Below are 288,358 nucleotides of genomic sequence, written 5' to 3'. Positions count from 1 at the left end.
TGCACCAATATGATTTTAAATGCCCACAAAGGAAATAAAAGTTAGGACTCTAAAAACAACCATGCAAGGATCCTCTGGTTGGATGGTATGGAGTTTGGATGGCATGTGTCAGTTTGATATTATGTTAGAAAATTACAAACAACCTTGGATGCCATCTAGCAAACTTCAATGCACTTTCCTTGCTAATATTTTTGTGACTAATGACTGATTAGGTTTCTGCTTTTTTTCTTGAGTAAACCATTTAACATCATTATATGAATGTCAATATGCACTAATTCTGCTGTCACTTGACTGTAGAGAGCGCAGTGAATGGGATATCTGTCAGTGGACCAACCCGTTCGTCCCGACGTGGTCAGAACAGGAACACAGCGACGTCACAGAAGTCTGAAGCAGACACCAGGGTTATAGAAGCTCTTTGTAAGGCGAACGAATGTCCAGTTGATGAGGTAATAATTTCCCTGTTTTTAGTTTGTTTGGTTGAGGAAGAACAAATAGGTTTCACTTCAAATATAAATAGGTAGAGACGGGCAGAGGATTGCTTTATACTATCAGACATTTCTCCATTACTACTCTTCCTGTCTCTTTTCTTCAAAAATACACATCTGTTGGAGGCATTTCAGATTTGGAAAATCTAGAGCTGCTAAAAATCCAAGTGCAAGAGAAAAAGAAAATCTTTTTCTCTGGCATATTTAAAGTGTACTTGTCGCAAAGCTTCTCTCCCCAGATCAGCATACAGTCACAGCTTATGCCGTTGTATCAGATTGCTGTGTATATGTCCCATGTCTGATGAGCTCCTTGCACAAGCCCTCTGCTAATCAGAAAAAATAATGCTATGTTTACATGGAACGATTATAGTTCTAATTTTCGCTATAACCATGGCATTTAAGCGATAATTGTTCCGTGTAAACACAGCAAACGATCAAGCGACGAGCGAGAAAACGTTTATTTTGGTCTTTCAGCATGTTCTCAAATCATCGTTGGTCGTTTGCTAAAAATTCGCAGATCGCTTCTTGTAAACAGTGTTTCAAAGATTGACCCTATGTGAAAGATGGGCTTAAGCGATGTTAAAAACGATCACAATAATAATTTTTCTAACGATTTTTCTCAGTCTAAACGCTGATCGTTATGAAATCCAAATTGTTGCTTCAAAATCGTTAATCGGCAGATCACTGGAAAGAGGTGGTTGGTTCCTTCTACCCCACGGTGGTTAGTTCATGTGATTAGCTCATGCAGATGCGTTTTCTTTTAAGGTTATACTACACTCCGGAGCGTCTCTGCAGGATGGGGGTACTAACTACTAATACCTGCTTTAGGTGTCAGGCCGCAGTTGGCTCCTTTATGCATTCTGTTTGGGAATGCCCTAAGGTGTCCCCATTCTGGAGCGAGGTCATGGAATTCCTATCACAACACTTTGAATTTCCACTAATTTTTACTCTTAAGGGTTGTCTCCTGGCAATTATTAATGACGTAACTCAGAACTGTTACTATTGTATGTTCATTAGGTTTCTTTTGATCTGTGCCCGAAAAATTGTTGTTATGGCGTGGAAAAGCCCAGACACACCATCCCTTGCCCACTGGATACAGTTTGCGAACAAATATGTTCCATTATACCAGTCACTATATGAAAGCAGGAAATGCCCCCAAAAAATTTAAAAAGATCTGGATCCACTGGTTGTTGTCAGCTGCGACCCCTGTGTAGAGACTGTCTGTATGTTTGTGGATTTGGGAGGTGTGTCGAGGGGAGAGGTTGCCCGGTATGTATAGAAGTATAAATGTGTCGGGCGCTTGTTGTTGGTTTCTATGTCCTGTTGTTCTTTTTGGAGGATAGATACTTGTTTGCTACCGCTGAATTCCGTTGGGTAGTCATAATTTACCCTGTTTCTCGGTGACACTTACTACTGTCCTGTGTGCTCAGATGGAGCTACTTCTGTACTGTGTACTACCACCATTTCTTTCTAATTCACCAACATGTGTTTTGCTTTCTTGTAAGTGAAAAATGTTAAATAAATTCTTAAAAAAAAAATAAAATCTTTAATCGTTTGGGCGAATAATTGCTCCGTGTAAACACAGCATAAGCCAGATAAATCACAATAGTTCAGGCTGATTGATACATGGTGCATCTGTAGACTCTCTAGTCCAAAGCCTTTCTAGTCCAAAGCCTTTTTACACCACCTGATGCACGGCCATTTGCAGCCGCAAATGAGCGCCAATCATTAAGTTCAGAGCTCGTCTGCATGGCCAGTCGGAAGGCCGCACAAAGGATTGCTGTGTTGGTATTGGCCACACACCTCCTGTTTAGAGACAGGTGCAGCCCATAATAATACTTTTTACCACCACACAAATCAGCGGGTGAGCAGCCATTTGCTCGTGCGTTGGCTGATCTTTGGCTCTCACACGGGTCAGTGATAATCGACTTGTGCAAAAAGGGCCTTTGGTTTGCACACTTTCATTTTAGTTTACGTGAATTATTAGTTGGCATACTTCAGGCAAAGGCAATTTGGCCTCTTTCCCTGTATACAGCACCCTCTTTATGAACACATTTTCCTGTTCTTTTTGGCACACACAGCATAAATGTGTCAGTTGCTGTGCACCACAATTTAAGTATATGTGGAGCCAATATTCTGAAGCATGATGCATAATAAATGTGGTCACTTGCGTTTCTTAATGGAAACATGATTTGTGATCTAGAAAACACTAACATGATATAGTTTATTGACGTTCCCCATTATCTGCAATGCAAAATAGGCGAAATCCTAAAATTGCCGAATTGATGAGTAGTTTGTTACTTTGTTAACCAGAAAATAATAATTTTGTGAATATTACATTTGTCAGAGTATCCTATGATTCGCTCAGGTCACTCAGGTCTATACACAATTCTTGTACTGACTAATAACAGTATACTCATTCTGATCCACATTTCCTTATTCCCTTAGGTAAAACATGTCTATGTCTCTAGCTTTGTTGACTTTCTGGACTCTGCTGGGATTTCCTGTATTGAAGGGTTCCCAAAGGTATGTTAATAACTGTTTTGTTACTAGTTTTATGTTTGTTCATTGTTGCTGTTTATGATTTTGAACATAGTGATCATCATCTGCGTCCTCTGTTTTCCTTAGTTAGTCCTTGATGGTAGGCCTGTCATATATTTGCATAAAGTAGGATTTCTTGATTTTACAGAGCTGTAGAGGGGTTGTTCACCAAACAAAAAATGCTTTCAAATTAACTGGTGCCAGAGAGTTGTAATTTATTTCTATTAAAAAAAATCTCAAGTCTTCCAGTACTTATCAACTGCTGTATGTCCTGCAGGAAGTGGTGTTTTCTCTCCAGTCTGACACAGTACTCTCTGCTGCCACCTCTGTCCATGACAGGAAATGTCCAGATCAGTAACAAATCTCCATAAAAAAACTCTCCTGCTCTCCAGACTGGAAAGAATACACTGTTTCCTGCAGGACATACAGCAGCTGATCAGTTCTTGGAAGACTAGAGATTTTTTGATAAAAGTAAATTACAAATCTCAAGGACTTTCTGGCACCAGTTAATTTGAAAACAATTTATTTTTGGTGAACTACCCCTTTATTATACCATATATACAATTATAGCACTCAGTTGCTTAGACTTTGCAAATGTGGCTGTGCATGAACCTCTATTGCCAGCAGGATCACCATGCATTTGCAACCACTGCAAGAACTCACTCTCACATTTGCAGCATAGCAGTTCATATGGAGCTCTCTTTACTTTTGAACGTCAGATGATGTCGGTAGCAATAGGGGTCGTACACGATGAAAACTCACTGGCCGACCCCTTTGTTCTCTAAGGGCTCGTTCACACAGAGCAAAAGCAGCTGAATTTCTGCGCTGAATCAGCGCTGAAATTTCAGCCGTTAAAATAAGTGCAGAGCTAATTTCCATTGTGTTGAATGGAAATTCTGCTCTGCAGTTCACATGGTGGAATTTCCGCACTGAACTAATGCACTTTCCGCCAGAAGAATGAACATGTTTGTTCTTCCGCTAGCAGAAGCCTATACAAACCAATGGGGCTCTGGTTTTTTGTTTCAGCGCGGAATACGCGCGGAATCAGCGTGGAATACAAGCGGAAATTACGCGCTAAATCAGCGCGGAAATGGGGAAAAAAGGTGGGAGGAGGATTCTAGTATATATTCTGGTATAGTCTAGTTTACTCACCAAATACTCGCTGAATTTCAGCGCTGAATGCATGCGGATTCAGCGCGGATTCCTCGAGTATTCCGCGCTGAATTTGTCAAGAGCTGATTACGAGCTGAACACTTTCCTAGGGGAATACGCAGGGATTCTGCTTACATTCTGCTTATATTCTGCTCGGAATTCAGCGTCAGTTGTTTTCAGGCGGAAATATTTCCTTGCGTAATCCGCCCCTTTTGCTCTGTGTGAACGTAGCCTAAGAGATTAAAAAAAATAAAAAACTATGTAAAGTGCTGTGGAATTTGTGTGTGCTATACAAATAAAAGTATTATGAAAAAAAAAAAAGCCAGAGTCTCTCAGGCTGCGGCTTACCTCTCCACTCCCCGTAGAGAACGCAGACATGTTCGGTCGTGCTGAACTTTCCTGTTTATGGGGAAGATGGGAGAGGTAACTGACAGTGGAACCAACGTTTGCCAGCAGTTATATGGACACCTTAACGCTCCCTCCTCATGTGTAGGAGAGGTGATGTAATAAAAGTATCACTTTGGGTTTTCTGCCATATGCTTTTACTTTGTTTGTAGAGGGTCAGACCTCCGGGATCCCTACTAATCCTTAGAATCAAGGGGATGCATCGCTATATCTTTCCTTTTTTTCAGTGAATAGGACCAGCAGCTGTTCCTTTCACAGCGGGTGACCAGGAGCACCACTGTGCAGAGAAAGGAGAGATCAGACCTAAACTATACCCTAGTAGCGTCTCCTGCTAGGTTTCATTCACCTACTTTAATCCATTGAGAACTACTCTGCATAGCTGACAGAAAAACAATGTTTAAAGCTTTAGGGTAGTATATGTAGTACTAGTATTGTGTGACATTAGCAGAGCTAAAAGCCCCCAAATGCCACAACTAGAGCATGCTGCAGCGTCATATACGTTTTTTGTTGTTTTTTTTTTTTGTATGGCAGGTTTATGTATATAATGACATTTAGTTTACATTAGATAGATAGATATAATTTACATTCTGCATACATTGCACAGTGCCTAATTAGCAGCCCTCCAGAGCTATTGTAAATTAGTAAACCAGACAGTGCTCTAGCATCAGCATTCTGGTACACACAGCCCCCCAGTTTTGCTTAGGACGTGTGCACACAGGCAAAAACGTTGTCCATGTTGTGGGGGTGGGGGGTGTTTGAGGACCTCACAGAAAATAGTGACATGCCAATTTTTGTTTCTTCATGGTTCCCCTTTTTCTATTCAAATAAATGAGATCTTTTATTTATTTATTTTTTTTAGTTGTAGCACTAACATTGCAGCCCTGTCATTCTCTGGGTCAGTGGTGGACCCGGATGTGTGGATTTTTTTTTCCTAATAAAATGTGTGGACAGGTTATTGCTTTTCCATATACTTTTATGTAGCACATTATTGTGTATTCAATGTAAAATAATGGTTCTGTGTTTCAGGTTGATGCTATCTCACAACAGTATGGAGAACTTTATCAGAAGAACAAAGATATAGACGAAAGACTGTTTTTGGAAAATGACAACACTCTAAAAGTTGATTTCCGAGAAAGGTAAATGGTTAAAGTGTCAGGTTTCTTGAAATATTTGTTACATTATTACACTTGAAAAAGTTAATGAATAATGGTTTGAAGTCACTTCACTATTTCTTCTAGCATAAAATTGGTTTGGGGTCTTGGTGAAATTTAAAGAATCTATAACATTATTAGTTGAAGAGTACATAGGATCCCATTTTGTAACATTGTAATTCACACAAGGTTGGATCTTTGTCACAAATGGCCATAATATACACTGAAATAGCGAAGATGTCTACATGCTTAGCATAGAGGTACGCTATACTTTTTTTTTCCTATTGATCGTCTGATACATGGATCATTTGCGTCCTCTAGGAAAAGGAATGAGAACAATGCTGAAACCTCTAGGGTCTGTGCTTTTAACAGAGAGGATTAGCACAGCTTGCTTTTTTTTTTTTTTTTTTTTTTTATAGCATTGCTAAGGGCATGAGGGCATTTTTGGTTTGCTGATTAACCCCTTTAGGACTTAGTGAATTTTTGTTTTTGCACTTTTGTTTCTTTCCTTCTCATGTTTAACCCCTTAGGGTCAAAGCCAATTTGCACTTTTGCTTTTTCCACTTTATGTTTAAAAGGCCATAGCACTTGCATTTTTTTACCTAGAGACCCATATGAGCCCTTATTATTTGCGAAACCAATTGTAATTTGCAATGACAGGCATTATTTTTCCATAAAATATGCTGCGAAACAGGAAAAAAATTAATTTGTGCTGTCAAATTGAAAAAAAAAAAAAGGAATTTGTTTTGATTTTGGGGAGTTTTGCATTTACGCCGTTCGCCCTATGGTAAAACTGACTTGTTATGCGTGTTCCTCAAGTCGTTACGATTGCAACGATATGTAATATGTGTAACTTTTATATTATCTGATAGCCTGTAAAAAATTCAATCCATTGTTAACAGATAAATGTTCCTTAAAATCGCTCCATTCCCAGGCTTATAGCGCTTTTATTCTTGGGTCTATGGGGTAGTGTGAGGTTTCATTTTTTGCGCCATGACATGTACTTTCTATCAGTACCTTGATTGCGCATATGCAACTTTTTGATCGCTTTTTATTACATTTTTTTCTGGATTTGATGCGTCCAAAAATGCGCAATTTAGCACTTTGGAATTTTCTTGCGCTGACGCCGTTTGTCGTGCGAGATCGGGAATGTAATTAATTAATAGTTTGGGCAATTACGTGCGCGGCGATAGCAAATATGTTTGTTTATTTGTTTATTTATATTTGTAAAATGGGAAAGGGGGGTGATTTGGACTTTTATTAGGGGAGGGGATTTTTTATTAATAAAAAAAACATTTTTCTTTTTTTTTTTTTTTTTTTTTTTAACTGTAACTAGAAGTCCCCCTGGGGGACTTGTATATACACAGCACTGATCTCTCATAGAGATCAATGCTGTGTATGTACACAGCAAAGATCGATTACATCGGTCATAGATTGCTTTGGCCTGCTGCAGGCCACAGCAATCTATTGCCGAGCCGCGATCAGCGTTATTGCGATGCTGTTGTTTTTCCTTTGGTGGTAAGGGGTTCGTCTGTACGTCGTGTGCTGTGTGGTAAAACAGAGAAATCTTCGTTACTTAAGTCAGTATGATTACAACGATTCCCAGTTTATAAAGCTTTTATTTTATTTTACTTTATGAAAATTTGTAATAATCCCTAGGAGACTTCTATAAGCAATACTTTGATTGCTCATAGAGATCAATGCAGGACATAGGCCTCATCTTCACTCGGTTGCTACAGGCTGCCCCCCCCCCCCCACCGGACCGACAATAAATACATTTACAGGTTATTTAATTGCCAGTCCTCTGCTGCTATCAGCCACAGTGTTAAAAACAGACTCCCGTCATGTGTCATCAACGGGTTAAATCTTGGGCATGGTAGTATTTTAGGTTATCCTTCTAAACTTTTTTTTTTTCTTGAAGCACTGTATATTTCCTGTGATTAGGGCTGCCATAATGGCAATTGGGAAGGCAGAATCCGTAAAATACCATCAGTCAGGCACCTGATCTCATGAGTTCAAATATAAGGCAGTATAATCCACCTTAATGACCACTGTGAGAAGGCATTTTGGCTGTCATTAAAGAGATTAAATAGTATTGCTGGAAAGAAGCCAAAATGGCTGTGAGATGAATGAAGAAATAAGAGTAGTTCCTCAGCCATACTGCAGGATATGGGTGTGTTCAGAGCTGGGTGTACATTAGCTAGTATGTGTAGATAGTACTTAAGCTTTTAATATACTACACATATGTATATATAATATATATATATACATATATTTTTTTTTTATTTCCCAATCCTGTGCAGATTTTTCTTTTTTTCTACTTTTTGGGGTCCAAGAGGCTGCGCTTAAGTGTCCTGCAAAATTACTGTATACATCCTGAAATATGCTGGATGTAGTCACTAGTAGCCTAAGGTCAGCCCACTAAGCTCAATAGGCCCATTTTAGTTATGCTGATGTTTCCCCAGAAGTTCAGTATTATCAACAGCCTTCGGACAAACATTCATTGGGCTTACCACAAGGAAAGAGAGAACTGATGTCAGACTTTTCTGGAGGCGGCTTATTTCTAAAGAGAATAAAGGGATTGGACAATATAAAACAAAGCATCATGGCTTATTCTCTTTTCTTTTCCGACATCATCTGTCATCTGGCTTTGCCGAATTTTGTCTGTGTGTAGGGGCCATTAGACTAGCTTTACACATTCAACTTGTTACTGTTTATTTAACTGATTTTTTTTCTTATACTTTTTGTCCAGTTTGGAACAGGAGAGAACACCTCGAAAGAGCAATTTAGAAGAATCTGCTGTAATTCCTCCACAGACACCAGTCAGGTGAGCTTTTACTGATGTGTGAAGTGGCTGAGTTCCTCAAAATTACAGTTTTGCCTCTAAAAAATAAAGAGGAAGTTTCATCTACAGTCTTGACATGTGTTTTGTGTCTAAAAGTCACACATTTTTTTTTGTTTATTCAAGCAAAAAGTTGCACATTTTTGCACAAACTTCTGCTCAAAACTTTGCGACTTTCAGGCCCCCATTCCCCCTTACAAGTTTAAAATGTGTGTGATAGCCCGCAATTGTTTTTTGTAGCTCCTCTTACTAGCAAATAGTACTCAATATGCGCAAGTTTTATGTTTTTGCACTTTTTTTTTTTTTTTTTTGCACAAAGATTAGAGCAATCTTTAATTTTTTTTTTCCGACATACATTCAAGCAGAGCAGTATGTATACACAAATTTATGGACATTATTTTTCACTCAAAACAATGGCTGTTGTTTTGAGTATCAAAAAACGGATGTTGTTTTACATGAAAAATTGCATTGAAGTCTATGGACATCGGCTGAAAATACATTGTGTGAAACAACGGTCGTTGTTTGCATTGACTTCAGTGCAAATCATTGCATTATGAAAAGAACAGTTTTTGTTTTAAATGAAAACAACGGCTGTTCTTTTCATATAATGTACAGTGTGTGAACATAGCCTGAGTGTGATTTTTGATAAATAGGGATAAGGCTACACATGTTCTTAACTGGCATAAGCAGAGCAGATCATACGTCGCAGATCATGAATTCCCCCTATGTCTCTTGTTTTCTGTCAATTGTAGTAATAATATTAGTGCATGTAGTAAGTTAATTCTTTCATATTATATTTTTTTTTATTAATAGTAACAACTTATGTATTGGCAATAATTTCTTTCTTTTCATTTTGTCTTTTAAAAAGAGCGGCAATGAACACAATTAACCAGCTGATGACGATTTTACATTCATCTAGTGATGAACCATCAGAAATTCTTAACTCTTATTTTGAGGTAGGTCATAATGATATATAGTAAATCACAGTCTGAACAGTGCTGTCTTGATATACTCATAATGGTGTAGATTGGCTAAAATACAGAATAAGTCTGCTAATCTAAAGGTCCCCATACACATTAGAAAAAGGTTATCTGTACCTGGCCTCCTGCCTTCATACCTGATAGATGTTGTGAGAGAGAAGGAACTGACCTGTTGGCTATCGGCTTCCCAGTCATGTATGTGCTGACAGATCTGACTGTGGCAGCACCCTACCTCTGCTTTTAAATGTACAGGTAACTGTATAGTGAAATACATAATACATTAATAAAATCAATTAGATAATAGACTGTCTCCTAGAAATTGATTTAAAAAATTTTTTCCCATTATTTTGCTACATTGAAGTTGATGAATAGCCTGTAATACTATAGTAACGTTTATTTATTACAGAACTGTACAGTAAATCCAAAGAACACTATTATTGAGAGAGTGAAACAATTGGGCCTGGTGTTTAGACAAAGGTTTGCAAGTGCAGTTGGACAAGCCTTTGCAGAAATTGGATACCAGGTAATATCTTAGAAGGTGTAGACATCTTAAAGTGACACTGTCATCCCCTTTTTGCATTAAGACTGCTCTACACAGGGGTAAAGGGTAAATTAAGAAGTTTTCATGCCTCATTTTCTATCATACCTCATGATGCTTGTTCCAGTAAAAAGCGATCTTTTATCATCTGGGATTGGGATACCTGGGCAGGCTTCACAACCAAAGCGCCATTAAGCCACGCCCCCTTTGCGACGTCATCACCGGATAGGTCCCGCCCCCTCAGCAGCCATTGGAAGGGTCGGCCTAAAGGTCTATGCCCCACCCCTCACTAGATTGGCCCACACCAATGGCCGCTGAGGGGGCGTGGACTACGCAGCGATGATGTCACGTGGCTAAGTGGCGCTTCGGTCATGAAGCCATGCCCAGGCAGCCCAATCCCAGATGATAAAAGATCATTTTTTACTGGAACAAGCATCATGAGGTATGATAGAAAATGAGGTATTAAAACTGCTAAATTTACCTTTTATGCCTGTGTAGAGCAGTCATAATGCAAAAAGCGGGTCACTTTAAAGGGGGTTTATCTAGAATTTAAAAAATGTAGTTTAAAAAAAAAACAAAGCTGCTTCCTTCCAGAAATAGAATCATTCTTGTCCTCCGTTTATGTGGTATTGCATCTCAGTTCCACTGAAGTAAATGGAACCAAGTTGTAATACCACAGACAACCTGAGGACACACTTGGCGCTGTTTTAGAAAAAAAAAAAAAAACTCAGCTCAGAGTTGCACTGTTTTGCCGGGTAAATGGGGTTTGACCATGAAGCTTCCTGTCAACTCTAGATTCAAGATTTATGCAACTCCCTTTTGACGTTAATGGGATTTGTGTAAATGGGGTAGCCCCTTGAGTGTACACTGTTTACGAGGCTCCCAGTGCTAAATAAGCAGCATGGCTACCAGTGCTAGGACGTGTAGGTCAATACATGCGACCTAGACTGTGGCATTGGGCCTTAATATGCGCATATGCTTTCTCTTTCTCCTAAATTGATCATATTTTGATCCACCATGGTGGGGACCTGCCATCTTCTACAGACTGGCAGAGCAACACTAAGGCCCCCTTCACACGTCCGGAAAAACCACCCGGATTTCCTATCAGGAAATCCGGACGGATTTCCGGACGCATAGACTTTCATTGGACACGGACACCCTTCCGGAATTTTCCGGAAGGGTGTCCGTTCCGGAAAATAGGACCGGATTTTTTAGAACCGGTCCTATTTTCGTCCGGCCCGGACGCCCCCATAGGAGTCTATGGGAGCGCCCGGGCCCCGGACGCTTTCCTGATGCACATCAGGAAAGCTTCCGGAGTTCCACTCACCTTCCGCCTCTGCCCCGGCCTCCTGCTGCCTCTTCGTCCGCATCCTTGTCTGCAGGTACCCCCCGCGGCCACTCGCGGCCCCCCCGCACTTAATGTAGATACAATTTCAATTGGAATATAACACATTTATCTGTTTTTCTTAGGTTACAGTAATTTTTATTTGTTATTAATATATATTTTAACTTGTGATTTTCTGTCAGATGACAAACTTACAGTACAGGTCTTATGGATTTTTTTTTTTTGCTCTTTGTGACAGAGATTCAAGCTTGGGGTGCGTCTGCATTACCGGGTAATGGAGTCTATGTTGAAGTCGGTAAGTGTTAAAACATCATTTTTTTTTCTGTTTGCAAGATTAGCATTCTTATAATTTCCTGTAATAGGTTTTGTCATGCACCTGGCTTGAATAGCAATTTATTTTATTAACACATTTGCTGTCTGTAGTATTCTAAACCCAATGGCATTTATTATAGGTCATTTTGTACACTAGGGGAAAATTGGAAGCATTAAGGAAAATCAGGTTGTATCTAAGGCTAAGTTCACACAGCGTTTTTGCAATACGTTTTTTTCATCCATTTTTTTTTTTTTTTAAATGGATGCATTTGTGTGCATCCGTCTTTCCATTGACTTCCATTGTAAAAAAAAAAAAAACTGATCCGTTTTTTTTTGGTGGCCACAAAAACGTAGCTGACACTACTTTTGTGTCCGTTAAAATGGAAGTCAATGAAAAACGTGCATCCGTTTTTTTCATTTGTGTTTTTTTTTTGCAAAAAATGGATTGCAAAAAACGCAGTGTGAACCTAGCCTAATAAAGTAAGAACTTTAAAGAGAACCGATCAGCGCGATTGGGCTGATATGGAGCGCTTTATAAAGCTCCTAAACAGCCCACGGCAAACACTGGCCATGGCTGCTGCAGAAGCTTTATACCTGAGAAAAACAAGTGTTATTACCTAAACATGCAACAGACAAAGGCGGGGGGAGGTAGTCATCTGGGCGACTCTCCGTCCATGTCTAGTCACCGCTGTGGGCTAGTAGGTGACAATTGACAGGCAGAGAAGTGGTTGAACTGATTGGTTCCCTTTTAATGGTTTTAGCCTAAGTCATTTTAATAGCACCTTTTTTTTTTTTTTTTTTTTCCCTAAAAATGTCCTTGTGTCCCTCTTGCCACTAAACTACTCTGCTAGAATAGGCTCCTAAACTACTTTGCTAGAAAGTCTCCTTCCCTCCTCTGGCAGCTCATGGTAAAGTCCCTCCTTACCCCAGCAACATGTAAATGGCAACTTGGAGTTTAAGTGCATAACCTTTAGGGTACATGCACACTGCAAAATGGCGACGGATAACTTGTCGCGCATTCTGCAGCTCACACCTGCCGGCGGACTGAGGCAGCCGCGTGCGTCCCGCCCGTGTCATAGACTCCATTCTATGCACGGGTGGATTCCGTCTTCCATCCAAAGAATGATCGTGTTCATGTAATTAGTTGCTGTGGGCAGTTTACACCAGTGTATATTTTATGCCCTTTGATAAATCTCCCCCTATGACTCTTGTCTCCAGTTCAGGTGGGGTTTGCAATTAAGCTCCATTCACATCAATGAAACAGTTGCCAAAACCCATCCTAACTGGAGACAAGGGTAATGCTGTCTCTGGAAGAAAGTGGCCATGTTTTTCCAATGCTATATAACCCTTTTAATGTTTATGGAGCCTTAACTTCTCAAACTTGGTCCAAATTCAGAGTTGAAAAGTATCTTTGACTTTCCGCTGGTCTGTCCCTTACATGTTGGAGTAAAACTGACCATACACTTTTTAGAAATTGAATTTGGCCGATGATCAGCAGACATCAATCTCGTCTTATTACCTTTCGTCTCACCTTTTTTAATAAAGTGTAAGGTCGAGGTTAGTGGTAAGCTGCTGCCATGTTGCTCTGGTGGTAGCTTATCTAGGAAAACTTTAGGATTGGTCAGTTAAAATCTAAAATGCCCAATCCTACTCTCTGCTGTTGGCATCTAATATGCATTGGATGGTTGGCGGGTTTGGACGACATTAGAATACGTAGCCAGTTGAAGATTATGTGGGGTCTTTCATGGTTTCTACAACACTTGGCTTCCTGTTAACTGTGGGCTGTATATAGCACATGTGTTTGCATATCACTTTTTGGATTAGGGTCAAGCATATTAGAACAAAGAATCTTCCTTGATAAATTATGTTTTATACAATCTCACAAAGGAAATTCTTTTAAACAAATGATGGCTGACCTAACTCCTGGTCAAAGCTTGCTTCCTGTTTTCTGCATTTCTGCACACAGCAAGGTATGCTTTGAACAGCCTTAAAATGATCAGAGATTGGTATTATTTTTGTTTTAGGTTCAAGCTGCTTTACTATATTATTTTGTCTTTGCTTTTCAGGAACAAGAGCGCTTGTCTGTGCACAACTTCAGGTTTGTTCTTCAAAGGCCAAATTCAAACAGAGTATTTTTAGATTGTAAGGAAATTGTAGATGGGGTTGTTCCAGAACCTTAAGGGAATGTTTTCTCGGTTTGGTAATGATCCGTCTGCTTCCTGCCCCCTGTGTCTGTCGGCACTACTTTCCCCACTGTTTTCCTGTTGTATTACAGTAAGTCACAAAGTGGTAAACAGATTGAACTGTAATGTTTTTCTTCTCCTGAAGTACAATGGAGGATTAACAATAGCCCCATGTTGGTAGAATTTATAGCTAGGCCTCCTGATGGAATTTTGCATAGTTTTGGATATGACCGAAAGTTTCCATGACTTCATCTGCTTTGCGTTTTTAAACAGCTTTAGGCCATTTCATTTATAACTTGAGTTTTAAAAACATTACCACCAGCATTTACATAATTCTCTGCATTTATTCCAAGAAAAATCTTTAATTCATAAAAAAAATAAATAATTGACGCTGCCAAAGAAATGCTAGAGTGCAGTCTACCATAGGTGCAGTCTGCAATGCCAAAATCATAGCAGCACACTGCAAAGTTTAGATGGAAAAATAAAAGATATGGATCTTAGAAGACTCAGCTCCACCGCTAATTTTGACAAGCATGTTTGTTTGTCACTCCAAACTAGGAGAATTATACCCTCCTTCTCTGCAGTTGTGCCCTCTACTGATCAGACCCTTCTCACCTAGCCTGTGGGTAGGTGATGAGCTGGCATTGGAACAGCACCTTTAGGTATACTGGTGCATTGTCTTATAACTAGTGGGATTCTCTTATTAGTATTCTTCAAATCCTTCCCCCTTGGTTCTCCACTAGGCCGAACATTGTACATCAGTTTACCTATTAGGCTCCTCTTATATTCTTTGTTTTATTGCTTTTATATTTTAATTTCTTTGTTGTAATTCACTAGTAGCACGTACAGAAACCGTTCTTTGTTATCTGTGTGACTTCTGTCCTTTACTACACTACGGTTTGTCAGACCAATACTGTGCTTATAAATATTGATTGTCAGGATAATGAGGATTGGGTCTGTTTTTTGCTTTTTTTTTAAGTTTTTTTTCCTTTTTTCTTTTGTTTTAATATAGCAGGTTGTTAAATAATGACACGTTTCATAGATGTCTCCTGGCCTGTGCTGTTGAAGTGGTTGTGGCCACCTATGGAAGTAAGTATGATTTCCTCTGTTAGCTTTTTATTTCATGGGATTTAAATCACACACTTGACTAAAATCAATTTACATCAAAGATAATTAAAGATAATTTTTAGTCAGTCCGAATATGTCACCAAAATAACACAATAATAAGAAACTAAGTGCTAGTTTGACAATAATAGTCTTAATGGGCTTATCTAGGATTAGACAAAGAACAGCTACTTTCTTGCAAAAACAGCGCCCCCCCCCCCCCCTCCTGGATAGCCACTTTAATGCGTATGTGCTTGACATATGATTTGGAACCAGGAACAAAGTGACCATATTATAACTTTCAGACTGGTGTCAACTGCAAAGTGTCTTGTTACTTTTGTGCCTTATTTCACATACCGGTGTTATTGAGTACATTATCTGCAGCAGACAGCAAAAATTGTCATCAGCAAAGAAATAAGTGGGTTCAAGGGCTCCTTGTGATGATTTGCAAGACATTAGATATGACTGCTGTTATTTTACATATATTATAAGCAACCTATAAAATGGATGTCAACTGGAAAACAGGCCAGACAGGGCTTCTCATTGGCATTCTAGGTATACCCTTTTCATCTCCATAATCCTTTTGAACACTGAGAGATAAGCCTTTTTGGTAACATGTAAATAAGGGCCAAAATCTATCTATCTATCAATCTATCTCTTTCCTCCCTTGCATCTGCCTATCCCATTTGACTGACAGCCACTAGACAAAAAGGACCTAGGCTGAACTTACCTAAGTTCTTACTGTGCTGAGGAACGCCCCCTGGGCATTAGGGCCTCATTTACATGTCAACAGTAAAGATTATATCGTTGACACTGGAAAGGACTATGGCATTGAAAAGGGATGCCCAGATTCCTGATGACTAGCTTTGACTTATGACTTGACATATCATTTGTGCTCTTTAGTTATTACCGTGGCGCCATCTCTAGCTCTTCAATTTCAGGGGAATTTGTCTAGGACCGGTATATCTCACTCTGATTTAAGTATATTTCCCACTGCTGATCTTTTTGGCACCCCACACATTTTTAAAAAATGGTGAGCGAAATATATTTAAAAATCAATTGGTGCAAAAAAACTAGAAAATTACCTCTAATTAAAGAAAAAAAAAATCCCACCAGTACTTATCAGCTGTTGTATGCCCTAGAGGCCTACACTGTGCTCCATGCTGCCGCCTCTGTCCGTGTTGGGAACTGTTCAGAACAGGAATAATTTGCCTCTGTTCTGTTCCTGACATGGACAGAGGTGGCAGCAGGGTGCAGGGAGCATTGTTTTGGAGGGGAAAGACTGAACTGTCTCTGGGGCACATAGACACTGATAAGTATGAATGGAATGAAAGTAATTTATAAATCAGTTGATCTTTCTAGCACCAGCTGATTTTATTATTTTTTTCCTCTGAAGTACCCCTTTAATACATTTTCTGTAATGTGACTTTTGAGCTTTTTTTTAACAATCTAAAATATATCATTGTGTAAATTTTGAGTTATTTACTTTCCTATCTATATTTTTTTTCTACCAGGAAACCTTTATCAGTGCCTTTCAAATTCAGAGACTGACATATCTTTCCCATGGATTCTCAGTGTCTTTGAGCAGAAAGCATTTGACTTTTTCAAAGTCATCGAGAGCTTTATTAAAGCTGAACCCAGTCTCACCAAAGACATGATCAAACACCTTGAGCGCTGTGAACACATGATCATGGAGTGCTTGGCCTGGCAGTCGGTAAGTTACTATACAAAAAGAAGCTTGTTTGTTGTTTCTGATCTGTAATTGAATTTGAAGCCTCTTTACCATGTTCCAGTACCATCTTTGACCTATAGGAAACTATAAGTGTTAGATTGTCTACAATTTTTTCTTACCTTTTTATAAATATAACTGTGGTGACAGATTTAGATATGTCACATAGACCTGCTCACACTTATTGTAATTATTCAGTCTTTAGAGAATAGCTCTATTATTATTATTATTATTATTATTATTATTATTATTATTATTATTACTACCATTAATGTACATTCACATTTATAGTTGCTAGCTTACAGTATATCCCATAGAGCAGACGTGTCAAACTCAGGCCCTCCAGCTGTTTCAGAACTACAATTCCCATCATGCCTGGACAGCCAAAGCTAAAGCATTGGCTGTCCAGGCATGACAGGAGTTGTAGTTCTAAAACAGCTGGAGGGCCTGAGTTTGACACCCCTGCCATAGAGGAAACAAAAAGCCCTGAAAGCTGAAATACTATGTTTTGTTGTATTGTTTTACTTCAAGCCTTTATAGTTGCTTTACTTTTGTATTCACATTGAAGACACAGTCCAGCAAAAAACGATCGCTATACCTAATGCCTATTTCCTCACCCTGTACTTTCTAGGTATATTGTCCTCACTTCCCTGCAGTTCAGCCTCCTCTTATCAGACATCATGTTCACTTTTAGATTTAATCCCACTGTCTCTCCCTCTCAGCTCTGTCATCAATCCCATGATGCCTCAGCACAGCATCATATGGGCAGCTAGAGGCTGCAACATCACTTCATAAGAGGAGGGCACTGCATTAATCTTTATATTTAATTTAAAAGTGTACTTTGGCAACATTTTGTTTTCTTTCAAGTCAACTAGTGTCATAAAGTTGCTTCTATCTTAAAATCTCAAGTATTCCAGTACTTGTCAGCTGCTGTATGTCCTGCAGGAAGTGATGTATTCTTTGTAGTGTGACAATGCTTGCTGCTGCCACCTCTGTCGATGACAGGAACTGTCCAGAACTGTAGCAAATTCCCATATAAAACCTCTCCTGCTTTGGACAGTTCCTGATATGGACAGAGATATCAGCAGAGAACACTGTGTCATACTGGTAAGAATACACCGCTGCAGGACATACAGAAGCTGATGAGTACTGGAAGACTCGAGAATTTTAAATAGAATTTAGAATAGAATCTTTATAACTTTGACACCAGTTGTTTTGAAAGAAAAGAAAATTCACTGGAGTACCCCTTTTAAAATCTAGAGTCTACAGTCAGTGATGCTGAACTACCATCTTCTCCATTAATTATGAAAGTGTCAATGGTGATGTATGTCGTCAGTAACTGTACTACGGTATCAAAGATAATGTGAAGCCCTGTTTTACTGAGTGTCTTTATCGTGTTCTGGCTTCTGAAACTCATTTTGCTGAGCTCCAGACATTCTCCTGCAGAGACATAAATGAACACATTTTGGATGGATCAGGGACACGTCCCCTTACTTTTTTTAAAAAAAGAATGGTTGCCTTTGTGTGCATCAGTTTTGATCCTTTTTTCCATTGACTTCCATTATAAAAAAAAAAAAAAGGATCAAAACATTTTATTTTTTCAAACGTACACAAAAACGTAGTCGACCGTAGTCAATGGAAAAATGGATCAAAATGGATGCACACACAGGCATCCGTTTTCTTTTTTTTCATCTGTTTTTCATCCGTTTTATGCAAAAAACAGATGGAACAAACGGATTGCAAAAACGTAAGGCTGGGTTCACACTACATTAGTAACAGCCTTTCTCCTCACTGGATACAACAGACATCACTTCTCCTTCCTTACCCCTTGCCATATGTCATTCTCATGCGTATGACTATATTTGCTGATATATACGCTGACTCCAAAGCGTGCAGCAAACTTTATGAGCATCAGTGGTGCCTGTAAAGATGTTATTGCAACCTCTGTTTGTACAGTCATTTTACTGCATCTTCTACAGTAAAAACGTGCAAATAAATATGCTGTGTTTGAAGGTGCAGCCGGAGTACTTCCATATGTGTATTACATTTTGACAGCAGACGTTATTAACCATGATTAATATCTTCTCACACCCTTTCCTGAAGCATGGCTATAGAAGAGCGTAGGTAAACAATAATTACATGGGTGTAAATATTTATCTAGTGCTTGACATTCATGTACACCTTACAGGAAGACGCCGAATACAGTGCAGAGGGCTGTGAATTAGTCAGCATTAGGTATTATTAGGCTGACTGTATTGACTTTCAGGTTTGTTAGTTTTTTGTGCCATTCTATTACAATGTGGCCTGAAGAATCTATATTTTCAACTAATGATGACCTTTTAGCTTTTTTTTTTCCCCCCTTGCAAAGTTATTAAAAGCAGTCTATATTTCTGTCTATCGATCTGTCTATCCCTAGTGTTGGGCTTGACACAAACTGTAATTGCCACAATGCTACACCATGGAGCATTCCTCCGACTTCAGCCAAATAGGTGTCATACTGTGCCAGGCAACACGTGGCGTGTCACAGGGACAAGGAACATCATTACCTTCAGTTATGCAAGTATAGTGCACAGCTTTTCTGCATGGTTAGAACAGGTATAGGGAGAAAGCACTTGTAATGCTGGATACTTGTAAAGGTCTAGTGATAAGAGATGCGCAAATATCGAGCATGCTCCAGTTCGTCCGAACCTGAGCCTTCGGCATTTGATTAGTGGTGGCTGCTGAAGTTGGATAAAGCCCTAAGGTTGTCTGGAAAACATGGATACAGCCTCTGACTATATCCATGATTTCCACATAGCCTTAGGGCTTTATCTAACTTCAGCAGCCACCACTAATCAAATGCCGAAGGCTCAGGTTCAGACAAACTGGAGCATGCTCAATATTCGCTCATCTCTACTGGTGATGAGTGTGTTACATGTATAGGTAATAAAGTAAAAAATATATAAATACACAACTAAACCATTCCTGTTAACTTGTACTGTTGTGTCCAACTAATTGGTGGGGAATGTATGTGTAAGTCATACCTTGCGTAATGCACTGCTGGATCATACAGAGTACATCGAGATTACTTAGGTTTAGCTATTCTACTCTTCTTACAGGATTATTGTCATTAAAGACGTTTATGGCTTATTCACGGTAAATGCTATAAATTGGTGAATCGGCCTACAAGAGTAAGTGATAGGGCAAGTAGCTGACAGCTATTTTTCCGTCACAGATTTCAACTTGCATGTATGCCGCTTTTGCTGGGTAGGTATTGGTGACCTAAGCAGGCACCAATCCATCATCCCTATAGAAATGTGCATGCATTCTTTCTAGTTCTATAGGTCCCCATACGTATCAGACCTGTGTCTGTGCCATAAATGTCTATAAGAATAATCCTATAATTGACCTAAACTATTGACCTTTACTGAAGCAGAATACTTCCTGCGACGTATATCTGAAAACATGACTGAAATTATGCCAAGCCATATATCTTTCCAGTAGGAAAGAATTCTGTAGACATCTGTTTTAGGGTTATTGCCATTTGAGAGTACAGAGCAGAGTGCTGGGTGGCTTTTGAGAAGCCTAACATTGTTGGGTCAAATGGAAGTATATCTAGGCATGCTTTATGACATGTGCAGGAAGGTGGAGAATGTGAGGTGCCAGACCACCTGTTATAGTTTGATCCTTTGCTATCTATATACCTGTTACCTTGACAGCTGTATATGAATAGCATAGGATAGAGGAGAGGAGTGGTTTCTACAGAACAGTTATTGTCCCATAAATAGGTTTAGTGGACAGAATAAAAATGGCAGGATTTCAGTATTTTTTTTTAACCCTTTGAAGACCAAGACCAAAATTACCCAGTGGACCACACCAATTTTCATTTTTGCATTGTTGTTTTTTCCTCCTCCCATTCTAAGCGCTGTAGCACTTTCTCATTTTTTTCTACAGGGCCATGTAAGGGCTTGTTTTTTCCGGGAATAGGTGTACTGTGTAATGGTGTATTTCATTCTACCATAACATGTATGATGGAACCCCAAAATTATTATTTATGAAGAGACAAATTGATGAAATTGGAAAAAACAATGCAGTATGGTAACTTTTGGGGGGTTCCTGTGTCTACGTAATGCACTATACGGTAAAAGCAACATGATAACATTATTCTATAGGTCAGTCCGAACACGACCACATGCAGGTTTACACAGATTTTCTGATTTTTTTTACTTTTTTTTTTTTTTTTTAAATTGAATTATTATTTTTTTTTTTTTGCAATTATTTATTAATAAAATGGTCCTTTTGTGACTCTTATAACGGTTTTAGCTTTTCACCTATGGGGCTGTATGTAGTATCATTTTTTATTTATAAAATGGGAAAAGGGGGTGATTTTAACTTTTATTGAGGGAGGGGCTTTAGGGTATTCTAAAAAAACATTTTTACTTTTATTTTTACACTTTTTAAGTTCCCTTGCTGGACTTTTATATACAATCATTAGATTACATACACTGATCATTGTTATGCCAAATGCTACGTTTACACGAAACGTTCGCCCGATCGTACGATTAACGATGTCGGAGTAACGATTTTTTTTTCCGTAATCAGCGTTTAGACGGTACGCTATATTGTACGGAAAATTCGTTTTGCGATTGCTTAAGCCTGTCTTACACATTGGTTAAATCGGCGAACGACTTCACACGGAACGATCTGTGAATTTTTTGCGAACGATCAACGACAATTTGAGAAGTTGTTGAAAGATCAAAATGAACGATTTCTCCCTCGTCGTTTGGTCGTTCGCAGCGTTTACACGTACTATTATCGTTTGAATCCGATCGTTATCGTGCGAATTCGCACGATAATCGATCCGTCTAAACGCAGCAATAGGCATAGCATTGATCAGTGTAATAGGCGTTGTACTGATTGAGCCTTTCTGTGGCAGACCCAATCAGCAGAGCACCGATCGGACAGCACAGAGGAAGGTAAGAGACCTTCAGCGATCGGGACCCCTGCAGTCGCCCAATCTAGGCATGCGACTAGGTGATGGGTGATCGTCAAATATGTATTTTTTTTTAATTATTTGAGCCCTGTGAAGCAAATAAGTGGTAATGAGTGCTAGTTCTCTCCAGTCTGTCCACCTGTGTGAAAGATCCTTTTAGTTCTCATTGATATGTTACTAAAAAAGAGATCCTGCAGATTACCCTTAAATTAAGGAGCACTCGTAGAAAGGCTTGTTTCTGATTACTGGTCCTTGCAGTTGATAGAGCTGAATGAAAGCTTATCCAATGAGTGCTGATCAATGAAATCAGTGCTTATTATTGTGCAGCCCTTGGCCCCTGAGAAAAGGCCTTGGATGTTTTGGTTGCATTTTCAGCTGGGGAACTGCTGGGGGGCCTAGAAGTTGGTATGGGCTTAACTATCTGCATGTCCTGTTGCAGACTGAACAGTGTGATTGCATTCTCACATTTGTGATCACAAATGTGGCTGGAATCCCTACCCTATGCTTTCACCAATAGCCTGCTGATGTTACCGATAAAGCTAGCAACATTGTGTGGCTATTGGTGAAGAAATAGGGTGTGGTTTTGGCTGCATTCATTCCTTTGCATGTGGAAACCAGCCTAAGGAGGAACCGCTCTACAAACATTCGGCTTAAGGTACCCATACACTTTATGCTGAGTATAGAATAAAGTATAAGATGAATGGGGTTCTCCCAACTCTCTACTGACAGATGATGTTGGTGGAGATAAAGGTCATGATGGATTTTCACTGAAATCCTTTTGTTCTTGGTGGGATAAGCCAGCGTCAGTGCAGTCTAGCCGCAGCTTACCACCCACAGGCAGTACGTTAGCATTCATGCTGAATGTTTATGTGTATGGAAAGCACAGGAGTTATTGAAAGAGTATAAGCTCCTTTACTGCTAGACAATGCATACTAGGAACAGGGATACATGACTACTGGAAGGCATAGTTCTCCATGTATTTCCCATTTTTTATTGTAATACAAAACAAAATAAGATCAAAGAAAGAAGGAGGAGAGTGAGATGAATTGGTGGGATTATTTTTTGTATACTATTCCTTTACAACAGTGGTAAGCGCAGCAGAAGGTGGGTTTTACAATGCTTAGAAAGCTTTCACTTAGAATTTGATCTGTTTTTTTTCCCCTTAATCTTATTCATTGGGTATATAGGTTTTTCCCCTCCTTGTGAATGTAATGCTTGCAAACATTTATCGGTGACAATAAGCAGGTGCAGTGTTACGTGTTAAACCCAAGTAAAAAGTCCCTGGGTTTGCCATAGGAAGAACCACAATAGAATCTGGGGAAAATGATTCCCTGAATATTTATTAGATTTTTTTTCAGCAATGGTAAATGTAATTTACCACCCATTACATGAAGTAAACATATTTAAATTCTGAAGATTTGCTGGTAAATGTACCGGTATAGGAAAACACCTATTTCATGTAAAACAATACAAGTTTTATAATAACCTGATACTATTGTGTCAGTGGGGAGGCAAAATTTAGAAGAAAAAAAAATACCGGATGTATGCAACACAACATGGCTATAACCAGTGTCTGTACATAAGAACGTCATGCTTACAGTGGTGTTACGCTAAATACAGTTTTCACTTTTTCATATGGCCTCTTAGCCATATCATTGCAGTGCAACAGGAATGGAGCAAACAATTACACCAAAATATTGTCCTTGATATCTGTTTTCATGAACAATACAATATGACCAGGCTCAGAGTATTTTTTGTATTCCCCTAGTGGAAAAAAATGTGGAGAGAGGAGTGTAAGAAGAACAGAGGCACACATGTTGTATTTGCGGCAAACATTTTGCACTTGATGTCCATGGGGACGGTCTGAAACCTGTACAGTAGCAATGTGGTTTAGATTTATAAATTACAGAAAAGCCCCAGCACTATTTTTTTCATTTTAGAAACTTCTGCCCTATCCACAGGAATATGTATATTTAGGGCTACAATCTTGCTGCATTCTGTGCATACCTCCCAACCGTCCCGGATTTTGCGGGACAGTCCCGTTTTCGGGGTGCTGTCCCGCGGTCCCGGAACGCCCCCCCGTGTCCCGCAATATATGTGGCCCCAGCGGAAAAAACAATAAACCAGTAACTCACCTGTCCTCCGGTCCCAGCAGCTCCTCTCCCGGCAGAGAGCGCGCTCCCGTCATCCTCCGGGGCGGGCAGCGGGGTACAGAGACACTGACTGTACCGGAAGTGATTCATGACAGAGGCTACAGGTCACTTCCGGCACAGTCAGTGTCTGTATACCGCACTGCCGCCCCGGAGGATGACAGGAGTGCGCGCTCTGCCGGGAGAGGAGCTGCTGGGACCGGAGGACAGGTGAGTTACTGGTTTATTGTTTTTTCCGCTGGGGCCACATATATTGCGGGGGCATTGGCTACTATGTGGGCATACATGGGGATTGGCTTCTATGTGGGGCACTATATGGGGGGATTGGATACTATGTGGGGCACTATATGGGGGGATTGGATACTATATGGGGCACTATATGGGGGCATTGGCTACTATGTGGGGCTCTATATGGGAGCATTGGCTACTATGTGGGGCACTATATGGGGGGATTGGCTACTATGTAGGGCACTATATGGGGGGATTGGCTACTATGTAGGGCACTATATGGGGGGATTGGATACTATGTGGGGCACTATATGGGGGGATTGGCTACTATGTGGGGCACTATATGGGGGGATTGGCTACTATGTGGGGCACTATATGGGGATTGGCTACTATGTGGGGCACTATATGGGGGGATTGGCTACTATGTGGGGCACTATATGGGGGTTTGGCTTCTATGTGGGGCACTATATGGGGCATTGGCTACTATATGGGGCATTGGCTACTATGTGGGGCACTATATGGGGGCATTAGCTACTATGTGGGGCACTATATGGGGTGATTGGATACTATATGGGGCACTATATGGGGGCATTGGCTACTATGTGGGGCTCTATATGGGAGCATTGGCTACTATGTGGGGCACTATACGGGGGGATTGGCTACTATGTAGGGCACTATACGGGGGGATTGGCTACTATGTAGGGCACTATATGGGGGGATTGGATACTATGTGGGGCACTATATGGGGGGATTGGCTACTATGTGGGGCACTATATGGGGGGATTGGCTACTATGTGGGGCTCTATATGGGGGGATTGGCTACTATGTAGGGCACTATATGGGGGGATTGGCTACTATGTAGGGCACTATATGGGGGGATTGGATACTATGTGGGGCACTATATGGGGGGATTGGCTACTATGTGGGGCACTATATGGGGGGATTGGCTACTGTGTGGGGCACTATATGGGGGGATTGGCTACTATGTGGGGCACTATATGGGGATTGGCTACTATGTGGGGCATACATGGGGATTGGCTACTATGTGGGCACTCTATGGGGGTTTGGCTTCTATGTGGGGCACTATATGGGGCATTGGCTACTATATGGGGCATTGGCTACTATGTGGGGCACTATATGGGGGCATTAGCTACTATGTGGGGATTGGCTACTATATGGGGCACTATATGAGGGGATTGGATACTATGTGGGGCACTATATGGGGGGATTGGCTACAATGTGGGGCACTATATGGGGGGATTGGCTACTATGTGGGGCACTATATGGGGGGGATTGGCTACTATGTAGGGCACTATGTGGGGGGATTGGCTACTATGTGGGGCACTATGTGGGGGGATTGGCTACTATGTGGGGCACTATATGGAGGGATTGGCTACTATGTGGGGCACTATATGGGGGCATTGGCTACTATATGGGGCACTATATGGGGGCATTGGCTACTATGTGGGGCTCTATATGGGGGCATTGGCTACTATGTGGGGCACTATATGGGGGGATTGGCTACTATGTAGGGCACTATATGGGGGGATTGGCTACTATGTGGGGCACTATATGGGGGCATTGGCTACTATATGGGGCACTATATGGGGGCATTGGCTACTATGTGGGGCTCTATATGGGGGCATTGGCTACTATGTGGGGCACTATATGGGGGCATTGGATACTATGTGGGGCACTATGTGGGGGATTGGACACTATGTGGGGGATTGGATACTATGTGGGGCATATGTGGGGGATTGGATACTATGTGGGGCATACATGGGGGCATTGGATACTATGTGGGGCATACATGGGGGCATTGGATACTATGTGGGGCACTATAATGGGGGATTGGATACTATAAAGGGCATCTTTGGGGGGATTGGATACTATATAGGGCACTATTCAGTCAGCAGCATGTGGTGACTGTAGGGGAGTGGCTATGGAGGGTTGCTATGGGGGCGTGGCTATGGAGGGTCGCTATGGGGCGTGGCTATGGAGGGTCGCTATGGGGGCGTGGCTATGGGGACCGCGGCACACATGTCCCTCTTTGCTCTTTGCAAAAGTTGGGAGGTATGTTCTGTGGGTGGTTGGAAATCCCCATGGTCGGAGCCCCTCTGATTCACAAGTTATCTCCTATCCTGTGGAAATGGATATCAGAAATACCCTAAAAATATTCACTGATCTGTCTGGACTGTAGAATACATTGCAGTGAAACTTTTCATTTCATACATTGCAAAGCTGTGTTTAGTAACAAAAATGCTCCTTGCCCTAGGCCTGCTATGTCTATGTTATGTACGCCCCTTGGAGTTGGCTAGACAAGCAGGGCCTCTGTCTCTTACCACACCTGCACTAGCAGAATGACGACCCTAAGGGCCCTATTCCACTGGACGATTATCGTTTGCATAATCGTTAACGATTAACAATCTCAAAAGACCGCTATTGCGAAAGACCTGAAAACTTTCACTCATTTCCATGGAATGATAATCGTTACTTATGATCGTAATTGCGATCATTTTTCTTCGCTATTTATTCGCTATTGTGTTTGTATCTATTGCAAATGACCGAACGATGTCTTATTCAATGCGAACGAGCAACGATTAAAATAGGTCCAGGTCTTATAAAGCAATCAACGATTTCTCGTTCGGTCGTTAATCGTTAACTACATTTCAACCGAACGATGATCGTTTAGATTCGAACGATTTAACGATAATCTGAACCATAATCGTCCGGTGGAATAGGGCCCTAATAGTCAACAGCTCTTGTCTGTTAGTGAGTGCAGACACAGGGAATTTTTAAAGCCATGACCTCTGTTCTTGCATTCTGCACACGTCCGTCATTGCGGCATGAAGCACTCAAGCCCCGCCTCCTTGACTCTGTACTGCCCCAAGTAAGTGTTCAATAATAAAATAAAGACCTGCATACAGCTTTGCAAGCTGTGGAATGGAAGGTTTTACTGCAATTTATGCTTGGGGTGACAGATTCACCTTAAAGAGAGCATACTGTGTGTACCTTCTCTTTGTAATTTCAACAGTGAATGCTTGGTGGAGTTGTCAGATCTATCTCCAGTAGTTGTTTGTTGGATTCAAGCAATACTCTCAGATGTATTAATATTTTTAAATCTGTAGTTTTTGTCACACCTGGCAATCTGATGTTTTGCGGTGGGTAGCCACAGCCAACCACACATCTCATGCTGGCCAAGTATATGCATAAAGAGCTCTCTGTTTTGGCACATAGACAACAGTCCTAATATATGACATGGGATTCTACTAATGGGACAACCTGTCTGTAGCATACTTAAAGTTCTGGCACTAGGCAGTCAGAGTCTACAGGCTCCTGAGATGTAACACTAGTTATCATATGTTTACACTCTTAGGGGCATATTCCACGGAGCGATAATCTGCCAATTCGGCCAATTAATGCTCCGTCAAATAGAGACAACGATCGGCCGATGATCATGTCATTGGCTGATCGTTTATTTAGGTGCAAACCTAAAATCATCGGGCACCGACCGCGCATCGCTACATGGAATAGTGATGCGTGGCCGCCGACCGACGATTTCGCAAATAGCATAACTTACCTAGCATGTTGACCTGCAGCATGGTTAGGTAAAGTATGCTGTTTAAACAAGGGCTGCAAGGACATCGGTAATGATGTCCCTGCAGCCCTCGGTAAACGATTATCGGGCCGTGGAATAGGCCCAGTAAACGAGCGCCGATCTAGCAGATCGGCACTCGTTTACATTATTGATCGGGCCCCCATCGGCCCGTGGAATAGGATCCTTAAAATTACAAGAAGGCTACAATTAAAAGATTATAAGAAAGGGAACATAATTTGGTTTTACACCATTAGTTCTTCCAGGTTGTCAAATGTATCTGCCGCACAATCATTGAAGTATGTCAGCATGTGTGATATCCGTTCACATCAACAACACCTTTTTGTTTGTATTTTATACTTATACTTTTTGTGTAGTTTTATACTATTTTTTGAATTTAGCCACACAAATGCTTCTTGTATCTTCTCATGCTCTTAGGCTGCATTAACATCTTTGTTGGTGTCAATATTTGGAGCCTTCATTGCAGGTTCCATCATATTTGACAGGAATAATAGTGCAGTAGTCTTCCTGTCACTATGATGGCTGCCACAATCTTTTATTGTCTTTTATTTTTTTACTGTCTTTTATTGTTCTCCCATGGACATTTTGTGTCGTGGGTTGAATAGGTTGACTTTTATGAGCTTGGGAACACCCTCATACAGTTTTTAGTTATGTGATGACTTAATTGAAACTGCTACATGGTATTCAAATTGCAGTTCAGTATATGAGAATGACTGACTACCTTTGGTTGGTATGCATAAGGCATTTTCATCAATGTGCATAAATGAGCAATAATATCTTTTAGTTATGGTCTATACCTCCTAAATCCTTCCTGGTTATGACCTCTAGTCCCAAATGTAAAAATATTTTTAATTACCTGTCTAAAAATGGAGCCGTATGAGATTTTTGAGTCATACATACAGGTTGTGTACTCATAGATTATGTTTTTAACACCTCACTAGCTGCATACATTTTAAAGCGTCTGCTAACACTTTCATATTATTTCCAGTTTACATATCACTAGAATTTGTATGAATAGGTGAATAACATTAGACCTGACGTATAGTCACAATGTCATTAAAAAATGTAAAACCTAAACTTTTAATTCATTGTGTGTGTAAATATAATATAATATATATATATATATATATATATATATATATATATATATATATATATATATATATATATAATATACAGTGATGCTTTGGATTACGAACATAATTGGTTCCGGGGCAGCGCTTGTATTCCAAATCCAGTCTTAAATCAAGGCAAATTTTCCAATAAGAAATCACTGATATGCTGACAATTGCTTCCACACCCCAAAAATAATGATTTATTATTCTGGATAACATGTAAAACAGATGAAACAAACATCCAGAAACAGCAGAATATGTGATATTATAAGTTACTGTACAGTAATGGAGAGGATGGGAAACACAAGGGCTGACAGAGACTGCAGGGAGCATGAAGGAATGAGCAGGGCAGATGTGGGCACAGTATAGCGGAACTCTTTGTCTGGGGAGAGAGGGGTTACAGCTATGAAGAGATTACCTCCACAGTCCTGTCCCCTGATGTGAGCCCCAGCCTGAAGTGGATCTGCTATGATTTGGAAGGTGAGGGAGACTTCCTGGGTGAGAGTACAGGGCTGTAGACCCTGCTATGCAGATCATGCTCCCACCCAGTACAGGGAGTTCTTAAACCAAAACAATGCTCTTAAACCAAGTCACAATTTTGAAAAACTGTGAGCTCTTAAACCAAAATGCTCTTAAACCAAGTTACTCTTAAAACAAGGTACCAGTGTGTGTATGTGTGTATATATATAATATATATACACATACACACACACACACACACACACACACAGACACAGTATTTTCCTGCGTATAAGACTACTTTTTAACTGAGGAAAATCCTCCCAAAAGTCAGCGGTCGTCTTATACACCGGGTGTTGTCTTATAGGATAGGTGCTAAAAAACTTCAGAGCCGAACTGGAGAATTGGTGGTCGCAGCATACAGTGGGGGGAGCTAAAAGAACGGCTGCATCCCTGCCGCATGCAACAACTGTATGAAGGGCAGAGCAAGCTGCAGGCATCCTGAGTATGTAAAAAAAAAACTGATACGACTCTGTGCCCAGAAACACAGACCTCTTTCACCCGTCTGGCCGCCCTTATATCCTCCCTGTATTTCTGTACCTCTTTCTTTGCCTCTCAGATCTCGCTGCTGTCTGATGTTTTTTATTAACTTTTATTTGGTGTGCATTGGAAGAGGGGTAGTCTTATATAGTGTGAATATCCCAAACTCTTTATTTTAACTGGAAAAGTTGGAGGTCGCCTTATACGGCCAGTAGTCCTACTCAGAAACTGACAGCCTTAGGCTATGTTCACACAACGTATAGAGACCGGTCGTTCCGTGACCCGGCCAGGTCGCGGAATGGCTGGTCTCTGCACAGATTATTCCGGCTGGTACTTAAAGTGACACTGTCACCCCCTTTGTGCATTCTGACATCTCTACACAGGGGTAAAGGGTAAATTTAGCGTTTTTCATACCTTATTTCATATCATACGTCATGGTGCTTGTTCAAGTAAAAAGTGTCCTTTTATCAACTGCAGATTGTATTAAGTGGGGGTGGCCTCGCGGCATTAGCGCCACTTAGCCCTGCCCATAACGGCACAGTTGACCCTTGACGCCCATTGGTTGGCCGACTTAAAGGGGTGGGGTCTACACCTTTCAGCCAGCCTGTTCCAATGGCCGTCGAGGGGGTGGGGCCAACTGCATCGTTGTGGGCGGGGCCAAGTGGCACTAATGCCGCGAAGCCCCGCCCACTTAACGCAATCTGCAGTTGATAAAAGATGACTTTTTACTTGAACAAGCACCATGACATATGATATAAAATAAGGTATGAAAACCGCTAAATTTACCCTTTACATCTGTGTAGAGATGTCAGAATGCAAAAAGGAGGTGACAGTGTCACTTTAAGTATCTTTTGACCGCAGCGCACGCCCTCATCAGAACCTCCCATAGCATACAGTGAAGCGAGCGGCCGCACTGACTGAACTGAACTGACAGGGTTTCCTACGGCCGCAATTCATTGAATTGCTGCCGCAGAAAACTGACATGTCGGAGTGTATACGATGTACTTTTACGCAGTGTGAACATAGCCTTATGGTGCGTTTACACATAAATTTATCTGACAGATTTTTAAAGCCAAAGCCAGGAATGGGCTATAAACGGGGAACAGGTCATAAAAGAGAGACTGAGATTTCTCCTTTTCTCAAATCCATTCCTGGCTTTGGCTTCCAAAATCTGTCAGGTAAATCTGTCTGTGAAAACGCACCCTTAGGCTCGGTTCACACGTTGTAAGAGTGCGGCTGTATTTGCGGCTGTAATTGTGCGGCGGTATTTTTGGTGGTTCGTGTGTATGCTTGGAAGTATAGGATATGCGGCTGCACAGTGCACACTATCTCTGAATCTACGGCCCTATCGTAAACGGACCCGTAAAAAATTAACAAGACCATTGTTTGCGGCTGAACATGCGGCCGAGGATTGACAGGCGGTCCGTACGGAATACTTCAAAAATAGCCGGCAATGATGCCGAATGCCGATGCCTCTAATAGTTAATATATTAAATTAATCAAACACATTTTCTTTGTAATCAAGACACTTTCGTTGATCAATAATTTATTTCTAACGAATCCATCATTTTGCAATTAAATATACTGTTAAAAAAAATAGATATATATATAAATGTATATTTATCTATATATTTATTTTTTGACAGTATATTGAATTGCACAATGATGGATTCGTTAGAATTAAATTATTGACCAACGAAACTGAATTTATTTAAACGAAAATGTGTTTTCTTAATTAAATATTAATTAGTACAGGAAGCTCTATAAGCCGTTAATTCATATGCCGGCAATAGAGCATTCTGTACTAATCATCACTTTACTTTAATGAAAACATAAAATGTTTCTTCTAATTATGTTATGACAATAGCATTATTAGAAGAAACATTTAGAATTATATGTGCGCTCAGCTGATTGGCTGTTCGGCTGAGCGCACATATAATGAGCCGGTCCGCAGTACAGTGACTTCATTGTGCTGCGGACCAGTGAAGAGGACACATCGGGGTGAGTATAGAGCTCTCCCCACCCCCTCCCCGGCACTGCACCCCTCCCAGCAAGGAAGGGGGGTCACTTAACCCCTTCCTTGCTGGGATGGGTGCAGTCTGACATCAGTCTGGCCCCCAGGGGGTTAAGGGGGATGCAATACATCCTCCCTTAACCCCTTGGGGGTCAGACTGTAAGCAGCGATCTGTAAAGATGCTGCATACTGTAAGGAGCACAACACCGCTCACAATGATGGGTGTTGTGCTCCTGTTTGTGTGTTTTTTGTGTGTTTCTCCCTTTTTGTTTTTCAGATATCGGTATCCTGGGGATTACGTCGGATTCCATGGACTACGTCGATGACCAGCGGTTGTTCTTTGAATTTTTTTTAATAAAATGGTCAATGAGGGGTGTGGGGGTGTTTTTATTTGAATAAAAAAATTTGTAAACTTGTGTCTTGTCTTTATTTCTTTACTTTATAGACTTAGTAGTGGAAGCCGTCTAATAGACGGAATCCATTACTAAGTTGGGGCCTAGTGTTAGCCGGTATAAAATGGCTAACACTAACCCCCTATTATTACCCCAGTACCCAATGCCACCAGGGGTACTGGGAAGAGCCGGGTGCCAGTGGTCCCGGAGCGTCAATATTGGCGCTCCTGGACCGGGCGGCAGCAGGCTGGTAAGATTTAGGCTGGGGAGGGCCTAAACCAATGGCTCTTCCCACCCTGGTGTTACCAGGCTGCTGTCGTTTGGTTTTTAACCCGGCTGGTTATAAAAATAGGGGGGACCCTATGCGTTTTTTTTTTATTATTTATTTATTTTAAAAAAACGCATAGGGTCCCCCCTATTTTTATAACCAGCCGGGTTAAAAACCAAACGACAGCAGCCTGGTAACACCAGGGTGGGAAGAGCCATTGTTTTAGGCCCTCCCCAGCCTAAATCTTACCAGCCTGCTGCCGCCCGGTCCAGGAGCGCCAATTTTGACGCTCCGGGACCACTGGCACCCGGCTCTTCCCAGTACCCCTGGTGGCATTGGGTACTGGGGTAATAATAGGGGGTTAGTGTTAGTCATTTTATACCGGCTAACACTAGGCCCCAACTTAGTAATGGATTCCGTCTATTAGACGGCTTCCACTACTAAGTCTATAAAGTAAAGAAATAAAGACAAGACACAAGTTTACAAATTTTTTTATTCAAATAAAAACACCCCCACACCCCTCATTGACCATTTTATTAAAAAAAATTCAAAGAACAACCGCTGGTCATCAACGTAGTCCATGGAATCCGACGTAATCCCCAGGATACCGATATCTGAAAAACAAAAAGGGAGAAACACACAAAAAACACACAAACAGGAGCACAACACCCATCATTGTGAGCGGTGTTGTGCTCCTTACAGTATGCAGCATCTTTACAGATCGCTGCTTACAGTCTGGCCCCCAAGGGGTTAAGGGAGGATGTATCGTATCCCCCTTAACCCCCTGGGGGCCAGACTGATGTCAGACTGCACCCATCCCAGCAAGGAAGGGGTTAAGTGACCCCCCCTTCCTTGCTGGGAGGGGTGCAGTGCTGGGGAGGGGGTGGGGAGAGCTCTATACTCACCCCGATGTGTCCTCTTCGCTGGTCCGCAGCACAATGAAGTCACTGTGCTGCGGACCGGCTCATTATATGTGCGCTCAGCCGAACAGCCAATCAGCTGAGCGCACATATAATTCTAAATGTTTCTTCTAATAATGCTATTGTCATAACATAATTAGAAGAAACATTTGATGTTTTAATTAAAGTTAAGTGATGATTAGTACAGAAAGCTCTATTGCCGGGAATATGAATTAACGGCTTATAGAGCTTCCTGTACTAATTAATATTTAATTAAGAAAACACATTTTCGTTTAAATAAATTCAGTTTCGTTGGTCAATAATTTAATTCTAACGAATCCATCATTGTGCAATTAAATATACTGTCAAAAAATAAATATATATATAAATATACATTTATTTATATATATATTTATTTTAACAGTATATTTAATTGCAAAATGATGGAATCGTTTACATTTAATTATTGAACAATAAAAGGGACTTTATTACAAAGAAAATGTGTTTTATTAATTCAATATATTAACCATGAGAGACATCGGCTATAGTGCAGAGGATCGCAAACCCCGGTAATAGCGATTCATGTAAACTGTGTTCCCTGCTTTCCCAGATGCATCCAGAGGTGTTTTCATCACTTTCTTAACATTTTATTTGTTATTTTTAGTTGAACCAGATTTCCAAGTAAATGACCGTATGTTTTGAGCCGCATGTCTATTTTTTCCCACGGCCGGAGTTTCACCCGCACATTTACAGCCGCATAAAAAATACAGCCGCACAGTTACAGCGTGTGAACCCAGCCTTACTGTGTGAGTGTGCATACAGAGATTACAGTTGATCATTGACTTGACCGCCCACTGGACTCCTATGCCTTGATGAGGCTGGGTTTAAAAGAAGAAATCATTATTAATCTTTTCCTACAAATATGTTTATTATTCTGTTTTGCCCATTTTGCAACATGTTGCCTTCTGTGACAGGTCCCCTTTAATTGCGTGCAGCAGGTGCAGAAATGGTACAGCAAACCAATTGATGCATTGCAACAGAAAACAGCCCCCGCCCCCACTTTTTTTTTCCCCTTTATTTCTCCGGGTGGCCTGCACCAGGCTCATTCACCCACTCCCATCCTTTGCCCTGTAGACCCCACCCATCTGTGACGTCATAGCCGTATAGCCCCCCCACACACACACACATTGGAATGGGCCAGCCTAAAGGTCTAGGCCCCACCCCCTTTAGGCAGCCCCATATTAATGTGGGTGGGGCTAAGTGCTGCTGCAGTGAAGCCCCTCCCAGGTAGCACAATCCGCAGATGATGATAAACGATCACTTTTAACTGAAACAAGCACCATTACGTATGATATAAAATAAGGTATGGAAACTGCAAAATTTACCCTTTACACCTGTGTAGAGAAGTCAGAATGCAAAAACAGGGCGACAGTGTCACTTTAAAATTATGGGTTCTAAAATGTAAGAGATGATCAAAATAAGGGTTAGAAACAAAAGAAAAAAATGTTCAGGTCCTTAATGGGTTAAATTTCCTTGATGATTTTAATCCATGGTAGTAAAGGAGTCAATGGTGACATCTATGGTAGTGTACAGATGTGCTTACATAGCTGGTGTCCAGTGGTTCCTCACCTCTCCAGGCTCTAGTAGTGTTTTGCTGGGACAGATCAGTCTGCGTGAAGATGTTAGTATTCAGTATCCTCTCTCTGCACTATACTAAGGGAAGGAGACACTGGGGACTTTACAGCTGCATGACTCTGTGGTCGAGTGAACTCTGCTGAATGATGGCTGCTACAGTTTCTATTCAGTTTGCTGTCTCTTTGCTGCAAGGTGTAATAGTTGTCTGCAAAATGGGTTTTTGCCCAGATCTAAACTATATACAGTGGTACCTTGGTTTAAGAGTAACTTTGATTCAGAGCGCTTTGCAAGAGCTCAGTTTTTCAAGATTGTAACTTGGTTTAAGAGCATTGCTTTGGTTAAAAAGCTCCCTGTACTGGGTGGGAAGGGGAGTGGCATGGTCTCCATATTGTGGTCTACAGCACTGTACTGTGACCCAGGAAGTCTCCCTCACCTTCCAAATCAGAGCAGATCCACTTCAAGCTGGGGCTTGCATCAGGGGACAGGACTATCATAGCTGTATCCCCTCTCTCCCCTGACAAAGAGTGCTGCATTTATGTGCACACGTATGTTCTGCTCATTCCTTCATGCTCCCTTCAGTCTGTCAGTTTTTCCCATCCTTTCCATTCCTGTTATAATGTGCCTGCACTCACACTCAGCCGTACACATTCCTGCTATAATGTGACTGCACTTACACTCAGCCATTCACTCGGTATACCCTCAGTATAAAAAGGTTTCTGTCACAGTCCTCCTGCAGAGCTCTGTGATTCTCACTTCCTGATTGGTCCAAGCTGAACACACCCTGCTTCCCCATTGCTGCCATGTGACCACACAGACCTCTGACAGCAGTCCTGCTTCTCTATCCTAGCCTGTTGTACTACGCTACTGCATTATGGAGATTTACCGTTCCAAACTGCTGCTGTTTTTTAGGTTTAAACACTTGCTTTACATTATACTCCACATGCTGTTTGCTATACTGTACAGTAACTTATAATATGACATATTCAGCTCTTTCTAAATGTTTGTTTAATTTGTTTTACATGTTGTTCGGCATAAAAAATAAAAAAAAGTCATTTTGATTACAAGCACGGTTCCGATACGAATTATGCTCGTAATCCAAGGCACCACTGTATATTTATAACATTTAGAACACCATATGTGACCCCTTTATATTAAAGATCCTTTATACGCTCCCCAGTGTGTCTAAGTAGTGTTTCTTGGTAACCTTTACATTTTTAAAGAGCATAAGGTTAGTTCCTTACCCTGTTTGACATAAACAGCAGACATCCTTTCTCAGTGATTGTCTATCCTCCCCCCCCCATTGTATTTACTTCCTGCAGAGGCCTGCGATTTAGAAAGGAAAGCTTGCTTAAGATGTTCTATTCTGCTTCCTCCCAAGTGTGGTTCAGCGCTATGCTTGTAAAAAAAAAAATTTTTTTCAATTTTGTTTGTGGTAAACACATTTTCTAATGATGACTTCTTTTTTTTTTTTTTTTAAACATCGCTCTTAAGTGAAATGAAGCTGCAGTAAAATGCCCCTTAAAGGGACACTGTCACCTCCTTTTTGGATTCTGACATCTCTACACAGGTGTAAAGGGTAAATTTAGCGGTTTTCATACTTTTAGATCATACGTCATGGTGCTTGTTCAAGTAAAAAGTCATCTTTTATCAACTGCAGATTGTGTTAAGTGGGCGGGGCCTCGCGACTTTAGCACCTTTTAGCCCCGCCCACAACACAACAGTTGGCCCCGCCCCCTCGCCAGCCATTGGAAGAAGCTGGCTGAAAGGTCTAGACCCCACCCCCTTTATGTCGGCCAACTAATGGGCGTCAAGGGGGCGGGGTCACCAGTGCTGTTGTGGGCGGGACTAAGTGGCGCTAGGCCCATGCCTACTTAATACAATCTGCAGTTGATAAAAGGACACTTTTTATTCGAACAAACACCATGACGTATGATATGAAATAAGGTATGAAAATCGCTAAATTTACCCTTTACACCTGTGTAGTGATGTCAGAATGCACAAAAGGGGGTGACAATGTTAAGTATTACAGGGGTATAAATATATTTTTTAATCAACCAATGTTAGAATGTTATAAAGATTTGTAAATTCTGTAAAAAAAAATCTCAAGTCTCAATTTTTCAGTACTTATCAGCTGCTGTATGTCCTGCAAAAAAAAATGGTGTATTCTATCCATTCTGACACAGTGCTCTCTGCTGCCACCTCTGTGACAGGAAGGGTTTATTCACATGTTTTGTGAAACACATATGTGGTAGCCCTGCAGTGGATTCTTTCAGTGGATGTTAAACATATTAAGAATTTTTTGTCTTTTTATTTCATATTTTTTAAAATTTTATTCGCAGGTGCTGTTGAATACAGCTAGTCTCTAGCACTAGTCATAATTGTGAACTGCACCTGAAGCGTTTAAAGGGATACTCCAGCAGGGGGGATATTTTTGGATCTGGCCAGGTAGGAGGTGGCTGAGAGAAAAGATGTCCACTCACCTCCCCGGATCCAGCGGGTGCTCCGTATCGCGGCGCTCCGGTTCCCGGCGTTTCCTGGTGTCCCGCCATTCTGCTCTAAAAGCAGTGGTCTGGTTGGTGTGTGTATATGTATGTATATATGTATGTATATATGTATGTACCTCGAGGCGATATTCCCTCACAATATTTTTGCTCAGTATTTTGGTCAGTATTTTTCAACCAGGAGTAGATTCAAAACACAGAAAGGCTATGTTCACACACTGTTGAAATTGAGTGGATGGCCGTCATTTAATGGTAAATAACGGCCGTTATGTTAAACAATGGCTGTTGTGTTTTTAATCCCACTCCTGGTTTTGTTTGAAAAATACTGACACATACTGTGTGGGAACATAGCCTATAGGTTAATTGCGTAGCTAGTGAGCAGATATAGTTCATGAAGCTGATATGTTGGAAGCAGGAAAAAGTGTAAGGCCAGATTCACAAGTCCTGTGTTCAGTCTGTTATATGCGGTGTGTACACTCACTGTATATCCCGGACTGAACTCTTCAACTCTTACAGGACTCCCTGCATCATAATTTATTATGTTACAGTAAGCTCAGAGAGAGTTACAGCTCTCACAGATGTCATTTCAGTAGCTGAGGGCTTGAGCTGTTTTGGAGCTCACTGCATCCTAATGAGTTATGATGCAGGGAGCCTTATAAGAGTCGAAGAGTATCACGTACTGAAGTGTGACGTATGACGTGTGAATCTGGCCTAAGGATGGGGGCAACTAAGACAAGGACCAGATTGTCATGGCTAGTGACTAGGTCCGGAGCATCTTCCAAACAGCAGGTCTCAATGCAGAAATTGTTCAGGGATGGTTTGAGGACATGAACATGACATGTCAAAGAATTTAAGGTGTTGACTTGGCCATCAAATTCCTCAGATCTCAATCTGTTCTGTGGGATTTACTGGAAAAACAAATGCTATCCACAAAGCCCCACCTGACATCTTATAGGACATAAAAGATCTGCTTCTCATGTTCCAGATGCCACCGGACGCCTTCAGAGGTCTTGTGGAATCCATGCCTCCAGGGGTCAGGCCTGGTTTGGCAGCATGTGGGGGATCAGACAGATGGTTTCAGGCCACTTTCACACTGCAGCTCTGCCTTGGTATTTGTAAGCCAAAACTAGGATTAGAACCGGCACTGAGGAAAAGTAATGGAAAGATTTACACCTATTCTGTATGTTAGACCCACTCCTGTTTTTTTTTTTTTTTAAAAAAACTGGTGCAAAGTGACCGTAATACTGCTGTTTGACCAAGGCCTTAATGTTATGGCTGCTGTATCTGGTAGTTGCTTCATGTGCTCTCTGTCCCTCCATCCTTATAGTTTTGTGGCTGATATTTTGCGGATCTGGGCAGGAGTTGTGTTCCACTCACAGATGACCATCCTCACTCTTTGTTTTTGTTTCCTGTTGCTGAGCAGCAGGGTAAAGGTTGCATGTAATGGTTTTGTGGTTCTTCTGCTGTTGTTGCTGCTTTGTAATCATCGGGCTGGACACGTTCCAGGAGCCAAGTGAATGTCTAGACGTGTGCAAGTGCTGCTTCAATTTTTTTTTATGATTCTTTCTGAGGGTGTCTGGGGAATTTCTTTTTGCTGCTAAAAATAAATTTAAATAAATAAATTGAAGCAAGTTTAGGCTGCATTCACATGTCCTGTAAAATTAACAATAACAATAATTTTAGGTACCATTCACATAATCCGTGCCACGACCAGTACCGTGAAAAAATAGGACATGTCCTTGTGCGAATCGCGGCACGGATCACCAACCCTGCCGCTTGGCAGCAGAGGGGACAGGAGCGGATGATGTGTGCTTCGGTCATCGCATCTACTACTCGCCCACACCCACATTATGCGCTCCTGTAATCTCTGCTGCTGGGGGCGGGTGGAGCTAATCCGTGCCAGGCGGCAAGGGGGCTCTGGCTAGAGGATTGTGGCACGGATCGTGTGAATAAGGCCTCTTATTGTTTGGTTAAAGAAACACTCTAAACACTGCATCCATCTTTCCAAGCAGTAGGATTCAAATGCTAAGCGCTTGGGTTCGTGCAAACCAGAACTTAAGTTCGCTTGTCTCAAGTATATGCTTACTGGGCTGTGGTTGGTTGGGTTAGAAGTAGTAACTCTTTAAAAATACATTGCTTTACTAAATACAGCAATACAGAAATTGTGATATCCATGACACTATTGTGTGATTATATGAAGATTAACACACAAGAATAAGCCTTGTTCAAGGTATAGTGTAATCTCTCTACCGCACCCTTCTTGGGTGTACAAGGTTGGTCATTATATGTAAATTTAGGTGATGTGTGTGAACTCTGCACATTGCATAGAAACGTGTTGTGCAGCATGTGACTCATGTATATACCAGACTTTTATTCTAGTTAATAAGATAGATAATTTTAAAGTGTAATCTGACATAAGTGGAACCATCTGTTCCTGGGGTGGGGGCAAACTCAGATGCAGTTAGTAATAATTTAGTTTTTTTTATGTCATAGATTGTAGGAATTGAATGTATTCATTGAAGTGAATTGCATAGGAATATAATTTCATGTGTTATGAGTCCTAGTCTTGGCCTAGACAGCCCTAAAGCTAAGGTGTCATGTGTAACATTTACACATAAGTTACATTACCATGGATTTTCTCTCTCTCTCTCTCTCTCTCTCTCTCTCTCTCTCTCTCTCTCTCTCTCTCTCTCTCTCTCTCTCTCTCTCTCTCTCTCTCTCTCTCTATATATATATATATATATATATATATATATATATATATATATAATATATATATATATATATATATATATATATATATATAATCATAGTTAGGAGCTTCTCCTCAAGCAGTCTCACTGTCTCTCATTCTGAGCTGCGAGCTGAGACTTGGCAATAATACTAAACCAGACTTTTTTTGGGCTAGTTTTCAGTGACTTGGTATTTGTAGGAATAGAATGAGGTGGACAACTGCTTTAAATGGTCCTAAAACATAAATGCACATTAGCCTTCTCTCTGTTTGTTGTGACAATGATGCAATCTATTGTTGAAATGTAAGCAGCCATTTTTAGCAGTGCCTGTTGTGTAATTCAATGGGATTACAGGCAGGAAGTCAGAATGAAGGATGGCTGAATATTTTATTGCTAACGCTCTGTTCTCTTCATACTTTAAGTTTTTTTTTATGACAGGTAAGCTTTAAAATGTCACAGGTAGACATGTAAGGTAGTGAATTTTACTTCCCTGCAGTCAATCATCTCTGTCCAGTGGCCCCATAGATTTATAGTGAAGCTGCCTGGTCAGAGATTGCTGTCAGGGAGTGAAGCGTACTTCTTACCGTTCGATCTTCTGATGGGTGGGGGTCCAATGAAAAGTGTTTTTTTTTTTTGTAATGACCGCACCCATTGAGGTACACATTGGAGGTCTATGTTGGATTACTCCCTAACGTATACCTCCATAATTTGCCACTATGAATCTATACGTTGGCATGTATCGGCAATTGGACACAATATTGAGGAAAAAAAAACATGGTTTTCTGTGGCCATAAGTGCGGAGGCAGGAAATGAGGCAAAAGGGGGCATCCCACAAAAACAGGTTACATAAGTCCCAGAATTTAAACCGTAGCTCAAGCCCCTTACATGTCTGAAAGCTCAGTATTTAGTAATATCCTTTCTCTTCTCTTGAATCTGACACACTGACCCACCCAGTGAGAAAGAAGGTCAGAACTGTAAAGTAACTGGCATCATATGTTTTTTTTTTTTATATAGTCAGTGTTCATTTATGTATTTTATTCTAGCACTGAATCATCCAGGTTAAACCCAGCTAGGGGTGTGACCCTCCCAATGTTTTCCAGTACAAGCACAAACAGGCCCATTGTGGCACTACCCCGAAGACTGAGGAAAACCAGAACACCAGCCTTATTCTGATTATTATTATTGTAGTAGCAGTCATGATTTCTTACTGATAAGTGAAGGGCAGTGTGTTTTATATTGTGATGTGTATTCCTAAAGCTGTTCATCATCTACAACCTCTTTAGAGCATGTTCACACGTAACAACACTGCAGGTTTAGATAATAGAAAATCCCGGGTACATTAACTAACCTAATCCACATTTTATATTATGTGCTGTTGGGCTATGTTCCCACACACCGGCCATTCAGCTGTGAGGAGCCGTTGTTTAACGTTACCGACTGCCGGAATTACTTATCATGAGCATTAGTTCTAGTTGTAGGATGCGTTAAACAACGCTTTTTTCATGGCAGAATGGCCGATCTTTTTACAGCATGGGAACATAGCCTCGGAGGAATTTTTTTTTAAACTGTGTTTTTTTGGGGGAGAGGGAGGAAATAAGCTTCATAGAACGTACACACAGGTCTGTTCATAGAAATGTAGTTCATAATCTCACTTGAACCCACAGTCTTCATTATATAGAATATAAGATTATAACAGCGATTAAAACAAGTTGTGAATAAACTGCTTCAAATCAACATGGCATTTTCTGTGCTGACTTTAGTGTTCATATTCCTAGAGGCGATTCTACATGCGGCATTTCATGCGTTTATTTCATGCTCCCATTGGTTTTAATATGAGCTTCCATACTGAATTGCTCAGAAAACGGATTGTCTCTTTTCTTTTGATTTAATTTTTTTAAACACTTTTTGTTATTTAAATTCCCCACTGTTGTTAATTGGAGATGGAAACTGAGTTTTTAGGGCAGTTTAGCCATGTGTTCTCTTAGGACCCTATTACACAGAACCATAATCTGCCCTATCTGGCCCTTTATCGTTCCATGTAATAAACACAACGATCAGCTGATGACAACGATCATCGGCTGATCGATGATATAGGTTTGGACCTATAATTGTCGGGCACTGTCTGCGCGGTGGATAGGTAATGTATGCAGTTTAAAGGGAACCAATCACGCCGAAATTGCCCCCATTGATAAGGAAACGTGCTGGTACATCAGCCAGCACGCTTCCAAAAATATCCCCCTGTCCCCTCCGTCCCCTCCTTTATTACCCCGTAATCTTACTTTTGTGATGTCCCTTCGCCGTATGCTAATCAGCCCCAAGTAGTCAAGGTGGGCTGAACTAGTCAAGGTGGGCTGAACTAGTCACGGTCCCGGGCGCTGTAATCACGCCCAGAGGGGCGTGATTCAAAGACCTGCGCTCCGCCGACGTCATCTCTGGCCCGCGTTCACGTCGGCGGCGCGTCTTTCGCATGCCGCGCATGCGCAGTATGGCGGGAGAAGACGCTGACGTACTGCGCGTGCGAGGCATGCGGAAGACGTCGGCGACGCTTGCGCTCCAAGACGGCGGCGCAACGACGTCTTCCGCACATGCAGTAAGTCAGCATCTTCTCCCGCCGTACTGCGCATGCGCGGCATGCGAAAGACGCGCCGCGCCGCCGACGTGATCTCGGGCCAGAGATGACGTCGGCGGAGCGCAGGACTTTGAATCACGCCCCTCTGGGCGTGATTACAGCGCCCAGGTCCGTGACTAGTTCAGCCCACCTTGACTACTTGGGGCTGATTAGCATACGGCGCAGGACATCACAAAAGTAAGATTACGGGGTAATAAAGGAGGGGACGGAGGGGACAAGGGGATGTTTGCGAAGCGTGCTGGCTGATGTACCAGCACGTTTCCTTATCAATGGGGGCAATTTCGGCGTGATTGGTTCCCTTTAAGCAAGGGCTGCAAGGACATTAGTAACGATGTCCATGCAGCCCTTGTTAAACAAGTATTGGGCCGTGTAATAGGACAAGTAAACGAGTGCCGATCTAGCAGATCGTCGCTCCTTTACAGTTATTATCGGGCCCCCATCGACCTGTGTAAAAGCACCCTTCCCCTACGATCAGTGGCATTTCCCAATTTGGCAGCCAAATGCAAATCATTTCATGATTGAGAATAGAGTGAGAACTCATGTTGTGTCATGTACATGCTCATCTGTAGTCTGTAAATCCTCAGTCTCACAGTCACACTTTTCACTCCTATATTCCCAGCGCCCTTATCTGTAGTACTGCTGCTCTGACACCACTTAGGGATATCTCTCTAAAATAGGGCACACTATCTGGCAGCATGTTTGGATAGGCTCTGTTTATTCTCAGTGGAGCACTAAATGTTTGAGGTTTAGATATACGTTGGCGTGTGCATTAAAATTGTCAGTAGCTCAACCTTACATATACACAGTATAAATGTCACTGAGCCATGCAGCAAATCTATATATGATTTTTATTTATTGCTATCAGGAGGTCCTGTACAATATGCAACATATAGAAGAATAGTGTAATTCTTTGACCTTATGAGTAAGAGATATCTGCACTATAGATTTATCATTGAAACACCATTTTTAAGTGTAATTTTATTTTAATACTGAATAAATATACAGTAAGTGGAAATGTAGCAAAATGTAGAATATTATATTGACTATTAATTTGTAATATGGCTGGCATCCTTTGTCATGTAGACAAAGTAAAGGTCATAAGAACCTACTTATCACCTCTTTTTTAAAGGGTTCATCTAGGATTAGAAAAACATACCAGCTGTCCTCAGAATGTGTGGGGTATTACAACTCTGCTCCATTCACTTCAGTAGAACTGAGCTGCAGTACCACACACACAAACTGAGGACAAGTGTGGAGCTTTGTTTGGAAGAAAGCGGCCATGTTTTTCTGAACCTGGACAACAGAGTTACATTACGTATTAGGTCACATACAGCCAAATTACAATACTAGGGCTCCTTGACACTATTTTTATTCGTTCTTGTTTTTAAAAGCTCATAACAATATCACAAGTTTCCTTTGCCACAGACCACAAAACCCCCCTCCCCCAACAAAGCCCAAAATCGCTGTGTATGTGCACTGAACAATATTTTGTTACAGACTCTTAACATCTGGCTGCAAAGTTTTTGACCAAAAATAAAACAATACAAAGGAAAACACAGCCAAATGTCATGTGTGAGCTCTATTAAATGTTAGTAAACTCCATTTTCTCAGAGTTGGTAAATCCTGTGTGGATTTCCGAACACTCTGCCCATTATAGCAAAGATATTTGCTGTAGATTTTACACTTCTTAGTGTAAGGAGTGAAACCTGTCATGTAGTGTACCTGTCATGAGGGCCTACTGCCGGATCGGCATAGAGTTCCTCTTTTCATCCGGAAGTTCAGGTCTCCAAGGATATGAATACGCAATGAGACTGTAATGCGTGCACCCCCATTCTGATCCTAAGAAGGATTGCGCGTATTACGGTCTCATTGCGTGTTTGTATCCATGGAGATTCAAACTTATGGATAAAGAGAGGAACTCGCAGTTGATCCAGCAGCAGGCAGTCATAACAGTTAAACTTATACGTAATCTGCATGTATGACAGGTTTTGCACTGACATAATACGGCCATGTTTTTATGGCCGCAAGTCCTGGCCTGATCACTTCTCTGATGACCTGAATGAGCAGCTGTTCTTTCAGGTCATCAGAGACATATGGCTGTAATACGGACACCGAAATGCGGCTGTATTATACAATTGTAAAACCAAAAATCATCAGATATAAGCTACAATACCTGAACTTACCACTCATGGAGTTACCCAGGATTAAACATGCATTGCTGCTTTCTTCCAGAAATAGCACCACACTTGTTCTCGGTGCATGGTTTTCCATTTCTGCACCATAGAAGTTGAAGCTGAGTTGTAATATCACACACATCCTAAAGCGAGGTGTGGTGCTGTTTTTAGAAAAAAAAAGCAGCCATGGTTTTCTAATCCTGCATATAACCCCTATAAGACCAAGAGGGGGGTGACATTGTTTCCACCACATTTGAAACATATGTAGAGCCACACATGGTGCAAATCTACTAATCTGCTATGTGTGAATTTTTATACAGATTTATTTTGAATTTGACCTTTGCCACACTGAAAAAGGTGTGATTTGACATTTGTGATATCTTATCCGCTGGCCCCTTTACAGATTTTACCTTTGCAGGTAAGGAGAGAAGACTCAAAAAGAGACTGCAATGACCTTGGCGCTGGACTTGAGACATATACTCCAATGACCAGGGAGCTGTTAGAAACCAACTTCTTTATTCTGAGCAACGCGTTTCGGCGACGTACCGTCGCCTTTATCAAGGAGCTTGATAAAGGCGACGGTACGCCGCCGAAACGCATTGCTCAGAATAAAGAAGTTTGTTTCTAACAGCTCCCTGGCCATTGGAGTATATGTCTCAAGTCCAGTGCCGAGGTCATTGCAGTCTCTTTTTGAGTCTTCTCTCCAATGATTATGCAAGTGACAGCATCGTGACGGAGCTGCCCATTGTACGCTGTAGACCTGGCTGCGGACTATTTTACAATTGTCAAGCTTGACTAGTTATGTGCCTATCGCTCGCACAACACCTAAAGGTTAGTTGCCCTTCTATATGAATTTTATTTTCCCAGAGCCTTTGATTACTGCACCATAAGCGCCCCTCTTTGTTCCTCTCTTTCTTTTTCCGTCCTCACATACCTTTGCAGGTAAAAAATATCTGCTGTGAGCACTCGTTTGGTCCTCGCTCCCCATTCGCTGCTGCCGCTATTTCATGCGGCTGCAGCGAGCGGGTGAGTCCCCGGAGAGGGCCGGGGGGATATAGTGGTGGATATAGGATATAGCGGCGGTCTGCTGCTGTTACACAGAGAGACGGCAGCAGATCGCTGCTATATAAGTCTTTTGTCTTTCAACATGTGGAAAGACAAACGACTTCAACGATCTGCCAACATGAACGATGTCGGCTGATCGTTGCCTCCTATTCTACGGGACGATTATCGGCCATAACGGCCGATATTGGCCGAATACGACCAATAATCGTTTCGTGGTATAGGTCCTTTAGGCCTTATTTACACGTTACTGATTTGTAAGCTCTGGATTTAAGTGCGCTATCTAGCTCCACGACCCGTGAAATATCGCCATTGACTGCACCCGTATTGCAATTCGTGTCAATTGCATTGAGAGGGGCCTGTGACACACTGCCTGACATCACATCTGTATTTTTCACAGATTCACAGATATCAAAACGTGTGAAATCTTTGAAAAACGCGGATCCCATAAGTTTCTATTGGGGAATATGTGCTGTGATCATGCTCCACACTAGTAAATTCCCTTTTTTTTGGTTGCACGGAACGGATTGTGGATCTGTGAATAGCCCAATAGAATTGAATGGCCCCTAAAATTGCGGTGGATCCGCAATCACAAGCAACTTTCCAGGACGTTTGAATAAGGCCTCAGTGTAATGTACAAGGCTTAATTTCTGACTTCCCGTTGTATACAGAGAACTATGCTTGAAATGACTAAAATACCAGTCTGAACAAGCCGGTAATCCTCATAGCACAACTGAGCTGTTCATGCATGCAGCTATTTTCCCTGCACTAAATAACTGCACTAAGTGGTCCCAATGACCATCAATCATAATCTGAGGAGCCTACATTACATATAGAGAAGATGCACATACATTGTAGTACCTGATCTTTACATTGGGAATTTATATCATAGTAATATCTTTATTGGCCGACCAGAAAAAGTCTAGATGAAGGGGCTTCTGTGCTTTGACAGCTTACAGATCTAATTTTTCAGGTTAGCCAATAATCATTTCTAAAATACTTTGATCTTTTTGACACATGAGTATTTACAATCATATACATTTTTCTGACGAACACAGTTCATATAGATGCTATTGAGACTGGTTTTGCAATAACATCATGTATGTTATTCATTACTTCACATATTGTAAATGTGATGTCATGTAGTTGAGTTTATGCTGTGTGTGTGTGTGTGTGTGTGTGTATATATATATATATATATATATATATATATATATATATATATATATATATATATATATATATATATATATATATATATAATATATAATCTTGCTAAACATTACCAGGCTTGTTGTGCTGTCTGGACTCTTAAAAAAAAATAAAATAAAGTAAAATATAAAAAAAATTGGTTAAGTTTTTGATGTTTAATTAGTTGGGGCATGTTTTACGTATTTCCCAATTATCCCAAAAGACCTATGAAATTACTATGTAAATCTAATGTAAACTTTTTGTATATCCTCATTTACATTGTAAATGCATTTTCTGTGCAGCCTAGTAGGGCAAAACCAAATTAGCAAGAGCTGGAGATATGCTGAAACCTTTTGTGTTCAGTGGGGCTCACACCCTGAAGCAGGGAGGCTTTTGTTCTGAGCCTGCTAGCCCCAGAAGACTAGGACATTGAATTGATTAGTGGAAGCACGTGGGTGGATGGTAAGGGAAGGCAATTCAGCTGAAAAAAACAACTTCAACACTGACCTGCATGTGCACATCACCTCTTCCCATTTGCCCTCAGGAAAAGGAGTTGCTTGAACTTAGTAATAATGCATCTTTGGCATGTCTTAACAGAGCAGGCCTTTCCTGAGTAAACTCCTTCAAGAAGTGATTAATCATATGCCCAGATTTCACGCAGACAGTGTCTGTTTTTTTACGGACACCGAATTAGACATGCAGTGGGCAAAATGTTAACATTTTTTCATCACATACATTCATCTATTGCGGTCATATTACTCTCATATTGACTCTTTGCAGAAAATAAAGTTTTTTAGGGTCTAAGCTGTATACTATGTATATTTGTATGTATATAAGTGATTTTTAATGTATTTTTTTCTAACAAGTACATGTCTGCTCTAACCAATACCACTGTGTACTGCTTATATAGATCTGTCTTTTAGCAAAAAAATACTCATATGTCCAAGTGTGAGATTTTAAAGAAAGTTTAATGGAACCAAGTATTGGTTGAGCAGTTTGTCCTTGTTAAAGTGCCAACTTTCAATACATTCACAATTCAGTCACTTACAGAGTGGAGTAGATTTGCATATACAGTGTTCATAAAGAGCATTAGCCAAGTCAAATACTATTTTCCTGTTCAGTAATATACTAAATGTGTTTGCCTTCTGTAAGAAGGATATAGTCAACATTTAACCTCTTCACTCCCAGAACGGACACACACCAACAGATGGAATGCAGATCATTCAGGAACAAAGACGTTAAGACTCCATATACCATAAGCAAGTAGCAGCCGTATGCACAAATAAGACCTACTTGAAAGAAAAGGAAATGTTAAGTTTCATTTTCTTTCAAGTAGGTTCAGATGAAGCCAGCACAACCACGTATGTATACAAGTATACAGTTTACAAGACATTAACACTATGGCAGCCAATACCTCATTGGAATTGATTTGCTTAAGCTGAATGAGGCAGCATGTGTATTCAGTAAAGATAGTATCGCCCCCAGAGGCAACAGCAGCATATTCCCTATTTAGCCTCCTATGGCAACCTGTGCCCCTTTTTATACTACCTAGTCTTATTAATACAATACCCTACAGTACAGAAAGTGTAGTTGGGTACCATAGATTTTTTCCCCTATTTTTGGGGGGAAAGTAACCAGGTGTAAAATAAACAGGGATTGACTTCTAAGACCCTGTAACCTTTTTCTCTGCTGTGTAAATCCAAGACGACATCCCTCCTTGTTTTACTCCAAGACGTCTGGACCTCATATCGTGGATTCATTTTCGAATATTTTAGCTTTAAGAGTTTGTAAGCCATGCTGAATAAAGTTTTCTGTGGCCATGGACTCGGAGAAGTGAGAGTCTTTCCTCATAGGTCTGTTTCTCTTTTTTATGGAGTTTTGTATAGTCTCCGATGTGAAGTAGTAGATGATGGGGTCGAAACAGCAGTTGGACACTGCAATACACAGTGTAATGGGGTACATAATCCTGACTGCCGCCTTCACTGAGCAGTTGCTGAAAACCTGTGTCCTCATAAGGGAGTAAAGAACCAGGTTGACATTGTACGGTATAAAGCAGAAACAGAAGATTGCCAGGTGGACCACTATCATTTTTAGCACCTTAGTTTTGTTGATTTTGCTTCTGCTTAAAGTCACCGGCCTCTTCAGCGTCTTCAAAACCATTGTCGAACAGAAAACATTAAGGATGAGAGGTATGAAGAAGCCCACTATTTCAATGAATATCACAATCTTTGATAGATAAGTCTTCCAAGTATCCTCTGAAAAGTTCTCAAAGCAAGCCTGGGTCGAGTTGTTCTTATTATTCGCATTAGTTGAGCGGAAAAAGGTTGACGGGGCACTGCCCATAAGAACGGTAAACCACACAGCCAAGCAGACAATTTTGGCATTCCTTTTTGTCCTGATGGTCTTGGACCGGAAAGGGTATACGATAGCCAGGTAGCGATCCACGCTTATACAGGTAAGGAACAGTATACTGCCATACATATTGGTATAGAAGAGAGTGACGGATATTTTGCACAGTATATCTCCAAAAGGCCAGTGCCGGGCGGCAAAATAGAAAATCCGAAAAGGCAGCGTGAACACAAACAAAAGATCAGAAATGGCCAGATTGATCATGTACGTGGTGGTTTCATTCCGCACTTTTAAGGTACAGCTAAATATATACAAGGCAACACAATTTGCAATGAGGCCAAGGACAAACACCATACTAAATACACATCCATACAAGGTGTACTTAAAGTTGTCATCTGCTGTACAGTTTGGGTCTGAGTTGTTACTGCTTACCATTATATCTAGATGTCCTGGGATCCTAGGGATAGTTTTGAAAAGAACTTTTTTTGTGATCACAAATCCTTGGCAGGATACATGTGCCGCTTGCCAATCTTCACACTGTTCAGCAGAGGTGTGATGTTCTGCAGCGTTTCTTCTTGAAGAAGCTTTTGGCATCACCTGAAAGTTTGTCCCAGTTTTTTCTTTCCCAAGAAAGCTGGATCATGCAATGTCTTAAACATCTCCCGTGTCTCCGTCTGGCACTTCCTTAGCGTTCGCACAACCAGTAGAGCCGGTGTCTTTAGCACCTAGCAGTCATAGGTGAGGCAGTTGTAGCAGACTGAGGGCTCCGTAAGATGTGTGAGTGGAGCACTGTACATCTTCAGCGTCTGGGCTATTGAAGGAAAATCCAGATATTCCCAGGGAACTGTTCTGCTGCTTTGTGGCAGTGTTTCCACTGGAAACTAGCTTCTTCTATAAAGAAGGCAAAGTTTTAGGCTGAAACAGAATCCAGTGTGCTGTGATGTGTAATGCCTGTAGAAGCGTCTGCTGCTTTGTAACCTTACACACAAAAAGCCTGAATAACACAGGAAGAGGCTGGCCCTAAACAAAGGCTAGACTCTGCCCAGTGTGTTTGCTTTCTCTGCTTTCAGTATGATAAAGTCTTTAGGGAATATACCTGAGGGGATTGCCAATGACCAGCCAGAGATACTACATGGAGGGATCAATTAACTCCTAATGCTCTGCACTACACACTGCCTGCTGAAAGGCAGGAACATGACATTTTAGAGAAATTTTTATATTCTATATAGAAATTGTGAATCTAAATGACAGTCTCATCCAGTTATCACATCAGTTATATTGGTTTTTGCTTTTTATTTTATTTTTTTACCAAACACGTCTAGCAGATCAATTAAAATAATTAAATATGTGCTGATTTTGAACGCAAAATCCACATGTTCAAATTGGTGTCTCCACATGGAAATCCGTCCTTCATTGACTTAATTGGAAATTATCAGAGTGGTGTTTGTGAAAGCCAATCTTGTAGATTTTGGTAAATCGAAAAGTAACATCACTTTATTGCTGTGGATTTCTCCAATTGTAAAATCCACTTGTAAAGCTACATCACAATCCCCATCAAAAACCACACTGGCTTCAGTCTGTATACTGGTAGCATGGCTCACAGTGACAATTAGAAATGAACTGCCACAGCTTCTCATTTGTTTATGGATTAATAGGATCTTCTGCCATGTCAGATTGTTGATTTTATTTATTTTTAAAAAGAGATAGGTACCCTTTAAGCTGGCTGTATGCGACAGATACACACATCCTTCACAGTATCTCTCTGCACATGCATACTCACCTCATGCTAGTGTGCATGTGTTTTAAATAGAAGAAGGTAGAGTCAGGGTCCTATTCCACGGGACGATTTTGTTCGCATAATCGTTAATGATAAACGATCTGAAACTACCACTATTGCGAATGCCCTGAAATCGTTCACTTGTCTTGCGGCCGTCTTGTCGTCACTACTGCGAACAACATCTTATCCCATGCGAACGAGCAACGATAAAAATAGGTCCAGGTCTTCTAATTCGTTAACTGCTATTTAACCAAATGATTATCGATTCATTCCGAACGAGTTAACGATTATCTGAGTGATAATTGTCCCGTGGAATAGGGTCCTAAGCCACTGGCAAATTTCTCTGGTTGACTGCTTATCTTCCCAAGAGCAAAAGGATTAGGCAGTTGAAATCAAACTGCCCAATCATTATGTCCTTAGCTGGTCGTCCCCTCCCACTAAAATCAGCGGATTTGGCTAACACTTTTCAAATACAAATGGCAAGCAGGCCAGTGCATGTAGTGAAATGCAGTGGCTTTGATGGATAAGTGAAAAAAACTGCAATAAATGTGCACAATATAAAAGATGCAATTGTTGATGATTATTATTTATTACTTAGGTATTTATGCATTTTGCTTAATACAATGGTTAATCTTTCTGACAATATGGTCTGCAGATTTCCTTCTAGAAATAACGTCTGCATTAACCCTAATGCTACCATGCTTGTTTGTATTACTATACACTTTAATCAGGTGTGAATATGAAAATACTAGATTTTAGAATGTTATTTCTATTCTTTTTACACTGGTTACTTGTAGCCATGAAAAAGATTTCACCTTGACAAGATAAGATCCGTGCTGACCTCCTTGCCCTTCCTGAGCTGCCCTTCCACTTATCACCAGGTCAGAAAGCAGCTGGGATAGGGAAAAGGGTAAACATGTGTTAAGCCATTATTTCAGATTCCAGCCTCATCATTTTACACACTGTGTAAACACTCCACAAGTCTTTTATAGAGGTTTCTTTATTCTTTGTGGTTTGCTTGTGTTTCAAAAGCATAAAACTCCTGTCATGGATGTCACTTGTAAGTCTATGGTTAATGATAAATCTGTGCCTTGTTGATGCAGTGTTTACACGTCGATTTTCCTTTTATGTATATAAACCAGCAAGATTCAGGATTGTGAAAACGTACAATATTTGATGGCTTAATATGTTTTCCCAGGATATCAACAGCTAGTTAAAAATACAAAGAAACAAGGCAAAAAGTACAAAAAAACAAACAAAACATTTAGGCGCCTCATCTATAAACTGCAGCAAAAAGTCCTCCCAGCCCTGTGCTATGTAGCCCTGTAGGCACATTGCACAGATATCTGGTGCCTCCATTCAGTAATGCTGTTACGGCAGAATACCTCCTTATTACAGTGCTCATTGTAGTATGTCATGTATGTCACTTTGTGTGTGTTTTTTTTTCCTCTTTTGGATTTGTATGGCATTTGATAAAAAAAAGAAGTTGTATATGCTTCTATGTTTAATTGGAGGTATATATAAACAAAGTAGGGCCATTTAAAATTTATAGGTGTCCTATTAGGGCTCCATGTGACTATGAAGTTATACAAACCAAGCCTTTTTGGAGTTCAAGACTTTATCACGACATGTTGTTTTTGTTAAAGGTTTTTTTTAAGTGGGGTTTGAATAAAGGGAACAGACATTACCTAATCGACCCCCCTGCTTCTAGTTTATGGAGCATTTACACAGATTTATGTCAGATTTTTGAAGCCAAAGCCAGGAATGGATTTAGGAGGAGAAAAAAATCTCAGTCTTTTTATGACCTGTTCTCTGTTTATAGTCTGTGCCTGGCTTTGGCTTCAAAAATCTGTCACCTAAATCTCCCAGTGTAAACGCTTCATAAGTTATGCCCCCTGAATCCATTTCCTGTCTCCCTTCTTGCCACACAGGAAATACCCATTCAGCCAGTCACTGGTTGAGGTGAATCACTGCTAAAACCAATGACTGGCTGGACAGGAATTTCCTTGTGTCGAGGGAACGGTGCTCCATGGATATGAGGGAAATAGAAAAATGTTAAATAGTAAATATAGATTGCAATAATCTTATATATCCAGAAGAGAAAAAGACTGTTATGACGTTTTAGCCAGATAGGCTGGAGAAAAGAAATATACTATATAATATACTTGACAAAAAACCCTAGCAGGGGTTGAAATGTCGTATTTATGTAGACTTGGACACCAAAATAGAAGCTGTTGTGCTCTAACTATACATGTTAATCAGATATTCTAAATAGACACAGTCATTTACAAAAAAGAAAACTATCAAATTTGGGACAGACTTCTTTTCAGGATTAGCAAGGGCCTCATCTATTTCCATGTGAGAAGCTGCACTGTACAGGAACCAAATATTTATTGGGGAAAAAAACAAAACAGAATTCTTCTAACAAGGCCCAAGCCTATATAATGGTAGTTTTACATGACTGGACCTGATGCCATTTTGGCTTTCAATGTTATAGTTATGCAAAGCCAGGTGACAGAGGTGTGAAGAAGCCCTTATGTATTGTAAATACTGTAGTGTGCATTGAAGAGAAGACACGTTGGGACAAGTGTGTTTAGTGCCCTGTCGGAAATGTAGTGGACATGCTTTTTTACATTGGTAATGTTTTAAATTGCATTCTCTGAATGTTTACTGTGCCTTTTGTGAATAATATAATTATTATACGTACGCCAGGTTAATATAAAAATGGCAAGTACAATTACAGAACGTCCAAATGAAAAGACAATGAGACATTTAATACTCGGTTTACGTCAGTTTATTGCACGTTGAAGGTGACACACAGTTGTACAATATGTGTGCACCTTTTTTCCTCTCTTGCCTCACTTGGGTGTGGATTATGGTTATATAGGAGCAAATTGTAGGTGCTAATAGTGGAGCGATAAAGAGATAATCAGGCGGACAGAAACAAATAAAGAAGACCCATTTAGGCCCCGTTCACACGCAGCAAAACTAGCGGAATTCCGCGGCAGAATTGTCCGCCGCGGAATGCCGTTAGCCTCCCTCTCATAATGGGAGTCTATGGGAGGCACGCAATGCTGTTCTCACAGCGTCTCTCCACGCTGAAGAATGAACATGTTCATTCTTCAGCGCGGGGAGACCAGCACAGCGCGCATGCGATATACTCCCATTATGAGAGGGAGGCTAACTGCATTCCGCCACTGAATTCTGCTAGTTTTGCTACGTGTGAACGTAGCCAAACACGTCAGTATTTTATTTTATTTGTTATTATCAAGGCATAAAAATAGGAAATGATTATAAAAAATAAGTGGATGGACACTTTATTATAATGACTAAGTTATGTTGCTTATGGCCATGACCACATAGTGTGACTTTTTTTTGCCCTTTTGACAGATATTTTTTTGGATGATCATTATTTCAAAGCGACTGCAATTAGGCTACATTTACACATCTGTCGTTCTGTCCGCAACCACGAGCTTGCAATTTTGGACAGAACATAGAACTAATGATGTTAAATAGCCACGTTTACACGTCCGTACGTGTGTATGTATGGGGCCGTGATCTGTGCCGCAAAAAAAAAAAAGACATGCTTTAATGCAGAACACATTACATGGCCCAGATCGCTGTGGGAATGTAGTGCACGGTGAAGCACGGAGCACTACAGATTCACATTCGTAGTGCAGGCAGCGCTACGGGTGTGTAACTATAGCCTTAGGCTGTATTCACACGTCGGCAATTTTATGGCCCTACGGACGGTGAATACCTATCCTGGATTGTTTCCCCAACTGGCATGATGTATTAACATCATACCAGTGGGGAAACCATCCATTTGGGTTTTTGGCCATCCAAAAAAAGGCATTCAAAAGGCCAAAAAAGATGTTTTTTGGTCATGGCCTATATGTGAACTATAGTTTTCCACAACAGTCTTCTGCTAGACTTTATTGTTTTTACAAAAAATAATGTAATTGACCTCATATAGTCTCTGAATTAGTAAAACCATTGATTTGATTTTTAATCGTGATTTTTATATGAATTGTAAGATGAATTCAGTGTATAAGACACCATCCACTTAATTCTGTATATTAACTAACACGCGTCTCTTTACTTAAAATTATAGATATGAGTAACTTGATTTGTCAAGTAAAAGGTAACTCCAGCAAGAGGAGTAGTCACCAGGGATTTAGTGATTCAGCTGTCTACAGGGAATTCTCAGAACTCAGGGTGTCTCTTTTAGGTGTCATTCCTTTACACGCAACTACCTCTGACAAAGCTGCATTGGGATTATAGTCATGTCTCACATCTAGACTATTCACTGTAGCTCACTTGAGTGCGTATGGCATCCAACATGCAGAATGTTAGAACACCTTACACTATTTGTAATTACTGTAGATATGTATACTTTTTATTTATGTAGTAGTAACATACTCCTCTGCAGTCTACAGTGTAGGAGGCGAGCCAGCCTGCCCCCAGTGGGGAGAAACCCCTGCCCTTCTATGACGCGGCTCCATTGACTTTAACGGCACTGACTTCCCCATGTCGGCGCCATTTTATACATCGGTATTAATTAAAGGGGTTATCCAGCGCTACAAAAACATGGCCACTTTTTCCCCCCTCTCTTGTTTCCAGTTAAGGTGTGGTTTGCAATTAAGCTCCATTTACTTCAATGGAGCTGAGTTTGAAACCCCACCCAATCTGGAGACCAGAGAGGGGCAAAAGTGGCCATGTTTTTCTAGCGCTGGATAACCCCTTTAAAGCGAATGTACCTGATGGTACATTCGGTTTGAAATCTAAATTCAATATAAGCCTTTTAGAATGTTTTAGTAGTATAGGAGAAAACCCATATGATCTGGAGGAAAACACTTCTAATCTCTGCAGATATAGAGACCATGGGGAAGATTTATCAAACATGGTGTAAAGTGAACCTGGCTCAGTTGCCCCTAGCAACCAATCAGATTCCACTTTCCAAAGAGTCAGTGAGGAATAAAAGGTGGAATCTGATTGGTTGCTAGGGGCAACTGAACCAGTTTCACTTTACACAATGTTTGATAAATCTCCCCCATTGTCTTTTGGTTTTATTTGAACCCAGAAGCGCAGCACACGAAGGCTTGGGCTGATTGCTAGAATGTAATACTGAAGGGTCTGTTCTTAGGATTGTACAGCCCCGGGGCCTTCACTAATCAGTTCAGTTGTGTGGTGTGCCACCGCTCAGCAATTTAACTGAATTGAATTTACACATACTGATTACATATTGATTGTCTTTCTTTTTAATGGTCTAAGGGTCCTTTTACACACACATATCTGTCAGATATCTGTGTAAAAGGACCCTAAGGGTCCTATTCCTCGGGCCGATGGGGGCCCGATCAACGATGTAAACGATCACCGATCTGCTAGATCGGCACTCGTTTACTGGACCTATTCCACGGCCCGACAATCGTTAGTGAGGGCTGCAGGGACATCGTTACTGATGTCTTTGCAGCCCTTGTTTCACACATTACCTGTCCAGGCGCAGGTCTTCTCCTTCTCCCGATCCTGCGCCACGCAGCTTTGGAGCACCCTGTCTGAACTGATAGACCGCTCAGCCAATCACTAGCCGCGGCATTCCCGGCCAGTGATTGGCTGAGTGCTCTGTCAGCTCAGACAGGCCACTCCAAAGCTGCTGCAGCCCGGGACCGAGAGAAGGAGAAGACCTGCACCAGGACAGATAATGTATGATGTTTTGAAATCGTCGGTCGCCCACCGCGCCCGCAATTCCACGTACCGATGCGCGGGTGGCTACTGATTTTAGGTTTAAACCTAAATGAACGATCAGCCAATGACCCGATCATCGGCTGATCATTCTCTCTGTTCCACAAGGCGATAATCTGGCCAATTATCGCTCCGTGGAATAGGCCCCTAGGGAAAGTCCTGGAAACCACCTGGTTCAGGTGTGGTTTGCAATTAAGCTCCATTCATTTCAATGGAACAAAGTTACGCTGTGTTTACACAGTGATTCGCCCAATCAATTGTTTAACTATTTTGAAGCAACAATTTAGTTTTTATAATGATCAGCGTTTAGACTAATAAATCGTAAGAAAAATTGTTATTGCGATCGTTTTTAAGATCGCTAAAGCCCATCTTTCACATAGGGTGAATTTTTGAAAGACTGTTTACACGAAGTGATCTGCAAATTTTTAGCAAACGACAATTTGAAAACATGTTAAAAGATCAGAATGAACGATATCTGGCTCGTCGCTTGATCGTTTGCTGTGTTTACACAGAAGGATTATCGCTCAAATGCGAACGTTATAGCGAAAATTCGAACGATCGTTCCATGTAAACACAGCATTACAAAACCCCACCAAAACTGGAGACAAGAGTGGTGCTGTCTCTGGAAGAAATTGGCCATGTTTTTGTAATGCTGGATAACCCCTTTAACCCCCCTTCCCTTTCCTTAGGGGTATCACCACACTCAACCGAGACCATGCCCCCATGCTGTCATCAGTAACTGTAACATTGCTGGGATTGATCAGCAACATTGTATAGCTATTGCTGACCACATAGGGGTGTGGATTTTTTGCAGTTCAACCTTTATTCAAGTGAAAAGGAGCTGAACTGCAGTAACCAGGTGCCTTGTCACTTTGCATTCAGCTAAGCCAACTGCTTCCCACCCAGTGTAATGGAGGCACTGAACAGCTGACTGGTAGGGGTGCCAGGTGTCAGCATCCTGCTGATCAGCGATTGATGGCCTATCATGAGGATAGAACATCAATCATATTATTCATGGAAACCTCTTTAAAGTATTACATTGTTCTTATAGAAATCTGTGAGCCCTCTATGTAATTGATAAATATACAGCTCCTCTAGAGAAATAGTAGATGAAGACATTGTTCCTTCTTTTAATTCAGAATGACCTGGTAAAATTTGTATAAAGTTGAACAGATGTTGTATATATTCCAAGTATCACATTTGTGAAGGCCAATCACAGATGTAAAGTATTCTGGCTGTTGCCACTGCTAAAGGCTTCTCCTTGAAAATATTACACCTATGTTTTGAAGAATGGATATATTTGACAAAATCTACTCAGACATTTTTTTTTATTACCAACAAAATATAATTTTACCAGTGCTGTGTCTGGAGGGATTTCTTGGAATTTTAAATGACTGTATAGAACTGGCCTGAAAAATAAAAAAAATATATAATTTTTTATTAAAAAAATAAATTTGACACAAAATTAACAGTGGCAAATCCACATTATTTTGGGTGGCTTTGCAGCTCCAGAAAATCTGCAGCATGTGATAGATGTGTCTATGGATAGCTGTGTATCACTAGTGACTAGAGTTGTGCATGCTGGAGTTTGATCGTTCGGCATTTGACTTGAGCATGCTGGAGTTGCACTCATAATTTTTAGGGCAAATAGGAATCTAGGCACATTTTAGCTACACATCAAAATTTCTAAAATACTGCCGAAATTCCTTGTTTAAAGCTTTGTTTTTGTGAAGAACGTTAGTGTGTTTTTCCAATTCTTTTTCTTTAGGATTTATTATTTTTACTTTTAAATCGGTGATGTCAAAATCAGGCCCTCCAGCTGTTGCAGAACTACAATTCCCCTCATGCCTGGACATCCAAAGCTTTAGCTTTGGCTGTCCAGGCATGATGGGAATTGTAGTTTTGACACGTATGTTCTAAATCATATGTCAAATGGATATTCCTATCACATAATTTATGGTGTATCCCAAGGATATAGAGCTAAGTACAGCGCTCTTCCGGCTTACTCTTCTTTTTCCAGCACCTCCATAGGAATGAATAGAGCCGCCGATCACATGCCATGCCCGCGGACCCCCCATAATCTTCTACTTGTCCCTTATCCTGTGGATAGTGGATATGTTAATTTCTCTTGGAATACCCCTAAAATGGATCTAAAGATGCTAAATGTGTGAATGGACCCTAAAGGTGTTTTTGGCCCTTGGCTAAAAAAAATAAATTGCAACTCCCCTTCCCCAGTTCCCCTTCTGTTTCTCATGGGAGCTTAGGAACATTATCCCTGCTCAGCAAATCACTGGCCAAGGTATGGCATAGCTCCTGAGTGCTTGGAAGCAAAAGAAGACTTGGACATGGCTGAACTGGAGCAGTAGGGAACCAGGGCTAGGTAAACATTGTTTGTTTTTCTTTTCGGTACAATGTGATTTGCAACATCCTTTTTTTTTTATTATTTATTTTAATCCACCCCCCCCCCCCCCACACACACACACACTTTTAGAACCTTTATCCAATGTCCCTTGAGTTTCCTGGGTATCTAGTGTAATGACTATAATATCAGATATATTTAATATATGTACTATACTATATATACTTACACCCTTTCATTATAAAATCACCTGGCCCAAGCTAGAGGAAATAGCCGGAGAAGTCTATTAGCATTAGAAACACAGAAGTCCGTATGTTAAAATAGTTAGTTCACATGCTGATGCAATCCTGTATTGAGATGCGTGCTAGTTATTCAGTGGACTTTAATTATAGATCTATACGGACCTCTGTGTGGTGGATACACATAGGTAAATAAACATACCTATCTCTTATCCCCACTGTCGAAGTCCCTGAGAGCTTTGTTTTGGGCTGAATTTTAAAATATTATTTTAAGGAAAAAAATTTAAATGGTATATTAAAAAAAAAAGTTAAATCGATTTTAGGGCATGGATCCAGAAATCCATCACACTCCCTATCCATTTCAGTTGTTTTTTTTCCCTCTTAGTTTACTGTATTATTATACACAAAGATTTACTGCAGGTAGGATTTACATGTGTGGTTTTTGATGCAGGTTTTTTTTCTTGTTTTTTTTGTAAGCCAAGGCCATGAATGGATCCAGAAAGAGGAAACATATAAAAGATAGGCTTATTCTTTTCCTCTCTTTTGTCTAGGAGCATGTATAAATCCAGCCTAATGGTAAAGCCACATGTGGTCTATACACTGTGGATTTTTACAGTGTTTACTGTAGCAGCAATGTGGATGGCATGATAGAAATGTTATCCACATACTATTGAATTATTAAAATTATTTAGATTTTATATATATATATATATATATATATATAATTTTTTATAAAAACCACGTAGCTTCGCAAGTTTTGGCGGTAGTTTTTCCACGTGGTTTATAATCAAGGATTTTATTAACTATGTGACTAAAACTATGGTTTTATTGTACATGATGCTGATTTTTCATGACAAATACACCACGTATGACCATACCTTAACACTAGATTTTGGAATTTCAAACAGACGAGGTGTATTAAGGTTCATTCACATGTAGCAGTTGTACAGGTAAAACCACATCATAACTGCATTTGGGGGAAAAATCACTGATTTTACTGAGATTTAGTGCAGTAATTGGCCTTATAGTTTTTACAGGTAAAGCATATCAAACATTTTTTTTTCATTTGTAAAAATTGCAATTCGTGCATCTCAGACCAGTGAAAATAACACATTCAATTTCAGCTGCACCTGAACTGCCTTGTGTAAATGCACCCCTAGCATTGACTATCTCTCTGAGCTCCCTATAGATATGCATTCAGGGATTAGCCTTTCATGCATGTTTATTTCATTCAAGAAGCATTTGGAGGAACAAATGATCAGGCATATTGAAATCTAATGTTGTATTTACAAAGAACAATTATTTGCCCAGTCGTACGATTAACGATTTCGAAGTAATGTTTTTTTTTATAAAGATCAGCATTTAGACGGAACGATGTATCGTTTGGAAAAATAGTTATTGCAATCGCCTATCTCACACATAGGGTGAATGGGTGAAAGACTGTTTACACCAAGTGATCCATGAATTTTTAGCGAACGACCAACGACGATTTGAGAACATGTTGAAAGATCAAAATAAACGATTTCTCGCTCGTCGCTTGATCGTTCGCTGTGTTTATACGAGCCAATTATCGCTCAAATGCAATCGCTATTGGGAAAATTTGAACTATAATCGTACCGTGTAAATGCACCATAAGTTACCTCATCTTTAGTCATGCTGCCCCCATTTACATTATGGAGTACTAATAGGGAAAATGAATTTACTTGTACTTGTTGTCCAGTAGATGCTGGTTTGGAATTTCTTCCTTGAAGTCTACAGTTTGTAGGACATCACTCCTCCACAAGTGCAGTCTATTCTCAGATACTTCTATCTCTGATATTCTCCAGAACCTTTACTTTTATTAATGTAATCTGCCCTTTTTATATAAACCAATCTGCATTTTTTGTTCATTGTTGATTTAACTCTTATCATGACGTGCATGTAAAATATGAGGTAGGTTTCTATGCAGATGCATGACTTTTTATAGTCCTTTTGAGTACCATCCTGTGTCTTTCTCCATTTATAGCCAGTTTCGCTTTCTAGCTGTAACAAACACTTCACAGGTTGTTTTGAGGTTCAAGAATTTAGAGAGCCTTTCTTCTGCAATCTAATGCATTCTCTTAAAGGATATTCTCATCTCAATAAACCTGTCTCTATATATAGTACATTAAAAGTTATTCAGTTTTGCAAATAATCTTTAATAACTTTCTTGCTCATGTCTCAAGATATAATTTCTTTCCTCTTCCCTTGTTTATGGCTTGCTGCCACCTCGCCGCTTTAGAAGGCCTGTGACATTACTCCTTATGTTTAGCATAGGGATGGGTGGCTGGATGTCAGGAGCGTGTATCAGCGACCACAGGAGTTGATCTGTGTGCGGAGATGCGAGTTGTCATATTATGTATTTTCACCAAGTGGTTATGCTGCCTATGTAGCTGGCAACTGTAGAAAATAAATAGCAATGAATTCTCTAACCACATTAATCTGAATTACATTTTAAAAATATTTCCATTAGTTTCATGTATGGGTGTCAGTGTGATACTGACATGTTATTTTTTTTTTGTATCTATATAGCATAGGTAGATACGATACATTCATACACTCATCTCATCTTAAGAATGGTAGTTCCCAATAGAATATTTAGCAGGTAGGACATCTGTGCCACTAAATCTAGCAGAAAGCTTTTCTCCAGCTGTGTGGTAAAGCTGTGTCAACACACAAGCTTTACCAAAACCATAAATTTTAGTAGATTCTGGACCTTGATGAGTTTCCTCCACTGTGCACTATGCACTCCTCCATTATAGAAATATTTTATTCACCTTTAGTCTTGCACATACTGTACTAACCACTGTTTTACACTGTACCCATCCCCCATAGATTTGATATGTGTTTATGGTAAAGCTTTTCCTTTACCCATGGTGAGATTTGACCTCTGAATTGGTGAAAAAAAATCCAGAACACAAAATATCAATGTGGTCATATAAGGCTAGGCTTAAGGGGGAACTCCAGTGATATCATAAAAAATTAAATGCACAAAAAGCATATAGGTGCACTCACCGATCCACTTTTCTACACTGCTCCTAGCCCAAGGTTTAAACTCTACAAATGATCCCAGTTTTATGTCACGGCACCTGGCCAGGAAACTACATCTCCCATTATGCATTGCACCTCAGAACCAACTACTGGGTACCTGCCTTTCTCTTGATCTGCTTCTGCTTTGCACAGTAAACACAGTGGAGGACATTGATCAGTTGAGCAAATTATTATTATTTATTTTTTTTCTAAGCTAGTGCTTTTTTCTTGTGTTGCGCAAAAGTCTCCTGCCTATGCACAAAATTTATCATTAGACGCACAGGCCTTGGTAAATTTTAGTTTTAGTGTTTTTTTTTTTTTTATAACTTAGCTGGCTAAAAAAACAACACCAGGGTCTGACTAAAGTACTGCTGCACAATTTTTTTATCATATTTCTTTGCACAAAAGCTAAAATAATCACACATGCCAAGTCTGGCTAATAAAGTAGCTAACCTGAAACCACACCAAAAAAATGAAAAGTGGTGCAGCTGGCTTAAAGGGGTATTCCCCCCAAAAGCAAAAAAAATAATGCCCCCAAACCTAGCTATTCTTACCAAGTCTCCCCGAGTATTTTGAGCCATCTCCTATCTTTCTAGCTGCTGCCATTCCTGAGTTACAAGTTTTTCTAAAACATGGTCTATAATCAAGATAGGAAACTACATTTCCCATCATGCAATGCTTGTGCCTGATAATGGTGAAGTAGCAGAACTGAGATGATGATGGCGGCATAGCAGAGCTGAGATGGTGATGGCATAGCAGAGGTGAGATGGTGCAGCAGAGCTGAGATGGTGTAGCTGAGATGGTGATGGCATAGCAGAGCTGAGATGGTGATGGCATAGCAGAGCTGAGATGGTGATGGCGTAGCAGAGATGAGATGGTAATGGCATAGCAGAGCTGAGATGGTGAGGGCATGGCAGAGCTGAGATGGTGAGGGCATGGCAGAGCTGAGATGGTGAGGGCATGGCAGAGCTGAGATGGTGAGGGCATGGCAGAGCTGAGATGGTGAGGGCATGGCAGAGCTGAGATGGTGAGGGCATGGCAGAGCTGAGATGGTGAGGGCATGGCAGAGCTGAGATGGTGAGGGCATGGCAGAGCTGAGATGGTGAGGGCATGGCAGAGCTGAGATGGTGAGGGCATGGCAGAGCTGAGATGGTGAGGGCATGGCAGAGCTGAGATGGTGAGGGCATGGCAGAGCTGAGATGGTGAGGGCATGGCAGAGCTGAGATGGTGAGGGCATGGCAGAGCTGAGATGGTGAGGGCATGGCAGAGCTGAGATGGTGAGGGCATGGCAGAGCTGAGATGGTGAGGGCATGGCAGAGCTGAGATGGTGAGGGCATGGCAGAGCTGAGATGGTGAGGGCATGGCAGAGCTGAGATGGTGAGGGCATGGCAGAGCTGAGATGGTGAGGGCATGGCAGAGCTGAGATGGTGAGGGCATGGCAGAGCTGAGATGGTGAGGGCATGGCAGAGCTGAGATGGTGAGGGCATGGCAGAGCTGAGATGGTGAGGGCATGGCAGAGCTGAGATGGTGAGGGCATGGCAGAGCTGAGATGGTGAGGGCATGGCAGAGCTGAGATGGTGAGGGCATGGCAGAGCTGAGATGGTGAGGGCATGGCAGAGCTGGTGAGGGCATAGCAGAGCTGGTGAGGGCAGAGCAGAGCTGGTGAGGGCAGAGCAGAGCTGGTGAGGGCAGAGCAGAGCTGGTGAGGGCAGAGCAGAGCTGGTGAGGGCAGAGCAGAGCTGGTGAGGGCAGAGCAGAGCTGAGATGGTGAGGGCATAGCAGAGCTGAGATGGTGAGGGCATAGCAGAGCTGAGATGGTGAGGGCATAGCAGAGCTGAGATGGTGAGGGCATAGCAGAGCTGAGATGGTGAGGGCATAGCAGAGCTGAGATGGTGAGGGCATAGCAGAGCTGAGATGGTGAGGGCATAGCAGAGCTGAGATGGTGAGGGCATAGCAGAGCTGAGATGGTGAGGGCATAGCAGAGCTGAGATGGTGAGGGCATAGCAGAGCTGAGATGGTGAGGGCATAGCAGAGCTGAGATGGTGAGGGCATAGCAGAGCTGAGATGGTGATGGCATAGCAGATCTGAAGCAGAGCTGAGATAGTGAGGGCATAGCAGAGCTGAGATGGTGAGGGCAGAGCTGAGATGGTGTAGCTGAGATGGTGATGGCATAGCAGAGCTGAGATGGTGATGGCATAGCAGAGCTGAGATGGTGATGGCATAGCAGAGCTGAGATGGCAGAGCTGAGATGGAGATGGCATAGCAGAGCTGAGATGGTGATGGCATAGCAGAGCTGAGATGGCAGAGCTGAGATGGAGATGGCATAGCAGAGCTGAGATGGAGATGGCATAGCAGAGCTGAGATGGAGATGGCATAGCAGAGCTGAGATGGAGATGGCATAGCAGAGCTGAGATGGAGATGGCATAGCAGAGATGAGATGGCATAGCAGAGCTGAGATGGCATAGCAGAGCTGAGATGGTGATGGCATAGCAGAGCTGAGATGGCAGAGCTGAGATGGAGATGGCATAGCAGAGCTGAGATGGAGATGGCATAGCAGAGCTGAGATGGAGATGGCATAGCAGAGCTGAGATGGAGATGGCATAGCAGAGCTGAGATGGAGATGGCATAGCAGAGATGAGATGGCATAGCAGAGCTGAGATGGCATAGCAGAGCTGAGATGGAGATGGCAGAGCTGAGATGGAGATGGCATAGCAGAGCTGAGATGGAGATGGCATGGCAGAGCTGAGATGGAGATGGCATGGCAGAGCTGAGATGGAGATGGCATGGCAGAGCTGAGATGGTGATGGCATGGCAGAGCTGAGATGGTGATGGCATGGCAGAGCTGAGATGGTGATTGCATGGCAGAGCTGAGATGAGCAGCGGGCGGGCGCTAGTGGGCCACGACTGACAGTAAGACGGGGAACAGTGTGGCGGTTGGACAGTTAGGCGGGGGGGGGGGGGGGGGGGGGTAGGGGGGGTGGAGAAGCACAGTGAGCCGCGGGTGACCGGGCGGTGGGGGGAGCACAGTGAGCCGCGGGTGACGGGCGGGAGAGCATAGTGGGCCACGGGTGATGGTGGGAGGGGAGCACAGTGAGCCGGGGGGGGGGGGGGGGGGGGGGAGGGAAGCACAGTGAGCCGCGGGTGACGGGGAGCACAGTGAGCCGGGGGGGGGGGGAGCACAGTGAGCCGCGGGGGGGATGTTGGGGGGGGGGGGAAGCACAGTCAGCCGCGGGTGACGGGGAGCACAGTGAGCCGCGGGTGACCATTAGTCACAGAGACGCGGGTGATGGGGGGACAGTGAGCCGCGGTGGCGCCGCTAAGCGCAGCGGGTGGCGGGTGCCGCGATTGAGGGGGAGACGGGGAACAGTGAACCACGGGGGGGGGGGGGGGCGACAAGGATGACAGGGTGCCACCAGCGAGGGGTCACAGTCAGGGGGTGAGCTCTGGGGCTGGGGGCACACACGGTACTGAGGTCCCAGTTTGCCTGGTGGAAAGCTAACAAATTGCTTAGACTACAAGATTTGTTATGTAGAAAACGTCTATACACTGTGGAGGAGTGTACCCGCCAATTTAGTCCACCTCCATCTGAAACATATCGGCTACAACAAGTCTACTTTTTTCTCTTCTCTTAAGGCGGTTGGGGCGGAAATTTCCCCATCCGACTTTGAGAGACTAGCCTTATAATACCCCTGATAGGGTTGGAATGTTATCTACTCTCTACAGTTTTTTTTTTATTCACTCCACCCTGATCATAAGCTTCCCTACATGACCCAATGGGAGTCAGACCTACATATTACCATGTCCCCCCTTCAGTGGCAAACTAGCAGTGAATTACTTAGGCTGGGTTTACATATATAAGTTGGCATCAGTTGCGTTTTTTGCCTAAAAACTGACCACAACTGATGTTACAACTGATGCCAAAAATGCATCAGTTGTGATCAGTTTTTCTATCCGTCTTTTCATTAAAAACCATCAGTTGCCATCAGTTTCCATCAGTTGTCATCAGTTGTCACAAGTTGCGCTCATCAGTTGACATTTTTTTCCCCAGTATGTTTTCCTGTCATTTTCAATGGGATTTGCGGGGGAGCGCACGGGGGCTATATACTAAATTGGGGGAGCTCACAGGGGGGCTATTTACTACAAGGGGAGAGCGCACAGGGGGGCTATATGGGAGGGGGAGAGTGCACATGGGGGGCTATATACTATTGGGGGAGAGCGCACAGCAATGCTGTATACTAATTGGGGGAGAGCACACAGGGAAGCTAAATATTACTGGGGGGGCAACAGGGGGGCTATATACTACTGGAGGAGAAACAGGGGGGGTAATATACTACTGGGGGACCAAGGGGGGACTATAGGGGAGGGGGAGAGCACACAGGGGGAGATATATGTTTATTTTGTGTACTATTTGCCTGAACGCCGGATGCCAGAGCCGAACGACATGCGTCCTGCCCGGCGAGGCATCCGGCGCTCTATTCAATTGAATTGGTGCGGCGCCGCATCACCGGAGCGGCGGTCCGCCAGGACGCTGCAAGATGCGTCCTAACGCACCGACGGTCCGGCGATGCGGCGGCCACTAGTTCACGCCGCACATTTTGAACGATCCCATTGAAAACAATGGGATCAGTTCAAAGATGCGTTTCCCTCCGGCGCTTTTCTCCTGCGCCGGAGGGAAACGCCGCCGCACCGCCGGACATATGTAAACCCGGCCTTAGTAAAGGCAGCTGGCAGGTAGCGCTTACTGAAACAGCTCTTAAAATTCTCCATAGAACATACTATGTTCCAGCTAGGCTACATGCTATCTACCCCACTGTTTCTCCCCTTTGCTTTCGAGGCTGCCAAGCCACTGGTAATATGTATCACATTTGGTGGTCGTGCCCAGTGGTGCAAACCCTTTGGTCCCAAGTGATTCAGCTGGTGGTGGGCCGCGCTTTCCCTAAAACGCCTCAGCTGTGTCTGTTTGGAGTCAAGCACTGTACTTTATTATGTTTATTATGTTTATTATTTGCTTTGTTTTCTTTGGAGGCCGAAAAGGCCCGTATGCTCTTATTATGCTTTGTCCTGAGCCTACAATAAAATTGATCTGGTTGACACTAAATGAGTGAGCAAAATTTGCTTTCAATGAGAAGTTATTTTGCAAGTAATCTAGGAAATATATGGTTCCCCACCCAGCAAAATAAATTCCTGCTACTGCCATGATATCTATAAAATATTAGAATGATTTGGTTGATTTGGTTTAATTTTAATAATGGTGGATGTGACTGAATCCACACAATGACAGACTAGATGGGGACAGTCAGGGTTTCATCAGGTTTTCACTATACTTGTCATCAAAAGTGATGGAGTCCCATAGAGAAGAACTTGCAGCTGTATTTTTTGGGGGTTACTGTAATTGCTGTGTGCTTCATAGTACCTTTTTGTGTAATTTTTCGAGCATTCAGTATTTTATTTTTTTACTATCCATATTTGTAAGGCACTGTTGGGTAAATTTGCACTTGAGTTTTTCTGACCTCAGAAATCGACCAAATGAGTAACTGAAACTGTAAGAACAAAACTTAGCCATGTGGGATGGATTCACTTACATTATTTTGGTTACAAAAAAGGCATTTGGTTTAGTTGTTTGCGAGTGTTTTTTCATTTTGTTTAGTTATTTCCCCCAGACTCTATTTACCATCATCTAATACAGATTTAAGTGTTTTTCCCCTCTGTAAATGAATTCTATAGACCATAAAATTGCAGATTAACCTGTTTAAGCCCTTTCTGGCAATAACCTGATTGTTCAAAGCAATGGCTTTTGACCTTGGAGAGTATTTTAGTCCTTTTTACGTTAACCAGTTTATCACTTGTAAATACTTGTTGAGTCTGTTTGATAACTGACTTTAAATATTTGTTCTCTGTTTTTTTTTTTTTTTTTTTAATAATGTCGTCTTTTATATGACTTTTTTAAATCCTATGATCTTGTGATGTTATGGTGCCATCCTTTTTAGATTTTTCGATTCTGCTGTTTTTGAATACTCTGGAAGTTACCTCAATAAGTAAGAGTGCCCATCTTCTGCTGTAGGAGTAGAAGTGTTTTCCAGATAGGGTGAAATGTATGGGATCCATACAATATGGTAAAAGGGGTTATCCAGGGTTAAAAAAATTTTTTATATATATATTACAGGCCTGTTGGTAAACATACTAAACATCTAATGCTTACCTCTCTGCCCTCTTCCGTTGTCCTGATGCAGCCTCTCTGGTGTCCCCCCACTGTCTGCAGCTCTGCTACTTCTAAGACAAACTCATCTCAGGAGTGACATCCTGCTCAGCCAATCATTGGCCGCGGGACTGTCCCATCTCAGCCAGTGATTGGCTGAGCAGGCTGTCACTCCCGAAACAAGTTTGTCTCTGAAGTAGCCAGGCTTCAGTCAGCGGGGAACACTGGGAGAGCGCAGAGAGTTAAGTATAATGTGTTTTATTATGTTTAACAACAGCCCAGCAGTAATTTTATATATATATATATATATATATATATATATATATATATATATATATATATAACTGCAGCACTTGCAGCAATTTCGTAAAGCATTTTTCTTCTTTTTACTTTGCTGTAGACAGTTACTATGAACCTTCTGTATAGATTGCTCATGTGAGACTCCCCAAATGGGTGCATCTTTTCTTCCAGTGGGTGAGACCTCCCAAAACACTGGATTTGTTATAATTTATGCAGAGCATTCGGCTTTGGACTAACCTGAGCGTGCCCGAGGATCGCTCAGCTCTAGTTTTGAGGAATCGAGGGAGAAATGGATATTGTGGCTGTCATGCAGAGCCTAAAATTCAGCTTCAACTGAAATGCCTTCAAAGCTATGCATATATTAATTTGTTTGACAGGAGTATTGGAGATGTAAGTGTACCTTTCCACGTGCATACAAGAAATACCATTTACTGTATGAGCCTTGTAAAAATGAATCCTGCAGATTTCCATCTTGTAATAAAGCCAAAACCACTGTAGAAATGTGATGCAGTGTCCATTTACCCTAAGAATAGATGGAGTAAATACTGTAGAGAATCACACCTTTTTCAGTTCCCGTGGTTCAGACATGGCTTCTATGGATATTTTTAAACTACAAGTCCCTCTGTACTAGAATCCTATGAGAAACATTATGAATTCACTTTGGAGGTTTAGTGGTTGGTTGACTCTGCACCAAGTATAGCTTGGAAATGTGTGTCCGAGTTTCCTACATCCCAAAAAAATATCAAGGCAATGCTTTTTATCTAAGAGCTTATTCATATAGTCCTAGGAAATAGGGTGGAGTGTGTTTTCAAGGCTTCATTCATACTAGTTTACAGGCTACAGCAAACTTCTTTTCTTGATTTTGGCTTTTCAGTTGCAAAGAGCAACAGCTTCATAAAGTTGTAAAGAAAAACAGAACACGTTCTAACACATTTCCCTGCATTTCATTACCAAAGTCCGGTGTGCGCAGTCAGAAGAAGTGTTCTCCTTGTCTGGCACTACATACTTCATAAAACAAATGACTACATGTGCATCTTTTCAGTGAGGTCTTGAATCCGTCTTGTAGAGTATAGAGATACTCAGTGTTTTACCCTTGTATATTTATTTTTAGTTACTAGACAGTAACTCTAGTAAAACTCTAGTAGTTGCATCAATCATATACCGTGTTTCCCCGAAAGGCATCCTCCTTAAATAGAACACTCCAACTAATCTACCAAGTAGCCCAAAGTAATGCCCCCCCCCCCATCCCGAAAGTAAGGCCGTCCACCACCACCTCACTCCGTGATTGTCCCGTGCCGCTCACCCCTTTCTCTAAACGTGCTTGTCTGGTGCTTCTCCCGAGGAAAAAAAAAAGAAAAACATCCCCCAAAAATAATACAGAGTGCCGGTTTGGGAATGAAAATTTTTGGGGAAAGCAACATCAACATTTTTCACACTTTATAAGGGATGGCAAATGTACATAAAAACTCCACCTCACTGCACACACAGGAGAATCTGCTTTATATCGCCCCAGGATCATGTAGGACATTAGGGAGAAGCTGCTGAGCCTGTGTGATAAATAACTCCCCTATTATCTGACTGGCCATCTATGAAGGAGCAGGAGTCTGAGTTGGTCCTGGTGTCAGAGCTGTGGCTTACTTACTCCACAGCCCTGCTTTTGATACAGTTCCCCATAAAGAGCTGATAGATATGTTGTCGTTGTTCATTTATATGAGGAATATATATCAGAGGGTTGGTTTTAATATGTACGCTGAGCTAAATATTGTGCAAACTCCAATTTCATGCTGCGAGTTCTGCAGTGACATCCGCTTCGAACCTGTGGCCTGTAATTTTCTATAATGGTGCTTTTACACGAAACGATAATTGGCCCGATCGTACGATTAACGATGTCTGAGTAATGATCAGCGTTTATACGGTACGATATATCGTACGGAAAATTTGTTTTGCGATCGCTTAAGCCTATCTCACACATTGGTTAAATCGGCGAACGACTGTTCACACGGAATGATCTGCGAATTTTTTACGAACGACGATTTGATAACATGTTGAAAGATCAAAATGAACGATTTCTTGTTTGTCGTTTGATCGTTCGCTGCGTTTACACGTACAATTATCGTTCGAATTCGATCGTTATCAACCAAATTTGCACGATAATTGTTACGTGTAAACACACCTTAAGTTTACTTACTTGCCGTTTTTCATTCCTCTACGATGATGTAAGGCCCTGTCCGGCTAATACATTACCTGGCCCTGCTCCTGCTTGCTTCTCAGGCTCCTGGCTCCCTGGTGTCCTGCTCAGCCAATCAGTGTGCTGCCTCGCCTGCTGAGCAGGACCTCAGGGAGCCTGAGCAGCAAGCAGAAATACAAGCAGGTAATGGATTAGCCAGGAAGGCCAGATTAAGTGGGCTGGGGATTTACATGCAATGCCCTGGCCCCTGGGGGCCACTTCCGCAGTGCTGGTGTTATGAGCGGGCAATGACCGGGGCAGCTGCAGGGTGTATACTTGTCACGGTATAGGCCTGAGGGCAGCACAGCTGTAGGGCCGGTCTGAGGAATCTGCGGGTGATGATGGGCATGCGATTCTTCGCTGCACTTAGTCAGGGCACCAGTTAGTGGACACCAATGCCAGGGTTCAGTAACAGCGGTTTTATTATAGATGAAGTAACTAGTAGCAACAGTTCTGTCCGGATGCAACCGGGTATATAGCAGGCTTTGACAAATAAAGCAGGAGTGGTGCTGCATAGGCTGTGAGAATACGTGCCGGATGATGGGAGTAGGAGTATGAGAGGAATAGCGTTGCTGGGTGGATTAGCTTGAGAATAATACTTGCTGTGAATCCTTGCAGCGATGAGGAGAGATAACGGAATGACACCCAGATGAGAGAAAAGAATCCGGTCACTTGAGCAGGCAGAAACAGCCGAAGACTGGTATATAGCAGCAGACTTAGTCACTCTTCTGTGGGAGAGGATAGAACCACACAACCTCCTTGCTTGGAAGCAGGGGGAAGACTAACTTGTTAGGAGGAAGTTGGAGGTCACATGGTTGCTCCTGGCCAGAGCTAGTCGGCCATTGGAGGAACCATGGTTACAGGGCACTGGCACGGTCACGTGATCAACAGCCTTGCATACCACTGTACACTGTAATACACAGGAACACATGAGAATACACATGAAAATGCACAATACCAGAGAATACTAGGGGAAAACCAGCAGCAGTTGCAGTGCAAACACTTACCAGAACAGGCATTGACACAGAAATAGAAATGGCCATAATAGGAGTAGTAGTCTGCATGTTCTGGGACACTGCATACCTCCCTAGCAAATTTGAGCCGACCTCGGCGAATCTAGAAGGCAGCAGCCATGAATAGACTGGACAATCAAACAACAGGAATGAATGATGAGAGTGAGTGTGATGAGGTGTGTGTTTCCCACCCAAGGCACAGGTGTGAAGAGAGAGAGAATGAGAAACCCTAGTGGCAGGACTTCACCTAGGGGTGCCTAACGTACTCTGGCGACCAGGTAGCTAGTGCGTGAACCATCTGACGTATAAGCCAGGACAACTTAACTGCTGGCGGGTGACCGTCCATATTCCAGCCAGTTAGACAGTAGGTTTTCTGTTAAATGTGTTACCCTACTGGAGGAGAGAACTGTGAAGACCTGTGTACTACCTTGGCGTGTCTGAGTAGTGTCTTGGATACCTTGAAGAGAAAAGAACAAAATAATAAAAGCAAACATACATGGGGAGCTCCCTTTCATACCACTCAATCACACACACAAGCACTCCACAGGCCAAACACACGAAAAGGTATCCAAGGTGCGATATGTATGGACCAGTGTGAATGTTAAGTATGACTATGTGTGATAACTACTGTGTTGGGACAAGACAGAGGCGAACAAATACTGGAAACAAAAGGAAGGGAAACACAACAGACAACAAATACTGCGAGGTCTTGAGGAGAACTGGCTCACATGAATCTGAATGAAAATCTGAGAAAAATCTGAATGAAAATCTGAGAAAAATCTGAATGCAAACTGGCTCAACTAAATCTTTCCAGCTATAGATATGATAATAATACACAATAATGAGACTGGATGAGAAAATACACTCCTACATAAACTGGACTTTCTCTGAGGTATATGTAAACTGACTTCTCTTACTCAGAGGAGGAGCTATCTGACTTAGACACTGGAAAATATACTGTTTTACAAAAGAGGCACTCTACTCTGAGGCTATCTAAGTAACCTTGTGCTTACTCAGAGGAGGAAATACAAAGACTTCGATAACACTGAAATGCCATAGTAGAAAAAAAAATGCAATAATGAAATAAGTGCAATAATACCCTGTGTGGAACACACAATCACAGGAAAGTGCATTAGGAAGGAATGGGTTAAGTGTCTCTGTTAGGTAGAGTCTCTTTTAGGCAATTAGACATCGTCCATGTAAAAGGCTCTGGGACAGGCACTAGAGAACCTTTTGTTATTGTAAGTGTCCATCAGCTCATGGCTGGTTAGTACAGGGAACTTGGTCAGGAGGACCAGGCACGAACCTTAAACGTTGCAGGAACTGGAACAAAACAGTTAGACAACAAAACAGTTTAAGGGCTCTGGTCTCTGTAAGGATACTTAGCAGAAATGTCCTGGAGGACCCTGAGTAGGCTTCTTCTTTTTCTTCTTCCACGGATAGCGATAGCGTGAAGGGCCTGGAGCAGAAGCATCACTGGATGCCGTAGTGACTACAATGCTGGGCGTCACCGTGGTGATAGGAGAGATGATGGGGGCCACGTGATAGGTGACGGTCGTGGTAGAAGAGGCAGCCTTAGCCACAGCAGTGGGGGCAGTAGAGGGGACTGCGGTAGTAGACGGGCCCGCAGTAGTGGAAGCTGCAGGAGTAGCGCTAGGCATAGCGGTGGCAGCTGTAGTGGCAGGCGACAGGGCAGCAAGGGCCTGCTGAATGTCCTCGATCAGCTGCATAATCTTAGGCCCCGGCCCGAGCATCCATTGCGGCAGGGGCGGCGAATCACGCCCTGGAGGTTGCCACAGACCCGGGGATATGAAGGCCTTAGCAGAGTTCTCCCCTTTAGGGCCAGGGACTGAGGACAACAGAGTCGGTCCACTTACAATCTGTTCGCTGTCCGGTGATGAGGACCCTCCGGTACAAGAAGCGAGGTCAGCGGTGCTGGAGTGACCGGGTCCCGGAGAAATGCTGGTCTCAGGTATGGGCCCCTCATTCTGATCAGCAGAGGCCGGGATGAAGGCCCGGCGAAGACTTCCGTCGTCCGACGGGGCAGCGTCCCAGCTGGTGTCGCTGTAGGATGGGAGGGGTGCTAGCAGGCTGGCAGGATTGCTCTTCGGCAGCTCCGGCATCACTGGTGCTGCGGCTGCAGGCAAACGTTTCTCGGGGGTCGCCATCTTGTCACGCTCTGGCCGGAACTTGTAGCAGGAAGGGGAGGAGCGCCAGGCTGGAGGATCAGGTTCCAGAATCTGCCCAGCAACAGTGACGTCATCCGTCCCAGGCAGCCAATCAGGAGCAGTCAATGGAAAGTCTATGGCGCCGGACGCTTCCCGCGCTTTGGCCGCACGGCTGTTAACTCCCTCCTCTCCGGGGTATGGCGCAGCCAGAAATTGAAGAAGACGGCGGCCATCTTGTGTACTGTTTAGGGCCCGAAACACCTCAATCACCCCCATAGTAATCGGCAAAGTCTCTGGGGGGGGTAGCAGTACAGTTCTGGGGACACTGACAGTTGGCACAACACAGTCTGTATCCTGTTCGTGACGCCAAAAATGCGATGCCCTGGCCCCTGGGGGCCACTTCCGCAGTGCTGGTGTTATGAGCGGGCAATGACCGGGGCAGCTGCAGGGTGTATACTTGTCACGGTATAGGCCTGAGGGCAGCACAGCTGTAGGGCCGGTCTGAGGAATCTGCGGGTGATGATGGGCATGCGATTCTTCGCTGCACTTAGTCAGGGCACCAGTTAGTGGACACCAATGCCAGGGTTCAGTAACAGCGGTTTTATTATAGATGAAGTAACTAGTAGCAACAGTTCTGTCCGGATGCAACCGGGTATATAGCAGGCTTTGACAAATAAAGCAGGAGTGGTGCTGCATAGGCTGTGAGAATACGTGCCGGATGATGGGAGTAGGAGTATGAGAGGAATAGCGTTGCTGGGTGGATTAGCTTGAGAATAATACTTGCTGTGAATCCTTGCAGCGATGAGGAGAGATAACGGAATGACACCCAGATGAGAGAAAAGAATCCGGTCACTTGAGCAGGCAGAAACAGCCGAAGACTGGTATATAGCAGCAGACTTAGTCACTCTTCTGTGGGAGAGGATAGAACCACACAACCTCCTTGCTTGGAAGCAGGGGGAAGACTAACTTGTTAGGAGGAAGTTGGAGGTCACATGGTTGCTCCTGGCCAGAGCTAGTCGGCCATTGGAGGAACCATGGTTACAGGGCACTGGCACGGTCACGTGATCAACAGCCTTGCATACCACTGTACACTGTAATACACAGGAACACATGAGAATACACATGAAAATGCACAATACCAGAGAATACTAGGGGAAAACCAGCAGCAGTTGCAGTGCAAACACTTACCAGAACAGGCATTGACACAGAAATAGAAATGGCCATAATAGGAGTAGTAGTCTGCATGTTCTGGGACACTGCATACATACTCATAGCGGTATGTGTGCAACTAGCCTAAATGTGTATAGTCTGGAGAAAAGAATGGAAAGGGGGGCATGATTGAAACCTTTTAATATGTTAAAGGGGTACTCCAGCTAGAAATTATTTATCAAATCAAGTGTTGTCAGAGGGTGCCAGAGATTTGTAATTTACTTTTAAAATTATTATTATTAATAATAAAACATCTCCAGTCTTTCAGTACTTATCAGCTTCTGTAGGTTTTGCAGGAAGTGGTGTGTTCTTTCCTGTCAGACACAGTGCTTTCTGCTGCCATCTCTGTACATGTCAGGAACTGCCCAGAGCAGGAGAGGTTTTCTATGAGGATTTGCTACTGCTCTGAACAGTTCCTGTCATGGACAGAGGTGGCAGCAGAGAGCACTGTCAGACTGGGAAGAATACACCACTTCCTGCAAAGAAATACAGCGGCTGATAAATACTGTTCATTTAAAAGATTTTTTTTTTTTTTTTTTTTTTTTTTTTGCTGGAGTACATCTTTTAAAGTGTTAGAAAAGCTTCAGGAATGAAATGTTTTTAATAAGAAACTGAGCAGATGCGGTTGGGAAATTCCACAGAAAGTGAATGTAAACCTGCCTGGGATAAACCTACATGTATCCTAAAATAAAATTAACAAGGAAACAAGGGCAGACTAGCTGGCCTGTAGTTACAGGCTTCTTCTGTAACTTTTACATATGTTCCCTATGTGTGTGTCTCCCTGCTGTTTCCTGCCAGGCGGCCATACTTGTTTGTTCTTCCTAATACTAGATAGAATGCATAGAGGGAATATGCGTATAATCCTGGAAAACACTTGAGGGAATATTCCCACATTAGGAATTTTATAACAAGCCCCCAATAATCTCAAGAAAGGGGAACAAATTGTCCCCAAGATAAATGGAGCACATGTGCAACCACTGAGTCATTCATATCACCTTTATCAGACCCCCACTGATCGGCTTATGTTCCATCGCATGGATAGGGGATAATATATTGAGATCAGAATGCTGTAGTCAAATTGACAATAGTTTCCATGTGACGCAATGTACTGGGATGTATAATGCATTATATATATATATATATATATATATATATATGCATTATATATATATATATATATATATATATATATATATATATATATATATATATATAATTTATTTGTGGGGTTAGCAGCAGCAGCAGCAGCACCTTTTCATGGAACCGCAATCTCTCTGAGGGTACAAACCCACACGCCGTATACGCAGCAAATACGCAACAAATACGCAACAAATACGCAGCAAATACGCAGCAGTTTGATGGTGAAGATTTAATGCTGAGTTCAGTTATTTAGATCTAATCTGCTGCGTTTTTGTTGCGTATTTGTTGCGTTTTTGCTGCGTATTCGCTGCGTATCGCAGCAGTAAATACGCTGTGTATACGGTGTGTGGGTTTATACCCTGAAACTTATTTTAATCTTTTTGTGCTAGGCTGCACTTTTCATAGCATTGAGTGAAAGGAAAAAAACCTCAAGGACTGTGCTGCTGTTGTGAAACTTCAGGCTGACGCTGATAACAGGAGCCGGATCTTAGTGTATGGCTGTTGCTTTATGGAAAATTAACTTTTGAGTCATTTGACCTTGTGGGAAAGCCACAAAACACAGATCACAACTTGTAGAGTACAAACCCCAAGAGCCATAAGGTTAAACCCTTAAGGGAGTTATCAAAGCTGACAAAAAACATGGCCGCTTTCTTCCAGAAACAACACCACTCTTGGCGTCTGCCATGATGTGGTTTTGCAATTTGCAAATGTAGCTGAACCAAATATAATCTATTTTTAATTACATTTGGCCTGTTATATGGCGGTATACATTTTTAGGACACAAGTGCAGCAGACTACTATACAGTACACATAAAAGTATCATGCAATCGACAATAAGGTGGAGTACAAAATTTTGTCTCTTAAATTGGAACTATCAGCAGATTAGACGACTTTAACATGCTCATAGTTACCTAGTGTGCACGGGGCATGTGGCTACCACCCCTCAGAGCATGGATCCGGCCCGGCCCTGGCCAGCCGCCTCCATTGATAATTATTAAGGGGTGTGAACCGAACTGGTGCTTGAAGGGGCGCTAGCTACACCACAGTGCTCCTAACTGCCTACTGGGCACAGGATTTTACAGCTAACAGTATAGGTACGGCATACCTTAATCTTCAGTGCCCCATGCACACTAGGGACCTATCAAGCAGGTTAGAATCGTCCCACATGTCAATTCTTTGGGCGGATGGCGTATTTTGTTTGATAATATGATTGAGTCAATGGGACAGGTGGAACTTTAAGCTGCGTGTCCTCCGCTTGAAATTTCGGCACCTATTCCGTAGTGGGAGCATACCCTTAGGTGGAGGATAAGGGAGACCAGGCTCCAGAAATCTGGCAACAGCTTCCTCCCCACTCCCAATTGAGAATACATGCATGTTTGGCCAAGCCGAACAAGCATTTATATGGGAGAGGATCAGCATAGCTGCTGCTGAGTCTTTAGCAGTTATGAGATTACCTAATGGCTTTTCCCTTCCTCCAAAGAAAATTAGCACTCTTTTCCATTTGCATAGTCCTTTTAAAAGTGGAGACATTTGGTGCAGTTTCTGGCAAAAACTAACTTTTGTTTAACAATTTTCAAATTGTTATTTAGGCACAAAGTTGTTAAACATAACGTTATGATTAACCTGGTGCAGGTTTTTTCACAGCTTTAAAGAAACCAAAGTTTCCTCTGCAGACCTTTTGTGTGTGTGTGTGTGATAGGACGTCTCTTTCGTCAGAATAAACCGCACAGACAATAGCTGTCCCAATGTTTGCGTAAGAACTAAAGACTTTGTCATGTGATTTAAAAGCGATAGTAATGTGGTTGAGAACTGTGGCACCAGGGAACAGCAGCAAGAACCCTGCGAGTGTAGTGGAGATTGCTCTATCTATCTATAATTTATTTTTTTAAGGAAAAGGCATTAGAAAATGTGCAAACATTTATTATGTTAATTCTTTACTGCAGTTTTTAGGATGATTAACTGCACCTAGTACTCCCTTTTAAAAGAAAAAAAATTCAGCTAGAAAGGACAACACATGTAAGCGGTTGGACTATCCATACTTTTATTTGAGTTGTCCAAGGCTGCAATCTTAAAAAAAATAAAAATAAATAAAAGTGTTACTGTTACACCCAAAGGTGCCCACAATCCAAATAGAAATAAAATAATGTTCCTGTGGCCAATATGGTAGTATGGGGCTGCAGGAACATGTAAAACGGCAGCTGTTGTTTGACACCGCAAACAACAGTCGTGTCAAACAACGGTCGCTGTTGTACAGCATGTGAATATAGCCTTAAAATGCATAAGCTTTCACATACAAGGTGTGTGCTGTATAAATCACGGGTGTTGTTGCAAATTGCAACAACGGCCGTGATTTCTACAACACATACGTTGTGTGAACATGGCCTACCATTGGTAACATGAACAGCGCCGGATTCACTCGAATCATGTCAAGAAAAGTTTCCTGCTGATAGATACATTGTGACATAAAACAGCTCGCCTCTTACCAGCAGAGACTTGGATCACTTCCTGGTGACCTATGGGCTGGGGATTTTTTGTACAGCTGTAGTACAGATAAGTGGGCAGGTTATCTGTTCTAACCCAGTCACATAATTTGCCTGTTTAGTGATGTCTGGTGAAACATTTGATTTAGACAGCGCATGATGTCTCATCGACTGATCTCTACTCTATGTGGTTTAACTGGCATAAAAATGATCTGAACATTAGCATCTTCCCAGTAGGTACATGACCTTACCATCCATTCTGCTGCTGTCATTAATACATCTACATGAGTGTATAGAGCAGAGAAGGGGAACCTGTGGCCCTCCAGCTGTTGCTAAACCAGTTACCAGTTGCCTGGTCAGCCAAATATTTGGCTTTTACTGACCATGATGGGAATTGTAGTTTTGCAACAGGTGGAGGGCTGCAAGTTCCCCTTCCCTGGTATAGAGGGTGTGTAACAAACCATCACTACAAATGCCTTTCCAGGGCTTACCACATACTTACCACAGAGTATTCTTCTGCTCTATATGACATACAGCCATGAAATTCTATGATTTTGGTTTTGTATTCTGACAAAAAAAAATTACTTTTGGTCCTTAGAATATCTTAAAAGCAGCGTCTACTTTACCCCTTTTAATTCCTCTGAGGCAGTAAGAGTGCCCTAATAATGGCACAGTGTCATTTGTCCTGTGATTTTTTGACTGAGTTTATAGTTATCTAACCTTCAGACATTTTAAGGACTAGATTTCTTTGTAATATCCTGACAGCTAAAACCTAATATAGTGTATCTGTCAATTTGCTGAAGTCCTTTTGTCTGCTCCAGTCCCAAATTCCTTCTTAGATTTTGTGGGATTGGGCTTGCTGTAACATGAACATAATGAAAGACAATTTTGGTAGTAAAAAAATTATAGTTTTGACTGTCCTTGACTTCACAGAAGTGAGGTATTCTTGATGTCTCATTTTGTTGAGCCCCTCAGAACAATGTTAATATGCTCTGAAACTCCCAAAGTATTTACCCTAAGTAAATTGGAAAAATAAGTACAGTGGAAAAATAAAGAAGACAAATGGTAATAAAATACCCACTACATGGAAAATGGTGCCCAGTGCAGGTCTGCTGTACACGTCTCTATCCTTCCTGTATGTACTGTGCTACAAAGAGGCCAGGACATTAGATCTGCTGGACAGTGTGTATGATCTGCTTTATTCTATGTGTAAAATATCACTTACAGTTCTTTTATTGTTCTCGACAAAGGCTTCTATAATGACAGGCAGAATTGAGGGAATCTACAATAAGATTCACTAAATCCTATGAATTGCTGCTGATTCATCTAATTTTGTGAACGTCATTCTGCTTTTTAGGTGTTTTAATTTCTGGTCTGAAATGGGACCCTAAACTCTGTCATTCCAGACTTCACCTGATTATCGGAACACTTGGAAAGCAGCACTTGGCTCTATGAAGTGTTTTTCCCCAGTGGTCACTACTTAGCTCCTGCTGTAATCTGGGGCAGGGGTGTCAAACTTGCGGCCATCCAGCTGTTGCAAAACTACAATTTCCACCAGGCCTGAACAGCTTAAGCTGTCCAAGCTGTCCAGGCATGATGGGAATTGTAGTTTTGCAACAGCTGTAGGCCCACGAGTTGGACACCTGTGATCTAGGTTGACGCCTCTGTTGACACAGCTGTTGAATGCAGGTAAATTATATTCAGGAAATGCTGAATAATGGAGTAGTATAATGCTGGGTTTACTTATAGCGATAATTCGCCCAATCGTACGATTAACAATTTCGAAGTAACAAATTTTTTTTAAGCGTTTAGACGGAACAATATATGGTACAGAAAAATCGTTTTGCGATCTTTTCACGATCGCTTAAGCCTATCTCACACATAGGTTAAATCGGTGAACGACTGTTTACACGGAACGATCTGTGAATTTTTTGCGAACGACCAACGACGATTTGAGAACATGTTCAAAAATCAAAATGAACGATTTCTCGCTCACCGCTTGATCGTTCGCTGCGTTTACACGTACGATTATCGTTCGAATTCGATCGTTATCGTGCAAATTCGTACGATAATCGTTCCGTGTAAACGCAATATTAGATCTTCCAATGCAGCTTTATTCCTTAACATGCAGTGCATTTCAACATAGAACCTGAAAAATGTGTTGAAAAGAACTGCATATTAAGTAATAAGGTTACTTTGGATGTTTTTATACTACTACTTCACTTGTACATATCTACACTATAAAACTTTACTGAATATAATTTACTTAAATGAATGGGCCAGTTTATTAGATTCATGTTTAGGGAATCTTAAGGTAATATTACACACAGAGATTTTCTGCCAAAACAGGCAGATATCTCGCAGTGTAATAGGAGATGCACGGCCAATGGCTGGTTAAAGGAAAGGTCGCCTTTAGCCTTGACTGCAGGATAATGTACTAGGCTCGGTAAGCGGGAACCGCTCTAGCAGATCACTGCTTGCTTACCTTGCAGGTAGGGCTGTGTGATATGGCACAACTCTAATGCCAAGACATGATCCCCTTCTTCCACCCCACAGGACAGGTTTTGGCTTACCGTCGGTATTGGGCCAAATACCCATTAGTTATTTTCCTTCATTACTATGTGGACTAAAAACTGGTGACAGTGTATAGAACATGTATTGTGATTTTGAGAAAATAACATTAGTGGGTTTTTGTTTTTTTTCTTTCAAAAGGCAACTTGTCACCTGGGGAGAGCTGGCCAAACCCACCCCCCATACTTACCCCCTCCAGCTGGTCGCGTTGCAAGGAAGCTGTCGCTCCTCTGCTCGCTCATGCAAATGAGCAAAGATGAGTCCAACGCCCATAGGAAATCACTGCTCAATCTCTGCTCATTTGCATAATGAGCATGCAGAGGAGCAGCGGCCATTTCCCAGCTACGGGATCGGGATTGGTACTGACAGGAGAGGGTAAGTATGGGGGGGCTCTATCCATGGGGGGGGGAGGGGGTTCGGCCCTCTCTCCCAGGGTGACAGGTTCCCTTTAATATATTAATAATAAATTGTTACATCCTCTAAGATACCATAAACTATAGTACTTCTGTATTAACAAGGAACCATAAACTTGTGCAATACAGTATGTTCCTTTTTACTAGCATGCAATCCATTTCTTACACCTTCCTCAAAGTAACACGCATGATTGTTCAAGACACCACGTCCACAGCGGGGAAGATGGTCTTATGACGATGTACTGGGCTGATGTAATAGCCTCCAGTCACTTCACTATAGTGTGAGCTATTTCTCTTGAAAAGCTGGGAAGAATTCCTGTAGATGTCATTGTATGTCTGTAGGGCATGTTTAGCGCATGAGCAGACTACATAGAAACCTGCATGGGAATGAAGCCTGAGATCCCTCTGTTGGAGGTGATTGGGTTTGTTTAGCAGTTGTATTGTTCTATTTCATTGCTGACTGGTGCACAAGCTTAACAAATGGAGATCGGTTTCCTCCTGCTTATTCAAGCTTTTCTCCCCCAGCGGACAGTGAAGCCATATTATAAATACACAGCCAAATTACCATGTAAATGGCAGTGAAGTGCACTTTACAGAAACAAAGATACACAGCAGTGCATATATAGTCATTGCTAAATCCTTCCATAGGGTTTAGCCATACAAATTATTAGTCTAAGCCCAAATCAGAGCCAAGGATGTACAAAGTACTTGGGGTGGTGAAATGCCGCTCAGCATCAATGGTAAAGATAGTGAAACTTAGTCCGTTTAGACGTCCTGATATTAGGTCATCTACGGCCATCAGCGAGATTGGCACTTGTTTGAAGTGTCTTTACAAGGCCGAGCTAATTGAGCGCCTGGCCTCACAAATGATCCCTGTATCGTTTGTGCGGCCGCTCCTCAGCTGATAGCTGACACTTTTATATGGGCCATATTTCTAGTAATGCTCACTGCCAATAATCGGCCTGTGTAAAAGGGCCCTTAACCAGCATCCTGTTTAGTCCAATGCTGTCTATGAAGTGAGTATATTTTACCCTAGGAATAATCTGCCAGAATCAAGTTTCTGGCTGCTGTTCTATAATTTATGAAAATTCTTAATGTCTTTCTCCTAAAATAATCTAATCGCATTTGTCCACACCGATCTGACCTACATAATTAGAAATGAAACCTGTTTGACTGTTTCCACTGACATTTAGGAGAATTGTGAATACAGCTCCTGGGTATGATACAGGCTATAATTCAGGATAAGAACAATATAAGTAATTAAAATGTAATTACAAGGTATGCTGTGGGTTATGTAGATTACATTTATGTGTAAACTATAAAAATATGTTCAAAGGAGAACATGTGCTATAAAAGTCTTTATATTGTACTGCTCACAAAGATGCTTGTTTGTATGTATTCTCTTACTGGACAATACATCTTGTAATTCATTTCTCTAGTTTTGTATAGTCTTGCACTTCAAAGCAGTTTACCTTCTTGTTTAGGACGATTGAAATGACAAAAGTGATTCTCCAAGACCCACTTCAACATAATGATTACAAAACCAATTGCCATTTGTATTTATATGGACTTATACCAGCAATAAATCCAATTATCATGGACATAAGAACTGCAATGTCTAAATGAGGGACATATTAGTATCAACGTCAACAGCCCACAGATCTGCCCCTTTCATGCTTATTTACATGTAAAGAAATGGACACAGTAGTCGATGTAGCTACTAATACTGCAGGAGTTTCTGCGTAAGGCACTACTATGTTAATAGTGAGACAGAAGTGAATTGAACAACATGCTATGTGGAGTCATTGTATGTGGTTGTAAAGGGGTATTGAGAGTTAAATTTACGTATCCCCATCCACACTATAAGGAATAAGTGTCAGATTGTGAGGCGGGCCAGACACTGGTACCCTCCACAATTCTCAGATTGCGGCTGTGCCTCCTTTGTTTTGAAGGAAGTGGCAACCCATGCCTGGGTGCCACCACTACATTCATGGTCTATAGAGTTGCCCACAATGCACAAGTAGATAGCATGTAAGTTAATTTAATTTAAAATACCCCTTTAGGCTATGTTCACACACTGTAAAAAAAAAAAAATACAGCTGTAATCTTGAGGTAAAAAGACAGCCGCATTTTCAATATAATGTGCTCCATTGTCCATGTGAATGGGAAAATGGACGGCAGTGCACACACAGTATAGGCAATGATCATGGACAATGTAATGTGCGAGCTACTACTTGATCTGCTTTTCCCCATTGAATTAAACATGCACAGTTTGCTGAGATGAGCATTTATGTTTATAAGGAGGTCAGGGTAGACTGTCCTAGGTAAAACAAGTGTTTACTTATCATTGATCGCGTGTAGGCTTTCCTACATATTTATTTCATCCAGCATTAGATTGGCAGGAGACCTATACACTTAAATAGACAAGGCTGCAATGCACTGAATAGCTGATAGCAAGTATATGGCGTGCAGGTGTATGGACTGATGTAAGCAGAGACAACTGTGGTCACCTGAATATGCACCACAGAGAGGTGATCGTGGGGGTACCAGAAGTAGAACCTCACTGATCTTTTGATAGCCTGGATAGGTCATCAGTATTCTAAAACGCCTTTAAAGAGTTACTCTGGCGCTGATTAAAAAAAAAAAAAAAATCAATCATAAACATAGTTTTTACATTTACCATCCCTCCTGAGTCTGTCTCTGTTTGAATTTCCCGCTGTTTGCAAGTCCCTGAAGCTCCAGTTGGTGTCTTCATTTTTTCTGTACCTGGTTTGGGATTTCCCATGATGCACTTTGTCTCCTGTGATGTCTGACTCTGTAGAACTGTTAGATGGCTTATATCTTTTAGCTGACAAAGGGAGGCTGGCTTAACAGGGCTTAGACCCGCCTCACTTGATGATGTCATTGTCACAAAATGGCTGCCACAGAGCAGCCTGGGGTCAACAGTCATTAGGTAAGAATGAGTTTACTTCACTTCCTGGTGGGGGATTGAGGGGGAAAAGATAGGGAAGGGGGGGGGGGGCGGATAGGTGATTGAAGCATATTATAAAGTTGTATAACTTTGTAATGTGTTTCAATTACTGGGAAAAAGCTTTACGCTGGAGTACCCCTTTAAGGTGGCTGCAAAACTCTTGTGTTTGGCAGCCAACCTTGGATATTTGATTGTCTCCAAACTGGACAGTTCTGCCAACAATTACCTTATTTATGAGCTGACATTCAGATCAATGTGAATAGCATCGTAAATGGCCCAAAGAACACCTAATCTAACTCAGTAAACAGGCAAAGGTCTTAGTTTGTGTTACAAGTGCCAAAACTTCCCAGCAGGTCAGGCTTAATGATTTTCTTTTATAAATCTGGCTTTACTCTACTTTGAACTCATCTGAAGGTTTCTATCATAAATTTGCTATGACACAAGGTCCCCGGTGTGACCTTTCCTTTAATTTAGGATTAAATGGGAACACATTTTCAGAGCTGCGCTTATCACTTTTCTTCCATGTACTTTGTACCTAAACAAGAATCGGGAATTAGCCGCCTCTTCTGATCCAGCCCTGTCTTTATTTCATCAGACTGTGTTCATCTAATCTGTGCCAGTACCTGATATTTATAATCAGATGCTTTCATTTCGAAACTGAACCGAATCTTTTAATAAATATATATATATATATATATATATATATATATATATATATATATATATATATATATATATATATATATAGTTTCATTATGGATTTTATTTATTGCAAATATATTTTTGACAAGTGTTTATTTTTTTTATTGTTGTTGCTATATTTATCATATTGTAGCATGTATTGGGATGTTGTTAAATGGACATAAATTTTCTTTTTTTTTTCTCTTTTATCTACTAGAATTCACCTCTGTTTGATCTGATCAGACAAACTAGAGATCGGGAGGGAGCAGATCATCCGGAAACACCAAGCACAATACAGCAGCCATCACAACACAATCCTACAGCAGCAGATCTGTAAGTACAGAATATATATTAAATCATATCTTCATTTGTGAGATGTGAGTGCATACTGCTGTTGTGACCACCTCAAGGCGTTGCAGTTCCTGTAATATGCAGTGATCTGCGTTGGGGGTGGATAAAGTGACTTAAAGGAGAATTCTGGCAAAAAGTAAAAATCTGCTGCCTGGGGCACAGGGATGGTATCATCCTGTCACTTTTCATTGGAGTTTTCCTTTAAAGCGACTCTGTACCCACAATCTGACCCCCTCAAACCGCTTGTACCTTCAGATAGCTGCTTTTATTCCAAGATCTGTCCTGGGGTCTGTTTGGCAGGTGATGCAATTATTGTCCTAAAATACAACTTTTAAACTTGCAGCCCTGTGCCAAATGGGTGTGGCCTAGAGTGTGTATGCCCTAGGATTGCAACGTCCCTCCTCCCCGCCCTCCTCACCACTAGAAACACCTCTGGGAAGGATTTTTTCTATTAATCACTTGTCTGAACACTGCACAGGTGCCTTAATGATCCAGCCCATGCGCAGTGTTCACACAGGTGATGAATAGGAAAACATTTTCTAGGGGCATTCCTAATGATGAAGAGGGCGGGGAGGAGGGAGAGAGGGGTGCGCAATCCTAGGACATGGGTATTCTAGGCCACGTCAATTTGACACAGGGCTGCAAGTTTAAAGGTTGTTTTTTAGGACACCTGCTGAACGGACCCCAGGACAGATCTTGGATTAAAAGCAGCTATCTGAAGGTACAAGCGGTTTGGGGGGATCAGATTGTGGGCACAGAGTCACTTCAAAGAGAAAGTTCAGCAGAAAAAGTTCTTTCTATTCATCTGGTGCCAGAAACTGCTAGAGATTTGTAATTTACTTCTCTTAAAGTGTACCTGTCGTTATAACTTTCAAAATCTATATCAACAGTAGATGTGATATAAAGCAAGTTTGCAATATACATTTATTATTATTTTTGTTATCATGCTGTAAAACAAAGCTGAACTTACCAGAAATCCAGGTCCAGTCTCCAGAAGGCAGATTTTTAAACTTCCTAGATTTTTAGAATTCCGGCCGGTACAGAGAGTTACGGCTCAATGTGTCCTTTAATCACATGACTGCCTTCTCTCTGAGCGGTCAGATGATCTAGGATACACTGGACTTCCTGTCTTCTGACTGTTTCCTGTTTTTTTGATTAAAAAAAGTCAAAACAGGAAGTGCCGTGTTTTCCATGATAATAAAAAATTTTTTTTTTTTAAATGAATGTAAATTGTAAACTTGTTGTGTATTACATCTACTGTTGATTTAGATTTTGAAAGTTATAATAACAGTGAAACTTTAAAAAATCTGCAGTCTTCCAGTACTTATCAGCTGCTGTATGTCCTGCACGAAGTGGTATTCAATCTCTTAAAGAGCCAACATGTTTTCCTTCTTTCAGCTACTTATCACCTTCAAGAAATCTGCACCAGTGTGCTGTGCCAAGTGTGCATATTACATCCAGCACAAATGGTCATGGCCCACACCCTCCCCAGCCTCAGCAGAGATCTACCTCACTTTCAGTTTTTTATAAAAAAGGTAAAAAAAGTAACCAGAACTCATCAAACTGCGTTACTTTATATTTTTATATTATATATATTATTATATTATATATATTATATTTTTCCTATGATTTAACGTGACTGAATATAATTTAGGATTTAATATTAGTATAAGTTAATAATACTCATGTGCATTTCTGGTGTTTCCTTCTCAGTGTACCGCCTGGCATACCTCAGGCTGAACAGCCTATGCACTAGTCTCTTACCTGACCATCCAGAACTTGAACACATTATCTGGACACTTTTCCAGCACACATTACAACATGAATATGACCTGATGAGGGACAGACACTTAGACCAGGTAATGATGTCTTATGTCATTGCACTGTGTACTAAATAAAATATGTAATTGTATGTCTATATTTGTTGCATATGTTCAAGTATTAACTTTGGTTGAAAAAAAAAAAAGCACATTTAAAGGGGTATTCCACCCAAAAACGTTTCTGTTGTTAAATAGCATACTCTTAGGTCATCATCAAGTGACTATGTGTTTTGATCCCTGCTCCTGGCCCCCTACCTTTTAGGATGTAGAACACATGTCCTCCCTTTCTTCACAGGGCTGGGTTACCGATTATAACCCTGCCTATTGAAGAGAGGGAGGACACGTTACCCCGCCCCCCTCCCATGCAGCCAATGCCACATACCCCAACCCCCTCCCATGCAGCCAATGCCACATACCCTTTCCTCCTTCCAGGGCTCCTAAAGCTGACAGTGGCTGCCAGTCTCTTCAGCCGGCTTCTGTGCTGTGATACAAAGCCATACAACTCGCGTTGAGCATGGCTTCTGTTACACAGCCAGCTCCCAGTGGGGTCAGAGGTGAAAATGGACCGTGCATACAGGGAGATGGCTCATTTAAATACGTGGGTAGAGTGGTACCGGGTATCTCTGCACTCCCGGATGTATGGACCTTGCTCTTTGCAGGGTTACACTATGGAGGCTTCAGCACAGTGATGTGGCCGCTCGGTCCACAGAAGTTCAGGTTTCAGTCCATAGAGTGATCAGTGACATCACAGCTCTTTGCTATTATCATCACAGTTAAAGGGGCACTCCCACCCAGGCCCAGTGACTGATCAGCTATAATATAGAGTAAGAGCCCTGCATCAGGTCATTGGTCATCCTGGAAAACACACTTGCAGAACTTGAATTCTGCTACACTTCTTTGATAGTCTGCAGCAGTGCTTCCCAACCTTTTCCACCTCAGGGCACCCCTTGGAAAAAAAATTTTCCTCGGGGAACCCCTACTAAATAATGTTCTACAAAATAAGAAAACTGTCATACACAGGTGACGTCTTCTTTGATCTGAGGCGTCACTTTCCCTTTTCCTCTCCATCCAGTCCAGTCCTCCATGATGATTCCTTCCAGATACGTTTCATCTTTTCAGAACCTACGAGACAAACAATTTAGGCTCCACACATTTCTAGCAACTTCCTTTCCTTTCTCCCTCCTGTAGGCTCCCATAGTAACTGCGCTGTTTGGTGTTATGTGCAGTAAAGCGAGTAGGAATGTGGGATGCCCCCTGTATGTAGGATCCCCTGCTGTGCCCCCATGAACTAATAATGCCCCCAGAGGTTCCCCCATGAACTAATAATGCCCCCAGAGGTTTCCCCATGAACTAATAATGCCCCCAGAGGTTCCCCCATGAACTAATAATGCCCCCAGAGGTGCCCCCATATACTAATAATGCCCCCAGAGGTGCCCCCATATACTAATAATGCCCCCAGAGGTGCCCCCATATACTAATAATGCCCCCAGAGGTGCCCCCATATACTAATAATGCCCCCAGAGGTGCCCCCCATATACTAATAATGCCCCCAGAGGTGCCCCCATGAACTAATAATGCCCCCAGAGGTTCCTCCATGAACTAATAATGCCCCCAGAGGTGCCCCCATGAACTAATAATGCCCCCAGAGGTGCCCCCATATACTAATAATGCCCCCAGAGGTGCCCCCCATATACTAATAATGCCCCAAGAGGTGCCCCCATGAACTAATAATGCCCCCTGCTCTGCCCCTAAAAAAACCCAATCATCCTACTCACGGCCGCAGCTTCTCTGGATGCTTAAAGTGACACCGCACATTTCCCGCTGGGATCCCGCGGCACCCCGGTTGGGAAACGTTGGTCTGAATTGTGAAAAGAGATTATTGCTTTTGTCTTACAAGAACCTGCTGCCTGGAGTATGAAGTGTATATTTTATAATGATTTCACTAATTACTATTGCCAGGGATTATGTGATACCCTCTGTCAGGGCTGCTCTCCTTCAGTTGCACATAGTAATTATGAGCCGTGGGCAGGAACAAAAGTGTGTGTGTGTGTGTTGGGTTGAATACCTCTTTAATCAGGGGGGGACTTAAAGGGGTTGTCTAGTGAAAATCTTTTTCTTTCAAATCAACCGATATCTGAAAGTTATATAGATTTGTAATTTACTTCTATTAAAAAAATCTCACGTCTTCCCATACTGCTGTATGTCCTGCAGGAAATGTTTGAGGATTCCCATAGAAAGCCTCTCCTTCTCTAGAGAGTTCCTGTCTCAGCCAGAGATGTCAGCAGAGAGCACTGTGTCATAAAACATTTCCTGTAGGACATACAGCAGCTGATAAGTATGGGAAGGTTTGAGATTTTTTAATAGCAGTAAATTACAAATCTATATAACTTGTTGACACGAGTTGATTTGAAAGAAAAAGATTTTCGCTGGACAGCCCCTTTAACAATTGTTTTTGTGTAGGCTTTGGTGTTAAATTGTCACAAAGTTTTCAGCAGTCCCTTAATTACTTAAAAACATACAATGTTGCAATTGAAATGTTTTTAAATTTAGTGAAAGCATTGATATATTCTAATAAAATACAATGTGCAATGTAGCACAACTGAACTAATTAGTGAAATAATTGGGTGCTTATTACATCTCTCCTCTTTAGTTTTGCTTCTGCTCTCTGTCACTCTGGGGAAAACTTCCAGAAGGTCATCCATCACTGCAGCACTCCACTACTCTGGGCTTTATATAGGGCTGGGCGGTATACCGCAAAAATACCGATACCGTCACTGGCGTCGGTTAACCGACCTCAACTTAGCCAGGACGGTATCTGCGGTATTTTTTTCTGCTGCTCCTCCACCACTGACATGCCGGCGTCTCTGCACACAGGGACACCGGCATCAGAGCGGGAGGTGGAGGAGCAGCAGCAGGGCCCAGGTGACAATGCCGCCCGACCCGCCCCCCGCCCGTCCGAGCACCCTCACCCGTCCAGTCCCAGGCCCCGTCCCGCCGCACCTGTCCATCCATGCGCCCACCCGTCAAGTCCGGTCCCGTCCGGCGTCCCTGCACACACAGCACATTGACATTGCCCTCCCCGGCACCAGTCCCGTCCGAGCCCCCCCCCCCCCTCCCCCGGCCGGCGAGAGCTGCACATGTCAATGTGCTGTGTGTGCAGGGACGCCGGACTTGACGGGTGGGCGCATGGATGGACAGGTGCGGCGGGACGGGGCCTGGGACCGGACGGGTGGGGGTGGGGGTGGGGGTGAGGGCGCTCAGACGGGCGGCATTGTCACCTGGGCCCTGCTGCTCCTCCACCTCCCTCTCTGATATCGGCGTCCCTGCACATGTTATTGTGCTGTGTGTGCAGTGACGCCGGCATGTCATAGCTGGAGGAGCAGCTGTACCTGTAGTCCCCTCAGTAACAATACAGGGCTGTAACATAGGAGGAATAATGGGCTGCAGCAGGCAGGATAACTTATAGCTGTGTGTGGTATCCTGCCTGCTGCAGCACATCCATTCCTCCTATGTTACAGCCCTGTATTGTTACTGAGGGGACTACAGGTACCAGCATGCACCTCCCTGTATAATATTCTCCTACCCGCCTGCCATCCTTATGTGCCCCCTGTAAAGTTACACGCCCCTTTTCACCCCTCCGTATAGTCATACCCCCCTATCAGCGCCCCCCCTGTATAGTCATACACCCCCGTCCGCCATCCCTGTATAGTCATACACCCCCGTCCGCCATCCCTGTATAGTCATACACCCCCGTCCGCCATCCCTGTATAGTCATACACCCCCGTCCGCCATCCCTGTATAGTCATACACCCCTATCCCCCAGTATAGTCATACACCCCTGTCCGCCCCCCCCTTGTATAGTCATACACCCCTATCTGCCCTCCCTGTATAGTCATACACCCCTATCCGCCCCCTATCCCTATGTGCTGCCTGTATAGTCCTGTAACCCGATCCCAACCTACTGTATAGTAATACACCCCAATCCATCCCCCCCATATAGTCATACACACCTATCCCTCTGTGACCTGTGTATACCCTGTAGAGGGTGTATACCTGTATATACACATGTCCAGGTCTCTGCTGAGACCCCCTAATAATGACAAATAATAATAATGATAATAGACTAACCATGGGTTGCTGCTCAGTGAGTTCTTTTTAACTTTTTTTGAATCAAAATATCGCCAGTTTGGCACGGCAAGTGGGTGTGGTTTGCAAAAAGGGGTGTGTCATAATTATCGTTCAATTATCGTTACCGCGGCTACATGTGCAATAAACTGCGATATTGATTTAGGCCAATATCGCCCAGCCCTAGCTTTATAGCAGAGTGGCCATACAGAAGCCTCTCCTCAGGAAAAGATACATGAAAGTCTACCCTGACCTTGCAAAAAGAAAAAAATCACCCAATGCCATCCCTACCAAGCATGGTGGTGGCAGCAGCATCATTCTGTGGGGGTGTTTTTTCAGCAGCAGGGGCAGGGAGACTGTTACATTCAGCTTTCCCTCCACCCTGACCAAAGTACAGAGATATTCTTAATGAAATATAGTATGCACCAACTATTGTGACATACTATATGACAGAACACATTGTCAGTCATTTTTCAATGTGATGTGGAGATCTTGTCAACTAGTTGTGTACCATAACATTTGTCTAAAGCCAGTAATGTATGGATATGCTTTAGTAATGATATATAAATTGTTTTCCTAGATTATGATGTGTTCCATGTATGGCATATGTAAAGCTAAGAACATTGATCTCAGGTTTAAGACTATTGTGACCGCATACAAACAGCTAACTAACACTAACCAAGAGGTAAGTGAATTTGTGAGTACATAGAGAGCTGTGTAGGAAGATATTTTTGGTGACGCCTAATTATATCATATACTTTAAGTTACCACAATGCTTTTCCAGCAAAATACATATCTGGTGGTTATGGTTATGTGCGACTGGTAACAATGCATTTAAATGGCCACACAAACGATTGCCAAATTAGGCAAGTATCTCCCAGTGTAATGGAGCCAGCGATCATCTGATAAGCTGATCATGCCCTTTAAATATGTCTAAAGATCATCCGCCTTTGGCCGCACATCTCCCCACGTAATAACAGATGTGCAGCTGACTGATTAAAAAAAAGGGCTGCATGAACGTTGCTAGCAACGTACGTGCAGCCCTGGCCGCACGATTATCGAGCTGCGTCGATCTGGCAGATTGCTGCTTGCTTACGCAGTGGGTTGGGCTGTCTAATATCACTTTAGATGGTTGACTGATTCTGCTGTCACTTATCTAATATGTTTGACCATCAGACAATGGATAATTTAAACTTTACACCTTGCAAGTGCTATGTGCCCTGTGCTGATTGCATTACACAATGCTATTGGAAGTTGAAGAATACTTAAACAAAATAGATAACATAGACCAAAAAAAGGAAATCATTCACTTCCTTCTTATTTTAAAGACCCTTTATTTGCAGATGGCGGAGAATCCCCACCGTTATCTGCTGCTTCTGTGCACATGGACTATTCTGTAAAATATAGTATTGCCACCTCCTGTATATACAAGAATCCAGTTCTTTATTTCACTTTTTTCTCTTTTGTTTCCAGACTTTCAAGCATGTGTTGATTCGGGAAGGACAGCACGACTCTATCATAGTCTTCTATAACCTGGTCTTTATGCAGAAGCTGAAAAGTAATATTTTGCAGTATGCGTCACCAAGGGTGAGATCATCATAATATGTCATGATACTGTGGGGAATCGTACAGACACACTGAACAAACGTCACCACTATTTACAGATGACAATTATTTTCCCCCCCAGCTAACTTTTGTATTTGTTTTGCTTTTTTTTTCCCCCAGCCCCCAACCTTATCTCCAATTCCGCAAATCCCACGAAGCCCTTACAGATTTCCAAATTCTCCTTTAAAAATTCCTGGGGGAATTAACATATCTGTTTCCCCGTTAAGAAGCCCCTACAAGTCATCTGATGGATTGCTTTCACCAACAAAGCTTACTCCAAGAACCAGGTTTGTTGTATATATACAAGTAGGCTGCCTGTAGATATTTGTCGGCCAAGCTAATTTATGTTGAAGGGGTAGAGCAGTAGAGACTTTGTTTTCTTGCTGGGAAGAACCATACCTGCCACATCTGTCAGCGGCTAGCCCTTCCCCCTATATAGAAATAACATACAATACATGTCAATAGCCACATTGTATGTGATAACTGGCTGCTAAGAAAACTGTCTATGGTGATGTTGTATCTGTGGCAAGCATACACATATGTCTTTGGTAACAGAGCTGCAGGGCAAGTTCACAAGTGGAACCCTTTGAAATTCAACTGGAAATTCTCACCATGTGGATTTCCTTGGGATTTTAGCTATCACAATTGGCAAGTAAAATCTGCATAATAATAATAATAATAATAATTATAATAATAATTTATTATTATTATTATTCACCAAATTGGCAATTTTTAAGGCAAGTTTACATGTATCATGCTGTGCTTTTTTTCCAATTGTATGGTGGGCTAAGAAGGAATAACAGATGGCAGTCGAACAAGTGTTTGGCTGATGGCTATCTAAGGCACTTTAAAGGGGTTATCCAGTGCTCCAAAAACATGGCCACTTTTTTTTAGAGACTACACTACTCTTGTCTCCAGTTCAGGTTACAATTAAGCTCCATTCACTTCAATGAAACTGAGCAGCAAAACCCCGCCCAAGCTAGAGACAAGAGTGGGGCTGTCTCTGGAAGAAAGTGGCCATGTTTTTGGAGCACTGGATAGCCCCTATTACACGGGGCGACATAGAGGAGCAAATGAGCACTGTCAGCGCTCGTTTGCTCCTCGTTCCCTGCTCGCTGCCGCCGCTATTGCACGTGCACATTGCACGTGATCGCTAGATCCCCCTATTCCACGGAGCGACGGCATCAAATCATTGCTATCACAGTCGTCTGTCTTTCAACGTGTTGATAGACAGACGACAGAAACGATCAGCCGACATCGTTCATGTCGATTAATCGTTTCCTTCAGGACGATTATCAGCCGAATACGCCGATAATCATTCCGTGTAATAGGGCCTTAAGGTTCTCATATACAAATAGTAACAGGAAGTCCAAAATAATGTCTAAACTTAAAATCACAGCATTATGTTGATAATCCATGCTAGCATCTCTTATTTAGCCCATCAGAGACGTCTTAAAGGGGTAATTTCTCCTAGAAACCGCATTAGTCCTGTCCTCAGTTTGGTTGTAGTGAATGGAACTGAACTGCAATACTACATCAACCTGGCGACAGAGGTGGTGCTGTTTTTGCAAGAAAGTTGCAAGCACTGGCTAAGTGACAGGTTCCCTTTAAAAGACATCAAGCTCTAGACATGAAAGATGTGAGACTGGTTATCAAGCTATTTCAGATGTCACCCACATATAATGTGTTAGAAATACAGCTTGTCTGTTGATCTGTTACATCCTGTTCATATTTACTGCCACGAAGGTAATAAAAAGGCTATGTTCATACAAATTTTACCTTTAAAGGGGAACTGTCACCTTTACTGTGTATCATACTCAAAGCTGTAGACATAGGCAGATAGTTGATGGGGAGATAAAACAAATGACACCTGTCTCTTAGCTGGTTGCAGGTAATCGCTTTACCGGAAGTTCCATAGGGCTCCATTATAATTCCGTCCACTGTTACTTTAGCAATGAGATAGAGAAAAAGAGTGCACGCTGCTGCATGGGTCTACCCCTTGATTCTAATGATTGGCAGGGGTCTCGGACCCTGACCTATACAAACCTCTGACTTGTCCGAAGTAGAATACCGATCAATGCTAATTTTAGATGTAAACTCACTTTAACACAAATGTTAAAGGCTCCTAGTGGCGCTCGTTTACTGAGCCTATTACTTAGCTTAATAATTGCATGGCATCTCTAGCAGTGTTCAAGCAGCCCTTTACTTTAAAGGGGTAGTTCACCCAAAAATTATTCCTTTCAACTCAACTGGAGCCAGAGATTTGTAATTTACTTCTATTAAAAAAATCCCAAGTCTTCCAGTACTTTTCAGCTGCTGTATGTTCTGCATGAAGTGGTGTGTTCTTCCTAGGCTGGAGAGTAGGAGAGGTTTTCTATGGGGATTTGCTGCTGTTCTGGACAGTTCCTGTCATGTACAGAGGTGTCAGCAGAGAGCTCTGTGTCAGACTGGAAAGAATACACCACTTCCTGTAGGACATACAGCAGCTGATAAGTACTGTAAGACTTGAGATTTTTTTAATACAAGTAAATTACAAATTTCTGGCTCCAGTTGATTTGAAGGAAGAAAAATTGTCGAGCAGCCCTTTTAATCATCCATTCGCCACACATCTCTTATTAAATAGAGACGTGCAGCCGACACAGGATTATTTTTGACTTGTTGAAAGACAGCGCTCTCCTGTTGATCGGCTGGTTCTATTACATGGGGAAATGTCTGCCTGATTTAGTAGATTATGGAACAGGCTGAAAAAACAAAATAGACCAGAACAGATCATGGGTTTGTTATATATAAAAGGAAATGTTAACTGCTTTCTATCTTCTTTTTAGAATTCTGGTGTCCATTGGTGAATCATTTGGGGTAAGTAATGAATTTGCTATATTTTTAGTTATGGCTCCCTGAATATAACTATATATAGAAAATAACATATATCTATAATGTATATATGCATTGTGTAAAAGGTAGGAAAAAAATCACTACAGTAATTTATAGAGTGAATGTGCAGTGTGTCTCACGTGTATGTACTTTGTATTTCTTTCCTACGTTCATTTTAAATATTACATTTATATGATATATTATATCTACTTGGTATCCATAATCATCCTGGCTAGGAGGACTAGGATTCAGTTTGAAATTTCAATATCCAGCATGTAGTTTTGCAGCAGCTGTAGCGCCACATGTTGGGGGCCACTGGTTTACAGATTATAGCCTATACTAATGTATATTTTATTTCTTCGTGCAGGCATCCGAGAAGTTTCAGAAAATTAATCAGATGGTGAGCAGCACAGAGCGACCCATAAAGAGACATGCAGATGGCGCTGCTCCAAAACCACTGAAGAAGCTTCGCTTTGATGGCCATGATGAAGCTGATGGAAGGTATGAATAATCTGTACACAACACATACATAATTTGAGTTTACAGATTTTACTTTTCATTTTGAGATATAGATATATATATATATATAAAATTTTATTATTTAGATAAGGGATCACATAAAATAGGAGAAAGAGTTAATATATAGGTAGATAGAAGGGATGATGAATGAAAAATAGAGGAAAAATACCTGGAATAAGTAAAAGCAAGGAGTGAAGTAGTATGAAAACACCAGAACTGGCCCCATAGAAACAAAGGTTTCTTGCCCTTTACTTGCTCCCATGACTACTTACATTACCCAGGTTTCTTCATGCAAAGGAAAACTTTCTATAGTCAGTATATTATAAATGTACTCATACTGTACTATATCATGTGTTATATAGTCATTCATTAAACAGTTCTATGTGATGCTATAAATAGGAATTACATATTGTAAGTGATAGATGTAACTGGCTCATTCGCTGAATTACTTCCTTGTGTAAGGTGACAAGCCTGGACTGTACCCAGATGTTATACCACAGTCCTTTTATAGCCTCCCATATATCCAAATGGATATGACTCTTCACTGAGTAAACAACACACCTGTGCCAGCACTACCATAAATGTCTATATCCGGTGTATTTGTTATCCCGGTGTAGTAAATCTGTGACCTCCTCATTGACATTTTGCCTGTTCCTCTCTCTTTCAGCAAATCTCTTTCTTCAGAATCAAAATTTCAACAGAAGCTTGAAGAAATGAGTAAGTATTCCAATTTGGTATCGGTAAGGGCTTATTCCCACATTCCATGCAGCATGGACAGGAAATCCCTGTAGTGGGCTCTTTTTCTACAAGGCACCATGTATGCATATAATGCCAGGAGCAGGGAAAGTTTTTGAATATTTTCAGCACTGTAATCAAGAAGCTGCAAGATTGCTGCTTCTGATACAGTTGTTTCACCTGACTAAATATATATTAGAGTAGTTGTCCCAACTTACAAAATTCACTTTCCAACACCTATCTAATTGTGGGACTGCTGGGCCCTTCACAATCCCAAGAACATAAATTTCCTATAAGAATGGAAGTGTGGAACTTGCATGGACACTGCTGCTTCATTCATTCAGTCATTCGTTCTTTATGAGAACTGCAGAGCTAGGTGAACACTAAACTTCCCGTATCTCCAGCAGCTGCGCATACAGAGTGACTGGAATGGCATGTGCTTGCATCAGTGTTACTTATTACAAGATCATGGAGAGGAGGTCCCAGAAGTTGAACCTATCGAGATTGGACATTTATTCCCTATCCTGATGATAGGGGATAATGTTAAGATTTAGGAAAACCCTGTGATTAAGACTCACAATTAATGTTCTAGAAGAGTAATCTCCATTGTTCTGGGATGTGAATGAGCCTCCATAACCACCTATTCCTTGCTCAGGGTCACAAAACCTTACATATTACTGCAGCCATCTAAAATAATCAAGGGTTATGTTTTATAGTGTGCAAATAAGTCAGACGTGAGAACTTTTCTTAGGCGGTTCATGAGTCATTGGTCAGGAAGTTTGCTGTTAAAGTAGAACATGGTAGAAAACAAGAACTGAAAGTAGACTGTAGAGATCGTGTAGGAACAATAGTTGCTCAATCTGAGTTTTTTTTATTTTCTGCTGGTCATAGTCTGCCGTCTACCATCTTTTTACGGGAACAAGTCTCTAAATCTTTAGGCTGTTAATAAATTCATTTCACTGATCTAATGAAAGAGACAGAGGAAGAAGCCAAGGAAACATATTGACATACTAAACACCTTCACCGAGATTTGAGGAGGAGGTCTCTATATATTAGATTTGAATAAGTACTCTGGTCATTTATATTTTCATATTTTTACATATTGCTGGGGCTGCATAGAAAAGAACTCATTCTGGAAAAAATGTGAATGAAATTGGTAGACAGTTCAGCAGACAGATACAACATATTACAGAGTTGCTGGTGTAATAATAGTAGCTGTCTTGGGAAAGCACCCAAAATGTGTCTGCAGGGGGCCATAAAGTGGGGAATTATTGCTGGTAATTTTTGGAAATACATATATAATTTATCCCAGTGGTCCAGTTCTTTGGCACAATTGGGAGTGAAGGCTCTATTCCACGGAACGATTATCGGCCTTTACGGACAATAATCGTCCTGTGGAATAGGAGGCAACAATCAGCTGGCATCAATCATGTCCGCTGATCGTTAAAGTCGTTTGCCTTTCAACATGTTGAAAGACAAACGACTTATATAGCCCTGATCTGCTGCCACCGCTATATCCTATGTGCTGGCCGGACGATCTGCGATCACCCGGGCAGCCCTGCCCTCCCCAGACTCGCTTGCTGCTGCCAAGTGCAATAGCAGCAGCAATGAGCAGAGTTGGGACGTGGAATACGGCCTTTAGAATTTTTGTCCACTAAGTAAATTTTTGCTGTTTTCATATGTTTGAAGTGACCCCCCCCCCCTTCCCCCAACCCGCTTGTACCTTCAGATAGCTGCTTTTAATCCAAGCTCTGTCCTGGGGTCTGTTCGGCATGTGATGCAGTTATTGTCCTAAAAAACTACTTTTAAACCTGCAGCCCTGTGTCAAATTGGCGTGGCCTAGAGTGTGTGTGCATTAGGATTGCACCGCGTCTCCGTCCCTCCTCCCCGCCCTCTTCATCATTAGGAATGCTCCAGGCAGATATTCTACTATTCATCACCTGTGAGAGCATGGCACATGGGCTGGATCGTTAAGGCACTTGTGCAGTGTTCATACAAGTGAGGAATAGAAGAAATTCTGCCAGGGCTATTCCTAATGATGAGGAGGGACAAAGAGGCCATGCACACGCACTCTATGCCACACCAATTTGGCACAGGGCTGCAAGTTTAAAAGTGTTTTTTTTAGGACAATAACTGCATCACCTGCCGAACAGACCACAGGACAGATCTTTGATTTAGGGTACAAACTCACTTGACGTATTTGCTGCGTGAATCCGTCTTAAAAATAAGCAGGCAAAACGCAGGTTGGCTTTATACGATTGTTCTGCGTTAAAATACGCAATTGCGTATTTTTGAAGCGTGAAGCTTGTTGTTAGCAAAGCATCAGTTGTTAACAACCTGTGGGAAAAACGCATGTAGCTTCACGCTTCAAAAATACGCAATTGCGTATTTTAACAACTGATGCTTTGCTAACAACAAGCTTCACGCTTCAAAAATACGCAATTGCGTATTTTAACACAGAACAATCGTATAAAGCCAACCTGCGTTTTGCCTGCTTATTTTTAAGACTGATTCACGCAGCAAATACGTCAAGTGGGTTTGTACCCTAAAAGCAGCTATCCGAAGGTACAAGCGGTTTGGGGAGGGCAGATTGTGGGTACAGAGTCGCTTTAAGCATATGCTCCATAATAAACTGAACATCTTACATTAAAATGATTAACGTTGATGCTTTGTTTTTTTAAACAGAATCTGCAAGGACAAGAATTCAGAGGCAAAAGTCTGAGGAGCTGTCAGACTCAATAAAGACTGAAGACTCCATAAAGAAAGAAGATTAGAGAGAATCTTCCAGCCTGCACTGCCCTTACACTAAAGTAGTCCAAGTCTGCAGACATTCAGTTTTTTATTTTCTTTCATGGAAATGTTACTATACATATTAATACCACTTTTAGAATTTTTTTTTTTTTAACTTTTACAGTTTTCCCAAGACTAGCTGAAGTTTTTTTCTCCCTTCACACAACCAGAAAATAAGAATTCCTTTAAGGGGAATTCCCATCTCATAAATTGAAGACATTGCTTGGTTATGCCATCACTTTCTCATCTGTCTGGGTCAAACCCTTAACTATCCTGAATTAGCTCTGCAGGCCCCTGCGCATGTCACATAATGTGGGGGGAGTACCAGTTTAACCAAGTGAAGCCCGAAGCCAATGTGTGAATGGTTACATTAATATTATGGTGCACTATTTATTTTAATCGTATCTTACTTGAATTTTATTTAAGTGTTGTGCACATTTTCACTTAAGCCCAAATGGCCACTTGCTAAGTATTACTACTGAAGAAAACCAGCCATCAATGTCCTAAGTCCCCCCACATATTACCTGTATGACTGTAGCTCTGTATTGTGAGCATTGCTCTTCACCTTTATATCTGTGAATATTTAAAGTCTGTTTTCTGATTCATACACATACAGTGGACTTTAAATTCAACATCCTCCTCCTTTTCAATGATCTCATGTGAAAAAAGGAAACTGACATTTTCCAAGTGCTGAGACCGTTTGATGTTGCTGCTGTTCTGTAGTTCAGAAAACCAGTTAGTGCGGGCAGTATAGGAGCTATGGGAAGGATATCCACTAGAGATGAGCGAACCGGGTTCGAGCCGATCCGAACCTGAACGTTCGGCATTTGATTAGTGGTGGCTGCTGAACTTGAATAAAGCTCTAAGGTTGCCTGGAAAACATGGATACAGCCAATGACTATATCCATGTTTTCCACATAGCCTTAGGGCTTTATCCAAGTTCAGCAGCCACCACTAATCAAATGCCGAAAATTCGGGTTCGGATCGACTCGAGCATGCTCGAGGTTTGCTCATCTCTAATATCCACACATTAATAATATTTAAAGATTCAGTTTGAGCTCACATTCTTGATCCTCTTACCTTTTAAACCTGTAAGCACAGTGTAGAGTATCATTATATTTCAATATACCTGTTGATCTGCATAAGAACCAGCAGTCTGTAGCTCCAAGCAATATAAACTCTGATACAGTAGTTATCGACTGAGCTTTGCAGAACATTAAGAAAAATGTAAAAGTAATGTTCAGCGTAAAGTGAACTTTTGTCCTCCCTTGAACTGTGTTGTAGTAATTATTTCAATAGGCCATAAAGTAAGAATGATCTTTTCTTATAGATATGTATAGTGACATTCCTCTGTTATTATTAGTAGTAGAATGTATGACTACATAGACAATGTAGGGACACACCACCAGTTGGTACCATCGAGTTGTTTTCCACTATCAAATCAGAGCAAATAGTGTCAGACAGCGTACAGACATGCATTCGAACTGGCAAACCCAATTGCTTAAAGGGAATGTACCATCAGGCCTGGGCTGAAGCACTGGAGGCGGGCCAACCCACCCCCATCCCTCTATGACACTGCTCCATTAGCAGCAATGGAGCCCTATCATAGAGGGGTGGGTGTTTCCTCCCACTGGGGGTGGGTTGGCCCGCCTCCAGTGCTTCAGCCCTTTAAGAATAACAGGGGGGGTGCCCAGTACATTGTGCCTTCCCCTATTTACCAAGGTCATTTTCATCTCTCATTTTTCATAAAATGTGGGTGTTTTTATGATCTTTTTATATAGACACGAACAGAATGTATAGTACAATTTAGCATGCCATTTACTGTACATGTGGCATGCCCTTTAAAATGGGTTTTGGCTGCTTTTGTTTCCTAAATTCCTAAAAAAAAAAAAAAAAGTAAAGCTGGATTTCAAAGACTAACTGAATTAACAGTACGGATACCCTGTTCACATACATTGAGTAGTTCAGGCACTACTGATGTTATGTATCATATAGTGTACACAATGCTATAGGACTCCTGACATGGGTCATTTTATTTCAGAAAGCTTACTGAGAGTTGTACATGAACTAGACCCTGGTGGTGTTTTCTTTTTCACGTAGTGGTACAGCTATCTGGAAGTGAGAAAGGCCTTTATATTTATGGAGGATATGTTTACATGGCTAATTCATTTCTTGCAGAATGTTCTCTGACTGTCCTATTCATCTGAATGGGGCTTGCAGCAAATGTATGCAACTGTTACAGAAACACCACCATTCCGTTATATCGATCACTTTCTACCCAATTTGCCAACTATGCTAAAGGCTCTCTACACAGTGTGACTATTGCTGCAAATGAATGAATGTATAATTCTTGCAGCCGCACAAAAGGACCCCTAAGGGTATGTGGCGGATTTGTGTTGTGTATTTACAAGAGGTACTGCGGCTGACGACATTACAAAAAAAAGGTTGTTTTTTTAGACTCTAACCTGTGTTTCTGCCATGTTTTACGATTAGCCTATAAAGTGGTACTGTTGCCTTGGGATAAAATCCAGAGGCCTATAATTTGTCATGATAGCTGAACCCCGCCATGTCTTCCTGTGCATATATGCTCCTCTTTGAAGACTTTGCCCTGCAGTCGATGGAATTCTAGCTAAGGAACATTTTACTTGTTTTGGTCAGGTAATCTATTTCAGCTGAAACATATACTATAGGCGCTTTGACAACTGGATTATGTTCATGATTTGTTAAGCTTTGTTTTATTCCTTTTAAAAATAAATCTACTTGAATGCCTTTGTCTTATCTGATGGCTGACTCTGCCTGGGCCAAGTGAATAGAGAAAGACAGTTTCGTCAACGGAGCATTAGCTTACAGAAAATGCTCACAATTAAAAGACTTGTAGCATAAAAGTACAGGAAATGCCCTCATCCACCCTTACATGAGGGTCTATTTGTGCCATATTCTTTGACGGAACAAGAATTCTTTTTAAGTTCACTACATACAATAGATCTTGATATCTTATCTGAAAAAGATACAAGATTCAACAAAAAGGTGTTTAGATACCAGCTTAGCTATTATAGTACAAAAATGGCAGACCTTTGTAATGTACTACATCTTTTGTTATAGACAACTAATAGATTTCCAGCATCACTAGACCATACCTGCAATGTCACGGGAGGAAGTGGGAATGGTGGAAAACCAATGATAAGAGTCTTCTGATCCAGATAATGACACTTTAAAAGGAACTATCCACTCTCCCATCCTGAATTGACTTGACATACAGGGCTCTGTGCTCAGTCATGAGAGAGGCCCAGATTTATCTAAGGGTGGGTTCATACTAGGGTGACATGTCACTCCTTTCGGCGGAATACGCCAGCCCATAGTATGGTGTCTATGGAGCAGGCGGAAAGGCGCGCGGACATACTGCGGAATTCCGCGGACATTGTCCGCGAGAACTCCGTAGTATGAACCCACCCTAAGGGTGTAAAATACACACTGGTGTAAACTGCCAACAGCAGTGCCTAGAGCCAGGCCAGTGCACAAGAAGAAGAAAACTGCACAGAGAATGGAAACTGGGAATAACTTTCAAAAAAAAAAAAGGACCGTGCCACCAGGATCACCTAGCGGACAGGGTAATGTAAAAAATGTGAAAAGAATGTGAATCTGCTGTATACTGTAAGGAAACCTGTCAAAAGGATTTAGACCCCAGATCACCAACAACCTGTTATTCAGCATGTGACAGAACAGACAAGGGCATTACTGTTAATTACATTATGGTATAGGAAAACAACTTGGCACACATTGTATTTACATTACTTACAAAATGATATTGGGTAAGGCCAGTCCTCTGAAGAGTTACTGGGAGGTCATCCTGGCAAGACTGATGTGTTGATGACTTGGTCTGAGGGACAAGACAATTCTGAGTACAATTAACACATGCACTGAGGAAGCAAAGGCCATTACATCTGTCTTCACTGTGCTCAGTGCTGTGGAGTAGGACCATCCTTTTAGCTCTACAAGTAATTGAAAACAGAAGTAGAAGTTTTTTTGCAACTGAAACCAGCAGTGGATTGAAGACACAGAAAGGCTATGTTCACATACTGTTGAAATTTAGTGGCTCAACGTCATTTAACAGTAAATAACGACTGTTCTTTTAAAATACTGGCAATTATTTGCCATTAAACAATGGACATTAACTCAATTACAGCAGTGTGAACATAGCCTGTGTTTTCAATCCACTCCTGGTTTTGGTTGTAAAATAGTAAACGGGAAAAATGAGTCCAGCTCCCAGCCAGGATTAGATGAATTGAGCTTTATTGACACCCCAGCACTGTGCACACACTGCGGCAACCCCCCCAGAGAGAAGCCTACGCGTTTCAATTGCTAACCGCAATCTTAATCATGGCCATGATTAAGATTGCGGTTAGAAGATTGCGGTTAGCAATCGAAACGCGTAGGCTTCTCTCTGGGGGGGTTGCCGCAGTGTGTGCACGGTGCTGGGGTGTCAATAAAGCTCAATTCATCTAATCCTGGCCGGGAGCTGGACTCATTTTTCCCATTTACTATGCTACCACGCACTGGTTGAAGTGAGAGCCCGAGCAGTGAGGCTACAGGAACGGCGGTAAGCTGGCATCACTTTTTTTCTATTTTGGTTGTAAAATACCAAAAATGCTGTGTGTGAACACAGCCTAAGGGAGGATTTACTAATACAGGCTGTAGCCAGTTTAATAAACATAGATGGGTAGACTTCACCTTCCCTCCTCAGTCACACTCTACAACATAAAGGTGATGTCACCCAGGATTTCATAGAACTTATTTTTTTTGTGAAAATCGCACTAGAATTTTGGCAAATTTTAACATAGTTAGGCTATGTTCACACGGGGTAAGAGACCGGCCGTTCCGTGACTCTGGACCCTTAAGTAGCGGTCGGGTGTTCTTTCTGGCCACAGTGTTCTGATGTGGGCGCATCAGCGCACGCCCGCATCAGAACCTCCCACAGCAGTTGTGTGAACTGACAGGGTTTCCTATGGCAGAAAACTGACATGTCAGTTATTTTCGGTGCCGCACGGGATGATGTGTATACGCTCCGGCCGGGATCCCATAGACATGTAGGCAGTGTTACACATTGCATAAAGTACGGCCGTTGTTGCCGATAGCAACAACGGCCGTACTTTTATGTAGTGTGAACATAGCCTAAATCTGCAATAGTAGTAAATTTAAGGCAATACAGAAACATTGTTATTCATGGCAGAGCTTTATTAACATAGAAAACAATTGTCATCTAAAAGGGGCCACAAAAAGTTAAATTATGCAAGTCTCATGCTTTATATGTCTATTAATATACAGATCATACAAAAAAGGCTCATTTGGTTTCCAGTTCTCTGGTTAAAGATCATTCCTAAATAAAACATCTGAGCTTTTATTTGCAATATATTTAGTTGGATAACAAGATCCTTAACCAGTTGCAGTTCTAACTGTATTATGTGGCAAGGGTAAGTACTAAACTGTTGGATGTGAAATCTTACACTAAACTGAAGATTAATGTTATTTGAGGAAACTCCACTGCCCTATGAGAATTACTAACATCACTTTTCTTCTAGATCAGTGCATGTTACACTAGTGCAAAAATGAAGAACAAATGGTGTATTTACTGTTCAGTCCTACCTTTATTCTGGCTATTGCTGTAACCTCAAATGAGATTCCTGCCAAGCTCTATGGGCCCAAAGTGGAAGCAAATCACCCAACCACATCTGAGCTACCTCCACTGCCAAAAACTTTACATATGAAATATGTGCATTACAACAGTTACTGCACAAGGAACTTGTTTCCTCAGACACAGGCAGCAGGACCAGGCAAGTTCTATTGAGAAATTATCTTGTAAACCTGTAATACTTACAGATGTTAGCAAAACCTAGCCCCGAACCACCAACACGGTAGACATATACAAAACTATCACAGGTAGTCAGAATACTCTCTTATACTCAACCAGATCATGTAAGCCACTTTAATAAGACAGATATTTTAGTGTTCTGATCTCTACTTCAGGGATGGGGAATTTGAGGCCCCGGACTGGAAATGCTGCAGATCCATAGTATTTCCTTATATACATCTACAGGGCACAGCAAATGGACGGCCTTCTGCTACTAACACTCAGGTACACAGGAAACAACTAGCATTAAAGTGACTACCATCAAAGATATTGTTTTTTTTTTTTTACCTTAGCTGTTTTACACTGGCATGAACCGCGCTCAGCGCTGGTCTTATCCCAAGCAGCAGCCTACAGCCTCCCAGTGAGACACAGCTCTATTTACTATGTCATTATATCAGATTTATATCCTTTCACAAAGTTTAATGTATGGTACTCTTCATGGTTCTGCGTGTTTCTGAAAATAAATAATTTAAAAAAAAAAAAGAGTCAATGGAGCCTCCGCCTCACAGAGGGGAATGGGATATGTTCACACTGAGGCGCGACAGGCCTGCCACTTGATACATTCGCTTTAAAGGAAAAAGTCTGGGGTTTTCTAAAAGCCGTCAGCCTGCAGGGGAAGGGGGGACATTGATTTAAAGTAACAACTTGACCATGGGATCTCTGTTGTGTCCACATCATGACCCAGCCAGTAACCAATTGGTTAATCAGCTTGCTTAATACAGCACTGAGGCTATGTAATTCATATGAATTTATCCATAGTCACATAGAATGCTGAACACACCAGTTACATATCATTATCAACCTTTACAATTAGTATTAAAAAATTGACTCATTTCATTTGTACCACAGATGGAGGTTTCAACAATTGCCTGTAGTATATAAAATTCTCAAAAATTACTGAAGTAAATTTAATTTACAAGAAATCCAATCTTAAATATAGCTACATTGTCATCTGACCAAAGGGTAAATACACCAATTGCCTGGAATTCAAGTTTAGCTACAACGTAATCACTGTCGTCTTCAGGGTGCCAGTCAGTTCTTGAAGGCTCCAGCTTTGCTTGCCTTATTGATAAAGATCTTTAGAAGATCGTTGTCCATATTAGCAAAGGCGTCCGTCTGGGTAACCACAGTCATATGGTTTATGCAGAATCTGAAGCAGAACTCTTCTAGGTCCTAGAAACAAATGTCTTGTTGTAGACACATAACTTATCATAGAGAACACAACTTAGTGTTTATCTGATTGCCACCATTTAGTATGGAAAAGAACAATGCACAAAAGAATCAGTGAATTACAGGAGGTGTACAAGAAATCTGCAGCAGACTGGCCCTTTGTACAATAGACTGGTCATTCTGTTTTAAAGGTTACAAAAAGAAATTGAGCCACATTCTCACGGTGTATACTTCCTTCTGCAAAACACATGGCAGAAATCTGAGCACACTCTTGGATTTTAGCTGTGGCTCTGCATGTGGATGAGCCCCATTGGTTCTGGCCAGTTCATGCCTGGCTTTTACGATAAATGTCACAAAATCTGAAATGTGCCATTGGAACATGGCCCTAAAGCAGCGGTATCAGTCACAGCCCTCCAACTGTTGCAAAACTACAATCCCCATCATGCCTGGACAGCCTAAGCTTTTGCTGTCCAAGCATGATGGGAGTTGTTGTTTTGCAACAGCTGGAGGCCTTTGATTTTGACACCCATAGAAGGGAAAAGGAAAAAAATAAAATAAAATAAAGCTTGTGAACTTGGTTGAAGGTGCTTTACACCACAAGATCTCTCAGCCACTGGTGGCTGCATACAAGCAATGGTCAAGAAATCGAGCATGTGGACTGCACAAACCATTCTTGTATCATTCATGCTGCCCTGGAAACTCACAGCATGGATATTCCACATCACAAGCAGTGTATACTTACCATCTGTGCTGTTTGTAATCTGGCATTCAGCTTCTGAGTACTTGGGCTTTATCTTCAGGCCAGTCTTCAGCTGTCAATCATTCTGGAGGAGGCAGTGGCCTGAAGGTACAACAGCAGCACAGGAAGCGCCGATGGCAAGTATGCACTGCTTGTGATTTAGACACTGACAGCACGGATATAAACATATCCGTGCCATCAGTTTCCCTTTATTGTTATCGGCCACACATAACCCTGGAATATGTATGGCCCAATAGCAATACATTTTCAAGCAGGCTCAAAAAACATGATCAGAGGAGGATTGTGCGTTTTCCCCATGATTAGATAAATCACTGTCACTTTTATACAGGCTGATTATTGGCCAAAGGGGCGTTTCTAGCAACATTCCTTGCCAATAACCTGCCTGTGTTAAATCATTTAACAGGAAACTTTCATCATAGAAAACATTTGACATGTCATAGAGACGTGAAAAGTTTTGATCGCTCCGGGTCTGAGTGTTCAGACCTATACCAATGGGGAGAACAAGCTGGGAGAAGACCACGCCAAGTGCAGTCCTCTACTGGTTCTGTCACGTGATCAGTAGGGGCTCATAATGTAAGTATATGGAGCTCAACTGATTATGCAGACACAGAGCAGGGAGCAGGCGTGCTGCAGTGCAGTCCTCTCTTCACTTGTTACGGGTCTGAACACACACACACACACACACACACACACACACACCCGGGGCGATCAAAACTTTTAACATGTCCTTTTGACATGTCAAAAATTTTCTATGATGAAAGTGGCACTTTAAATGATTTAACACAGCATCAAATCTGCAGATCCTGAAAAAAGGTAAATAAAGTGTGAAGTGAGACAAAAAAATAAAAATAAAAATCATTAAATAACATCAGAACACTTATAAACTGGTTATTATTTAAGAATGTTTAGCTTATGTAAATGAAGAAGCAATCACTCAGTCATTATGAAGATGCGACAAAACAGTGGCACCCAGTGGTAGAACTCTCATTGACACTACAAAAAAAAAACAAAAAAAACACACATTCGGACCATACAGATACAATTGGCAACGTATGAGCACAGAATTATTATCTTATCTGAGAAACTGATTTGATTCTATCTCAAAATTCATTAAACGAGCAAAAGCCTAGTCTGTAAATGTCTACAGTTTTGTGGCCAGAACTTATTTTGAAGCAACAGTCTGACATTTCATTTAATGAAGAAAGAGCCCCCATTATCATATTACACAGACCCATTAAGAGAACACAGCGTTCAACTGCTAGGGGAAGTTCAAGGGAATCGGTCACCAGTTTTAGACTTCTTGGTTATACTTTTGGACAAGGTGACTTATCAGTGTCGGAGAAGCAAATTAAAAATATGACAAACTAATGCAAGGCTTGTGGTTGCCACAACAAAATCTTACACTTATTCCCTATCCATGGGGATAAGAGTGAGATTGTCCAACCACTGTGCCTGCCTGAAACCCCAAGAAGGGGGTGGATCAGCGGTGGATCAGCAAATGCACAGCCCATATCATGAACCAATAAACTGTGGGGGGTAATTTACCAAGACGGATGTCTTATACACTTGCCTCAATTTAGGAACATTATACTTCTGTGTACTTAACATTATAAGACACATACTATAGGGCAGGTACAGATTTGCCTACAATTTATGCTAATTACTGAAGTTAGGGTAGATCACTTTCTTATCATTTGATAAAATAAGATAAATACACCTACTGGCCCAGATTTTCCAAAATGTTGTATTTCTTAGGCTATATTCACACCCGTTGTTCGGTCCGCAATTGCGGACAGAACATAGAACCCATGGTATTCAATGGCCCCGTTCACACGTCCGTACGGGGCCGCAATCTGTGACGCAAAAAAAAAAAAAAAAAAGAAAAAAGAAATGCTGTAATGTGGACCACATTTTGCGGCCCGGATCACTAGGGTAATGATGCGTGAATGTAGTGGAGCATCATTGAGCACTACAGATACACATTCGTAGTGTGGGCCGCGGCCTGCACTACGGGTGTGTGAATATAGCCAACATGGCAGCCCCCATAAAAACGTACAAAACGTAAAGTTAAAAAAAAAAAATTAAAATAAAACCACAGTCATAAAATAGAAACAGGTTAAAATTAAAAAAAATATATATGTTTTTGTATCTGACTCTAATTAGTAAAAGAAAATTCAGGTGACACATGCTCTTTGCTTACCCTTACCTCCTGACCTCTCCCTGATTATAAGCTGATCCCTGTATATCAATCAAGCAGGGGCTGGGAGGGGAGGCTAAATGAAGGTGCCAGGCTGTGGCACTTAAGCAGTTTGACCCCACCTCCTTGACAATTGAATAAGAAATAAAAGGCATTTTTGTAAGTTTAGCAACCACCATCAGCTCCAGGAAAGGTGGTGTGGTTTGCTTTAATACCCTAACAGCTATCCAACCATGTCTGCAGCTCTTCGTAACAAATACAGCTGACAGATTCTCCTTAAATTTTGATGCAGAGGGGGGTCACAGCGTCTTTGTGCCAAAGGTAGCAATCCCATTGGCTAGAGCTGCATTGGTAGCATATCTTACAGAGATCTATGTAACGCCCCTTTAAATTATTTATATATAACTTCACTCCACTTTGGTTGCTGAGAAGTGAAATAAGAATGACAATTAAGTCTCTGTCTCTATACAACATATAAAGAGATTTCCTTGTACCTGAGCATCATATTTAACGGCAGCTGACAGAAGCACCACCGCATTCTCTTCACAGATACCTTGTTTTATGGTCTGCTGGCATAGCTGCTTCAGTCTATTTTCTCTATACAATGTAGCCAGTTCCAAAAGTCCTACAAAAAAAAAAAAAAAATCCAAATACATATCATCTGTTCATAATGGTCATCTCCCTACAACCAGGGCTGTGGAGTAGGTAAGCCCAGCTCCGACTCAAACTCCTGAATTTTATCAGGACCGACTCAGACTCCTGCTCCTTCATAAATGGCCAGTCATATACCTGGGGAGTTATTTATCACACTGGCTCAGCAGCTTCTCCCTAATGTCCTACATGATCCTGGGGCGACTTCTGAGGGAATAAAGGAATACTGTATGTAAAGCAGATTCTCCTGTGTGTGTAGTGGATGCAGCCAGTCTCCAGCCTCCATGTCCTGAACTACTCACAACTAGACTAGATGGAGCAGGTGGTCTTTTCCTGCTGACAGTCTTTTATTTTTCTAACTAAATATTCACCAATCACCATACTTAAAGAAACACTGCTAACAATGCCAAATACCTGTAATATAGAGGTCAGCCATAGTGATATACAGGGGGTCACACATAGGGATATAGAGAGGGGTGTTACATAGTGATATAGAAGGTCACTGTGGGGGCACGTTATAGCACGCACACACGCACACACACAGCCTGCTGCAGCCATAGCATACACACACACCCACACAGCCTGCTGCAACCATAGCACACACACACACGGCTTGCTGCAGCCATAGCACACAGCCTGCTGCAGCCATAGCGCGCACACACACACAGCTGCAACCATAGAACGCTGAAGAAAAACACACAATCTTCTCCCAGAGAGAAAACACCACACTGAGGACAGAGGTTGCTGCTACACTACTTATGTCTTCTCCTCCTCCTCCTCTATATTACACAGGATATTTTCATATTACACTGCTGCTCGTATACAATCATCCAGCATCCAGGAAGAGAACAGCACAGATATCCCCCCACACGCACAATGGACTCTTCCAGCTTAGAAACAAACTGCCAAATAGTGACAGACAACTTTTCCCATGACCACCCTTATGTAATAGGGCCAGTGTCCTATTAGAATGTTGCTCATAATATATATCCATGAACAAAACTTGTAAAATTCATATCAAAATTTAACTCTACATTTTTTAAAGATTTTTTTTAAAGCTGGAGTCAGAGTCGGTACATTTTTTTCCGGAGCCAAAACTAGCTCCGACTCCACAGCCAAAACTAGCTCCGACTCCACAGCCCTGCCTACAACACCAAAACTATGGTATTTATGCCTGGACGATCTTTAGATCAGGTGGCTGTAGGCTCTCTCAGATGTAAGCAGAGCATTACAGGAAGATGTTCTTTATATGTATCAGGGTAGCACAGCTTCACCTTCTTACACTAAACCATTTCTGAAAAGCATACGTAATATACTTTGGCCCTATTACACAGAACAATTATCCGTCGAATCAGGCAAATATCGCTCTGTGTAATAAAGACAACAATCAGTCGAGGATTGAGCAATTCTTCGCTCTTTAGCTGATAGTTGTCCTTCATCAAGTTTAAAAATTATCGTCCGACGGCCGTGAATTGCTCCATGTAATAGCCGGTGTGCCAGCCAATGGCTGATGAAAGCGTATAGAAAAAAAAAAAATGTACTTGTGCTTACCTCTCTACACTCTCCAGAGTGTCCTCCTGCCTTCTCCCTGCTGACCGCTGCCAAACCAGTCTCTGCAGTGACAGCCAATCACTGACCGAGGCACTGTTTATTCTCAGTCAATGATAGGTTGTAACAGGCTGTCAGTACCCAGACGAGCCCAGAATTGTCAGCAAGGCTGCAGTGAGTTGGGAAAAGGCAGCGCAAAGAGGTAAGCATAACTACATTTTTATTATTTTCTATATAAAGCAACGGCTGTACAGACATCACTAACGATTATCTAGCAGTGTAAAGGCTCAGTAAGCGAGCGCCGGTCTAGCAGATCAGCACTCGCTTGCAGTGCGGGGTCAGGCTGTCTAATACGGCCCTAACTCAGTGGCACAACCACAACATATCAGTACTTACCAATGGCATCTTCTGGAGAAATGCTGATACTATCAGTATACAGATACTCAAGGAAGGCCCGATATACTGGATAAGAAAACTGGTTCATTTCTATGACCTCTTCACTACTGTCATGTAAGAACGAACGGAAATGTTCACATCTAGAAATGAGAAAAAAACAAACAAACTAAGAATTCACAGACCCATACAAATTTTTCTCTACATTATATATGCATCTATGGCCCATACACTGTAGACAAAAGTTGTGAACGTGCCAACTTCAGCCAACAATCTAAAGTGTATGGCGGCCTTCCATGGTGGGAAGAAAAGGATCAGTAATGCTGGATTTCCCCTACTGATCTAGGAGGCATAAGACCAGAGCAGTCTGGCTGTGGCTTACCACTCCTCTCTTTATAAAGGACACATGAACATTCAGCCAACAGCAACTGAAAGGTTATGGTTGCCTTTACTCTTACCTAATCTGAAGGAGGACTTTGTGGACATGGATGTATTTCTCATCCACTAAGAACTTCAAATCTGAGGTCTCCGGATTGTCAAATTCCTTCCTAAGAGATTCGGCTACTGTCAGGTGATCATCCGGCTCTTGGGGATGAAAATGACATTTTGATTAGAATTCCCAGCCTAATGTTTCCTAGCTATACTGTGCGTCTATTCATTCTGTCTTTTTACAGGCTGTAAAAGTAGTAAAGAGAAGTACTGTAATCTGAAAGGTTGCCTAAAAGATTTAGCTCCCGGTCATGGTTTGAAACCAAGTAACCTCCATCTCTATCCAACAAGTAATAGTCAGTGTCTGTCTTATTTCTACTGAACCAAAAAGATTTCTCACCTACAGAAAGGAGGCGCCACATTATAGCAGGGGTGGAGAAGCAGGCAAACACATCATCTGTGCATGAGAAGTGGGTGAGGTGAGGGGAGATGACGGCTTGTCCTCGACACTGTCCCCACATATACACCTGGCCGCTCTGAGATTTAGCCGCAGACGTGTGGGAAGAGTGGCATGCCGCAATTTCCACTATTCTGATGGGATATAAACATAGATTAATATAATACTGATCTGCTACCCATCAACAAATCCATATAGATAAGTATAGGACTCTCTATGCCTATGTACTGAATAAACCATGGGCACTCATGTGCAATATGAAAGACAAAACTGTACTTTCTGACGTTCCTTATCAGCTTGTATTTGCAGTTGAGGCCATATCAGATGTTTCACACCTGTAATATGACTCTCTGGCATATGGCATTAAAAAAAAAAAAAAAAAAAAAAAAAAAAAAGGCATCTGTTACCAATGCCCTGAAGTACAATTAATGCAGAGTATATTGCATGCCTTGTTTGCCTTAAATCTAATCAATTTTTTCTTGATACGGCCAAATACATTAGTAATGTTTCTGTTATTTTTGTCCTGGACTTAAACATATGGGTTTGTTTCGGTATAGAAACATTGCACGTTTTCTAACACATAGCAGATCTGCTATATTACACGGATCGATGCTTACAGAGCTTATTACATGGCCCAATTTTTTTTTGCCAATGTCATCCCATATATTGGACTACAAAAACCAGAATAAGAAAAACATAGTTGCTTTTGTCTGAAAACAGTGCCACAACAGTCCTGAGCTTGAGTGTGGTATCACAACTGGGATTCATTCAGTTCAAAAGAACTGAGCTGCAATACCACATACAAATTGAGAACAAAATTTGTGCTGTTTCTGGAAGACAGCTGCAATGTTTTTCTAATGCTAGATACCCCCTTTAATATAAAGCCAGAGACGGCTGCAGGGACATTGGGGGAGCCTGGACATGCAAGTATAAACTTTATTATTTTTCGTACACCATCATCAGCCGTTGTCCGTGCATCGTTATTACACAGAGCGATGCACAGATGGCGGCTGATGATTTTTATACCTGCTAAAGACAATGATCAGCCGATGATCAGCTCCACAGCTGATCTTTGTCTTTATTACACGGGGTGATATCTGTCCATATTGGCCTGATTGGGCAGATAATCACCCCATGTAATAGGACCCCAAGGGCTCTTAACACCCAGACATAACTGTGTGAAACACCAGAAATTGTTCCCAAATTATAGTAACTTCTTAATTTTGTGCTTGAGTCCTTAGTTTAAAAAAACATATTGGCAACACAATAGATATGGTCGAATCACAGACATCTTTGCATGCAACGTTCACATAGACTTAATATTGCTCCCTAAAATTGTTATATTTAAAGGGAACCTGTCTGAATAGGCTACCAAAACCAAACTGAACTTGTTATAAAAGGTGACAAAAGGTCATTTATTCTGCCCTTCTACGATGTAAGAGTCAAGATGGCTGATCTGTGACCTGGATTGATGTCCATCAGGCCATGGTCAGTCGTCATACAACATACATAGATTTACTTGCTTCAGAGATGCCTCTTGTGATGACGTCCCATTTGATGGACATAATAAAAACATAAGTCAGGAGGAGGATCAGGCAGTGTGACTCTTCCACTGAGACTCCCCATCCTTGTCAGTCCGTTACCGGACAGGTTTGTGGTGATTTGAAGCCCTAAATCCTCCTGAAAGATTGCCTTAAAATACCTGTTAGACCAGGGTTGTCAAACTGCGGCCCTTTAGCTGTTGCAAAACTACAATTCCCATTATGCCTGGAGAGTTAAAGCTTTGGCTGTCCACACATGATGGAGATAGTAGTTTTGCAGCAGCTGGAGGGCCACAAGTCTGACACCTGTGCTTTAGACCATTTAATCACTGGAAAGGCCATAATCACACAATAAATATTATAATGGATATTGTTTCCAGTACAAAATGCAGTCTCCAATATTATTAACCAAGTACGTCCAGGATTCACTATGCGCTAAAGGGTTAAAATGACACCATGTAATATTGTGGACAAAGATGACAAAACCTGTATGTCTGTGTGTTTGACTCCTACTACATTCTTCACATACTATACTACACTTATGTATACATAACACAGTTTATTACTATACTCAATGAACTGTTAGTGTGAAAGAAAGGAAAAAAAAAAACCACATTAACCTAAGGGCTAGAGCAATAAAAAGCAATAGATCTCTGCTGATGAAATTACATAGAGGCCATCAGGAATCTTTCACATCTTAGGCCAAGTTTAAGAGGAAATTCCAGAGTGGAGACAATACCACTACGTTCCCTTATTTTTCTAAGAATGTCTCCTATGAAATACCTCCACTTCCCCACAGCTGCCATGATGACTGTGCTGTCACTACTATGGTGCTTTGATGATATTCTTCTTGTCTTGTTTGGTCTAATATCAGTACAATTAGCACAACTTAAACATTTTTATAGCCCATATAGTGAAACCCTTTAGTAAAGGGGGAGGGTAATTATTTGCCATTTATCAGTACGGCGCTATATACATCTACCATCCCTGTTCAAATGGAAGTGCTGCTATATTCTTAAAGGGATTCTCTGCTTTGGGCAATCCCTACCTGGTCATTTGAAGGGACATTTGACAATAAGCTATTCACGAAGCATCCCTTCTGGAACCTCAAGTGATCAGCTGCAATATGTGCAGAAACAGTAATAAGTCTTCCAATATTATACAGGGCCACCACCGAGAGAAAGCCCATTTAAATCAATGAGTTATCTATGTAATGAAGGAGAGGAAATCCCCTTACAACTAGAGATGCTCTTTGTAGTGACTCAACTCTGGTCAATGAAGGATGAAGGTCCTGAACTGAGGACCACTTTCTATTTACCCAGAATTCCCTAATAGGTTGTATAAAATGGGTTTACTGAACCATTTAAAATTGGTAAACATCCCAGAATAGTGGACAACTGAGAACAACCCCCACACCCCCATGAATTTCCAAACCCATAGAGTGGTTAAAGTAGGAATTTTACACAGTAATTTCATGTAAATTACATCATATGATCTACAAATCAGCGCCAGAGATAAGCAGGACATACACAGACGTACCTTTCCTTCTCCACACATACTTGCACAGGGTAGGACTGGTTACTTTTATTTCCTGTTCCTAACTGGCCATAGGAGTTGGCTCCCCAAGCATACATTACACCTTCATCTGTCAGTGCCAGAGTATGTGCATAGCCGCAGACAATCTGCAAGAGAGAGGTATCAGCTGCAGAACAGAAAAATGTATTTACATGGTATTAACATTCATGTGACTCAACTATGGATTAATAAATGCCAGTACTCCCAGTGCTTAAAGGGGTTGTCCGGGATTTTCAATAAACTATGACTGCATTGACTTATTTAGAGTCCTTATTGTGTTCTCGGGCTCAGTCACAGGACCCCTCATGTCACGTTCCCTGACAGTTTCCTGTTCCTGCCAGTGAAGGGACATGGAGTCATCAGGTGGGTGGGGTTATGCATCCACATTTATTTAGCCCCACCCCTGTAGGAGGAGCTAACATCTGAGCTCAGTAGAAACTGCAGCAGGAAGGGCGGGTTCACACTACGGAATTCTCGCGGACAATGTCTGCGGAATTCCGTCAGCTGTCCGCTCGCACGGGCACGCGCGTTTCCGCCAGCTCCATAGACACCATTCTATGGGCCGGCGTATTCCGCGATCCGCTAAAAGAAGTGACATGACACTTCTTTCAGCGTATAGCGGAATACGCCGGCCCATAGAATGGTGTCTATGGGGCCGGCGGAAAGGCGCCCAGATGTGCGGGCGGACAGCTGATGAAATTCCGCGGACATTGTCCGCGAGAATTCCGTAGTGTGAACCCGCCCTTAGGGCAACATGGAGGAGAGCAGGAGCTGATAGCTGTGTTGTGGAGGGCACAGAGGTTAGCCATGTTGCTTTGTAGTGTTGGGAGTCCTGGGATCAAATCCCACCAAAGATTACAGCTGCATGTATGTCCCACAAGGTCTGCATGGATTTTATCACACACGCCAAAACATTGTGAGCCCCAATGGGGACAGGGACCAAGATGAGTGACTACAATCTCTATACAAGCACTGCAGAATAAGTTGGTGCTGTATAAAGGAACAATACTGTTATTATTGTACTGTACAGATCTACAGTGGCTGGGCAGTGTAATATGGAGAGGAGAGATGTTATTTCACCTCATGACAGTCTCCATTCTATCTATTTATTTCTGAGGTAAATCTAGTGTGTATGTATTCCAGAACTACAACTCCTAACATGTACATGTGTGGTGGGGTTTGTAGTCCTACAACAGCTAAAAGATTCAGATAAGGTTGCAGAAACCACCTGGTATAAAATAGTGGGGTCTTCAGCAACCATAATCCGGGCCTGTCTGCATGCTTATGGTTTGTTTACAAAGTATTTGCAAGAGACATAAATGGCATCTTTAGCTAGATGGAAACCAAAGATCCCAACATTGCAAAGGAACAGCGTTAACCACTTAGACATTTCCCAGCCTATGGCGGACAGAACTTGGGACCAACGGTCCTGTTTACACGTCCATACGCATGTACGGGGCCGCGATCAGTGCCACAAAAAATAGGACCTGTTGTAATGTAAACCGTAAGTTGCGACACAGGCCGCTATGCTAATAGGAAGCCAACATAGTGCTCTGTGAAGCGCGGAGAACTACTGATGCACATTCGGAGTGTGGTCCGCAGCCGTGGGTCCATAGTCGTAGGCTGCACTACAGACAGGTGAATGTAGCCTCAGTCTGTTGTAGGTTTATATATTTTATATTACTTCCTTCTGAGGTTTCATCAGGAGCTATCAGCAGTGACCTCTTTTTACCATCTCAGTAAATTGTTAAGCAAACACACCTGTTCCACTCGGATACTTTGAAGAGCAGCTATTCTGCACGGCGTTGGCTGGTTTCCACTACTACCCAGCCCCAGCTGTCCGTTTCCGTTGTAGCCCCACGCATAAACCTTATCAAAGAAAAAGAAAGATAAAGAAAGTGCTGCCTGTGATTCCCGGTAGAGCCATGACTAAAGCAGCTGGCACTGTCAATGCATCATATGTCACTTTTTGCTTCCACCGATTAACAATAAACATTTGCAAACAAACGCTTTGGGGAACAACCCGAAATCAGTCACCATAATACACGGAACAGAAGTGGTTAGTTGCGATCAGAATTACGTTAATTCGTACACTCTAGTCTACGAACATTCATGATTAGGACTGAACGATGTGTACATACACCTAAAGATTTGCAAATGATTAACAAATGATTTTATAGTCAGCGGCATACAAATTTTCATTAGTGGTTTGATCATTGCCTGCATACACACATACAAGATTATCGCTTACATTCAAACATTTTTCGCACAATAACCTGTGTAATAGGGCCCCAAGTCTCCATGTCCAAAGAAGGGGACACCCAGGTAGTTATGGACGCTTGCTACTTATTATATTTTCAGTTACAAAGCTTTCAACTACTCTTAATTTTGTTATTTCTTTTAGTATAAACTTTATTTGTGTAAGTGAGTGAATACAAGTAAGCCAAGACCAGTGTGGGGCCCAGGGAACGGTCAGCACAGGGGAGGTGGCTAAAATATTCCTTATAATAAGGACAGGTTGTAGAGATTCAGCTTTGATGATAACTACAATATAAATTGTAAAGCTGTAGATAAGAAAGGGTCGCCGTGTGACATTTTCTATTACAGTAAATCCATATTAGTTTCATTTTTGCTTTCTGCGCTGTGTACTTTGACACTTGTAGATGAAATCTCTTCAGCCATGTCTGACACGTTCCTCGGCCATGTTCAGCAAGTAGTTGTAAAACCCTGTTCTTCTTGGCACTTACATGTAAAGCAGATTAGCACTGAAACACTGTAGACCTTGTCTGCTGGAACTATAGAAAAATATACAGGAAAAGTGCCTGGTCTGTTATATATGTTACAGTGTATGTTTGGATACCTTCCTATGACTGATAGTAGGGTAATGGTTATAGTAAAGTCTTGTTTAGTTGGTGGATGAGCCGAATTTATAGAATTCATCCTAACTGTGGATTTCCCACAAACAGCATAAAGATTGGCACAGTGAGAGCTAAGGACTTCTACATGCGTCATCATCTACATGCAACCTGTGTCATTAGCTGCTAATGCCTCACAATATCAATATACCATAACATTACAGATTTTCATTAGTGGTTTGATCATTGCCTGCATACACACATACAAGATTATCGCTTACATTCAAACATTTTCTGCACAATAACCTTTCTGTGTGATAGGGCCCCAAGTCTCCATGTCCAAAGAAGGGGACACCCAGGTAGTTATGGACGCTTGCTAATTAAGGCTGGGTTCACACTACGTATATTTCAGTCAGTATTGTGGTCCTCATATTGCAGCCAAAACCAGGAGTGGATTGAAAACACAGAAAGGCTCTGTTCACACAATGTTGAAATTGAGTGGATGGCCGCCATTTAATGGCAAATATCTGCTGTTATTTTAAAACAATGGCTGTTGTATTGAAATAATGGAAGTTATTTACTGTTATATGGAAGCCATCCACTCAATTTCAACATTGTGTGAACAGATCCTTTCTGTGTTTTTAATCCACTCCTGGTTTTGGTTGCAATATGAGGACCCCAACACTGACTGAAATATACGTAGTGTGAAATATACGTAGTGTTTACACCTAAAAGTGTATGTATCATAAGGTAAGCTGAACCAAGAAGCATAAAATCCATTATGCCATGAGAAGTTTAAATATCCATGCATACAACAATGCCCGGTTGGTACTGTGCATGATCCCAATTAGATCAGAATGGGGGTTGAGCGCAATACCAACCCAGTGTGGCCATACTAACGGATACCTGAACTTCCGTTGTCAGTACAAATTTCACGCAGATCGCTTCAGCATACTTTATGACAGCTTAACATTAAATCTGCTTTAGGAGACAGAGGGTCCCACTCCATCTCCACAGCATCTCAGCAAGAGACCCAGTGCCCAAAGTCACATTACGCTGGGTCTTGCACTGTGGAGACAGAGTGGGACACTTTATTCTAATGCACAGTTAAAGAAGCAGGCAGAAAAGGCGATGGGCACAGATATTCTGACGCCAAAATTACAGGCATGACAGAGCTGCACTATAGTAATGTTTTATTGAAGTGCATGGAAGGCATACTGTAACATCTGGAAATTTCCAGCAAAATTAACAACCCTACTTACTAAGTCAATGGCCTTTCAGACAAGGTGATTATCAACCAAAGAGGCTTATTATTGCCCCACCTAAAAGACCCAGCAATCAGCCGAGGAACGTCCCTGTATAAATGGGGTATGCAGCAAACAATGATATAAGTGAAGAACTACACGGCTCAATAACTTTTTATAAAGAAACACAGATCTAGTTGATCGGTTACTTGTAATGGGCAAAGGTCTGCTTGTCTATGAGCAAACTTGATTATTAGGTCACTATGGTGCATTGTGATAATACTTCTTTAGTTGAAAGAAAAAAAAAATTCAGATATTACTGTAGGACACATCACGCAAAAAACCCCAAAAACAAACAAACAAAAAACTTACCTCCCCATTGTCTACTATAGCCATGGAGCTCATCTGACCACAAGCAATGCCAACAACAATCTTGTTCTGCAGACAGCTGGTTACTCTTCTAGGTATTGGTTGATTTGCTGTGGAGCCAGATCCAACTTGCCCAGAATTATTATAACCCCAGGCATACACCTTAATAAAGATAAGTGTTTTATTATAGACAGCTAGAAATATTCGCACATCCTCAGTTACTATGAAATGCATTACGGCACATCTGGGAGCCCAGGTTAGCTTAAACATATAAGAAAAATAAGTCTGAAAAATCAAAGACATCCCTCCCTTTGACACTATAGGGAAAATAACAATGGCTCTAAATAGATTCTCCTCCATAACCAGACAGCCATAGGTCAAACAGAAATCTGCCTTCACAGCATATATAGTATCCTAATCAGCCATAACTTTAGAGCAAATCTGTACTGCCGGAAACTACCCCACCCCACCTCCAAACCGCAGATGCTGTTCTGGTATGTTCCTTAATGTATGCCTGGTCCCAGGGTCTGTCTCTCGGGGAAAGTAGTTGGCATCACTAGGCCTGCATCGCCTCTTTTCCCACCTTCTTTCTGTCATCACACCCCTGGGCTGGATCTTTGCCAGGCCTAGGACATGGATGCTCTAGGTACCCCCTTCATTGACACTGTGCAACCAGAATATAAGTTGTTTTTAGCCAAAATACCGCCCCCATGAGAAAGACAGACCCCAGGACCAGGCATGCATTAAGGAAAACAACAGAACGGTACTGGGTGCATGTCCGATGGTACATATCCGCTTTAAAAGCCCTGACCAGTAAAATAAAAAATTAAAAACTTTGTTGTTATCTTGAGACATTGATGCCTGACAAGGTATGGAAAATATTAGGACGCAAATATCAGTCTGTTTCTGAAGTTGATGTTTTTAAGCAGGAAAGATGGGCAATCATCTGAGCGGCTTTACAAAGGGACAAATGGTTATGGCTACTATAACTGCATACGGGCATTTCCTAAATGACTAGTCTTGCATTTCCTAAATGACTAGTCTTGCAGGGTATTCTTTGTATGCAGCGGTCAGTATTAGAGATGAGGGTTCATCCAAGCCTGAACCTTCAGCATTTCACTCCCAGTGACTGAAGTTGGATGCTGCCTTAAGACTGCCTGAAAAACATTTACACAGACATAGGCTGTAGCAATGTTTTCCAGGATTCCCTTGAGCTGCGTCCTATTGGGACAGGTGAAATTTAAAGCTGCGTCTGCGGTGTGGGCTCTGCTTAAGGCCCTATTCCACCAACAGATCTGACGACAGATTATCTGCCAAAGATTTGAAGCCAAACCCAGGAGTGGATTTGAAAAGAGGAGAAATCCAGTCTTTCCTTTATGACCTGTTCTCTGATTATAGTCTGTTCCTGGGTTTGGCTTCAAATCTTTGGCAGATAATCTGTCGTCAGATCTGTTGGTGGAATAGGGCCTTTAAAATTCAGCCCATTTTGCTCAGTGTGAACAGGCCCTTAAGCAAATTGTTTTAATGTTATGGCTGACTGGTGTATATGTTGTACTTTAAAATGAATGTAGCAGCAGGTACTTTAAGATCTTTACATCAATAGACTGGCTCCGTCCCGCTCCAGTGTTTCAGGCCAGGCTGGTGCCCGGGAATAGACCGCGGTTCAGAAAAAGGTTGGCACCGGCATCAGTCTATTGATGTAAAGATCTTAAAGCGATGTACCCGATAGTACATTCATTTTAAAAATACAAGTTAAAAAATGTTGTACAAAATGTCCCCACCCAAAAAAAAATAAAAAAAAATTTGTATATATAAATAAATGCAGCTGAACAACACCATGACAAAAATTATACAACCCCTCCGTAACAACAAAATTATATTATTATATATATATATACACACACACACACACACACATACATGCATACATACATACAAAACACTAAGCATCTGGCAGAAAAGTCAGAAGACAGACAGATTATCAGTCTGGTCTCCCAAGACAGATATTAGTCCCTCTTCACTGGCCTATATTACAAATCTACACTTCTGCCAGGGCTGCGGGGGGGGGGGGGGGAAGACATCAGTGTGGTATATTTACCTGTCCCACTCCACCACAGCTGCCGGTTCCCAGGCCGCACCCTGTCCTATTCTCTTTGCCGCTGTCATAATTCTAACATCAGAGGAAGAAGTATATCAGCCGCAGCAGGCTTAAGGACCATGGGGGGGTCCCGGCTTAGATAGGGCGCAGATGTCCAGTAGACCACAGATTGAAGCAGTTGTCTCATGGAAGGGGTATTTATTATGACGGTCGCCCCGGAAGTGATGCTCTGTTTATGTCATGTTCCACACCATTTAAACCCCTGTTCCCCAATATGTTTTGTACAACTTGAGAAAGGCCACCTCATACTTGGCGGCCGAAACGCGTCATGACTCTAATAAATACCCCTTCCATGAGACAACTGCTTCAATCTGTGGTCTACTGGACATCTGCGCCCTATCTAAGCCGGGACCCCCCATGGTCCTTAAGCCTGCTGCGGCTGATATACTTCTTCCTCTGATTGTACGACTTCCTTGGACGTACCCCGGCAGGAGCTGCGGTGTTCAACCCAATATGCCTGATATAGAGTTGTGCCTATAATCAAGCACAACTCTACAAGGTGAGTGTAACACCTTTTCCCCTGTGTTCTCCACTCTGGTCATCTTTTATTGCACCAGGAGGCGCCCCCACCTCTCCCCCTCTTCTCCCCTCTCCACATAATTCTAACATGTCAGTGCTGTCTATGCCATTTCCATAGGAGAACCAGAAATTTCTGACAGTGCAACACAGGAACCAACAGCTGCGGCAGAGTGGGACAGGTAAATATACCACACTTGTCTCCTCCTGCAGCCTCGGCAGAAGCATAGATTTGTAATTTATGCTCAACAATCCCTTTAAATATCAGTGCTAAAGTCTAAAACCCCATTTACACTACAACACACAAGGACTCAGCAGAAACAGGACTATATTGTGTCAGGAAACAATCTTACCTCTCCATCAGATGTGCACACCATAGAATGATGGGAACCACAAGCAACATTTACAACCTTCTTGGTTACCAAGTTGGTGGACACTTGACATGGAATTAAAGCTTGATTCGTAGATCCATTGCCCAACTGGCTGTAGGCGTTGTGACCCCAGCTATATACTTCTCCATCTGCAAATATACAATAATGCTTAAAACATTGGCTGTAGTTACAAAACCCTCAAGACTACATTACACTTGTTTCAATGCATTAAGCCTATTTTCCAGAATAAAGTCTGTATCTTAAATTCTAGCATAATGATATTCATGTACCATACAAATCTACATACGTGCAAGAATAACGTACAATGACAAATTATGATGTATGCATCTAAATAACGGTTTTGCCACCATTAACACTTATTCCCTATACAGATAATTATCAGATTGCAGCAGGTCTGCAATCGCCGACTATCTGAATAGACTTACTGTGCACAAAAGGTGTTAGCCAGCATTAGAAAAACATGGCCACTTTCTTCCAGATACAACACAACTCTTGTCAGGTGTGGTTTGCAATTAGGCTCCACTCACTTCAATGGAACTGAGTTGCAAAACCCTACCCAAACAGGAGACAGAAGTCATGCTGTCTCTGGAAGAAAGTGGCCATGTTTTTCTGATGCTGGATAACACCTTTAACTGTTGTTCCACTCTATGGGAACGCTGAAAGCACTGGGCATTGTAATTGGCACTTCCATAGACAATGAATAGAAAAGCGGTTGACTGTGTAGTGCCACTACATTCAGACAGGAGCTCCTACGGGTTCATTTCTCAAGATCAAGGTGGCGGTCCCAGTGGTTGACCACTCCATCTCCCACAATTAAAAAATTACCCCCCTACCCTGGGGATGGTGGCAAATGCTGATTTAATTGGAGAACACTGCACCTGACGCATACACAACTTTAGCAACAAGCACATATAGGATCATGAAGACGAGCAGCAAGTTATATAACATTTTCCCTTTCTATACCTACCTGAAGTTACTACAACAACATGAGGGCCACTCCCGCAGCTCAGACTATCTATCTTCTTCCCTGACAGAACATTAAGACATCTAGGTTCGATTATACTGAGTGCATCTCCTGTTCCTAGACAGCCACTGCTGTTTGTACCCATCACGAAAACCTATGAAAGAAATAAGAAAAAGTTGAAATAAACACTCATTGGAGAAGTATCAGTAAAACTTACATTACAATCCAGAACTAAACAGTAAAAACAAATTGTCCACAAAACTTATGTCAATGTGTGAATACTATGGTGACTGTGTAATGTATTGTGCAAATGCAAAAATCTGATATGAATAGTAACGGTGAGCAAGACTGGAATTTTGTGTCTGGGCTAGCATATATAGCTAATGGGGGCATTTTCCGAAGACTAAAATGCCTGCTCTGAGTTACACAGTAGGAGTTTTTCATGTATATCATAATGCTGTACTGCTTTTCTGAAATCCAGAATTTTAGGGCTTTGGATATCGGTGAAAATAACTTTACCTCATCGTTTTTTGTGATATATAACACTTCATTTCCGGAGCCGAACACACAAGCCTTTCTGATAAACTTCAGATCTTCTTGCGGGCAAAGTGCAAATATTGGCCATTTTCCAACGTCTACCATTGTCAGTGTGCGCTGAAACTAGAACCACACGACCTGAAGAAAATAAACGTGTAGATCAATTTGCTTGATAATGAAAACTGGTTATGGTCATGCCTCTTCGAGAAGATGTCCTTATACATTGCTAGGGTTTGCTGCTACACCTCTAAGAAACCTATATATACTGTGGACCCACCTTTATGCAGAGTTGGACATAGAAAACTCTAATGGTCCACATTTAAGGGATCTTTTAGCTATAAAACACTTAATATTTGGTGCTTTTAGGCCATTAAATCCCCTCTTTCTATCTCAGTCCAGTGCTTCCTTCACCACATCCCAAGGGGGGGGCTGGATTACAACACCGGACTGAAGGGGATAGAAGGGCCAAGAAGCCCAACCTCGGTGACACTGTCCACCAACAATTAAAGAGAAACCTGCACGGGTTACTTCGCAACTAGACTGCAAACAAAGATGACAGTATTACTTTAAAAGTTTTTACATGATTTCCTTTTTGTCATTGCTTCTGTAATTGCTTAATGGGCTAGCAGCAGTTATCTTAAGGGACTAGCTGATCAGTGGGGCTCTAGTGGCTGGAACCCCGACCAATCACAAGAATGGAAAATAAGTTGTCCCGCAAATGAATGGAGTGGCGGCCCACATGCACGACTGCTACTCCGTTCCCTATGAGAAACCTGAAAATAGAGAACAGCAGCTCTTTGTTCTTATGATCATGGGGGTCCCAGTGGTATGACCACCACCAATCAGTTAGTTATCTGGACTTTGGTGCCCCATCTTTTTACCAGTAGACAATAGTTGGATGAGAAAGACTTTGCAGAATCCTATACGGTACCAAAGGCACAGTTGTGGCCCACGTGTTTTCTTACATGTCCCCAACTGTATACAGAGTGTTCTACCTGGTTTTCGTTGAAGGTCATAGGTACAGCAGCTTCCACAAGACACATTGACACCAGACCATCCAGGCCTCAGGCCCCCTGAAGGAGAAGGAGAAAATAGGTCAGTAACAGTTTACATAAGGGCACTATTGCTGTGATATTCATTAGAATTAATTCTTCCAGGTAAAAAAAACTCTGGCCATTGGGGTCTCTCGGGTAACATAGCTCACAGTTATGCACCTAGAAGAGGGGGCTAATATGCATCTTATGCAGTAACAGGGAATACATAGTGAAGAGGCCACTTTTTCCACTATAAGGGTGCCTTCACACGTACCAGATCCGCAGCAGATTTCACGCTGCAGATCCAGTGTCATTCAACCCTATGACAATACATACTTGCAGCAGGATTAACATCCCACTGCGAGTATGTACTGTAATGTCATAGGGTTGAATGACACTGGATCCGCAGCGGATCTGGAACGTGTAAAGGCACCCTAAGGGTATGCACATCTTTTTACTATACGGTGAACAACTTTTGCACAATAACAGCCTAAGATAGCTCACAACCACTGCACAACCTCAGAGCTTCTCTGTAGAAGGGTCTTGGCATCTATAGAAGATTTCCCATGAGTGCCACATTGGTAAACACCGAGGACATGGTGACTTGCAATGTTACCGCTGTTCATGTGTATTAGTATGCTCTTTGGTCGGTATCTCCCCTTAGGCCAGTTTCACATGTACCCCATGGCAGCATATTTCATGTTGCGAGTTCCACAGAAAAATCCTCCGCAATGCTCATGAATTGCAGCCAACAGATTTACTTTAAAAGGGGTTGTTCATCAAAAAGAAAATTTCTTTCAAATCACCTGGTGCAAGAAAGTCCCAGGGGTCTGTAATTTACTAGATCTCAATTCTTCCACTACTTATCAGCTGCTGTATGTCCTGCATGAAGGGGTATATTCTTTCCAGTCTGACACAAATGCTCTCTGCTGCCACCTCTTCCCATGTCAGGAACTGTCCAGAGCAGGAGCAAATCCACATAGAAAATCTCTATTGCTCACCAGACTGGTAAGTATACACCACTTCTTGCAGGACATACAGCACCTGCTAAGTACTGGAAGACTTGAGATTTTTAATAGAAGTAAATTAAAAATCGCTGGGACTTGCTGGGACCAGTTGATTTGAAATAATTTTTTAGGGGTGAACTACCCCTTTAATGCACTGTCAGCATCTCAGGTTGGCTCCAGGTGCTGGCAGATTCCCTTTAAACATACCCCAAGTCTTGTCTAGTCTTATGAATTATGTCATCTACATTTTCATTAGACTGAAGGTGTTTTCTACAGCAGAGATAAACCACATTTAAGCTCATTTCCTCTGACACAGGATATGCCACATATAACTTTTCGGCAATCTTTAGTGAGACCACCACCTTCTAGTACTTTATCTTCCTTCCTGAAATGACAAGTTAGACTACACACAGGAAGATGTCCAAGAGGAGCACGACTTCCAGAGTTCAAAGATGTGTTCCCAAATACCATCTGAAAATAGCAACATATGTCAAGACATACAACAATACTGACCAGTCTGAATGTGCACTTATAGTCAGCTTCATTGTGGAAAAAGACAATGCATAAGGAGGTATATGGCGAAAGAAAGTTTGTGTTTTTTAAATTAGTTAGGGTGACTAAGTGTAAATGCCAGGTAAGTCTTTGGTCTGATACACAGGACCCTGTCTGATACACAGGACTTTGCTGCAGCAGTGTCAATCCATCTACATCAGGGGTGTCACATGATAAGACCCTCATCTGTGTCAGAGTCCGCTGCACAGTATATTGTGAAGAGATTCATGCTGTTCAGCAGTATAGACCAGAGAGACAAGTTGCATCCCATGATGGTACTGAAAGCCTGCCGAATCACAGGGCAACATATACACAGCTCCTCCACCCACATGAAGATAAATTTAAAGGGGTATTCCAGGATAGCGTCTTATCCTGACCCGGATTTTGACAGGCTTTGACATTTCCATGCCTCGTAAGGCACAATCAAGGGGTGAATGCTCCCTTACAAACGCAGGTGCCAGCCTGACCACGAGTGATATCCAGAGTGACAGCTGTCAGCACAGATAAGAAACACAGTCAGGACATGACTTGCAACCATAAGGCTGCATTCACATGTCTCGTAATTACAGGCCCTATGGTCGGGGAAGCCCTGTCATGGACTGTTTCCCCACCCGGCATGATGTGTCAATACCATGTGGCAGCAGGGAAACTCTATGAATCTCTGCGGCTCTGTCACTACAGAGTTTACACAGTTTGCAAATGGTAACCAAGAGCCTCATTATTTTTTGGGGGAATTTTTTTTAGCAGTTGGGGGGGGGGGGGGGGGACGGACTGCTTTTAACAATTTTTAGGCCTGTAGTGGGTCTGTATCTTGCCATTGCGATGAGCTGTTGCATTTTTCTATGTTTTGTGTACTACAATTCAGCTCCATTCACTTTAATGGACCTACACTACAAAACCAAAGCCAGACTGGGGACAGGAGTGATGTGGTTTCTGTTTTTAATGTTTTTCTAAGCCTGGATGACCCCACTCTAACTTACATTACATGCCAAGATGCAACAAAAAAACAACCTTAACCCCCAAATCTGCTCCTAGTCCAGTGTAACCCACTAGAGTGACATCACTGACTTGTCCCCGACGCCTCCGTGTACGCCGCACGTCCCCGACGCCTCCGTGTACGCCGCACGTCCCCGACGCCTCCGTGTACGCCGCACGTCCCCGACGCCTCCGTGTACGCCGCACGTCCCCGACGCCTCCGTGTACGCCGCACGTCCCCGACGCCTCCGTGTACGCCGCACGTCCCCGACGCCTCCGTGTACGCCCTCATAGATCAATGATCGGCTGTAGCATCAGGCGAGCAGTGTACGTAACATCATGGCCGCACTCCCAGCAGGCCACAGCTGATTTAGGAACTAAACATTTTCAGCTATGTCAGTGTTCACCAGCTGTTACAAAACTATCACTCCCAGCATGCCTGGGCAGACAGGGGTATCAATGCATGCTGGGAGTCCTAGTTTCTCACATTACATGAAAGTGAAAGTATTCTGGGTTCCCAGTTATGATACATTATGTACAGTCAGCTGCATGTCCCCAGGCCTGACCCCTGATACTACCCTGTGCATGCTGACATACAGGGGCACTATGGACGACCCCTCATAAACACAAATACAGTAGGAGACTGTGTGGAGGTAATGACAGAGGAGACACCATGTCCCACATCACATGACCCCCTCATCCTACACACAGCTACACTACAGCACCAGTGACCTGTACAGCACCTAGCCGCGGGTCACGTGATCACCGCAGCACGTGCAGCCGCACAGCCCCGCGTCCACCAATAACAGCGCAGTTCCGTATAAACAAATGTCCGGAGCAGCGCGCCCTCTATTGTGCAGCAAGCAGAGTTGCCCCCGCTAGACAGCGCCCTCACACGCATCCTACCTGCAGTCCGCACTCACAGCCGCCGGGGTCCTCCAGCAGCCGTCACTATTACATCAAGCCCCGCAGGTCCCCGCTGACTGCAGCCGGCAGCAGTGACGCAGGGAGACGTTAGCCCCGCCCCTACTTCTGGAACGTCACGACTGGCAGAGCAGCGAGCAGGCCGCTGTTAGTGACGTCACGCTTTCATTTCGTTGGTCGCACATTACAATGTGTGAGGGGCGGGGCTCTCACAGGTCAGTGATCTAGCGCTGAGGACAGGAGAGAGGCGGCCGCTAGGGGCGCTCGCTGACGTATTTACAGTGTAACACAGCGCGCCTGCAGAATACTGATGTACACAGGACCCCTGCATGACACACACCCAAATGGCCTCAGTCACCAGACTAAGCTTCTGTTTAGCATTTATTTTTTTTCCTTCTCGCCTTCTAAGAGCTTTAGCGCCTTTATTTCACCGTCTACAGAGCCATGTAAGGGCTTGTTATAGTCTACTTTGTAATGGCACTTCTCACTCTACTATAACATGTATGGGATTAAAGGGATTATCCAGCGCTACAAAAACACGGCCACTTTCCCCCTACTGTTGTCTCCAGATTGGGTGCGGTTTTTAAACTCTGTTCCATTGAAGTAAATGGAGCTTAAAGCATAACTCATTTCAGAGTCATTTTTTTTTAAAAACATTAAATATCAACAGTTCAAGCGATTTTAAGAAACTCTGTATTAGGTTTTATAAACCAAAAGAGTTTCCTTCTGTAGTGAAAAAGCAATCTCCCAGCCTCCCCCCTCACTGCAGAAGCAGCAGGATTTCTGTCTCCATTATGTGGCTATGGAGAGGGGAGGGGCTGTTAGGAGTGACTGAGCACGGAGCAGTCCTGCACAGCACAACACCCTGCAATCTTCTCTCAGTAAGTTCATAGATAAGCACTGACCTTTCTGACACCTGAATTTAGCGTTTTAGGTGTCCAGAGATTCTACAAACAGCTGACCTTCATGTCACCTCTTCCTGCTCCCTCATCTCCCTCGGCCCCTCCCCCCTTCATAGGCTTACAATGGAGAGAGCAGAGCCCGTCTTCACTGGCTTCTCTGTAATGAAGACGTGTTTGCCTGATAATGCACAGATAAGAAGTCAGGGGGGGGAGGCTGGGAGATTGCTTCTTGAGGACAGAAGGAGGCTTTTTTGGCTGATGAAACCTATTACAGAGTTTCTTAAAATCGCTTATACTACTGATTTCTGCTATAAAAAAAAAGACAGTTACGCTTTAATTACAAACTGCACCTGAACTGGAGACAAGAGTGGCCATGTTTTTGTAGCGCTGGATTACCCCTTTAAATTGGGGGGGGCAATGTGATGCACTTTAGGGTACAAACACACACACCGTATACACAGCAGATACGCAGCAGATCTGCAGCAGATTTGATGGTGCAGATTTGATGCTGTGTTCAGTTATTTAGATCTAATTTGCTGCATATTTGTTGTGTATTTGTTGCGTATTTGCTGCGTATCGCAGCAGTAAATACGCTGCGTATACGGTGTGTGTGTTTATACCCTTACAGTAAAACTGACATGATCTCTTTATTCTATAGGTCAGTCCGAATAAGATAGCCATGTATTTTAATTTGTGTAGATGGGACATTTTTATAATTTTAAAGTAACTAAAAAAAAAAAAAAACTGCAATAAATCGGACAATTGTGCATGCTGCGATATATATCTATTTGTTATTTTTACGTGTATTATTTTGTTTTTGTATAATGGGAAAGAGGAGTGATTTACACTTTTATTGGGGGAGGAGCTTTGGTATTGGCTGAGCAAGACTGATAGGAGCCGGGAGCCCCAGATGCAGTGGCGGCGGTGAGCAGGTAACGTATGCTGCGGGTGGCAGGGGGTTAAAGTGGCCGGCGCTACACACTCGCAGCGGCGATGAAAATTACCCTGCGGGTATGTAACCTTAGTGGAGATCACACTACAAGGATTTGCAGTGGATTTCGCTGCAAACTCGCAGCGTGAAATCCACTGCAAATCCACTACGTGTGAAGCTACCCTTAGGGACAAGTTGGGACAAGTTTCCCAGGATTGGATCCAGCTTTTCCCAGCATCCTGGGAGCAGTGCCAGGGAGCGGGGCAGCGCTGAAAAGAAGTCAGTTTGATGAGCAGACCACTGATCAAACAAAGCACTTTGCTTCGCTTAGATGAGTGCTTCGCTTTCTCTATAGGCTTAGATCACTAAAGATCCAGCAAAGGTCTCAGGAAGAGGCTGGCTACGAGCCAGATGTCCATCTACAGGTGTTCTATTGACCTTACACCACTACTGTCATAGGCCATCATGGTGCAGCGCAAGATGGAAATGGAAGCTGAAGTCTGGAGCCTGCAGCATTTGCAGACTTGTGGCCAGGGCCGGACTGGGACTGAAAATCAGCCCTGGCATTTCAGAGCACACAGGTCCACTCGCCGTGCGGTGAAAAGTTATGAGACAATGTTGTGAGTGCAGCACGGCTACATGTTGTATCATCACGGCCATGACTGGAATTACAGATAATAACACAATAAATGGGGTCATAAGCTTCTGTCTCTGTACTGTGTAGCGGTACTGCAGTTACAGGTCGTCACCACTACCCAGTGTACAGAGACAGACTGCTTCCGGCCCCGGTCACCGTGTTGAGTTTAACACCACCACCACATACCTACTAATATAACCGCATACTGACTAATAACACCGCATACTGACTAACACCACTGCATACTTACTAATGCTACTGAATAACATCCACTGTACACAGATCACTATCACCTTATCCAGTCATATAGAGGTGGACCCAGCTCCACACAGGTTTTGTACACCATATACATTACAGTGCAGTTATATCAGGTGACTCACAGGGGATGCCTTCTCTGATCGGAGTTCTTCCCTTTTCATTTTCTTTGTCTTCTGCCCTGGGCCATTATGAGAACTCCGAGCCACAAATCTACCAGAGAAACATATTAGGCTCCTCACTCTTGCATCATCCTCATATCTCTACAAACTGCACATCTGTATTGGCCCCTTTACACCCTTGTTTAGTGGGTATGCTGACTCTATGTTGTCCCCCTTATAGTATATATCCCCCTTTATGTAGCCTCCTTATAGATAGTCCCCCTCTGTGTATCCCCTATAGTATATGCCCCCCTCTATGTAGCCTCCTTATAGATGGTCCCCCTCTGTGTATTCCCTATAGTATATGCCCCCCCTCTATGTAGCCACTTTATAGGTGGCCCCTTGTTCAGTCTTTCATATAGATGGTCCCATGTGCATCTACTTAAGAGCCCCCCCTCTGTGTAGTCCCCCTATAGTAGATGACACCCTGTGTGCATCCCCTATGGTATATGGCCCTCCTCTCTGTAGCCCCTCCTTATAGATGGCCCCCTTATGTTGTCCCCCTATAGATGGCCCCCTTATGTTGTCCCCCTTATAGGTGACTCCCTTGTGTTGCCCCCCTATAGAAGGCCCCCCTCCCCTTATAGATGGCTCCCTATGTTGTCCCCTTATAGATGTCCTTCTCTCCCCCTATTTTATCCTCTTCTAGATGGCCCCCTCTCTTCCTATATTGTCCTCTTATAGATGCCCCCCTCTTCCCCTATGTTGTCACCTTATAGGCCCCCTCTCCCCCTATGTTGTCACCTTATAGGCCCCCTCTCCCCCTATGTTGCCCCCCCCTTATAGATGGCCCCCTCTTCCCCTATGTTGATCCCCCCTTATAGATGACCCCCTCTCCCCCTATGTTGTCCCCGATTATAGATGTATGGGACACGGCGTATGAGACCGGACGTTTTGTGACCCGGGTTACAGAACTGTCGGTGTGAAGATCAGCACGGCCTTAGCACATAATGGAGAGTGCGGCCGGAGCCGCACTCTGCATTGTTTGAACTGACACTTCTGTGTGGCCGCTATTTAATGAATAGCGGACACACAAAACTGACATGTCCCTTTTCCGTGATGCCAGTTGGAGTCCTGACCAAAATGTATACTATTTGTATCTTTGCATTAATCACGGCCAGTGTTGCAAATTGCAACAATGGCTGTAATTTATGTAAAAGATACATTGTGTGAACACGGCCTGAGGCTGGGTTCACACACTGTATACTTCAGGCAGTATTTGGTCCTCAAGTCAGGTCCTCATAGCAACCAAAACCAGGAGTGGATTGAAAACACAGATAGGCTCTGTTCACACAATGTTGTAATTGAGTGGATGGCCGTCATATAACGGTAAATAACTGCCATCATTTCAATATAACAGCCGTTGTTTTAAAATAACAGCAAAAATTTGCCATTAAATGACGGCCATCCACTCAATTACAACATTATGTGAACATAGCCTTTCTGTGTTTTCAATCCACTCCTGGTTTTGGTTGCTATACAGCCTCAAATATACGTAGTGTGAACCCAGCCTTATACTGTATACTGAATTTTACTATAAAGTGGCCAACCCCTTTTAAGGAGTGTATGTATAATCCACCATGAAAAATGAATACATATTGATAATAAATTATGTAAAAAAAATTCACACAGAGAGTACGTATTCCACATATTCTTGTAAGTGTAACTCGAGCATGCTCGTGTCTGATCGTTTGGCATTCAAATACCTAGGGAGTCTGGAAAAACAAGGACACAGCCTATGGCTATGTTCACACACAGTATTTTTGCCCAGTATTTTGGTCAGTATTTTTCAACCAAACCCAAGAGTGGATTGAAAACACAGAAAGGCTATGTTCCCACACTGTTAAAATTGAGTGAATGGCCGCCATTATACGCCAAATAACGGCTGTTGTTTTAAAATATTTGTCATTAAATGGCGACTATCCACTAGATTTCAACAGTGTGTGAACATAGCCTAAGGCTGTATCCATGTTTTCATAAACTTCATAGGGCTGCCTCCAACTTCTTTACCAGCCGGTATTTAAATGCCGAACTATCAGACTCAAGCATGTTTGAGACGCTCTCATCTCTAGTAACATAAGAATGCTTTGCAGGAATTCTTTTTTGCATAATCTATTATCTATATATCTGAAATGTTCATGGTGGATTATACATATAATTCTGGAAGGGTTGGGCCACTTTATTGTGATTTTATACTAAGCACTGTATTAAAAAGTGTATGTGCTGGAATCTCTTGCTGCTGCTGTGCTGTGGATAGGGGAAAAGTGAAAATTTCCTAGATAACCTCTTTAAGGAAAATGCTGGCAACCAGGGGCGTAGCTAATGTCTCCTTGGGCCTGGTGCGAGAGGTCAACTTGGGCCCCCCCTTTCACGACCAAGTGATGCTACATATATATGTACCGCAAGACAGATATTACGAATAACACCAGCATATAGGAAGAGAAAATATTATCACCATACATATTACCGCCACTGTTACTGACCAAATCCTGTATACTGAGACCAATAATACCAGTATACAGGTGGATGCAGCTCTACACAGATTTTGTACACAGATTGGCAACCAATCTCAAGTGTGAACAGCTATGTCTGAACTTGTGTCTAATAATTAAACTGTACAGACACTTTAAAAACTTTTCGGGTAAAGCTGGGCCAGATGTGCAACAGTACATAGGCATCCGATCTGAGCATGTCCGGCCCAGCAATGACATCGGCAGGCCCCTCCACTCCCAGAAAGGCCATGATTAGAGAAGATTTTTCACACTGGTTATGACTACTTTGCCGCTGAGGACCGCCCACGTGACTACATGTGGGTAGTAATTTACATATGGCGCAGAAAGTTTTTTTTTCAGGGGCTTTGAGGGAAGCTGATAGTGATTAATAATATGTTCAGAATCTGTGCGAGGGGCTTTTAACAATGTATGAAAAGCTGCACAGCTATTTCTTCTAGTGATTGGTTCCCTTTAATCCACAGCACAAATCAATGGCATATTTGTCCAATGCAAATCCAGAATATGTGAACATATTGTAATGCAGGCACATGAAGTGGAGCACAGTTCCTGTGACATGTAGAATCTACATACCAGTACCCGTGTAACTTTTCTCTTCATATGTTCTATTCCACTAAAAAGATTTTGTAGCACAATTTTTTAGTAACATTTCTCCTGCAATAATTAGAATCACCACAAGATGGGGTTGTTTTGCATTTTTTGAACAGTGTCATCTCAAACTAAAAAAAAATCTCATAATTTAATAACATGGAGATGTGTGTAAGTATAATGTATAAATGTAAAATGCAATTGTTTATATTTGTGGATGATGTGTGTAGGCTTTGTGTATGTAAAGTATACATATCATGTGTGCCATGTTTCTAAGGTATTAATGGGGTGAGTGTGTGAGTAGCACAAATAGTATGTGTCCATTATGTGAGCAGCACATGCGGTATGTAGTGGGTATGTTATTGGCACATGCAGTATGTAGTCGGTATATTAGCGAAACATGTATGCAATGGGTATGTTATTGGCACATGCAGTATGTAGTGGGTATATTAGTGGAACATGTATGTAGTGGGTATGTTAGTGGCACATGCAGTATGTAATGGGTATGTTAGTGGCACATGCAGTATGTAATGGTTATGTTAGTGGCACATGCAGTATGTAGTGGGTATGTTAGTGGCACATGCAGTATGTAATGGGTATGTTAGTGGCACATGCAGTATGTAGTGGGTATGTTAGTGGCACATGCAGTATGTAATGGGTATGTTAGTGGCACATGCAGTATGTAATGGGTATGTTAGTGGCACATGCAGTATGTAGTGGGTATGTTAGTGGCACATGCAGTATGTAATGGGTATGTTAGTGGCACATGCAGTATGTAGTGGGTATGTTAGTGGTGCATGCAGTATGTAGTCGGTATGTTAGTGGCATATGCAGTATGTAGTCGGTATGTTAGTGGCACATACGGTATGTAGTGGGTATACTAGTGGCACAGGCAGTATGTAGTGGGTATGTTAGTGGCACATACGGTATGTAGTGGGTATACTAGTGGCACATACGGTATGTAGTGGGTATGTTAGTGGCACATACGGTATGTAGTTGGTATGTTAGTGGCACATGCAGTATGTAGTGGGTATGTTAGTGGCACATGCACTATGTAGTGGGTATGTTAGTGGCACATACGGTATGTAGTGGGTATACTAGTGGCACATGCAGCATGTAGTGGGTATGTTAGTGGCACATATGGTATGTAGTGGGTATACTAGTGGCACATGCGGTATGTAGTGGGTATGTTAGTGGCACATACAGTATGTAGTGGGTATACTAGTGGCACATTCAGTATGTAGTGGGTATGTTAGTAGCACATGCACTATGCAGTGGGTATGTTAGTGGCACATACGGTATGTAGTGGGTATGTTAGTGGCACATATGGTATGTAGTGGGTATGTTAGTGGCACATGCAGTATGTAGTGGGTATGGTAGTGGCACATACGGTATGTAGTGGGTATACTAGTGGCACATGCAGCATGTAGTGGGTATGTTAGTGGCACATATGGTATGTAGTGGGTATACTAGTGGCACATGCGGTATGTAGTGGGTATGTTAGTGGCACATACGGTATGTAGTGTGTATACTAGTGGCACATGCAGTATGTAGTGGGTATGTTAGTGGCACATACGGTATGTAGTGGGTATACTAGTGGCACATACGGTATGTAGTGGTTATGATGGGTCTAGATGGTATTCACTCCAGAGTTCTTAAAGGGGTATTTGATGCTAGCGAAAATAAAAAAAATAGACAAAAAGTATCTGTATGCTCTCATCAGACCCCACATTTAATCCCTATGCTAAAATCACACTGTTCCACGGACCACATAGACCTTCATTCCAGCTGTCATCTTGCTCTCCACTTTGGGAGCCTGACACGCTATGACAACTTCCTCCCCCTCCTGTGATGCCTAGCACCATTCAGCTCTCCAGTAGACTTGCCTATCTCACCGCCCATACTACAAATCAAGTCAGTGACCTCTCCCCCAGCCGCACATGCACAGTTACACTGCTACACACACATATACTGTATATGTATATGTTTATTGGCTATGCCAGCACTGTGCACACAGCACTGGCATCGTAGGGAGATACTGAATCTTTGCATCCCTGTTGTGCATGCTTCTGTTGATGAAGCTCATTGGGCACTGTAGTCAGTGAAGGTGTTAACTGCATCAGCAAATAGAAGCCAACCAGCGAACGTCACATTCCACATAGGACTATTGACGAACAGAGAGAGAAATCGGAGTAAACCCTGCCTCCTGAATTGCATACATTTTGTGATGCATTGTCACGAAATGGTGTCGGGAGAGAGAAATGCAGAGACGGTGTGGCAAGCAAGGGTGGATGAAATTGCTAATTCTGAAGCTAACGCAAGGCCATTACAAAGTTATAAGTTTTTGGGGGGAAATTTCCCAGTGTCAGACTACTCTTTAAAGAACTCAGATCTGTGATTGCTCCCCCCGATTGATCTGAATAACCAATCCCTCCTAGTAGGAGGTGTTCCTGATTGGAGAACAGCCATAGTTATACCCATCCACAACAAGGGTAGTAGAGAAGAGCCCAGTAACTTCAGGCCAGTAGTAGTAAAAATGATGAAATATCTTCTAAAAAATACAGACATGGAGAGCAAGGAGCTGCTGCACCTCATATCTATGGCTGACACTAATGCCTCTCGGCTACATTTAAAAACCAACGCCAGGATGTTGGTATATAATTTGATCAAACCATATTGCCTCATCTATGACGTGCAGGTCCCCTGGCCCACATGAGTCCCAAACTAAATCAACACTGTGTCGGTCAGCGACCGTCAACCACGCAAAGTGAGTGCAAGCAGGGAAGGGAGGCCTTGGAATGGCCCTGCAACCCCACTGTCACAGGACCAAACCCCAAGGCCCCCCCCCCCAAACCCAGCAGGGCGGAGAAAGCGGCCACCAAGCAACACAAGTGTGAACAAGGTCTTACTGCTCACCACTGCACAGTGAACGCCAACCCCGCAAAGCATGCGCAAGCAGAAAAGGAGGGCCACGGAATGGCCCTGCAACCCCAATGTCACAGGACCAAACCCCAAGGGCCTGCCCCAAACCCCGCAGGTGGAGAAAGCGGCCACCAAGCAACACGAGTTCGAACAAGCTGTTACCTCTCACCATTGCTCCTGCAGGAAGAATAGGAGAACTAGGAGGTACTTACCATGTGTGCACAGGTGCCTCCTGCTAATTGGGGTCAAATGGGTCTTACCAGGAGGAGTGCTAGCCACTCAGATAAGGGAGAAAAGTAAAATACGGATGTTTGTTTTTAATGTAGCTGAACAAGCTTTTGTGTCAACCATGGGTGTGATGTGCAGCCATTTTTGTCCTTTAGGCTTGTGCATATTTTATGTATTCTGTCCCTTTTTTCATTGTGACTAGCACTCCTCCTTTGTAAGACCCATGTGATCCAAATAAGCAGGAAGCACCTGTGTACATATGGTAAGTACCTCCTCTTTTCTCCCATTCTACTTGCAGGAGCAATGGTGAGAGGTAACAGCTTGTTCACACTTGTGTTGCTTGGTGGCCGCTTTCTCCACCTGCGGGGTTTGGGGCAGGCCCTTGGGGTTTGGTCCTGTGACATTGGGGTTGTAGGGCCATTCCGTGGCCCCCCTTTTCTACTTGCGCATGCTTTGCAGGGTTGGCGTTCACTGACTGGCACAGTGCTGTTTGGTTAGGGACTCATGTGTATCAGAGAGCTGCACGTGGTACATGAGGCAATATGGTTTGTTTAAATGATATACTAACTTATGATGTTGGTTTTTAATGTAGCTGAACAAGCTTTCGTATCAACCATGGGTGATATGTGCAGCCATTTCTGTCCTTTAGGCTTGTGCATATTTCATGTATTCAGTCCCTTTTTTCATTGTGGCTAGCACTCCTAAGACCCATGTGATCCAAATTAGCAATAAGCACCTGTGAACATTTGGTAAGTACCTCCTCTTTTCTCCAATTCTACCTGCAGGAGCAATAGTGAGAGGTAACAGCTTGTTCACACTTGTGTTGCTTGGTGGCCACTTTCTCCGCCGGCGGGGTTTGGGGGGGCCCTTGGGGTCTGGTCCTGTGACATTGGGGTTGCAGGGCCATTCCTTGGCCCCCCTTTTCTGCTTGCACACGCTTTGTGGGGTTGGTGTTCACTGACCGGCACAGTGTTGTTTGGTTAGGGACTCATGTGTATCAGAGACCTGCACGTGGTACATGAGGCAATATGGTTTGATCAAATTATATACTAACTTCTGATGTTGGTTTTTAATGTAGCTGAACAGGCTTTCGTTTCAACTATGGGTGCGATGTGCAGCCATTTCTGTCCTTTAGGCTTGTGCATATCTTCTAAAAAATAATAATTGGTCAAAACCAATGATCTGATTCCCCCAAACCAGCATGGCTTTACTGCAGGCCGATCATGTCAAACTAATCTCGCTGATTTCTTTTACTATGTCACAAAAGTGCAGGATGAAGGTGGTGCTGTGGATATCGCCTATCCGGACTTCAACAAAGCCTTTGATACTGTTCCCCCTAAAGAGCTGACAGAGAGTTTAGAGAAAATTGCACTTAGGGCCATATTACACGTCGCAATCACTAATGTAAACAAGCGCAGATACATATTTATTGGGGAATCTAACAGGTGGCCAAATTCAAAGGGACTGACTTTTTACATTCCTGTTTTGCTTAAAGGGTGGCCTGAAAATCAGCTAAGCACAGGTTGCCCTTGATGCCCAACAATGAGCTGCAATCTGTAGAAGAACCTGGCTGCAAGGGAAAATGAAGAATTACATACATTCCACTGAAAGAAATGAGCTGTCTGTGAGATATATGGGTGTCCTGCACCCTCCTTAGATAAAGATGCACTTTGTAGCCTCTGACTGCTAGAGATAAATGGTAGAAACCACAATGGAGGAACCCATCTATTAGCCTATAAAGTGAGTCTGCCATTTTGCTTAGTGTAAGAGCTGCCTATTACAAGGACAGGGCCACTTTCCTATAACCCTGAATGACACAAACCATATTGAAGAAATAGAGAATACAGTGGATTCTCAGCTACGATTAATATGCTGCTGTATATACATTGACCAGTCACTGCTGAGTGGGGATAACCTTGAATTCTTCCATCGTTCCTATTAGCCAAATAGCACAATAATTTTTTTTGCCATCTGGGCTACTTTGAGAGCAGACTTGTTCCTATAATATGTGGTCCTTACATAGGTCAGTATGTTCATCTAACAGATGGGTCACAGCCATAAAGGGTGGCGGCCCAGCCCAAAGCCTCTTAGTCATCATTGTAATAACATGTCTGTACAGTCACTAAGGAGTTAAGACGCACACCAGACCACATACAACTTGGTTACAAAGAATTTGGCCCCCACTCTTGTTGGATTGCAACAACAGCCGTGATTAATAGAACATTTACATTGTGCTGCAGGTTATGGAATCACTGCCGGAGTGTATACACTTAGTATAAGCTCTGGCTGGGATCCCTAGTGACCACAATGAAAACTGACATGTCAGTTTTGTGCGGCCGCTATTTATTGAATAGCAGACACACAACCCTGACAGTGCACACTTTCCATGCGGGCACACGGATGATCCCGCATCCCAATTCAATAGAAATTAATTTTATTCCGATAAACCTCACTGACACCAGCTGTTCTGTGACACGGCCGGGTCACAGAACGACCAGTGTCATGTGTTTTGTGAACATGGCCTTACAATGTTTTTTTCCAACCTCGTACAGTGTACAGTCATGGCCAAAAGTTATGAGAATGACACAAATATTATATTTTCACATGATCTACTGCCCTCTGGTTTTTATGTGTGTTTGTCAGATGTTTTTATCACATACAGAAATATAATTGCAATCATATTATGAGTAACAAAAGCTTTTACTGACAGAATGAGTTAATGCAGCAAGTCAATATTTGCAGTGTTGACCCTTCTTCTTCAGGACCTCTGCAATTCTCCCTGGCATGCTCTCAATCAACTTCTGGACCAAATCCTGACTGATAGCAGTCCATTCTTGCACAATCAATTCTTCCATTTTGTCAGAATTTGTTGGTTTTTGTTTGTCCACCCGTCTCTTGATGATTGACCACAAGTTCTCAATGGGATTAAGAACTGGGGAGTTTCAAGGCCATGGACCCAAAATCTCTATGTTTTGTTGCCTGAGCCATTTAGTTATCACCTTTGCTTTATGGCAAGGTGCTCCATCATGCTGGAAAAAGTATTGTTGATCGCCAAACTGCTCTTGGACGGTTGGGAGAAGTTGCTCTTGGAGGACATTCTGGTACCATTCTTTATTCATGGCTGTGTTTTTAGGCAAGACTGTAAGAGAGCCGATTCCCTTGGCTGAGAAGCAACCCCACACATGGATGGTTTCAGGATGCTTTACAGTTGGCATGAGGCAAGACTGGTGGTAGCGCTCACCTCGTCTTCTCTGAATAAGCTGTCTCCGCCTCACAGTGCATGCAGATGCCCTCACACCTGCCTGCTGCCATTCCTGAGCAAGCTCTGCACTGCTGGTAGCCTGATACCGCAGCTGAAACACTTTTAAGAGACGGTAATGGCGCTTGCTGGTCTTTCTTGGGCGCCTTGGAGCCTTTTTGGCAACAATGGAACCTCTCTCCTTGAAGTTCTTGATGATGCGATAGATTGTTGACTGAGGTGCAATCTTTCTAGCTGCAATACTCCTCCCTGTTAGGCCATTTTTGTGCAGTGCAATGATGATTGCATGTGTTTCTTTAGAGATAACCATGGTTAACAGACGAGAAACAATGATGCCAAGCACCAGCCTCCTTTTAAAGTGTCCAGTGGTGTCATTCAAACTTAATCATGACAGATTGATCTCCAGCCCTGTCCTCATCAACACCCACACCTGTGTTATTGGAGCAATCACTGAAACAATGTTAGCTGGTCCTTTTAAGGCAGTGTTTTGGGGGATAAAGTTCATTTTCTAGGCAAATATTGACTTTGCAAGTAACTGCTGTTAAGCTGATCACTCATTATAGCATTCTGGAGTATATGCAAATTGCCATTTTAAAAACTGAAGCAGTAGACTTTGTAAAAATTTATATTTGTATTATTCTCAAAACTTTTGGCCATGACTGTATATGATTAGTGTATATTATTTGCTGTTTTAACGCATATTATTAGCCACTCTATAACATTTTTTTTCTGTCTCTGCATGTCTCCAATATAACTTGTAAATATGCCAGTACACATGATATACGACAACCCCAATGCCCTATATGGATTCTGATATTTACTTCACACCATACTGGCATCGTCTTTTGGGCGCCTTTTGTTAAGTCATAGGTTAACTAATTCACTATTGTTTTCTAAGAGGAGAATCTAGAGACACTTAGTCAATACAAAGATGAGATCATACAAAAATTTAATGAAAGTTGGTATTAAGATAGCTGACCAAAGACATCACGGTGGAATCAAGCAAAGCCTGATTCTCCTTTAGCTTACATGTTTCGGTTACATATTAATCAGTTTTTGCATTTTTTATATGTAGTTGGATTCAGAAGTATTTGGAAAGTAAGAGTTTATATATGGATATTCTGCCTCTCTACACTAGCACAATGGATTTGAAACAGCTGATTTCTCTGTTTTCTTGGAAGTCACAGGCTTCCTGTACCTGACACTCTGCTGCTGCATCCTTAGAAAGAGCCAACATGTGCTGTACATTACTTTCCTCTACCAATCCCCACACTGACAGAGCAATAAGGTTGTATTGTTACAGTGATCTGCAAAGTCTGCTGCTCGCTATCTGCCCAGATTAAAATTGTGACCCAACTTTGACAGTACTCCACCTGCCCTGAACTGTTTTCCGTCTCCCTTACCTGCACGAATATTTAGCCAGCCCTGTCCTACTCCCTGTGTGCCCACCACGTGTGTTACTAGTTTATACACCCCTCGCAAAAGCCTGTACTCTAAGTAAAAGTGGTAATGAAGTTTTGTCAATAGATGTGGCTAGTATGTATACCTTGTATCTAAATATTGCACAGCTGTAGTTGTTGTTTGTGATTTGTGCACCAATTAGAGCTCTTTTCTCTTCTCCACCTATGTATATTCTCCTTCTTCTTTTGCACTCTCTTCTCCATCACTCACAGGAGGTATTACATACGCTGTAGGAAGTTGTCACACTAACACACTAGTTAGTCTTTTCCTGGTTTTCATTGAGGCAAGATGCACAAACCAGATTCTCCTGCAGAGTTTAGCCAGAAGCCTGGCTCTGCCAGGTTCCCTCTCTGGGGAAGTCCAGTGTAGTCTAGACTGGAGTGAGGTAGTTGACAGACACACATGGGAAGCACAGACACTAGTTCCTTGAAGGCAGCACTTCTACTCACTATGCAGTGCTAAACAGTCACCGAGGGCTCAAGTCAGAGATCATCCCAACTCATGCCGTGAACGTATCTAAAGGTGCAGAACAATATCCTGAAGCAATAGGAACTGATACGGATAGAGCAAAGTTGCTAAAAGCTTACATACTCTATCTCGCAGCTTGGGTGTAACTAGAAAATCCTGACCACTCTGCTGAACTCAGGTAACAAGGTCTGGGGCTTGTGTCACCCTAGGAGGATGGGTCACCCGACACTGTAGGGCAATAGGTGGTATCAAGACAGAAGTCAAAACACGGTTACAAGTATTCTCTCTACTCTCAAGTATTGTACTTCTACTACTAAAGTTCTGGCAGAGCACATTACTACTTGGGTTGGGACTCTCACGACCTACTCCTCTCCGCTTCTTTGTACTTACTCTACTTCTCAGCACACAACCAAGCCAGCATGGCTGTACTACCTTTCAAGCTCTCAGCACAGATCCTGTTAGTCAAGTCACAAGTCTATTGTCAAGTCACAAGTCTATTGTCTACTATTGTATTAGGTTTTTCTGATGTGAAGTGAAATAAAGAAGAGTTTATTTATGGTAACAGGACTCGGTGATTATTACTCTAACGCCGACACGGTAATTGCACCTTCCTTGGGTCATCTCTCCTTTCTGTGGGTGGCGGTACCAATAGTCTGGGTGAGTCACAACTCCACTTCGGACCACCATGATAAGCGCCCAAGGGACCCCCTCACAGCCCGGCAGGTCACCGACCACAGGGGAAAGGGTATAGCCAGCCTCCCTAAACTAAAAGCTGGTGTGCCTTCATACCTGTGTGCCCAACCTGCACATGCATCACGACAACCTACCATCTGGCTAAGCTATACTCTGACCAACCACCACAGTAGTGGCGTCACATAGTACCATCTAGCAAGTGACTGGTCGACCACCATAGTGGTGAACCACACCTGTTTTTGCTACATCCTTCTATACCACACTGTACCCACATAGGCAGCTGTCATAGTGACCATGCTATGGTTAATGACTTGGGAGTTCACCCAGTGTAGTGAAGAACCAGGGTTCTTGGCATAATTCCACTGTACATGACGGCAGCACCAGATCCATAACAACAATAGGTAGGCTTGTTACGTATGTAATCGAATTGTAAACTTTCCCTTATACTAAATACAGGCCAGTCAAGGATAGAATGGTCAACAGTCCGGGTCAGAAACCGGCCAAGCAAGGATAAGCCAAAACACAAAAACCAGAGCAGTCCAAGTAAGAAGCCAAGGGTCAAAAACCAAAAGAGTGACATCAGAAACCAAATCAGAGCCAAATACAAAAATCAAAGAACAAGCCAGAGTTATACACATACAGTAACACAATACAAGGCCGAGATCCAGCGACATAGAAGAACAAACAGAAGCCAGAAAACACAGGATAAAGGGAAACTCTGATGATACATAAGACAATAATGGGCAGCTAAGAGCTGCCTATTTAAATTTCCCGCCATCTGTCACTCTGGAGCGATAGGCCGCCTTTAATTGAGCCAATGCTCCAGAGTTTCTGGTCACTCTGCCTGGTCAGACAATAGTACTGGTTGATGTTGCTATCCTAAAGTGAATCTATCAGCTGCAATTTACATTCCACCCTGCTTACACTGTTAGCTGTTCAGACAAGGAGACATTTGGTACCTTTCATATATCCATCTGTAGTTTTTTAAAGTGTCACTGTCACTTCAGAAAACTTTTGACATGTCATAGAGACATGTCAAAATTTTTGATCGGTCCGGGTCTGAGTGTTCAGACCCATGCCATATCAGGAGATAGAGCCGGGGGAAGACGCGCTGAAGTGCATCCTCTCCCAGCTCCGAGTCACATGATAAGTCGGGCTCCATAGAGCTCCACTGTAAGTCCGACTGATCACCTGACTTAGAGCCGGGAGAGGACGTGCTGCAGCGCATCTTCTCCCAGCTCTATCTCCCGATTGGTACGGGTCTAAACACTCAGACCCTCAGATGGCTACTCGTGTTATTTTTTATGCTCTGATTGCTGTCTGCTCAGACGCAGGATTTTCTATTACTTTTGGTACCTCACTTTGGAAATACCTAACTGCTTGTAGTCAGCGGTTGCTATAGAAGACTACTTTGAAACTCTGACCCCTTTCAAATTTTAAGGTAAAAACTGAAAAATTCCTTGGTCTTTGCCCTTTCTTTTAGGACCAAGCCAAATCTGGGTCCATAGTGTTTTTATGGCAATTTCCATGAGAATAGCCATAAGTTTTCAAAGTCAGTTCCCATGATTTGGTATTTTAATAATTATTCAACTGAAGAAGCATAATATGATTCCAGTAAGTTTGGACAGCTCAGGGTGCTTCAAGCTAAAGCAACAAGGTGGCTCTCAATTTACTTGTCATTGTTAAAGAAATGAGGTGAAAGGTACTGTAAATTGTATAGGTCTTTTGGTCACTATTACCAGATGTGTCGGATTGTTTAGAATAAAGACTAGCGTTAAATCATGTTTTTTCAACTGCTGCTTATCAAGCACAATCTAAAAAACAATTTTTTTTCAGTGGGTTTTCTCTGTAGTACTCAAACGCAAAAACTTATTTTTTTGATGAGGGGCCTTATTGTACTGTCTGTCCCCATGATTATTATGTTATCTGACACATCTATAGTTATGGGTCCTACATATATACATACATATATGTGATGTAGCTGCTTACACTCAGATGATATAAATTCCTCCACGAGCTGTATTCTAAGTTTTTTTTATGCGTTTCTCAACTGCAGGAGAAAATGCATATGCTTTGGATTGCCTAAAATACCTATTATTAAAATATTTTAGAGAATCAAAAAAACTGCTTCCAGTACCTGATGCAGTTAAGAAACACATAAAAAAGTGCATTTCAAGTAATTCTAGTATTAACAGTACGAGGAATTATTCTTTGACACATATTAGAAAGCTTTATTTAAACAATTGTTATCTGGCTTTTTACAAAAAAATACATACTGTTGGGTCAAGAAAATATTTTAAAAACTACACTTCCCGTTGGTTCTCCCTAGCTCCCATTCTACCCTGCTCTCCAGGTTTTTCCCTGCCTCTGAGACCTGCGGGACCTGCCTGGTCAGCCAATCACTAATTGAGATGGGACAGTTCTGCAGTGATTGGCAGCAGAATCTCGGAAGCAGACAGAAGTCAGAGGTATCAGGTGACCCGTAGAAGCTGCGGGGGCTAACACAGCCCTAGCAGTATTTATATTTAAAAAACAAACTAACATTGAAATACCCCTTTAAGGGTGCAGTGATACTGTAGACACCAAATAGTAATAAAATAGCTAAATCCAAAATGTTACCATTTCATAAAAGCATCGGGCAGTTGCCTTAAAAATGTCAAATTTGATCTAGAAGAGCTAGAGGCATAGACCCGCCACATACAATGCAGATCATTTCATCATGTGGATAGATGGCAGCTCCAGGACCTCTTAGTCACTTCTCATTAATCCATTTAGTTTGAGCTTTCACATCGGTGGCTGGACTCTGAAAAGGGAACTGTGTCATGTGTTGCATCCTGTATTTAACAAAAAAAAAGACCAACAGGAAGTGCTGGGATTGGTAGCCAGAAAAAAAGAACTGTTTTTAGAGAGAGGAAACTAAAGACATTAAAAAGCCATGACGAGGGTGTGCATAGTTATAATGAAAACCATGAGCAGGCACTGAAAGAAACTTCCAGCTGGAAGAAGGAATCGCAGACGAAAGCTGAGGAACAAAAACCTAAATGGATGAATAAGGCTTTTTAATGCTCTGCCTCCCAGTCTCAGCTGCTCCTGTTGCTCCTCCAGTCCTGTGCAGGTACTGTACGCTACAGTTTTCTCCTTAGACCCCCTATCTCTAACGTCTCAGCTCTGACTTGTAGACAGGGCAGCTGCCCTCTGTCTACAATCTTTCCTTATTTGTTCCATTGTGACGGACATAATAACACGCTGCCTGCATCTATCAGCTGGCTGCCTCACAAAGTATATACCGACCTCTTTATCATAATCCTTGTGTAGTACTCTATTTATATACTAAGGTTACAGAGTCGTTTATATGCGTGTAATGTATATGGATATCGGTAGACCCTCACATGGAGGCATTATTACCATTAGTTTTCTCTAGGGCTCAGGCACACGGCCGTATATCAGCTCCATGTATTTATTTGGAGACTTTCCTGATTCCGTCCTTATTCCATAGTACGGCCATGTGTGGTGAGCTTTTGTGGATGGTTCATTCCTATTAGGCAGACAGGATAAGGAACCCTTAATTTATTCTAATCAAAGGCCATCACATATATAAGAAACCTGTGATCAAGGATCATGCCTGGTAGTCGGAGGGGACATTTTTTTTATATTGGACCCTTCTTAAGTTACCTGGCGCATGTTTTAGTGAATAAAAGCACCAATTTTGCACCATTTAGGATTGCTGTAACAGAGCTTTTCTTTTACTTGACTTCATTAGTTTTGTGTGTTTTTGTAACATTGCAGTTTTTCGCTGTTGTATGGGGAAAGAAAGAAATAAAACCAATCGGGGCACATTTATAAAACGAAGCATTTTGATGACTGTATATGTTATAAATGTAATCAGATCTACACCGAATGCACCAATGTATGGACTTTATGTAGGACTATGGTCACATAATAAAGGGTCTCACCTGGTATAGGCTTTAATAATGCGGAGCATGATCAGGATAGAATATACCCATGCCATCAAACTAAAAAATTGTTCAGTTTAGTAGGCCAAAGGATCTTGTCCAATCAATAAAGACAGCACAAAGCAATGCGAAAAAAATTCTGAACATAATCCCTTCAGACATATGTTATTAATGGATATAATCTTAGTCTATTTTAGGTCAAATACATTAAAACATGTTGTTTTATGTGCATGAGAAAACACTGACCTACTGTATGGGATTGTTATATTGCAGACACTAATCCTCATTATACTAGTACTAGTACTACTAGTAGGAATCCATACCTCTAAATTGCCTAGATACAACCCTTGAAACAGTCTATGGGGCCTACCGTATCTCTGTACACTTTCATAAGAAGTTTTTTGCAAGATTCTATGTAAATCCAACAGAAATAAAAATCGTACCACGATCCATCAGATGCTGTATTACTGAAATATTTTTATAACACAGAGTCTTACGGAGGCACCATAGGCATATGGAGGGTCCTATAGCTGCCAATATAAATCTGAACTTACTATCATCATCCACATTTTTGCTGCATTGAGGTGCTGACTGATGTCTGGTTTATTTATAGCATTTTGGTCAGTCGAAAATGCCAATTTAATAGGAACAGCCAATGATATATTGTATAGTGGTGTCTCTAAACTCTTCACACATTGGGCTAGGGCTATACGGTGAATTCTGGTTGCATGACTTGGTTGAAACTTGATGTCATGTGACCGAAGTTGATGTGTAGCCCCCAGCTTCATTCTGACCAGAGATAATTGTCTGCGAGCAGCTTATTATCTTCTCTCTCCCAAAATAAACTTGTATGTTCAGCCAAGTTGTGCACATTTTTATATTGGAGATGGATGAAACAGCTTTTTTATGTGCATGGTCACCTTTAGGCTATGATCCCACTACAGGATTTTAGCGTGAAATTATGTCTATTCATCATAATCACCAATAACCATCATGAACATAATTTCACGCTAAAAAACTATAGTGGGAACATCAGATAAGATGTTCCCAGATAAATAAAATAGGTGTTAAATAAGTTATAGTGATCTAGGGATGTACGAAACTGATTAACCAGCAATTTCCTAGTAATGTTATTGTTACTGCTATTGTACGATACTATCATGGGGGCAAGCTTGTTCTTAGAAGTTGCAGGGCTGAAGGAAATTTGACTTCCCTCTCTACTGCCCTTTAAGATAGAATACTGTCACAAGTCTCGCTGACAGCTGGAGAGGAAGGCCCCTTGAGAATTGGCATAGCCCATGGCTGTCTTACTCTGCTGTAGGATATTTCTCACCACTTAAAGCAGTAGTAGCAATATAAACAATCTATAAGGAATTGTGTTTTATTCCCCAATAGCCAAAATTATGCAAAAAGTATGGAAAGATGTATAGAAAATATCAATCGCACATTTTTTTTTTAATTATGTAGCATACTTACTTGTGGTGTTTTTTTTGTCCTGTCATTGTCACAAAGGTTTCTCTCTAACATATCAAAAACACCAGAAACAAATGCAAGTTAAGGCTTTGTTTCCACAACGTCTTTTTGGCTGTTAGAGTCCAAATAACAGCCAGTATGTCATAATAATGGGGATCATTTGTACAATTTGAAATAACGGCTATTATTTGGAATTAAACGGCCAACAAGATGTTGTGGAAACAAAGCCTTAATATGTATGAATAAAAAAAGCTACAAAAACTCTCACACACGCAGTGTGCACCATTACTTCTGGAGAGACATTTGTCCCCATTCCTGACAGTGCTGGGGGTCTCAGCTTATGATGGGGATGACTTCATCAGATGGAAATACCTATTTTATTGTGGAATGGACATCAGGAAATCTTCATGACTGGGGGTATTGTTGACCTCGGGCTTACTATGACCACACCCCCTATTTCCCCCTTTCCCCCTTTCCCCCCATCCCCAATAAAGACACAACACCATAATGCAGATGAAAATGGCCACAGCAGCCTTTTATATAACATTAAACATACCAGTGTAATAGAATACAAGTCCTAAACCCCGATCCGTGTTAACCAGCACACACCCGCTTTTACCCCCAGCCAACTACCCCATGGCTCGCGGGCACCAAACATTAAATAGGTGTGTGAGTCCTCCCCTCGCTATTTCACCATTACCAAAAGGTACCTTATCCTTCCACGAGGGTATATGTTTCTAGAACGCCAGTCCACTGAACATTAATCTACCCTTAAGCCACCATTAACCACTAAGGGGTCCAGAACCTTCTATTTGGTTCCCCCCCTGCCTCTGGAAAAAAACGTAACTGCCACCCGACTCCGAGGACCCTGCATTACCAAGCTGCCATGACGAAGCCGTGACCCACCCAGCCCAAGTATCCTGTAAGCCGAAAACAAGGATGGGAGGGCGGGAGATTCCTCTGCTGTCAGACAGGCAAAAGGTACCAGCCCCCCTTTCCCTCAGGTTATATACCCCAACCCCCCATGTCTCCCACCCCCCTCCACCCCCACCAATCAATTAACTCCTGACCCTGGTCTTCCCACCCCGTCCAGCCATTAACCCCTTACCTCCCTGAGTTACCTCCCAGGGCCCTAGCAACCAAACCCCAGTCATGGAGGCCTTCCCTTATGGGTGTGTTGCCCCCTAGTTTCTCCGACCTTACTTGACTGGGGGTATTGTTGACCTCGGGCTTACTATGACCACACACCCTATTTCCCCCTTTCCCCCATCCCCAATAAAGACACAACACCATAATTCGGATGAAAATGGCCACAGCAGCCTTTTATTTAACATTAAACATACCAGTGTAATAGCATACAACTCCTACACCCCAGATGGAAAGGTCCTCAAAGCCTGAAATGTTTTAATACTGGCGATCCGTGTTAACCAGCACACACCCGCTTTTACCCCAGCCGACTACCCCATGGCTCGCGGGCACCAAACATTAAATAGGTGTGTGTGTCCTCCCCTCGCTATTTCACATTACCAAAAGATACCTTATCCTTCCACGAGGGTATATGTTTCTAGAACGCCAGTCCACTGAACATTAATCCACCCTTAAGCCACCATTAACCACTAAGGGGGTCCAGAACCTTCGATTTGGTTCCCCCCTGCCTCTGGAAAAAAACGTAACTGCCACCCGACTCCGAGGACCCTCCACTGCCACAAACGCCAACCCCTGACACTGTAGGTGTTGGCCTCCCTCCACACCCTGAGAGCAACAGAAATCCCCTCCTACAAGGACAAACACCAGAGGTCCTCACGGCGTTCAGGTGTACGCCGTGTTTCCTCCAAAATCCACCCACCCCGGCCTCCAAGTCGGGATGGCGCAGCACCACTGCCCTGTTTCTGGCCAAAAATCTACCCACCGCCCAGTTAACTTTTCTCACTTTGTTAAGCCGTGCGACAGACCGGGCATCCTTCCAATGCTGTCTCAGGGCGATATCGGACCATACTGTGACTAAACGGGGAAACAGTGACCACAATCTCGAATTTAATGTCCCGTATAAGCTCACGGAAAGGGGCGAGCCCCTAAATCATTTCCGCCGACATGCAGGACCAACACGTCGGGCTCGTGATCCCAGCGAGCAAATTTGTGAACCTCAGACAGGACCCTACCCCAAGCCATGCCTCGCAGTCCCAACCATCTCACCACCGCCTCTTCACATGGGAATCCCAGCTGTCTGCTCTCTGGACGAACTGCAGCCCTCAAGGCCCCCCAGAATACGAACGAGTGGCCTAAGATCCACACCAGGCATGGGCGGTCCCCTGAAACACAAAATGACATCATAAGCAAACATGTAAAGTAAAAACACACAGACCCCCAACACACCGCCCCACCCCAAAACCACACAATCACAGCAAATGGGGACATACATAGGAGCGGAACCGGACCGACTCCCATCGCCCAATTCTCATAACTGTCTTATCCCCCAATCCCACTCGGGCAGCATTCCCGCAAACAGGACCTGAACACCGCCAGGAACTGGTACCGTGAGAGAAAAGACCCATCCCAATGCCTAAGCAAAGGGCCGTTCCCCCACTGAACTCGCCCCCGGTAAGCAGCCAAACAACTAACAGGGCAGACAGCAAACCCAGGGAATGAAAACAAAACTACCTTCCTCCCCACTCCAGCCTGGTCAGTTTTAGAGAACTGCAGCAAGAACTCCACCCTGTCCTGCCCCAGAAACACATGCTCCCACTGCAAACCCCCTGGGGCCGAAACCGACGGACTGATCAACTTCCCCACCCGCAACGCACCAAAAAATGCCAGGGAGAAAGCCAGGCGGAAAAGGCATGCTTCGAAGTCAGACGAACATACCACCCCCAAACAAAGCCCCAAGGATGACAGCAAGTGAAAAGAAACCGGCTGCCGGGTATCTCGGGTACACCATCCCCTCTGGAACCCCACTAAGGCCTTCCTGACTAAAAAGGCCTTGGTCACGTCCCCCTGACCCCTTGCTCTGCACCCAAAGGCCACCCCCGCCACCAGACTATTCACCATGGGAACCTACCACCCCTCCTCCCAGCAGTGGCCCAGCAAAAGCAAGAAACACATCTCGTCCCCCGGCACATTACCCATCCAGGCACACCATTCTTCCCATTGCAACCAGGCCCGTTCATAGGCCACTCTTGTCCCCCGTGCCAGTGACGCCCCCAGGAGAGAGTTCACCGCCCGAACGGCAGCTGCCATGACTCCTCCGGAAACTTCTCCGCTTCCGCCTTCGCCCCAGGCACCAACTGCCGGAAATGGTCCCACTGCGAACGAGAAAGGGAGTCAGCGATCTCATTGCGAACACCCGGCACATGCACAGCAGACACAGTGATGTTCAAGGACAAGCAACGTAAAACTAGATGCTGCAACAGGAGTACTACCGGCGGCGAGGACGTGAGAGATCGCCTGGACTACCCCTAAATTGTCGCAGTGGAACCGGATCCTGCAGTTACTGAACCTGTTTCCCCAAATGGAAAGTGCTACCACTATGGGAAACAGTTCGAGTAACGCTAGGGTCTGCACCAAGCCTCTGGCCCTCCAATCCTCGGACCAGCGCCCCACACACCAGTCCCCCTGACAATATATGCCAAAGCCGTCCGCCCCAGCCGCGTCGGTATACAACTCGTAGTCATGCGCCGCCACTCCGCTAGAAAGGACACCTAAACCTCTAGATCCGCCCACAACTCCCCCCGCAGCCGAATAAAATGATGGGGACGTAACACCCCAGTTGTTGCCCGTGCCACCCTACGGCTAAAAATACGTCCCATGGGCATAATCCTGCAGGCAAAGTTTAATTTGCCCACCAAAGATTGCAAGTCTCTCAGCCTGATCTTCCTCAGCCTCTGCACTCGCCCTACCTCCTCTCTCAAGGCTGTCACTTTACCCGCCGGCAAGCGGTACTCCATGGCCATCATGTCTATTTCAATCCCCAAAAAACGTAGGCACGTTGTAGGACCCTCGGTTTTGTCCGCCGCTAGTGGCGCCCCAAAATGCTGCGCCACCACCTCAACAGTATGTAACAAAACCGAACAGACTGTGGACCCAGCCCGGCCCACACAGGAAGTCATCCAGGTAATTGATGACAGATGACATCCCGGAGACCTCACGAACAACCCATTCTAAAAAAGCAGCGAACGCATCAAAATACGCGCAGGACATGGAACATCCCATAGGTAAACACCGGTCAACATAAAAAAAAACCCTCCCAAACACAGCCCAGTAAATGCAAACTATCAGCATGTACTGGGAGAAAACGAAACGCCGATTCCACGTCGGTCTTATCTAATAATGCCCCACGCCCCGCTTCCCGAACCAAACGAACCGCCACATCAAAAGAGGTGTACATTACGGAACATAATTCCGGGTCAATGCCATCATTCAACGACCCCCCTTTCGGGAACGATAAGTGATGGATGAGCCGGAATTTCCCTAGTTCCTTCTTAGGAACCACCCCCAGGGGTGAAACAAGCAGGTTGGCCACCGGGGAAAAAGGAAACGGCCCAGACATCCTCCCCATGGCCACTTCATTTCCCAACTTCTCAGAAACCACCCCTGGATGTTGCAAAACAGATTTCAGGATCCCCGCTCCACCCGGTAAATCCGATGTGGTTGAAGGAATCCGAAATCCCTCCCTAAAACCAGACTCCCGATCCGGATACCTAGTTAGGAACGGCTGCATCTCTACCAGCCGCACTGGTGTCACCCCCCTTTTCAAATGTGTCGCTCCCACCCCGGACTTAAAGCACCGGGAAGCCCCGTGCCATCCGACGCAAGTGGAGCACTCGTGTTTGAATTTACACTTGGCCCCAAACTTGCATGCTCCTTCATTAAAAAGGAAACACAGTCCCTTCTGCATCGCTGCCGAGTACCCTGACTGCCCCAGGCCCCCGGCAGTCCCTGGAAAGGACTACCAGCTAGGGCCCGCCCTGACCAGAGCCGTAACCCGCAACCATAATTCTATATCTTTGTGGTCCCACCGCACATTGGGCCGTACCGCTTTACGTTGCCTGAACTGTTCATCATAGCGTAACCAGGCCTGTCCCCCATAAGTCCGGTACACATGATGAATAGCATCCAGGTAGCAAAACAACCCCACACAGTCACCGGGTGATTTCTCCCCAATCACCCCAGCTAGAATTGTAAACGCTTGTAGCCAGTTGGCAAAAGTCTGCGGTATGAAGCGGTACCGCCGACTTTCTTCCTTCTCTTTCTTGTCATCGCCTGGCTTAACCCGATTCAAGTTAAACTTTTCTAAGGGCAATAACGAGAAGATTTCAACATATTCCCCCTTGTGAATTTTGTCCTTCACCTCTTGCTTCAGATGGGACCCCAGGGGCCCCTCAAAGCACTCATAGATTTCACCTTTTACAGCATCGTCCAACCTAGTAACGTCCTCCCTCCTCCCAGAGTCCAGGTCAGTCTGTGTCTGTACCTCCGCCACTACCCCAGCCCCAGCACTCCTCTCAGTAACACCCCCGGACCCCATAGGCAGCCCCACAGACCCCACTGCATGTCCTGCCAGAACACCCGCTCCCCCGCTGCCTTCACCACCCGGAGAAGCCCAAGCCGCCACAGGTGGAACCCCTACAGGGCCCGTCCCCACACTCCACAATAACTGGCGCAGGCCCAACAATACATCAAACACCCCCCTCTGTATCTCCCCAGCCCTTGCATTTCCCCCGAGCCCTGCTACATCTGGATTAAGCCCCGCAGACTCACCGAACTGCCTGGGTGCTGTGAGCCCAGGAGCGGAAGGTCCTGGATCCCCTTGACAAGCAGCAGCGGCCATCGGGTCAACATCCTGGAGGGGAGCGACATGTCCCGGAAGAACGGCCACGGACATCAGGGGCGGCCCTGTCACGCTCCCAACCGGAAGCGCTGCAGGTAACGTAGGAGCAGGGGCGCCATGCCCATGGGGGGCGGGGCCAGCCGGAAGGTGCCCGGTCACTTCCTGTAGCCGGGAGGAAGCGGATGTCTCCCTCTGTTGTAGGCTCCGCCTCCGACCTCTGATTCCTCGCCGGGCAGACCCACCGGACCTTCCAACATGTGGGTCCGCTGTGCCAGGTCCCGAATCCTCGTCGCAATCATCAGCCAGCAGGGGAGGCGACTCCTCCCCCCCGTTGCAGGCCCGCATGTGCGGATTCCTCTCGGCCCTGGCCTGGGGGGTCTCGTCAGGGCTGAGTCGCTCCAGAGGCCTGGTCCTCAGCGACCGGCGTACAGGTGATGAAGCCGAGGCTGGGGCAACACCGGACCCCGGGAGCAGACCCTGGAGCTGGGACTGCAGCCACTCTGGCCCTCTCTCGTCGGCGGTTTGCCGCAATTGATCAAAAAGAGCAGCCAGCGGATCCATGGCACAGATTCCTCCACTGTCAGACAGGCAAAAGGTACCAGCCCCCCTTTCCCACAGGTTATATTCCCCAACCCCACCATCTCCTCCACCCCCCACCCCCACCAATCAATTAACTCCTGACCCTGGTTTCCCCACTGTACTCCCCACCCCATCCAGCCATTAACCCCTTACCTCCCTGAGTTACCTTTCAGGGCCCTAGCAACCAAACCCCAGTCATTGAGGCCTCCCCTTATGGGTGCGTAGCCCCCTAGTTTGTCCGGCCTTACTTCAGGTCTTCATCAGACTTTTTAATTGACTGTTCTCACATGTATGGGCATCTTTACTGTACTGAAAAAATACTCTTTGTCCATTTGTTTTTGTCAGGAGAAGGGGTCAGAGTCTGTCCACCACACAAAGTGCCTCTGATTTACTAAGAATTCCCTCTATACTAGTATAATAGTACTGTGTATTGTATTCTCTAGCAAGTATTTTCTAGATTAGTTGTGTATGGGTAGCCATGAAACACTTATTAAACCACAATTAAAATTATGTTAAATACACTAAAATCATATATAGCATGGTATAGTATTCCCATTAGCTAGAACTACTTCATTCATATACTTATATGGCCTACTTTATTCATATAATCATGGGTCCTGTTCAAGGGGCAATGCGGGAACCAAAAAAACCCTTTACATTTGGCATAAAAAAAAAATACTTACCTTTGAGGTTTTCATGCAGCTCCCCATGTAAACACTTCCAGTTTACCATAATCATCTTCCTGCTTCTAAGATGGACTTGTCTTAGCAGTGACGGCCCGCTCAGCCAATAACTTAATAACTGCCTCATTCAGTGATTGGCTGTCATTGCTGAAATTAGTCTCTCCTGGAAGGTTCCCTCAGATTTATATTATATATATATATATATATATATATATATATATATATATAAAAATATATAATACACTGACATGGGGACTGCATTCACTATATATATTTGATGGAAAAGATCGAATTTCCTGAAATTCATTCTGGGTCTGATTTCCTGGAATTAGCTGTCAGATTCTAGTTGCCTCAAATAAATTCAATCTGAATAAAGACACCCTGAAATCTCATAGAATTAACAGCTAGTTCTTGCTTTGTACTTATGGTAAGAAACACTTTCCCCATGGGCCTTTATTACAAAATGTGCTTAGTTTCTTTTCTATGGCCTCTACATTTTGCTGTTGAAGCTGTATTTTTCTCTACTCTTGTACACAGCCTACTGGATTTTCCCACAGAGTGCATGTATCTGCTCTCCTCTTCACCTACTGCTTGTGTAAGCTGTCCTCCAATGTTTCTCTCTTATCAGAATAGATGTATAAACCCCTTCCCCTCCCTGCTGATAACACCGAAAGAGCAGAAAGCCAATTTGCCTTTCAGCTAAATGGTAGAAAATTTGGAATGAAGACTGTTTAGGGCTAGTGGTAGTAGCTGTACTGTATGGAAGATGGTGGACAGCATGGAAGATGGATCCTGTCCTGATCCCGGGATACTTAGCCTTTGATATTACCCACTGCAACACTCAACAATGGTTGTTATTGAAAACGGTGAACAAACTTTTTGGCAGACATATCACATTTGTAGCCAATAATTGCAATTAAAAACCTGAACGTGCGAACACACCCTAATATAGCAATCTGCCACTGACCTTGTACATCTGGGTTTTTTTTTTCGCTTTTGTAAAAGTTATATTGTTAACTGGGAAGAAATTATTTCAGAGATGATTATCAACGCTGACTTACGTAGGAATGACACATAGGGGAATTGTTGTAGATTAGCCAGTAAGACAGTCCAGTGATACACCCAATGCTCAGATGTAAGCTGTTTCATGCTTTAAATATTTTAGGGAATGTATTGTCCACAATATCTCTTTAGCACAGTAAACACAGTACGTCGCTGGCAGTGTAATAGCTTTCACATGTTTTACATTTTAATTCTAGAGTCTACGGCTGATCTCTTGGGTGACTCTGCCAAAACTCTTTTTCTGTTGGCCTCAATGTAAAAACAATGTGGTTCATTTCTAGAATTAGAAATAAAAGCATCTTCCTAGAGATCTCCTCCTATTTTTCCACTTTCAAGTGGTTCATGGAACACAGGTTCTCCTATATCCATATTCTCTTTCTGGGCTATACTGCTTTGACATTTTTTCAGTGACATAGCCATATGAGGATTTTTATTTGTAGACCAAGTTGTATTTTTGGCACCATTTCAGGGGTTTATAAGCAAAAAAACAATGCCAGAATAGTCGACTGCGGACTACGTAAATTTCCTACACGTATACATATAAGTTGTCAAAATGCTGTGTCACTCTCAGAATTTAGCAATTCTAGAAACAAAAAATCACTGCAATCCCAAGGCGCAATATGGCTGCAGCTTCAAGGGAGTAAATGATACTGCTACTCACCTTGGGCCCTTCCCGGAGGGATACCTGGCTAGTCCTGTGTTTCGAGACTCCTAAATGAGGCTCTTTTTGTATATTTATATATCCCAGGGAGCATTGCACCAAGGATTTCACTGCATTGAGCGATTTAACTGGCCGCAGACAGTGTTATCTTTGGCTGGTCTCCCTGAGATCAGTTATCTGTTTCTCTTATGGCTTTACTAGGCATTGCTCCCACCTTGCCAGAATCCTGCTCCACACTGAAGAGGGTGGAAGGATACTTAGCCTCAGTTTTTCCCTTGTCATTACATTGACCTATAGGGCCACTTAATATGGTGGTTTTGGTGGCTTCCCTACAGGGGCCACCCCTTGGCTGGGCCCTTCTCGGAGGGATATCTGGCTAGTCCTGTGTTTTGAAACTCCTTAATGAGGCTCCATGGGCTCTTTTTTGCATATTCACTTTATTAATGTCAAGCGCCCAATGGTTTTCTACACCCATCTGAACATAAAGAGGACATGTAGCCAATCCCCCCAAAAAGTAGATGTTTTTATTAGTAAATAGTGTATGGTGTCCTGCTTACACACCTTTTTACAGTTTCTTGATATGCCCATCTGTTCCTAAACTATGTGGGTCAGATGAAATTCTTTAAAGTGTCACTGTCATTTCAAAAAACTCTCGATATGTCAGAGAAACATGTCAAAAATTTTGAATGGTCCGATTGTGAGAACAAACCGGTGGTCCACACTCAGCACGGTCCTCTCCCAGCTCAGTGTAGGATAAGTCAGACTCATAATGAAAGTCTATGAGGCAGGCTTTTCTTTCTGATACAGAACAGAGATCGGGCAGTGTGGTCCTCTTCCTGCTCATTCTCACCTTCGGTCAGGGTCAGAACACTCGGACCAGGACCGATCAAAACTTTTGACATGTCTCTCTGACTTGTTGCAAGTTTTTGGAAGTGACAATGACAATGACATACATGATGTATCTTTTGTATATGTTTTAAAGGGTTGGTTCATCTTTAGGAAATCTATGAAAATTAAGGGACTAAAGTGGACCTTTTGTCAGCATTTTCTTAAAGAATAATCACGAAGCTGGTTTTACATGGATGTGATATAGACATTTGATTGCCGATATTATAACTGCATCCCCTGAAGCTAGACTTTTGTAAGGAGATCTTTGGAGATCTAAAGGCTCCTAAGACAACATTGTGGGGCCAGGCTTTCCCACGACATAGGATGTTGGCAAGAGAAGGAATAGGCATGTTGGATTTTGACTACTCAATTCTTTTGGTTTTGGGATAGGCCACCACCAGAAGAATCTGGTAGTAGCCTGCCCATCCTCTTGTCATTCAAAACAAATGAACTTTGGCCAAGGTGAATGTTGATGAGTATGGAGGGTTTTGGAGAGATGTTTGTAAGTACCTTAGGTTTGGGTGTTAAAGCATAACTATATAAGTCCAGAGTTTATTCATGCTAGACCTTAGAGAACTAGAAGACATCACAAGGGGAACTGCACAGGACTCAGGTAGGTAAGTATGCTTTTTTTATTTATTTATTTATTTATTTATTAAAAACTACATTTTAGTGGCCCCAGCACCATATCAAAAATGCTATCTATCCATATAACCCCTTTAAGGCATACATATAGAGAGAGGGTATTAATCACCCATGAAATCCACAGACAGAGAATACAGACTGCTGCTAATGGCAAACTATATTATTTGACTGGGACCATGGCCAGTCTGATAGGAGAACTGCAGAGAAATTAAATTCCCTCTGCCGCCCAGTATTATTGAAACATTCACAGTGCTGAAATGAGCTATTCACATAATAATACTATAAACATAATTTTTATTCGAGCAGTAATCTGGTATATTTTCATTAGTGCGCAGAAGATTAACCCACATGTGTTCTTATGTGTAAACTGAGTAGGAATTTCTGCAAATTTCTTCCTCTGTGGATCCCAAGCAGGATCGTCCACAGACATGTAACACTTCTTCTTTATTTACTAAACATATTTGCAAGACACTTCAATGGGTGCTACAGAAATATTATTTCCAGATTAGCAAACATAGAGCATTTGCACAAATAATATAAAATGTCCAATAATAAAACACAATACATCCACCACAAAGTCATTGACAGGACAGTTAAATTGTCTATTATTGTACAATGGTCTGGAAATCCCCAAGAAGTCCTAAGTGTAGATCTGATCAGGAATGATCATCTAATGATTTGTCATTTTCAACAACCATACACAGTAGTAAAAACAGTACAAATTATGAATGAACATCTCTTTAAAGGGAATAGAGATGAGCGAACCTCAAGCACTCTCGAGTCCATCCGAACCCGATCGTTCGGCATTTGATTAGTGGTGGCTGCTGAAATTGGATAAAGCTCTAAGGTTGTCTTGAAAACATGGATACAGCCAATGACTATATCCATGTTTTCTACATAGCCTTAGGGCTTTATCCAACTTCAGCAGCCACCACTAATCAAATGCCGAATGCTCGGGTTCGGATCGACTCGAGCATGCTCCAGGTTCGCTCATCTCTAAAAGGGAACCCATCATGCTGAAAATCTATTCTAGTCTTTAGGCACCATCTGAGTGCACTTAAACTAAGCAGAGAGTGAAAAGTATCAAAAAGCTGTTTTGGATTATTAAATATTACAGCAATGAGAGTGGCGAAATAGGATTGTTTGGCATGGTAATGAGCAGTGTTAAAGGCTTGGTGCATGAACTTGTAATGGAGGAGATCTGCAAAAATATTTCTCAATACATGGACCATAGTTGCCACTGCCTGTGTTCTGAATGTAGATGCTTTGTCCAATGCACTTTCAATATTTTGATTGTAATATTTGGCAACCAGGTGAGACAGGAGAGGAAAAAGATTGGAGACAATGCTGACTGTAGAATGTAGAAACAAATAGGCTGTAAGAGTCAGAAGAAGGTCAGATCATATGAATTTCTGTCTATGTATGTAGGAGAATTTGTAACTTGAGAAAGTCCTTGGAAGATGGTTAACGATAAAAACTGAGACACTGGGTGGTCAATGCGAATGGTTGTGTCACACATAATGAAAGTTAGTGTTTCAAAAGATGGGGAAGCCAGTGCAAGGGATCCAAGAACTTGTAAGGTAAACCAGGCAGGGCAGCAGACAACCGCAACTTGAATGGGTGGAAGACTCGGAGAGTATAGATCTCAAAGGACGAAATGTGTGAAGGCACTAGAGGAATGACCTTGAGCAAGTCTTATATGTCAAACCTATAGCAACCACCCCACTGTGCTAGTTTTTAAAAGTAGGGGTCTTATTACACGTACAAATCACTTACGCACTTTTTTAAATGATAGAGATTTTGATATATCGCTGTGAAAAGTTGTTAATGCAATCATAATTACAATTGTAATTGTGTTGGTATATACTCTGTGAATGATCGCATATGGGTTTGTACCTATATACTGTGAACAATAAATATTTACATTTAAGACTTGAGAATGAGTAACAATGATTTTGAGATAAACTGAAAAGATGCGATTAATGACATACGAACAAATTTTCGTTCGTAGTGTGATCGTTGCCGTTTTTCCATCAGATTGTGGTTTAAATTTGAATGAATTAACTTTTTTTGCTCGATAATCGGCCTGTATAAAAGGCCTGTAATAGTGTAATTATTACTAGTTATTGCAGAAAAGGAAATTGTGTTAGGGCTGTATTAGATAGCCCCCTCAGCCCAGAAGCTCAGGGCCCCAGGCTACCCCCCCCCCCTCCCGAAAAGGACCTATTATAATCCATTACTGTCGCTATTACATGTAGTGATGGCGCCTCGTGGGCAATGACTTTAGGTCAGGACTAGAGATGAGCGAACCAGGTTCGGGTTCGAGTCCATCCGAACCCGAGCGTTCGGTATTTGGTTAGCTGGGGCTGCTGAACTTGGATAAAGCTCTAAGGTTGTCTGGAAATAATGGATACAGCCAATGACTATATCCATGATTTCCACATAGCCTTAGGGCTTTATCCAAGTTCAGCAGCCACCGCTAACCAAATGCTGAAAGTTCGGGTTCGAATGGATTCGAGCAGCATTCGCTCATCTCTAGTCAGGACCAAAAGACACAATCAGCTGATCGTTGGCTCATTGGCTAATCATTGTCTTTATTACACAAATTGATAATCAGCTTTGGCCGATTATCACTCCATGTAATACATCCCTTACACTCTTGGAGCTGAGATTGAATGGAATAAGTCTAGAATTATGGTGAAAGGACTAATTATAATTAAGATTCTGTATAAGCACAATAAATAGAATACATAATAGGATCATATAAAACACCTAAAGCTGGCTTTCCACAATAAGATTTGACCTTCAACAGTTAGAATATGGAAGGGCTGCCCACCTCTTGGCCCATGACCCATAGAAAAATTACATAATCCTTATAAAGATGGAGCAAAGTATACATTTCCACCACCACCAGCACTTAATAGAATTCTAATATCTGTCACTTTATTACTCTGTTTTCTGGTATCTCAACCACATATGAAACAGATTATCATAAATATTCTTTACAATGAACCCAGGTTTTGGAATTTTAAACCAATATCTTACAGATGTCCCATAAGCAAAGTAGAGATGACAGCAAAGGGATGGAAGCGTAATTGCTCAGGAGCCTAAATATGGGGCCAGACTTGTGTAATGACCTAGCTGCCTGTTTGGTATGTAGGAGCCCTGTGAGCCTATCCATACAACAGACGTGCCATACTTAATTCATTATATGGGAGATATGATGTGGATGGGCCCGGAGCCAAAAACCAGCAATAACACAGCTTGTTACAAGAACAATCTGAGCAGCAGTGATATTCTAAACAGAGGCGGATTGTGGGAATAATACTAGTATGGCAGTTCTGAAGTCATTCCTCTGTATCTCTGCTTTTAATCACTTATTTTTGAAGGTTGCGATTACACTGACTTGAATTCATGGGAAACAGCTGATCAGGGTTAGGCGGATCTATACATCATGCTGTCAGCTACGTGTGCAACTCCTGCCTGGTCATATTATGTTACCGATGGCATATTAGCATCATTGTAGTGTCATTAATTAATGCGCATGATGGTCGCTGGCTTGTCATCGGCTTAGGAGAGAATTGTGCCATAAGTGTGCCTTGTGAGGCCTGAATGCACAGAGTTAACCACATCTTCCTGCCTCTGCTGGATTCTGAGCAGTTCAGAGTGCGTGACTGCAGTTCTCCATCACTGCCAGAATCTAAACAATCTTGATTCCTGAACTTGCTTCCCCTGAGACAGTCGGGTGCCTCAATTCAATGCCAGGAAGCATCGAGACTTTTTTTTTTCATATGTTTTAAACAATACTTAGGATTTTTTCATTTCTTAATACTTTTGGTGCGTCTACTCTTTTATTTTAGCAAACTGTTTTGATCAGAATAGGGTGGGGTCTGTCTGCGCTTCCATTCTTGCAGTAGGGTTTGCAATAAACAAATACTGCATCACATATCACCAGCATTTCCTTGTGGCTGGAGCTGTTATGTTTGTCTGCAGATGGTGGCGATAAGGAGGCCCAGCAGACTAAGCATGTAAGCAACATGTCTGACCGCCTGAGATGCCAGCTGATGACAACATCACATAGTTGTGGCTACCAGTGTGTGTATTTATATACTCTATATTCCGAGCTGAGATAATGTGAGTACTATTGCTCTAGACACATATAAGAATAGGACATCAACTCATGTTGCCCCATAATGCCGTATAATATTTCTGCTGAAAAAACTACCAAAGGACACTCTAAAGCAGGGTGGTAGCACATGGCACAGATGTTGTTCCAAAGGCCGAATAGTAGAATTGATTCTGGGAGCCATCCTACAATTATTGTACATGAAAATATTAAAGGATCACTTTTAGGTCTCATGCACATAAAGGCATGCTGTTATTGTTGATTAAATGGGGACAGTGGCAATGACCTTGCCATTACCATGATGTGACAGTAAGTTGTGGCACGCTTACTAAGGCCCTTGGGGGGGGGGGGTACTTTTATGTCAAGGTATGGTAGTAGTTAATCCCTTAATGCTGTACACACTTTTTCCTCTTCCAAGAGCCATGGTTTTCTTTATTTTCTGTTGACACAACCATATTGGTGATTGTTTTTTTTTTTTTTTGCAAGAGCAGTAATACTTTTGAATACCATCTTTTATTTTACCATATACTGTATTGTGGAACCAATGGATTGTAGTACTTTTGGGTTAAGAAGATGCAGCAAGTTGATAGAATAAGAGAAGCGCATAAGTTCAGGAGAAGGGCTCGCCACTACTCTGACACAGGACGCAAGTGGCAAGATGGCCTGACATCTTGTCATCTTTCCACTTGCAGTCAGTTAACTACAGTAAGGCTGAATTCACACTTTCAAATCTTAAACTGTGTCTAAAGGAAGAGTAATAGGCTGCTTAGTGACTGTGTCTCTGTTTGGCTAGGTTCACACAACATCAAACAACGGCCGTTAAAACACATCAGTTTTTGCCGCTATTTAACTGACTGCAATGGCAATGCATTGAAGTCAATGGGAGGACGGACGTCCAATGCACACAACGCATCGAAAAACTGCCATTTTTACCACGGCAAAAAGGGACGTTTTTCGATACGCTGTGTGCATTGGACGTCCGTCCGTCCATTGACTTCAATGCATTGCCATTGCAGTCAGTTAATTAAGGCAAAAACGGATGTTTTTTAAAATATCAAAAACACTCATTTCTTGGACGTTGTGTGAACCTAGCCTTAAAATTAAACACAGTGTATATCCACCAGATCCATTGAAAGATTTATCAAGAGAGCAGAAAGGTCCTACCTGTTCCTCTCTCTGGCGCACCACATCCACTCTCTGGCTGTCTCGGAAGCAAAGCTTCAGAGACGAGAGGGAGGTGAATGTATGTTGCAAAAACTGTGTTCAGACGAAATCATGCCTGCACATAATGTCCAATGGCTTCTTGATGTCACCGCAACATCAGTAACATATTGAACATGGCCTGCATGGCTTTGCTCATACACAATGCTCGTTACATATAACAGTCCCATCTCTAACCTTGTAAGGAATACTTCCAAGTTAGCTTAAGATGCATACCTAGCCTAACTTGATTATAGACACCAGAGCATAACAACCATAGCCTGGTGGTACTCTCCTTTATGGTGCGTTCACACCTACAGGACCTGCAGCTGATTTTCTGCTGCGGATCCGCAGCAGATCTGCTGCAGATTTCATTTAAATAACTGAACACAGCATCAAATCTGCTGCAGATCCTGTAGGTGTGAACGCGCCCTTAATGTATATATCCAGTGTAGCAATAGATGATCTGCACTAGTGGTATACTAATTACTAATTACTTGAGATGTAACATGTATCACTCAGGCAATAATGCAACAATTTCAATGTAGTAGATAAGAAAAAAGTCCCACACTCACACTTTGCAGTGAATCCAGTAGTGTTTATTTCAGCATAAAATGTAACAGAGAGGGAGGCATTGAGGTGCAGGTGCTCTTCCTGGGATGATCACTTCGAGTGTGAACCCTTCTTCCGGCTAGGAGAAGGGTCCACACCTGAAACGATCATCACAGGACGAGCACCTGCATGCCATCCTCTCTGTTATGTTTTATGCTGAAATAAACACTACTGGATTCACTACAAAGGGTGAGTGTGGGACTTTTTTTTCTCATCTATTACACTCTTAGGGTGCGTTCACACCTACAGGATCTGCAGCAGATCTGCAGCAGATTTGATGCTGTGTTCAGTTATTTAAATGAAATCTGCTGCAGAAAATCAGCTGCAGATCCTGTAGATGTGAACGCACCATTAGGGTGCGGTTACACCTACAGGATCTGCAGCAGATCTGCAGCAGATTTGATGCTGTGTTCAGTTATTTAGATCTAATCTGCTGCGTATCTGCTGCATATCGCAGCAGTAAATACGCAGCGTATATGCCGTGTGTGTTTGTACCCTTAGGCTGGGTTCACACTACGTATATTTCAGTCAGTATTGTGGTCCTCATATTGCAACCAAAACCAGGAGTGGATTAAAAACACAGAAAGGATCTGTTCACACAATGTTGAAATTGAGTGGATGGCCGCCATATAACGGTAAATAACTGCCATTATTTCAATATAACAGCTATTGTTTTAAAATAACAGCAAATATTTGCCATTAAATGGCGGCCATTCACTCAATTTCACAATTGTGTGAACAGAGCCTTTCTGTGTTTTTAATCCACTCCTGGTTTTGGTTGCAATATGAGGACCACAATACTGACTGAAATATACGTAGTGTGAACCCAGCCTTAAATAATACTTGAGGAGTCAACCATATCTTACAACTGTACAGTTCTTTCTTATGACTATTTAGTTTTGGTTGCCATGTCTGTCGATGCCTACTGGCACCAGGAACAAAGGGTTTGTCCTCAGTTTTAAGAAACGAACACTGGAAATGAAAGAAAATCCAGGCAAGTTTCGTAGGCAAGGCTCGGAAAAGGGAAGTTTGACTTCCTCCAAATTTTTCAGCAGTCTAACCACATGGAGCCTCAATGTCTTGTACAGAAATAGTTCATGAAAAATAGAGAGAAGCATTTATTCTGCTGATGGCATTATCAGCATGATTTTCACCATTGTCAACATTGTGTAAAACACAATCACCTTTTCCAGAACTGTTACATTCAGCTTTCTGGCACAATTAGCCCGGACTACTGAGTATGGGGAATCTTATTTGTAGCAGATTTTGCCGTGTACACTTCAGTTCTTAGCCCTGCCGCGTTACATACGCAATGGAAATCCATGAAATAAATTGACATGCTGTAAATGTAAAAATCTGCACTGAAAGTCAATCAACATTTTAAGAAAATTTCCACAGCATTTGGATGAGAATTGGAAATTGCATGATTGCATGTAAATACATTTTCTTCACCTTACTCAAGTGGAGTGCTGTGGAATATTCAAATACCTATCTATTTATCTATCTATCTATCTATCTATCTATCTATCTATCTATCTATCTATCTTATATGCCATATGTATTCCCTTAAGTGTCAGTATATATATCTTCTCAGGTTGGGTCTGTGGACTCTGCTGGGCAAAGGTTTGACCAGTGAAGTCAATAAAAGTCAATGTTGGTATCATCAGACATTCTGAGAATTATCAATATACTGCCCTTATACAAAAGTCGGCTGAACCCACGGCTTCCAGCAGTATAGAGCGTCCTCCCACCTCTCCGCCGACAGATGATGTTAGTGAAGAGAAGGGTCAGGCATGTTGGATCTTCACAATACAGCCCTATTGTTTAGGGAAAGATAAGCCACTGCCAGATCAGCCTTCACCTCTGCATGGAGAAGACATGATCATTGAGCTGTGCCAAATGTTCATGTGAATGGGTAGGTCAAGAAAAGGATCTTTTGGATAAAAGAAAGTTATTGAATGAATGGTTATTGAAAATGTATGGCAAGCTTTAAGTCAGAAGAACATAATATTACTCATTTTTTTTTGTATATAGTCCCATCCCAACCACTCGTCGAAAGACCTGAACTAAAAAAATTAAAGATCCCTTTTAATTAAGATTTTTAGATCCACAGTCAAACCAGGTCTTGCATCTGTAATGTGATCACAAAGGTGCTCATCTGAAACTTGCTTTAGGGTATGTTCACATACTCTGAATAAACCATCTTAAAATCACCTGTGTAGTTTTGGTACTGATTTTTTTTTTTTTTTTTTTGTGTCTTTTAAGGTTTTTTCTTATTTTAAGCTGCCATTAAATTTAACATGCTCTGCAAAGTGTCATGTCATTTCTTTTCAGTGCTGTTTTTTAAAGACCATATAACTTGTAAACATTCTCCATTTAATCCAATATTGAAATGAATCTACATATTGTTTGGGGAGTTTTGCCCATGTGAATATACCCTTAGATTCTGTATATGTTTTCAGCGTAGTTCCCATTTATAACAGAGACCATAATGCAAGGCACAGCAGATATCACCAGCCCCTGTTGGATCCTAGTATACAAAGGGGTCTTTTGAATTCTATTACTGTATATTTTTCCGTCAAATCTGATGGAATCTGTGACGGGGGCTCCAATTGGAGCCGGTGCTGTGTGAACAGAGCCTCAGTTCCCTATAAAAACTAGACTAAGCAACAAATGTCATAGCAGAAAGTAATTATAGCAAGGCAAACATTGCTTCAGTGGCCAAATAATATTGTTTTTTGAGCCATAGGGAATATAAGGACAGGCAGATGTCTTACTAGACGTAGGTGTTAGTGAGTGATCTGCCTGTGGCTATCCACAGTTCATTATTTCTGACTCATATGGTGTTTTGTAAATGCATTAGCCAATAAAGCCGTCTGTTTGGTCAGCAGCACAGGCTCTAACTTTATTAAAGTCAGAGCGAGACTTGATATAAGATGGATAATAGAGAAAATCAGGTTGAAAGTTATATACTGGAAGAAGCGGTTTGCTTTACGGCCCAAGGCATCAGTGAAAAGACAGTATAAGGTTAATACGGTGTTAAACATGTCTCCATATGGAATGTGTCAGCAAAGAATATTATAAACGGTGTGATCTCTCGATTAGAGAACGGGGATCTATAACTAGATTTCACTGAAAAGTAACACTGACAGATCCCGCACACCTGCTGTGTTATATTCCCTGTCTGGTGGACCGAGCCAGGAATGAGTGGGATAAAGACTGTAGTGTGCCAGGAACCAGGGCAGCAGACAACAGTTGTTTAGCAGCAGGGAACAGAAGGCACAATTATGAAGCCGTGTTTTTTAATGACTTCCTTCCCGATGAAAAACACAAATTAAAATTTTCATTAATGGCGCAATTAAACAAATAAGTGTCTCTATGTGAATCCAATGATTTTACAAAATAATTAGGTGACGGAAAGTTGGCAGGGTTTCTCGTCCATCACGACATCTTTCTTTTCCAGATCAACCATCAATTACTTAATCCTTGAGCAAACTATTGAAATATGCTGATTGTATTTGGGCCATTAGGAGGAATAACCAGAAATGTATAATTTTTCCCGCAGGATAAGCTCTTCTGACCACGGCTGAGCGAGCGTACACATAAACCTGACAAAATGCTACAGAGAAGTATTTGGGTGTTTTCACTGGCAATTGTAACATCTGCAACGGGTAAGTAAAATCAATCCTAAAATATTCCAGTGTTTACACTAGAAACACGGCCTGTATGGTTTTCAGTGGATAGCACTGCTGCCTTGTAGTTAAAGGGTTACTGATGCACTGGCTTTCCAAGAAAAGAAATAAACAGCAGTAAGATGAGATGAGATGAGATGAGAGGGAAGCATTTGCCTTTGTATGAAAAGTCCAGATCATCTCTCTCACTCCCCCTATCCTGCACAGGACACATGAGATGCCCCCCACACACACACACTTTATGTAATCCCTCTTGCTCTCTCTCTGTTACTGGAGACAGATTTCCCCTGACAACAGACAATAGTCAGCAGACTGCAGGGAAGTCTTTAGGGGTGGGTTCACACATTACATATCCAAAGCGCATTTCACGCTGAGAGTTTGCAGAGAAATCCACTGCGGATCCCTTAACTGTCATTTTAATGAGATTACATACTCGCAGCGGGAGGACAATTCTGCTGTGAGTATGTAACAGGCAGCCCCCTTAACCCCCCGCAGCCCAGTACATACATTACCGATCCGCGGTTCAGCTAGTTTCAGATGTCCTGCTCAGCCAATCAATGAGCTGCCCCACCGCAGCCACTGTTTGGCTGAGCGGGACGTCCAGAATTCGGGAACCCCCTGAAGCAAGCCGGAGCGCAGACCAGTAATGTATGTACTGGGCCGCGGGGGGAGGGGGGGGAGATGTGCGGGGTTAAGGGGGCTTTGCCTTTTACATACTTGCAGCGGGATGACAGTGAAGAGATCTGCTGCTTGTACGTTTCCTTGGGTAAGGAGTAATTTTTCAATGACATGATTTACAAAAATGTTAGGAGTCACATAATCACATAGACTTATTTTAACAAAGCCCTAGAGGCCCTCCAAGAATATATCAATGCAGGGGTTTTTTTTAAAATCCTTGACATTTTAAACAAACAGCTGACAATTGCATAAATCAACGATAATACCTGACCAATCTTCTATGCCAACATTTGCCTGGTTCCATTTTGGCTTCTGTTTGCCCAAATCCAGTGATGCTATGGTGTGTCCACTTACTTGGCTTGCTCTTCTGCTGCCACTGGTTTCCTCTCTGAACCTCTTCTAGTTCTGGTGAAATTCTGCACAGGCAATAAATGGCCATTTGGCTGGTGAGAATTCAAAGCATAGAGATCAACCACTGAGTGGGCATTTCCTGGCACCACAACTAGTAATGAAGAGGACCACTGTGGAGAGTGGCCACTCTGGAAACCAGCAGCTGCAGGGGAGTGGGCTAGGTAAGTAAACCACTATTTTTTTAGTGCATTCAGGGCCACATATTATCTGGACACCCCCTGCCTGGACAGCTTCTTTAACTCTTTCTTATTGGAAAAACTTTCATTATTACTATTATGGCCAGAGCACCCACATTTCACCTCCCAAGAACCCTATGATGAACTGAGTTTGTTTCTTAGAGTACATCAGTACTATGGCCATCTAAAACTAGTCTAGTGATGAAATGCAATAGCTTGTCCACAACATAAAGCATCAAAAATCCCATTTCTCTCTCATACCTACTTCAAGAACAGCACAACAGAGTCTTGGATCTTAGCCGTAATAGTGGTCTTCTATGCTATCATTGCCAGCAGAATTGTATCTGTAATCGCCCATGTGGTGACAGATAGTGTTGGCAAACTGAGGTGACAAAGTCCACTCACCATCTGAAGCTGGCAGACATATTCCTTGTCAAGCAACACTTGGATAAACAGCAAGACAAAGCTAAAGGTCAAAGCCAGGGAATCAAGAAGAGATAGCACTAAGGGTTTTTAAAAGAAGAGACATCATTCCCCATTGTTTTGTATATTACCGCTACATATACACCCAGTAATATTTCTAACCAAAGACCCCAACCCATCTGTAGAACATAGCTTGCTGATACCTCTTTAATCATATATGTTTTCCTATAAACCAGTGCTGTAGGCAATATTATATAACAATAGTATACTTGTCAACTAAAAAAAGATATATTAACTGTGTTTGGCTGTATGTACACATGAATGTGTGAAATAATTAGGAAATTATCCATTTGGGCTGAAGTGATCTTTAAAGGAGAAGTCCGGCCAAAATAATTTTTTGATATGTTATTACTTATATTACTTACATATAGGGCTATTTCCATTAATTTAGTAGATCATGGAGTGTTAGAATTCTCTCTGAAACCGTGACGTCACGACAAACGGTGTAATTCCTATGGAGTGTCCAGCAGGGGGCGCTCTATATGTAGAAGTCTATGGCACTTTATTGTGTCTATGGATGTCTACTAATGTATTGTTATGTACAGTGTGCTTTATTGAATGAATACATCTATGGAATACTCCCCAAAGTATTGCATAAATGTATTCAATCAGTACATTTGCAGGGCACGGAGCAGGGAGGGAGAGATGTGCCGATGCATCTACCTCTCCCCTCCCTCCCTGCTCCGTGCTGCCGCCGCCACATATACGCAGTGCTATTCCCCGATCATCTGCTCATAGTATGAGCAGATGATGGGGGAATAGTACCAGGGCCGATCTCCATCATTGGTAAGCCCGCCGATCCGCCGCACTCCGGCCGCTGCCACCCGCTACTCTGAACTATATACACTGAACTACTACTCCCATCACCTGATCATAGTATGAGCAGGTTATGGGAGTAGTAGCTGGGTTATGCCTATCACTTGCCTGCCGCCGGGTGCAGGGGGAGCTGACTCCCCGCCTGGCCGCCGGTCTCACATACTGGCTCCCAGTGCTTCCTGGTGTCCGCACTGACCGTCCTCTCCCACACCAGGAAGCACCGGGAGTCGGTATGTGAGAGCGGCGGCCAGGCGGGGAGTCAGCCGGGATAAGAGGAAGTTTGCCCAGAAGAAGGAGGAGGGGGAGCGGAGGGGGCATGATGGCTCCTATGTGATGAGCGGCTCCCCCTGCGCCCGGCGGCAGGCAAGTGATAGGCATAACCCAGCTACTACTCCCATCACCTGCTCATACTATGAGCAGGTGATGGGAGTAGTAGTTCAGTGTATATAGTTCAGTGCGGCAGGCGGCGGGAGTGCGGCGGATCGGCAGCGGCAGTCGGCGGATCGGCGGGCTTACCAATGATGGAGATCGGCCCTGGTACTATTCCCCCATCATCTGCTCATACTATGAGCAGATGATGGGGGAATAGTACTGCGTATACGTGGCGGCGGCAGCACCGAGCAGGGAGGGAGGGAGAGGTAGATGCATTGGCACATCTATCCCTCCCTGCTCGGTGCCCTGCAAATGTACTGATTGAATACATTTATGCAATACTTTGGGGAGCAAGGACACTTGCTCCCCAAAGTATTCCATAGATGTATTCATTCTATAAAGCACACTGTACATAACATTACATTAGTTTACATAGACATCCATAGACACAATAAAGTCCCATAGACTTCTACATATAGAGCGCCCCCTGCTGGACACTCCATAGGAATTACACTGTTCATCGTGGCGTCACTGTTTCTGAGAGAATTCTAACACTCCATGATCTACTAAATTAAGGGAAAAAGCCCTATATGTGCATTTCCTATAATTAATGTACATTAGAAATTTGTATAACTTTCCATAAGAAATAACATATCAAAAAATAATTTTGGCCGGACTTCTCCTTTAAGAACCTGAATTATTATTATTATTATTATTATTATTTTTTTTTTTTTTTTACAGATATCATCTATTACAACTGTACCTGCCAGGGCCCATACTGCTCGGACAAGACCTGTATTGGACGGACATGCTTTGTGACGGAGCAGATAGTGTCTGATTCTAGAGATATACGGACAGACCGTGGCTGTTTTAATAACAGTATATATGAGCAATGCAGTAGCAATCTGGACATGCTAAAAGTTCTCTGCTGTTTTTCAGAGTTCTGTAATGAAAATGTCACCATGTTCCAAACTGGTAAAGTGGCTCTCATATTTCCTTAAAACCTAAAGAGATTTTGTCAGGGCATTCCGGCCACCTTAAATGTATATTGTAACATAGCCATAGGGTTTAAAAAGAACAGATAAAGACTAATTGTGACTACATTTGGTCAGCTTCATAACTATATGTTTTATATGAATGATCTTTCGGCCCGCAGAGTTCTAATGCGGGCGCTCAGTGCGCGCCCGCATCAGAACTCCCCACAGCACACAATAGAGCAAGCGGCCGGAGCCACTCGCTCTATTGTGTGAACTGACAGGGTTTCTACGGCGCCGCATGGGATCCCGGCCAGAGTGTATACCAAGTGTACACACTCCGGCCCGGATTTCCGCGGCACTTACGTAGTGTGAACATAGCCTAACACTGTATGTGGCATTAAAGCCACTGTACTCAGATGGAAGACTATAAAAAGCAGATTTACCTTTTCCTGTTACAAGTGGGGCAAATAATGGCATCGCTATCAAGAATGTAGGGGTAGTAGTTGCACCAGCCCCTGGTCGCTGCACAGTTAGCAATACTGAGTTTCCCCTAATATCTATTCTAATACATTTGGCACTTCTAGATAACTACTTTAGTCTTTAGACTTGTTTTTATCTGAATATTTGAGCTGTAAATCCAGTTTTTTTCTAATTTGTACACAATCTGGCCAGATGCACATCAGTAACCATATGTGTCTTCTTTTCTAGAAGTAGAGAAACCCCAGGAGATAAGCCTCCTCCTAGTGACTGTCCTCCCCATAGTTCTGTTTGTGATCTTTCTGATGCTTTTTGCATTCTTATTCTGGAAGATAAAGCAAAGCAGGCGGAAGAAGTCCTTGCCAAGACTCATTGACTTTGGCCATGCAGACATTGTTAATGCATCAATAGTTGGTGACAGCACTTTAGGGGTGAGTCATGTGAAGGATAGTAAAGACTATGCTATGTACAAATATTTTATCTGACTGGGATTTTAATCATTCTTACCAATCTATCCAGTTCTTTATTCAGTGCTGACCATTTAACATAGAAATATTATTATCCTTAGAAATGTGTCTTTTGTTAAATATTTTTATGCACAAACTGATGATAGGAATCAGAGAAAATTCCTTTAAGCACAACATGTGGTCATTGAATTACTGATATAAGGTACGTAAAGTCATGTGTTATATTTCAAATATGTCACATCGGCCCACACATAATAATAGCTGCCAGAATCAGTCCTCCACTGGACAGAATTCACTGAAAGTAGATATCTCATGAAAATAACAATTATTATATCCCATGGATCCTGCAATTTTATGTTTTTTTTTCTATAAAACATGCATGTAATGGCTCAACACTCCACTGTACTCTATAGATAACTTTACATGCCTTATGTTTGGGCAGGATCTTTTGGACTGTACTACTGGTAGTGGCTCAGGCCTTCCATTTCTGGTACAAAGAACGGTGGCACGTCAGGTTACCCTTGTGGAATGTGTAGGTAAGTGACAATGGAAATTATCATTAAAAAAGAACAGTAACAACTGATGAGGGATGAAAATGAAGAGGTTATGTTAGGTGTCACCCAACAACCAGCTGTATACCTGCTAGCATGCAGCTATCACAGCTAATAGCTCTAGCAAAGCAAGCAGTAATAGTAATTAGTAATCTGAGGCTGCTGCACAGAACAACATTGACAAGAAACTTCCCCCGGGGCTATATATTCTAGAATATACAGTACCCAGGATGGGCGGGGCAGGGGGGGGGGGAACCCTTTGTATCAATAGTGCTGTGAGGCATCACTGGATCAGAAAAGGGAACTGCAGGACATGAACAAAAGATAATACTCTCTGCAATACACCAGGTTGGGTTGTCAACTCCCAGGCTGTACTACTGAGCTCTATAAGCTCTATAAGCCTGTTAGAGGCTACTTCTTGCCATATTCTCCCCCCTCCCTTATTTGCCACTTATGTGTTATGACAGTCACTCAGGATTAAATTTAGTGGTGGTTCCTGATGGCCCTCTTGTCTCTTTTATCTCTCAGGTATTGTACAGGTAATCCACTCTAGGTGACTGATTGTGGTGTCTGAATGATATAAATGTTGAGGGAGTTTAGCAAGGGCTGCACAGACATCGGACATCATGCAGCCCTTGCCCTAAACTGTAAATACATTACCTCTCTACTCTCCCGGTCTTCTCCTGCTCTCTGCTTGCTTCCCAGAACCGCAGCTTCAGAGCAGTCTCAGCCAATCACTGGTCAGAACCACCATGGGCAGTGATTGGTTGAGGTGTCTGTCAGTTCAGGGACTGCTCTGAAGCTGCAGCTGCGCCTCTGGGAAGCCATCAGAGGGCTGGAGAAGACCGGGAGTGCGCCAACGCATGCACCAGGATGCAATTATGGACCAAATTGCGGAGTAAAAATAGTGGACCTTTAAACGGACCGGGAAAATAATTGAACATGTGAATAAGGCCTAAATAGACAAAAAGGCCATAATGACACACAATTTTCCATTGTAAAGACGGCTTTATGTGACATCAGTGACGCCTGCAAAAATACGCATCCCATAGAATTCTATTGGTAATCCATACTGCATTCACAATCAGCACTAGGACATGTTCTATTTTTTTACAGTGCGAACTGCAGATCCACAATAGAACAGACTGTGTGAATAGCCCAATAGAGATCAATGGACACTAAGTTGATCCGTGATTGTGGGACGTGTAAATAAGGCCTTGATATAGTTTTATGCAGATTTTGGAACTGACTTCCAGATTTTTACCCTTTACATTGGGTTTAATATTATGCAAATCCATGACAGATAGATAATGCTGTGGACTTAAAAATCTGCAATCATATAATGCCCTCCGATCTGTGTTTTATACTTTGAGCACATCTGTTGGGTTTTACATTTTATCGTCTTTTTAGTCACACACTATACCATTTGCACTGCAATTAGTGAAATCTATGATAAATCCATCTCTGACTCCGCCCATCATCACATTCACACCCCTTGGTCTCACATTCACCCCAGCATTCACACACCCCTCTTTCTCATATTCACACCCCCTGGGCCTAATTCACTCCCTCTCATCATTATTTGCATCTGTCAATATTACAAGACGCCTTTCCCCACTATGATCCCATAGTGGTCACATAGCCATAGAGTGCTGACCATTTTTCCAGATCACGTAAGTTTTCTGTAATTTTTAACATGCAAACTTAACCTGATTGTTTTTGTTTTTCACCATTTAGGTAAAGGGCGATATGGAGAAGTATGGAGAGGCTTGTGGCAGGGGGAAAATGTGGCTGTCAAGATTTTTTCTTCTCGTGATGAACAGTCATGGTTTAGAGAGACAGAAATTTACAACACGGTCTTGCTTCGGCATGAAAATATTTTGGGTAAGATATAGTTACTTTGTATTTGTAGGACTGGTTATAACTACAGTTACCTTCTTTCTGCCATCTATTTGGCTGCATTGTATAACCCCGGAATACTTTCTATAATCCATTTTGGTTAGCTTCTCATTAATTATACACACACAGTGATAATGGATGGATGAAATTACTTTGAGGGCTGCCATTCACTAGTATTGATAAAACCACACTCGTAAATCTAGACGGTAGTCTAGACTTACCAAAGGACTATGCATTGCACCACAGGGAGTCTGCACATTTCCAACATACTGTACATTTGGAGAGCAGGATTTCAGCATGTAACAGTACTTAGAGCATGATAGATTATCTGTTTTGGACAAGGTACCCTAAAGCCAATGCTCCCCTACGCACAAAATTGCCTTTTACCAACAATACCAAAGCTCTATACACATTACACATTTTTCTAGTTATCTAATTCCATTCCATCGTTCTACCATTTGTACTTTAATCCCTGCAGGATGCAGCCAATTTGCACTGTGCAGTAAAACTGATGCTCTAACCTTATTCTGTGGGTCAAAATCATTACAAAGGATACCCAGTATATATTGTTTTTATTATGCTTTATGCACTTGCTGATATAAATTATATCAAACTTTTTAGTAGTTTTGATTTGTATTGACAAAAAAAAGGAAAGGAGAGGTGATTAGATTTTTTTCATAAATATTAATTTTTAATATATTTTCAATGTTTTAAAGATTTATTTTTAATATATTTTTGAACCCCTTTTACTTCCCCAAGGAAACGATGTGATTTTTATCACTTGTACAGCATAGTGCTGTACTAATATAATGCAGTGCACTGCCAAATTGCTGATCTCTTATAACATTGGGAGACAGGAGTAGAAGATAATAGATCAGCACCACATAATTATGTTACAAGGCAGGGGGTGATTGGGCGCCATATGTAACCAGCATTTGGTTTTTAACCACCAAGATGCTAAGGTAGTCTGTGACCATGGCATCTAGGTGGTTAAGTGGTCAGTCGCTTTAAATAGTGTAAAGCTGCTCCATTTACCCTTAAAGGGGTTTTCCGATTTAACCTTACTTGTCCCTTATCCACAGGATAGGGGCGATAAGTATGTGATTGTGAGTGTGGGGGTGTGTGTGTGGGGGGGAGGGGGTGTCAAACCTCTGTGCACCCTCGGGGATCTCTAGATTGGCTTCCCGGCTCCTTTGTTTTAAATTAAGCCACCAGTCGGTGCATGACCTGCAGCCCCATTCATTCTCTATGGAGCTGTACTCAGCTCTCTCCAGTGGCTATATAGAGAATGAATGGAGCTGCATATCATGCACTGGTGGCTCAGGGTGCCAGGGTGTCTATCTAGAGATTCCCTGGGGGCACAGAGGTCGGAACCCCCTGCTTACTTGTTGATAGGAGTCAAGTAAGTTTAAATTGGAAAAACCCTTTAATGTCCTTATGACAAATATAAATGTTATTGGGAGTTAAGGGGTTAATGTAGTATGTATGTGTAAATGTATGTATGTGTAAATTGAAGTACCAAGAATAAAATATACAAGGAAAAGAAACATAAGTATTCATTCATAATGTTTTATGTTGACTTCTATAACCTCCATATAAAGTTTATACATTTGAGGTATATGTTCTTAAACAGGTACTCTAGAGAAAAAAATATTTTCAAACTTGTGTCAGACAGTTATCCAGATTTGTAAATTATTTCTATTTAACAAAAAACTTAAATCTTCCAGTACTTATCAGCTGCAGTATATACTGTAGGAAGTGGTGTCTTCTTTCTAGTCTGACACAGTGCTCTCTGCTGCCACCTCTGTCCATGTCAGGAACTGTTCAGAGCAGTAGCAAATCCTCATAGAAAACCTCTGCTGCTCTGGACAGTTCCTGAAATGGACAGAGGTGGCAGCAAAGAGCACTGTGTCAGACTGGAAAGAATACACCACTTCCTGCAGGATATATAACAGGTGACTACAACAGTACTTGACTTGAGGGTTTTATTTTTGTAAGACTTTACAAATCTGTATGACACTAGTTGACTAGAATTATTTTTTTCCCCAGAGTACCCCTTTAAGGCCATTATCTCACTAGGGTAATCCACAATATCGCACTAGTATCAGCCATAGGTGTGATGTGGAGCCGCTCCTCTCTCTCCATGTCGTGTAATCCACAATATCTGCCAAATGATTAATCACCCCTATAATCAGATCAAACTATTTATGTACCTAAAAGATTTCCAGTTTCTGACATGTCCTCCTCCAAACTATCTGTTGTACTACACAAAGCGCTCTATCCATATCTACATAGTACATTCTACCAATAAAACTACTGAATAAGCTAACTCTGAGGTAAACAAGTCTAAGAAAGAATTACGAGAAGTGGTTGTCTGAAGCTGACATGTTTAGCATCTCCTTCTGCCTTTTCTAGGTTTTATTGCATCTGACATGACTTCTCGGAACTCCAGCACTCAACTGTGGCTTATTACTCATTATCATGACAATGGATCTTTATACGACTATCTCCAGAGGACAACTGTTGATCCAGAGGGTTGCTTACAGCTCGCACTATCTATTATTTGTGGTTTGGTTCACCTTCATGTGGAGATTTTTGGCACCCAAGGAAAGCCCGCCATTGCACATAGAGACCTGAAGAGCAGAAACATCCTTGTGAAATCCAATAAACAATGTTGCATTGCAGATCTAGGTAAACAGTAACAGGAGTACATAGTCACACTTAGGGTACTATTACACCAAGCAATTTTCCGACGACTAACGATTAACGATCTTAAACGACCTGAAATCGTTCGCCCAAGTACACGAAACGATGATCGTTATTTATGATCGTTCTTGCGGTTATTTAGTCGTTGCTATTGCATACGTTTCAGCTGTGAATTCTTATTTCACCGAACGATATGCGAATGATGTGCGAACGATGAGCGAACGATCAAACGATAAAAATAGGTCCGGATCCTATTAAACGATCAACGATTTCTCGTTGGTCGTTTAATCGTTGTCTGCTATTACACGAAATGATTATCGTTCAAATCCGAACGATTTAACGATTTTTCGAATGATAATCGTTCCGTGTAATACCACCCTTAGACTACTGGCACTTCAGAATATGGGTATAATGGAGCAAGTTCCATTTTTGTGGTTATTTTATAGATATTTTTTCTTTTTGATAAATTTTGAAGTATCTATCTTTTTTTTTTTAACATGAACCTGGCACCAAGACCAATGGCAGTCCTCCTCACCTATCCCTGTCTGATTTGCAATGTTTGACAGATCTCTCCTTTATTGTGTATGGGTGTAGAGATATGTGAAGCATAGTTAGCTATGAAGAGCGATGCCCATTTGAGCCATTCTTTACCCAGATGAGACTATAGGTGCCTATACACCTCCTGACTTTGTTGGGTTCGGACAAATCTCTCTGGTATATGGCAGCCTCTCGACTAACAGGTTTTGGTTTTTAGCTATCCTGCTGTGGCATACCCCTTTTCATAGAAAACACACAAATATTTGGCTCCTCATATGTATGGGATGTCGGGGAGAATGTTTGGCCATTATCTAAATTATATGGCCTTAAAGGGGTTATCCAGTGCTACAAAAACATGGCCACTTTCTTTCAGAGACAACATGACTCTTGTCTCCAGTTCAGGTGCGGTTTGCAATTAAGCTCCATTCACTTCAATGGAACTGAGCAGCAAAACCCCGCCCAAGCTGGAGACAAGAGTGGTGCTGTCTCTGGAAGAAAGTGGCCATGTTACTATGGCCACATGTTACTATGGCGACATGGCAGGGGCGTAGCTAGGTGTTCAGCCTAGGGGGGGCGAGTGAGTCTGAGTGGGCCCCCAACCGATTATGTTACCCATAGGGAACCTTGCCAGACGACAATGTTTTCTGAATAACAAAGGCTATATTCTACTATATTACTCATAGTGAATAAGTATTGAGAAGAGTGTTAGAGGCTTCTACATTTCACATATAGAACCATGTAAAAATTAAAAGGGTTATCTAAGGTTAGAAAAACATAGCTGCTTTCTTCCAAAAATGGCACCACTATCTATCTATCTATCTATTTCCTATCTATCTATCCAATCTATTATCTATCTCCTATCTATCTATCTATCTATCTATCTACCTATCTATCTCGTATCTATCTATCTATCTATCTATCTATCTATCTCCTATCTATCTATCTATCTATCTATCTATCTATCTATCTATCTATCTACCTATCTATCTATCTACCTATCTATCTCCTATCTATCTCCTATCTATCTATCTATCTATCTATCTATCTATCTATCTATCTATCTATCTAGGGAAAGGCCGCACTTCCAATGCATATGTGGCGGGTGCTGCAGGAACCAAGTCCCCAGGCTAAGGATTCCAACAATATCCAACAAAAAATCTGCAGCACTCCAGCTCAGGTGGTAACCGTGATTTTATTCACAAAAGTGCATATACAAACAATGCATTGTTTGTATATGCACTTTTGTGAATAAAATCACGGTTACCACCTGAGCTGGAGTGCTACGGATTTTTCGTTGGATATCTATCTATCTATCTATCTATCTATCTATCTATCTATCTATCTATCTATCTATCTATCTATCTATCTATCCATCCATCTATCTATCTATCTATCTATCTATCTATCTATCTATCTATCTATCCATCTCCTAGCATCTATCTATCTATCTATCTATCTACCACTAAATCCAGCACACCCAACCCTTATCTCTACCTACTTTATCTGCTGTTGGACAGTTGGGAGGCTGCCATATACCCGGCTGGGACACGGAACGGCCGGTCTCTGAAAGGTTCATTCCGGAAGATCTTCAGCGCCGCAGAGTTCTGATTCGGGCGCATCAGAACTCCCCACAGCACACTATGAAGCGTGCTGCCAGATCCGCTCACTGCATAGTGTGCACTGACAGGGTTTTCTGCAGCCGCTATTCAGTAAATAGCAGCTGCGGAAAACTGACATGTCAGTTTTTTTATGGCGCCGCGAGAGATCCCGGCCGGAGCGTATATGATGTGTATATACTCTGTCCGGGATCCCTTCAGCCTGCAGCACTACATAAGTTCCGTGGAAATCACGGCCGTTGTAACAATGGCCGTAATTTCCATGGAACTTACGTAGTGTGAACATAGCCTAAAGGGAGGTAAAAAAGAGGGAGATAACACACTGGAGGTGGCACTGTTGGGGCACAGATAGGACACATTGTATGTTGCTGTTTAGGGGGGTAGATAATAAAAGTAACAACCATGCTGCACTGAGCGCTGCACTGAGCTCTGCACAGGGGAGGGGGGCAAAGTTATTGGCAGAAATGAATAAACTTAAAATCAGTTGAGTGAAGCTGCTGCCTGTACAGAGATGTCCAGGCTCCAGCATCAGGACGGGGGCTCTCTGTACTACCCCTCACTCTGTCTGCCCTCTATAACTTACAGCACACAGCAGCAGCCTGACAGACACACAGATGATGATGATCACTCACTGTCAGTCAGCTGCTGCTGCTCCTCTTCACAATGCCTGGCAGCCATCCAGTTGCAGGATCCTCGGCTCCTCTCCTCACATGGCTGGCCCTCCTCCCCTCCTCACACACAGCACTATGCAGAGCAGTGTGTAGCTGAGGGGGAGAAGCTACAGCGTGCCGTGCAACATGTGAGGAAACAGGAAGAGAGGAGAGAGCAGAACATCCCCGGCCAGGGGCAGCATCAGGTGACTGAGTGGGGCCCCCAGGAGCAGGGGCCCAAAACTGCCGGGCGCTGATGCTTTCTGGGGGCCCCTACAGACTTGTTAAGGCTGTCTGCAAAAGCAATGGCTTCTACAGACAGCATTAACCGTCCGGGACATCAGTGGGCCCCTGCCTGAGCGGACCCAGGGGCCACGGCCCCCCTTGCCCCCCCCTAATTTCGCTTCTGCGACATGGTCATCACTCATTTGGGTAGTTTTAAGTTATTTGTAGAGTATCCTTCTCGGAACAGTGGTTCAAATAATGTGTAAAATAGCCAGCACTGCTCACCTCTCTTGATTTGAGAGAGGCGCTCCTAACACTTGAAGGTGCTGCATGAGGTTCTCAACATCTCAGAAATAATAGTGAGAAAAACAATATGGTGTATCACCACCTGTACCTTAGCACCTCCGGACAGCCGTCCTTTAATGTCTCCGGACTCTTTAAGCGAAAGAAATCCCCGAAGTCTTGGTCATCAATCCATAATCTTTTATTATTCAGGGTGCTGGTACAAACAATGCTCACAAGGCTGTTTCATTCACCCAGCGTCCACCTGTTGTCTTGCGGACGTTTCGGAGGATAAGCTCCTCCTTCCTGATGCGCAAGAACGTAACGGGTGGGAGTTCAATATATGAGAAAAAGCATTAACTCTTTACAGCACATATCTTATAACAATTCATTTTTGCAATTCATATACCACTCGCATGATCCTTTCTGAAGGAGAACCATATTCTAATACATTTATAGAAACACTCGAAAACTGCAAGTTTCATTCAGTCCTTTAGGACTCAATGTCTCAAGCTCTGTGATCCAATACGCCTCTCGTTGGAGTAACCGTCTGCGGTTCTCCTCACTGCTGTTACTAACCTCAAGTTGTTCTATGACTTGCCACCTTAAGTCACAAATATTGTGTCTATATTCAAAAAAATGGCGTGCGACCGTAGTCTCGCCAAACTCACCCTTTCCTTCTTCTTTCTTATCCTTTGCACCATTAAATCTTCTGATAGCTGATTTATGTTCGTTTAAACGAACCTTGATCTGTCTGCTGGTTTGACCAATATACCCCATGCCACAAGGGCATTTTAGTAGGTAGATCACATTGGTATCATTGCATGTATGAAAACCTTTAATTACATATTTTTTACCTTGCGTAGGGTGGGAAAACTCGCCACCTTTTATTATGCTATTACAATGTTGGCACTTCATACATGCAAAGGTACCTTTCCTAGCAGCTGCCATGAATGTCTGTCTACTCATTTTACGTTTCCTGATATCACTTCTGACTAATTTATTCGCCAAGGATTTGTTTTTCCTATAACCAAAAATGGGTTTCTCTCTGAATAGTGACCCATACTTCGGATCACTGCTCAGTAAACCCCAATGTTGGTGGACTCTACAAGTTTTGTAGATTGGCACGTATAAAGGTACAATTTTATGATGTCAAAAGACAAGAACGTAATTTTCCATCCCCCCTTGATATAGTACCTGAAACACTAGTGAAACGGAGTACATATGACCCCAATGTGAACTGTGACTCAGTAGCCATGTTTGAACGGATGGTTGCATATGACGTACGAGCCCAATGGAATCAAGTTGCCAGAACGCACACTAACTTATCCAAGGCAGAGACTGAGGCATTGAGTGATCTGCAAAACGATGCCTCTATAATTATAAAAAAAGCAGATAAAGGGGGCGCGATAGTTGTCCAGGATCGCGCCTCCTATATCCTTGAGGCCATGCGGCAATTGTCCGATACAAATGTGTATTGTAAGCTTAAGGGTGATCCCACAAAGGAATTTAAACAATTGGTGGATACATATGTAGGTGAAGCCGTAATCTCGGGCATTATAACTGAAAGAACAGCTAAGTTATTGTGTGTGGATTCCCCTAGGGTACCTGTGTTGTATTTGCTTCCCAAGATCCACAAGGACTGCAGCAGCCCACCCGGCCGCCCGATTGTTTAGGGGTCTGGGTCACTGCTGCAGTCCCTGTCGGTATATGTTGATGGATTTTTGCAGAGTATTGTGAAAGGTCTTGATCGCTGTCTCTCTGACACGGGCCATTTTTTGGATTCTATGGAAAGGATTTCTAGCAACAATGTAAGTTTTCTATGTACTCTGGACGTACAGAGTTTGTACACTAATATTCCCCAAGATGAGGGTATGGCGTGTGTCAGAGAGCAGCTGTGCAAGAATGCAAAGTTGGACAACAAAATGATTGGTTTTTTGATGGGACTCTTGGATCTCGTCCTGTCCAAGAATTATTTCAGATTTGACGATGAATATTTTTTGCAACGGCATGGAGTTTCCATGGGCTCATCGGTGGCTCCTAGCCTTGCAAATATTTTTATGCATAATTTTGAAGAATCATTCGTAGTGCACAACCTGCCGGAGTCGTCCACGTGGATGCGCTATGTGGACGATGTCTGCCTGTTGTGGACTGAGAGTGAACAAAAATTGCAAGAGTTTATGAAGGGTATTAATTCATGTCATCCATCGATTAAGTTTTCATTGGAGTATGATAAGGATGTTATTCACTTCCTTGACGTTGAGGTTAGAAAGAAAGATGAGAAATTTGAGACCACACTCTACTCCAAACCCACTGATAAAAATAACATGCTACACAGAACTAGTCAACATGCTCCACATGTGTTTAAAAGTCTGCCCAAATCTCAATATGTTAGGGCTAGGAGGATATATAAGCTCCCGAGGAGAATATAATAAAAATGCAAGAAAATTAACTAGAAAATTTATAGAGAGGGGTTATAAAAAACATGAACTTGAAAAGACGTGTAGGGAGGTTGGACAGAAGTAGAAGTGAGGTACGTAAAAGAAAGATAAAGAAAGAAAAAAGAGAAATTAAGATGATGTATAGCATGACCTATGATAGGCATTCCAGACTTATCAGACAATCAGTGTTAAAACATTGGGATTTACTGAGCAGTGATCCGAAGTATGGGTCACTATTCAGAGAGAAACCCATTTTTGGTTATAGGAAAAACAAATCCTTGGCGAATAAATTAGTCAGAAGTGATATCAGGAAACGTAAAATGAGTAGACAGACATTCATGGCAGCTGCTAGGAAAGGTACCTTTGCATGTATGAAGTGCCAACATTGTAATAGCATAATAAAAGGTGGCGAGTTTTCCCACCCTACGCAAGGTAAAAAATATGTAATTAAAGGTTTTCATACATGCAATGATACCAATGTGATCTACCTACTAAAATGCCCTTGTGGCATGGGGTATATTGGTCAAACCAGCAGACAGATCAAGGTTCGTTTAAACGAACATAAATCAGCTATCAGAAGATTTAATGGTGCAAAGGATAAGAAAGAAGAAGGAAAGGGTGAGTTTGGCGAGACTACGGTCGCACACCATTTTTTTGAATATAGACACAATATTTGTGACTTAAGGTGGCAAGTCATAGAACAACTTGAGGTTAGTAACAGCAGTGAGGAGAACCGCAGACGGTTACTCCAACGAGAGGCGTATTGGATCACAGAGCTTGAGACATTGAGTCCTAAAGGACTGAATGAAACTTGCAGTTTTTGAGTGTTTCTATAAATGTATTAGAATATGGTTCTCCTTCAGAAAGGATCATGCGAGTGGTATATGAATTGCAAAAATGAATTGTTATAAGTTATGTGCTGTAAAGAGTTAATGCTTTTTCTCATATATTGAACTCCCACCCGTTACGTTCTTGCGCATGAGGAAGGAGGAGCTTATCCTCAGAAACGTCCGCAAGACAACAGGTGGACGCTGGGTGAATGAAACAGCCTTGTGAGCATTGTTTGTACCAGCACCCTGAATAATAAAAGATTATGGATTGATGACCAAGACTTCGGGGATTTCTTTCGCTTAAAGAGTCCGGAGACATTAAAGGACGGCTGTCCGGAGGTGCTAAGGTACAGGTGGTGATACACCATATTGTTTTTCTCACTATTATTTCTGAGATGTTGAATGTGTGGGACGGAGTGGAGTCCCGGAAGTGAGAATTTACTGGAAACGTATATAGTGCGGTTTTGCTGTTTTTTATACTGAGGTTCTCAAGATATAATATTCTTAGACAAACACATCTGAGCGTGCTGCCTCCAGCTTGTAATTTTTTTTTATCTAAATGCCTAAATATTACTACATGGTATGGATAATGTAGGGTAGGGTAGGGATAATCTACTTACCTACAGATACATGGAGATATACAAGGACGTTATATCAAGTTATATATAAATAAAATGTATAGCAATAAAATAAAAGTGTAACTTTTTGTTTTCAGGCCTCGCAGTGGTGCACACTCAGAATGAAGACTATCTTGATATTGGTAACAATCCAAGAGTTGGCACCAAACGATACATGGCACCAGAAGTCCTGGATGAAACAATCCGCACAGATTCATTTGAATCTTACAAGCAGACAGATGTGTGGGCATATGGACTGGTATTGTGGGAAATATGCAGGAGAACAATTATAAATGGTGAGTTCTGAACATATACAATTATGTTAGAATGTTCATGGATATTTTACTGTGTTTAACTTTAGTACCAATAGGAGCTACCTTTGGTTTGTATTACCTTGTCATGATAATAATTGCAGTTATACAAGGTAATTAAAGGGGTACTCCAATATCAGGCCAAAAAATGTACACGCAGAAGTAAATAGCATTGCTTACTTGTCTGTCCCAGTTCTGAAACCACCAAAAGTTTCGCAAATGCATTGTTTTCCCTCAGCTCGTCATTAAAGGGGTACTCCGGCGGGGGGCTATTTTGGGATCTGGCCGGGGAGGAGGTGGCTGAGGGAAACGACGTCCAGTCACCTCCTCGGTTCCAGCAACGGGTCCCGTATCACGTCGCTCCGGTCCCCGCTGCCCGGCCGCTTCCTGGTGTCTGACGCGGGCTCAAGACGTGACGTCTTAAGTCTGCTCAGCCAGTCAGTGACAAAGGCGGGATCTGAGCGGAATTGAAACTTGAGACGTCACTGAAGCGGCCGGGCACCGGGGACCGGAGAGCCGCGATACGGGACCCGCCGCTGGAACTGGGGAGGTTAGTGGACGTCGTTTCCCTGAGCCACCTCCTCCCTGGCCAGATCCCCAAATAGCCCCCCGCCGGAGTACCCCTTTAAGTTCTCCCACCCTGCCTACTTTCCTCCCACTCCACTCCTACCAGCTTCCCTCTACAATCAGTCAAAGAAAACAGCAAGTCAGGAGTATAGCATGCTGCCGTGCATTTTTCCCACCTATATCCAGAAATTAGTGGTGGTCTCAGCACTAAGACTCTGACTAATCAAAACTTTTGTCATGTCTGTGCGATGTGACAAAAGTGCCCCCATCCACTGCTTTCCTATGCTGCTGAATCACATATTTGCCTAGTTATATAGTGATAAATCCTCCATATACAGTAAGACAGATTTCGATCCAGGCTGCTGGGAAAGCTGAGTGACGACACTGTGGTATCACAATGGGGACCACAGACCTTATACTGATAGATACACACAATATATCAATGATGCTTCCTGGGCAGGGCCGGATTGGGACTTAAAATCAGCCCTGGCACTTAAAACTCAGCAGCCCACATACCATATCCTTCCGATATAATATGGATAGCAGAGTACTATCAATGCTGTAGCGAATTCTGCTTTAATTGACCGAGTTCCTCATTACTTATGTGAACCCCACAATCAACGCATAAAAATAAAGATAAAACATAATCTACTGTGGGTTTGATGTTGCATATTTTTGTATTTATGTATTTCATCAGCATCAAATCTGCAATGGATTATGTACAATTACAGAGCTGTAGAAAGGTGTGTGGGGGAGATACAATATAAGTGTCAGGACTGGCAGGCGTAGACAAGACAAGAGACAGTGACCCTAGATCTGAACCCACCCACTGTCACCTGCCTACTTGCCTCGGTCGACCCTAAACGGTCGCGGACAACCACGGAGTCGGTCCCTACACTGCGTAGGTGAATACACAAAACGTAGACAGACAAACAAAACACAATAGAGGATAGTCAACTAGCAGGGTCAAAACCAAACAGACAACGCAGTACAAAATCAGAAGGAGAGCGGATAGTCAAATGTCAAGCAAGAGGTCAGAACACGGGCAGAGCAATAGCAAGGGGATTAGGACAGGGAACGCTGGGAAAGGAGCAGGGGAGCTGGGACTAGTGACAACTAATAGCCAGCGGGGAACTGAGGATCTGACTGCTTTTTATCCAGGGTAAGAGCTTAGGTCCAGCAGCTGATTGGAGCAGCCCTGATTCCAGCACCAAGCTCAGCTGAACAGACCTAGCAGTGCAGTAACCCCTGCACTGCCAGAAGACTCACAGGCAAGGCAGGTGTGGCTGAAGTAAAACACAGTTCAGACACAATTCCTATGCAAACACAGACAAAAATTCAGCGCTTCCTCGGCCGCCTGGCACAGACCGAGGAGCGCAAAGTCACATTCCTAACAATAAGTGACAGGACCTTTAGTCCAATGTAAGCTTTTATAATTCACCATTTCATTACCAGCGGAAGTGTCACAGAGGCGGAGCTGAGCCACAACTACACCTCTGATTGACATACATGGCCGGGCTGCGGCTGTCACTGTGACACTTCAGCTGGTAATAAAAATAATGATTATAAATAGAGTGATTATAGTGCAATTACATCCACCTACTCACAGGAGGCATCTTCTCTGCATGGATTGCAAGGGCCGTTTTTGCTGAAGTTGTTTCCTTTTTCTTGCTCAGCTGTCATGAAGCCTTCTACGGCCATAACTCCTCTCTGCAGGATCTACTAGAAAAATTTTTTAAGGCTCCTTGCTCCAGCATTACACACATCTATATAAAAACTCCCCAAGAGTATTGCTTTACACAGTAACCTTGCTCCCTCTGTGCCCCCATATATGCAGTTTGTGCCTCCAAATAGTAGTCCCCACTTTGTAACATCCCCATATAAAATCCACACACACACTTTGTAACATCCCCATATAAAGGCCCCCCCTTGTAACATCCCCAATCAACCCCCCCCTCACTTTGTAATATTCCCATATAGAACAGTTCCCCCCTTTGTAATAACCTTTTATAAAATAGCTCCCCCTGCCTTGTAACATTCCTATATAAAAAAAAGTCCCCCCCACTTTGTAATATGCCCATATAGAACACCCCCCCCCCCATATAGAACAGCCGGCACCCCCCCCACACACACACACACATAGAATAGCCTCCCCCCCCATATAGAATAGCCTGCCCCCCACATATAGAATAGCCGGCACCCCCCATTTCATAGAACAGCCTGCCCCCAATATACAGAACAGCCTGCCCCCATATAGAAAAGCCGGCACCCCCTTTGTAATATCCCCATGTAGATCAGGCAGCCCCTTTGTGGAAAAAAAGGCACATTCACCTGCCACATCGCTCCGCAGGCAGCAGTGTCTTCTTCATGCTTCCACCTGTCAGGGCTCCGGGCGGCATCTTCAGCTCTTCCCTCCAGGATCCTCTGCGGCGCATCCAGGAAGTGACGTCAGCCGTCAGGGGTGGGCTGTAGCAGACGTGCTGCAGACGCGCGGCACGACTGCTACACAGAAAGGGATTTTAAAGGGGCAGAGCAGCCCCCAAGTGTGCGCAGAGGTAGGGAGGAAGGAATTTGCCGGGCCATTCCAAACCTGGCAGAGTAGGCTAGCGAACAGTGCGGCGGCTGGCCGCGCTGTTCACGGCCGCTGCAGAGGGCCACCGGTCCAAGTATGCAGCAGGACCGGCAGCCCACGGATTGGTAATAGTGGCGGCCCAGCGGGCATTTGCCCCTTCCCCCAGATTACCAATTCGGGCATGTTCCTGGTTGTCTTACATGATTAACTTATCTTTCTTTACAGCTCCACACAGGTTGTTACACAGATTACCTGGGCCACTGTATCTGCTTAGGTACCAAATTTTTAAAATAAAGAATAACTAGTCAGATTTGTTATGCAGGAGCCAAAATAAATCTGGGTAGGAATCCCTGATAAACTGTAAATAACAAATCTGTCGTTTTATCATAAAACTGCTAAATTCTACATCTATCTAGTTAGGCAGATTTAGTTCTTTGGGTCCCAGGAAAGCTGGGTAACAAACCACATGGAAGTGAAATAAAGACAGCTGAACATTAAATCTACCTAGATAAATCCCCCCTTTCCAGGCAGATTAGCCTTTCAGGAACCTAGGAAAGCTTGTTAACTTGCACACTGGATAACACTGTATAGTGTTTATAGCTTCACAAAACTAGGAAGGCTCTATTTCCTGACCCTTTCCCTGAATTTCCAGTTCTGATGGTGAGCTCAAAGAGAGATATCAGAGATATCCCCTGCCAAAGATGTCCAGCATTATGACTATACAATAAGCTATGAACCCCCCAACTTCAAAATTAATTAATTAGCCAAAGAAAGGAAAATGAAGACACAGCACATTGTAATCAGGTGTTAAATGGTCACAATTTTATTTAAAATCACAAAACACTGAAAAAAAAACAGCAGACCCCCGACTCCTAAAGAGTCACTGTCCAGCACTCAGGTGAGGAAAAAACCCCTGTGGAGGAAACCTTGAGGGAGCCATGGCTGGAGGGTTTCCCCTCTCCTAGGCTAAGAGTATAATGCTAATATAACATAGTTTAAGAATTTGTACATTTTATCTGATTTAAAGAAAACAACAACAAAAATAGACTATAAATATACTACATCTGATTTGAGATCTGGCTGCCATATCTAGCAACGTATTAATGGTCGGGTAGAAGTAGCTTTTCTCCCTTACAGATCCAGGTCCACCTCACAAGAAGGTGGAGACTCAGTTGAAGGGACAGACAAGCCCTTTTGCCCCTGCTATAACCTCCAAAATACATCAAGGGTAGGGGAGAGAAGTCAAGCTTAAAGGGGTTGTCCGGCGCTAAAAAATTATTCACAGAATAACACACATTACAAAGTTATACAACTTTGTAATGTGTGTTATGTCTGTGAATGGCCCCCTTCCCCGTGTCCCACCACCCCCACCCGTGTACCCGGAAGTGTGGTGCGCTATACTCACATGTCACGTGCCGACCACGGTCTCCGATCCTCAGCAGTGACGTCTTCTTCGGGCGGACGGCGGATCTTCCCGAGTGCCGGCCGCCCTCTGCAGCGTCATCCGAAGCTCAGCCGCGATTGGCTGAGCATAACTGTGCTCAGCCAATCGCAGCTGATGACGTGGCCGCGTCATCAGCCGCTCAGCCGCGATTGGCTGAGCACAGTTATGCTCAGCCAATCGCGCCGGCCGCCCGAAGAAGACGTCACTGCTGAGGATCGGAGACCGTGGTCGGCACGTGACAGGTATGTATAGCGCACCACACTTCCGGGTACACGGGTGGGGGGGGGGGGGGGGCAACACGGGGAAGGGGGCCATTCACAGACATAACACACATTACAAAGTTGTATAACTTTGTAATGTGTGTTATTCTGTGAATAATTTTTTAGCGCCGGACAACCCCTTTAAGGTCCTCTGGCACATCCAAGATGGCACTGATCCAGGCAGTGTGGCTTTCTTTTATGGAACCTTTATTATGACATAAGCGATTGTCCTCACAGTGCATGGTTGCCATGGTGACTACAGGTTCCCAGTGATCTGAAGCATTAACATTTAATGACTAGTGATGTGCTTTACTGCAGAGGTCATTATACACACTTGTGACCAAGCAAGCAGCGTATGGTTAGGACACTAAATAAAAAGTTTACACATTACACAGGTAGTTGTAGATGTGATGTGTGGGACTGGCCCTGTAACCAGCACATACCTAACAACTTTGGACAACCAAAGAGGCACATACATGGTCACTACACTAACACAACCTGCGCACGTCCTACAATGGCTCTGTAACTGTCAGTGACTGCGCTGCATGCGGCTTCTGTGGTTGTCATGGTGATGCTGCCACAACTAAACATGGCCTTGTGCTGTTAGCGCTACCCTTATATCAGATGGCGGAAGCATAGCTGATAAATAGATAACTATATTAGATAATAAATACAGATGAGATAGATTGATTTATAGATAGACAGATGACAGATAATTTTAAAGATAGATAGATATGCTATAGATTAGATAATAGATAAAAAATGAAATGCAAAATTAGTGGAAAGTGAGACTTGCCATGTGCAGTAGCTGTACCTGTACCTAGATTTCTTTTTTCCAGTGTAGAGTAGTACATGCAGGCTGATGGTTGTTATAGGTAGAAGTGTCTCATGGGCCCAAGATGTTCATAAAACTAAGACCCCAGTACCCCTGTGGGAATCTAATCTTATTTATGTTTTAATTGTAATTGTATATTAGTGTTTGAGTACTTATAGTTCCTTCCACTAGGGGGCAAAGCACTGCATCATATGGAAATCTGTTCAAATATTATTTCCTGATAATCCAGCAGACTGCAATGTACAGATAAAAATTTATTACCACAGGCCACATCAATACAACAATAATGTGCTGCATTTACCTATTCGGTTAAAAAAGTAGACAATACATAACATCTGTGCGTCTATATACAGCATATATTGTTCTTCCTTTAGATTACAGAATAAGGCTGCGTGCACACTACGGAATTGCCGCGTATAACCTGCGGCGTATTCCGTCGCTCGTCCCCGCACGCGGCGGCGTGCTTTTTTGCCGGTGCCATAGACACTGTTCTGTGCACAGGCGGATTACGCGTTCCGTCAAAAGAATTGACATGTCAATTCTTTCGACGGAACGCGTAATCCGCCCGTGCATAGAATAGTGTCTATGGCACGGGCGGATATGCGCGCCGCCGCGTGCGGGGACGAGCGACGAAATATGCCGCGGGTTATACGCGGCAATTCCGTAGTGTGCACGCAGCCTAAGGGGTTTGCCAAGGAATGGAAAACAGAGAATAAAACAGCATCACATCACTTCTGTTCATAAGCAGTGTCGAGTATGTATTATGCAGAGGGTGTGGCTGCTGTAATACCAAAGTCAACCCAAGGAAAGAGATGGCGCTGTTTTTGAAAAAAAAATAATGTCAGTATATAGTCAGTAGAGATAAGCTGTTAGCTCGGCAATCTGCTTAGCAGCCTGCTGCCTTTGAAGTCTGTGCTACTCAGCCCCAGGTGGCGGGAAAAGCTGGTTCCAGTTCTGGCAGAAGATGGATTTAACTTTTCCAGCCACCCGAGGTGGAGTGCCCTTAGCGGCATGGACTTCAAAAACAGCAGGCTGATAAGCAGATTGCCAAGCTAACAAAGCGATTTACTTAAGGCCCTATTCCATGGAACGATTATCGGCCGCTATGGACGATAATCGTCCTGTGGAATAGAGTGCAACGATCAGCCGACATCGTTCATGTCGGCTGATCGTTGCAGTCGCTTGTTCTTCAACATGTTAAAAAACAAACGACTGATACAGTTGAATAGAAGCATCGGCAGCAGACGCTGCTGTATCTTATGGGCTGCCCGGACGATCAGTGATCACCCGGGCAGCCCCCCCCCCGCAGCTCCCCGCCACCCCTCCCGCACTCACCCGCTTGCTGCAGCCGCTTTTAATAGCGGCGACAGCAAGCGGGGAACGAGGAGCAAACGAGCGCTGAGAGCGCTTGTTTGCTCCTCTAGACCAGTGCTTCCCAACCTTTTCCACCTCGGGGCACCCCTCGGAAAATAAAATTTCCTCAGGGCACCCCTACTAAATAATGTTCTACAAAATAAGAAAACCGTCATACAGTGACTCACAGGTGACATCTTCTTTGATCTGAGGAGTCACTTTCCCTTTTCCTCTCCATCCGCCATGATGATTTCTTCCAGCTACTTTTCATCTCTTCAGAACCTGCAAGACAAACAATTTAGGCTCCGCACATTTCTAGCAACTTCCTTCCCTTTCTCCCTCCTGTCGGCTCCCAAAGTAACTGCGCTGTTTGGTGTTATGTGCAGTAAAGCGACTAGGAATGTGGGATGCCCCCTGTATGTAGGATCCCCTGCTGTGATGAACTAATAATGCCCCCAGCGGTGCCCCCATGAACTAATAATGCCCCCAGAAGTGCCCCCATGAACTAATAATGCCCCCGGGTGCCCCCATGAACTAATGATGCCCCCAGAGGTGCCCCCATATACTAATAATGCCCCCAGAGGTGCCCCCATGAACTAATAATGCCCCCAGAGGTGCCCCCATATACTAATAATGCCCCCAGAGGTGCCCCAATGAACTAATAATGCCCCCAGAGGTGCCCCCATGAACTAATAATGCCCCCAGAGGTGCCCCCTATGAACTAATAATGCCCCCAGAGGTGCCCCCTATGAACTAATAATGCCCCCAGATGTGCCCCCATATACTAATAATGCCCCCAGAGGTGGCCCCCATATATTAATAATGCCCCCAGAGGTGCCCCCATATACTAATAATGCCCCCAGAGGTGCCCCCATGAACTAATAATGCCCCCGGGTGCCCCCATGAACTAATGATGCCCCCAGAGGTGCCCCCATGAACTAATAATGCCCCCAGAGGTGCCCCCTATGAACTAATAATGCCCCCAGAGGTGCCCCCTATGAACTAATAATGCCCCCAGATGTGCCCCCATATACTAATAATGCCCCCAGAGGTGGCCCCCATATATTAATAATGCCCCCAGAGGTGCCCCCATATACTAATAATGCCCCCAGAGGTGCCCCCATATACTAATAATGCCCCCAGAGGTGCCCCCATGAACTAATAATGCCCCCAGAGGTGCCCCCATATACTAATAATGCCCCCAGAGGTGCCCCAATGAACTAATAATGCCCCCAGAGGTGCCCCCATGAACTAATAATGCCCCCAGAGGTGCCCCCTATGAACTAATAATGCCCCCAGAGGTGCCCCCTATGAACTAATAATGCCCCCAGATGTGCCCCCATATACTAATAATGCCCCCAGAGGTGGCCCCCATATATTAATAATGCCCCCAGAGGTGCCCCCATATACTAATAATGCCCCCAGAGGTGCCCCCATGAACTAATAATGCCCCCGGGTGCCCCCATGAACTAATGATGCCCCCAGAGGTGCCCCCATGAACTAATAATGCCCCCAGAGGTGCCCCCTATGAACTAATAATGCCCCCAGAGGTGCCCCCTATGAACTAATAATGCCCCCAGATGTGCCCCCATATACTAATAATGCCCCCAGAGGTGGCCCCCATATACTAATAATGCCCCCAGAGGTGCCCCCATATACTAATAATGCCCCCAGAGGTGCCCCCATGAACTAATAATGCCCCCGGGTGCCCCCATGAACTAATGATGCCCCCAGAGGTGCCCCCATATACTAATAATGCCCCCAGAGGTGCCCCCATGAACTAATAATGCCCCCAGAGGTGCCCCCATGAACTAATAATGCCCCCAGAGGTGCCCCCATGAACTAATAATGCCCCCAGAGGTGCCCCCATATACTAATAATGTCCCCAAAGGTGCCCCCATAAACTAATAATGCCCCCTGCTCTGCCCCTAAAAAAACAAACATCCTACTCACCTAATCCGCACTGTGGCTGCAGGCAGCAGCTCTCCTCCTCCTCTTCGGGCTCCATCTCGCGAGCCGCGGGGGCGGGACTTCCGGCAGGCGTGATGACGTCACACAATCACGCCTGCCGGAGAGGTCACATCTCGGCCTCCCATAGGCTGCTGGTATGAAGTGCCGGCGGCCTATGGGAGTGAATATAGGAGCAGGATGCTGAAACTTCCTGCTCCTATATTCTGCTTACTTTAATGTTCCGCCCGCTCATAGTGCGGGCGGAACATGAAAGTGATCCGTGTATCCCGAGAAGCTGCGCGGCCGCAGCTTCTCGGGATGCTTATAGAGACAGCGCACATTTCCCACCGGGATCCCGCGGCACCCCTGGCGGATTCTCCCGGCACACCAGTGTGCCGCGGCACCCCGGTTGGGGAACGCTGCTCTAGACGACCCGTGAAATAGGGCCATTAGTTTATAATGTAAATTCGCTCGTTTCTAATATTCAGGATTTTCACAAAATATTGGAAATTAAAACTGTAAAAACCAGTGTTGTGATTGGTGTGAGAGGTATAAATCAGAGTGCTATGATGTATACCTCCAATAGACACTGCAAGACACTGCTTAAAACTGCTAACAATGGGCACATTTATCATTGTGTTCGCACCATTATTTTGGCTAATTTGTTTTTTTTACAGCACAGCGTAAATTTTTAAGCAACATTCATCAAGGCATTTGCACTATTTTTGAGCAGTTTATGCCAGCTGTGCCGTTTTTGAAAATTTTCGCTTGTAGGGGGGTGTGATGGAGGCACGGTTAGCTAGATTTATCATGTGCAATTTTTTTTTTTTTTGCGTAAAAAAATACAAACTGCGCAGCGGTACTTGGGCCAGACCTCAGTGTAGTTTTTAGCCAAGCTGTTAGCCAAAAAAAGCACAAAAATTGCCGAGAAGTTAGCTGAAAAAAGCACAAAAATAGGCCTGTGCTCCTAATGATAAATTTTGCGCAGGGATCAGAGATTTTGCGCAGCATGTGAAAAGTGAAAAAATGATTGCGCAAGTGATAAATGTCACCCGTAGTCTATGTTCACGTGGTGGGTCACAATTTGCACCAGAAAATTGTTAAACATTACGTGCTCTTTAGAGTGGGTTCACACATAGCAGAATCATAGCCAATTTGACGCTGAATACTTTACTGGTCTGCGCTCCAGCCTGCTTCTGGCTCCCTGAAGTCCTGCTCAGCCAATCCGTGCGCTGTCCCACTGCAGCCACTGATTGGCCGAGCAGGACATCAGGATGCTGGGAGCCACAGAAGCAGGCCGCTGCGGGTCAAGGGGGACAGCGTTTACATACTCGTAGCAGGATGAAAATTTCACTGCAAGTATGTAATCCTATTCAAACTGACAGTACAGGAATCGCTGTGCATGCAGGACCTGGCAGGTTCCTCTCCTTTTGTTGTTCAGCCCGCTCACTCTGCACTACAGTGAGCGGGCTGAAGAGTACAGTGGCGGGTCTCACTCCCTCTCCGGGCCCCTGGGGGAGGGTATGCTGTCAGTGGCATACCATGGAGGCAGAGCATGCTTTCCTGGGCCCCTTCAGTGCGCGGGCCCTGCAGAAATCGCCTTCCCTGCCTTCATGGTAGCTACGCCACTGGTCTCCCCTCTCCCTGCTTGATTGACACCTGGAAGCTGAGTCTCAAGCAGGGTCAGGTATGGGAGGGTGAGCAAGGAGACGTTACAGCTTGCTGCACTTCAGGAGCTCGAGAAAGCCTTCTTGACCCTTTGTAACATAGAGTAACAGCATTTTTTTACATTCTTGAAGCACCGATGGATATATTAACCCTTTCCTGCACGAGGACATAACTGTACGTCATCGCGCGGGTGCGGGCGTTCAGAGCGGGGCCGCGCGGCGACACCGCTCTGAACCGCCGCGGTCCCGGGTGCCTCATGTAGCGGTCCGATCGCCGTGCACCGACAGCTGCACCTGATTACCGGATGCAGCACTTCCCTGGTGTCCAGTGGCGGAGATCCCTCCTCCGGGACCGCTCCAAGATGGCGCCGTCCCCGACTCGGCATCTCATCGATCTATGCTGTTTAACTATATACAGCATGGATCCATGAGTGATCAGTGCACTTATACTAGGGGGGCTTCTAGTATAAATGTAAAAGTTTTAAAAAAGTGATGTTATTAATAAAAAGCCCCCTCCCCTAATAAAAGTCTGAATCACCCCCCTTTTCCCATGTTATAAATAAAAATAAATAAATAAACAAACATGTTTTGTATCGCTGCGTACATAATAGCCCAAACTATTATTAATCACATTCCTGATCTCGCACGGTAAACGGCGTAAGCACCCGAAAAAAATCCCAAAGTGCAAAATTGCGCATTTTTTGTCGCATCAAATCCAGAAAAATTGTAATAAAAAGCGATCAAAAAGTCGCATATGCGCAATCAAGGTACCGATAGAAAGAACATATCATGGCGCAAAAAATGACACCTCACACAGCCCCATAGACCAAAGGATAAAAGCGTTATAAGCCTGGGAATAGAGCGATTTTAAGGAACATATATTCGGTAACAATGGTTTGAATTTTTTACAGGCCATCAGATAATATAAAAGTTATACATATCGTTGTAATCGTAACGACTTGAGGAACATATATAACATGTCAGTTTTTCCATAGGACACACAGCGTAAAAACGAAACCCCCCGAAAGAAAAAGAATTCAATTCAATTTCACTGCGCATATAATTTTTTTCTGGTTTTGCAGCATTTTATGCAAAGGTTCAGCCTGTCATTGCAAAGTACAATTAGTGACGCAAAAAATAAGGGCTCATGCGGGTCTGTAGGTGTAAAAATGTAAGTGCTATGGCCTTTTAAGCACAAGGAGGAAAAAATTCAAACGCAAAAACTAAAATTAGCCTGGTCCTGAAGGGGTTAAAGGTCCCATGTACAGTGTATGCAGCTTGGAGCTTGAAATGCAGCTGACAGATTCCATTTAAGTTTACAAGCAAAATTACATTAAATTTTCTATAGAGATATAGAAAAACTGTTCTGCACTCATCTCCCTCACTCTGCTTGCTCCGTGCAGAGGGAGGATAACGCCTGGGGACCATTTGGAAAATGCCTGGAAAACATGCATACAGAACCAATCTGATTAGCTTATCTCTAATTTTTAGGCCTTATTTTTACTTTTTGGAGCATTTCTATACATATTTTTTTTTTGTGAAGCGTTTGATGGAATCACGGAATGTGTGAATGCCTCCTTACTTTTGTTATAGTTACAAGTATATGTAGCATGAATTCAACGCAAAAAATAAAGGATGTAAAATGGATAATTTTTTAGACGTAGAGGCTTTATGTTTTGAAGTTCACTCTATAAAACTATGTGTTGGCACAGCTTAAGTGTCTTTGATCAATATCATAGCGGCAAAGTTGCAGAAAATGCCATGGGTAAACCTGTCATTAATAAGCTTGTCCATGTGTGAGCCCCTCTCTTTGCGTCGTGACCTCTTTAGACCCTAATCACATTGGCAGGCCCCTATCCTCAGTGCATTTAGTAATTAAAGTGGAAATAATTGTACAGATGATTAGCTTTATTTGGCCAGCGGATCAGGTTGGATTGTGCAAATCAGCAAACTTTGCCCAAATCCGGATTCCGAATCAGTTCGCTCATCTGTAATTGTAATGTGTTAATAGGGTATTAGGCCTAAATCTGCTACATCTTGTAAAGCATTCACAGTGCTGTAACTAATCCTCTGTTGCAAATATGTGGCAGCTTGCACGGACCTGTATATCTGTATATGTTACACTTCCACCCGAGCGAACGATTTCTCATTACACATGACAATTAATTGCTCAGCTAAAGTCATCTGACATGGCCGAACTTGACGCTTCCATCGGAACAAAACGCACCCGGCGGCCGCTAATCAGCCCTTTGATTTCAACTGGTTTTGTTTTCCACAAAGGATTAACTGTAAATTATAAACACTGTAATCTGGTGTCAGCACCCAGGTCCATGATTAAAGCAGCCATTACATTCAATCAGCACTCTGTTTATTCAACACTGATTAGGAAACTAGCAGCATCAGAGGAGCCTGGCACGCTGCCATGCTTCCTGCAGCCTCCTGCCATAAATCTGAAATGCAGGACAATTTCCACCAGAAAAGAGTGCCACCGGAGCACAGAATGGGAAAATAGGCCCTGCCAGGGGTTTGCTTTTGACACACAGCCTATTCCAGCTTTGCAGTTCAGTCACAACACTGATACGGAGTCTGACTTTCACCCACAGAATTCCTCCAACACTAATGATTCTAGAATGTCTGGTGGGTGTTAAAAGCAGAAGGAAGAAAAGTGAGCCAAATAATAATAAAAAAACATGAAGCGAGCACATGTGTGTGCTTATGGGTCGCAAATGCGTCACAAGCTGCAAGATAGCTCTACTATTAATATATTGGGTCAGATTTACTATTGTCCAACATGCATTATGTGACTTCTATTTTTCCTAATTTGATGCAAAATCCTTCAGACTGATATGCAAATATCATGCCCCTTTTTCAGGAAAAAAATCTCTGAACATGAAGTAGTAAATACTGTGTAGTATATACCATGTAGGAAACCTACAAATTATTCTAAAACTTAAAGATAATCACCTATGATGCCTTACTTGGTAAAAAAAGAATAATATGTACAGGAATAGCATGAATGGTACTTTAGTAACCCAGTAATTATGAACTTGAACAATCAAAAGAATGGCTTATCTTGTATATAACACTACAGCGGTGCCTTGGATTACGAGCATAAATTGTTCTGGGACCGTGCTTGTAATCCAAATCTACTCTTAAACCAAAGCAAATTTTCCCATAAGAAATCACTGAAATGCAGACAATTGGTTCCACAACCCCAAAATAATAAAAAAAAAAAAATCTAAATAACATGTAGAACAGATGAAGCAACAATGAGAAACAGCTAAATACTGTACAGTATAGCAATCAGCATGTGGAGTATAATGTATAGTAAGGGCATAAACCTGAAAAGCAGCAGCAGTTTGTAGATAGAGGATGGAACTGCAGATCCCCATAATGCAGTAGCGTAGTACAACAGGCTAGAACAGAGGAGCAGGGCTGCTGTCAGAGGTCTGTGTGTTCACATGACAGCAATGGGGAAGGGGCGTGTGTTCAGCATGGACCAATCAGTTAGAATCACAGAGCTGTGCAGGAGGACAGTGACAGAAACTTTTCTATACAGCAGTTAATTCCCCCAATTGTGCTCCATATAGTTACCCCCAATAGTGCCCCATATTGTTTTTCCCCCTTAAATAACACCTCATATAGTAGCTTGCTTGTCCCAGTACTACCACATATACTAGTTACTCCCCATATAGTAGCTAGGCCCCCAATAGTGCCCCATATAGGAGCCAAATTCTCCCAACATTGCCCCATATACTAGTCATCCCCAAATTAGTGCCCCCACTTAAGTTTTCATTCTCAAAATTAACCACCTCCCCTCTTCTCGCCACCCCCCCCCCCCCCCCAGGCAGTATTCTGAATTCCCTCTGTGCAGTGCCCCCATCAGGCAAACAAAAAGCAGCATCTCACCTGTCACCCACTCCTTTTGTGGTGTGCGTTCTCCTTTCTCATCTTCTGGCGCAGGCAGCATGGTACAGATGTCCCTGTATCCTCTATCATTCATCTTAGTATGTGCTTCTTAAAGGCACACACACACATGAACGATAGAGGGGCTTCAGGGCACATTTGGCACAGTGAATGTCTCAGAAGATGAGAAAGGAGAATGTGCACCACGAGAGGAGCTGCTGGGGAGCGGGTGACAGGTGAGTTGCTGTTTCCCCTCTCCCCCCCCAAGCTGGTTAAACTTTAGGGGCTAGTCTTAAAATGTCCAGGGTTTGGGCCCCAGAAATGTTTTCCTAGTGACGTCCCTGTATATCTTTCACTAAAAATGCATAAAAGACAAAGTAATAATGGGTAATAAAAAATTTAACACAATAAAAACAACATCATAAAAAAAACAGCAGGCACGCTATGAAAATCTTATCAGAACATTGGTCTGTCACCAATATTCATTAGGATACTGTCATAAAAGTATGCCAGTGTACTATGTAGTCTACTTGCATGAAGGATTTTAAAGGGGTATTCCAGCAATAAAAAAAAAAAAATTTTAAAAGAAGATATACAGTATATCTCTTATTTATTTTTTTTACATTAAGTGGCAGCAGTAAGGGGTGACATAACCTCTGTAACAAAGCGAACAGGGATAGCATTATTTGTCAGCAATAGTGACACCAAGTGTAATGCCTATTCTAATGCTAACATGCATTACAATAGACATCAGAAGAGATGCAGCAGCACTAACAATATGTAACTGTGCCAGGACCAGGGATTTAGCAGCCCTGCAGTTACCGTCTCTATCTTCCTCTTTCCTGCACCTTCCTCCTTCTACTTTTTAATGCTTGCATGTTAATGGTGTTTTTTTTACTTTAGGTATGGTGGAAGACTACAGGCCTCCATTCTACGACATGGTTCCACATGATCCAAGTTTTGAGGACATGAAGAAAGTTGTTTGCGTGGACCAACAAAGACCAAATGTTCCTAACACGTGGAGTTCAGACAAAGTAAGTCTAGCAATAATAAATATCACGTTGTGTATATTTAGACTGATAGACAGAATATGCTTTGTCACATGTATAGGGTCATGTTCACTCAAGCGCAGAAATCCATGCCACAATTCATGTCTCATTGTTTTCAATAGAAATTTGTGCTGTAGGATCTTACAGACATGTAGACACATATGTCATTTTCCTTTCTTTCTTTCTTTTTTTTTTTTCAATAATTCAACTCGAGAGTTCAACTTCTTTGTTAGAACTTTCCATGATCATTCGCTTCCAGCAGCAACGGCAAACAATACACACTGGGGTAGTGCTGTGTGCACACCTGTAGTGATTTAATTTTTAACTCATTACTAATTTATATCTATGGTAAATAAAGTGACATGGCAGCTAACATCTGGTAGGTAGACCGCACACGGTTCAGACTTCTTAACTAAGCTCCTACATGTTTGTATTAGGAATCACGCTACATTTCATTACCTACACTTCAGTGGCAGCTGTAAAGTCTGAACAGACTTGGTTTGGCTGTTTCTGCCAGCCCCATAGCTTTTACTGTGGTCGTGAGGCGGGGAGAAAAGGGAAACTTGAGACCCCCATTCTTGTAAACAGTGCGGGTCCCAGCAGTCGATCCCCCAGCAGTCACATATATTACCAATCTTGTTGCTAGGTGTTTGAATGTTGTTAGATTGAATACCTCTTTAAATACTGGACTGTATAGAATGTTCCAAAGATGTTTTCCTAGAAAATCTTAAATATTATATCACATGTATTATCATATTACAGTTCCAAGAAAAATGAAGCCAAGTCATAATGTTTTATAGGTGAAGGCGCTCACTCACCTTATTATTATAAATAATATTTCCTTTTTTTATAAAGTGCCAACTTATTCCGCAGCACTTTACATAGGTTGTCATAACTCAGATTGGTCTCTGCCTCCATTAGGGCTTAGAATATAATTCCAAAATTCACCTTACTGTATGTTTTAGAGTATGGTAGGAAACCAAAGTACCAGGAGGAAACCCATGCAAAACAGGAATAACATACAAACCCCTTGCAGATGCAACACCAAACATTATTCAAAATATTTAGTCATGCACCCTATTGCCTCCCATGTCAAAACCCTTAAAAGGGGTCACTTGTTTCCTTGAATGGTCTATCAATATTAGACTGACGTATTCTAGCAATTGGCACCATAGAGAATGGGGGGTTTGCTTCAGGGGTTGCTACGCACCTGCTAATGCTGCGACCTCTTTAATGTTAAAGGGGTTGTCCAGAATAAAATGATATTTAGCCGTGCTGTCGGGGACATGCCAATGATATATACTACATATACACACATACTATATACTTCCTCCCAGGCTGCCCACTCTCCACCAATGTAAGCATTTCTAGAACATCCGGTGACATGCCTCTATCCCCAGAAGTGGAAGCTTGGCAGAGGAAAAACTCTATACTGTTCATGCTGAGCTTCCATTTCCAGAGGGAACGTCACGTCACCAGGCATTTTGGAATTGCTGAAAACGGCTGAGAACGGATGGCCTGGCAGCTGTGGCGGAATGGGACTGGTGAGTATATATCACTGACATGTCCCCTGCAGCCCCAGTAGCATGCTAAATATAATTTTATCCCAGACAGCCCTTTTACCGTCCACTTGTCCGTGCAATTGCAACTGCCCTTTTAGTAGGAATGGTGCAAGAAACTACAGTGTTGTTTCATTCAAATGAACAACTCTGCATTACCTTGTACTGTCACTAGTACAGCAGTTGCATGGATAGGTGCAGGCAGGGCCGCCGATAAGGCAGTACAACTGGTACTGCCGTACGGGGCCCGGACCCTAAGAGACATGGGGGGGGCCCGCCGGCCGCTGCCCCCCGTCCGCTACGCTAGGGGGGCCCGCACGGCCCCCCTTGCCACCTGTTTTTGATGGGGGGGGAGCACCGGCCCACGGGTGCCTAGTCCGCGCCGGGAGGGGGGGGTGACGGAGCGGCCGGGAGAAGGATGGGCAGACAGGCTGGTTCCCTCCCCCCATGCAGCGCCGAGGTTCGGGGTCCGGGGCAGGTGTTGAGCTTCCGGCACACACAATGACAGAGGCCGGAAGCTCCCAGCTGCAGCCCCGCGCTCCCGGATCTTGTCTCCTGCTCGGCGGCGCTCACGTGATGTGACGTCATCGCCGAGCAGGAGAGAAGATCCGGGAGCGCGGGGCTGCAGCTGGGAGCTTCCGGCCTCTGTCATTGTGTGTGCCGGAAGCTCAACACCTGCCCCGGACGCCGGACCTCGGCGCTGCATGGGGGGAGGGAACCAGCCTGTCTGCCTATCTTTCTCCCGGCCGCCCGCCCCCCTGCATCCTCAGCTGCTCCCCTGCTGGGGGGCAGCCTCTCCCCCAGCCCCCCCCAGCCTCTCCCCTGCCCCCCCCAGCCTCTCCCCTGACCTCAGCGTCTCCCCTGCCCCCCCCAGCCTCTCCCCTGCCCCCCCCAGCCTCTCCCCTGCCCCCCAGCGTCTCCCCTGATCCCTCAGCCTCTCCACCTAACCCTCAGCCTCTCCCCTGACCCCCCCAGCCTCTCCCCTGCCCCCCCCCAGCCTCTCCCCTGACCTCAGCCTCTCCCCTGACCCCCCCAGCCTCTCCCCTGCCCCCTCCAGCCTCTCCCCTGCCCCCCAGCCTCTCCCCCTAACCCTCAGCCTCTCCCCTGCCCCCCCCAGCGTCTCCCCTGCCCCCCCCCAGCGTCTCCCCTGCCCCCCCCAGCGTCTCCCCTGCCCCCCCCAGCGTCTCCCCTGACCCCCCCAGCGTCTCCCCTGCCCCCCAGCGTCTCCCCTGACCCCTCAGCCTCTCCACCTAACCCTCAGCCTCTCCCCCTGCCCCCCAGCCTCTCCCCCGGTCCCCAGCCTCTCCCCCCTGCATTCTCAGCCTCTCCCTTTAACCCTCAGCCTCTCCCCTGCCCCCCAGCGTCTCCCCTGACCCCTCAGCCTCTCCCCCCTGCATTCTCAGCCTCTCCCCCCTGCATTCTCAGCCTCTCCCCTGCCCCCCCAGCCTCTCCCCTGCCCCCCCAGCCTCTCCCCTGCCCCCCCAGCCTCTCCCCCTAACCCCCAGCCTCTCCCCCTAACCCCCAGCCTCTCCCCTAACCCTCTCCCCTACCCCACAGCCTCTCCACCTAACCCTCAGCCTCTCCCCTGCCCCCCAGCATCTCCCCTGACCCCCAGACTCTCCCCCTGTCCCCCAGACTCTCCCCCTGCCCCCCAGACTCCCCCCTGCCCCCCCAGCCTCTCCCCTGCCCCCCAGCGTCTCCCCTGATCCCTCAGCCTCTCCACCTAACCCTCAGCCTCTCCCCCTGCCCCCCCAGCCTCTCCTCCCTGCATTCTCAGCCTCTCCCCTGCCCCCCCAGCCTCTCCCCCTAACCCTCAGCCTCTCCCCTGCCCCCCAGCGTCTCCCCTGACCTCAGCCTCTCCCCTGCCCCCCCAGCCTCTCCCCTGCCCCCCCCAGCCTCTCCCCCCTGCATTCTCAGCCTCTCCCCTGACCCCCCAGCCTCTCCCCTGACCCCCAGCCTCTACCTTGCCCCCCAGCCTCTCCCCTGCCCCCAGCCTCTCCCCTGCCCCCCCCCCAGCCTCTCCCCCTAACCCTCAGCCTCTCCCCCTAACCCCCAGCCTCTCCCCTGCCCCCCAGCCTCTCCCCCTAACCCTCAGCCTCTCCCCCTAACCCTCAGCCTCTCCCCTGCCCCCCCAACCTCTCCACCTAACCCTCAGCATCTCCCCTGCCCCCCAGACTCTCCCCCTGCCCCCCCAGCCTCTCCCCGGCCCCCCAGCATCTTCCCTGACCCCAGCGTCTCCCCTGCCCCCCCAACCTCTCCACCTAACCCTCAGCCTCTCCCCTGCCCCCCAGCGTCTCCCCTGACCCCAGCCTCTCCCCCTGCATTCTCAGCCTCTCCCCTGACCCCCCAGCCTCTCCCCTGACCCCCAGCCTCTCCCCTGACCCCCCAGCCTCTCCCCTGACCCCCCAGCCTCTCCCCTGACCCCCCAGCCTCTCCTCTGACCCCCAGCCTCTCCCCTGACCCCCAGCCTCTCCCCTGACCCCCAGCCTCTCCCCTAACCCCTCAGCCTCTCCCCCCTGCATTCTCAGCCTCTCCCCTGACCCCCCAGCCTCTCCCCTGACCCCCCCAGCCTCTCCCCTAACCCTCAGCCTCTCCCCTGCCCCCCCAGCCTCTCCCCTGCCCCCCCAGCCTCTCCCCTGCCCCCCAGCCTCTCCCCTAACCCTAAGCCTCTCCCCTACCCCACAGCCTCTCCACCTAACCCTCAGCCTCTCCCCTGCCCCCCAGCATCTCCCCTGTCCCCCAGACTCTCCCCCTGTCCCCCAGACTCTCCCCCTGTCCCCCAGACTCTCCCCCTGTCCCCCAGACTTTCCCCCTGTCCCCCAGACTCTCCCCCTGTCCCCCCAGCCTCTGCCCCCAGCCTCTCCCCCCTGCATTCTCAGCTGCTCCCCTGCCTCCCAGCCCCTCCCCCTGACCCCTAGCTTCTCCCTCTGACCCCCAGCCTCTCCCCCTGAATCCCAGCTTCTCCACTGCCTCCCTACCGCTCCCCCTGAACCCCAGCTTCTCCCCTGCCACCCTAGCTGCCCCTCCCTGCTGCTCCCCTTTCCCCCAGCTGCTCTCCCTGGCTCCCCCAGCTGCCTCCCTTCCCCAGTCACCCCCAGCTGCCTCCCTTCCCCAGTCACCCCCAGCTGCCTCCCTTCCTCAGTCCCCCCCCAGCTGCCTCCCTTCCTCAGTCCCCCCCCCCCAGCTGCCTCCCTTCCTCAGTCCCCCCCCCCAGCTGCCTCCCTTCCTCAGTCCCCCCCCCCAGCTGCCTCCCTTCCTCAGTCCCCCCCCCCCCAGCTGCCTCCCTTCCTCAGTCCCCCCCCCCCCAGCTGCCTCCCTTCCTCAGTCCCCCCCCCCAGCTGCCTCCTTTCCCCAGTCACCCCCAGCTGCCTCCCTTCCCCAGTCACCCCAGCTGCCTCCCTTCCCCAGTCACCCCCAGCTGCCTCCCTTCCCCAGTCACCCCCAGCTTCCTCGCTTCCCCAGTCACCCCCAGCTGCCCTCCTGCCCCAGTCACCCCCAGCTGCCCTCCTGCCCCAGTCACCCCCAGCTGCCCTCCTGCCCCAGTCACCCCCAGCTGCCCTCCTGCCCCAGTCACCCCCAGCTGCCCGCCTGCAGACGAGTTATGGTCAGAGAAGTCTTCATGATGCTGCGCCAGATGGAGAAGAAAGCAAAAAGTTAGCGACAGCAATTCGAGAAGACGTCACCTGTGAGTCATTAGTAACTGCACTGTAATCACTTCTATAGTGTGCAGAGCCTGTGTACCATTGGGGTCTCAATGGGTCAGTGTATTGTTTGCGGTAGTGTACTGACACAGCCCTGCGGTCACTACAGTACACTAACCCAAACTTTTAAACTAGGACCCAACTACAAGAGCTGCAGGCACTACAACTCCCAGCATATCCTGAGGGCTGTAGACTGTCAGTAAATGCTGGGAGTTGTAGTGCCTGCAGCTGTTGTAGTTGGGTCCTAGGTGCATTATACACTGGAGGCTTTGTGGGAGATCAGAATACAGAGATCTGTGGGGGCTCAGGGGTCACGTCCCTGCACTGAGCCCCCACAGATCTATGTATTCTGATTTCCCACAACGCCTCCAGGACCCAACTACAACAGCTGCAGGCACTACAACTCCCAGAACAGTCTGCAGCCCTCAGGATATGCTGGGAGTTGTAGTGCCTGCAGCTGCTGTAGTTGGGTCCTAGGTGCATCATACACTGGATGCTTTGTGGCATATCAGAATACATAGATCTGTGGGGGCTCAGTGCAGGGAAGTGACCCCAGAACATCACTAATAAGATATAGGGGGAGATGTTTTTGTTCTATCCCCTATTAGTGCTGTTCTGGGGTCACTTCCCTGCACTGAGCCCCCACAGATCTATGTATTCTTATGTGCCACAAAGCATCCAGTGTATGATGCACCTAGGATCCAACTACAAAAGCTGCAGGCACTACAACTCCCAGCATGTACTGACAGTCTGCAGCCCTCAGGATATGCTGGGAGTTGTAGTAAAGTAGTACAATCCTATGATAACTGCGGCTGTAGACAGATGTTTTGCTGGACCTTCAGGGCTGATGTCACCCACAGATTGCAGCCACCAGGAGACTCTGCACACAGTGATTTATTAAAGGGTTGTCCTCTCAGAGACTACAACTCCCAGCATACCCTGAGAGCTGTATAAATGGAGGGTGTTCTGAGATTTGTCACAGATACAGATGAATTCAGGAAAGAAGCGGGTCAGCATGTCGTGTCTCACTGGTTGTATATTGGTGGCTCCAGGTACCCCAGTCCAACACTGGACAGAACCAGTCCCCAAACTAAGATGTCCCCGGCCTCCTTCCTTCCTCCATCACGTCTGTTTGATGAGAACAGCGGGCATCAAGCAGAGCGGCACCCAAGTGCCAGGGTATATACCATGCATGTACAGCAACGTGGGGGGGGGGGGGGGGCACCTCTGCGTGCAAAGTGCCTAGGGCAGCATGAACTCTAAATACAGACCTGCTCACCGCCATGTATTCGCTATCACTGGCTTGGGTGAGCTAAACTAGTCTGCCTGGGGGGGGGGGGGGGGGTGATTTGTATATGCTCACTAACATGGAACAGCCTCATTATATTAGCCTTATCAACATTCTATGTTAGTGAGCATACCGGGGAGGGGATATTGGTGAACATATACAAATCAAACAGCCCCCCCCCCCCAGACCCTCAAAATTCAATAACCCCAAACGGGGCATTGCCTAGTATTCAACAGCATTCTGAATACAGGGGAACCCCTACCCCACTCTTGTATAAGTTTTAGTCTCCATCATAATGAGCCCCGCTGGGCTTCTAGACACGCTATAAATTGTACGTTGCAAGGGTGAATATAACGCACTGCATACAGAGCACAAGAGGCAGCTATACAAGTAAGTGTCTGTATGGTGACATTTACATTGCACCTTGTTCACATTTAGTTTCTACAATTTTATAACTGTATAACAGAGGTTACATTTTAAGCCACTGGGAAAAATGGGGTATATGAGCCAGTTCTCTAGAATTAATCTGAACCAAATTATACCTCCCAGCAAGGCGTGGGGCGAACACACTATTTTTTTTTTTTTTTTTTTTATTAATGTGGGGGGCCCAGACACTTTGGTTGTATGGGGCCCCGAAATTCCTGATGGCGGCCCTGAGTGCAGGTAAACAGCTGGCCCCGTCAAACAGCTGGTCGGCAAGGGTTCAGCGAGTTATACACCTACCAATCATATCTAGTATTGATGACTTCTTTGGAAGATAGTCCATAAACTTTAAAAGCCTTAATAACCCTTCTTAGAGCTCAATTCGACCAATACGATCAACTGAGCCCATGCCTCCCTGTGCACTTGTATGTTGGCACCCCATTTTGACATTTTAACAACATATGTGTGCAACATATGGAAAAATCATAATGTGAACCCAGCCTAATTTCTATAACTACCATAGAAGTGAGGGCTATTATAGAAGTGAGGGCAAATTAAGTACTATTGGGATACTTCCAAGTAGTACTTCAGTATGTAATTACAGTGTAGTACTTGGCGTACTCCCCAACACATGTATCCCTTCTAACTAAGGGACATGAATCGCATTATTGAACTTCTAAACTACATATCAAAAGTGATAAAAACATATATAAATCAGTCATGCAGAGTTTGCTTTAAAAGCTGTGCCCCTTCTTCCAGTATACAATAAGTAGCTGGTACTGGAGAACCAGCTGGGGAGGGGGTAAAATGAGGTTCCTGAGGAACACCATTTTCTTCAATGCCACCATATATCCAACATAATAGCATTCATAAATCCACCTCACTGTTTCTTTCTCACTTGAAAGCAGCTACATTGATCTAGTTTGACAAAGGGTAACATTTTACCTGAGTGCTGCTGTGTGGATCCATCCGTCATCGGATTTTATAAATATATTGATTGGAGACCATACATTGCACTGCAGTTCTGTGTACGCTAGTGAAAGGGCTAATCTATTATGTGTTTAGTGCCATAATACTCACTCACTGCTGCTCTGGCTTTGGGCCTATAATACAGGTACAGCATAATGTAACAGCAATCTGTTTTATATGTATGGAACAAGTTATCATTATATTTTCCTTATTCCATTATGTATTGATTCTAATAAAATTATATAAAAGACACACCATGTCTGTTCAGGGTTTTGCATTGTTGGAGACATGTTATTGAAACCTTGGTGTGTGGTATGTGGAAACGTGAACACACTGTAAGGTGTGACTTCCTGAGCTGGAAAGAAACCGTGAAGGCAAATTAGAATAACAATATATCATAAAAATAACCTGCAAGTGAATAGAATCTCGGATGCAGATCCTGGGACTGAAACATTATTGGAAAGAGAAGGCACAGACGTGACATACATAAAGCTATGCCATGCAACAAAATATTGTCCTGTTTTAGAATGGTGCCCTCTGCACACGCAGCAGTAGGTACACTGGTATTTACACAAGGGACAGCTGCCATGAGCTTAATGGGCGGTCAAAGACGGGAAGTATTGTTTTACCCATGAAAAACAGTGTAAATTATCTTTAGCATACTTTCAGGGACTTGAGGGATGACACAGTGATACAGTAGGGTTAGCTGATACTTGTAGTTCCACTTGTCATTGAGCAGGAAAGTCACAGCCAAATTACAGATGGCTTTACAGTCATTACAGAGCTGTGAAGGGTGAGGAGCAGCACAGTAAGGGCCCTATTACACCAGCAGATTATCTGACAGATTTTTTTAAGCCAAAGCCAGGAATGGATTTGAAAAGAGGAGAGATCACAGTCTTTCCTTTGTTACCCATTCTCTGTTTATAGTACACTCCTGGTTTTGGCTCAAAAAAATCTGTCAGATAATCTGTTGGTGTAATAGGGCCCTAAATCTTTAGGCTGGCCCCCAAAAGCAGAAGACGGTCTTACCCCACCGGAGGTCCAGTAAGGGACAGACAGCTAAGAGGCCCTAGAAGAGAGATCCTCTCAGACTGTAGTTTTAGAAGCAGAAAGACGTTGATCCAGTCAGGGGCAAAGTGGCTGTTACTAGAGACAGATTTCCCTAACAACAAGCAGTAAACAGCAGATTGTAGAGAGGCAAGACAATTAGTAGCCAAGACTTAAGAGCTGTTTTTCCAGGGCAGGGATGTCAAACTCAGGCCCTCTAGCTGTTACAAAACTACAAGTCCCATCATGCCTGGACAGCCAAAGCTTTAGCTTTGAGCATAGGATATTGCAGCCAATCACTGGCACTTGTTATTGCATGTGACCACAGCTGCCAGTGATTGGCTGAGGCATCCTGTGTGGAGTATACATAGTCATGATTAGCATAAGCCAAAAAGACAGAAATGGTTGGTGGCCACTGACTGGCACGGTGTGGACTTAGTGTAGGGACCCATGTGTATCAGATACCTGCACGATGGTACATGGGGCAGTATGGCTTGATCAATTCATACACAAAATTCTGATGTGTTTTTTATTTAGCCTAGGGGCACTAGTATCAGCCATAGGTGTGAGGTGCAGCACTCTTTTTCTTCCCTGAACCGTATTTTGTTTCTCTCTTTTCTCCGTGTTTTGCACTCCTCCTGGTGAGACCCACATGACCGCAATTAGCAGGAGACACCTGAGTGCACATGGTTTTAATCCCTCCTGTCTTTTCCCATTCTGTCTGCAGCAGCTATGGTGAGCGCAATACCTCATCCAGACTTGTGCTGTTTGGGGGCGACCTTCTCCGCCGGCGGTGCTGGCCGGGTTCTGGTGTGGTGTTTTTGGGTCTGGTCCTGTGGCATGGGGGTCGCAGGGCCGTCCCATGGCCCCCGTTCCCTGATGCCTGCGGGGTTGGTAGCCACTGACTGGCACGGTGTGGACTTAGTGTAGGGACCCATGTGTATCAGATACCTGCACGATGGTACATGGGGCAGTATGGCTTGATCAATTCATACACAAAATTCTGATGTGTTTTTTATTTAGCCTAGGGGCACTAGTATCAGCCATAGGTGTGAGGTGCAGCGCTCTTTTTCTTCCCTGAACCGTTATAGTTATGATTAGGGTGCTTTTGCTGAAGACTCCAAAACAGAGACAGCACTGGATTGAAAGCAAATGATGGAGTAAGTATGATATTTTTTATTTTTCCTTCCAATCCATGCTCCTACTATTTTTTTTCAAGCTCAAAACCCCTTTAAGGAGGCTGTAAGTAAGGGTATGTACACACTATGGAATTGGCGCTGATAACATCTTGTGGATTCTGCCACTCGCCCCTGTGCACTGCCGCTTGATTCTTCACCCGTCCCATAGAATCTATTGTATGCTAAGGCAGATTACGCTGTCCGCCCAAAGAATTGACATGTAAAACAGTAGGAGTTTTACATTACGTTAGTACCTGATGAAGAGAGCAGTATAACCAAGAAACTCGGTTTGGATATCATAATATATCCTCCCACTATGATTTTATCTGGTGTGGTGAACAGGGCTGGAAGGAGTGGAGGTGTGAATGAGATTGGTGAAAGTGGAAAGTATGGAGGAAGGAAAGCATGTAATGCAGATGGGAACATAAGTGAGCTCTAAGCTCAAATCAGACACACCATGCAGGTTTTGCTGATTGTGAAATTAGACCATGGGTCTCCAAACTGAGGCCCTCCAGCTGTTGCAAAACCACAATTCCCATCATGCCCGCTCATCTAAAGCTTTGGATTTGGCTGTCCAGACATGATGGGAAATGTAGTATTGCAACAGCTGGAGGGCCGTAGTTTGGAGACCCATGAATTAGACATTTAACTGTTGGTATAAGATCCTGCACAGAATATAAATGGTTATCCAGGATTAGAAAAACATAGCTGCTTTCTTCCAGAAACCACTCTTGTGCTCAGTTTGGGTGAGGTATTGCAGCTCAGTTCCATTGAAGTAAATAGAGTACAGTTTTACAACCCCATACCACAGGACAGGGGTAGTTTTATTTTTATTTTTGGAAAAAAAAGCAACTATGTTTTTTAATTCTGAAAAACACTTTTTATCTTTGTTATCCTTAAAAGTATTGTTTTACCTTTATATTATCTGAGGACTTTCTGGGCATCACTTTAATTTCCACTGTGACAGCTACAGGAGAAGCAATAGACTCCTATAAACTATTTGTTTTTACAGTTTTCCCCGAAGCGCTGAAATCAGCTATTTAAAATGTGTCAGAAACTGCTATCTGCTAGCATGGGCTAAAGCCTTTACCTGTTACAAATATTGACTTTCCTGAAATAAAAACATATGTTTCAGGAGGGAAGTGTTTTTAATAAGAAACTGAACACAAGAACAGGGGACGCAATCTAAGGTTAGTTGGGGGAAAGAGCAGAAGCAACATGAGAAAATATTACTTTACTGAAAGAGTTGTAGATGCTTGGAACAAACATTCAGCAGATGTGGTTGGTAAAGGTACAATGAGAGAATGTTAACCTGCCTGGGATATACATATATCTATCCTTAAATAGGGAAATAAATAATAATAATAATAATAATAATAATAATAATGGAAATGTAAGGGCAGACTAGAAAGACTAGGTGGGCTTTTTCTGCCGACGATCTTCTGAGTGATGTATAGGAAATGTAACCTATTTTTTCATCTATTCTCTAGATATTATCGTCACTTATGAGGATCATGAGGGAGAGTTGGTACCAGAGTCCATCAGCAAGGCTCACTGCTCTAAGGATCAAGAAAACATTAAACAACCTGAAGAATTCCCTGGAACAGAGGAAACAAGACTGTTAAGAAAAAAAAGACCAACTTTGTGATTTGCACATTCTTAAAACTCAAGATTTAAGCAAAGCCGAAGCCAAAGGAGAAAACTTTATAAGTTATTCACGACCAAAGCACATCTGCGTCCAACATGGATTCCTACCAATGCATGAGGCTTCACCAGCATCTCTCCTGGCATACATAGCTATGCTAGATTACCAGAACAAGCACCTTTACTGGCTACTAGTTTCCTAGACATCAATGGGTATAAATATTCAGCAATACTAAAAGTATATTAAGCTCTTTACAAGTCCAATGTATCTATACTACTGAGCATCATACACAGTGAGAAAGATACTATGAATTCAATTAATATTAGCTACTTTTGAGCTTTATCATTCTTTTATACAAAGGATAAACTTTTCTTATGTACAGTGCCTCATGTGTAGATCACAACTAGTAACTGTAATGGGGAAAGGGAACCTGTCATCACTATATGCTGCCTAAACCTCAAGTCATTGGGGTGGACCTCGGTGGCCATTTCCCGCCCTGCGAGATGTGATTAATTTCTCCCTGTACCCAAACAGGAAGAGATTAATCAGTCATTCCAGACTGCCCCAATGACTTGTGGTTCAGGCCTAGCTCTCAATGCTTAAAGGGAATTTGTCATGAGAAAATGACTTATTGTTAAAAAATATCTAACATAAAAACATTTTTTAAACAATTTTTGGTGACCTTTTTGCTAATTTTCCATTTTTTTTAAATTTATATTATAAAATAATCTTAAGATCTTGTAGTTTTTATTCTCACCACTAGGGCTAAAACTAAGCTGAGACTTCCAGTTGTGTCTGGGGTGATAAAAGGAGGCTGCTGTAAAGTGATCTGTACAACATTGCAGCGACATGTGACACCAGTAGATAGATAGCATCAATACAAGGCAATAGCAGCTCCCTGTGAAATGACCTCTTCAAAGGTCACAGAGCACGCTCAGTGATGTTTTTCATTCAGCTCAAGGGGACAGAGTCTGTCTATTGTAATCTATGTCCATGAGTCTTGCTGTAAAGCATGTCACTAAATGCTGTTAAGAAAAGCCCAGACAGTATGGCAGCTCCAATAACAATGTACAAAAAGTGGGAAAAAAAATTAAAGTCATAAAATAGAAACAAATTAGAAATAAAAGATCAATAAACAAAAATTAAGGTGACACATTCCCTTTAAGGCTTTTTAACATGGGTCTACACTTTTCTGATAATGAATGTCAATCTTGTTTAGCTACACTAATTTACTGAGTCTTGATATTAGGGCCCTATTACACAGAAATATTGTGATAAATTGTTATATTGTCCAAGTTAAAGCAAAAATCTTTCTGTGTGTGTGGGCAACAATTAGGGATGGTCCGAACCTGCCGAGGTTCCGGTTCGTATGAACCCGAACGCTCGGCAGCAGATTCCCGCTGTCTGCCCGCTCCATGGAGCGGGCGGATACAGTGGGAGTCACGCCTGGAAAACTGGGATACAGCCTATGGCTATGGCTGTATCCCAGTTTTCCAGGCGGTCCTCCCGCTGGATCCGCCCGCTCCGCCCGGGAATCATTACCGAGGGTTCGAGTTCGTACGAACCCGAACCAAACTCTGTTTGGACCATCCCTAGCAACAATCAAATGAGAAGTTGTTCGTGTTTCGCTGATCGCATCTTTTGGGCTGACCTAAATATTGTCTTTAATCCTTCACAAATATTTTGGTGTATGTACACATCATTTGGTTTGTTTGCTGGGATCCGCAATAACTACTCAACAATGGCTATTGTTTCATGTATTGTGGCGAACAATTTCCAATTGTTCTCAAAAGTGTTTGTTTAGCCATTGTTTATCAGTGATCGGAGAACACAAAAATCGATTTGTCTAATAGGTCACACAAATGATCACTGGATTGTTTGTGTGGCCCTCAACTTTATAATTCATCACCTGATCAAGAGAACATGATTGGGAACCCTCATTCATTCAATGATCAGCTTGTATAAAAGAGCCTATATTCATACAAATATACTGTCATCTGGTCCTTCTGCTGAGGGAACTGCTTGTGTATCACCTATAGAGAATTGTAAAGTATAATGTACAATATAAGTCCTATTAATATATAAATAGTTTATTGTACACTATTTTATTTAAAACATATATTTTGAGGCAGTTAGTATCTTGCTCAGCATTCTAAACAAGGGGTTAGGAATTTAAAGGGAAACTGTCAGCTAGAAAAGATGTCCCAAACTGTTTACATGGCTACATAGCGGTATAAGCAGTGAGGCTATTCACACTTTTAGGCCTTGTTCACACACTGTATTTGGCCGTTAAACAACGGACGTTGTTGTAGAGTGTAACAACAACCATTGTTTAACAGCACTGCTTAATTGCATAGCAGTCTAAGGAACTGCTGTATACACTACGGTCGCGGTTCTCTGCGGCCACACAAAACAATTGACAGGTCTATTTTGTGTGGCTGCTATTCAGTGAACAGCAGCCGTACAAAATAGCCTGTGCACACAGTGTAAAGTACGGCTCCCACTCGAATGTGCCTGCATTCCAATTCAAACAAAGTGATGTTCATCCGGCCGAATCTACAGTATCGGTCAGGTGAACATGTCATGCATCGTCCGTGTCAAACAACGGCCAATGTTCATACTGCATCTGAACATGGTCTTAGGCTGGAAAAACACACAGCAATGTTTGTGCCAAAGCCAGAAGAGAAGCCAGCAGAAATATTTTCCATCCCATTTGAATCCACTTCTGGTTTTGGCACAAAAACTGCTGTGTGTGATTCCAGCCTTATTGTAGTTGTCTGAAGCTGCAGTCACCTAAAAATGCTTAATGTTGCTGCTCTGATCAATAATAGAGCTTCTTGAGTGCACTGCAGTGCCCAGGCCACAGCTCTATGACACTTCAGAGCTACAATAAAGAGCATTTTTAGGTGACTACAGCTTCAGACAATGACAATAAAGGTATAGATAGCCTGACGGCCTATACAGCTATGTAGCAATGTAAGCAGTTTGGGACGTCTTTTCTAGCTAACAGTGTCTTTTTAATTTATATAGTAATTGATTAAAAAAAACAAGAAGGGCAACAGCAACCTACAGGTGCAAGTGCTTACCGTACATACTCCCCACAGCATTCACATGATAAAAACCTGCTCTATAGATATAAAAAAAATTAGGATCTTAACAAAACAATTGATCAAACAGAGTGTAAAGTGAAACTGGCTCAGTTGCCCCTAGCAACCAATCAGATTCCACCTTTTACATAGAGTCTGTGAGGAGGAATCTGATTGGTTGCTAGGGGCAACTGAGCCAGTTCTACCTTACACCATGTTTGATAAATCTCCCCCATTGTCCCTACCCTAGCATTCTTACACTAGCAATGGCCTCTCCTGGGCTAACAATAAGCTGGACAGATAGGATCCAAATAATATATTTTAGATAGTTATTGTAGCTTATATTTTTTTACCTATTGATTTATACATGCCATGCACAGCCCAAACTAGGCAAGTTCACAAATTGCTTTGACAAAAACTGGGCTTGTGTATGAGAGTTAGGGGGATGGGTACAGGATAGGACATCTGGCCCCCAGAAATATTTGTTGTTGTTAAATAGGAAAAAATTCCAACAAGTTGCATGATTTTTTTGTTATGTGCGGTCATTCAGCATAATTTCGAGATTGATTTTCCCGTATTTCTGCCTAAAAGAAAAGATGTGCCCAGTAATTTCTGCTAAATGCTGACATAATTCTGAACACAAAGGCGTAATTTCTTCAAGGGGACAATGTGGAAAATTTACAGCAAGACCAGGTTCATTCTGTGGTTTTGTAAATTTAACATACATGTTTTTATCCATACATGTTTTATACCTGACGGGATGTGGAGACAGATGAGAGCGCGGGCCGGCTGTGGCGTGGGACAGGTGACAAGCTGGCTGGCTGGCTTGGAGGGGGGGGGGGGGGGGGCGATGCCAGCTGTCACTGAGGGGGCGGCCGCCTGAGGGGTTTGCCTCAGGCGGCAGAGACCCCAGAATCTGCCCTGAGTACAGTGTGATACTACATGTCCTGTACTGCTGTGTATATCTAGCATCTCCTCTCTACAGTACAGTGTGATACTACATGTCCTGTACTGCTGTGTGTGTCTAGTATCTCCTCTCTACAGTACAGTGTGATACTACATGTTCTGTACTGCTGTGTGTGTCTAGCATCTCCTTTCTATAGTACAGTGTGATACTACATGTCCTGTACTGATGTGTATATCTAGTATCTCCTCTCTACAGTACAGTGTGATACTACATGTCCTGTACTGCTGTGTGTGTCTAGTATCTCCTCTCTACAGTACAGTGTGATACTACATGTTCTGTACTGCTGTGTGTGTCTAGCATCTCCTTTCTATAGTACAGTGTGATACTACATGTCCTGTACTGATGTGTATATCTAGTATCTCCTCTCTACAGTACAGTGTGATACTACATGTCCTGTACTGCTGTGTGTGTCTAGTATCTCCTCTCTACAGTACAGTGTGATACTACATGTCGTGAACTACTCTTTACCTGTGTCAGGATGAGTTGCTCCTTTGGACACCCGATGAGAACCGTTTCTTTTTATTTTTGTGATCTGTACAGGACCCTGCAAATGCTTCGGCACTCTACATAGAAAGTAATTTACAGTCTCCAGTAGCTCTTTCTGGCTGCTGTATGTAAAGATTTGTTTTATCCATATTAGTTATTTGCTTATTTTTCTTTAACTTCTAATTTTTGGCTGACATTATAGGGGTTTCAGATCCAATTACCAGTTTTCCATAGAGTTTTGGTCAACATACATTGGTTTTAACATACAATGGTTGTCCTGGAACCAATTAATATCGTATGTTGAGGGACCATTGTATACATGTTAAATGGATGCTAAAAATCTATTTCCCGATAACTAACATTCTAAAAAATGTGATGGATGTATTTTAATATGAAAATTCCTACCTTTGGCAACAATGTAACCCATACTTTTTTTTTTTGCTAGAAATAGCACAGACTATTATGCTATATGCTATATTTGCCTATGTTTACATAAAGTATTTCCATCAGTTTTTTGGTCAGTTTTTTTCCACCAAAATCAGGAGTGGAACTGACAGGGCAAAACTATAATGGGAAAATTTGCACAGTTTCTGTGTTTTCAACCCACTCCTGGTTTTGGTTGAAAAAATACTGAGCGAAATACTGTGTATAAAGATAGCGTTAAACAGCAAAAAAACAAAACATAATAACTGAATGAAAGATTATATAAATGTTGGGTATTAAAGTAGTTGTGTGGTGGGATAAAAAAAAGGGCAGACTGGATTACAAAAATATTACAAAAAAAAGCAGATGGTGTCCAGATCCCTGCCGATCTCCACTTCCTGGTCCCCATATCAACACACAGGAAATGTCCGCTCAGTCAATCATTGCCTCAGCAGACATGTTCTTGTGTTAAGATGGGAACCAGAGAGTTCTGATCCATAGTGACTGGAGTACCTTTTTGATCCTCACAAACAACCCTCTTAACAATCTAAAACCCACATAAAGTAGAACTAACTTTTCAAAAGTGTTAAAAACCACAATAATCAAACAAGATAATATCAAATCTCTAGTGTATGGTAAAAGTTTATGGCAAACACTTTATGAGCAGCCCAATCTCTACTACAAATGCTCATAAAACTGATTGAGCCAATAACTATAATTTTCAGACTTGTTCATGAATATTCATTTCAAAGTTAAAAATCGATTGTAATGTTAGTCACAGTAAATGTTAGGGCCCTATTACACTGGACGATTATCGTGCAAAAAATCGTTATATCGTTCGAATTTAAACGATAATACTTCTGTGTAATTGCAGGCAACAATTGAAAAATCGTTTGTATGTCGTTGATTGTTGATTTAGATCGGACCCTAAAATTATTGTTAATCGTTCACTGTAATTTCACATTTCTTTGCTGTAGTTCCGCATTGGTTCACTATTCGTTCATCTTTTGCTGGGATCAGATGGAGTAAACAATAGTAATAACGATCAATGTAAAGATCGTAACTAAGGACCATTGTTCTGTGTAATATGGTGACTGATTTCAGGTTAACGATAAACAATCTCGCTTGAGATCGTTTATTGTTAAAAATCGCTTTGTCTAATAGGACCCTTAAGCAAAGTAAGAGGAGAGTTTACATCCAAACCAGACAGAGTCCTATAATGAGATGATACATCTTGGTACATAGAAGTGATTGTTTTTTATGCTATGACTGGCCTGTGCATTTGTTTCTGTTAATCCCATTTTAGACTCATGTTGGCGGTGTGTATGGGGTGTAGCATGTATGTGTGTGTAGGGGGGGCACAATCCATTGCACTTTAAAGCAAATGTACCATCAGGTATATAGTGGTGAAGTAGATGAACAACGGCAACTCACCAACGTTGGTGCTGTTGTTCATCTACTTCACCACTATTTGCATTGGACTTTTACCTTCAGCAGCGAGCACCACCAGAGCGGTCAGGTGATTTATGGGAAGCTGTGCTGTCGGAGTAATGGGGATCGTAGTGCCTGCTCTTTCTTCTTTTGCCTATCAGTACCATCAGGTATATTCGCTCTAATATGACCCATGTATAGAACAGCGCCGGCGCGGGGAAGCCGGTGCCACGGCCCGTTTTTTGAACCATGGCCCAGTTCCCATGTATGGCACTGGAGGTGGGCTGGCCCGTCCGCAGTGGGAGGAAATCCCGGCTCCTGGCAAACAAGAATAAAATGGACAGTAAATCAATAAGAACTCAACATTTATACATCTACATTTTGTACAGAAGCTGCCACTAAAACACATATCTAGTCACTTGTCAGGTTTTTGTTCACTATAGCGTTTGGCATGTCTCATGGGCCAGTGTCCTGAAACACAGGATTAGCTGTTCCTATCCGTATTGTATGCGTCAGGTAAACATGGGTTTCTATATGCCCTAATTTACTCCAAATATAAATCCTTATTTATTAATGTAAACAATGTTCTTTTATTTATTTTGTTTTGCTAACTCTTTCTAAGGATGTTTTCACACAGGACAGGTTCTATGTAGATTTACCTGCATGTAAATCCACACTAATTCATGCACATTGGCTGCTATGGGTATAATTGGAAACATATATCCATAATATACATAAATCAATGTATTGCACTAGACCTATGAGAATGCACTCAAAGGGTCGGATTAGACAGTGCAACCCACCATGTAAGTGAGTGCCTATCTGCTAGATTAGTGCACTATTACAGAGCTGATCACACAGCTCGATAACCATGTGGCCAGGGCTGCACAAACATTGATAGCAGATCTCCAACTGATTTTAAATACGTTGATTTGTTTTGGTGCAGAAAGACTGTACTACAGATCTGCAGCATAAATCTCCACTGTATACAGTAATTCTACAAATACCCTAAGGGTCCTTTCACATTGCCACAAAAGGGTACAGATCAGCGAGATCTGCGCTTGCCTGCAGTGCCTTTATGCCGTATGAGTAATTCAGTGGTATGGTATTGTTGGTGCAGCCTTTTAAATGCATAGTTATCGGCCGTACATCCGCTATTTACACAGAGAGTTGTGCAGTCAATAACATTGCAATAAAAGATCAAATCAGCCAATAAGCGACCTGAACACTGGCCCTTTTACACAAGCCGCTGATCGAGTGAATGAGCGTTCCAAGGAATACTCATTCACCCACACATGCCACATATGACATTTTCCCAGATAAAAAGTTCAGATTTTTAGGTGGAAGTCAATGGATAACATAAAAAAAAAAACAAAAACGCTATATCTACAAAACTTTTTTCATTGTGGCGTTTTTCCTCACCCTCGGGGTGTATTTTTTGGAGGTCAGTAACAATTCTTTTATGCCAGTTATTCACCTATTGATCCCTAGAGGTTGCCAAGCTTATATATTTAAATGTGTATATCATATTTTGTTTTATTGTAGCATTTTTTTTTTACATTTTTCAATTGACTTACAATGAAGACCATCTTTTACATCAAGACAAAAAAAGCAGAAAGACAGAGAGTGGAGCACTTGGCTTCTCTCAGCTCTATCTAATGATTGGTGGATCTGAACACCCAGACCTTGGGTCTCTAGGGCATTGCCTGTACAGTTTTTAGCTTTTAATAAAGGGAATTAAAAGCAAGCCTTTCATGGAAGGCCCTATGGCCTTTATGGTTTCCTCAGTTCAGCACAGCTAGGCTCCTGTTATACAGCATCCACTGTGTAATAGCATTACAAGTGGCCAGTGATCATGCTACTTCCAGTATAGAAATGGTCCATACAGAAAAATTAGGAAGCTATTTAGTGAATGGATATGCTGCACTGTGCAAAACATTGGTGCTAGAAATGGTATTATTGTTCACTTATATACATATTGAGAAACAATAGCCTATTATTAAAATGCTTCTTGTACCAAAGAAAGTAATAACATATCATTAGGTTATGGCAAAATATGGGGCTGGGGTTAACAGCTGCGCAACCTGCAGGGTTTTTCCCTGCACAGATGGTTGCCGGCGGTGCGATTGTGCGGAGAAGGACTGTGAAGCTGCTGAATGTAGATGTGGTTGGATGCAGGAGAAATGCAGAAGAGCCTTGGTACCTTTATTTTCAGGATAGGTAGGGACCCTACAGGTTAACAATCATAATGTTATATCCTAGCAATATGCCATCACATATTAGGATGGGACTACCCCTTTAACTAAACCATCTTCGAATTCTGAGATTGTGGGTAAATGTCATTTTCTGCAAATATCAGCTTTTCAGAGAATCCCACTATGTGACATTTCAGCCCACCATTAGAAGTATTCACTATCTGTACAGCTAATACAGATTGCACCCTTCAGAATTGTGCTCATAGCTGTGTTCGTTCTACTGCAATTCTGACTCTCAGGAGTGGGAATTTACCGTCCATATGTTACATCCCAATGAGATTTATTCCACCGAGCTTCTGTTGTCGTATAATTCTCTCGGTTTTCATTTTTTAGCTTAGCTGGGACTTTTTTCTCAGCAGTTTTCAGGTATTATGAAAACCTCATTTACTCCACGGCTGGAACATTATTACTTTGTCTTTATACTAATCAGCTAGACCGATTAAAAAGAAATTAGCCTGAAAAGGTTATGAACATTTCATAGAGGAATAATTATTCACCTAAATCATCGATGAGGCATACTGTGCTATATTGTGTGCATGCGGAATTATACATAAAGCATGTTCCAATGTATGGGGAGGAGGCGAAGAGGTGCGCCCGCACCCCAGCTAGTTGGAACAAAGAGGTGGGTGAAAAACTGCACGTAGAGGTAAAGACCCCCACACCTATAAGCAGTGCCCCCCTCTTTCATACATATTGACTGCTTCCTGTTCTTGTATTCATTTTCCAAAACTGAAAAAAAAAGATGACACAGCAGTGAGTGACATTGATGAAACAGTCTGCTAAATGACATGTCTGCAAAAATCATACAATTTCCTGTGTCATTAGAAAAACTTTTTGCAGAGACAGGTCAAAAGTTTTGAGGGTCTGTTAGGCTCTCTCCAACTGTTGAAACAAGTGGGGAGAAGAACACAGTTATGCGCTTCATTCCCCAGCTCGCTGCCATCTTCATCTTGTCCTTTAAGGCAGTACTGGCGTTCTTGGCATCTCTCTGTGCTATACTGTACATGACACCCAGACGTCTGAGCATGCTACAGCATAGCTGACAGATTATCACTACTGATCTGAATATGCAGGCACTGTAATGCTGAATGCCCTGATTTCCCTAGAACTAAAGAAAAAAAGAAGGATTACATCTGATTTATTTTGCCTACAATATGTACATCATATACTGCCATGAAGGCTTTTATAAGGTATTGAACTATATCAACCCCATGGCAGTTCCACTGCTTTGATTCTGAATCTGTGTATCACATAATGGATTGTATATTTGCATTAACAGGTTGTAAATAGGCAGGGTATAATCAGTGTTTATTATGTAATAATATTGCTTAACTTATTTATATATCACAACTGTTTTATATCATTTTACCGAGGATATACTGTTTGAACATCTTTAAAATTAAAATGACTTATATATCTGTATACATCAGTGAGTGGTGGATTCTGTTCACACAAATATCAGTATGACAAGTGGGTTTTGGAACAAGCTCTGACAACCATAATGTTCATGCACTTTCTTAAAGGGATATTCCATGGCACTGGATAGGGGACAGTGTTCAAAGAATTGGAACGTAACAGTAAGCGGTGCATGTGTGCTGCCACAACTTTCATCCAGTGCTTCCACACCATTCTATGGGGCTTCCAAAGATAGCTGAGAGCCTGTGGATAGGGGATCATTTTATTGTATTGGAATACCTCTTTAATTGGAAATTCTAGGTACTTTCTATACATATAGGTTAATATTATCTTATGCTTATATAATGTAGCAAAGGCTACACATGACGATTAATGGATGCACTATATATATATATATATATATATATATATATATATAGTGCATACATATTTGTGTGTCGTTATGAGTAGGCTGCAATCTTGACTCCTTCTGCCCCTTTAATATGGCTATCCTAATGCATTTTCCTTTGTGCCTCTAGTTTATAACCAGTCTATATCACAAACCGTACTGCACTCTTCTAATGTTCGAGCTTGGTGCCAGTGGTTAGGGATACCTTTTGTCAGCCAAACCTGCCGTGTGTGAAAGGTTCGACCTCCCCTAAATGGTGTGTATAAGTGTGGGGCTCTCCTGAATGACCACCGACAGATGATGTGGTCCATTATACATGTCAATATGTACAGAAGCAGCTGAGCTGGGATGACACAAATGACACTGCAAAAATATTGCTGGTTATAGATAAGCGAATCTCAGATGTAAACAAAGCAAAGTGCTTCATTTGATCTGCACTCCGCTTATCAAGCCGTTGGTCTTTCAGCGGTGCTCCTTGCTGCCACTCCACCCTGGGTGCTGGGGAAATGCTGGATCCAATCCTGGAAAAAAATGTTCTAGGATTGGATGCAGCTTTTCCTGGAATCCTGGGGGAGCGATAGGGAGCACTGCAGCGCTGAAAGGCCCAAGGCTTGATGACCGGAGTGCAGATCAAACGAAGCACTTTGCTTCATTTACATGTGCGATTCGCTCATCTCTATTGCTGGTGAGTTATGATTATATTATACTACAAAGCAACACTACAAAGTTTAGTAGCATATATCCAGACACAGCTGCAGGTTGTTGCACTTTCAAATAAAAGTGAATTACCTTAAGTAAATAGGAATAAGTAGGCAATGAGGATAAAGTAAGTACTACACACAGTACAAATTATATCAGAAGACACACATACTTGGGGGTCTGTGTAATAATCAGTGTGGACTTATATGGTAAAATAAATTCCTGGCGGAATATACTGTAGTTATCGGTACACTCACAGTGAGTCATCACAATCTGCCAGCAATTCTTCCATGGGCTGCAATGAAATAGTTATAATGTTCTGAATTTGGGCTGCGTGCGACTTGGGCACATTTTTTCCATTAACATTATTGTGATTACATTTTAAACATATGCAAAACATTCAAATATTGAAACAATGTAAAACTATTCTCATATCTGTGATTAATTAGTTAATCTTTGGTCAAGATGAAACCATATTGGTTTTAATATTACAGGGAGTGTGTCAGCTGTATACTGTACTTGCTGCTAAGGCTAGGTTCACACTGCATTTTTGCAGTACGTTTAATTGTAATGTACAAAAAAATTTGGTCAAACACGTCTTGCACGTTAAAAAACAATCTGTTTAGGTGCACAAACAATAGTTTTGGCAGCACGGTGGCTCAGTGGTTAGCACTGTAGCCTTGCAGCACTGGGGTCCTGGGTTCAAGTCCCACCAAGGACAACATCTGCAAAAAGTTTGTATGTTCTCTCTGTGTTTGCGTGGGTTTCCTCCCACAGCCAAAAACATACAGATAGGTGAAGTGCTGTGGAATCTGTGTACGTCATACAAATAATAAAAAAAAAATTCAGTGAATTTCAGCCAAAAGTGATTATGTATGATTTGCAACCAAAAATGGCAATTAATAATTTTTCTATACAAGCGACAAAGTTTTATTAATCATGAACACTATCTTGTGAATTTACATAGGGCAATTATCATTCTGTTCACTAGGAAACATGTGTACTAATAATTGTTGTGCGCACATGGCCCTTAAGCGAGTACTTCACAGTCCTGCTGGGAGCCATCCACCTATTTCAACCCCCCTGGCAGCCATAACTAGAAGTGCTAGTGGTGTGTATAAATATTCACAATCTGAGTCACATCAAATCCACACGGCTCTGTCTTCTGTTACTACCTTATGTTGCTTACCTCACCTGGTTCTTGGCGAGCAGCCACACCATCAACTTGCAGCTGCCTGTGATTTCTAGGCAACCCAATGCTCTGTTGTCAACCACAGCTTTCCTGGATCCAGCCACAGCTCCTGTCCTCACTTTAGCCGGTGGCATTGCATTGCCAGGCAACTGGCGCCTGACAACAATGTCTGGCCTTGCAGCGTTTATAAAGGGCAATCAGCCATCAGTTCCTTCACTTTGTCCTTGCTCCCGGATACTATTTCTGCCTTGCTATTGCAATGGTAATCTGCACCTATAGTTCTACTCCTAGCTCTAACCATGTGATTGTATCATTAATGCAGGCCTAAAAATTATTGTTATTGGCCAAACATACAATGGGGGATGTGCAGCTGACAATGATAAAAACAATGGGCCACATGAACAAACCAGTAAATGTTCCTGCAGCCTGGCTTGAGCAATGTAAAGGCCCAATATATAACTGTCGAACTACTTGATTGGCGCTCTTTACAGGCCCGGGTCAGTCTGTCTAAAGGGCCATTATGGTGCGTTTACACAGACCGATTTATCTGACAGAGTTTTTAAGCCAAAGCCAGGAATAGATTTGAATAAAGCATAGATCCCAGTCTTTTCTTTATGACCTGTTCCCTGTTTATAGTCTGTTCCTAACTTTGGCTTCAAAGATCTGTCAGAAAAATCTCTGTGTAAACGCACCATTAGACTTCCCATCATTAAATATATTGGATGAGTGTTTATTGATCATAACCCATATATATTCATGCCTTATGTTGCGTTTACATGGAACGATTATCGATCGAATTTGAGCAATAATCGGCTTGTGTAAACACAGCAAACGGTCAAGTGACGAACAAGAAATCGTTCACTGTGATCTTTTATCAAATCGTCGTTGGTTGTTCGCTAAATATTCGCAGATTGCTTTGTGTAAACAGTCTTTCACCGATTCACCCTATGTGTTAGATAGGCTTAAGCGATCTTAAAACGATCGGAATAACGATTTTTCTAAACTATATATCGTTCCATCTAAATTCTCTGTGTAAACGCAGCATAACTAAATCAAAGGGTAAAGAGGAAAATATCCAAGAACGAGCTATCTTAGCCTTATTCATCAAGAAGATAAAGGAAATGAGAGTAGGAGTGTGGGAAGAAATTTGATGTAATCGTTTGTTGAGAAGAGCCTGGGAAGGGTCATTTTTTTCATCTTGCAAGAAGTGACTGAAAATACAAAGATATAATGGTAAATCTACAGTCTCTTAACCTTGTAATGGGTCTGCCAGTTGTGGAATATGGAGCCCTCTGCAGCCCATCCCCGAAAAAAATCTGGGCCTTCCTGTTCAGTCTGTAGTGATAAGCTGAAGGCTGCTGTAAAGTGATCTGTACAGGATAGTGGTGGGAATGAAAACTGAAAGATTTCAGGATTATTTTATAATATAGATAGTAAACTGGAAAATTCGATAAAAAAACAAAAATTCTTGAAAAAAAATAAGCTTAATATAAAAACAATAGGTAATTTTCTGATGATGTTCCCTTTAAGGTTAGCTTTTCAATTTCCCTTTATCAACTCTTCAGAACTTGTAACTATACTGTAGGTCCTTTGGGGATTGTGCTAAAATGACTCTGAGACATTGGACCTGGATCTAAATTGAACAACAGTCAGCCATTTCTACAACAAAAGTTCATTGTTCAGCTCTTTCCTACAGATATGTATTGACAACTACTTTATGATTTGCAACCCGAGAACTTCCAAACACATTTTTATAGGTTTTGATTCTTTGACTAGGATCATGTGTTATGTAAAGGAGAGGTATATTACACTACTGCAGCTGTGAGTTTGTCTAGTTCTTTAAATGATCCCTTAAAGGTGCCTTCACACGTATGTGGTAAGGCACCACTGTGAAGATGTTATGAAAGGTGGTGGTGACAGCTCAGCCAAAGATGATAGTGTCGTGACGCCAGTGCTAGTCCAGCACACAGGTGTAATGTTGGTACCTGCTTCGTGTTGTGGCTGGCTGTACTCCCCAGAAATGGTCGGTGACCTCCCGGGTTGTGATGGGTCTCTTGGGCTCTTGTCACGGTAGTCCTGAGTGGCAATCGACCCACCCGGACTATTGGTACCGCCTCCCACAGAAAGGGGGGGGGAAACAAGGTGTGCAACTATTATGTATAGGTGCTGGTGCGGAGAAAAGGATGACAGTCCCAGTGATGTAAAAATATAACAGCTTTACTGTACAGTCTCTTGATAGTACAAAACACTGGCAGCAAATAGATAAGTCTTTGTACAGACTTAAAGTGACACTGTCACCCCCTTTTTTGCATTCTGACTTCTCTACACAGGTGTAAAGGGTAAATTTAGCAGTTTTCATACCTTATTTTATATGATACGTCATGGTGCTTGTTCAAGTGAAAAGTGATATTTTATCATCAGCAGATTGTGCTAAGTGTGCAGGACTTCACGGCACGTCTAGGCCCCATGGTGACATTGTGGGCGGCGCTAATGTTACGCTGCTCCCGTGAAGACCCGCCTACTTAGCACAATCTGATAATAAAAAAATTACTTTTTACTTGAACAAGCACCATGACGTATGATGTAAAATATGGTATGAAAACTGCTAAACCCTTTACACCTGTGTAGAGAAGTCAGAATGCAAAAAGGCGGTGACAGTATCACTTTAAGCGCTTGAACTCGTTTGTGCTGAGGAAATACTTAAAGAATTAGAGTAGAGTAGAGGTAGTTGAAGCGCTGCTTGACGGGTGAAAGTAGATTAGAGCAGCGTAGAGGAGAGGAGTTTGTTAAGGGAGTCCCAATCCAATGTAGTAATGTACTCTGACGGAATGTGAGAGAATACTTGAAAGTGAGAAGTACTAGTACCCGTGTATAGACTATAGTCTGACCACCTTCTGCCCTACAGTCCTATCCAGGCTAATTCCTATTTTATATCAGGATACTGCCCTGCACCTTGCCCTTTAGACTGGTTTGCGGCGTGGGCTAGCACTGCATAGTAGATATAGTAGGAATACTTAAAAAGCTGAGCGTCTCTGGTTGCATCTGCATACACACGTGCCCTAGACTCAACTCACTAAACAAACTCATTGAACTGAACTGACTTGTCCCGGACAAGGGTCCTGGTAGAGCCAGGCCCTGGCCTGGCTACAGCAGGAATGTCTGCTCTTTAAGTCCTTCCCCTACAAGAATCTGGGTAAAAACTAATGCTACACCTACACCAGGCCGCCCCTAGCTCTTATGACATCAACACAAGATGGTGCCCAGGAGGAGAGGATGTGGTTGACAGTTATTAGTTATTTAGCTTATTATAACTGTGTAATGTGTGTTAACTAAAGTAAAAAAGCAAATTGCTCGAGTTGTCCTTTAAATTTGCACTGTCAAAGGGTCCTATTACATCAACAGATTATCTGGCCAAAGCCAGGAATGGATTTAAAAAGAGGAGAAATCTCAGTCTGTCAGGAATGTGCAATAGCCTGGTGTGAACTGGGCCTGGTTTTTGCTTTTGTGTGACACACCCGTTTGCTTCTCAGCTTCCGGCAATGCAGGATTTACACTTAGCTCTGCTAGACTTGATTGCTGCAGCTGAGCAAGTCTTTTGATTGACGTTTTCCTCTGCCTGTCTGGAACCTTGAGGATCAGAGCGCCGGTCCAATGGGGATCCGGACCGGGCTCTTGATCCTCATAGAAGAAAGCTGAGCCAGTCTCTCAACACTGGCTATTAGGGTTCATACCCTGATCCCAGCTCCCCCTGTCTATTCCTGCAATCCCCGTACCTTATTCCTCTGCTCGATTTACCTGTTACCTGACCTCCCGCCTAACCTTTGACTATCCGATTGTTTACTGATTTTGGACCGAGTTGCCCCTTTGGTTCTAACTTTGGTTTGTTGACTCTCCCTTGTGTTTGTTTGGCTGTCTCGTTCTGTGTTACACTTATACCAGAGCAGGGACTGCCTTCGTGGTTGTCCATGGCTGCCTAGGGCCGTTTGAGGCAAGTAGGCAGCGACAGTGTGTGGGTTCAGCCTTAGTGCTCATTGTCGTGTCTTATCCCTACCTCCCTGACACTTTTTTTTATTACTTGTTCTCTGTTTATAGTGCATTCCTGGCTTTTGCTCAAAAAAAAATCTTTCAGATAATCTGTTGGTGTAATAGGGCCCTAAGAATAAGGCAGTTTTAGTGACCTATGGTGCATTTACACAGAGAGATTTATCAGACAGATTTTTGAAGCTTAAAGCCAGGAACAGAGTTAAAAAGAGGAGAAATCTCAGTCTTTCCTGTATGATCTGTTCCCTGTTTATAGTCTGGTTTTGGCTTCAAAGATCTGTCAGATAAATCTCTCTGTGTAAATGCATCATTAGCCCCAATGTGGAAACACATTTGGACAACAGCTGTGGCTCTGCAAAAAGTATCAGTCTCAGTTTTATATTGCATTTATTTTACAGAGAGCGTAACATACAGGTTGTGCCAAGGTATGCATACCAAAGCTACATTTTTCTTTCTCTTTACTGGCTGTAATTTTACTTCATGAATACAATTTACTGGTATATAGGAAATTACTGAGCAGAGACGACTGTGGAAACGTCTGTGAATGAATATCTAGGAAGTTTCATCAGATATTACACAATATACATTCTTAAATAATGACCACACTAGTTCTGGCGCCGCATCCTGAACTGTCTGTATAGAGAACCTGTCATTAAGACTAACCTAGTAATATGTGGTCATCAGGACGATACCCTAGTAGAGCTTATACTTTACTTATAGATAAAATGACACCTAATAAACAGCACCAATAAGGTGCCAACAGGATACGCTTGTAGGATATTACATGATCCCTCTCAGCCAGTCAGTAGCTCTTAAAGGATTATGTAATTCATTCTGTGATTCCTGTGTCTGTAGAGCCATGAAGTGAATGCCACATGAGCCTTTTCAGTGCTATTAACCGGATCAGAGGGATCACGTAATTAAGAGAACCAGTAAAAAAAAAAAAAAATTCAGCCATCCACTTTACAAGTTGAGGGTCTGTTTAGCAGACTTGTATAGTTTTTATCAGCCATCACATTGATGCATCATGTCTGTCCTGGTAACGGTGCCTTTATATTCCATCCACGCTGCTTGTAATGTGAATGGTGTGGATTTTTCGCATGGGAATTCAATGTGGGAAATCATATATATCATGTGTGACCATAACCTTTGAGAGGTTTTCATCCAAGGACTGGTGGTATGTCACTAGCATATTTAATCACCTATAGTTGTGACTCCCCACCTATCCTGAAAATGAAGGGGCAGCAGCACTGCTGTGAGGGGCTTGGGCACCACTTATAGGCCAGGCAAATGTTTGTAGGAATGTTTCTTCCTAGTCGCTGCAAACAGCTATGTGATCAGCACATCTTTGCACTCTATATGGCTCAATTACAACAAAATGGTAAGGTCTTGCCAGATCTTGTGGCTGTTTATTAACAGCCGCTGAGCCTTGAAGTGCAGGTACTGGTTGGGAGTTTATAAATCAATATGAACTCCCTTAAAACCCTAGTGTGCTTGCACAGGGATCAGTGGGATACCCCTTTGTTCAGACCCTACAATAACCCTACAGTACCCTACCAAAGTGTTTCCTCTAGATTCTTTAGGGGCTAGGCCTAAGGTAAGTATGTAAGAAAGTTGTTTGAAAGGTTATGGGCTACAGAATTCCTATTGCTCAGTGGCACCGATGAAGAGAGATAAAGAGCTGCCCGCTATTCTTTGGAATTATTGACATGAAGTGAAAAATTTTTTCTTACATGATCAATATTTTATTTTGCATCTCTATTTTTGAGAACCCCGTGAAACATTAACACAGATATAAGCATAATACTTGCAGTTCTCTGTCTATGTGCCATTTCAAAACGTGCCATCTGTAGCATGCAAGGCTGGAAAGCACTGACAGTAAGGTAAATATATTTATTGTTGACCATTAACTTTTACTTTACTGTGTCAAAATTTCAATAAAATTTAAGAGTACTTGCAACGTCTATAGAAAACATTTTGCATCAGCAGTTCCCAACGTCTTGCGGTCATAAAGCCTATGGTAAGGTTGGTGAGATTGTAAAAAGGGTGTATGACACGTTACTGTTTATGTCATTTTAGAATGACAGATATAAAAATGAAGCTACTTAAAATATTTACAGGGAGACGACTCCTGATATTATTCATTCAGGAACATCATACACAATACTGTAACAACCTAAAGCTCTTCATTCATGTCTGTGCAATGGTCCTATACTAAAGTTTAATAAATGTCCATTAAAGAAGTTAATTCAACAGAGGCGACAACTTTCAGAAGGTAACTGAACCTGCCGAGGAAGCTGCGGCTCACAAGGCAATTGCCCTCAATAAAGTTTATAACTTATCACCAATACGCAGGTGTGAACAAATTTTAATTAGTCTTTTGATCGTTACCTGCATATACACGCACATACTATTGCCTAAGTTTCAACAATATAATACATTTTTGCACAATAATCTTTCTATGTAATAGGGCCTTAAGACTGGCGGCGGATTTGGCTGTCAGTCTAAGGTGTATGGGGCTCTCCTGACTGTCCACTAACAGATGATGTTGGTAGTGATAGGGGTCAGGTGTGATGGAAAATCACCACCCGATCCTGTTGTTCTGGGAGAGATAAACTGCAACTTAACTTAAAGGGGTTCTCCAGCAAAAAGCTTTTTCCCAGTAATTGAAACATAGAAGATTGTTGGCAGAAAAAGACCACTGGGTCCATCTAGTCTGCCCTTTTAGTATTTTCTTTCTTATTATCTTAGGATAGATATATGTCTATCCCAGGCGTGTTTAAATTCTGTTATTGTAGATTTACCAACCACCTCTGCTGGAAGTTTGTTCCAGGTATCTACTACTGTTTCAGTAAAATAATATTTTCTCACATTGCTTCTGATCTTTCCCTCAACTAACCTCTCACTGTGTCCTCTTGTTCTTGAGCTCAGTTTTTTACTAAAAACACTTCCGTCCTGAACCTTATTTAGTCCTTTAACATACTTAAAGGTTTCAATCATGTCCCCCCTTTCCCTTCTTTCCTCCAGACTATACAGATTCAAATCTTTAAGTCTTTCCTGATATGGTTTATGCCTCACACCCTCCACCATTTTTGTAGCCCGTCTTTGGACCCGTTCAATTTAATCAATGTCCTTTTTTAGATGAGGTCTCCAGAACTGGACACAGTATTCCAGATGTGGCCTCACCAGAGCTCTATACAGCGGGATCACAATCTCTCTCTTCCTACTGGTTATACCTCTAGCTATACACCCCAGCATACGATTAGCTTTCCCCACCACCTGGTTGCACTGGTGACTAATTTTAAGGCTGTCAGATATCACTACCCCTAAATCCTTCTCTTCTGAAGCCTTTTCCAACACAGTACTGCCGATGTGATACTCGGATAGAGGATTCCTCCTCCCGAAGTGCATTATTTTACATTTGGAAACATTGAACTTCAATTTCCACTGTTTGGACCACGTATCTAGCAAAGCTAAATCCTTTTCCATATTACTGACACCTCCAGGAATATCAACCCTATTGCGCACTTTTGTGTTATCAGCAAAAAGACAAACTTTACCTACCAACCCTTCTCCTATGTCACTTACAAACATATTAACAAGAATAGGACCCAGAACAGACCCTTGTGGCACACCACTTGTAACCAGTCTCTGCTCGGAATATATACCATTAACAACAACCCTCTGATATCTATCCTTCAGCCAACCACAAATCCACTGAACTGTCCAGGGATTAAGTCCAATTTTCTCCAACTTCTCTATCAGCTCTTTATGGGGAACTGTATTAAAAGCTTTGCTGAAGTCCAGATAGGCGATATCCACAGCACCACCTTCATCCAGTACTTTTGTGGCATAATCAAAGAAATCAATGAGATTAGTCTAACATGATCGGCCCTCAGTAAAGCCATGCTGGTTTGGATCCATCAAATTGTTGATTCTTAGGTGATCCATTATCTTCTTTTTTTTAGAAGAGTTTCCATCATTTTCACTACTACAGATGTCAGGCTCACTGGCCTGTAGTTACTGGGCTCTTCTCTATTCCCCTTCTTGTGGATTGGACCCATCGCCATATTCAGCTTTAAATGGGCAAGTTCCTCTGCAACTTCAGACTCTGAAAATACTGGAGCTGAACCCATATAGTTGGAGGCAATGCTGTGTCCAACCATCCTGTGATTGTGAAGGCCGCCTTCTGAAAACACTGAGCAGAAGTAACTATTCAAATAGTCAGCGACCGCCTTATCTCCATCAATAAACGTATTCTCCCCATTACTTATTTTAGTAATGCTGCAGCCATTCTTCTTCTTCTTCCTGTCACTTATATATCTGAAGGTTTTATTCCCCTCCTTAACAGATTTTGCCATTTCTTCTTCTTTCGAGGCTTTAGCAGCACTTACAATATGCTTTGCCTCCTTCTGTATAATTTTATACGTCTCTCTGTCAGCTTCATTCCCAGTCTCCTTATACTTCCTATACGCTGCCTTTTTTCCTTTTACAATGGCCTTAACCTCTCTGGTAAACCATAATGGATTCTTCTTCCTTTTACTTTTGCTAACTTCTCATACATGTAGTCTAGTTGCCTTTAATATGGCATTTTTTAATTCTGCCCACTGAGCGCTCGCTCCCGATGTTTTATCCCACCCTCTTAATTCTTTATCTAAATACTCCCCCATTTTATTAAAATCTGTCTTCCTAAAATCCAATACTCTAATTGTAGTATGGGATTGGACGCAGTCAGTTTGTATGTCGAACCATAAACATTGGTGGTCACTGGAACCTAAATTTTCTTCCACTCTAACTTCAGACACCCGATCCCCATTATTAAATACTAAATCTAGAATGTTCTCTCCTCTGGTTGGTGACTTCACTAGCTGTTTTAGAGATGCCCCTGTAAGGGTCTCCATTACATTCTTGCTTTTACATGTAAGTGCAGAAGGGATATTCCAATCCACATCCGGCATGTTAAAGTCGCCCATAACTACAATGTCCCCCTTTAATGACATTTTAGTAATTTCATCCATCAGCATATTATCATGGTCCTCGCTTTGCCCCGGAGGCCTATAGACAACACCTATCCTAATAACAGATCCCTCTTTGGACTGCATACAAACCCAGAGAGTCTCCAGCTCTTTATATGTATTTTGGATGACTGTCGATTTAAGACTATCCCTGACATAAATGGCTACCCCGCCTCCCCTCTCTCTGCTGTCTTTCCTGTACAAAATATATCCCGGTATAACTATGTCCCAATCATAAGACTCTTTGAACCAGGTCTCGGTTACAGCAACAAGGTCCAAATCATCTCTAGACATAATGGCCGTCAGCTCATAGATCTTGTTTCCTAAGCTGCGAGCATTCGTACACATTGCCCGAAGATTACTAAGCTTCATAATACCTTTATTCCCAACTTCATCTACTGCACCAACAGCATCTTCCTTACCACCAATAACCGCACCAACCATTGCATCTACAGCACCAACAACTGCATCAACAGCACCAACCACTGTGTCTACAGCACCAACCCCTGTGTCTACAGCACCAACCACTGCGCTTTCACCAATCCGGATACACTTATTTGTCTTTACTGGTCGGGGACAGAAATCCTCCTCCTCTATTATACTTCTGTCCCCTTCATCTAGTTTAAATGTCTGTCCAAAAACAATCTAAATTCCTCACCAAGTACCGGTGTACCTATGTTTGATGGGTGCAAACCATCCCTCTTGAACATCTCCTTTTTGCACCACTTGCAAAAGCTATGACTAACAAACCCAAAACCTTCTGCCTTTCACCACTGCCTTAACCAGGCATTAAACTCTGAGATACGACATGCCTTGTTGTTCTGATTACAGACTGGAAAACCTCTGAAAATGTCACAGAATCTGTTATCTTGCCCAGCTCCAGACTAAAAGTTTGAAATTCCTTTTTAACCAAATCCACATCTCCTTGGGACAAGTCATTGGTTCCAAGATGAACCACCAGATCAACCTTGCTATCTATACTAGCAGCCTTCACAATGTTCACAATCCGCCTCCTATCCCTCCTGACAGTAGCACCTTGGAGACATCTCGCCTCTCTAATCACATCCTCCTCTTGTCCTACCACAACACCTCTAACAATCGAGTCACCAACAAGAAGATGCCTTCTCTCCTTACTAACCTTTCCTTCTGCCCTCAGTGGCCCATCCAAAACAACATCCCCATTGGGAATCACCTGAGCAGCCATGTCTCCAATAGCAACAGCATCTCTATCTATATCAGCAAGAACACTAAAACTATTCTGCACAGAGAGGCCAAACGTGCTATGCTTCATTACAAAGTTACATTACAAAGTGATATAACTTTGTAATATGCTTCAATCACCTATCTGCCCCCCTTCCCTATCTTTTCCCCCCTTAACCCCCCACCAGGAAGTGAAGTAAACTCATTCTTACCTAATGACTGTTGACCCCAGGCTGCTCTGTGGAAGCCATTTTGTGACAATGACATCATCAAGAGGGAGGCGGGTCTAAGCCGTTAGGCCAGCCTCCCTTTGTTAGATGACTCCGGTTGCTGAGCTCTGATTGGCTAAGCAAGTTGTAAGTCAGTTAGACATCACAGGAGTGCATCATGGGAAAGCCCAAATCAGTGGCTGAAGAAAAAATGAAGACCCACTGGGGCTTCAGGGACCTGCAAACAGCGGGAAATTCAAATGGAGACAGACTCAGGAGGGATTGTAAATGTAAAAACTATGTTTACGATTGATTGTTTTCTTTCTATAAGCGCCGGAGTATCCCTTTAAGGCTGTGACTTAACCCTTCTATTACCACACAGAACATTGAAAAGCTCAGCCATGCTGAATGTTCCTATGTATGGAGAACAGGAGCTGGTCGAAAGGGGTTACTGATAATCTTTCATTATCATTATTGAAGGTGTATGGCCACCATAAGACAACAGAGTAAGGCCTTATTCACACGTCAGTATGTTTTCCTGGATGAAAATCTGGATCTCTATTTTTCATCCGCAATCCACAAAAAATCATCCGTTTTGCATCTGTATTGTGTTTTGTATTTGTATCAGTTTTTTTGTGGATCCGCAAAAAAAAAGGTGTAGTGAAGAAAAAAGAGGGGATGGCAAAAATGATGTCAGAAGCTGTCCCAACCCCCAAAAAAGGTCACCTGGGGTTCACTCTACAGTCATTTCTATCAGGCAGGATATTTCTGGCAGGAGGAGCTTGGTGATGTCACCAAAAAACGGATACGGATGGTTCTGCAGATTGCAAATTTTGTGCTCTCCATAGACTTCTATTGGGGTGTCCGTTCCGTAATTACGGACCATATTACAACATGTCCGTTTTATTTCGTCATGGATTGCGGATCCGCAAAGAAAACGGATGTATGAATAGCACCATTAAAAATAATGGGTTGTAATGGATCCCGTTTTTCCTGGTCCAGGAAAACGGATGAAAAATACTGACGTGTGAATTAGGCCTGAGGCAACTGGACTACAGTGGTGTGCCAGGGCAATGACCAAGGGGGGGGAGGTGAAAGCTGAAGTGTAAAAAAATATAGTCTGCCGGCTGCTACAGCAGATGACAGCATTAGTGGCATCAGTGTAATGAACAGAGCGTCATAAAAGCATGAAAGCTTGGTGTTTGTGAAGTCTGGCATGACGCAAATATAGTTAATAAGCAGAACCAGTCAGAGGTTGTTAAGGGACCTGAGACTTTGGCTCCTGTTATTGAGAAGGGAGCAGGTGACTCTGAAGTTTGTGTTAGAGGCACTAACATGAAATTTCTCCACTGGGATTGCATTTATCTTTGAGTGTAAAGGAAAATATATGGCATGGTGAATATCTCAACTTTATTGTCTTCAGCTATACAGTCTCTTTTAAAGCAGAATAAAAAAACATAGAAGATTGTCAGCAGACGAAGACCACCCGGTCCATCTAGTCTGCCCTTATATTATTTCCTTTATTATTATCTTAGGATAGATATGTATATCCCAGATAGGATTACATTCAATTACTTTTGGTTTACCAACCACATCTGCTGGAAGATTTTCAAGTATCTACTACTCTCAGTTAACTTTCAGTTAAAGGGAACCTGTCACCCCCGTGCCTGGGTGACAAACTCCCGACCCCCCGCTAGAGCTCCCTATACTTACCTGATCGTGCCGGGTCCCGCTTCTTGAGACGGTCAGAAGACGGAGATGTCAGCGCCCGAAGCCCGGCGCGTGCGCTCCTGAGATGAGTCCAGCGCTCATAGAGAATGACGGAGCGTCGGACTTACCAGTCATTCTCTATGAGCGTGCGGCGGGCTTCGGGCGCTGACATCTCCGTCACCCGACCGTCTCAAGAAGCGGGACCTGGCGCGATCAGGTACGTATAAGGTGCTCTAGCGGGGGGCCGGGAGCCTGTCACCCCGGCACGGGGGGTGAAAGGTCCTCTTTAAGTAATTTTTTCTCATATTGCTTGTAATCTTTCTCCCAACTCACCTGGTAAAAGATGATAATGGTGATGACCGCTTTTGGCCTCCTTCTTCCAGGTTTTGTGCCATCTCGGCCCTACAGGACCTGCCTGCTCAGCCAATCACCAATTGAGGTGGGACACCACAGTGTCTTGTGAAGTCGGGACTAGAAAGAAGCAGAGATCAGTTAAGGACCAGTGCACCATGTACAGAGGACCGGGAGATTTTTCGTGTGGCCTTTACTCCAAAAATTTTATGATTTCACTTTATCTATTACACAGATAATAAACAATGTTTTTTTCTACCTTAACCAACATTGCAATAATATTAATAGCTCTGATACCAAGGGAAGGGAAGTAGTCCTTACCATTATAAGCATGCAGTTGTCCTCAATAGTCTTAAGTACCAATGTCTATGCCTATTGGCTTCTGACTGACATTCTTGTGCCTGTACTGTGTATATACATACAGCGGTCAATATGTGGTGGGTGGCAGGGAGCAGCACAACAGTCATTTGGGCTTCTGGTCTGGGCTCATAGAAGGGCAACGTCAAGAATTACCAGACTAAATGTTTGCGCTTTTTTTGTTTGTTGCTGGCTGAAATGGGCACAGTTTGTATGGTATGCCTGTTTCTGCTTATTTCTGTGGCGTAGACTTTGGTTATATTCACACATACTTTTTTCTTGTCTTTTGCAACGAAGTACAGTTTTCTTGCAAAAGACGCCGAAAAAAACAGCAGTCTTTTGCCAGGTATTGAACAATAATTGGTAATACATACAGTTATTATTTGACGAAAAAAACGTCTGCAAAACAAAATAAAATATTTGTGACCTTGTCCTCAGCCAGACAAATCTATTGATAAATCTGACATTATACGCTTCTATCCAGTCCCTCATCTATTCAGGGGTCAAAGAAACCTTTCAGGGTGCCTTCACACCTACCGTCTCGCAGCAGAAAATCCGCTGCGGATCCGCAGCAGATTTAACTAAATGAATGAACATAGCATCGGATCCGCAGCGGATTTGACAGTGTGGATTTGGTGCTGTGTTTATTCATTTTGTTAAATCTGCTGCGGATCCGCAGCGGATTTGACAGTGCGTATTTGGTGCTGTGTTTATTCATTTTATTAAATCTGCTGCGGATCCGCAGCGGATTTGACAGTGCGGATTTGGTGCTGTGTTTATTCATTTTGTTAAATCTGCTGCGGATCCGCAGCGGATTTTCTGCCGCGATACGGTAGGTGTGAAGCTACCCTCAAGGTTATAAACATAGTTCTATCTGTGTGCATTGTGTTATAGAGCCGGAGGAGATAAGCAGATTAATGTAGAATTTTGTGGGAAAAGATTCCAATACCTAGTCATTTAAACCTCTGGGTGTCCAGTGAGCGGTCCTAGTCAGTGATTTACAATAGTCACTTACTAAATAGTCACCACTTTTGTATGGTGTGATGCGAAGGCCTCTTCCTGAACACAATCAGTTTCAGTCCTGTGAAGATAGAAGGATGATTAGAGATGAGCGAACCGGGTTCGGGTTCGAGTCGATCCAAACGTTCGGTATTGGATTAGCTGGGGCTGCTGAACATGGATAAAGCTCTAAGGTTTTCTGGAAAACATGGATACAGCCAATGACTATATCCATGATTTCCACATACCCTTAGAGCTTTATCCAACTTCAGCAGCCACCACTAATCAAATGCCGAAAGTTCGGGTTCGGATCGACTCGAGCATGCTCGAGGTTCGCTCATCTCTAAGGATGATATACAGTGGTACCTTGGTTTAAGAGTAACTTGGTTTAAGAGCGTTTTGGTTTAAGAGCTCACAGTTTTTCAAAATTGTGACTTGGTTTAAGAGCATTGCTTTGGTTTAAGAGCTCCCTGTACTGGGTGGGAGCGCGAGTGGAGGAGGGGCATGGCCTGCATAGCGGGGTCTACAGCCCTGTACTCTGACCCAGGAAGTCTCCCTCACCTTCCAAATCATAGCAGATCCACTTCAGGTTGGGGCTTGCATCAGGGGACAGGACTGTGGAGGTAATCTCTTCATAGCTGTAACCTCTCTCTTTCCGGACAGAGAGCGCTGCTATACTGTGCCCACATCTGCCCTGCTCATTCCTTCATACTCCCTGCAGTCTCTGTCAGCCCTGGTGTTTCCCATCTTCTCCATTACTGTACAGTAACTTATAATATGACATAGTCAGCTGTTTCTGAATGTTTGTTTCATTTGTTTTACATGTTATTCAGAATAATAAATCATTATTTTTGGGGTGTGGAACCAATTGTCTGCATTTCTATGAATTCTTATAGGAAAATTTGCTTTGGTTTAAGAGTGGATTTGGATTACAAGCACAGTCCCGGAACGAATTATGCTCGTAATCCAAGGCACCATTGGGTATTAGGTTATTGGTGTCAAAAGCTGGCTCTCCAGCTGTTGCAAAACTACAATTCCCATCATGCTTTAGCCTTGGCTGTCCAGGCATGGTGGGAAATTGTCATGGCGGTCCGCGCCGCCTCCGCTCCTGAGCGCTGCCCGACCCCATCCCTTACCTGCCGCAGGAGGTCCCCTGCGTCTCCTGGGGCTCCTGTGTGCTCTTCTTCCCTGACTCCCGGCGTCTGCACTGCACGCCGGGGAGTCTCAGTGTGTCAGAGCCGACGCGCGCGGCCCCGCCTCCTGGGGCGCGCCCGCGCCGGCTCTGCTATGTCTTAAAGGCACAGTGTCCCCACAATTGGCCTGGCCATTTTCCCTGCCCCTATTAAAGGCTGCCCCTTCCTGTGCCCTTTGCCGGATCTATAGTGCCCTTGCCTATCAGAGAAAGCGTTCCCTACATTACTGTCATTTTCCGTGTACCAGTCCTTGCTTACGTTACCTGTCTCCGCCCTTGTACGCCGCCTGCCCTGACCTCTTGGCCCGTCCCTGACTACGTCCTTGCCCTACGATTTTGTACTTCGCATCCACTCGCCACTTACACAAGCAGGTCGCGCCAGGGGTAGCGACCTGGGGGTCGCCTGCCGCAGCAAGCCCATCCTGCCTTGCGGCGGGCTCTGGTGAAGACCAGCGGCCCCTTAGACTCCGCTCCCTGGTGCGGCTCAGTGCCATCGCTTGTGTAGGCTACGCGGATCCACTGACCCCAGCCGTTACAGTTAGATCCGGCCATGGATCCCGGCGAGGTGCCAGACATCCGAAGCCTTACCCGAGTGGTCGCTCAACAGAGCCAGCAGATTGCCCAGCAATCGCAGCAGATGCAGCAACTCTCCGCCATGGTACAGCGGCTTCTTACGGCTCCACAGTCTCCATCTGCATCTGTGTCGCCTCCTCCAGCACAACCTGCAGTCTCCGCTCTTGGACCAAACCTTCGCCTGGCGCTTCCCTCTAAATATGACGGGGATCCCAAGCTGTGCAGAGGCTTCGTGACCCAGTGCTCCATGCACATTGAGCTTATGGCCACCCAATTTAATACGGAACGGTCCAAGGTGGCGTTTATAATCAGTCTGCTCTCCGGGAAAGCACTGGCCTGGGCCACTCCTTTGTGGGACCGGGATGACCCTGTTACAGCCAACGTGCAAGCCTTTGTCTCTGAGTTCCGTGGTGTCTTTGAAGAGCCAGCCCGAGCTTCCTCCGCCGAGACAGCCCTTCTGAACTTGCGCCAGGGAAGATCTTCCGTAGGAGAGTATGCAGTTCAGTTCCGTACTCTGGCAGCTGAGCTTGATTGGAACAATGCCGCTTTGGTCGCCACTTTTAAGAATGGCCTAGCCAGCCATGTCAAGGATGTGCTTTCCAGCCGAGACTTGCCGTCCTCCTTGACGGATCTTATTCACCTGGCAACGCGCATTGACGTCCGCTTCTCTGAAAGAGAGGAAGAAGTCCGACAGGAACGAGAATTGGTCCGCCCCCGTCGAACCTTCCGCTTGGCTCCAGCCTTCCAGAAACCTCCTGTTCCCTTGTCTCAACCCTCAGCCGAGGAACCTATGCAGGTGGACCGAGTCCGTTTGTCTCCGGAAGAGAGGACTCGTCGTCGGGACCACAATTTGTGCCTGTATTGTGCCAGTCCCGACCACTTTCGCCTAAACTGTCCTCAGCGCCCTCAGCGTCCGGGAAATGCCCGCACCTAGGTCACGGGGGAGAGGCCGTCCTAGGTGTGTGTACTACCTCTCCGCGGTTATCTCTACCTGTACTGATCACCGTCCCGTCAGGTCGACAACATCTGGCCACAGCATTCCTGGATTCAGGCTCTGCAGGTAACTTTCTTCGTGCAGATTTGGTTCAAAGATGGCAACTCCCCGTGGAGCCCCTTGCCAAGGCCCTGTGCATCTCCTCTGTTACGGGGGAACCTCTTGGAGAGACTATTCGGTACCGCACAGTGTCTGTGAATCTTCAGGTGGGGGCTCTGCACAAGGAGAAGATTACGTTCTTTGTACTACCGCACTCCTCTTCTGAGATTCTCCTGGGACTTCCCTGGCTACAACGGCACGAACCTACCCTGAATTGGAACACTGGAGAGGTCCTACGCTGGAGTCCTGCCTGCTCCTCACGTTGTATACAGGTTCCTCGTCCCTGTGTCCCGACTCCAGTTCCACCTAAGCCTCTACCTGGGTTACCGACCGCCTATCAGGACTTTGCAGACGTTTTTTCTGAAAAACAGGCTGAAGTCCTACCTCCACATCGTCCCTTCGATTGTCCCATTGATCTCCTGCCAGGTGCTACTCCGCCACGTGGTCGAGTGTATCCTCTCTCCGTCCCGGAAACCGAGGCCATGACGGAATATATAAAAGAAAATCTTCAGAGAGGGTTTATTCGAAAATCCACGTCCCCCGCAGGAGCGGGATTCTTCTTTGTACAGAAGAAAGATGGATCTCTGAGACCCTGCATTGATTATAGGGGTCTCAATGAGATTACTCTCAAGAACAGATACCCTCTCCCTTTGATCTCAGAGCTGTTCGATCGCTTCCATGGAGCCCAGATTTTCTCCAAGCTCGACCTGCGGGGTGCTTATAATCTAATCCGTATCCGCAAGGGAGATGAGTGGAAGACGGCCTTTAACACCCGTGATGGCCACTACGAGTATCTGGTCATGCCCTTTGGCCTTTGTAATGCGCCAGCCGTCTTCCAAGATTTTGTGAATGAGATTTTTCGTGACCTACTCTACACCTGTGTGGTGGTATATTTAGATGATATTCTCATCTATTCCCCCAACTTGGACTCTCATGTCAAGCATGTACGTCTGGTCCTCCAACGTTTGAGGGGGAACCACTTGTACGCCAAACTGGAGAAATGTCTATTTCATCAATCCAGCCTTCCTTTCCTGGGTTATGTCGTTTCTAACAGAGGTCTCCAGATGGATCCCGCGAAACTTTCGGCTGTCCTCCAGTGGCCTCGCCCCGTCGGACTTCGAGCCATCCAGCGCTTTCTTGGCTTCGCCAACTATTACCGGCAGTTCATTCCGCACTATTCTACCCTTGTTGCACCCATCGTCAATCTTACCCGGAAGACTGCTAATCCTAAGGTATGGCCACCTGAAGCAGAAGAAGCCTTTCAACGCCTTAAGACGTCCTTTGCCTCGGCACCCGTCCTAACTCGTCCTGACCCCACCAGACCTTTCTCCGTGGAGGTGGACGCATCTTCTGTAGGTGCTGGGGCAGTTCTTACACAAAAGGATGCCAAGGGTAAGATCCGCACCTGCGGATTCTTCTCTAAAACCTTTTCTCCAGCCGAAAAGAATTATACCATTGGAGATCGGGAACTCTTGGCCATCAAGATGGCCCTTGAAGAATGGCGTCACCTTCTGGAGGGGGCTAGACATCCGGTCAACATCTTTACGGATCACAAAAATCTGCTGTACCTCCAGACGGCCCAGCGCCTTAATCCTAGGCAAGCCCGCTGGTCCCTCTTCTTTTCCCGTTTCAATTTCTTCATCCATTTCCGCCCCGCGGAGAAGAACATCAAGGCCGATGCCTTGTCCCGCGCTTCTGATGTCCTGGGACAAGATTCTACTCCTCGTCATATTGTACCACCAGAACGCCTGCTTCCTGTGGCTTCCGCCGATCTTCGTCTCCTACCTCCTGGAAAGACGTATGTTCGTCCAGCTCTTCGAAGACGAATCCTCAAATGGGGACATAGCTCCCTATTGGCTGGACACCCAGGTGTACACAAATCTCTTCGCCTTATCTCCCGTTACTACTGGTGGCCAACGTTAGGGAGGGATGTCAAAGACTTTGTGTCCTCATGCTCCTCTTGTGCCCGCAACAAGATCTCTCGGCAGAGACCACCTGGCCTACTCCATCCACTACCGGTTCCAGAAGCCCCTTGGCAGCACATTGCTATGGACTTTATCACAGATCTACCTTCCTCTGCCGGCAATACCATAGTCTGGACGGTAACCGACCGTTTTTCTAAGATGTCGCACTTCATCCCACTACCTGGTCTCCCATCTGCTCCCCGTCTAGCCAATCTCTTCTTCCTGCACATATTCCGCCTGCATGGTCTCCCGGCCACCATTACGTCAGATCGAGGAACACAGTTCGTCTCTAAGTTCTGGCGGGCCCTTTGTTACCGCCTTCAAGTGAAATTAAACTTCTCCTCAGCCTATCATCCTCAGTCTAACGGTCAAGCGGAAAGAGTGAATCAAATTCTGGGTTGCTATTTACGTCACTTTGTGTCGGCTCGACAAGATGACTGGTCCGATTTGCTACCCTGGGCTGAGTTCTCTTATAATCATCTAGAGTCCAGCTCCACAGGAGAATCCCCATTCTACATCGTCTACGGTCGTCATCCTCGTCCTCCTCTACCTTTGTCCTCCTCTTCTTCTCCAGACGTGCCTGCTGTCAACGTCCTGGTCCAAGACTTCTCGGCCATCTGGGAGAGGATTCGTCAGTCATTGTTGCAGGCTTCCTCCCGCATGAAATCTCAGGCAGACAAAAAGAGAAGACCTGCCGTGTCTTTTAACCCTGGGGACAAGGTATGGCTATCCTCCAGATACATACGCCTGAAGATACCCAGCTACAAATTGGGACCTCGCTTCTTGGGTCCTTTTGTGGTTTTGAGACGCATCAACCCCGTGGCCTACAAGCTCCGTTTGCCATCCTCTATGCGCATCCCCAACTGCTTTCATGTTTCCCTTCTGAGACCTGTAGTCCTTAATCGCTATTCCCGTGAACCTTCCCCACCTTCTCCTCAACTGGACACCACGGACGTTTATACTGTCAAGGACATTCTTGCCATGAAGACCGTTCGAGGGAAACGTTACTTCCTAGTCGACTGGAGAGGTTTTGGTCCTGAAGAGAGGTCTTGGGAACCTGAAGCTAACATCCTGGACCGCAACCTCGTAAAGAACTTCTTGCAGGTCAGAAAGAGGGGGAGGCCAAAGGGGGGGGGTACTGTCATGGCGGTCCGCGCCGCCTCCGCTCCTGAGCGCTGCCCGACCCCATCCCTTACCTGCCGCAGGAGGTCCCCTGCGTCTCCTGGGGCTCCTGTGTGCTCTTCTTCCCTGACTCCCGGCGTCTGCACTGCACGCCGGGGAGTCTCAGTGTGTCAGAGCCGACGCGCGCGTCCCCGCCTCCTGGGGCGCGCGCGCGCCGGCTCTGCTATGTCTTAAAGGCACAGTGTCCCCACAATTGGCCTGGCCATTTTCCCTGCCCCTATTAAAGGCTGCCCCTTCCTGTGCCCTTTGCCGGATCTATAGTGCCCTTGCCTATCAGAGAAAGCGTTCCCTACATTACTGTCATTTTCCGTGTACCAGTCCTTGCTTACGTTACCTGTCTCCGCCCTTGTACGCCGCCTGCCCTGACCTCTTGGCCCGTCCCTGACTACGTCCTTGCCCTACGATTTTGTACTTCGCATCCACTCGCCACTTACACAAGCAGGTCGCGCCAGGGGTAGCGACCTGGGGGTCGCCTGCCGCAGCAAGCCCATCCTGCCTTGCGGCGGGCTCTGGTGAAGACCAGCGGCCCCTTAGACTCCGCTCCCTGGTGCGGCTCAGTGCCATCGCTTGTGTAGGCTACGCGGATCCACTGACCCCAGCCGTTACAGAAATGTAGTTTTTCAACAGCTGAAGGGCAATGAGTTTGACACCTGTGTGTTGGGTAATGTTTATGTGGTTTGACTAACATGCTTCCCTGGAAGTATGTGTCTTTATTCTTATTGCTCTCCATTTGTACACTTTTACATACTATGTTTACCCAGTGATTAACAGCTCTCCCTACATAAGTGTGCATTAAGACAGCTGTCAGTCACTTAGTAGAACCACTGAGTAGACTTTTTAAAGCCCAGAATAAGCTGAGGTTTAACTTAATGCAAGGTATACTGAATATTTTCCACTAAACATCTGTATATAGCAGTCTGCTCAGCTTCTCCATTAGTATCCTGAGGCCTGCATACTGGACAGCATTTTCAGGGTAACCGGTTTATTCTCTCTGACATGTTCTTACAGTAGATATGCTGATAACTGAAAAGACTGTGGTGCTTGATGTGTCTGATGTGCCAAGCCTGTGGGTGTCTGGGAGGACCTGGTCTATATAATTCTATTAGTCACATGATTACAGACTATCCTATTTGTAAAAGCTGCTTGTCATATTATCACATCATTTATGACCATAAATACTGTTCCTTTTTTCTACCAAGGCTATGGTGCTATCTTACGCTTAATTCCTGTTACATTTTAAAGTGAACCTGTCAGGCGTAAATAAGCCTGTGGCTGGAACAGGGCTTCACATCAGGATACCATGCATATGTTTTTTTTTTAATTTAATCTTCATAGTCCTTTCAGCACAGAGATATATGCCTTGTTTATATATATATATATATATATATATATATATATACACAGTATATATTATATATATATATATATATATATATATATATATATAATGTCCACAATAGAGCGCACTCCCAGTTTCAGTGCTGGAGTGCCTAGCAACGGAGATTGGATTAAATCTTCAACTAAATAAATCCAAGAATTTTGCGGCACATCCATATAGTGAAAAAAGTTGTGGTATTTATTGGTACTTTTTTTTTGTACTTTTTGATGTACCAATAAATACCACAACTTTTTTCACTATACGGATGTGCCGTCTAGTATCGCCTCTCTACAGTACAGTGTGATACTACATGTCCTGTACTGCTGTGTGTCTAGTATCTCCTCTCTACAGTATAGTGTGATACTACATGTCCTGTACTGCTGTGTGTGTCTAGTATCTCCGCTACAGTACAGTGTGATACTACATGTCCTGTACTGCTGTGTGTGCCTAGTATCTCCTCTCTACAGTATAGTGTGATACTACATGTCCTGTACTGCTGTGTCTAGTATCTCCTCTCTACAGTATAGTGTGATGCTACATGTCCTGTACTGCTGTGTCTAGTATCTCCTCTCTACAGTATAGTGTGATACTACATGTCCTGTACTGCTGTGTGTGTCTAGTAACTCTGCTACAGTATAGTGTAATACTCCATGTTCTGTACTGCTGTGTGTGTCTAGTATTTCCTCTCTACAGTATTATAGTGTGATACTACATGTCCTGTACTCCTGTGTCTAGTATCTCCTCTCTACAGTACAATGTGATACTACATGTCCTGTACTGCTGTGTGTGTCTAGTATCTCCTCTCTACAGTACAGTGTGATACTACATGTCCTGTACTGCTGTGTGTCTAGTATCTCCTCTCTACAGTACAGTGCGACACTACATGTCCTGTACTGCTGTGTGTCTAGTATCTCCTCTCTCCAGTACAGGGTGATACTACATGTCCTGTACTGCTGTGTGTGTCTAGTATCTCCTCTCTACAGTACAGTGTAATACTACATGTCCTGTACTGCTGTGTCTAGTATCTCCTCTCTACAGTCCAGGGTGATACTACATGTCCTGTACTGCTGTGTGTGTCTAGTATCTCCTCTCTACAGTACAGTGTGATACTACATGTCCTGCACTGCTGTGTGTGTCTAGTATCTCCTCTGTACAGTACAGTTTGATGCTACATGTCCTGTACTGCTGTGTGTGTCTATCTCCGCTACAGTATAGTGTATTACTCCATGTCCTGTACTGCTGTGTGTCTAGTATCTCCTCTCTACAGTATAGTGTGATACTACATGTCCTGTACTGCTGTGTGTGTCTAGTATCTCCTCTGTACAGTACAGTTTGATGCTACATGTCCTGTACTGCTGTGTGTGTCTATCTCCGCTACAGTATAGTGTATTACTCCATGTCCTGTACTGCTGTGTGTCTAGTATCTCCTCTCTACAGTATAGTGTGATACTACATGTCCTGTACTGCTGTGTCTAGTATCTCCTCTCTACAGTATAGTGTGATGCTACATGTCCTGTACTGCTGTGTCTAGTATCTCCTCTCTACAGTACAGTGTAATACTACATGTCCTGTACTGCTGTGTCTAGTATCTCCTCTCTACAGTCCAGGGTGATACTACATGTCCTGTACTGCTGTGTGTGTCTAGTATCTCCTCTCTACAGTACAGTGTGATACTACATGTCCTGCACTGCTGTGTGTGTCTAGTATCTCCTCTGTACAGTACAGTTTGATGCTACATGTCCTGTACTGCTGTGTGTGTCTATCTCCGCTACAGTATAGTGTATTACTCCATGTCCTGTACTGCTGTGTGTCTAGTATCTCCTCTCTACAGTATAGTGTGATACTACATGTCCTGTACTGCTGTGTGTGTCTAGTATCTCCTCTGTACAGTACAGTTTGATGCTACATGTCCTGTACTGCTGTGTGTGTCTATCTCCGCTACAGTATAGTGTATTACTCCATGTCCTGTACTGCTGTGTGTCTAGTATCTCCTCTCTACAGTATAGTGTGATACTACATGTCCTGTACTGCTGTGTCTAGTATCTCCTCTCTACAGTATAGTGTGATGCTACATGTCCTGTACTGCTGTGTCTAGTATCTCCTCTCTACAGTACAGTGTGATACTACATGTCCTGTACTGCTGTTTGTCTAGTATCTTCACTACAGTATAGTGTGATACTACATGTCCTGTACTGCTGTGTGTGTCTATTAATTCCTCTCTACACCATAGGGTGATACTACATGTCCTGTATTGCTCTTTGCCAGGATGAGTTACTCTCTTGGGCACCAGGTGAGGGCAGCTTCATTGTATTTTTCTGGGACCCTGTGTGATCTGTATAGGACCTTGAAAATGCTCTGGCCCTCTACAAAGAAAGTAATTTCCAGTAGCTCTTTCTGAAATTTGTATGTAAGGACTTGCAGTATCCATATTACTTATGTCCTTATTTTTATTTAAATTGTACCTGTCGTTATACCTTTCAAAATCTAAATCAACAGTAGGTGTGAAATAAAGCAAGTGTGCAATATACATTCATTATTTTTGTTGTTATCATGCTGTAAAACAAAGCTGAACTTACCAGAAATCCAGGTCCAGTCTCTGGAAGGCAGTTTTTCTGACTTGTACTGGTTAAAAAAGAGATTAAAGGAGACCTGTCACCCCCGTGTCGGGGTGACAGGCTCCCGACCCCCTGTTACAGCCCCCTATACTCACCTGATCCCGCTTCTTGATCCGGTCGGGTCACAGAGATATGAGCGCCCGAAGCCCGGCGCGCGCGCTCACAGGAGAGTTCGATGCCCATAGAGAATGACGGAGCATCGGACTCCCCATTCATACTCTATGAGCGTCCGACTCTCCTGTGAGCGCGCACTCCATTCCCAGGCTTATAGCGCTTTTATCCTTTGGTCTATGGGGCTGTGTGAGGTGTCAGTTTTTGCGCCATGATGTGATCTTTCTATCGGTACCTTGATTGCGCATATACGACTTTTTGATCGTTTTTTATTACATTTTTTCTGGATTTGATGCGACCAAAAATGCGCAATTTTGCACTTTGGAATTTTTTTGCGCTGACGCCGTTTACCGTGCGAGATCAGGAATGTGATTAATTAATAGTTCGGGCGATTACGCACGCGGCGATACTAAATATGTTTATTTATTTATTAATTTATATTTATAAAATGGGAAAAGGGGGGTGATTTGGACTTTTATTAGGGGAGGGGATTTTTTTATTAATAAAAACACTTTTTTACTTTTTTTTTTACTGTAACTAGAAGCCCCCTTGGGGGACTTGTATATAGACAGCACTGATCTCTCATAGAGATCAATGCTGTGTATATACACAGCAAAGATCGATTAGATCGGTCATAGATTGCTATGGCCTGCTGCAGGCCATAGCAATCTATTGCCGAGTCGGGATCAGCGTCATTCCGACGCTGAGGCCCGGCACGGGCAGAAGAACGGATCTCCCCCCCCCGATTGCATCGCGGGGGGGGAGATCCGTCCCACTAGACACCAGGGACGTGCGGCGCAGTGCCTCTAAATGCAGCTGTCAGGTTTGACAGCTGCACTTAGAGGCTTAATTAGCCGGCGCGGCAACGGGACCCGCGCCGGCTAATAGAGGCACTGCCCGGCTGCACGTGTCAGCCGGGATCAGCGCCGTTCAGAGCGGGGTCCCGGCGGGACCCCGCTCTGAACACCCCGAGCGGCACCATGACGTATCAGATACGTCATGGGTCGCTGAGGGGTTAAACACAGGAATTCTGGACAGTACAGAGAGTCACGGCTTAATGTGTCCATCAGTCACATGACTGCCTTCTCTCTGTGAGCGCTCAGATAGCCTGGGATACACAGGACTTCCTGTTTTCTGAGTGTTTCCTGTTTTTTTTTTTAGAAAAAAAAAAAAGTCAGAAAACAGGAAATGTGTTTTACATGTTAACTAAAAAAAAACAATGTAAATTTCCAACTTGCTTTATATCACATCTACTGTTGACTTTTTATAACAGGTACACTTTAAATCTTAGATTTTTCTCATTTTGGGATGACCTTTTTTGGGGCTTAAGAACCAATTACCAGTTTTCTATAGAGTATTTGTCTCAAGATACAATATTTTCAACATGCAATGGTCATCTGGAACCTATCAATATGGTAAATTCAGGGACCACTGTATATAACAGGCATAGAGCCCATGAATAAAAAAAAAATAAAAAAATGCCCGAATCTGCTCCCAGCAGGTGTAGATTTTGGTCACGATTTACGCCTGCTTGTCACGTCACGCCCTTCCAATCTCACCCACCGAATCTGCACCTTCCCCCTGGCGTACGCCTTGAGTATATCCTTCATAAATGTCCCCCAAAGTGCTTTTTCCCTGCACTTACTGCTGCATCAAGGCTTCACTTCCTGGATAAAATGGTGATGTCACGACCCGGCTCCCAGAGCTGTGCAGGCTGTGCCTGCTGGAGAGGATGATGGCAGGGGGGCACTGAGGGACACAGGGAACTGGAAGGACACTGAGCATCCCTCTACCATCATCCTCTCTAGCAGCAACAGCCGCATAGCTTTGGGAGTCGGGTCGTGACATCACCATTTTATCCAGGAAGTGACATCACCATGTTATCCAGGAAGTGACATCACCATGTTATCCAGGAAGTGACATCACCATGTGCAGTGAAAAAAAGCACCTTATAAGCATTTTCTGTATTAAGTGTATATTGGTAATGTGTATAACTTTTGGGGGGGGGCAATACAATACTTTAATAAAAAAATTACCTGGACTTCTCCTTTAATTCTAATGGGGCCACGTCACAGAGGGGCAGGGGTTTCCCCTACTGGGGGTGGGCCGGCCCACCTGCAATGCTTCAGCCTGGTTTGGTGCTGGGTAATAGATGGTGGACCAGTGCATAGGTTGAGGAAACAGAGTATCATCACAAATAGACTATGATCAGCCATTGAAGTGTATGGGCCCACATATAGCACACAATGTGTGGTGTATCGTCCATATACCACACGTTATATAAGCCATATGTGGGCCCATACACTCTTCACTATTCTGCCTGGCAGCCACACCACACAGGCAGAGGCTGCCAATGGTTGCATCTATGTGCAGCCCCAGGGAGCCTCCATTATGCCCCTCAGGTGCAATGTAATGGCCCAGTCACAAGCACACCGCACAATGTGAACACAAGCCTGTTACACTAGAACTATCCGCATCTACAGGTGGCCATGCGGCTCTGGTGCGGCTTCTCTCACTGAGGACATGTTGCCCCTTCCTGGGCAGAAGCTTTGCACTACTTTCCCCTCACAGATGTGGGGCGGGCTCCGTGCACACGGCTAATGGAGGGTCGCGGCTCCGGCGGGTGGGTGGCCTCAGGCGCCCCCGTGCAGGAGACTCGGACATGTATCTATTTGCAGGCAGGGCCCAGACAGACAGGCGCTTTATTAAATGCCGGCAGACAGCCAACACCAGGTAGCACGGCCCCTTTAAGGCGCGTACCACACACGACCCGAATACGCGCAACCACCGACTGGAAACAAAAGATTCTTCAACGCACGTCACCACCGCCCCTCCTACCTGCTGACGAGAGAGGGCGGGGCATTACGTGCTACCAATGGTCGTTCGCTGGTTTCCCCAACGGCTGTGGGCGGAGCGTGGTGATAGAGAGGTGTGGAACGCAGACTTTGCGTTCCACTGTTGGAAGGAGGCCGCGCTGTGCGGCGCGCTCCCGTAGTGCTGCTCTGTCTGGGTCGCTTGTGGTCGCGCAGTTAGTGGTCGCTGTGCGGTGGTTACTATGGCGGAGCTGCCGGCCTTCTTCATCGTTACCATCCACATCCTTCTACTCAGTGGCGGCCCCGCTTTAACGAATGGTGAGTGACGGCGCTGTGTGTGCGGTTCCGGGCGGACGGAGGCTTAGAGTCCGCGGAGAGCAGGAGGAGAGTGCAGGCACTGAGGAAGGGGAGGAGGATACCGATACATACATGGGGGAGCTGTGCTGAGGGCACCGGAGCAATGGCCGGTGTGACGGGGAGGAACGGGACGTGACGGAGGAGCCCGGCAGGAGGAGGGACACGGGGGACGGTGTGTACGGGAGAGAGGGACGGTGTGTACGGGAGAGGGGGACGGTGTGTACGGGAGAGGGGGACGGGGACGGTGTGTACGGGAGAGAGGGGGGGGGACGGTGTGTACGGGAGAGGGGGGGGGACGGTGTGTACGGGAGAGGGGGGGGACGGTGTGTACGGGAGAGGGGGGGGACGGTGTGTACGGGAGAGGGGGGGGGACGGTGTGTACGGGAGAGGGGGACGGTGTGTAGGGGAGAGAGGGGTGGTGTGTACGGGAGAGGGGGACGGTCGGTGTGTACGGGAGAGGGGGACGGTGTGTACGGGAGAGGGGGGGGGACGGTGTGTACAGGAGAGAGGGGGGGGGGACGGTGTGTACGGGAGAGAGGGGGGGGGGACGGTGTGTACGGGAGAGAGGGGGGGGGGACGGTGTGTACGGGAGAGAGGGGGGGGGGGGCGGTGTGTACGGGAGAGGGGGGGGGACGGTGTGTACGGGAGAGGGGGGGGACGGTGTGTACGGGAGAGAGGGGGGGGGGACGGTGTGTACGGGAGAGAGGGGGGGACGGTGTGTACGGGAGAGGGTGGGGGGGGGACGGTGTGTACGGGAGAGAGGGGGGGGGGGGGCGGTGTGTACGGGAGAGAGGGGGGGGGGGCGGTGTGTACGGGAGAGGGGGGGGGACGGTGTGTACGGGAGAGGGGGGGGACGGTGTGTACGGGAGAGGGGGGGGACGGTGTGTACGGGAGAGGGGGGGGGACGGTGTGTACGGGAGAGGGGGGGGGACGGTGTGTACGGGAGAGGGGGGGGGGACGGTGTGTACGGTAGAGGGGGGGGGGGTGTGTACGGGAGAGGAGGGGGACGGTGTGTACGGGAGAGGAGGGGGACGGTGTGTACGGGAGAGGGGGGGGGACGGTGTGTACGGGAGAGGGGGGGGACGGTGTGTACGGGAGAGGGGGGGGGGACGGTGTGTACGGGAGAGGGGGGGGGACGGTGTGTACGGGAGAGGGGGGGGGACGGTGTGTACGGGAGAGGGGGGGCACGGGGTGTACGGGAGAGGGGGGGGACGGTGTGTACGGGAGAGGGGGGGGCACGGGGTGTACGGGAGAGGGGCAGTGTGGATGGTATATGGGCTGGGTGGATGGGATACAGGAAAGGGGCAGCAGGCAGTGTGAATGGTATACAAAAGATGGGCATTGTGGATGGTATATAGGAGAGGGGCATGGTGGATGGTTTATAGGAAAGCTGCAGTGTGTATAGTATATGGGCAGTGTGGATGGAATACAGGAGAGTGGCAGCAGGCAGTGTGGATGGCTAGAGAGTGTCAGGGAGGGTGCCATGGGATGGGCAGCAAAGATTGGGCATTGGAGATGAGCAGAAGACTGTACATGGTATATAGGGGATGAGCAGCAGACAGTGTAGATGGTATATAGGAGAGCAGGCAGTGTGGATGGTACATGGGAGAATGACACCAATCTGCTTAGATGGCACATAGGAGAGGGATATAGGTGGTTGTGGTGCTGATCCTGGTCACCTTCCATGTTTTACAGCTGTAATACTGTGATCTGTAAGGGTATTGAGTGACTATTTGCACTTGACACTTGCAGACTGTCACCTCCAAAACACCCTTTCAACTTAGGTAATCAGTAGATTATACATCAGTAGAGTATACAACACTGATTCTATATCTGCAGTTTGTATCTTTCTATGTTCTTGCATTCCTTTGCTGTAAGTCGCCCAAAGAAGGATTCTAAGTAGTCCTCTCTTATATTCCTGAGCTGAGTAGTCCTCTCTTATATTCCTGAGCTGAGTAGTCCTCTCTTATATTCCTGAGCTGAGTAGTCCTCTCTTATATTCCTGAGCTGAGTAGTCCTCTCTTATATTCCTGAGCTGAGTAGTCCTCTCCATTATATTCCTGAGCTGAGTAGTCCTCTCCATTATGTTCCTGAGCTGAGTAGTCCTCTCCATTATGTTCCTGAGCTGAGTAGTCCTCTCCATTATGTTCCTGAGCTGAGTAGTCCTCTTATATTCCTGAGCTGAGTAGTCCTCTCCATTATGTTCCTGAGCTGAGTAGTCCTCTCCATTATGTTCCTGAGCTGAGTAGTCCTCTCCATTATGTTCCTGAGCTGAGTAGTCCTCTCCATTATGTTCCTGAGCTGAGTAGTCCTCTCCATTATGTTCCTGAGCTGAGTAGTCCTCTCCATTATGTTCCTGAGCTGAGTAGTCCTCTCCATTATGTTCCTGAGCTGAGTAGTCCTCTCCATTATGTTCCTGAGCTGAGTAGTCCTCTCCATTATGTTCCTGAGCTGAGTAGTCCTCTCCATTATGTTCCTGAGCTGAGTAGTCCTCTCCATTATGTTCCTGAGCTGAGTAGTCCTCTCCATTATGTTCCTGAGCTGAGTAGTCCTCTCCATTATGTTCCTGAGCTGAGTAGTCCTCTCCATTATGTTCCTGAGCTGAGTAGTCCTCTCCATTATGTTCCTGAGCTGAGTAGTCCTCTCCATTATGTTCCTGAGCTGAGTAGTCCTCTTTATGCAGCAACATGCCCAGTGTGTAGGCTTAGCACAGGGAAATGCAAAGCAGGAGAAAGCTACAAAATACAGATGTACAATCAGCTTCCTTTATCCTACTTACAGATGACTTTAGTTTAGTGTTTTGAGGAGGGTGGGTTTGAGGTGACAGTCCCTTTAAGTACATGATTAAGTATATTATCTTTATTATGGTGCTTGAAAAACTGAAGGTGTTGAAAACTCTGGGGATAGCTTCTGAGATAGTGACGGGTGCATAAAGGGAGGCTGGGGGTCTCCTTCTCTTGGTCCGTAGAAGAGTCTAGCAAATATGGATAGCCCCCGATACACAGATCTGAAGTGTGGTGCATTGTGATATTACATTTGTTTATGCACCCCAATAACAGATGCCAGGACTTCAGACCTGATATGTTCATCATGTGGCTCTCCAGCCACTGCAGTACTACAACTCCCAGCAGTTATGCAGCAGATGGAGAGACATAGGTTGGAGAACACTGCTGTGTAGTAAGTCTAATGCTGGACTACCCCCTTGCTGGATATTTTCATGTCTGTACTAAAATTTAAATGACACCAACATATACCACCTGGGCAAGTTGTGTAGAGAATATTTACTAAAAATGATCCATTGTAGAGACTGCTCATGCTCCATGGGGTCTTTATGGATGGCTGATCTGGTATCACAATTTTATGTACATTATTATGGATGGTTAAAATATTAAACAGTGTGGTACCATAGTTTACTGCTAACACGGGCATTGTGTTTGCTTTGTCCTTGTTTATATGTGTATACTAAAATTCATACATTAAATTGTAGAATTTGCTTATAAATGTGCCATGCCTTGCTGGGATCTTCCATAAAAATGATTGTAGCTGGTGCTTACCCGTCGGCTATTGTGCAGCCTGCCTTTCTTGGTGCTACGGTAGATGATAGTTGGGTTTACCATGCGATCACGCTGCCTCCAGCAATCCGAGACTTCATTCTGATGATGGATCCCAGCTAAAGGCTAGACCAGACAGACACATTTTCACAGCTGTCATACCAGGCTTTTAAGATATCATGGTTACACTTTTTCCTTTTAAATCTACACAAATGTAATGTCTTTTTTCCTCCATTCCCCGTGGGCTTTTTTGCTTTCTGATATCCGGCTTCTGAAATTGGATACAAGCTCTTTCAGTGCTTCATAGGTGTCCAATGTCAAGTCCTTCCAAATCTATATGGTGCCTGGTGAAATGGCTGTAAACTGTGCAGAAGTATTAAATATACCCATGTAGGACCATACCCTTATACTGGTGACAGGGGAGCTAAAGTCCTGTTCATCGGGCAGCCATGCTTCCTGTATTTTCCTCATTCCACCTCTCCCTGTGCTTTCATAGAATGCATATGTTTAGGGTCACATAGTTTTTGTCTGTTTTAATGTATACGTTTTCTGCAGTTGAACTGTAAAGAACCATATACATTAACTGATGGTAGAAACGGATTCTGTTATATCTATGCCATGCAGCAGAATCTGTTTCCCATTGCTCAAACCATGAAGGGGACCATGTACGGTACTTACTTGGGGGTGGGGGCTGTTGTTTACTCTGTCTGCAGTTGGCGCTGGATAGAGGTGAGCGAACTTACAGTAAGTTCAGTTTTGTTCAAACCCGAGCTATTGGCATTTGTCCCCTGGTGGCTGGAGAAGATGGATGCAGCCGTAGGCCTGCCTGAAAAATATTGTTGCACCCATATTCATATGTACATATCTTATCCCCAATCAAAGGAGACATAGCTAAATTAGGCATGCATAAATAGACTGCATGGAAGAGGCTAGCTGGCAGGTGGACAGCTATGTACAAGGCCCCCTTATGGTTTGTGCTATGTATGGGAGACCTTTATATTGCACGCGAAGGCTTTCCTCAAGATTTATTTTGCAGGTCCACTTATAGGGGTAACTTATTATCTGTAGCTTTTTTGCATCTGCATTCTTCTCCTTGCATCCTATTAGTTGCACAGTTTGAGGAGCATGTGCTGTTTTCTTCCAATGCACTTTTTTTTTTATTGTACATTAAGCCACCGAACAGGTGGATTTGCTAAATTTTGCAACCCTTTATAATAATGCATGCATCTGAAAAGACATGCTGGATTTTAACATCCCTGGTGCCTCATTACTATGGAAGAGAAGATGTCCCTCACTGGAAATGAGCATGCGAGGCGAGTGTGCATACAGTGACGTCAGGCAGAATAGCTGAGTGCCCGGCTGTGGGCTTCCTCCCTTGTACGGTCGACATTAGCGCTGGATTGATGATGCTGAGGCTGTCTGTCCTCACTGCCCTCCAGTGCAAAACAAGCTTATCATTTCCTGAAACATGTAACTTGTAACCAAAGTGCATAGAAGCATTGTAACATGGCATTAAATAAACATTCTGTTAGATGTTTCTTAAATGTACTCTGCCAAGATATGTAGGAGTATACCTTAGTGTTAGCAGCGCCTGTCTCTCATATGGGGAGGTAGCGATTAGGAGCCAGGAAAATAACCGGCAAGCTGATAAGATGGGAGGCCTTCTGATCTCATCGACGCTGGGTTTCAGACATAGGGCTTTCGTTGTACAGACCTCACTTTTGACATCACCGCAATACATTTAGGATAGGTGTTTTTCCTGCTAACACCATTGTCGACTTTTAGGATTTAGCCAAAATAAATGTTGTTCATAAAGTATCACTGCACTAATGAGGAATGGCAATCAGAAAAGTTGTTTAGGCTATTGACAGTTGTCTGGCTATGTGTATGAACAGGAGCCATGGGAAATATGAGCGCTATGCTGATGATATCTATACGTGTAAGAATGTACGGCCTTTGATGTCTATACTACTTTTGAAGGGTTAGCAGTGAGGTTGTTTGGGTGGTGGTTGTAGAGGACCTGCTGGCTCTCCTGACACATCTTTTATAGAAACTAATTGTATTCCGCATACTCTAATAATTGTAAATGAATGTAGGCTCCACTGATTTTTGGCAGGACTGGCCAACCATCCGTTCTCATGGGGTCTGGCAGCGTCTCATTCTAGGAGGAGCTATGTAGGGTGTATGGCCACCTTAAGGGGGTATTACAACTTAAATCCCACAGGACATGGGATAAGTGTCAATCTGCAGGGTGCCTGCTCTCTGACACATGATCTGGAAGACCCGGGTTTCACCTCAGAATGAAGCGGCAAGTTGCGCATGCACGCTATTGCTCCATTCATTGTCTATAAAGCTGCAGGCGAAGGCTTAGAGGTTAGCCCTTTCTGCTCCATAGTATAATGACTACAGATTTGGTGACATTTTCAGCATTGAGGAAAGCTGTCACCTTCTCAGGAGACGTACCCTTTTTAAAAAAAAAAAAAAAGCCACCGCTAGGACGATCAGCTGGTCATCCCAGGTGCTGGTGGTCACTGCTTCAAGGGATGGAATAATAAGCAATATTTCTTGTATACTAGCCGGGTGTTGTTCTGGCAGCATGGTCTCTGTTCGGGCCCTATTACACAGAAAGATTACTGTGCAAAATATCGTTTGAATTTAAGCAATAATCTTTGTGTGTATGCAGGCAACAAACAAGCGACTAATCCAAATTAGTTTGTATATCTTTGATTGCATCTTTTGCACTGATCATAAAATCATTGTTAATGGTTCTCTAATCATTCGCAGATCTTCTAGTGTATGTACAGATTGTTTGTTATTACGATCATTCATGTACTAGAGTGTACGAACGAGTGTAATTACAATCCTAACTTACGACTATGGTTCCATGTATTATGGGGAGCGAATTCAGGTCCTTTGCAATCATTTACCGTTAATCGGAGAAAACAAAAAATCGCTTCGTCTAATAGAACACTAAGGGTCCTACTACACGGAGCAATTTTTAACTATTAACGACTAACGATAAAACGATCCCAAACTAGATTGTTTATGGTTAACCTGAAATCGTTCACCATATTACACAGAACGATAATCGTTAAGTACGATCGTTACTATGATCGTTTTTGCGATTGTTACTATGATAGTTTACTATTCCTGATCCCAGCAAAACAATGAACAATGTGCCATTACACTGAACGATTAGTGAAAAAATGCGGAACTTGAATTACAGCGAATGATTAACGATAATGTTAGGTTCAGATCTAAATCAACGACACACGAACGATTTTTCGATCGTTGCCTGCAATTACATAGAATAATTATTGTTTAAATTTGAACGATTTTAAGGATTTTTCGCACAATAATCATCCTGTGTAATAGGGCCCCTAGTCCGTGTTCATACAGCAGTATTTGGCTCACTTTTTTGCATTACTATCTTTGAACCAAGACTTAGGGGGAGATTTATCAAAGGGTGTAAAATTTAGACTGGTGCAAACAACCCACAGCAACCAATCACAGCTCAGCTTTAGGCAGTGCTGAAAGGAAAGAGGAACTGTGATTGGTTGCTGTGGGCAGTTTGCACCAGTCTAAATTTTACACCCTTTGATAAATCTCCCCCTTAAGGCTGGGTTCACACTATGTATATTTGAGGCTGTATTTGTGAGGCTGTATAGCAACCAAAACCAGGAGTGGATTGAAAACACAGAAAGGCTCTGTTCACACAATGTTGTAATTGAGTGGATGGCCGGCATTTAATGGCAAATATTTGCTGTTATTTTAAAACAACGGCTGTGGTATTGAAATAATGGCCGTTATTTACTGTTATATGGCGGCCATCCACTCAATTTCAACATTGTGTGAACAGATCCTTTCTGTGTTTTCAATCCACTCCTGGTTTTGGTTGCTATGAGGACCTGACATGAGGACCAAATACTGCCTGAAATATACATAGTGTGAACCCAGCCTTAGGGTACAAACACACACGCCGTATACGCAGCGTATTTACTGCTGCGATACGCAGCAGATACGCAGCAGATTAGATCTAAATAACTGAACACAGCATCAAATCTACTGCAGATCTGCTGCGTATTTGCTACGTATCTGCTGCGTATACGGCGTGTGTGTTTGTACCCTAAGAGTTCAAAACATAGTAAAGGTAAAAATCTTCCACTTGTGATTTTGGCTGATAAATACTGAAGTGTGTGTGTGTGTGTGTGTGTGTGTGGCCTTATTAGTATATTAGGCCTCTAATATAAAAAAGAAGAAAGCGAGCTCAGAGCCATCGGCTGTGTTTGATAGACTTGTAATAGATGGGTTGCGCCCAGGCAGAACAATAGTGCCAGTTCTTTGTCTGCCAAGGTTTTTTGGGGTCATGCGGGGTGCACCTGCGATCGTCTGGTGTAACACAGCCGCCTATCTGGTGTCGAGACTGGAGTAGCACCTGCGTGTCTTTCATGCTTACTTGCTGAGGGCAATATTCCTCTTACCATAAATACCATACTCTATAACCCGGCAGAACAAAGCCGCCATTCTTTGTCTGGAAACCTGACGTTCAAACATGTCAAAACAGGTCCCCGAAGGTTGGGTTTCATGCACAGAGCAGACACGCAGCCATGATCTATTGACTAGAAGTTGGCTGGAATCTGGAAGGCAGATGTTTGTTCATGTATAGTGATTTATCCCAGTATAGTAACCCTGAACTGGATGGAACGGGAATTCAGAGCAGCACTTATTTAAGGCATGTGCATGCGGTATGTTTTCTAAAAGTCGCCCGATGTCTGAGCCTATGTGCACATACCATGCCCTCTCTCCTCTCTGCTTATTCCTGTCCCACAGACTTGTCTGGCCAGACCTCTCCCTGGTGCATAAGAGAGAAAGCTACGTTCTTGCCTCGCCATATCCATTTCAGTCATTGATCAGAGCTTGATGTATCGGCTTTGTTAATATGTGGAAGGAACATAAAAGGTAAACACGCAGGCTAATGCAGAATATCCAGACCTCTAATATAATCTCTGCCGCAATGTCAACAACATTACCTGCAATGTAATTCCAATAAACACCTATGAACCTTGCAACTACGTTTAATTAGTTTATTATTTTGCTGACATTATTGAAATCGGAGGCGCCACGTATTAGGATGCAATGGGCGTCCTCATCATTGATATTCTGTTTGTGCTATGATAAAGTATAGAACATGTATCCTGGTGTGTTACAGCAGTGCATATTTCTTTATGAATTGGTTGATCTATAATACAAGCGGTGTATTAGCTGCTGCTTATGCTGGCATGCTAGTGTTGAGCAATGGACGGGCATGCTAAGAGTCTTCTGAGATGTGCCGGAAGCCGGGGCAGGCTGAGCTATTAGTTTTGTTATGTTCCATTCATCATCAGTGTGTGATCCTGTACTGTGGCCTTGGCCCATCTTACTACCTCTGAGTTACAGACTCCATAAATATAGAAATTGCATGCAAGAAAATAAATAATAAAAATATATATTAGCTGCAAAACCCCAGCATGGCCACCACACAGTGTACAGAAATGTCTGCTTCTAGCTCCTATATCTGTGTATATGGGCACTGCAGCTCTGCTAAATATTGAGGTAGACAGGTCTCTGACCCCTACCATTCTGGGTAATGTATTAGTGATCAATAGGTCATCAAATAGTTTTGCCTTAAAAACCCCCTTTAAGCCTATCCCTGGGTCCTATGCAAATGTTGTACAAATGTTCCTTATGTCGCCTTTGTTTTTTGACAATCCTTTCCATTTGCAAAACCATGTTTTCCATCCTGAACACAGCCAGTCCGCTTTAGGACCAGTTCACACAGCTAAAGCATTGGAATTGACATGTCAATTCTTTGAGTGGAGAGCGATGGAAGCTGAGGTGTGCGAACCATCCCATAGACACTGTGTGGGACTGAGGCAGGTGGAATTCCACGGCTGAGATTTACATCTCTCTTGCTCTGTGTGAGCTGGCCCTAAAGGGAATTTCTCAGCTGGAATTCCGAGAACTGTTAGGTCAGGAAGGCACATGGTACCTTTCATATATCCAGCTGTGCTTCCAGAACAGAGAGAAATGCTTTTATTTGCTGGTACAAAGAGTTATAGGCTTTTCCAAGCTCCTGAATAGCTTGCTGGCTGGAATGTCTGCGTTCTCCCCTCCCTGCTTGAGTTACACCTGGAGTCCCAAACAGGGTCAGATATGGGAGGGGGAGTAAGGAGGCGTTACAGCTTGCTCCACTTCAAGAGCTCAGGAAAGCCTCTTTGACTCTTCATTCTATAGAATAAAAGAATTTCCTACTTTCTGGAATCACAGACGGATATATGAAAGATACCAGGTGTCTCTTTGTAGTAACAGCTGTCTAACCATATTGGCAGCTTGGTTTGTGAATTCCCAATGACAGATTCCCTTTCAAGGGAACCAATCACTGGAAAAAAGCATATAGAGCTTTTGAAATGTGCTGTTAGAGCACACAGCACACTTGCCACACGTGTTTCCATAGCCTCCGTGCCTTCCCCGTGTAAGCCGCAAAGTAACTTTATAAAACTGGCGTCCCCTCTGGGCATGATTCAAATGGCAGAGTGGCTGTGGCGTCACTCGGGAGCGCGCTGTGCCCAACGTCGGCGCGCTTACGTACTGATGCCGGACGCCGCCGCACATGCGCAGTGCAGCCGCTTCCATTCCGGTTGCACTGCGCCTGTGCAGAATAGCCTCGAACTCCGGCTAACAGGCTATTCTGCACAGGCGCAGTACCGCCGGAATGGAAGCGGCTGCACTGCGCATGTGCGGCAGCGTCCGGCATCAGAATGTCACAGCTACTCGGCCATTTGAATCACGCCCAGAGGGGCGTGATTACAGCGGTAGAACGCCCATTGGACCGTGACTACCTGCTAGCCGAACACCGCCCAGGTGACTACCTCAGGTAATTAGCATACAGGGCGCCAGTTTTATAAAGTTACTTTGCGGCTTACACGGGGAAGGCACGGAGGCTATGGAAACACGTGTGGCAAGTGTGCTGTGTGCTCTAACAGCACATTTCAAAAGCTCTATATGCGTTTTTCCGGTGATTGGTTCCCTTTAATGGCTACAACATGCCAACAAGTGCCGTCTTCTAGATCTGACGCTACTGCAGGTCTGTCATGGTAGACCCAGCCCTTTAAGAATTCCCATAACCAGAAGTCAAATGGGGTGAGGTTGGGTGAGCGAGACTGCCACGCTGTTGGGAAATAAAGGCAGATTCTTTTTAGACTTTGCCATAAAAAAACTGAGAAACCTGAACATGGGAACATCCCCTTAGAAACTAGAAAAAATAGACGTCAACCCAAAAGGTTAGGTTCTGGCAGCAAACTCCAGGGTGTATCTTCCTGCTGGGATCTGTAATTATTTCTGTCATTTTATGGCAGAAAGTGTTAGGATGAATGAAATACTTGTTATCCATAGATCTTGTTACTTCTGGGCTTCTAGAGGATTTACATCACTGTCCCAAGATTATAAGGCTTTCTGGGATTTTTAAAAATTGTAAATTGGCAGTAATATTTATGTACCCCTAAATCTGGTGTGTGTCCCCGCCGGGTCTGCTTCATCACCATGAAGACCCAGACTTCCACCAGCAGCGTGGAATACACCACTGATCTGGCAGCAGCCAGGGTTGTCCTGGACTCTTCCATGTTAACTTCCACTCTTTGCTGTTGGTTGACATCACTATTAGTCTTTGGCATCAGCAATGGTTCCCGACAACCTGAGTAGCGATTTTGGCACTTTAAGGGACTTATGGGTGGTGTTGAAACCAAACTGATCAGACCTTAAAAGCTTATTCAGAGGATTAGCAATCAGTGGTGAATCCCAGAAAAGCATTATTGTCATTTAAGAAAAAAGCTTCACATCTAGAAAGTTTTGATTGCTTGGGGTCTCAATCAAGACCTTTTGCAAGAGACCATATTTTCCATCGTCTCCTGAAATAAGTTGGACTGAGCGGCGATTTGAGGAGAGAAACACTCAGCCATACTCTCCTGACAATATCTAGTCATCGTGGGGGGCTGAACACCCAGACCCTGACTTGTTAAATAGTCTTCTCTAGTTCACATAGACCTGAGTAGTATTGCAAGAACTTACAATAAACCATTAGACAGGCAGCAGTAGAAGCAATAGGTTAATGGTGTTACGATTACAAATGGTAAATGTTTGTCTCCTTTCAGCTGAAAAGCCGTCTGCTGGAATCCCGGTCACATCACGGAGAGCACAATACACGCCACTATTGTTACAGCTCATACCTCACTGGGGGAAGAATGCAGGCACTTTTCCAGAGCAGAAATGTATTGTGCAACCTCCCAGCAAAGTAATAGGGTGAGGTTGAAAAAAAGGAAAGCACAGACAATATGTGGATAGAAAGAAATGCATTCAGCCGGCCAAAAAGCTGTTCACTGAATGCATAACAAAGCGGCTGTATATATTGTGCATTAGGTGCTATGCAGATCAGCCTGTGAGGTCGGCTCCAATTCTATGTGTATGAATTCTTGGATTCTTTTTCACTAGGAATTACCAAGCTACTCATAGCCCACACTCGACTCCTTCACATTATACTGAACATCAATAGGTTACAAACCCGATAGACCTATTCCCTAGGGTCCTATTACACAGCGCGATTTTTAACGATTAACGACAAACTATCGCAAAAGATATTGTTTATTGTTAAACTGAAATCGTTCACCATATTACACGGAACAATAATCATTAGTTACGATTGTTACTATGATCGTTATTGCGATCGTTACTATGATTGTTTACTCCATCTGATCCCAGAAAAACAATGAACAATGTGCAATTACACTGAACGATTAGTGAAACGCGGAACTTGAACGAACGTGGAATTACAGCAAATGATTAACAATAATTTTAGGTTCAGATCTAAATCAACGATCAACGACATACGAACGCACTGTCTAAAGCCGCTATTCCATGGGGCGACGAGAGGGAGCAAGCGAGCGCCAACCCTTTTCTTGTCAGCGAGCCTCGTGCTCCTCGTTACCCCGCTGCCGGCGCTATTACACACGTTGGCAGCTTGAGATTTTTTTTAATCTTTTTTTTTTTTTTTCTTCCTCCGGAGTACTCCTTTAAGGATGATTACACTAGATGGATTACCTGCTGAAAAATATCACAGTGCAAGCACTGCAGACGTGCTGACGATTTTACCTTCCCCCATTGATTTTAAAGGACAACTCCAGCGTTTTTCTTTTTTAGCTTATTTAACACACATTACAAAGTTATATACCAGATCCTTGCTCAAGTGATGGAGATGAGGAGCAGGCAGAGATCTTAGAATATATAGATGGATTTTTCCTTTTGACTCTTTGGTTCCCTCTGGATAGACATGGCAGAGGTCTCGGGGTCAGACCTGCTGCAGTCACTGACAGCTCCCAGCCCCAAGTAGCCAATGCAGCATGCATAACATGTTCTGGGCAGAGTAGTTTTATGATTTTGACTGTTTATTATAATTGAATTCAGTTCTAATATTTGGATTTTTAATAGAAGTTTATTTAGCATGGGCTGCTATTGGTATTGCTTCTGTTTGCCTATGATTGCTATGAACTCTACAATTGTGGCATTTACTGCAGGCTGAGAGAACTCCATGTGCAGCAGTAGGGAAGCAGTCTGCTGCTCTCTAATCTTGCCTATACACCCTAGGCAGCTGTCTCATGAACATTTATTTAGTAGTTTTCCCCATTCACTCATACACGTGAACGTTCTGCTCAGTTGAGCATTTTTGTTCAGAATGGAGAAGGGAAGGGATAAGCCACTGTCAGACAGCTTTCACAGCTACTTATCTCTCCGAGAACTAAAGAGCCAAGTAGTTGAAATCCAGCATGCCCGATCCATCTCTCTCCCAATGTCACCTGTCAGAGGTTACACAGTTGTCTTGCATTTATTTTTTTAATGTTTGTTAAAATGTTTGTTTTTTAATGTATTACCTTTTTTATACTTAGTGGTGTCCTGGATCATGTTGTGTTTTTTCTTTTTTTCTCTAATCTGTTTCTATTTTCTATTCCCCATGCCGTACTTTGTATAATTCTGCAGCTTTTATCCAATTTGCATGCTATTCACATGTTTCACTTAAAGGCTTAGTAAGAGCACAGCTATTAAGAGGTTAATGCTATGTTATTAGGCTTCTTGCCCACAGTGGCAGTTCCCCTAGTACATACTGAGCAAGTGGCGCTGTGAACACCTTGAGTGCAGCAGAATGAGTCAATGCGTATGCTGGGAGAATGGGGGCGTCTTAAACTTTAGCTCCTGCTCTTCCTGTTGGAAATCTTCTTAAAGATTAGACCTGTGAGACGTTTTATTTGGGAATGAAGGGTGTGAATGGGGCGGCACCTGCTAGTGTGACTGATCTGTGACCTGTCCATCTAATCAGTCCTTCAGCATATTGTAGAAAAAGCATTAAAATAATAAAAAAAATCAGACTCATGCAGAAATTAGAATTAAATTCTTCTGATCTCTTTACTGTAGGTCCCTTCCCTATGAGGTCTCTTTTATAATTAGCTTGAGAATGGGCTGATCAGGAATGATGGGAATTCCAGTTTTGCAAGAACCACAGGGTGGCGTATTTGACACATGTACTCTATAGCATATACATCATCTCTCTATTCTCATACATAGCCAGTGTCACAGTTTTTAACACAATGGTGTCAGGCTGCTGCTGCACTGTGGTTGTGAATCTTCTGTCCTCTAGGCGTCTGACCTGGTGACTGTACACACCATTGGCCGACATAAACACCAACACAGTGTGAACCCTGTATTATAATACTATAATGCAAATGTCACCTGTTTGAATGCCGTTATAATATAAAATACATTCATAGAACTGGAGAACAAGTGTATAAGCCCACCTATTGGGCTTCTGGGTATATATGGGATCTCATTTAGTTTTCATTGATGAAATGAGTCTTTACTCTGTAATGTTACAGGCCTGTGTTATAAAGCATTAGTCAGAGCACGACAAGCTTCATTACGGTTTGACACATACCGGAAAAAACCTGGAGACAAGAATTAATGAATATAGTGGTGTGTGGAATAATACTTCACGGAAGTCAATTAAGGCTGTGTTCACATCACATATGTACAGTATATACCATATACGCTGTATTCACCTGATGGACTTGAAGAGAAGGAGGTGTTTCACATGCATTGCTCAAACCAAGAAGAAAACCGAGCACACAGATATAATTACCAAAGTAACAATTGCCTTATTGTATATCAACAACAGACATTATACTAAAGACAAGGAGAAAAGGATCCCCACATACAGTAAGTTAAAAAACAATTAAGGGTGCTTCACACATACCGGATCCGCAGCGGATTTTCATGCTGAGAGTTTGCAGCGAAACCAGCTGCGGATCCTGTACTGTGAAGCTCAATGGGTCCCATACACGAAGCAGATCCGCTGCCTGCATGGGACCCGGCCCCTTTAACCCCTGCGCCTCAGCCGGCCGCCCGTAGCTTACAACCCCGGTCCTTGGGGGTGGGGGCGGGCGTGCGGGGGCTTAAGGGGGCCGGGGCTGTAAGCTGTGGGCGGCGGCGCAGGGGTTGAAGGGGCCGGGTCCCAAGCAGGCAGCGAATCCGCTGCGTGTATGGGACCCATTAAGCTTCACAGGATCCGCAGCTGATTTCGCTGCAAACTCGCAGCATGAAAATCCGCTGCGGATCCAGTAGGTGTGAACGCACCCTAAGACTCAAGAAAAACATGAGACTCCAACAATACAAAGGGTCCCCCGGGCCTAAAACGCGAGAAAATGATACTAACGATCCCTCACAAAGAGACACCACCAATCCAACAATTCATAAATATAAAATATATATAATAGTTAAGTGCTAATGTGAATAATAAGTACTATATAGTGATATTCTCAAAAAACGGAACAGAATGCATGGTCACCACTAGTTAGCTCCCTCAGTCCTTTACATGGTGATATAGTCATAATTCTGTTGCATGGATTTTTTTCTTGCACTCATTATTTTGAGAGCATCACTATATAGTACTTATTTATTCACATTAGCACTTTACAAATATAATATATATTTTTATATTTATGAATTGTTGGATTAGTGTTGTTACTATGTTGAGGGATCATTAGTATAATTTACTCGTGTGTTAGGCCCGGGGAACCTTTGTATGGTTGGGGGTCTCATGTTTTTCTGTGAGTCTTAATTGTTTTTAACTTATAGCCCTATTCCACAGAACGATTATCGTTCATAAACTCGCTCCAACGACCGCTCGTTAACGATAATCGCTTTGTGGAATTTGTGGAACTGTCGTTCAAAATTGTTTTTCAGCATGTCGAAAGATAATTCGCTAATTGGTTCGTAAAATTAGAAATCTTTCAGTCGTTCGTAAAAAGGTTTAAAAAAAGTAGGCTTGTCGTATGGTCATGATCACCCCGGCGAACGTTTTAAACGACCATGTAACGACTGCAAAATAATCGTTACACTACATATATCGTTCACGATATATGTTATCGTTCGCTAAAAAAAATAGTTTAGTGATCGTTAACGAGCGGTCGTTGGAGCGAGTTTATGAACTATAATGGTCCCGTGGAATAGGGCTATTATGTGGGGATCCTTTTCTTCTTGTCTTTAGTTTGATGTCTGTTGTTGATATTCAATAAAGCAATTGTTACTTTGGTAATTATATCGGTGTGCTCCGTTTTTGTTACATACCCCTTCTTGTTTTGAGCTAGGATTTGATTTTGGTATGTATTAGGAAGCACCCTTAGTTAGGCTGTGCAGGCCCCATTTTTGTTATTTGGTAAGTGACATGCATTGCCATCTTCTGTATACTTTGGTCTCTGAAATGCTGTGTGTGATAGATCTTTCCCAGTTTGAGTATAGGGAGAAATCCATCAATGCAGGTTGGAGAGGCAGAGAAAAGCAGATATGACGACCCTGATGAAATCCAATCTTTCAGCGTGAACTATACACCAGTAGACTAAGGACATATGTCTGTTTCGGGCAGCTTGAAAGTGATGACAGGTTCCCTTTTACCAGCCTGACTTCATGTTCATTTATATTCCTTACATTCTCATATAAATCTACTCTCCTCTACCCTCGTCATCTTTAATTTTGGTGGGGACAGTAGAAGGCAGTGAAACCTGTCGACTTTGACACTTCATTCACAGCCAAGTGTGTTTGCTGATCTGCTGCGAGCTGTCCTGGCGGATAAGACTCCACATCGTACTTCACAATAAATATTAGACAAGTAGAAACATGTAGATATTGTTAGGAGAGGATGCATCCCGACACGCCGAGGAGAAGCCTCTGCCTTTTTATTATTTTCCTTGAATGCAAACCTTATATTTGTGAGGTAAGCGTCACTCTGGAGGCAGCGGACTGTCGTTTTTATAGAAGGAAATATGTCTTCTCTAATGGAGTTCATTATCTCGCTGTGTTTTGTCTGAAGGGCATGGTGCTGACATGGCAGCAAGAAATTTGATTTCTTGTAAAATGCTGCTGTGTGATGGCTATACATTGTTGGTATACCAAACAAGTATGCTAGCATTGACTAAGGCAGGCCCAGTGATTGTGGGACTCAAGTCTGGTGGGCTCAAAGCCAATGTACATCCCTTTTTTTTTTTGTCTCTTTACTTTAGCCGATTGCTGTGAAGCCACATCACAGAGGGCAGGGGATATCGGCAAAAGAATTACTGCCGAGGACTGTATTAACGGGATCCCGGCGCTGATCGGCTAAAGTAAAAAAAAAAAATTAAGCAATGTACCTGATGGTGAAGCTTTAACTCCTATAAATTGAAGCAGCCAAAATGTAGTCACAAATATATCCAAACCCATAGTACACCTCTGCAAACATTGAAAAATGTCAGTCAATGCAATTTTGGCTGTACATTTAAAGTGTCTCTGCAATTAACAGAATAAAAGGTTTTATTTTGTTCAGTTAGTGAACGAGCAGAGAGAAGCATGCACAGAAGCTCTTCGATTTGCAGATATTTGTCTAGCTTTTCTTGATGCTCCAAGTCAGCACTGACCGATCAAAACTTTTGACAACGTTAACATTTTCTTTCTTTTCTTTTTTAAATTATGACAGACACATGGGGGGAAAACAGATGCTTTTCCATTGAGTTCAATAAAATGCATTTTATTTATACACAAGCACATAGGTAGGATTTACAAAGTATGCTTTCAGGCCATATAAGAAACATTGCAATAACTTACATGCCTGCAAACAGTGCTACATCCTTGCACGGCTTACTTAACCCACAGTACGTGTGAAACTGGCCTTAATGAACAAAATGCAATAGTCATGCAGAATAATACTCCCTGACAAATCTGCAGGTTAGGAATGGGTTTAAAAAAAGAGGTCCGCGTGTTGACTATGGGTTCAGATTCTGCAACTCGCAACAGTAATCTGCCAGTGACTTTTTGGTGGCAGATACCACAGGACACCTTCACAGGTGTTTTGGAGTCCAGGCCTCAAGAGGTCAGCGTTGCTTTGACTGTATAAGGTACATGGACACTATATTAGACAGGTGGTTTTAATGTTATGACTTATTAGTTTGTGTATATGTGTGTATTATAAAATATATATATATTATATTATATTAATAGTGTCTCTACAGAGAGAAGGTTTTGCAGTGCTGAGAAGTCCCGGCTGGGCTGCGGCATCTCCTGTTACACATGATATAAATAAGTTCCGTAGTTGGCTCCTTGTTCAGAAAAACACATCACAGTATGGGGCCCGGGTTACACTTTGCATTTTGATGCTTTTTTTTTTGTTAACCTTTGGCAGAACTATGAATGGATATGAATGAGGCGAGACATGACGTGCATGTGTGCACACGTCACAGCAGGACTGCCGCAGGAATCCGCTCCGCCGTTAACATAGGGAGTGTTCTTTTTTTTTTTTTCTTCTTAAAAATCCATTCTAGGAAATGGAGACTGCAGACTGCATTTTTTATTTTCTGTTTTTTATGTTGTGGTTTATCCTTTTGATTCTGTGAGGAGAATGTTGAAACAATGAGAGGGGGGTGAATGTGGCATAACCAGGACCCTAGGAATGCTCATTCCCGATCATAGTAAACATGGTGGGCAACTGAGGCTATGTCCCTTTTACACCGTACCTAGTTGCACCGTATATCTGCCAAAAAAGTTGCTAGTTTTTTCACAACAGTGTTGCATAAAAATGTGACTCTTCATATCTGAAAACCCAAGCTTAATAAGGTGAATTGTGGGGCCCAAACTGGATTCCTGCAGCTTGGTGCCTAGTGATGTAAATGTAAACAGTACTGCAGTAATCCAGACTGGCCACTACACTATGTATGGCGCTGTCTGCTTCCAGCTCTGTTCTCTATGCATGTGGGCAGTGCTGCTCTGGCGAACAGCGGATCAACAGGGATCCTGGGTGGACTTTTTCCTATACTTTTTATAAAGTATACATTACAATAGTCATACCTGTTCATGTGTAGGAAGAGAAATGAGTTGTTGGATGAGCCCCTTACAGGCTGGCATACATGTAAAGATTACACTATGGCTATTTAAGTAGTTCCCAAGACGAGTAGATCCTTGCTTGGTAAGACTACATTAACATATTAGGAAATCTCTTTGCCTTGTATCTGCCTGCAGTATTTCATCAACATAAAGAGCCCTTTAGGAGAGCTCAGAACTCTTTGATGGGAAATATGATCTTGCATATTTCCAGTAATCTGACTCAGGGTTATGCAATCCTTTATGTAAGCATACAAGGGTTACGTACAAGGGTTATCAACATTTTCACTGCTTGATCAAATGTTTGTTGCGCAGGAAATCCCATATTTAGTGATTTACTCATTCCTCTCACTAGTCCAAGAACTGGCTGTCCTGGTGCTAGCGCCAGCCATGGGGTTTGCGGCTCTCCCTTTACCAAGAAGCTGAATTATTATTCATAATGACTGTAAGAACTTTAACACGTCAATTGGTGATGAATAACAAACCGTGCCAGCAGCTCCGTAATATGGGGTTCTCTCATCCCCACACATGCCCTTGGCCAACATCCGTTTACCTCCAGGCGGCCAAATGAGCATGACATCTATTGAATGTGTATGGTTACTTAGACTAAAGCACAGGTGTCAAACCCGTGGCCCTCTAGCTGTAGCAGAACTACAATTCCTACAGCCCTATGAGAGGTGTCCATGCCACACTGTATACTACCATGTGTTTGATGCAAGGTGTTTTGTTGCAGTTCTATTACCAGTTTCTTACATGTTTTATTTCTTGTTTTTCCTGTCCTTCTAGCCCTGATTTGTCTTTGCTCCAGTTGCATCAAAACCAACTACACGTGCGAGACAGATGGCGCCTGCATGGTCTCTATTGCCAACATAGATAAAGTACAGCATCACATGCGAGCATGCATTTCTGCGAGTGAACTCGTCCCGGCAGGAAAACCATTTTATTGTCTCAGTTCAGAAGACATCCGCAACACAGAATGCTGCTACACAGACTACTGCAACAAGATCGACCTCCTGGTACCAAGCGGTAGGTAGTGACCACCCAAGCCAGCCTGTTAGCAGATTGATGTGTTTTCTGCCTTTAGGAATATTTGAGGTTAAGAAACTCCTTTGATGTTAGATGGCCCTGTTCTGTTATCAGTTTATAATGTTCATAAAGAACAACCTCAATGGCCACACACTCAGGACGGTGTCTGGCCGATGTCTTCCTGCATGTATGATTATTTTGATGAGAAGAGGCAGATATAGCGTTGACATCTGTCAATATTAGGAGATGCTTTAAGTTCGTTCTTCTGCTCTTGTGCATCCATCCTTCAGCTCTTCATTGATTTGTTTGGGGAGCTGTAACTTTGCTGTGACTTAATCCCTTCCCACTTCAGTGATTTTTTGGCCTCAAAGTTTCAGTTTTTTTTCTTCTTTTCCATTTAAAGTGCATTTGTCACTTAGTTTGAGTACATAAAACCGCTGACACAGTGTAATGGCTATTAGTGTCAGGAGTTGTCAGACCTTTATATAAGTTGTTGGTGGCTTTATTCCTCCGAAAAAAATACTTTGATGCGGTCCCTGTCCCAGGGTGCCAGAGGTGTTTGCAGCCACGCACAGTGAGTCTGTTCCTTACCTGTCAGGCTCTCACTGGGTGTGCTTCAGAATTTATGGTGCTTGTGCATGATTTTTACTTTCACACAGGTTGGGCATGCCCTGTGTGTCAAACAGGCTGTGGGCACATTGGCTTCCCAGGCTGCGGGCACATTGGATATCCAGGCTGTGCTTCTTTGACACATTTGGACTGCATCAAAGTAATTTGTTTAAGAGAATAAAGTTGCCAACTACAAGTAACGCTATGTCACGACTCCTGACACTAATAGCTGTTACTCTGTGTTGGCGATGACAGATGCTTTTTAACATCCATAAGTGTTTTTTTCTGACAGCCGTGTGAGGACTGATGTGGCACAGGTTGTATGTCTTAATGGTACTCTATATTTACCATATAATGTACCTCAAAGCTACAACACAACAGTGGAATGTATAAAAATAACATTTTTTCCACTTTTAGGGGCTTAATTTTTACGACAATTACTCTGTGGTATAAACAGTTAGCTTTATTCTGCGGGTCAGTACGGTTACAAGGACCAAACAATGTATATACCATAGTTTCTTTTTACTGCTTAAAAACAAAAAGAAACCCAAAGCTTTAATGATCATAAATATACTGCTACAGCCCCCAACTATTATGTCTGACTCCTGTTTGGGGTTCCAGAGGGTCTTAACTTTGGTCATGTCTAAACAGCATATCCAAATGAGGTCCAACAGCACCAAAGAGCTTATTTAGGGAGGGCCAAATGTAGAATGAAGATGCACGTTGGAAGGACCACAATCCCAGGAGTGGGCTCCATACATACACAATGGAGGAGTCTGTAGTAAACTCCAATTAAGTTAAATTCATATGATCCGATACAGAAAATGCAACGTTTTGACCTCCTTACAGGTCAGCATGCTTGATAATAACCTGTGTGAAGGTCTGAATGTCGCACTTTCTGTACTGGATCATATGAGCTTACTACGGATGCTGCAGGACTCTGAACGGCATGTCAAAAGTCATTACAAATGACAATACTGTTCGATTAATGAGAAGATATTACACAAATGGAAAATTGCCTACAAAATCAGGACAAGGCTGTGGTTTATTCTCCATCCTATTAAAATGAATCATTCTCTGAAACAAGTGATACTTTCCCTCTTTAGGGTTTTATATTCCCACCCACTATAGCTTTCTTGAGTTATGTACAGTAAGCTGACATCCTTTACTCTCTTGTCTTATTAGGTGTCACAAAGGAGAATCCACCATCAGGTTGGGGCCCTGTAGAGCTTGTAGCTGTTATAGCTGGCCCCGTGTTTCTCATTGGTGTCATCATTATTGTGGTGGTCCTTTTCCATTGCCACCAGAGGGTTTATCACAACCGACAACGACTTGACCTGGAAGATCCATCATGTGAAATGTATCTGGCAAAAGATAAAACTCTTCCAGACTTGATCTATGATCTGTCTACTTCAGGATCTGGCTCAGGTACAGTTCTTGGTAACACAGTATAGTTGTGTATGTGGCTCTCTGTGTATATAATTAACATACAGGTTTATTGACTTATTATTAGAGATGAGCGAATCGCTTTGTTTGATCTGCAGTCCGGTTGTCAATCCGCCAGCCTTTCCGCATTGCTCTGCTCTCTGCCCTGCTCCACCCTGGGTGCCAGGAAAAAGCTGGATCCAGTCCTGGGAAACTGGGAGAAGTTTCCCAGGATTGGATCCAGCTTTTCCCGGCATCTTTGCAGGTAACAGAGCAGGGCTGAAATGCCAGGGGCTTGATGAGCAGAGATCAAACTAAGCACTTCGTTTAGATGAGCGATTCACTCATCTCTGCTTATTATTGAGTTGAAATAAATTTAGACCTGAATTCATATATTTCTTAAACATACTTGGGGTAACCAAATCTACATATTGTTATAGTCATGAAGGAGCGGTATCAGAAGTTATAGTCCTAGGTACATATGTCTTCTGGGAGGTGGAACCCTTAAAAAGCAGAACCATTTTTTTTTTTATTCAAATTTGCCCAAAACAATCTGGAAACAAACCGCTCCTTGCTTATTCTAGCAATCGGTGGGGGTCTGAGCACCCAGACACCAACCAATTCAAACTTCCGACATGTTGGAAGTTTTTATAGATGACAATAACACTTTGAAACTGTAAAGTAGCTTTAGATAGTGAAAGAATAACCTAGTGTTGTGTCAGCTATTCAGAGATGAGAGAACAGTTAATGCTGTGGAGGTCCTTATTCCATCACAGGAGGAAAATTGCAGAGGATCTATAATAAAAGCTTCACATTTTTTTTTAAATGTTGTAAAGAACACTTGACATAACAAGTATATCTTATCCACAGGACTTCCACTTTTTGTGCAGCGCACTGTAGCAAGAACAATCGTCCTTCAAGAAATCATCGGGAAAGGGCGCTTTGGTGAAGTGTGGCGTGGGAAGTGGAGAGGAGGGGACGTGGCAGTCAAAATCTTCTCTTCTAGAGAAGAAAGGTCATGGTTCAGGGAAGCGGAGATCTACCAGACTGTGATGCTGCGTCATGAGAATATTCTGGGATTTATTGCAGCAGACAACAAAGGTATAGTACCTTAAGCGACTGTCTTGATATAGTTTTATTTCCGCACACAGAGGTTGTTCATAAAGTACATAGTCTTTGTTGTGAGTCCATTTTCTAACCAACCCTTGTGTTCTCTTGCAGACAATGGGACGTGGACTCAGTTGTGGCTTGTGTCTGACTACCATGAACATGGCTCTTTGTTTGACTATCTGAATAGATACACAGTTACCATAGAAGGGATGATAAAGCTTGCCCTTTCAGCTGCCAGTGGCCTTGCTCATTTGCATATGGAAATAGTTGGCACTCAGGGTAGGTCGCCGTTTCATACATTCCCTCCCATTTTTCCACAAAGAAGCTTTGCACCACTTTTATTTTTTAATCTACTTTTTGTAATATAGGAAAACCTGGAATCGCTCACAGGGATCTTAAGTCCAAAAACATCCTGGTAAAGAAAAATGGTGTGTGTGCGATTGCAGACTTGGGTCTTGCTGTGCGGCATGATTCTCTCACAGACACAATAGACATTGCTCCAAACCAGAGAGTTGGGACCAAACGGTGAGTAATCTTTTTTTTTTTTTTTTTTTTTTTTTTCTCCCATTGCATATTTTCTCTTAAAACTCTAATGACAAACTTTGCATAAATCGATAGTACAAGGGCGTATCCGAAACTTTGGACTATATTAGAGGAAAATTTATACTGCTTCTTTCATGAAACTTAGTTCATTGGGCAGCGTGGGCCAGTAAGCATACTGTCTTTATTTTGTACCCCCCCCACAGCCTGCAGGTAATGATTTTTTAAGGATTTTTTTTTTCCTTCTAGGCTGGCTTCTCCTTTTAAAGGGTACCTATCATTAAAAAAAATTTCTTTGTATCGGTCAGGGTCTGGTTGCTGAAGAGTACTGAATCGTTAGAATTTGTGGGAAGATGCGGGCAACAGTGCACTCTGCCTCTTTATCTCCGTCTCACTGTTAAAGTAGTGGTGAACAGAAATGTTAATGGAGCCCTATGGAAATTCTGATAATCACTGTCCCGAAAGTTCCATATTGCTTCGTTTTAGTTCCGGCCCCCCCAAACTTTAACAGTAAGACGGAGCTGAAGAGGGTGGGCTGTTGCATGGGTCTGCCCCTTCATTCTAACGATCGGCGGGGGTCTCTGCACAAGGACCCCCACCGATACAAACCTCTGACATGCTGCTATGACATGTCAGATGTTTGTTTAATTGATAGATACTCTTTACCATTTACCGACATTAACCAGGAACTCCTAATTGTTTTCCATGTTAAAATTTGTTGCAGTTTTTTTCTTTTAAAAGTGGTTTGTTTTACTATATTTCCATTCTGATTTGTCATTTATGATGATTATCAAGGGGAAAAAACAGGCTGAATTACATGCGTCTCTGTGGTTGGCTTAAGAGGGGACCGTAAAACTTACTAGCTTCCTTCCTTCCATAATGCAGATATATGGCTCCAGAAGTCTTGGATGAAAGTATAAATATGAAGCACTTTGATTCCTTTAAGTGTGCGGACATTTATGCTCTTGGCTTAGTGTACTGGGAAATTGCTCGTAGATGCAGTGCTGGAGGTAAGAATATATATTTTTCTTCAATTAACCCTTTTGCATCCTTGAACCGCCTTTTTACATTGGCAGCACTTGCTTGTGACAGACACCAGCGATCCAGCCGATTCCTGTCATTCAGCTATATAAATACTGCTGCCAGCTGCGTCTAAACAATGGTGCCCAACATTGTTTGGTGGCATAGGAGTTCTTCTGAATATCTTTATATTTATGTAACAATACACTGGCATTATTGGGACTGGTTAAATGATATCACTTGCCAAAAAAACACTAGGGGGGAGATTTATCAAACTGGTGTAAAATAGAATTGTCTTAGTTGTCCCTAGCAACCAATCAGATTCCACTTTTTATTCATCACAGGTCCTTTGGAAAATGAAAGGTGGAATCTGGTTGATTAAGGGCAACTTAGACAATTCTACTTTTACACCAGTTTGATAAATCTCCCCCTAAAACTTGTAAACATTTAAGGGAATCTCCATCTTCAGCTCTTGATCACAAACGAATACAGCATCCCGCCACAAAAAACAGCATATTCTATGCAAATAGCGCAGCCATTAGAGGGCTTACAGCATGCAAGGTACCTCTTGGAGAGGGCAATGCCATCTGCATGTAAGGCACATACTGTTGTGAAGTGCAGACTGGTCCTGCACTGAATCTAGTGGTAATTGAATCAGGATGACAGTGATTGGTGAAGGTTTCCTTTAATTCTCTTTATGTGAGGCTGGCATTTGTCTCATTTATTATAAATGTATCCTTAGATTTACTGTGACAGATGATATATATACTAATATCATTACAGCCATACATGATGTCTCAGAAATCCTAATTTATACAGTAACCTTATTAATCCCATGTTTTATCGACTTATGTTTATTGGTGATCTTATAACTGAACCCCCCCCCCTCTAAAATGTCTGTGTGTTTCCAGGCTTCCACGAGGAATATCAGCTTCCATACTATGATCTTGTACCATCAGATCCTTCTATTGAAGAAATGCGAAAAGTTGTATGTGACCAGAAATTAAGGCCTAACATACCTAATTGGTGGCAAAGTTATGAGGTATGTGCATGTATATATACAGCCTATGGCCGGCTTTACACTTTGTAATACACCGGCCATGTCACAGAATGGCCGGTGTCAGTTAAGAGAATCCCGGCCAGTACTGCAGTACTGGCCAGATGATCTTTGTTTTTTGTTAAATTGGGATACGGATGCTCCAATTCACCATTGAACACAATGGAGCATGCTTCCAGAGCTGCACTCTCCATTGTGTGACCTGTTAGGCTGCACACTCCATTGTGTGACCTGTTCAATGAATAGCGACCGCACAAAACTGACATGTCAGTTTTCAGTGCAGCCGCTAGGGATCCCGGGCGGAGCGTATATTATGTGTATACACTCCAGCCAAGATCTCCTTGACTGCAGTACAACGTAGGTTTTGTATTAATCACGGCCGTTGTTGCAAATATAAAACTTACGTCGTGTGAACATAGCCTATGGCTGCATCCATGCTTTACAGGCAGCCTTAGGGCTGCATCCAACATCCAACTGAGACAACTGCTTCTAGCCCTGTACATTGTGTAGTATGGATGTTGAACAACTGGGCACCCCACTCATCAGTAACTGTGGAAAACCCTTTTAATGTATTAAAATGCTAAAAGATTGTAATAAAAAAAGCTACTAAATGGCTGGGAAAGCAAGGCTGTTGTAGAGCAAATTCAAGCACAGTCTAGAACTCTAGGGAAGCAAATTGTCTTAGCAGATTCTACCTGGGATGAAACCACAGCTGCAATAGAAATAAAAGCACAGTGGGTCTCATGGCACCAGAGGGAGGCTACAATCAGTTCTTCTTTAACATAAAAATATATTGATGAAAAGTGACATATATATTTGGGACTGTGGGACTTCTCTACGAGTGTAACTATCTGAGTAATGGAGCAAGTGGTAAATTACATAGAAAATTCAATAGGATATGTCTTAATGTTCCTCTTTTAACCCTGACAGGCTCTTCGGGTGATGGGGAAAATGATGAGAGAGTGCTGGTATGCAAATGGGGCAGCACGCTTAACAGCTCTGCGCATCAAGAAAACACTGTCACAGCTCAGCATACAGGAGGATGTGAAAATCTGAACCCTCTACCAATGCTCCTGACAAAATGTGGAAAATTCATACAAGCTGCCATGATGTAGTACATAAGTATGAGGCCTACCTCAACGTTTCTTCCCAGACAACTGCCAGTCGAACAATGGGGCCTTTAGGCCATAACGGAAGAGAACAGCACACTTAAATTAATTCTATGTTTGGGTCTGAAACAGAAACCTTTTTTTTCTGTTACCTTTTTTTTTCCGTCTTTCTCTTAGCATGAAGATCTGGAAACAGATTCAGGTGATTACCGCATTGCCTGACCTTTTTTTTTTTTTTTTTTTTTTTTTTTTTCAAATGAAATTCCATGGTGGCGACCCCTTTCTATCTATGTAGGGTAAAATCCACTTCACGTGACTTGCTTAAAGTGGTTCAGGGTATCGCCCAGTACACCCGCTCATGCTCATCTACTGGTTCAGGTCCTAGTGAGCAAGCTGAGGTCCCGCTTGGATTTACCCTTAAAGCGAACAAGAAGACTCATGTCTGAAAGGATTGTGTTCAGGCTTTGTACAATGACATTGGAGCTTGAACGCAAACACTACACTGTCCACGTAGACCCGCGTCCATGCATGTGCAGGGGTGTGTGTGTAGCAAATTTTTGACCTGTGTTTTGTAGGTGCACACGTGTACATGTGAGCTTGTCTGCATGCGCCAATGTAAAGCTCCACTTTTTTGAGGTGTCGATATGTAGATCACTTTGAGTGACACTTCATGTAAAGTTTGCATACAGGGCCACTTGTCACCTTAATTTTTATTTAATTTTGTTTTTATGCAAAAGCAAAACCCAAACTCTCAGCTTGTTTGAACATAACACTAACATCCGCTTTCTAGGAAGAGGAGATTCATGCTGGTGAAATCTATTGGCAATAGAAATATTACAATAAAAAAAAGAACCCTCAGCTTGTGCTCTCCGAGCGGATGTGAAGCGAGGAGGACAACCTGCAAAAATCCATCGTCATTTGTAAATGAATCTCAGGTGTCAAGCATTTGCCAACAGCAGGGATTTTAGATGTTTGTGCTCATAAAATTGACCGGCATGGGAAGATGTTGATCCTTTCCAGCCTGCCTTCTGGGGGGGAACTGACGTGGAAAGAAAAGCTTTGGTCTTTTTGCTGCTGATCAGCAACTTAAGAGAGACTGTTCTGGCTGCCCATGGCCGCCAGGCTCCAGCAGCAGCAGGTTGGAAGCGGGTTTGTAATTGATTGACACATCACATTTTAATACAGGTTCTTAGTTGAATGGGAGAATTTTTTCGGTTCAGCATCTACAGTACAATAACTCTGAAGCCATAACTTTTAACTGGAGTGTTTGTTTTTTTGTTTTGTTTTTTCCTTTATAACTATTGTTTTCAGATTTTTTTCTGGGAGGGGAGAGTAGGGATTTTAACTTTTTTTATTAAGTATTTTAATTCTTTGTAAAAAAGAGAAACAACAAAAAAATTCTGAAGTATCTCTATATATAAATATATACACACATGCATATGTATAAATATTACCTCTCAGTCTATTGTTTGTATAGAGATCACAACAACAAAAAAAACAAAAAACCAAATGCGCCAAGCTATATTTACACTGGAACTATTTGTACTTGTACATGGAATTTTCTTCTAGACGCTGGATTGGTCCTCATGGTTACATGTCACATTTTTATAATGCCATGTCATCATTGTCTGTTTCTTCAGGTGTACACCATTTTCCTGTGTGTATCCTTCAGGGGTTTTAGTGACGTGTCCAAAGTTCTATAAATATATATATTATATATTTTTTCTGCTTTCTGTGCAGAACTGTTAATAAACTCCCAGTTTTTTCTTGTCCGAGGTGCTTCTCAGTCTCATACAGCTCACTACCATACTAATGTGAAGCTGGCTTGTGCATTAATGAGGTGTATGTAAGCATTAGTGTTCTGGGGATGGGGTGTTGCTCTGTCACTTGGGCTGTTGTATTTGTATAAAGCATTAGTCATTGGAAGTCCGCTGTGCAATCTTTTGGGTAAGACATTCACACACGTATATGCAACATATCATCTTCCGAAGTCTAATCTGGTAAAATACGGGGTATGAATGGTTAGAGTTACACGTTGTGCCGTGCTGTAGACGTATAAAATCCCAATAGCTTCTTTTTTGGCACATGTAACTGAAATAATTAGGATGTGTACAGATATATTGCAAACCAAACCGATCCTACCTGATATCATAGCACGGATGTAGATTTAAAGGTAGTAACTGAGTAGTTGCACCGGGCTCTTGCATTTCATTTTAATATGCATTTTTATGCCCTATTGATTTGCAATCAATACGTTTTCTTGAAGATATTCTATAGGAGTCATATGACAGGATAAAGTACGTCTCTCTGCAAAAGAGTCCTGTAAATGCCAACCAAAGTTAATGCAGCGTAGCAATACACATGCAAACTGACAGAAGAATTGTGCCAGGTCATGCAGTCACGGCATCAGCTTGGCATTTGTCGGCATGTCTATACTTAAGAGATATTGATTTTCTGTACAGGCAGAAATAGGTGACTAAATGTTCTCCAGTAAATAAATCCTGCATCTGATTCTTCCTGGACTGGAGGCCTTAGAGCACAGGTGGCAAACTTGTGGCCATGCTGGCCATCCAGCTGTTGCAGAACTACAATTTCCATCGGGCTTGTTGAGTTAAAGTTTTGGCTGTCTAGGCATGATGGGAATTGTAGTTTTGCAACAGCTGCAGGTCCGTGAATTTGACATCCCTGCCTAAGAGGTACACATATGACTGCTTATGTTTGCCTTATCTGGGCCAACTTTCTGTGCCAACCCTCCTTGTTAGCAAGAGTTTAGGTACCCCCATTGCAAATATACAGTGTCTATACAGATTCCTTTTAAATATATTTATTTTGTATAAACTCAGTGGATTCTATTTAAAATTTTTAAAAGGCTAGTGGTGGGCGATGGCCACAATTATGAACTTCTTCCATTGCTTGGTCAACTTCATTCAGTGCCTATTGAGCAGGGGTGGGGACCTTCTTCCCTCCAGCTCTTGCAGAATTACAATTCCCATCATGCCTGAACAGCCAAAGCTTTGACCGGCCAGGCATGATGGGAATTGTAGTTCTGTAACAGCTGGGGGGCAGAGGTTCTTCATCCCTGCTATAGATCGTCAGTCATCCCGCGCAGTGTAATCATCCCACCATGTTTGAGGGTATATGCTTCAAATTTGTTGGCAAACCCCTCACAATGATAAGTAAAAGGCACTTATCTTCCTGGGCACTATTCCGGGTATTTAACCTTTTTTATTTTTGTTTTATGTTTGTCCCATGGATATGTGCCTTGTTCATCTGTTTGACATCATCTCATATGCATACGGGCTTTCATTTGGTCACAGAATGCATTAACTTGTGTAACCACTACTTATCGGGAGGTAACTTTTTTTTTTTTTTTTTTTTTTTTTTTTTCTCAACATGGAATAATTCATCTCAGACTGTTGTGTGTTTTGTGTTTTTTATGGATGTTTTTGATTTGCTAAAGCATCATACCGGTGGATTAATGGCCCTTCTCTATTTTTATTGGTTTTATTTTTTATTGTACATATGGTGACTATTTTCCAGCTTTCAGCTGACTGGTAGTTTTAGGCCATAAGCACATAATTTTAGTGGTGGTAGAATTACACCTTTTTTAAGTTGAATTGTAGCATGATTTCTAATCATTTCTCAGGATGTCCAAATGTTTTACAGTAATCAGAAGATATAGGTACATACTCAGTGGGGACAGCAAAACTTCCCTTGACTTGCGTTGCCTGCTTGGACTTATTGCTACAAAAGGGGGCGCTGGTTTTCCCTTTTGCTAAAAGCAGTTGAGTCTACCCTGAATTTTATGTTTGATCATGTGGTCCAGATGCAACAGGTGTGGAATCTTTTCCTTTTTATCTTATCCAGGCTTAGAAAAGCATGGCCGCTTTCTTCCAGAAACATCCACTCCTGTACTCAGTTTGGGTGTGGTTTTTGCAGCTCTGGTCCATTGATGTGAATAGAGCTAAATTGTAATACCACACTTAATCGGAGGACAGGGGTGGTGCTGTTTTTGTGAGAAAGTATCCATTCTTTTTCTGATTCTGGATAACCCCTTTTAATAGAATAAAATGCTTGATCACCCAATCACTAACTGAGGAAAAGTCATTGCTGCAGCCAGTGATTTGCTGGGTAGGGATCCTATGTGTCAAGATGGGGACCAGGAAATGGAAATCAGCAGGAACCATTTATAGCAGCAGGGGGGAATCGGTGAGGTCGGTATTGCCTTTTGTTTTTTATTATAACAGCACCACTACTGTTTATTGGCTGCCTCTGGTATTATGGCTCAGCACCATCAGCCATCGGCAAAAGTTGTGGTGATTTATGCCATCGTACTTTTCAGAGCATTAAAAGAAACACCTTATTTAGTAGACTGGGAAAAGATTCTGCATCTGTAGTAAAATGGGAGTACAAAGAATAAATGGACTTGTGTTTCTACTTGGACACAAAGGGAACCACCTTGTGGGGATCGATGTGTGTATGTATAATATATTTTACAGATTTAATCTTCAAAACTTTCAATTTTACCCAATTTTATTTTTTATTTATTTTGTGACTTTGGAAGTCTTCCATAATTTTTTTTTTATAGCTATAAATCTCAGTGGAGGAACTATAGGGTGCACTTTCTTGATCTACAGCCTGTATTTGAGGCTTGTCACTCTGAATGTATATGCACCAAATATAAAGCTTTCATCCTAAACCCTGCACACCTTTTCATGTGGTTGTGGTAGCCATATGTTTAGGTGTGTTATAAAGTAATCTAAATGGCCTTTTTTTAGTTGTTGGTTTTTTTTTCTTAAGTTTTGAAGGTTTTAAGCCTGTTTTCCCCTAAGCTGTTCCCTTGTGATCTGAGTAGCCGACATCAATCATAAAACTCAGTGGCACGGTATTGGTATTTAAAGCTATCCTTCCAGAGCCAGAGAACAGTGTGATAAATTGTATTCAGATGCAGAACATTCTGCCACACTGGCTCTGCAGGTTTGGCTCTAGAAGAGATGAATTTGGTACTTTGTCTTTTCATCCAGGTTTTCATTGTATTGGAAAGGACTGTAAAAGAACCACTTAGACACTTTACCTCCTCAGTATGCAAATGTAAATACATTGTATGATAGAAAATCTTTTGTTAATATAAAAAGCTGTCCAATTTCTGCTGTACATTAAAAATTTGTTTTATTCATGTTATTTGTGTGTGTTCTGTGACGGTATAAACTTCTTTAGATATATAGGGGGCATGTCTCTGAATATCCTTCTGTACAAGAACCACAACCCAAGGCTGATAATCCTATAGAAGGATTTGTGGATATTACATATGTTTGTAGATTAAAGGGAATCTGTCACTAGGTTTATGTAGCCTTATAATGGGGGCAGCATAAACTAGTGACAGAAAT

The 288,358-nt window shown here is 43.2% G+C and overlaps 5 protein-coding genes and 2 long non-coding RNA genes across 11 annotated transcripts in view; 4 read left to right on the top strand and 3 right to left on the bottom strand.

Annotated features, from left to right (window-relative positions):
• The window catches only part of RB1 (RB transcriptional corepressor 1), a 117,372-nt gene extending 16,224 nt beyond the window's left edge, over nucleotides 1–101,148 (top strand). For 2 of the 3 annotated variants that reach the window (XM_069970143.1, XM_069970144.1), the window contains exons 8-27: nucleotides 298–446; nucleotides 2,934–3,011; nucleotides 5,610–5,719; nucleotides 8,487–8,561; nucleotides 9,445–9,532; nucleotides 9,963–10,079; nucleotides 11,678–11,734; nucleotides 13,818–13,849; nucleotides 14,947–15,023; nucleotides 16,553–16,752; nucleotides 86,445–86,560; nucleotides 87,977–88,113; nucleotides 88,292–88,437; nucleotides 93,104–93,208; nucleotides 93,997–94,110; nucleotides 94,249–94,415; nucleotides 96,954–96,984; nucleotides 97,367–97,500; nucleotides 98,186–98,235; nucleotides 100,939–101,148. In XM_069970143.1, coding sequence (XP_069826244.1) covers nucleotides 298–446; nucleotides 2,934–3,011; nucleotides 5,610–5,719; nucleotides 8,487–8,561; nucleotides 9,445–9,532; nucleotides 9,963–10,079; nucleotides 11,678–11,734; nucleotides 13,818–13,849; nucleotides 14,947–15,023; nucleotides 16,553–16,752; nucleotides 86,445–86,560; nucleotides 87,977–88,113; nucleotides 88,292–88,437; nucleotides 93,104–93,208; nucleotides 93,997–94,110; nucleotides 94,249–94,415; nucleotides 96,954–96,984; nucleotides 97,367–97,500; nucleotides 98,186–98,235; nucleotides 100,939–101,027 — 2,072 coding nt within the window. In that variant the 3' untranslated portion in view covers nucleotides 101,028–101,148. The remainder of the gene's footprint in view (nucleotides 1–297; nucleotides 447–2,933; nucleotides 3,012–5,609; nucleotides 5,720–8,486; nucleotides 8,562–9,444; nucleotides 9,533–9,962; nucleotides 10,080–11,677; nucleotides 11,735–13,817; nucleotides 13,850–14,946; nucleotides 15,024–16,552; nucleotides 16,753–86,444; nucleotides 86,561–87,976; nucleotides 88,114–88,291; nucleotides 88,438–93,103; nucleotides 93,209–93,996; nucleotides 94,111–94,248; nucleotides 94,416–96,953; nucleotides 96,985–97,366; nucleotides 97,501–98,185; nucleotides 98,236–100,938) is intronic. The other variant, XM_069970145.1, reaches the window with a different exon arrangement.
• On the bottom strand, nucleotides 48,294–50,686 carry LPAR6 (lysophosphatidic acid receptor 6). Its single transcript, XM_069970146.1, has one exon. The coding sequence runs from the start codon at nucleotides 50,285–50,287 to the stop codon at nucleotides 49,088–49,090; it is 1,200 nt and encodes a 399-aa protein (XP_069826247.1). The 5' UTR covers nucleotides 50,288–50,686; the 3' UTR covers nucleotides 48,294–49,087.
• A 775-nt stretch (nucleotides 101,149–101,923) lies between the features above and the next one.
• On the top strand, nucleotides 101,924–103,821 carry LOC138793544 (uncharacterized). Its single transcript, XR_011363296.1, has 2 exons — nucleotides 101,924–103,421; nucleotides 103,501–103,821. It is a non-coding gene; the product is annotated as an uncharacterized lncRNA (long non-coding RNA).
• A 3,403-nt stretch (nucleotides 103,822–107,224) lies between these two features.
• On the bottom strand, nucleotides 107,225–131,292 carry LOC138793543 (RCC1 and BTB domain-containing protein 2-like). 2 transcript variants are annotated; one of them, XM_069972152.1, is made up of 13 exons: nucleotides 131,179–131,292; nucleotides 127,700–127,777; nucleotides 126,687–126,842; nucleotides 126,171–126,321; nucleotides 125,165–125,331; nucleotides 122,141–122,299; nucleotides 119,431–119,538; nucleotides 117,634–117,776; nucleotides 114,497–114,687; nucleotides 114,126–114,252; nucleotides 113,671–113,810; nucleotides 111,570–111,700; nucleotides 107,225–108,121 (listed from the first exon to the last, which is right to left on the bottom strand). In XM_069972152.1, the coding sequence occupies exons 3-13, from the start codon at nucleotides 126,807–126,809 to the stop codon at nucleotides 107,981–107,983; spliced, it is 1,581 nt and encodes a 526-aa protein (XP_069828253.1). In that variant the 5' UTR covers nucleotides 126,810–126,842; nucleotides 127,700–127,777; nucleotides 131,179–131,292; the 3' UTR covers nucleotides 107,225–107,980. The 2 variants fall into 2 exon arrangements, with proteins under 2 accessions (XP_069828253.1, XP_069828254.1); XM_069972153.1 differs by having other exon boundaries at nucleotides 111,629–111,700.
• Nucleotides 131,293–149,067: 17,775 nt separating this feature from the next.
• On the top strand, nucleotides 149,068–217,426 carry ACVRL1 (activin A receptor like type 1). Of its 2 annotated transcripts, none has more exons than XM_069970141.1 (10): nucleotides 149,068–149,326; nucleotides 171,483–171,588; nucleotides 175,287–175,520; nucleotides 176,234–176,430; nucleotides 176,909–177,002; nucleotides 178,755–178,901; nucleotides 181,332–181,607; nucleotides 188,919–189,116; nucleotides 204,589–204,719; nucleotides 216,390–217,426. In XM_069970141.1, the coding sequence occupies exons 2-10, from the start codon at nucleotides 171,534–171,536 to the stop codon at nucleotides 216,522–216,524; spliced, it is 1,467 nt and encodes a 488-aa protein (XP_069826242.1). In that variant the 5' UTR covers nucleotides 149,068–149,326; nucleotides 171,483–171,533; the 3' UTR covers nucleotides 216,525–217,426. The 2 variants fall into 2 exon arrangements, with proteins under 2 accessions (XP_069826242.1, XP_069826241.1); XM_069970140.1 differs by having other exon boundaries at nucleotides 176,231–176,430.
• LOC138792557 (uncharacterized) lies at nucleotides 216,044–255,782 on the bottom strand. The gene is made up of 4 exons (XR_011363154.1): nucleotides 255,716–255,782; nucleotides 241,396–241,533; nucleotides 222,995–223,255; nucleotides 216,044–216,497 (listed from the first exon to the last, which is right to left on the bottom strand). It is a non-coding gene; the product is annotated as an uncharacterized lncRNA (long non-coding RNA).
• On the top strand, nucleotides 255,682–283,211 carry ACVR1B (activin A receptor type 1B). The gene is made up of 9 exons (XM_069970139.1): nucleotides 255,682–256,008; nucleotides 275,862–276,101; nucleotides 277,896–278,138; nucleotides 279,006–279,236; nucleotides 279,357–279,524; nucleotides 279,614–279,770; nucleotides 280,671–280,795; nucleotides 281,717–281,847; nucleotides 282,793–283,211. The coding sequence occupies exons 1-9, from the start codon at nucleotides 255,933–255,935 to the stop codon at nucleotides 282,916–282,918; spliced, it is 1,497 nt and encodes a 498-aa protein (XP_069826240.1). The 5' UTR covers nucleotides 255,682–255,932; the 3' UTR covers nucleotides 282,919–283,211.
• The last annotated feature ends 5,147 nt before the right edge of the window (nucleotides 283,212–288,358 follow it).

Source organism: Dendropsophus ebraccatus, chromosome 5 (assembly GCF_027789765.1).
Source record: "Dendropsophus ebraccatus isolate aDenEbr1 chromosome 5, aDenEbr1.pat, whole genome shotgun sequence".
Lineage (NCBI taxonomy): Eukaryota > Metazoa > Chordata > Amphibia > Anura > Hylidae > Dendropsophus > Dendropsophus ebraccatus.
Note: the sequence above shows the minus strand (reverse complement) of the source record. Positions and strands in the feature narration are given on the sequence as shown.

Coding starts and splice junctions, on each gene's coding strand:
- LPAR6 (XM_069970146.1), bottom strand. CDS start 50,287: ATGCCAAAAGCTTCTTCAAGAAGAAACGCTGCAGAACATCACACCTCT.
- LOC138793543 (XM_069972152.1), bottom strand. CDS start 126,809: ATGGTAGACGTTGGAAAATGGCCAATATTTGCACTTTGCCCGCAAGAA. Junction 114,688..117,633: donor GTATGTGTGGAGAAGGAAAG/GTACGTCTGTGT, acceptor ATATCCCATCAG/AATAGTGGAAATTGCGGCAT. Junction 113,811..114,125: donor AAAGTCCTCCTTCAGATTAG/GTAAGAGTAAAG, acceptor TCTCATTTCTAG/ATGTGAACATTTCCGTTCGT.
- ACVRL1 (XM_069970140.1), top strand. CDS start 171,534: ATGCTACAGAGAAGTATTTGGGTGTTTTCACTGGCAATTGTAACATCT. Junction 175,521..176,230: donor TGTCACCATGTTCCAAACTG/GTAAAGTGGCTC, acceptor CTTCTTTTCTAG/AAGTAGAGAAACCCCAGGAG. Junction 177,003..178,754: donor TACCCTTGTGGAATGTGTAG/GTAAGTGACAAT, acceptor TTCACCATTTAG/GTAAAGGGCGATATGGAGAA.
- ACVR1B (XM_069970139.1), top strand. CDS start 255,933: ATGGCGGAGCTGCCGGCCTTCTTCATCGTTACCATCCACATCCTTCTA. Junction 256,009..275,861: donor CGGCCCCGCTTTAACGAATG/GTGAGTGACGGC, acceptor CTGTCCTTCTAG/CCCTGATTTGTCTTTGCTCC. Junction 279,237..279,356: donor TATTGCAGCAGACAACAAAG/GTATAGTACCTT, acceptor GTTCTCTTGCAG/ACAATGGGACGTGGACTCAG.